The sequence below is a fragment of the Giraffa tippelskirchi genome, chromosome 6 (genome assembly GCF_054371585.1).
Source record: "Giraffa tippelskirchi isolate mGirTip1 chromosome 6, T2T-mGirTip1v1.2.pri, whole genome shotgun sequence".
In the NCBI taxonomy this organism is placed as follows: Eukaryota; Metazoa; Chordata; class Mammalia; order Artiodactyla; family Giraffidae; genus Giraffa; species Giraffa tippelskirchi.
In genome coordinates, this window is record NC_137280.1 from 92,914,851 (window position 1) to 93,192,405 (window position 277,555).

Sequence of the window (277,555 nt, forward strand, 5' to 3'; positions counted from 1 at the left end):
ATGGTAGTTCATTTCACTTGCCCTCAAATCTATTGCATTCCACATTATTGATTATCATACAGTATCCACTTTTCATCACCTATCACAATCTGTTTGAAAAATAGAATAGTTTCAGACTTCCTTGGTCATCCAGTGGTTAAGAATCCACCTTCCCATGCAGGGGAAATGGGTTTGAACCCTGGTCTGGGAAGATCTCACATGTCATGGAGCAACTAAACCCATGCACCACAACTATTGAGCCCCCATGCTGCAAGTACTGAAGCCCTAGAGCGCATGCTCTGCAACAAGAGAAGCCATGGCAGTGAGAAGCCTGTGTCCCACAATGAAGACTCAGCATAGTCAAAAATAAATAAATATTTTTTAAAAATTCTACTGTCATTTAAAACAATGAAACATTTTTGGTACGTTTCAGTAGAGAATTGCATGTGGAAATACAGTGAAGAAAGTTTTTTTCCTGTTAACTTACATGGAACCCAAACATCAAAGTGATTAACATAACCAAGCTGGTGCAAATGATTTTCAACACTTGAATACTTTGAGTATATTGGCTATCTCTCACGTGGTATAACTTTGATTATTCTCAATGGATGTATTGACTTGATTGATATCAATTTCAACTGATCTACCTGACTATGGAACAACGTTCAGCAAGAAATCTCCAGCACAAAACTTCGCAGACCACTGTTGACACGTTCACAGCACCTTCTCCATACACTGCACAAATCTCTTTGCATTTAAGTTATGTTTTCTTCTTGTTGTTCAGTCACTAAGTCTGTCCAACTCTTTGCAACTCCATGGACTGAAGCATACCAGACTTCCCTGTCCTTCACTGTCTCCGGCAGTTTGCTCAAACTCATGCGCTTGAGACAGAGATGCTATCCAACTATCTAATCCTCTGTTGCCCCCTTCCCCTCCTGCCCTTAATCTTTCCCAGCATCAGGGTCTTTTCCAATGAGTTGGCTAGAAGAGTTGCCTTTTTACCTTTCTTGAAATAATAAAGCATAGTGAGCTAAAAATGTTGCTTTCTTTCCTTCCACCTTCCATACAAAATGGCCACACAAAAATTCACCCATTTTGATAAGCTGATATGACAGCTATCACAATACAATCTAACAAAATTGTTTCAAATGAAGTTAAAGACAACTAAGAACCACTAGAGCCATCTTATGGAAGAAAATGAATGAATCTTTTGGCCAAACCAATACAATCTTAGAACAATCAATGAATCTTTTTATGACTCAGTTCCCCATCTATAAAATGGGAGAGTAATATTAATAGTTTCTACTTCTTCAGACTGTTATGAGCTTATGAGTTAATATATATAAAAGTTCTTTAAAACTCATGGCTATTCTTATTTTTATTCAATTATTTCAACTTTAATTTAAAAAAATCCCCTATTCTTACTTTCTTTTAGTTTATTTTGGCTTTTTAAAAACTAATTTGTCTATCTATGACCCAGCAACTAATGTCCTGGATGTTTATCCTAGAAAAAAGAAAAAGTATGTTCACACAAAATTTGTGTACAAATGTTTATAGCAACATTGTTTATAATAGCCATTAAGTGGAAACAACCCATTAAAAAAACTAACTTGTCAAGTGAGATTCTTAATTCCTTCATTTTCAGTCCTTTGTTAATGGATTGAACCACCCTTTCAATCCACCCTTCCCCCCAACTCCTCTCTCTTACTTTCCACACATCCCCCTCGCCTTAGTTAAAAAAAAAAAGTCTTCACATTTTTAACAGAGAACTCCTTTTGCTTCTCACTGAATCTCATTGCGGCTTTTCCCCTCCTCATTGTGTCTTTTGATCTGGTTCCCTGACTCCTGCAGATTTTGAGTATCAGTATGTATTGACTATTCTGGTTTGCTTTTCTATACATTGTATCCTTTTTCCATCTTTTTCTATGAGATGGTTTAGGTTTTTTTTTTCTTTATTAACTTAAAGAAGTTCTGTTTCTGGCAAATAGCATCTCCCAGGTAATGGAGGGTTCTTTCCATTTTCCTTGGGATGCTTTCCATTGCTCATTAATGAATAAGAAGAACCTGATGGGCACTCACTCTGAAACAAACGAGTAATAAACTAGATGCATAGGCGGCCATGGTCTAGATCCCAGTGACCTAGGTTGACAAAAAGCAGAAACCACTTGATATATACAGCTCTGGGACATTTCTGTAACTTACCCACACACAACCACACCAAGTATGTATTACATATGCAAGGGTGTGTAACACCCATTCAGAGAGGCTGGCCATGGTGCTGAGTTGGGGAGGATGGTTAGACATTAAAAGTCAACAGTCAGACTTCCCTGGTGGCTCCGTGGATAAGAATCCGCCTGCCAATGAAAGGGACATGGGTTTGATCCCTGGTCCAGGAAGATTTCCACATGCCAAAGAGCAACAAAGCTCGTGCATCACAACTACAGAGCCTGCGCGCCTGGAGCCTGTGTTCCACAAGAAGAGAAGCCACAGCAATGAGAAGCTCTTGAACCACGAGAGTAGCTCCTGCTCACCACAGAAAGCCCATGCAAAGAGGAAAAGAAAGCCCATGCAAAGCAATGAAGACCCAATGCAACCAAAAATTAACAAAATAAAGTTTTAAAAAGTCAACAGTCCTGGGGAATTCACTGGTGGCCCAGGGGTTAGGACTCTACATTTCCACTGCAGTGGGCACAGGTTCAGGAACTAAGATCCCACAAGCTGCATGGAGTGGCCAAAAAACAACGATAATGACAACAGCAAAAGTCAGCAGGGCTCAGAGGCCATGCAGGGCTGACGAAGGTTCCTGTCCACAAGATGGGAGGTTCCCGCTCCTCTTCCTAGAAGTCCCCTGGTTCTGAGATGCACAGGGCTTATCCTGTCTTTGTCATCAGAAATGGAACCTGAATCAACAGGGGCTGACAGCTGCCTTACCAGCGGGAGGTTACAGAGGGGCAGGACATTCTGGGAGGGTGCACCCTCCTTCTAGGGCTCTCAAGGACAGCAGAACTCAGGAGGGTTGAGAGCTCAGTAGGAGGAAACGGAAGGAAGAAAACCCACAAGCATTGCACAATCTCATTAGACTATGTTCTTGGGAAGGGATCTAGAAGGAATGGATTTGTCAGCCATTATGGAGGGCATTGTTATTTATTTTTGGCTGTCTTTGATCTTTGTAAAGAATCAGCCTGCAATGCAAGAGACATAGGTTTAATCCCTGGGTTGGGAAGATCCCCTGAAGAAGGGAATGCCAGCCCACTCCAGTATTCTTGGCCTGGAAAATCCCATGGACAGAGGAGCCTGGCGGGTTACAGTCCATGGGGTTGCAAAGAGTCGACACGACTGAGCGACTGACACACACATATAGGGGGCATTAGAGGAAGTTTTCTGGAAGAGGTAGCATTGGAACAGGGCCACCAAGAGCTTGTGCACTGCTGACAGAGAAAGGAACAGTCCACCAGACGGAGGGTACAGCCAAGGCTAAGGCAAGGAAACAGAAAAGTGGATCTCTGTTGTACATGCCTGTAGCTGAGGCTACTTTGGGGGAGTGGGGAGAGGGGAGGGGAGATGTGCACCATTACCAGGCAACCAGAAGGCTGCCCACTCCCTGTCCCATGCTCAGAATTTTCCCACAGGGGAAGTTCAAAGGGAAGAGAGGTCCCAGGCACAAGATCAGCCACAGCTCTCTAACCTCTAGCCCTGTCCCCCACCCAGGGAAGGGAATGGAGACTCATCTTGGAAGTGAGAGAAAGAGAGCAAGGAGATGGGAAACATGTGACCAGGGACTTGAAAACAATGTGATGACTCTAGGGAGCACAGGGGACTAGGAGAACCCCTAGAAACATCTGACTCAGCCTGGAGGATCCGGTGGAGCTTCCGGGAGGAGGTGTTGCCTGAAGAAAAAGCCAGAATTATTCCAGAGGATGAAAGAGCGTGATATTAATATTTGCTAAGATTGGGAGGAGAGAGGGCATAGGACTCTTCAGAGAAGCTGAGACTAATTCAGAGTGGTAACCTGAGGCTGGGGTGCCAGCTGGGGCCAGATTGTACAAGGACTTGGATCATGGAGACAGGGGTTTTGGATTAGTGTGGGAGGAAGGTGAAAGTCAGACTTCCCCAGGTGGCTCAGCGGTAAAGAATCTGCCTGCAATGCAGGAGACGCAGTAGGCTCCGGTTTGATCCCTGGGTTGGGAAGATCCCCTGGAGGAGGGCATGGCAACCCACTCCAGCATTCTTGCCTGGAGAATCCCTTGTGGGTCTAAGTCTCAAGCTGAGTTACATAGTCAACTTAGTCTTACCATGGGATGAAGCTGAGACCAGGGAAGTGAGAAATGGAGTATTTCTTGCCATATCAACAAACAAGGGTGTCACAGTAATCAGCAGTTGGAGCCTTCCAGGGCAACCAGGAGGAGAACAATACCTGTGATCTGACAGCCGTTAGACTGTAGCCACTCTCCATGGTGAACCCCAAGGGAGCTCAAGATGTGAAAACACAGGATACTGGCTCCAGATAGCTGAGATGCATATGGAAGGAATGATTTTCAGTGAGCCTAGACTCTTGCATCTTACCATGCATAGGAAAACACTAAATTCCTTAACCTGAGATATCTGGTTTTCTTTAATTAACAATAATCTTCTGATGTTTAGACTATTGACCCTTTGTTGCAACACTTCTATATAACCTGGCTCCTCTCCTCACCTCCTTGGAGCAGCTCTCTCAAGGCCACTTGAGATGCTGCCTCCTGGCCTTGAAGTCCTAAAAATTCCCACTGAATAAAACATAACTCTTAACTTTTAGATTTTGACTAATTTTTTAAGTCAACAGAAGGTAGAGATGGATGAGAATGGGGTCAGGAACAGCATCTCTGATCTGCCGAGGATCACTGTAAAAAAGAACTTTCAGTGAGCCACATCAATTAATCATTCACTCGTTCATTTACTCTGTTTCTGCTGTTATTATGTTATTGTTGTTCAGTCGCTCAGCTGTGTCCAACTCTTTGAGACCCCATGAAATGCAGCATGCCAGGCTTCCCTGTCCTTCACCATCTCTGAGAGCTTGCTCAAACTCATGTCCATTGAGTCAGTGATTCCATCCAACCATCTTGTCCTCTGTCATCCCCTTCTCCTCCTGTCTTCAATTTTTCCCAGCATCAGGGTCTTTTCTAATGAAAAGAAAGGCTTCTGCACCCATGGGCTCCACAGGGTCCTGCTCAGTTTCAGTCCTGAACATGGAGATAATTTAAAAATCCCTGCTTTATCTTGAAAAAGAAAAACAGAAGTGGGGGAATCAGGTTACCTGACCTTCAGGCTATGTTACAAAGCTACAGTAATCAAAACAGTATGGTACTGGCACAAAAATAGAAATATAGATCAATGGAACATAATATAAAGTCCAGAGATAAACCCATGCACCTATGGCCACCTAATCTATGATGAAGGAGATAAGAATATACAATGGAGAAAAGACAGTCTCTTCAATAAATGATGCTGAGAAAACTGGACAGCTACATGTTAAAAAATGAAACTTAGAACACTCCCTAACACCATAGACAAAAGTAAACTCAAAATGAATTGAAGACCTAAATGCAAGATGGGACATTATTAAACTCTTAGAGAAAAACATAGGCAGAACACTCTGACATAAATTGCAGCAAGGTGTTATTGATATACTTTCTGGAGTGATGAAAATAAAAGCAAAAATAAACAAATGAGACCTAATTAAGCTTAAAAGCTTTGCACAGAACAGGAAACAGGAAACAAAATAAAAAGTAAGCCCTGGGAATGGGAGAAAATATTTGCAAAAGAAGCAACAGACATGGGATTAATCTCCAAAATGTAAAAATAGCTCAGGCAGCTCAATATTAAAAAAAAAAAACTCAATCAAAAAATAGCAAGGAACTTCCCTATGGCATAGTGCATAAGGAATTAACATACCAATACAGAGAACACAAGTTCAATCCCTGGTCCAGGAAGATCCCACATGCCGCGGGACAGCTAAGCCTGTGCACAGCAACTACTGAGCCCACACTCTGGAGTCCACGCTCCACAACAAAGAGAAGCCACCACAATGAGAAGCTCGGGCACTGCAATTAGAGAGTAGTCCTCACTCACTGCAGCTAGAGAAAGCCCAAGTGCAGCAAAGAAGACCCAGCACAGCCAAAATTTAAAAATGTGAATAAAAATAAACGAATTAAAATTTTTAATTAAAAAATAGCTAGTTAAGAAAGACCTACTGTACAGCACAACTGGACATGGAACAACAGACTAGTTCCAAATAGGAAAAGGAGTACGTCAAGGCTGTATATTGTCATCCTACCCTTATGGCAGAAAGTGAAGAAGAACTAAAGAGCCTCTTGATGAAAGTGAAAGAGGAGAGTAAAAAAGTTGGCTTAAAGCTCAACATTCAGAAAACTAAGATCATGGCATCCGGTCCCATCACTTGATAGCAAATAGATGGGGAAACAGTGGAAACAGGGGCTGACTTTATTTTTCTGGGCTCCAAAATCACTGCAGATGGTGATTGCAGCCATGAAATTAAAAGACGCTTACTCCTTGGAAGGAAAGTTATGACCAACCTAGACAGCATATTAAAAAGCAGAGACATTACTTTGCCAACAAAGGTCCATCTAGTTAAGGCTATGGTTTTTCCAGTGGTCATGTATGGATGTGAGAGTTGGACTATAAAGAAAGCTGAGTGCTGAAGAATTGATGCTTTTGAACTGTGGTGTTGGAGAAAACTATTGAGAGTCCCTTGGACTGCAAGGAGATCCAACCAGTCCATCCTAAAGGAGATGACTCCTGGATGTTCATTGAAAAGACTGATGTTGAAGCTGAAACTCCAATACTTTGGCCACCTGATGCGAAGAGCTGACTCATTGGAAAAGACCCTGATGCTGGGAAAGATTGAGGGCAGGAGGAGAAGGGGACGACAGAGGATGAGATGGTTGTATGGCATCACTGACTCAATGGACATGGGTTTGGGTGGACTCCAGGAGTTGATGATGGACAGGGAGGCCTCGTGTGCTGCGGTTCATGGGGTCACAAAGAGTCGGACACGACTGACTGACTGAACTGAACTGAACTGTACACCACAGGGAACTCTATTCAGTAGTATGTAATGACCTATATGGGAAAAGAATCTCAAAAATAGTGGACATATGTATATGTATAACTGATTCACTTTGCTGTACACTTGAAACTAACACAACATTGTAAATCAACAATATTCCAATAAATTTTTAAAAAATTCAGGTCTCCCCACCTATTTCTGCCACAAACAGAACAAACAAAAACAAAACCCATTAAATTAAGTTAATTTTGCTGCATTGGCATAAGTGGGCACCATTGAGCTGCCTGTCTGAACAAAAGGACAAAAGTAAATTCAGAGTAATTGGAAGCACCTCGAGAGAAAGGAAGGAAAAGAAAAAGATTTCTGACAGAGTTAAGGCTTATATTGATATCCAGAAAGTTCTCAAATGGTATCTAATCAGATCAAGTAACAACCTGATTTGTTCTTGTAGACATTATGTATGTGTGAGTGTGTGTGTGTTTAATTCAAATTTTTAAAATTTGGTTTTATGATATCTATTGGGCTTCCCTGGTGACTCAGATGGTAAAGAATCCACCTGCAATGCAGGAGACCTGGATTTGATCCCTGGGTTGGGAAGATTCCCTGGAGAAGGGCATGGCAACCCACTCCAGTATTCTGCCTAGAGAATCTGCATGGATAGAGGAGCCTGGCGGGCTACAGTCCATGGGGTCACAGAGAATCAGACATGACTAAGCAACTAAGCACAGCACAGCACAGAATGAAATTACAGACAAAATCAACAAAGGAAAAAGTTCCTCTGAAATGGAATCAGGAAGTAGAAGGAAACTGTAAGTCAACACTCCAAAGAGAATTAAATATAATCCAACACATATTTCAGGATATGAAAAATCACTATACATCAAAAATTAAAAACTAGGGATTTCCCTGGTGGTCCAGTGTTTAAGACTTCACCTTCTGATGCATCACCTTCTGATGCAGGTCCAGTGTTAAAGACTTCACCTTCTGATGCATCACCTTCTGATACAGGTCCAGTGTTAAAGACTTCACCTGACCAGGGATGAAACCCTGTCAGGTAACTGAGATCCCACATGCTGTAGAATGCAGTCAGATTTTTTTTTTTTTAATTCGAAAGCTAAAGAGCCAAGTACTGATGTGATGAGGAGAGATCTGAATCAACTAGGGAAAGAAATGACAGAAAAAGACAAAATTATTTCAGAAATGCAGAATAAATAAGGTACCCAAGAGAAAATAAACTCAAATGAAAGTATAATAAAAAAGACATTGGAGAAAGACAGAAAAACAACAAAGAAAGTGACAATGACATAAAGAGGAAGAAATGGAAAACTTCGGGGGGTGGGGGGAGAAATGAATGGCGATGGAATTTTGGACATTGAAGGAGAAATACACCCTTTTCGGGGACCCTTGAAGAAACAAAACAAAACAGAGCAAATATTTAAAGTCATAGGGAATCTCTTGGCAGTCCAGTGATTGGGACTCCATGCTTCCCCTAGAGGGGACATAGATTCAATCCCTGGTGGAGGATCTAGGATCATGCATGCCACACAGGCAAAAACAAAAATTAATCAATTTTAAAAGGGTAAAATGCGGGACTTCCCTGGTATTCCAGTGGTCAAGAATTCGCGTTGTGATGCTGGGGATGTGGGTTTGATCCTTGGTCAGGGAATTAAGATTCCACTGCTTTGGAGCAACTAAACCTGGGCGCTACAACTACCGAGCCCAGGAGCCATAGCTGGAGAGTCAACGCACTGCAATGAAAGATCCTGCAAAATACAACAAAGACCCAACACAGCCAAATAAATAAAGTAAAATCATAATAAAAAATTTTCCCGAAATAGAAAATCACATGAAATTACACATTGAGAGGGCTGACTAGGTACCTGGGAAACTAGCCCAGAAGGTCAACTCTGAGACATATTCCTATGTCTATTTGACATAGGAAAAGCTACTTGATTTTGAAGATTAAGATAAAATTCTTAATTCTTCCAAATCAAGAAATTTACGAAGTCATAAGAATTATACTGGTATTAGACTTTTGAAAGCTAATATTCAAAGCAATGCAACAATAGAGGAACATTAAAAATTACTCACTGCGTGAAAGTATGAACCAAGGATTTGATATCCAGCCCAGCTGTCTTTCAAACATGTGCAGGAAATTAAGGAATTTAATTTATGTGTATATATATATATACACATGTGCTTAGTTACTCAGTGGTGTCCAACTCTTTGGGACCCCATGGACTGTAGCCCACCAGACTCCTCTCTCCATGTGATTCTCCAGGCAAAAATAGTGGCGTGAGTAGCCATACCCTTCTCTAGGGGGTCTTCCCAATCTCGGGTGGAACCCGAGGCTCCTGCAGCTCCTGATTGCAAGTGGATTCATTACCATCTGAGCCACCTGGGAAGCCCCAATCCCAGGTGGCTCAGTGCTAAAGAATCTGCGGGCCAATGCAAGAGATGCAAGAAATGCAGTTTCAATTCCTATATCAGGAAGATCCCCTGGAGGAGGAAATGGCAACCCACTCCAGTATTCCTCCCTAGAAAAATCCCATGGATGGAGGAGCCTGGCGGGCCAAAGTCCATAGGGTTACAAAGAACCAGACACAACGGAGCATGTACAAAAGGCACAAATAGGAGGGTGGGAGGGCGGGAAACACCAGGCAAACTCAATCTGAGGAACAGTGTACAGAAAAATTGACCAGCACTCATCAAAAATGTCAAGAGCATGAAGGTCAGGACAAGATTAGACCATCACAGATTGGAGGAGACTAAGAAATGACAATTAAATGCTATTTGACATCCTGAACCAGGAAAAGAACTAAATTCTGTAGTTTGGTTAATAATAGTGTATCAACGTGAGGTTCCTGGGTTTGATCATTATACTGTGGTTGGTAAGATGTTAACATCGGAGGAATGTGGATGAAGAGTATTTGGGAATTCGTGTCTATTTCCCCAACTTTTCTTCTAAGTCTTAAAATCATTTCACAGTACAAAGTAAAATAAATAAATGCACTCCAGTGCTTCTTTCACTCATAAATTTTATCTCAGCATAAAGTTACTATTGAGTTTGTGCCTTTAGTGGTTAGCCCACCAGCTGACCCCACACTCAGGTGTGGTTTATTTGGGACATAAACCTGAGAGGCATGAGTAAGGCAGTGGGGATATGAGAAATGGAAAATTGGGAATTAAAATAACAGATAGAAATAAGGTCTTTATCTGAAATAAGGACTTATCTGAAAATAGTGAGTTTAGACTGCTTATCCAGTGTGTGTGTGTGCTAAGTCGATTCAGTCATGCTCAGCTCTTTGTGATCTTATGGAATAGCCTGCCAGGCTCCTCTGTCCATGGGCTTGGAACGGACTGCCAATGCCCTCTTCCAGGGGATCTCCCCAACCCAAGGATCGAGACTATGTCTTTTGCATCTCCTATATTGCAGGTGGATTCTTTACCGCTGAGTCACCTGGGAATCCTATGCTTATCCAGTGGGACCAATGTAATCACAGGGTCCTGTAAATGTGGAGCAGAAGAAGCAATGTTTGAGCTACACAAGGTGAGAAAGACTTAGTCATGGTTGGCTTTGCAGATGGAGGGAAGGAGCCCCCAGCTGACAATTGCAGGCAGCCTCTAGAAACTGGAAAAGGCAAGAAAGCAGATTCTCCCCAGGAATATTCAGAAACGAAGTCAGCCCTACTTGATTTCAAGCCCATGAGACCCATTTTGGACTTCTGACTTCCAGAACTGTAAGATAACACATTTGTGTTGTCTTTGGGATAATTTGTTACAGCACCAATGTGAAGCCAATGTGTCACTCAGTCGTGTCCGACTCTTTGGGACTCTATGGACTGTAACCCGCCAGGCTCCTCTGTCCATGGGGATTCTCCAGGCAAGAATACTGGAGCGGGTTGCCATGCCCTCCTCCAGGCAGTCTTTCCAACCCAGGGACTGGACCCAGGTCTCCCGCATTGCAGGCTAATTCTTTACCATCTGAGCCACTGGGGAAGCCAAAACACACACCTAGAAATAGTGGGTTTTTTTCAGATTAATATGAAGAAAATCATAAAACTTTACTGAAGGACATTTTTTAAGTACCTGAACAGGGGAGGGCGGGTGGGGAAGGGATAGACTGGGAGTTTGGGATTAGCAGATGCAAACTGTTATATATAGAATAGATAAACAACAAGATCCTACTGTATAGTGCAGGGTACTATATTCAATATCCTGTAATAGAACCATAATAGAAAAGAATATGAAAAATAAATATGCATGAAATCACTTTGCTGTACACCAGAAACTAAGACAACATTGTAAATCAACTATACGTTAATAACATAAATTTTTAAAAGCTAAGGTACCTGAATAATAATTGGTTCATGAATAAATGAACGCATAGCTAGACAGACACATATAAACATATACATATTGTATATATGTATATTCCCAACCAAAATTACAAACTGATTTCAAAACCCTGTCTGAGGACTTCCCTAGTGGTCCAGTAGTTGGGAGTCTGCCTGCCAAAGCAGGAGACAGGGCTTCGATTCCTGCTCTGGGAAGATCCCACAGGCTGAAGGGCAACTAAGCCCATGTGCCACAACTTCTGAAGCCTGTGGGCCCTACAGCCCAAGCTCTGCAACAAAAGAAGCCACTGCAACGAGAAGCCTGCGTATTGCAATGAAGAGTAGCACCCCCCCATCCTGTCCCCCGCTTACCACAGCTAGAGAAAGCCTGCATGCAGAACGAAGATCCAGCACAGCCAAACATAAATAATTTAACTAAATTAAATAAAAACTGTATCTGGGGGACTTCCCTGGCAGTCCAGTGGTTAAGACTCCATGCTTCCAATGCAGGGGGAGGGAAATACAGGTTCTATCCCTGGCCAGGAGACTAAGATCTCACACGCTATGTGGTCCAGTCAAAAAAACAAAACAAAACGGTATCTGGGAAATCAAATACACAAAAAAAGAGAAAAGCATATTGAAAAAAGACAACGTCCTCGGGTGCATCAAACAGATTATCAAACTACAGTAACTCAAACAGTGGCAAAGGAACAAAAATAAGTTCAATGGGACACATAATGCAAGGTATGACTTTATTAAGGGGATATCATGGTGGGACAGAGGGGGAGCTGAGCCTACCGACAGACGAAGAAAAATGGTCTATAGCTTGTGGAGAGATTGGTCTTAGAGGATCTCAAAGTCTTCTGAATAGTTACGGGATGGGCATTCACCAAAGCGGAAAACAGGAAGGGGTGGAGCCCAAGAGGAATCTTCAGAGTGCATGTTCCAGTTGGCTGATCTCTGCTAACGGGGCGGGATCGGGGGCGGGATCGGGGGCGGGGCGGGGCGAGCTGGGATGGTGGAGGCAGCATCCCTCACAGGTCTGGGCAGGGAGCCGAGGGCTTCTCACAGATCCAGGGGTTTTCTGTAACACATCTGCCATCATTCCAGCCATCGTTGTGCAGTTCCACACAGTCCTCATCTCCGTGGTTGTTGGGCTCCCCTTTTTTCCAGAAGCTGTGAACCGCATCAGCGCTATGAGACCCCTACTCCACCCAGTGCCCACTCCCAATTTTTGAGGGGCTGGTCCCTGGACTTTGACAGCAAATTGTCAAATACCAGCCAGAGGCCGGTGAGGAATTCGGAGGCAGGGTTTTTGAAATGTGGGTTCGAACACCACACCCACCAGAATCAGTTCTGGAAAAGTTAAATGTGGGCTTTCCTGGTGGCTCAGATAGTAAAGACTGCCTGCAATGTGGGAGACCCAGGTTTGACCCCTGGGGTTGGAACGATTCCCTGGAGAAGAAAAAGGGTACCCATTCCAGTATTCTTGCCTGGAGAATTCCATGGACAGAGGATCCTGGTGGGCTACAGTCCATGGGGTCGCAAAGAGTCTGATACGACTGAGTGATGACACTAACACAAAATTAAATGCAGATTCCTGGGCCTGTACCTAGACTTATAGAATCAGACTCCCACCCAACTCCTACCCCCTACCCCCAGATGAAGGCAGGACTCTGAATCTTCACCAAGCTTCTCAGGTGATGCTTTCCAGTCCAGAGTTTGAGCACCCTTGGTTTGAGTTCCTGCCCACCTCTCCTGGGCCATTGTCACTGGGAGGTTACCTGAGTTGGACAGGACTGTCATCCACCCACTGCCAGGAACCCTCACTGTGGTGGTCACTGAGGCCGATCCAGGTGGGTTTATTATTTCTGGCATACCAAAAGTTCAGGAATTTCTGGGGGTGGGTGGGGAGAGGGGTATCAGGAGGAAGACCCCTGAATGCCACACATCCCATGTCTGCCCACATCTCCATGGTCCCCTGCCTCCCACAGAAGTTCTTCTCACAGTCTAGCCTAGAGGCCCTACTTAAGTTGTATGTGTTCACATGTGCATGGAAGTTGTGGATGTGTGTTAATGTAATACACATGTGGATATGTCTTAACTTGTGTCTCAGATAACATGCATTGTATATGGCCTCAAGGGCACTCTGAATTCCCTTTCTGTCCATACATGGGCTCGTCTCATCCATGTTCTTCTCTCACATGACCTTCCTGAGTCCATTATGATTCCTCCTCTAAGAGGCCTTCCCTGATTGTATCTCACCTCTCTATCCCACCCCCTGCCCCACCTCCAGCCGCCCATCTCTCAGAGGGCAGAAGAGGGAGGCAGAAGGTTCTTTGTTGACCTGGCGGTATGGCCCAGCCTCTCAGAAGACCTTGCCCAGCCCACCTCCTCCTCAGTACTCTCGATGATAACTAGGTGGGCCCCAATAAGCAGACAGGCGGAGACGGCAGATCTCCAGTCACTCTGGGTCCAGGAGAAGAAGTAGCAGCTGCCGCCGAAGAACTCCCAGTTCTGAGGACAAGGATGGCACAGGCCAGCTGGGGAGGAGGGGTGGAGTTGGGACAGAGAGGTTGCTTGGCTCCTAGGCTCCAGATCTTCGGAACCCAGGGGCTAGGCCCTTCTGTTCAGCTGTCAGCTCAGTTCCTCAAGAACGCATGAGGAACACCCCAGCTCTACTCTGCCCTCCTCAGCCTGGCAGCTGCAGCAGGTGTGGCCCAGCCCCCACCCACCATCCTGTGACTTCCTCTTGACCTTGGTGTGGGTCCCTTACCCAGGGTGGCATTCATCCGGGTCAGGCGCTGTAGGATCTCCTCCAGGTTTGTTTGCATCTGCTTCTGTGCAACTTCAGCTGGAGGGAGAGGACGTCAATTATTAAGCACCTACTGTGTGTGTGTGGTGCAGAGGGCCCCATGAGAACATCATGCGTGGATGTCAGGTGACCTGGAGAGCCCATCACACAGACGAGAAAACTGAGGCTTAGAGAGTGACTTGTCCAACATCGCCAGCTCACCAGGACCTCTTTCAGGGGTCCGGTCCCCTCCCCCACTCCTGCCCTCTCTCCTCCACCCCTGGCAGTGGTGGCTTGTCCACAGCCATACAGCCCCAGAGCCCCCTCCCTACTCAGACTCCGGAACCTGGTGTCCAGCCATTTATCCAGGCTGTTGTTCTCACGGTCTCCCGAATCTCTTTGCAGACACCGGATCCTGGAAACTACAACAGAGCAGAGAATTCCCCCCTTTAAGCACTGACCCTGAGCCAAATCTGCTTTCAAGGTCTCCCCACGGGGAGGATGAGCTGCCTTTCACATGAGGAGACAGACTTAGAGAGGGAGAGTTACTGGCCCGTGGTCACACAGGAGGTGACACAGAGCCTGAACGACGCAGCCCTAGTAAGTCTGGGGACTGTGGAAAAGGGCAAAGACCATCCCAGAGAGAAAACCCGAAGGGACCGAGGACCCCAAGCCCCTAGATGCTCACTCACCTTGAACCAGAGTGGTCAGCTGGAGCATGAAGAAACCCAGTGAGACGAAGAGGAGCAACAGGAGAAGCAGAGGGGCCCAGGTCAGACACTCTGCAGGACCAGCAGATGGGTGAGGCTTGGGGCTGGGGGGAGACTCTGCCCCCACTCCACCCCCTAACCGCTCCCTTTCCCCCCAGCTGTCTGCTCCTGAACCAAGCACTCCAGTACCTGGCAAGCTCCTCAAACTGTGTAGTAGTCGAGGGTGTCTCTCAGCCAGTCTCTGGCCCCCAAATGTCTCCTCCTCTGGATAGAACAGAGCGCATGCGCTTGAACTTGGAAGTCTGCTGAGCCCTGCTCTCAGAGTTGCAAGCTGGATGCCAGGCCCCAGCACCATCAGGACCCTGGGGCCCTGTCATCCCCAACATCACCCCAGACTGGGGGTCCAGCCTCACCAGAGTCATCTGGCTCCTTGGGTTCATACATCTCTGCCATCCTTCTCCCCTTTCTGTTCCTCTTTCCAACTCTTCTCTGGACTATGGTTTTTATAACCTCACATATTTCCCTCCGTAGCCCCTCCTCAGACCTGTTCTTTCTCAACTCACAAAGAATGAGGAACACGACAGGGATAACACTTCCTCTCAGAAAAATCTGGGGAGACATGAAGCGGCTGACACAACTAAAGAAGAGGTCACTTAGGGTGGGGTGGAGGCTGAGCAGTCAACTTTGCAGCCAGAAGGCACTATTCCAACCCCTATCCAACTCTGGTACCTTCAGCCTTACGTTTCCAGAGCCTCCGTTTCCTCACCTGCGAAGTGGGACAATTAGCCTGCCTAAAGGAAATTGACCCTGAATATTCCTTGGAAGGACTGATGCTGAAGCTGAAGCTCCAATACTCTGGACACCTGATGTGAAGAACTGACTCACTGGGAAAGACCCTGATGCTGGGAAAGACTGAGGGCAGGAGAAGGGGGTGACAGAGGAGGAGATGGTTGGAGGGCATCATTGACTCAGTGGTCATGAGTTTGAGCACTCTGGGAGATAGTGAAGGACAGGGAAGCCTGGAGTGCTACAGTTGATGGGGTCACAAAGAGTTGGACAGGACTTTGAGACTGGATGATAGCAATCCTGCTTCACACTATAATTATGAGGTTGAATACAGTGCACTAGTAATGGATATAAACTGCCTATTCTAACGATGAATACTCAGTAATAACAGCACATAAGCAGGTGCCAACCATTCTCCTTGGTGTGCGCTCTCCCTCACTGCTACAAGTAATAAATCTAGATTTATTAACCACAGTGTGTTCCTGGTGGTCTAACAGTTCTCACAATAGCCCTGTGAGAAAGGTAGTTACTATTCTTCTTTACAGATGAGGAAACTGAGAAACAGAGAGGGCAAGGAACTGCCTGAGGTCACACAGCTCAAAAGCAGTGGGGCTGGGAGTTGACCCCTCAATCCCTGCTTAACCACTACACAAAGAGGTTACTTCCCCCCCACCTTTGTAACTACTAAATATAATATAGACAGTCACTTTGAAACTTTGTGTATTGAACTTCCAATTTATTTCTATATGGACCCTATCTGATTCAACTGAATATATATAACTATCTTTTTTCCCTTAATCTAAAGTGAGTCTTTTGTAGACAGCGTATAATGGGATCATGTTTTATTCTTTCTGTTAATCTCTACCTTTTAGTTGGAGAATTTAACCCTTTTGTATTTAACATAATTACTGATAAGGTAGACTTTCTATCTGCCATTTTGCTATTTGTTTTTCATATGTCTTATTTCCTTTTTATTCCTCAGTTCCTTTGTTACTACCTTTTTTGTGTTAAATAATTTCTTCTTTTTTTTAAAAAAAAAAGAAGAATTGATTTACAGTGTTAACATTTATGTAAACTGAGAAACCAAAGAATTTATGTGGTTTGCTTCATTGCAATATTTGCTTTATTGGGCTAGAACCAGAATTCACAATACCTCCAAGGTATGCCTTGTAATATAATATGGGAACTATGGATATCATATTCTACCTCCTCCTGAAGGTTTGTTGTCATTGTTATTTTCCATAGTAGTTGTTTCTTGTTTATTTAATAATTTTTCTGAACTAATTCTGCAAAGTTCTCTATTCTCTGTCATATACGATCACTTAAATCTCTACTTAGCTTGGTGTTTAGCTAGTGATTGAACAGACTTCCTTGAAAATCTGAAACTAAAAGTCTCCCAGTCTTCACCCAGGGTCTCTGTGTGTTTTGACACACAGTCAACACTCAGTCAGGAGGCTTGCAGCCCAGCCGTAGCCGCCACTTCCCGCTTTCTTGGAGCCTCAAAGTCAGCCAGAATTAAGAGCTTAGGAACTTGTCAGATCTTTCCTGGGTATGCACAGAGCCCTTCACGTGCATGTGGCCTTCCAGATTCCCAGGAATATGCTGGAACTTTTCAAAGCCTCTTATGTTCATGCTCAGTCTCTCAGTTGTGTCCAACTCTTTGCAACCCCGTGGACTGTAGCCCACCAGGATCCTCTGTCCATGGGATTTCCCAGGCAAAGATACTAGAGTGAGTTGCCTTTCCTCCTCAGGGAGTTGTCCTGATCCTGGGATTGAACCCTTGTCTCCTCCATCTCCTGCATTGGCAGGTGAATTCTTTACCATTGAGCCACTTGGGAAGCCCTTTCAAAGCCCCTTGGGACATCTCATTCCTTAACTTTTCCTTTTAAGACTTTTTGGTTAGGTTATTATTTGCCCCAGCTGTTATCCACCACCTCAGGGAGCTGTGATGTTAAAATGTTTGACAGACACCCCCTGGGGAGAGGTTTTTAGCACTGGGCAAGTTCGAGTGAGGTCAGTGAAAGACAATCTTTTCAAGGGTGGTCTTCCAGGGAACCACTAGATAGATCACGTAATACTATTCCTTGGGAACGAGGCTTTATAAGAGCTCTGACTCCAGTTTTCTTCCTGTACCAGAAATGTGACCTGTTATTTTTTAAGGCTATCTTGTTTTTAAATTTTATTTTATCTAAGTATAGTCAATTTACAATGTTGTGTTAATTTCTGCTGTATAGCGAAGTGGTTCAGTTATTCACATATACACATTCTTTTTCACATTCTCTTCCATTATGGTTTATCACAGGATATTGAATAAGGCTCCCTGGGCTCTACAGTAGGAACTTATTATTCACTCATCCTATATATAATAGTTTGCGTCTGCTAATCCCAAACTCCCAATCCTCCCCACCCCCTTGGCAACCACAAATCTATTCTCTACATCTGTGAGTCTGTAAAGCTATTTCTGGGTTGGAGAGTGGGGAATGGGACTAGGGTGAGTTAAAATTCCACCAAGCTCACTGTTCTTTATTGAGATTCAGCCATATTTCTTGTCTAAATACTCCCTGAATTACTGTAAGCTTTTGGTTGATTGCCAGCATACTCAAAGTGTTGATTCTGACAAATTCTGCAGTTTTTCCTTTGCTTCCATGGAAGGGCAAAATTTTTACTCTGCCATTTTTGCTGACATTTCCTTTTTTTTTTTTTTTTCTGTTTTTTGATGCTTAAAGTGTCTTTGATTTGGCTAGTGGGAGCCTTTCACTCTGACTCTGTGTCCATTTGACATGTGCTTATCAGTTTTTTGCTGATCAGACTTTCCTTGCCCAAACCCTGGAATCACCCATTTTCCAAAAGAGACCTGGTTGCTTTTAAGTGGAGAATGGCATTCAGAAACCAAGACCTGAGTGCTAAATGCATCGTTACTAGGGTGTCATTGATCCCAGGACCTCTGAGTAGACAGACAAGAAAACAGATACATACACATTTATTTATCTATCAGTTAGTTCAGTTGCTCAGTTGTGCCCAACTCTTTTTTGACCCATGGACTGCAGCACGCCAGGCCTCCCAGAGCCTGCTCAAACTCATGTCCATTGAGTCAGTGATGCCATCCAACCATCTCACCCTCTGTCGTCCCCTTCTCCTCCTGCCCCCAATCTTTCCCAGCATCAGGGTCTTTTCCAATGAGTCAGTTCTTCGCATCAGGTGGCCAAAGTATTGGAGTTTCAGCTTCAACATCAGTCCTTCCAATGAACACTCAGGACTGATCTCCTTTAGGATGGACTGGTTGGATCTTCTTGCAGTCCAAGGGACTCTCAAGAGTCCTCTCCAACACCACAGTTCAAAATCATCAATTCTTCTGTGCTCAGCTTTCTTCATAGTCCAACTCTCACATCTATACAGGACTACTGGAAAAACCGTAGCCTTGACTAGACGGATCTTTGTTAGCATATTTCTCTATATATATATCACAAAGAGTTGGACACGACTGAGTGACTAAGCACACACACATATTTATTGAAAACCATGGGTTCACACCAACACTAAATACAGTAGAGTTCATTTCTAATTTACCCTCCATTCTTTTTTTTTGGTCACAGAGTTTTCGGCATCTCAGTTTCCCAAGCAGAGACTGAACCAGGGCCATGACAGTGAAAGCCTGGAATCCTAGCTACTAAGCCACAAGGGAATTCCCACTCCATTCATCTTTGTAACACTCTTCTCTGATGGTGGGAAACCTGGTGCCCATTATCCTGAATGTATTTATTTACTTATTTCATCAATCCCACCATATATATAGCCAACCCCATTTTCCCATCACCAACCCTTATACTGTGTAGATACACTGGGCACTGACACCCTCCAGCCAGGCAGACAGGCCCTCATGTTGTTGTCCTTCTTACCTCACTGGGCTCTGACATCTCATACCACTCATCTCTCCACTAGGATGCTCTCCTCCCCAAGTCTGGACTTCAACACTCTAGTGGCCGCCATTTTGAATGCTTCCTTTTGTCATCTAAGAACTGGCTGATTTACCTTGTCCCCAAAACACCTCTCCATCCATGTAAGCCTGTCCATACCCAGAGCTTGTGTCTGCCTGTCCCCTGGTATAGAAGCTGCAACTGGTCTTGGCTCACCTACCAGGGGTTCTTTTCGGTTAATTTAAAAAAAAAAAAAGGTCACACCACATAGCATGTGGGATCCCAGTTCCCGGGCCAGGGGTCGAACCTGTACTCCCTGCAATGGAAGCACAGAGTCTTAACCACTGGACCACCAGAGAAGTCCCTGAAGGGCTCATTTTTATTTCTGAAGCCCAGCTTCTCGAGGCTTTCTTGCATTTACCACTCTGACTAGTTCTATTGAAAAGTATGGGGTCTTCTAGTTATCACCGTGAAAAGGAGGGTCTTTGGGAAATTTCTGCATTCTCACCAGTGGAAATCCTGTCATCACTCTTTCAACACTTATTTTGTGCTAAATGCTTTTCAGACACGATCTCAGCAAATCTCCACAACACAGCTACTACTGTCCCCATTTTACCTAAGAGCAAACAGATTCAAGGGCTTCCCAGGTGGTGCAGTGGTAAAGAATCCGCCTGTCAATGCAGGAGGTGAAAGAGATGTGGATTCGATCCCTGGGTTGGGAAGATCCCCTGGAGGAGGAAATGGCAACCCACTCCAGTATTCTTGCCTGGAGAATCCCATGGACAGAGGAGCCTGGAGGGCTACAGTCATAGGGTTGTAAAGAGTTGGACATGACTGAGCAACTGAGTACACACACACAAACAGAGGTTCAAAGGTCACATCAAATGTCCATGATCCATCAGCTTATAAATGCTGGGGTTTGATCCATGAAAACACATCATTTTCTTTTCTTATATAGGTTTTTTTTTTTTTAGTTTTTGGTCATGCCCTGCTGCATATGGGATCTTAGTTTCCCCACCAGGGATGGAACCCACACCTCCTGCATTGGAAGCACAGAGTCTTAACCACTGGACCACCAGTGTAATCCCAAGCACATCATTTTCATTGATAGCTGTGTCCCTCAATTCAAACCAGCTCAAGAAATACCCATTGGAGTGCAGGTTGAGAATTGATAGTTTTGCATCTCTTAACTGAGAAGTCTAAGAGAAAGAGAGCACCAAAGAGTTGATGTTTTTGAAATGTGATGTTGGAGAAGACTCTTGAAAGTCCCTTGGACAGCAAGGAGATCAAACCAGTCAATCCTAAAGGAAGTCAGTCCTGAATATTCACTGGAAGGACTGAAGCTGAAGTTAAAGCTCCAATATTTTGGCCACCGGATTCGAAGAGCTGACTCACTGGAAAAGACCCTGATACTGGGAAAGATTGAGGGCAGGAGGAGGAGTGGGTGACAGAGGACGAGATGGTTGGATGGCATCACCGACTCAATGGACATGAGTTTGAGTCAACTCTGGGAGATAGTGAAGGACAGGGAAGCCTGGTGTGTTGTAGTCCATGAGGTCACAAAGAGTCGTACACAACTGAGTGACTGAACAACAACAACAAGAAAAACAGAGAAGAGGACAAGATTCAGGTTCAAAACTCTGAACCTAGCTGTCTCACCCAGAAGGTAAACTTCTAGACCAAAAACTGGCAAATGTTTTCTGAAAAGGACCAGATATCAAATATTCTGGGTGTCACTTCTGCCACAGTTACTCCACTGTACCCCTGTAAAAACTGGGACAATATGTATCAGTGGCTGGGTGGGGCTGAGTTTCACTAAACTATTTATAAAAACAGCTGGAGCCAGCTGTTCAGAGGAAGGAGACCAATTCTGTTTTATTCACTGCTACATCCCAGTGTTAAGAACACTGACTAGCAAGTAGTGGGCAATTCAAAGATGATAATAAATGAATTATTACTTGTATATTGTTTTTTCCCTTTATCTCTTTCTCTTTTTAAGTTTATTTTGGGGGAGGGGCACACAATGTAGCTTGAAGGATCTTAGCTCCCCAAACAGGAACTGAATGCACGCCCTTAGCAGCAAAAGCACAGAGTGTTAACCACTGGTTGTTGTTCAGTTGCTAAGTTGTGTCTGACTCTTTGCCACCCATGGGCTGCACCATGCCAGGCTTCCCTGTCCTTCACTATCTCCTGGAGTTTGCTCAAACTCATGTCCATTGAGCCAGTGATGCCATCCTCTGTCGCCCACCCCTCCTCCTGCCCTCAATCTTTCCCAGCATCAGGGTCTTTTCCAATGAGTCAGCTCCTCGCATCAGGTGGCCAAAGTACTGGAGCTTCAGCTTCAGCATCGGTCCTTCCAATGAATATTACCTAACCACTGGACCACCCGGGAAATCCCATCACTTGTATATTCTTGATGGAAAAGTAGTGATACAACCAGAGTGAGCAGTGCTGGTGGGATGGTTGGACAGAGCACAGGAGATTCAGCTATGCAGCATGTTCAAGGTGGTTTGGAGGAATTTTTGCTCTGTAAAGAGCAGGAATGGGACTCCCATGGGGGTCCAGTAGCTGAGACTGTGCATTCGAGGGCAGGGGACACAAGTCCGATCCCTAGCTGGGGAATTAAGATCCCACATGCTATGGCCAAAAAAAGTTTTTTTAAAGGAGAGAAAGAAGTGAATTTTATTGGGCAACTGTTTGGTGCCAAGAGACCTAACTTTTCTCATGACAGACCTGTGAGGTAGGTCTGTATCACAGAGGAATGCTTGTGTCCAACATCCCCACCTCGGTATTCCTACTTTGAAACCTAATCTCCAATGAGATGATATTCAGAAGTGGGGTATTTGGGAAGTAATTAGATCAAGGATGGGATTAACACTCTTATAAAAGAGATCCCAGGGACTTCCCTGGTGGTCCAGTGGTTAAGATTCCAAACTCCCAATGCAGAGGACTACCTGGTTCAATCCCTGGTCAGGGAACTAGATCCCACATGTTGCAACCAAGGGTTCACATGTTGCAACTAAGACCCAGCACAGCCAAATAAATAAATAAATATATATGTTTTTTTAAAGAGAGACACCAGAGAGCTCTCTCCCTGCTTCTGCCACCTGAGGACATAGCCAGAAGAAGATGGTCTTCCATGAATCTGGAGGCATATCCTCAGGTTGTGCTAGTGGTAAAGAATTTGCCTGCAATGCAGGAGGTGAAAGAGACATGGGTTCGATCCCTGGGTTGGGAAGATCCCCTGGAGGAGGAAATGGCAACCCACTCCAGTATTCTTGCCTGGAGAATCCCATGGACAGAGGAGCCTGATGGGCTACAGTCCATGGGGTCACAAAGAGTCGGACACGACTGAGCACACACACACAAAAACACAAAATTCTCAGTAGACCAAAAGCCAAATCTCATCACATATTGATCTAATTTATTTTATTTTTTGGTTGCACTGGGTTTTTGTGGCAGCATGTGGGCTCTTTGTTGTATTGGGCAGGCTTTCTCTAACTTAGTTTCTAAGCTCAGGCTTAGTTGCTCCATGGCATGTGGGATCTTAGTTCCCTGATCAGGGAGCGAACCCCCTGTCCCATACATTGAAAGGTGAATTCTTAACCACTGAACTCCCAGGGCAGTCCCCTCACACATTGATCTTAGATTTCCAGCCTTCAGAACTGTGAGAAATAAATGTTGGTTGCTTAAGCCCTCAGAAGTCTATGGTATTCTGTTAGAGCAGTCTGAATGGACTAAGATGATCTGTGTCCCCATTTCTCATATGGGGAAAACTGAGGCTCAGGAGTTGAGGAGACACACCACTGATGGCCTCAGAGCTAGAGACACAGTTGGGAAGGGGGTGGCTTTCCCATCTCCAAAGACACATCAGCAGAGTTGGAACACCAGCCTCTCAGGAAGGTGAGACAAGACACTCTATTGGATGGGCTATTCCTACTACGTTTATTATAAACCTCTGCCTTGTAGGGCTTCCTTGGTGGCTCAGCTGGTAAAGAATCTGCCTGTAATGCGGGAGACCCAGGTTTAATCCATGGGTTGGGAAGATCCCCTGGAGAAGGAAATGGCAACCCACTCCAGTATTCTTGCCTGGAAAATCCCATAGACAGAGGAGCTGCAGTCCATGGGGTCAAAATGAGTCGGACACAACTGAGCAACTAACACATGCTGCCTGGTGTTCAATATTTCGTCATTGGATTCTGAACTGGCCACCCCGTTTTTCTCTCCTGGAGCTGCAGAGGCCTGCTGAAAAACTTTCCGTTCCTCTAGGAAGCCACATTCTCTTTCACTTCCTGACCTCTGCACGTGCTGTTTGCCCGAACAGAAAACACCCATTCTCCAACCACCCTGTCCCATCTTCTCTTGAATAACCATTCCTTCAGGATGTAACCTTTCCCCTAGAACATGACCTAAAGAAAGCTCCAGAGTATTTTCCAGCATCCTCGAGCCATTCTCCAAGTCTCACCTGACTCCAACGGGAGGTCCTGCTGACTGAAGGCAGTTCTGACGCCATCCACCTGGAGACCACATCAGACCTGTATAAAAAAAAAAAAAAGCAACTGCTTATATGTTAAAGATCTCGTTGGCTTTATCCAATGATGCATGAATCAGGGAGCATCCAATTTGGCAGACAGAAAGGAGCTCTGAAGTGCTGTATAAGGCTAGAGGTTTTCTAGGCAGACAGGAGCAGGGTCAAGGAAGTTGTACCTGCAAAAAAGTGGGTGGGTCATTGCAAGGTTACTTTCCAATAAAGGGAAGGTGGGGGGGGGTCTATCAGATGATTCCTGATTGGCTGGTTTAAGATTTCATTTCTGAAACAGCTGAAACTGTCATGCAGACTGAGTTAGGCTTTATTGAGGCTTTCACTGGCTAAGGCAAAAATCTCCCTTGGTATTAATAAATGTCACATTGCACTTGAAAATAGGTGGGTTATTTTTAAATATCTTTTGACATTGATTTCTGACATAATTCAGTTCAGTCAGTTGAGTTGCTCAGTCGTGTCTGACTCTTTGTGACCCCATGAATCGCAGCACGCCAGGCCTCCCTGTCCATCACCAACTCCCGGAGTTTACCCAAACCCATGTCCATCGAGTTGGTGCTGCCATCCAACCATCTCATCCTCTGTTGTCCCCTTCTCCTGCCCCCAATCCTACCCAGCATTAGGGTCTTTTCGAATGAGTCAACTCTTTGCATGAGGTGGCCAAAGTATTGGAGTTTCAGCTTCAACATCAGTCCTTCCAAAGAACACCCAGGACTGATCTCCTTTAGGATGGATTGATTGGATCTCCTTGCGGTCCAAGGGACTCTCAAGAGTCTTCTCCAATACCACAGTTCAAAAGCATCAATTCTGCGGCGCTCAGCTTTTCTTCACCGTCCAACTCTCACATCCATACATGACCACTGGAAAAACCAGAGCCTTGACTAGATGGAACTTTGTTGGCAAAGTAATGTCTCTGCTTTTAAATATGCTATCTAGGTTGGTCATAACCTTCCTTCCAAGGAGTAAGTGTCTTTTAATTTCATGGCTGCAATCACCATCAGCAGTGATTTTGGAGCCCCCAAAAATAAAGTCTGACACTGTTTCCACTGCTTCCTCATCTATTTGACATGAAGTGATGGGACCAGATGCCATGATCTTAGTTTTCTGAATGTTGAGCTTTAAGCCAACTTTTTCACTCTCCTCTTTCACTTTCATCAAGAGGCTCTTTAGTTCTTCTTCGCTTTCTGCCATAAGGGTGGTGTCATCTGCATATCTGAGATTATTGATATTTCTCCCAGCAATCTTGATTCCAGCTTGTGTTTCTTCCAGCCCAGCGTTTCTCATGATGTACTCTGCATATAAGTTAAATAAGCAGGATGACAATATACAGCCTTGACGTACTCCTTTTCCTATTTGGAACCAGTCTGTTGTTCCATGTCCAGTTCTAACTGTTGCTTCCTGACCTGCATACAGGTTTCTCAAGAGACAGGTCAGATGGTCTGGTATTCCCATCTCTTTCAGAATTTTCCACAGTTTATTGTGATCCACACAGTCAAAGGCTTTGGCATAGTCAATAAAGCAGAAATAGATGTTTTTCTGGAACTCTCTTGCTTTTTCGATGATCCATCTGATGTTGGCAATTTGATCTCTGGTTCCTCTGCCTTTTCTAAAACCAGCTTGAACATCTGGAAGTTCACGGTTCACGTATTGCTGAAGCCTGGCTTGGAGAATTGTGAGCATTACTTTACTAGCATGTGAGATGAGCGCAATTGTGTCATAGTTTGGGCATTCTTTGGCATTGCCTTTCTTTGGGATTGGAATGAAAACTGATCTTTTCCACTCCTGTGGCCACTGCTGAGTTTTCCAGATTTGCTGGCATATTGAGTGCAGCACTTTCACAGCATTATCTTTCAGGATTTGAAATAGCTCAACTGGAATTCCATCACCTCCACTAGCTTTGTTCGTAGTGATGCTTTCTAAGGCCCACTTGACTTCACATTCCAGGATGTCTGGCTCTAGGTGAGTGATCACACCATCGTGATTATCTGGGTTGTGAAGATCTTTTTTGTACAGTTCTTCTGTGTATTCTTGCCACCTCTTCTTAATATCTTCTGCTTCTGTTAGGTCCATACCATTTCTGTCCTTTATCGATCCCGTCTTTGCATGAAATATTCCCTTGGTATCTCTAATTTTCTTGAAGAGATCTCTAGTCTTTCCCATTCTGTTGTTTTCCTCTATTTCTTTGCATTGATCGCTGAGGAAGGCTTTCTTATCTCTCCTTGCTATTCTTTGGAACTCTGCATTCAGATGGGAATATCTTTCCTTTTCTCCTTTGCTTTTGGCTTCTCTTCTTTTCACAGCTATTTGTAAGGTCTCCTCAGACAGCCATTTTGCTTTTTTGCATTTCTTTTCCATGGGGATGGTCTTGATCCCTGTCTCCTGTATAATGTCACGAACCTCTGTCCATAGTTCATCAGGCACTCTGTCTATCAGATCTAGCCCCTTAAATCTATTTGTCACTTCCACTGTATAATCGTAAGGGATTTGATTTAGGTCATACCTGAATGGTCTAGTTCCACAGTGATAAAAGAACAGACTCTGTATTGTTTCAATACCTTTAGACCACGAAATTTTTGCACCTCGTTTTATGTCCCCAGATATGTTCCAGTGTCTCCTAGTTTATAGTCTATAGGAACTTGAATAGAATTTGTATCCTACTGTTGTGTGAAAACTGTATAAATTTTAATTATGTTGAATTGGTTCATAGTGCTTTTCAGGTCTAGTATATCCTTCTACTTTTCTGTATAATCATTCTATTAATTTTTGAGAGTTTGATATTGAAACTCCAGCTAAAAATCTTAACTTATCTACTTTAAAAATTTGTAATATATAGTGGAACAATTGGAGAAGGAAGTGGCAACCCACTGCAATATTCTCACCTGGAAAATCCCATGGACAACAGAGGAGCCTGGCATGTTACAGTCCATGGAGTTGCAAGAATCGGACACAATTGAGTGACTAAACCACCACCAACAGCTATACGTAACTTTGTTCTGTATTTTCCAAGTCTCCTGTAAATGTGTTACCATGCCTTCGTAATTTAAAAAAAAATTTTTAAAAAAGAAAGAGAAAGAAAAGACTGAGTTAGGTGTTGTGAGACTTACCATAAGTAACTCCACTTTTGGTCTGTTGTCTTATTATTTTTTTAAATATTTATTTCTGAGTGTGCATGCTAAGTTGCTAAGTCATATCCAACTCTTTGTGATCCCATAGACTGTAACCCACCAGGCTCCTCTGTCCATGGGATTCTCCAGGCAAGAATACTGGAGTGGGTTGCCATGCTCTCCTCCAGGGGATCTTCCTGACCCAAGGATCAAGCCCACGTTTCTTATGTCTCCTACACTGGCAGGCAGGTCCACTAGCACCACCTGGGAAGCTCCATTTATTCCTGTACATACTTTTATTTTTGGCTGTGTTGGGTCTTAGTTGTGGCAGCGGGCTCAGTAGTTGAGACCCTTGGGCTTAGTTGCACCCCAGGCATGTGGGATATTAGTTCCCTGACCAGAGATTGAGCTCGTGACCCCTGCATTGGCAGGTAGATTCTTAACCCCTGGACCACCAGGGAAGTCCAGATATATTTCTTATTGTATCACAAAAGCTGTCCTAGGTTCCCTCCAGGCTGGGTCAGACGCCTCTTCTGGGCATTCCCAACCCCTTTTTCAGGTATCACACAAAAGTTCTCTGCTTACAGATCTGTGTCCCCCTCCAGATTGTGAGTTCCACAGGAGACCGTGTCCTTGAAATCAAGGCAGGTGTTCGACAAATGTCTAGTAAACAGATGAGATGTGTGAAGAAATGTTGTCTCATTCTATTACCTATTTCATCTTCTTTACTGCCCAGACATGCGCAACTGCCCAGTCCTCCGTTCCCACCCAGAATCTCACCTCTCTCTTCCACTGACAAATCACATCTTTTAATACCACCTCCTCCAGGAAGCCTTCCTTTCCCACACACTTGGAGCCCCATCCAAAACTAGGTGAGGAGCAGACTCTGCCATCCCTTAGAAGGTCTCATCTGACAGCACGAAGATTTCCCCAGAGACTTGCCCCCGGTTAGACCCCACCTTCCTCCACAACTCTCAGACGAGTGCCACTCTCTGCTTTAGAGGTGTCATTGAAATAGGGCTCAATGGGCTGGGCTGGCCTCACAGAAACTTGTCAGCACCAGAATTCCAGAACCTCAGCTAACATCGCAGACCAGGAGAAGACTATCCTGGGCTGTGGGCAGGAAATAGGGAACCAACAGCCCATTGGGTTTCTCGCCAGGCTGGACAGCGCCACCCAGTGGTCAAGAAGGCTTCGAGATAGGTTAACAGAACAGACACCTTCCTGCCTCCTTGACTTTGGGTTGGCTGGTCCTTTTGCCTGGCATGCCGCCCTTCCTCCGTCTCTCAATGTCTTACCTGCTCTTTAAAGTGACATCACAGTCCTCCAGTTTGCTCGTTTCCTCACCTTGAGCCTTAGCCCCTCTGGAGCCCCAGGAAGGAAGGCATGCCCCACCACACATTCTGCCCTGCAGTAAAGTGTCCCGAGCCAACTGTTCCTCCAGCCTCGACGGCTCCACTCCTGGTGATGTGGGTAACCTGTGCCCCACGACTTGGAACAGGAAGACTTCCGCGAACAGGACCACGCCTCTTCCATCTTTGAGGGGAAAACCTCTGGGTCATCACACTTCTTAGAAGAGGGCTGTTCTCATTCATGCCTTCAACCCCTCTCCAAGTCACCAATGACAGTATCTACCTTTCCTTTGAGAAAAGCAGCAGACCCATTTTTGTCTTGGTCCCACCCGTGATAAAGGTGGCCACTTCCTCCTTCCTGCCTGAACTCCACTTTCCTGGGACTCCCCTGATGGCCTCACCTGCTGTGTCTCCTTCTTTCTCCTGGGCTGCTCCTGCTCCATCTCCCTTCCTCTTCTTTTGCCTGACCTTGCAACTTGCCTGTCATTGATGAATCTTTGCTATCCAAATCCTCTTCTTCTGTTGGGAGGACGAGAAAGGAAGAACGCCAGGGATGGACTGATTGTCCAGTTTCTCCAGGATCGCGGCCAGCCTGAGGTTGCAGAGGGCAGCAAAGTCAGAGGGAAACACCAGGGCCAGAGCTGAATAAGAAATTACCCAAGATCCAATAGGTCAAAAGTGAAAGCCCAGGGACTTCCCTGGTGATCCAGTTGTTAAGACTTCATGCTTCCAGCCCAGGGACCTCCCTCCTGGCGCTAGTGATAAAGAATCTGTCTGCCAAGGCAGGAGATGCAAGAGACACGAGTACAATCCCTAGGTCAGGAAGGTCCCCTGAAGTAATAGGAAATGGCTCTCTGCTCCAGTATTCTTGCCTGGAGAATCCCATGGACAGAGGAGCCTGGTGGGCTACAGTCCATGGCATCACAAAGACTGAGAACACGCACACCTGCGCAAACACACACACTCACTTTTCCAGTGCAGGGGGTCATGGGTTTGATCCTTGGTCAGGAAACTAAGATCCCACATTCTGTGTGGTGTCGCAAAAAAAGGAAAGAAAGCCCAAACTGGTTTTAAACACCAAATGGACACAAGCTAAGGTACAGGGAGACCAGGGTGAGGCTATAAAACCACCTTATCCTGATGCTGTTTTAGGTACTTGGTCTTTAATCATCTTCCTTTCTAGCGTCTCCTATGATGTTTAGTCTGCTCAGTTTTCAAACCTATCCTTCTTGGATCCCTTCGGATATCTTGTGTTATTCTATGATCTATTTCCAAATTGTTCTTTGATTTGTTTGCTTCAAATCTGGCTCCTCTATATAAAAGTTATCTATTATTGTATAACTAATTGCTACAAACTGAGTGGATTAACACACATTTATTATTCCAGATTTTTGTGGGTCAGGAATCTAGCCGTAACTTAGTGGATCCTTTGCCTAGGATCTTTCTTGATGACCTAGGGGGTGGGATGGGGAATTGGAGGGAGATTCAAGAAGGGGGGGATGTATGTATACATAGGACTGATTTACAACATTGTGCAGCAGAAACTAACACAACCATTGTGAAAGTGAAAGTCGCTCAGTCGTGTCTGACTCTGCAACCCCATGAATTATACAGTCCGTGGAATTCTCCAGGCCAGAATACTGGAGTGGGTAGCCTTTCCCTTCTCCGGGGGATCTTCCCAACCCAGGGATTGAACCCAGGTCTCCTGCATTGCAGGCAGATTCTTTAGCAGCTGAGCCATAAAGCTAAACCCAAGAATACCGGAGTGGGTAGCCTATCCTTTCTCCAGTGGATCTTCCCGACGCAGGAATCAAACTGGGGTCTCCTACATTGCAGGCAGTTCTTTACCAACTGAGCTATCAGGGAAGACCAAAAACATGTGAAAGTGAAAGTCACTCAGTTGTGTCCAACTCTTATAGTCCATGGAATTCTCCAGGTCAAAATACCGGAGTGGGTAGCCTTTCCCTTCTCCAGTGGATCTTCCTGACCCAGGGATCAAACCAGGGTTTCCTGCATTGCAGGCAGGTTCTTTACCAGTTGAGCCACAAGGGAAGCCCAAGAATACTGGAGTGGGTAGCCTATCCCTTCTCCAGGGGATCTTCCAGACCCAGGAATTGAACCGGGGTCTCCTGCATTGCAGGTGGATTCTTTACCAACTGAGCTATCAGGGAAGCCCACAACCATTGTAGAGCGGGTTTTATTTCAGTAACAAAATAACTACCTTAAATGTCAAGCTGGAGGACTCATACATTCTGATTTTAAACAATGCAAATCTATGGTAACAAAACAGTTCAAAACAGTGTGGTTCTGACCCAAGAAAAGATGTATTACCAACGGAAAAGAATTGAATGTCCAGAAATAAACCCATACATCGATGGCCAGTTGATTTTTCACAATGGTGCCAAGTCCATTCAAAGGGGGGAAAATAATATCTTCAACAAATGGTACTGAGACAACCGGATTTCCACAAGCAAATGAATGAAATTGGACACTTGGATCACATTGCACATAAACATTAACTCAAAGTGGAATAACAGCCTAAATATAAGAGCTAAAACTATTAAACTCTTAAAAGAAAGCATAAGGGTAAACCTGTATGACATTGAATTTGGCAATAGACTTTTAGACATGACATGCAAAGCACAGGTGACCAAAAAAATAGATAAACTGGACTTCATCAAAATTTAAAACTTTCATGCATTAAAGGACATCTTCAAGAAGGTGAAAACAGCCTACCGAATGAAAGAAAATACTTGAAAGAATGAAAGAAAGTATTTTGTTACTGAAATCATATATCTGATAAGGGCTTGATATCCAGAACATGTAAAGAAACTCTGCACCTCAATAACAACAAAAACATACCATTCAGTTTAAAAATGGGCAAGACTTGAATAGACATTTGCCCCAAGATGATGTACAAATGGCCAATAAGCACATAAAAAGATACTCAATATTACTAGTCATTAGGTAAGTGCAAGTCAAAACCACAATGAGATAATAATTCACACCTACTAGAATAGCTATAATTTTTTAAAAAAAATAACAAATATTGGTAAGAAGGTAGAGAAATCAAAACCCTCAGGCTTCGCTGCTGGGAATTTAAAATGGTGCAGCCACTGTAGAAAACACTTTGGTGGCTCCTCAAAAAGCTAAACATAGAATTATCATATGATCCAGCAATTCCACTCCTGTTGTTCAGTCACTCAGTCGTGTCTGACTGTTTGCAGCCCCATGGACTGCAGCACACCAGGCTTCCAGGTCCTTCACCATTTCCCAGAGTTTGCTCAAACTCACGTCCATTGAGTTGGTGATGCCATCCAACCATCTTGTCCTCTGTTGTCCCCTTCTCCTCCTGCCCTCAATTTTTCCCAGCATCAGGGTCTTTTCTAATGAGTCAGCTCTTTGCATCAGGTGGCTAAAGTATTGGAGCTTTAGCTTCAGTGTCTGTCCTTCAAATGAACATTCAGGATTGATTTTCTTTAGGATTGACTGGTTTGATTGCCTCGCAGTCCAAGGGACTCTCAAGAGTCTATTCCTGGGTATATATCAAAATAATTGAAAGCAGGGACTGAAACAGACACTTGTACACCCGTGTTCATAGCAGCATTATTCACAGTAGCCAAAAGGTGGAAACTACCCAAATGTCCATTCACAGATGAGTAGATAAGCAAAATACAGTTTATGCAAACATCAGAATATGATCTAACTTTTAATAGAAAGGAAAGAAGTTCTAACACAACATTAATGAACCTGAAAATATTTGCTAACTGAAATAAACCAAACACAAAAGGACAAATATTGTATGATTCCACTTAGATGAAGTGCCTAGAATAGATAAATTCATAGTGACAGAAAGTGAAATAGAGGTTACCAGGGTCCAGGCAGGGTAGGGGGTGGGTAATGGGGAGTTTTTAAATAGGTATGGAGTTTCTACTTGGGAATGATGAAAAAGTTTTGGAAGTAGGTAGTAATGATTGCACAGCATTGTGAATGCACCTAACGCCACTGGATTGTACATTTAAAATGGCAAATGTTAGGTTACATATATCTTACCACAATCAAATATTCTCAAAAAAAAAAAAAAAAAAGAAGCAGCAGCTGCCATGTCTCTTAAGTTCTAGGCTCAGAACTATCAGCTCTGATGTATTCTGTTGCTCAGAACAAGTGACAAAACCAGCTCATATTCAAGTAATGGGAAAACAGACTCCACTTCTTCATAGGAGGAGCTACATGTATTATCCCCTTTCTGCTCTTTATAAGACAAAGTATCAAGTCTGAGCCCACATTGATCAATATTCACAACAAACAAATTTTGAGTTAAAATCTTAATCTCAAAAAAATTTGCGCTGAAACTTCTTATCCACTAAATACTGAGAGAAAAGTAATTTAATAAGTTGAAAAATGCAAAATTTGACTCTGAAGAAATGCCAACCACCTCCCCTCTACTGAAAAAATCACAGAGGGAGAATTAACAGTTGGCAAAAAAAAAAAAAATTGGACAAAAAGAACCCAATTAATGAATCAAATGTTTACGGCAAAAATCACATGGAAAAAATGTTAACTGATAAAAATGATTTCAATCAAATAAAAATGAACACTGAAAAAAAATTGGGGACAGTTTAAGTGCACTGAATAAAAGCAGTTATCCAGGAATCTAGTTGGCTAGATGCAGCTTAGGATTCAAAATCTTTTCCAACAGAAATGTGTTGGATTTTTTTTTCTCACTGAGCTTTTAAAAATGGAATCAAAGTGTCCCCAGAATAAAACCATCCTTTGTGTGAGCATGGCAGGGTGAGGAAGAGAGGGTCAAAAGCCCTGGACATCTTTCTGGCATTTAATTTTATTCCCCAGACACCAGACGCCAATTATCTCCTAGGCAAATTCCCAGAAACGATCCAGTCCTTACATCTTTCTGGGCTTCCCTGGACCCCACCCAGGTTTGTGTCTCTGCAGACCCCTGTCTCCCACCTCCCATAACAGTCCAGGTACTTTGTTCCTTGAAAGCTGTGGGTCACACTAAACTGTTCTTTTCTGGAGATGAACCCCAAGATTTGTCCTCACCCCTCCACACTGGGAGACTACGGGCAGCCAACTCAGAGATTATCCCTTGGTGGTTACTTGGCCCTCACCACATCCTGCGTATTACTCTTGCCCTTCTGACTCGAGACCATGTGTCCCATCTCTAGGGCTCACCTAGTGCTTCTCAGGTGGCACAGTGGTAAAGAATCCACCTGCCAATGCAGGAGATGCAGTTTCCATCCCTGACTTGGGAAGATCCCCTGGAGGAGGAAATGGCAACCCACTCCAGCATTCTTGCCTGAAGAATCCCATGGACCGAGGAGCCTGGTGGGCTACAGTCCATGGGATTGCAAAGAGTTGGACACAACTGAGCAACTGAGCACAGACGTACATCCCGTATCTAACTATGTCCACAGGGATCCTCCCCCAACCTCTTCAGTCCACTAGAAATCAATGGACAATGTCCATGAGGTTCACTTCAGCTTCATAGTCTCGAAATAAAAGGCCACTTTGTGACTATGTCAGGACTATGAAATGTCCAGCACATAAATTTTAAAGGAAGGGCGCAAATAGAGACTTCCCTGGTGGTCCAGTGTTTAAGGCTCCAACCCTTCCACTTCAAGGAGCATGGCTTCAATCCCTGGCCCAGGCAATAAGATCCTCCTCCCAGAAAGGAGGGGGAAGGCAAAGATATGCTTTTTTGGCCATGTGGCATGCAAGATCTTAGTTCCCCAATCTGGAATCAAATCCTGGGCCCTCGGCAGTGAAAGCACGGAATCCTAACCACTGGACTGCCAGGGAAACAAAGATGTGTTCTTTAAAAAAAAAAAAAAAAGGAGTATGGGGGAATATGGACATGTGGAGGAGAAGGAATTCATTATAATTATTTTTACCATTGAGTTTTTAGAAATATGCTTCAAAGCTTTTCTGAACAGTTCCAGAATTTTAATAGATGCAATGTACAATAGATAGTAAGAGAGGGGGGGAGAGAGAAGACACACAATGAGGGAGTATAGACGGTGGCAGAGAGGGTGTAGACAGATTCAGAGTGGAGACAGAGATAAAGAGAGAGAAGGCAGGCAAAATGTAGATTAGACAGAGTGTAGACAGAGGCGGAGACAAATGACAAGAGCAGGAAGTGTGGCCCGATGTCGTTCACTGCTCCCCAAACCAGAAGGAACCCCCTACCTACTATTTAGAAGATTGAGATCTCAGTAGGTCCTGACATGGCCCATCTTGGGTCCCAGGCTTCCTGTTCCCATTTCTATCCCTTTCCATTTTCAGCTCCCATTCTGAGCTAACGATGTCACCCATCTTCTGTGACAGTGTCCTTCTTCCCTGCCCCAGCCCCTCCAGGACCCTTCCCTGCATTTGGGGTGTAAGCGTGTCCTTTTTGCTAAGTCTTGCCCCCTATCAGTAACTCCCCAGCCTGAATGATCCTTCCACCCTTCCCTTCCCTGTTAATCATCTTGGGCCCGCCATTCATTCATTTATCAAACATTTTATAAGCAGTTCCTATGTGCCGGGCCCCTACTCAGCAATGCTGGGGACCCCGGAAGTAAACCTGACCTAGGCCCTGCCTCACTCCCACCCCGCCCGCCTGTGTCTAAGAGGTGTGGGGGGTGTGGGAATCATGTAAGCAGTGATAACAGCATGCTCAGAGTTTGACGGAGAAACATTAGACACTTAAGATATTTAACCTGGTCTACAGGACATGGAAGCAACCTAGATGTCCATCAGCAGACGAATGGATAAGGAAGCTGTGGTACATATACACAATGGAATATTACTCAGCCATTAAAAAAAATACATTTGAATCGGTTCTATTGAGATGGATGAAACTGGAGCCCATTATACAGAGTGAAGTAAGCCAGAAAGAAAAACACCAATACAGTATACTAATGCATATATATGGAATCTGAAAGATGGTAATGATAACCCTATATGTGAGACAGAATAAGAGACACAGATGCATAGAACAGTCTTAAGGATCCAGAGGGAGAAGGTGAGGGTGGGATGTTCTGGGACAATAGCATTGAAACACGTATATTATCATATGTGAAACAGAACACCATTCCATGTTCGATGCGTGAGACAGATACTCAGGGCTGAGGCAATGGGAGGACCCAGAGGGATGGGATGGGGAGGGAGGTGGGAGGGGGGTTCAGAATGGGAAACACATGTAAACCCATGGCTGATTCATGTCAATGTATGGCAAAAACCACTACAATATTGTAAAGTAATTAGCCCCCAACTAAAATAAATAAATTTATTAAAAAAAAAAAGATATTTAACCTGGCCTAGACTAGAGCAGGGGCTGAGTCCCCGGTGTGACACCCCAACCCCCCAAAGCCCCGCCCCCAACACGAAGCCGGGCAGTGTGAAGACGCTGTCCCTCAGCCGCAGGGACTTCTGGCAACGCCCCTTCCCAGACCCAACCCTTTAGCCTCTACTTGCTCAGCCCCAGTTCCAGGGCTGATCTAGGCCACGCCCCTCTCAGCCCCTCCCCTATTTCATTCACTCCAGGCCTTAAGTCCCACCGCCCGGGAGGGCAACTGCACAACAATATCGCAATCTCATTGGCCAGAAAGCGTTACTTCACCGCCCTCCTTCAGTGTCATTGGCTCGCTGGATGTCAATTTTCTTTATAGCGGCCCAACAGTTGCCATGGCCGAGGTTTGAGGGACAGATAATAATGGACGTCCCAGGACGTCTCGTTATTGGGCAAAAAGCCAGTCTCTGGGCGGGGCTTAGCGCCAAAAGCTCGCCTGCCTCTGTCTGCGGTTCCTCAGGGACGCAGTCTTTCCTCAGAGACACACCCCTCTCTCCTCGCTATTGGTCCTGCCAAGTGTTGATCAACAGGGCGCCACATTTCGATAGGCAAAACTACCCGTCATTCACTGCTTTCCTAACTTCAATTCGCTTCTCTCCTTAAAGGAGGCAACCTTCTGGCCGTAGCCAGGGCCCGCCTTACGGGCATGGCCACGGATTGGCCAAATACGCCATCACTCCTTGGCGGTGGGCGGAGCCAGAGCGGCTGGGGGCGGTGAATTGGCTGACTGGGCCTCGGGGGCGGGGCAGCGGCTCCTGTCAGCGGGTGAAATGGCAGCGGCGGAGCCGGCGGCGACCGTGGTCCCGGGGGGCGGCTGAGGGGGCCGGGTCAGGCCGGGGCTGCGGGGCGAGCGACGCGGCGGGGATCCGGCGGTGCGGCCCGGGACGGGGAGACTCGGCATGGCGATGGCGGCGCGCTCTTCACAGGTAGGCAGGCGGCGCGGGCCGGGCCTCCCGGGAGCCTTCTCAGGCCCGCGGCACCGCGTTGCGGCCCACGGGGGCCGGGCAAGACCGGGACTCCGGGCCCCTTGCCCCGGAACCCGCCCCGGGAGCCCTCGGCACTCCCAGCACGGACACTGGCCGTCAACCTCTGGCCCTGGCCCCTGCACATCCTCGTTCCTGGCGCTTCCCGACCCCTCTGGGCCCCTTTCAGGACCCTTCCAGGTGCCCTCCTCCCCCACACCGCCCCCTTCCCGGGAGCCCCCCTCAGGCCCGTGACCCCCGCTCACCATCTTTACTGACCCTCAGGACCCCTTTCCAGGCCCTTCAGGGCTCCCCCAGTCATCACCCCACAGACCCGCCCCCTACAAGCGGCCCCCCCAGCCCTGCCGCAAGCACAGGACCCCCGCCCTCCCTCTCTCCGGGTCCCCCAAGACTCCTTTCATCTGTAGACCCTGGTCATGCCGTCCCTCTCCTCACTTCATATCCCATCCCTGGGCCCAGACCTGCCCCCACCCCCCAAAGATACCAGCCTTAGAGCCATACCCCTCCAGTCTGACCCCTCCTCAGCCTCTGTAAATCTGGATTCCTGCCCACAAGCCTCATCTCAGTCTGCTGGCCTGTCTCCCACCCCCAGCAGCCCCATGCCCAAGGGCACCCTCGAAAACCACTCCTGGGATCCTCCCCGCACACACCCCTGATCCTGATTCCTCTTGATCCCTGCTTCCTGAAAATCCACCCTCACCTCGTGCTCAGGACAGCCCAACAGATGGTCTGAACCCCCTCCCCAACCAGGGACACCCACACCTCTGAGGGCCCCACTCACTTGCACAGACACACGCACACATACACACACACACCTGAGAGCCAACAGAGCAAAACCTATGAATCCTCAACAGCTCATACTGATATGAGTGTGAGGGGCCCAGGGTGGGTGTGATAGACAGCCTGGACCCCTCATACACAGACATTCAGGAGCCCTTCACACAAACACACACACACACAGACAGAGTCTGACTCTTGGATCCTCAACACACACAGAAACACTTAAGACCTCCAACACAGACCCAGGCAGTTGGGAACCCCCCCCCACTTGCCACACACACACACACACGCGCGCGCGCGCGCCTCCCATACACACACACATGCACGCACACACACACAGCTCCTCAGCACTTTAGTACTCCTCCTTGAAAGTCACCTGCCCAAGTCCTCCTGGAAGCTGCCACCGGCTCCCAGCTCAGGCAGAGACTCCGATGTCAGCTCCCTGCCCTGCCCCAGGTGGCCAGCCTTCCCGTCCACACCAGCCTGAACCGGTGCCCCCATTGGGGCCTTGCAGGTGGTGTAGTGACCCAGAATCTCCCAGCATCCCTGTGGACACCTGCCCCAGACCTCTTCCCATTCATCCATCTCTCCCCATTTTTCCCCCTTCAAAGGGAAGGATGCTCCCTCTTCTCTCCCCTACACTAGTCTCCCCCAAAGACCCAGTGCCTGCCCCCTGATTGATGCCACCCCTGTCAGAGGGTGGAAGTACCAGCTGCCCCTGGCCCCAGTCCTGAAGTCTGACCAGACTGGTAGGACCAGCATCCTGACCCCATCACTCCTGCTGGCCTCAGATGGCAGCAGCTACCCAGGTGCCACCCCTGACTGGCCCGGGAGCTCCTTCCCCCATGGCCAGTGTGTCATGAGAAAATGAAACAGCTTCCACCCACCCTGGCATTTGGGACCCGGTGGGGCTGGGTTTGGGCCTGCCAGAAGCAGGCAGCTCTTTGTTAAGGGATATTTTCAGAAGGGAAAAATGTGCTGAAGAGGCTCGGGTGGAACACGAGTGAGGAGTCGGCTTGGTTTTTGTTGTTTTTTTTTTCCCACCTTGGCCGGACTGGAATGGAGCTGGGGGACCCGTGTCCCCATGTCTTTCTAGGTGCTCTGGCTCTTTCTGCCCAGCTGGCCTGGCCGACTGACCCACAGCCCACCCCCTCATGTCCAACCTGTGGATTCCCCTGGGCTTCGGTGGTCGCCCACGGGTGGTCCGGCCCTGACACAGGAAGGGGGCAAGTCACAGAGGGGGGCAGATCAGAGAACTGGGGAGACAGCATGTCCGGGACCACAAGGTTGAGGAGGAGCCCCAGGTTCCCCCCAAGGGGAATCTGGATCAGTCCAGCGCTGCCTGCCATCTCCTTCGTCTGACCTGAGCCTGCCTGGAAAACCCCAGAGAAATAAGCCCAGCTTCTCTGTGGACATTCATCAGTGGTTTCTGGGTGGCTCTGGGGAAAAACGCGTCTTGGCTTGAGGCCTTGACTTACCCATCTGGAAAATGGGGAGAGAAATCCCACAACCAAGACCTGGGACTTCAGGGGAGCCAGCGAGATTAGGATGTGGCCTTGAGTGTCCCCCTGGGCACCATGTGGAAGAGGGGTCCATGGGGTCTGTGGGGCAGTTGCCCCACCTGTGGGCTCTAGCAGAGTCACTGGCCTTCTTGGTCCCCTGGTTGTAATTCGCTGATGTCTCGGTGAATAGCAGCTGTCCTTCCATGGCTGGGCTATGCTCAGGGCTGAGAGACAGTCTGTTATAGGATTTTTGGTCACATAGGGACCTCTAGAGGGACAGAGGGCAGTCAGGGGTCCCCTGGCTGGCGATGCCCACGCCCCATGGAGCCCTCTGACCTGGGGCAGAGCATGGTTTGTTGTGTCCACGTGCTGAAGGGAGAAGAGAAGGGGAGACTCCTGAAGGTCGCGAGACACATAGGAAGCAAACTCCACAGCCTCCCTGGGGAGGCGGAGACTTTGTGCTGATGCACTGGGGTCAGGAGGCTCCCAGGACAGACTGTGAGCTCCTCAGGAGAAAATGAGAAGGCTCCCAGGGAGGGCTGGTGAGTGATATCAGTGCCCTTTTACCCTGGCCTGGGGGTCCAGGGGGGGTCTTTGTGTCTGTGCTGTTGATGTACAGTACAGGGGGCACAGAGGATCCTGATTTCAGTTTCCCCTTGCAGAATACAGGTGCTGGTTGTTCCAGGTGAGGCCCCCCCAACAATGAACTGGGAATTGAGTCAGGGGTTAGGGTATGAAGGAATGTCAGGTGTGGCCCGTGCCCTGCGTCTAAAGCCCCTTTCCATGTCAGGAGGCCAGAGCTGAAACCAGTAGCGCATGCCAATCAGGCTGTGCCATGTGCCATGCCTGGTGCCAGCCCCATTTACATATCATCTCACTTAATCCCCCCAAACCACCTGGAAGAAGCAGCATTCCAGCCCCTACCCTGACTACCACATCCTGTGTGGAAGCATGAGACAGATTAATGGATGGCATGTGCTGGAAGCAGAGGGAAGGGCCCAGCGCATCCCAGAGGCATCAGGGAAAGGGGAGCAGGGATGACGTATGAGTTGGGAGAGGAGCTCTCTGGCTCTCCAGGCAGGCATGGCTGGGAAGGGCATTCAGGCAGCCCGAACGCTTGGACCAAGGCCCAGGCAGGGGGAGCAAGTGTGGTGAGTACAGGGAGGTGCGCCTCCTGAGTGGGTTTCATCCTATGCACCTTCATGTCCTGCATGCAGTCCACGAGGCACACACTGGGGGACCTTCCCTGGTCAAAGGGATCAGTATTTGGAACTGAACTTGGAAACGCAGTCAACCCCACCCTGCCCAGGGATGTCTGCAGCACGCATGCTTTAGAAGCTGAACAGAGGGCAAGGGGGAGGTGAGTTAGGAGAGCTGACTGCCACCGGACCTCCAGGGATGCCCCCATGAGATTGTTTCATTGACAGCTGTTTTCCAGCGCACAAGTCCCACAAGGGCAAGGCGCATGTCTGTTCGTGGCTGAGTCCAAGACGAGAACAGGGCATGTAGAAGATGTTCAGTAAACACTTAGTTGGTTTCAGGAGCGTCCTCCCTACTCACCCACTTCTGCAAGAGGGCCTAGATTTCTTCTGCAGAAAGAGGTTGTGTCCATCTAGTTGGAGAGCCCCCAAAGACAGGGCAGATGCACCCACCCCAGCCCCCAGCCTAGCCAGCCTTCACAGCAGGAAAGCTACCATCTTGATTTGAAGAGCCAAGAGCCTGTACAAGATGCCACTTCTCTTACTCACCTGTCCCTGGAGGGCTTCTGGGGGCTTTAAATTGTTTTCTTTGTCATCCTTAGGGACACTGAAATATAGAGAAATGAAGGATTTGCCAGGAAGGAACTTGTGACAGTGGCAGGAAGTATTAGCTGCTGACATGAAGGATAGTAAAGTTTTTGGGGTTTTTTAGGTCAGAAGAGATTCCACAGGTCATAATGGTCATCTGCTCCTCAGATTTTAGCCTGAGGTTATTTACTGCTGCTGCTATTACTACTAACAAAGATGATTATAGTTTTAATGCATTTACCTTTTAAACAGAGCCACCACTGAAGGGATGGGCCTGCTGAGGAGGGGAAGTTTGTTTCTTCAGTCCACAAATGTCAGATGCCTGATGGTACACTGGATGCTGGGGATCCAGTAGTGGGCTGGTCAGCCCCTGCCCTCATGGAACTTTCCATCCAGGAGAATATTACAGGCCAGTTCCCCTCCTAGGCACTTGACAGGTTTTAGCTTGTACATTCCGCCCAACAAAACCTGTGAAGTCAGTACTATCATCAGCCGTGTTTTCAGATGAGGAAATTGGCATAAAGTGCATCATACCTGGATAAGAAAGAAAGAAACTGGGAGAAGAAGGATTTGAACCCAGGCATCTGGCCCCAAAGTCCTCCTCGGAGACCAGGAGACCTGGGATCAGTATTCTACACACATGACCAGGGTGGGAAGTACATGGACATGGAAACATTCTGTGTGGCACAGAGGAGAGGCTAGAACTGGGGATGAGAAGAGAGCCAGCAGTGCCACTTGGATTCCAGCAGCTATCCTTGTTACCCAAGGGGCAGCTCGCCCATCAGATGCCCACCCCATTGCCAAAACATCGGAGTCAGGGTGGACTGTGTGGCCCAACTGACAGTCCGTCAGGCTGGGTAGATGGGGTCAGGTATCTCTGAAGACTTCAGATTCAGAAATGATTCTATGTCCCTATAATCATTAGAGGTAGAGCAGGGAACCTCCAGGCCAGGGACCAGTACTTCCTGTCAGATCAGTGGCAGCATTAGATTGGAAATAAAGTACATGATAAGTGTACTATACTTGAATCATCCTGAAACCATCCCCCCGAACCCCTGGTTCATGGAAACACTGTCTTCCATGAAATCAGTCTTTGGTACCAAAAAGATTGGGGACTGCAGAAGTAAGAAGCTGGGGTGGGGGGCGGGGGGCAGAGGCAGGGCAGGTAGGGAAACAAAATTAAAGGAACCATGGGGTCTTTCTTCCTGCCTCAGAAAGATGGAGCAAACATACTTACTCTCCCCGCTGAGAAAGAGTAACTCATTTACAGAGTGCCCACTGCACTCCATGTTTTACGTGAGTTATTTCTAAAGTATGCAGAGAGAGTGGCAGCTCAGTGGATCAGCTTGGGGTTAAGACTCTAGAGTCAGAAATCCAAGTGCAAGGAATTCTCTGGTGGTGTGGTGGTTAAGACTCCATGCTTTCAGTGCTGAGGGCTCGGGTTCAATCCCTGGTCAGGGAACTAAGATCCCTCAAGCCATGTGGTGGCATGAAAGAACAAAATGAAATGATTTTTTTAAAAAAATTCTTAAGTCACTCAATATTTTAAAAAAGAAATTCCAGGTGTAAATCCTTCCCCTACCGCCTCATCGGGAGACCCTATGAGTGACACTCTACCCACAAGGGCACCTCTCACTTGTTATCACTGACTTGTACTTTTCTGTCTACCCTGGTACAGAATCTTCTCTCTCTCTTTTTAAAAAAATTTTAAATAGACTTTAGGGACTTCCCCGGTGGTCCAATGGTTAAGACTCCATAATTCCACTGTAGGAGGCACTAGTTGTATCCGTAGTCTGGAAACTAAGATCCCACATGCCTCATGGTGCAGTCAAAAAATAATAAAATTTTAAAATAAAGTAGACTTAGTTTTCAAAACAGTTTTAGGTTTACAGAGAAATTAAGATAGCACAAAGTGTTCACATAGACCCTACACCCACACCCAGCTTCCCCATTAGTAACGTTATCTAGTATGTTTGTTATAATGAATGGAGCAATATTCAGTTCAGTTCAGTCGCTCAGTCGTGTCCGACTCTTCGCGACCCCATGGACCACAGCATGCCAGGCCTCCCTGTCCGTCACCAAGTCCAGGAATCTACTCAAACTCATCTCCATCGAGTCTGTGATGCCATCCAACCATCTCATCCTCTGTCGTCCCTTTCTCCTCCTGCCCTCAATCTTTCCCAGCATCAGAGTCTTTTCAAATGAGTCAGCTCTTTGCATCAGATGGCCAAAGTATTGAAGTTTCAGCTTCAACATCAGTCCTTCGAATGAACACTCAGGACTGATCTCCTTTAGAATGGACTGGTTGGATCTCCTTGCAGTCCAAGGGACTCTCAAGAGTCTTCTCCAACACCACAGTTCAAAAGCATCAATTCTTCAGTGCTCAGCTTTCTTTATAGTCCAGCTCTCACATCCATACATGACTGCTGGAAAAACCATAGCCTTGACTAGACAGACCTTTGTTGGCAAAGTAATGCCTCTGCTTTTTAATATGCTATCTAGATTGGTCATAACTTTCCTTCCAAGGAGTAAGCATCTTTTAATTTCATGGCTGCAATCACCATCTGCAGTGATTTTGGAGCCCCAAAAAATAAAGTCTGACACTGTTTCCACTGTTTCCCCATCTATTTGCCATGAAGTGATGGGACCAGATGCCATGATCTTAGTTTTCTGAATGTTGAGCTTTAAGCCAACTTTTTCACTCTCCTCTTTCATTTTCATCAAGAGGCTCTTTAGTTCTTCACTTTCTGCCATATGGGTGGTGTCATCTGCATATCTGAGGTTATTGCTATTTCTCCTGGCAATCTTAATTCCAGCTTGTGCTTCATCCAGCCAAGCATTTCTCATGATGTACTCTGCATATAAGTTAAATAAGCAGGATGACAATATACAGCCTTGACGTACTCCTTTTCTTATCTGGAACCAGTCTGTTGTTCCATGTCCAGTTCTAACTGTTGCTTCTTGACCTGCATACAGATTTCTCAAGAGGCAGGTCAGGTGGTCTGGTATTCCCATCTCTTTCATAATTTTCCACAGTTTATTGTGATCCACACAGTCAAAGGCTTTGGCATAGTCAATAAAGCAGAAATAGATGTTTTTCTGGAACTCTCTTGCTTTTTTGATGATCCAGCAGATATTGGCAATTTGATCTCTGGTTCCTCTGCCTTTTCTAAATCCAGCTTGCACATCTGCAAGTTCACAGTTCACGTATTGCTGAAGCCTGGCTTGGAGAATTTTGAGCATTACTTTACTAGCATGTGAGATGAGTGCAATTGTGCGGTAGTTTGGGCATTCTTTGGCATTGCCTTTCTTTGGGATTGGAATGAAAACTGTCATTTTCCACTCCTGTGGCCACTGCTGAGTTTTCCAAATTTGCTGACATATTGAGTGTAACACTTTCACAGCATCATCTTTTAGGATTTGAAATAGCTCAACTGGAATTCCATCAGCTCCACTAGCTTTGTTCGTAGTGATGCTTCCTAAGGCCCGCTTGACTTCACATTCCAGGATGTCTGGCTCAAGGTGAGTGATCACACCATTGTGATTATCTGGGTTGTGAAGAGCTTTTTTGTACAGTTCTTCTGTGTATTCTTGCCACCTCTTCTTAATATCTTCTACTTCTGTTAGGTCCATACCATTTCTGTCCTTTATCGAGCCCATCTTTGCATGAAATATTCCCTTGGTATCTCTAATTTTCTCAAAGAGATCTCTAGTCTTTCCCATTCTATTGTTTTCCTCTATTTCTTTGCACTGATCACTGAGGAAGGCTTTCTTATCTCTCCTTGCTATTCTTTGGGACTCTGTATTCAAATGGGTATATCTTTCCTTTTCTCCTTTGCTTTTGGCTTCTCTTCTTTTCACAGCTATTTGTAAGGCCTCCTCAGACAGCCATTTTGCTTTTTTGCATTTCTTTTTCTTGGGGATAGTCTTGATCCCTGTCCCCTGTACAATGTCACGAACCTCCGTCCATAGTTCGTCAGGCACTCTGTCTATCAGATCTAATCCCTTGAATCTATTTCTTACTTCCACTGTATAATCATAAGGGATTTAATTTAGGTCATACCTGAATGGTCTAGTGGTTTTCCCTACTTTCTTCAATTTAAGTCTGAATTTGGCAATAAGGAGTTTATGATCTGAGCCACAGTCCGCTCCCAATCTTGTTTTTGCTGACTGTATAGAGCTTCTCCATATTTGGCTGCAAAGAATATAATCAATCCGATTTCGGTGTTGGCCATCTGGTGATGTCCATGTGTAGAGTCTTCTCTTGTGTTTTTGGACCAATATTGATACATTATAATTAACTAGATGGTAACGTGGTAAAGAATTCACCTGCACGAGATTCAAGAAACCCAGGTTCTATCCCTGGGCCCAAAAGTTTCCCTGGAGTAGGAAACTGGCAACCCACTCTAGTATTCTTGCCTGAAAAATAGGCAGAGGAGCCTGGCGGGCTAGTCCATGGGGTTGCAAAGAGTCAGACATGACTGAGCTCCTGGGCACACACATGATTAACTAAAGTCCATATTTTATTCAGATTTCCTTAGCTTTTCCCTTTTTCTGTCTTAGGACCACATCCTGTATCCCACAGGACATTTTGTCATCACATCTCCTGAAACTTCTCTTATCTGGAACAGCTTTCTTAGGCTTTCCTTGTCTTTGATGACTTTGACACTTGAGGAGGGCTAGTCAGGAATGCTCTAAAGCATCTCTTAATCTGGATTGGTCACATGATTTTCTCATAGTCTTGGGGAGGAAGACACAGAGATGAAGGGCCCTTCTCATGTCAGCATATTGAGTGCACATGCTCTCCATGTGACTTATCACTAGTCCTGTTGACCTTGATCACCTGGCTGAGTGGCACAGGGACTTTTCATTCATCCAGCAAAGACATTGATTGAGTACCTGCTAACGGCCAGATGCTGTGTTAGAGGCTTGGATTAGAAAATTAAGAAGACAAGCCTTTGCCCCCAGTACATTCATTACCCAGTAGGGCAGGCAGGTATATATACAAAGAATTGCTGTAGAATGTGTCTTGGGGGACTTCCCTGGTAGTCCAGTGGTCGAGAATCTGCCTCCCAGTGCAGGGGATGTGGGTTCGATCCCTGGTGGGGGAAATAAGATCCCACATGCCACGGAGCAGGTAAGCCCATGCGCTGCAACTACTGAGCCTGCGAGCCTCAACTAGAGAAACTCATGTGCCACAACAAAGACCCAGTGCTGCCCAAAAAAACAAAGAAGCGTGTCTTGGGCTGGGGTGTAGGGTTAGATATTTTCAGAGAGAGGGGAGAAAAGTGAGCCTGCATACTGGAGGCAGTGGGGTGGGGGGATTTACCAGGAAAGAGTTCACCAGAAAAAGTCTGTTCCTTTTTTATGGCTGAATACTATTCCATCATGTGGATAGACCACATTTCATTTATCCATTCAGCCACCAATGGACATTTGAGTTGTTTCCACTTTCTGGCTATTGTGAATCGAGCTGCTGTGAACAATTGTATAGAGGTTTTCATGTGGATGTACATTTTCCATTCTCTTGGGTAGAATTCCTAGAAGTGAAATTGCTGGGTCATATTGGTAACACTTTTTTTTTTTAAGAGAGAGCCTATTTATTTATTTGACTGTACTGGGTGGGCCTTAGTTGCAGCACACAGGATCTTTTCAGTTGGATCATAAAGGATCTTTAGTTGCAGCATGTGGGATCTAGTTCCCCAAATAGGGACCAAACCCCAGTCCCCTGCACTGGGAGCATGGTGTCTTAGCCACGGGACCACGAGGCAAGTCCCATATTGGTAACTGTTTACCTTTCTGAAGAACTGCCAGACTGTTTTCCACTCTTGTTGTTCAGTCGCTAAATCGTGTCCTAATCTTTGCTACCACAAGGACTGCAGCACACTAGGCTCCCCTGTCTTTCACTGTCTCCCAGAGTTTGCTCAAACTCATGTCCATTGAGTCAGTGATGCAATCCAACCATCTCATCCCCTGTCACCCTCTCCTCCTCCTGCCTTCAATCTTCCCCAGCATCAGGGTCTTTTCCAGTGAGTCGACGTTGCATTAGGTGGCCAAAGTTTTGGAGCTTCAGCTTCAGCATCAGTCCTTCCAATAAATATTCAGGGTTGATTTCCTTTAGGATTGACTGATTTGATCTCCTTACAGTCCAAGGGACTCTCAAGAGTCTTCCTCAGCACCACAGTTTGAAAGCATCAATTCTTCAGTGCTCAGCCTTCATTATGGTCCAGCTCTCACATCCATATATGACCACTGGAAAAACCATAGCTTTGACTATGCGCACCTTTGTGGGCAATATGATAACTTTGCTTTTTAATATGCTGTCTAGGTTTGTCATAGCTTTCCTTCCAAGGAGAAAGAGTCTTTCAATTTCCACTGTACCTCATCTTTTATTCCATGGGTTTCTCTCAGTCAGTAATAGAAAGTTCAGATGGTCATTTCTGAGTCTCTTCTCCTCCCCGCTCCACATGCTGTGGGCGGGCAGGGGCTGTGTCTCTCTTTGCCCAGCAGTCTTCAGTCCTCACCTCGGTGAGGTGAGGAAAAAGAGAGAAGGGAAAAGCTGGAGACGCAGGTGTCACAATCACAGACAAGCCTTTCTGTTCGTTTAAGTCCTGAAAGCAGCACCACCAAGGGCCTGCAGGGATAAGGGCCAAGGCGGGGCCTGTGGAAGATGGGGCCTCTCGCTGGGCTGAGGCAGAGGGGGAGCCCCAGGAGGCCAAGGAGTCCAGTGTCTCAAAACTATATGGGAATGGACTTTGAAAAGGAGGAAGTGTGAGGGATTTCCCTGGTGGCCCAGTGGTTAAGACTCCAAGCTCCCAGTGCAATGGGCACGGGTTCCATCCCTGGTCAGGGAACTAAGATCCCACTAGACACATGGCGTGGGAAAAAAATAATATTAACAGAAAAAAAAAATGTAGCAGGAGAAAGAAGCATGGTTGTTAGTGTCCAAACGCTCCTGTGAAGGAGAAGAAGAGAGAGGTGGAGGGACCCTGGCATCTGGACCTTTCTGTACCAGCCCCACCCCGCCCCCAACCCCAGCTCACCAGCAGTCTCTTCCCACTCCTCTGGCTTGGCTCAGCCTCCTAAGCTGTGCGGCCAGTGTTTGGGGGCATGGAGGGTAGTGGTGCCAGCAGAGGCTGTGTTAGGTGGCCCACTGCCCACTCTTTAGGCCAGGACCCCGCTTTGGGTGGCCACAGTGGAGCAGAAACAAAGGGCATTGAAGTTGAAGCTGCTGAGAGGCTGGGAGCCCAGACCTGGAGGATCAGTGCGTGGGTCTCAGAGGCTAGTGGCTCCTCAGCACTCGAGGGGACCTGCCTTGTCTCTGTGTCGCTGTGCCCAGCCAGCAAAGGGTGGGATGGTTGCATGCCCTGAGGAAGTGGGGGCCCATTCACCTGGTTCCACTCCACATCCCTGTCCCTAGGACAGTGCAGGCCCTCAGACAACACTCATTAATTGCCAGGGGAGGAGAGGCTGATCCAATAAGAGTCCAGGTGCTTGGAGTAGAAGGTGGTGGGAGACAGGCCTGCCCATAGAGCTCGGAGGGCAAAGCCGGCGTCCATTCCTGTCTACTGGATTCAGGCATGGGGAGCCTTGGTTAGTGCAGGAAGCGTGCATGTGAGCATGTATGTGTGCGCATGTGGGCAAAGGGGTGTGTGGGTGTGAGATAGCGTGTGAATGTGTATCTGAGTGTATAGGTGTGTGATTGTGTGTGTGTATATAAGAGCATGTGTGCATGAGCACACAAGACTGTGTGTTAGTGTATCCGTGTATTGATATGTGAGATGGCTTGTGAGTGGGAATGCATCTGAGTGTGTGGGGTGTGAGGTGTGGGTAAATGTGAGTGCGTGAGTGTGAAGTAATGTGCATGCATCAGCTTCCAGGCTGCGCAGTGTTTAGAGAGTCGGGGGTGAGTCAAGAGAAAGTGCCTGAGGGATTGGAAGATCCCGCCTCTCAGACTGTACATTTCAGCCCTGGGTATGGGGTCAGGTTTATTTCTTATGTGAAATACACATTAATATGTGATAAGTATCTGACCAAACTCTGCGAGCAGATGGCCCTAGTTGTTTCTTTTCATCAGAAACCCAGAGCTGAATCACTGGGCTCTTTGCAGGCCAGGGTGTGGGTTAGTGGGGTGGGGGGAGGCAATGCACTTCTGAGATTAGAGTCCCCTGGGCGCAGCAGGGAAACAGTGGGCCCCAGCCCCAGCCACCTGTGACCTTTGTCCTTGAGCCCCACATGACTCCTCAAATCCAGCTGTGCTTCCAGGGCTCTGATCCTTCTCTCCGCCTCTCCTTTCCCACCTCAGTCCTGATGTCAGGAAACCCACACAGCCTTTCCTGCCCCTGCCTGCCCACAGAGAGCCTTCCAAGTCAGCACTTCTTGTCCGCAGCCCATCTCTGTCCCACAGCCGCAGACTTTGACTCTGTGGGAAGCCCCAAGCAGCCCCCACAGTCCCTCTGTCAGGAATGATCAACTCCTGGCTTGGAGACGTGCGTGACTTGGTCTTCAAGGCAGGTGGTCCCTGGGCCAGGCAATGGGAGGAAAAGTTCTTCCAGTTCTGAGGGGAGCCATCACCTCAAGTTTGTACCACTCACTAAAGCTAGAGTCCTCGGTACCCACCAAACTCGGGGGCCAGAGGGAGAACCAGTTCCCTGGGGAGCCCCAGAGTCCTGGGGTGAGAGAGTTCTGGGCAAAGAAAAATAGTGTCCCCCCTCCCACCCCATGACAGCCCTGGGAAAGGAGACTAGAATCAAGTGCATGGCCAGGTTCAAGTCCCACCGACCTGTGGGCCTGCAGGTGTTGGTGGGGGGCTGAGCTTGGGCCATGGGAAGTGCCCAGTGACCTGAGGGTGCCAGGCAGGTATGTCCTGTCACTGTTCTGCTGCCACCTAGGGGACCAGATGCCCCTTCTCCAGAAACTGGCTGAGACCCCCTCTGTGGTTGAGCTGTCCGAACCTCCACTGGAGTCCAAGGGAGCCTCACTTGAGACACTGGTCCATTTGAGTCCAGAGCCTCTGTTTTTGGCATAGTACTGAGCCACCTCTCCTGGGGCTGGCAGAGGGGAGATGCCAGTGTCCCTGAAGCTCCCAGGAGGGTGGGATCAGACCCTCCCCAGGAGGAACAGCAGAGATGGGCCAGCACCAACCCGGCACATGGCAGGCCAAGATCAGGACGCTGACCAGAGCCTGTGCCTCTTGCTCTGCGGCCGCCAGAGCACAGATTCCCAGCACTTGGACGTGTCCCTGGCTTCCCAGCTCAAGAGGAGTCGGCTCTTCCGGCCATTTGCAGCACCAGACAATTAACAGGAGAGAATAATTGCTTCTGGCTATGCCAGCAGCCCACTCTGGTTGATGAGACAGGGCAGGTCAGATGCTGAGGCAGGGCTCTCAGGTCAGACCACAGCTGGGGACAGGGACCAAGGCTGTCTAGAACAGCCACCAGAGCAGGGACGTCTGCAGGTCCTGGCAGGGGCCCTGAGTAACAAGCAGCCTTGGCCCCTGGCCCTGCTGAAGACTCAGGGGTGTCCGCTGAGAGTTAGTGTCCATGCTCAGGGAGAGCAGAACAGCACAGGCCCTGGCCGTGGCCCTCCTGACTCCTTGCTGGCGTCTGGACCATAGAAGTGGGGAGCCTAGTAGCCAGCACTCGGAGCAGAAGGAGCCAGAAACTGGACTGGGGCGCCTGGGGACAAGGGGTGACCAAGTGGACAGACCCGAGGTGGGAAGCCTGGGGTGAGGAGATGTCTCAGGTGAGCAGCAGGCTCACTGGTCCAGAACCAGCAGGACAGGGCGGGCACCCCTCCCAGTGCTGACCACGCGTGTCTCTTGTCCCCAGACAGTGCTGTGACCTGGCCCTGCTCACAGCTGAGGAGCCTGACTGCCATGGCGAGCCCCACTCTGAGCCCCGACTCCTCATCCCAGGAGGCCCTGTCAGCCCCCACCTGCTCCCCCACCTCTGACTCCGAGAACCTCAGCCCTGATGAGCTGGAGCTGCTGGCCAAGCTTGAAGAGCAGAACCGGTGAGCTGGGCCCTGGGGGACAAGGTAGGGCCCCAGGGTACAGCCTGGGCCCCAAATGGAAGCTCCTGGGTGCCCCCTGCACTCAGAGCCCTGGGCCAAGTAACACTTCCGCAGAGGCTAGGCAAGAGCATTTGCCATCACCTCCCAACAGACGTTCTCCCATTCAGATGAGGAGATCATGGGATCAGGGCCCAGTGAGCTCCACCTGCACTTTCAAGCCTTTGTTGAAGGGAAGAGTAAAACTTCTGACTCGCCCCCTGTTTTAAAGTGTGGGGTTTATTATTATGCCGGTAAGTCAAGGCCAGCAGATCAGGAGATGACCCCAGGAAGTCTGGGGACTTCCCTGGTCAGCATTTAGAACACTGAGCTTCCACTGCAGGGGGCATGGGTTCAATCCTTAGTTGGGGAACTAAGATCCTGCATGCCATGTGGTGAGGCCAAAAAAAAAAAAAGGACAGTTTGTTACAGATTCCAAGAAGAGAGACACAGCACACCATGCACCCTGCAGGGCCACCTGGGGAAGCACCAGGATCAGTCAGGAGGCAGAGGGAGTGAGAAAAATGTGGGTGAGAGCCTTTATTGTGGTTTCTGCCAGGAGGAGTGGTGAGGCAGTGTAATCAGGGTGAGGACTGGCTAGTCTGAGTAACTTCAGCAAGCTGGGGCATAGGGGCTGGGCCTATTAGTCTAGTATCCAGCCCTGGGTAATTAGGGCAGAGGACAGTGGCCCTGAGTGCTAGCACCTAACAGAGGCGATTGGTTTGTGGACTCTGGATTGGTTGGTTTGCGTATGATAGGTGCACAGACAAGCAAGTCTGTAACCATTTCTGGGGATCTGCTAGGCCTGGGAGGGGCTGTCCCTCCAGGGTCAGGGAGGCCCCAGACATCAGAGCATCAGAAACAGCTGGTTAATGTAGCCTCTTGTGAGCCGGGGGCCCCCAGCCATCCACTCACCCTCTCTGTACCTCATCTGTAAACACATCTTAACAAAGCCTGCCCTTTGGGACTAAATGAGCTGATCCCCAAGCTTCTCAGCCCAGGGCACAAAGTGGGACACATACATGGCAGCCTCTCCAGGGACCCAGGATCAAAACCAGGGCTCAGAGAGGTTAGGGCGCCAGCCAAGGTCACACAGCAAGTGTCATGCAGGAAGAACAACTAAGACCCAATCTGGGACCCCAGGGAGGAGGGGCCGGGCTCTCTGGGGTCCAGGGGCTGGGGCTGGAAGCACCTGCAGCCACCCCCCACCCCCTGCCTGCTCGCCTAGGCTACTGGAGGCCGACTCCAAGTCCATGCGCTCCATGAATGGCTCCCGGAGGAACAGTGGCTCCTCGCTAGTGTCCAGCTCCTCAGCCTCCTCCAACCTGAGCCACCTGGAGGAGGACACGTGGATTCTGTGGGGCCGGATCGCCAACGAGTGGGAGGAGTGGCGACGCCGGAAAGAGAAGCTGCTGAAGGTGAGGGGACTGTGGGGCCGGGGCGGGCAAGGTCCAGGGTTGGAGATGTGCTGGGTGGAGGGAGGGGAGGGGGGAGAGTGGGCAGGGCTGGCGTCCCAGACACCCCTGCCTGCTTCCTGCCCATGTGCTCCATGACAGGCTGGGGCACTGTGGCACTCTGTGCCATGAGGTGGCTTAGCCAAGCTCTCTGGGCCTCCGGGGAGGCGTGGACAGGCCCCATCTCCGAGGCTGGGCTGGGCGGCCCTGGGGAGGCCACTCTGGGACCAGGTCCAGCCCAGTCTTCCGCTCCCCCTCTGACCGGTCTCCAGGAGCTGATCCGCAAGGGCATCCCACACCACTTCCGGGCCATCGTCTGGCAGCTCCTGTGCAGTGCCACAGACATGCCGGTCAAGAACCAGTACTCAGAGCTGCTCAAGATGTCGTCCCCCTGTGAGAAGCTCATCCGCAGGGACATCGCCCGCACCTACCCAGAGCACGAGTTCTTCAAGGGCCAGGACAGCCTAGGCCAGGAGGTCCTCTTCAATGTCATGAAGGTGAGCCCCGGCCCTGGAGAGATGCACCGTGGTTGCCGGCCCGGTGGGACCCCGCCCTGACTCCCGTGTGTTCTGGTGTAGGCCTACTCGCTGGTGGACCGGGAGGTGGGCTACTGCCAGGGCAGCGCCTTCATCGTGGGCCTGCTGCTCATGCAGGTAGGTGGCCTGGGCCAGCCCAGCCCTCTCTGTCAGTCCCCTGGAGGTGGACAGAAGCAAGTGTTCCCTCCATCAGTGTAGGCCTGGGGTCAGAGCCTCCCCGTGCCCGCCTGTGACCTCCGACAGTCTCCCAACCAAGCACAGAGGGCTGGCCGCTGGTCCTGGCCACTATCCCATCCTGCTCGGTCACCTGCCAGGGTCAGATGGAGAACACAGGCGGGGGACTTGGTTCGGCCAGTGTGGTGTTTGTGGGGCTGGGGGTTTCCTCTGGAGGCTCCGGCAGGCTCAGGAGGGGAGAATGGCGGGGACTGGATGAGAGGCTGCCTCCACCATGGGCTCTGGGGTTCAAGTCCCAGCTCCACTGTTTCTTGCCAGGCAGCCTTGGGCTCGTGACTTCAGCCTATAGACGCTTCCCATCAGTGAAACAGGGGGACTATATTGACCGAAGGTTTGCCGTGGGGGTCCGGGCAGCCCGGCAGCGTCTGTGTTCAGTCAAAGTAAATGGAGCAGAAACAAGCGAAGTCAGGAGAAGAGCAGTGGGCCCCCCCTTCCATGCCACCCTCACTCACAGACACCCCCGCCCCCAGATGCCTGAGGAGGAGGCCTTCTGTGTGTTCGTGAGGCTGATGCAGGAGTACCGCCTACGGGAGCTCTTCAAGCCCAGCATGGCTGAGCTGGGACTCTGCATCTACCAGTTTGAATACATGCTACAGGTGAGCAGGCCCAGGTGGTCATGCCTGCCCACTCTGCCCCCCCCATACCCTGCCAGCCCACACTCACGGGTGCTGATCTTGGCCCTCTGAGGGAGTCTCTTCGACTGAAAATTCCAGGCCTGAGAACCCACCCAGATGTTCCAGGGCAGAAAGTGGTCCTACTTCCAAAGGGGCCATGGAGCACTGCATGAAGGATGCTTCAGGGGCCAGAGAGGGGCCAGTGCTTACAGTGGGGGCTCTGGGAACTCAGGGTTCCCAGAGTCATTCAGGCAAGGATGGAGGGGTTGGCTTGCCTCAGACACACCCCCACGCTGTCCCTTTCTATCTGCTTCCCAGTGTGGTGGAAGGGGGAAAGTGTTGCCTGCCTGCCTTTGCTGATTACTAGAGAGCCACAGCCGCCTCTGTTTATAAATAGCAGCCCCCGCAGGGCCCGCTCCTGGCTGGCAGACAGCACCGGTGTATACACACACACACACACACACACATAGCACCGGTGTATACACACACACACACAGCACCGGTGTATACACACACACACACACACACACACAGCACCGGTGTATACACATACACACACACACACACAGCACCGGTGTATACACACACACACACACACACACACACACACACACAGCACCGGTGTATACACACACACACACACACACACACACACACACACAGCACCGGTGTATACACACACACACACACACACACACAGAGCACCGGTGTATACACACACACACACACAGTACTGGTGTATACACACACACACACGCACACATGCACACACACACACACACACACAGCACTGGTGTATACACACACACACACGCACGCGCACACACACACACACACACACACCGACCTGCTCTGGAAGCCAGTTGCAGGTGGGGCTGTGTGGCTCTGCGCCAGTGGGCAGGATGTGTCTGATTGCAAAAGCCCCCCTCCTCAGGCCTGGAGGACCAGGAGGTGCTATCAGTCAAGGGGACCGGAAATGCCAGCCAGCAGGTGGTCCAGGGCCACAGAGAAGGAGCGAACCCGCTCCAGGCTGAAGAGCCAAGAGCTCCCGTGGCAAAGTAGCTGGCCACCACCAGAGAGTCCCTGAGTCCGGAGGAGGCCCAGGGCAGGCCAGGGGACAGCCAAGGGTCCGTTCTCCCGGTGATGGACCACCAGGGGCCCCTAACACCTTCTTCAGCCTCGGTTTCCCCAGTTTCTGTCACTTTCCAGCCGTCTAAAGTTCAGGCCAGTCAGACATCCCTTAAGCGTGTCTGGGCACAAAATGCAAAGCATTGTTGGGGGTGGTGGTGAGGATCCCCGGGCAGCTGGGCCTCCTGCGATCCCTTCCCGGGTCCCCCCTCATGCTGCTCAGAGCTCTGGGATGCTTCTGCCCCACCCAGGGACAGTGTGGCAGGAGGGCTGCCCAGGGCAAGTCAGGGAAGGCTCCTTGAAGATGCAGGCACTTCTGGGTAGAGGGAATCTGAGGGTGTAGACTGCTGTGCCCAGCACCCTCCTCATGGTGCCTGGCCTCCTCTCCCACCCCAGGAGCAGCTCCCGGACCTGAACACCCACTTCCGCTCCCAGAGCTTCCACACTTCCATGTATGCCTCGTCCTGGTTCCTCACGCTCTTCCTCACCACCTTCCCACTGCCCGTCGCCACCCGTGTCTTTGACATCTTCATGTACGAGGTGAAGACCCCTTCCTCTCCTGGGCGCTCTGGATGGAGTGACTCAGGTCCCCACTGGAAATGATCCCAGGGCTCAGGGAGGGCTCAGAGGCCCGTGGGAGAGCAGAACCGGAGATGCACTGCCCCCGCTGCCTTTGCAGGGCCTGGAGATCATCTTCCGGGTGGGCCTCGCCCTGCTGCAGGTGAACCAGACGGAGCTGATGCAGCTGGACATGGAGGGGATGTCCCAGGTGGGCAGGGATCCAGGGTGGTGGGCTTGCCCCCAGCAGGGGCACCTGGGCAAGTGAAGCCTTCCTGAAAGATGAGGAGACCCTGGACTTCCTGAGTGCCCTGATCCTTTCCCATCTTCTCTGCCCCCCAAGATCTCCCTGAAGGGCCAGGGGGGGCCCTGATGAGCCCCCAGCTCTGTCAGACTTGGGCCAGGGCCAGCAGCCTGGCATCAGGGAGAGAGGAATGCCAAACCCGGAAGTCTACCCCCCTTCACCTGCCCCCAGCTCCAGGTCCCCTAGAGCCTAATGTGACAAATAGCAATACTAGCCACACCTGGAGGCCTTGGGTGTGGTTTCAGCCCCAGAAACCAGGCCAGGCGAGGGCCCAGCAGGCAGTGAGGGTCTGGGGCTGACCCTCCCTCTGCCTGCCCCGGCCAACTGCCCTGCCTGCGGAGAAGAGGCCGGCCTGCTTCTCACCACCGTGTCCCCATCATGCAGGCCCCTGCCCCCTCCCAGCGTTCTCCAGCTGGTGGTTTGGGGAAGAATGCACAAAGGCCACAGTGTGTCCGCGAACACGGGCACCCATTGTCCGCAGCTGCCAGAGGGGGCCAGCTGGGCTACGGAGCAGAGCCAGCCCAGTCCCGAGCCACAGAAAGCTATGTCCACCGGCAGCGTGTGCTTAAACTCTGCGTGGAGGCCCCAGGGGCCCTGGGCGAGCAGGCAGGCCCCCAAGGGCTCCTTCTTTTGGCTTCCTCCCTGCCACCCTGATCCTTCAACCTCTTCCATCTCTTTTCACTGCCCTGGGTCAGCAGCATGGCTCCCCCTCCCCCCCATGAAGGCCCCTCTTCTCAGACCCCACCCCGGCCTTCCCCCTCAGGAGCTCCTGAAGCCTGCTTCTCCTGCAGACAGAAGTCCTGGCCACAGGCAGCTCCTTCTCATGATTCCTGCTTCTCATACTCGCTCGCTCGATCCACATACACTGATGGAGCGCCCACAGCAGGCTAAGCCATGCAAGGCCCCAGGCGAACGGGCTCTGGCCAACACTTCTGGCGTGCCCAGGCCCCTCCTCCAGGGAAGCAGGGCCTCCCAGGGGCTTGGGTGGTCCCAGGTGGTCAGGGCCCACATGTCAGTGACCACCCATGTCCCCACAGTACTTCCAGAGGGTGATCCCCCATCAGTTCGACAGCTGTCCAGATAAGCTGATCCTCAAGGCTTACCAGGTCAAATACAACCCCAAGAAGATGAAGAGGTCAGTAGCGGGCATCCGGGGTGCGGGCAGGAAGGGGGTCCCTGAGGGTGGGACAGTGAGCACATCAGCCCTCCCCTCTCTCTGCAGGCTGGAGAAGGAGTATGCAGCCATGAAGAGCAAGGAGATGGAGGAGCAGATTGAGATCAAGGTGAGTTCAGGTGGAGACGGGCCGGGCTGGGGCAGGATGCCCTGGGAGCCCCCTCAATGAGAGTGGCCCCACCCAGCGTAGGCCACACACCAGGGTGTCCCATGGCCCCGAGGGGTGATCCCTTGGCCCAGCTGCCTTTTCACTCACCACCAGGCCGCGTGAGAGCAAGGGCCACCCCCACCCCCTGAACTGGGGACACGGTTTAACAGGTGGACAGTTCCCTGTGCGCGGAGATTCAACTCCCAGCCCTCTCCCTTCCCTGAGGTCAGGCAGAAAGTTCCAACCATCTCATCACAGGATCTGGTCACCTGGCTACCAGCCCCATGCTTAGGTGACCTGGGGGATTTCCAAAAGTCACCTCATTAACATAACAAGTGACACCTTGATTCCTTTCTAAGAAAATTCCCAGGGTTTTAGGAGTGCTGTGCCAGGACCAGAGATGAAGACCAAATATATATTCCTGGTAGATCACAATATCAGAGGAGCTTTCCTGGGCATGCAGAGCCTCTACACAGACTCCTTTCCATCTCCTTCCCTCTGCTCTCAACCCTCCAGACATGATCTTGGTTATCTCTCCACAGGCATCTAGCAGGCACCTACTTTGTGCCAGAGTCACGGCAGAGACTGAGGGCCCCCAGTCCAGTGGGGGTGGGGGACAGACACAGACGCAAACCCCAACACAGCCTGGCTCTGTCTTCTTCAGGGACAGAGTCCTACAGTGCCTGGGCCTGGAGTCCCACAGACCAGAATTCAAATCTCAGCTCTACTACAAACCAACTGGGTGACCTGCCAGGAATGTGAATTCACCTCTCTGAGCCTCAGTGTCCCCTTCTGCAAAATGGGGATGACATTTGCTCTCCTGTTCAAATTATTATCATGAACCTCCACCATCATCCCAACTTCCTCTCAAAAGACAGAAACAGAACCTAGATTAGAATCCAGGTCACCCGCTGCCCATACCTGAGCAGGGAAAGAGGACCTTATTGTCCTCGCCCTGTTGCTAGGTTTTCTGAGAAACAGTTTTATGTCATGAACTTACAAGCATCTCCCTTTCTCAGGAATGGTAGCATTACTGATGCACCAGTCCAAACATGTACATGTGTCTTGCTCATGCAGACAAGGGCCTGCTCTCCTGGTGGCCAGGAGGGCTCAGCAGTTGGGAGGGATGCAGCAGACCCTCAGACCACATGCCAAGCCTGGAAATTTCCCACAAGACAAGCCTGAGCACCCCCAAGGGCAGGGCAGGACAGGACAGATGCCTTCTCCCTTGTCCCTGCCCTGTACCCTTTCACCTTTTGCCTGTTTTAAAGCAAACTTGGGATTTGTTTTCATCAAGTACAGTGAGGTGACAAACACAGACAACCGCCTTTAGAAGGAGAGTTTGTTGCTCACAGTTCCCAGAGGGGCACACCTCTGCTGTGTGTCCTCACATGGGGAAGCATCAGGGCAGGGCAGGAGAAAAGCCTGGGCCAGAGCCCTTGCTGGGATTTCCATGGGAAGGGGTGGGTGAGGGTTCAAGAGGGTGCATAGGCAGGTTCAAGAGAGTCAAGATTGGCTGGTTTGAATAATTTCCAGGGCTCTGGGCTACAGGAGTGGTCACCACCTGTCCTGGGACAATTGAGGGCATGGGAAATAGTGATTTGGTATTTGAGAGGTAAGGGAGGTAGGCAGGGGTGTGACCGGTTAGTGTGTAGAAGGCAGGCCAGCAGGCATGCTGTCTACTCTCCCTAGGAATTAACTAGTCCTAGGAGCAGCAGTATCTCCGGGATTAGCAAGGCGGCAGGATATCAAAGTATCAAAAATACGGAACAAAAAATTTTTCAGCACTGTGATTAGTACATAGGCCTCCACAGTCCTTGTTCACACCCTACCTGGTTTTTCCCTGGGAGGAAGAGGAGCGAGGCAAGGTGTTGGTCAGCACACCCAGCTCCTCCAAGGATGGCTGAGCTTGGTCATCCATGCGTTGAGGCCAGAAAGTGGACAGAACCATCCAGGGGTCAGGGGTCAGGACTCTGGTTCTGGATCCCAATGACGGACAGAGACCTGGGCCTGCAACAGCTCTGACTCTGGCAAGCCAGGAGCCTCTGGCAAGATCCTGCCTGCCTCCAACTCAGTTTCTCTTGACATGAGTCAGCGCCCATCAATCAAGTCTGTGATCTTCTCTGACCATAGCTGCTTCCTGGGTGTGTTTTGCATGTTTCCATCACCTTCTTCTCCCCGGAAGAATGTCCTGCATGATACACAGGGAAGCAGGACTCTCGCTGACCCGCTGATGGAAACGATTTCTGTACCCACTGCTTAAAGGGCCCAGGGGTAGAAACTAGGGACGAGGCGGATGTCAACCTCCCCCGCTTCCCAGAAGGCTGTGGGGAAACCTAAAACCACAAGTACCCCACCAAAACCACCAGCACGGCATGGAAGGCGGAAGGAAGGAAGACCACTTCAAAAATTAGTGGGGGGGGGGTGGGGGGGATGGTGACAACTGTCGGGCGCAGCTGGTTCTCAAAGGGACGCAGAAATGTAGTCTTCAACAGCACACACATTCCGCAAGACCCCTTTCCTTTCCTGGACCTAGACTCCGAGTCTGTCCTCTAAGCCTTGGGGCTCAAATCTAAGCCGTGAGGGGCGGGGACTGTCCGCCAGCAGCTTCCCCCAAAACACAGAAGGCTCTGCCCCTGGCAGGCCCAAGTCGACTCCACAGGAGGACACGGGTGTTGACTGCCTGCCCCCGCCATATCCCCTCACACAGTGCATACCCACACAAGTCGTCACATTGGTTTTCCTGAACCAAGATTTGTTTTTGTTTTTGTCTTTTTTTAATACCTAATGGGCCATTCCAAATGGGAACTGGCCTTGACTGTTTTCTGGAATCACCAACTTAGACCATTAGACGCTGGTGCCCTCCTGCCCGAAGATGGCCTGGCCCCAAGGGGACAGACTTCCGGGTGCACAGGAGCAGGACACGGTGCTCTGACACACCCTCCCCTCTTTCCCCCGCTACAGAGGCTTCGGACGGAGAACCGGCTCCTGAAGCAGCGGATCGAGACCCTAGAGAAGGTGAGGGGTGCAGCCACCAGCCTGTGGCACCTAACCCTCACAGTCCTGAGCAGGACCCAGCAGCCAGAGGGCCGGCCAGCCAGCCTCCTGCCACAGGCGCGACCCCACCCTAAACCCCGTGGCATAAATCCCACGGGCCCCACCATGTGGATCCCTGAGACTTGGGCTGCCGTGTAAACTGAGGACCGAGGGGAAGCTTTGCCTGAAGGGGGACTGAGTTATAACCCCATTAACTGCAAACACGGAAATCCATTTGGGTCTGGCGCCCTCCCGGGCTGCCTGGGTGTGGGCTGCTCTGACAAAAGAAAGGAGGAGAGGGTGGCCGTGCACCATAGAGGGGGTGCCATAGCCTTGACCCTTGCCCCCAACCCATTTTTAAATATGGGAATAGAAACGGGGGCTTTCAACTTCCAGCTCCCCGCTCAGTCTTGCTTGACCCACTACTGACCACAGGTGGAATTTGTCCTTGCCCCAAAGCCTTGAGTCTTGTTCTGCCTCCAAATTAAAACTGCACTCACGGGGCCCAGGGATTCCCCCATAACCCTCCTCATGCGAGGCCTCAGCCCCGCAGCTCCCATGGGTGACCCTGAACCCCCCCTCCCACTCACACACAGACTCCTCCCCAGGACAGAGCTCCCTCTGGCTTTGGTCTTCCTGCTGGTTCTCTGGTTCTCCAGTCTCACTCCTCTCTCCCGCTTCTAGAGATAGCCCACTGCGTTAGTGACATGTGGTTCTTGTCTGTCTCCCCTCTCCTGTCCCCGCGCCTTCCGCTCTGCCTCCTCCCCCTGTCGCTCGGAACCTCTCCGCCGGGTAGGAGAGCGCTGCTCTGGCTGATAGGTTAATACAGGTACTGTAGCTTTTCCTCTCCCTCTCCCACTTCTTCCCGGTGCCCACACATGACCAGCAGACGCCTCTGCCCTGGCCGCTGCCATCCCTCGGGGGAGGAGGGGGGAGGGGGCAGACCTGGCGCTGTGCATGGGGGCGGCTGGGGACCGCTTCTCCAGGAGACAGAGGCTTCCCTCTGGGGGAGGGGGCATGCGTGTGAAGGCCCGGTGCCTGTGGGCGCGTGTGAGTATACACGCAATGCACAGGTTTCCTCCCTCCAGGGGACACTGGTAGGGATAAGAATGGGGACCCTGAGGCTACATCAGCAACAGGCCCTGGTTGGTGTGTGCACGGCTGAGCCACCCCAACACACACACACACACACACATACATACACACACACACTCCCCGACCCCTTACGGCCCCTCACGCTCTTCGCTGCTCCAACCTGCAAGGCCTGTCCTCTTCTCTCACTCGCCTGCTTCTGCTGCTGCCTCATCTTGAATGGCTTTCTCTGGAAGCTTCTGCCCCACTACCTGGTGGCCCTGAGCCTGGAATGGGTGGCCTAAATTGGGGGTTGAGGGGATGAGGCTGGGAAGTCTTAGGCAGGTGGAAGTCCGGGGGCCCAGGACTGAAGAAGGTTGGGGGAGAGGTGTACCCCCAACCTGGCCCCCAGGAGCCCATCCTGAGCCTCTGGGCCCTCAGCTGTCCCCAGATCCCTGTCATCCCCGGCAGAGCCTGGCCTCTGCTGTGCTATCCACCCTGTGGACAAGCACTTATTTCTCCTCACCCGGGACAGAGGCTGCAAGCCAGAGCCTGGGTCCCGGGTGGGTCTGTTCCTCCAGGTTCCTGTTCCTGCCTGCCCCCCGACATCCCCAGGCCCCATGGGGCACCCCATCCCAGGCTCTGAGTGTGGGAGGTCCTCCTCCTCCCACCCCGCCTCCTCCCTCTCTGGGCCTCCCCGCAGGCGGGCCCCAGGCAGAGCGGGGGATGTGAGCAGAGAGTCACGGCACCCCCGTCCTCGCTGTCCTCAGGGGCAGGTGACACGCGCACAGGAGGCGGAGGAGAACTACGTCATCAAGCGGGAACTGGCTGTGGTGCGGCAGCAGTGCAGCTCGGCGGCCGAAGACCTGCAGAAGGCACAGAGCACCATCCGGCAGCTGCAGGAGCAGCAGGTACCAGGCTGGTGGGCAGGGCCCAGGGCCAGGCCACGCCCTGTGCCTGGCTGCCTGCAGAGCTCTGGGGCACCTGGCCCCAGTCAGCCCTGCCTCAGCCCCTGGCCTCCTGTTCCTTCCTGGGGGACAGGGGACCCAGAATCTCCCCCAGCCCCACACCCGGGGGGATCCTGTGGTTTCTATTTCCCACCCCCTAGTGGGGCATCCGGCCTACCACATTACCACACTGAGGGCAAGACAGTCAGCCTCCCCTCCTCCCCCAACACAAGGGCACCTGAGAACCAGCTGTCCCTGCAGGGACCCTGACCTCCACTGATAGAGCTGTAATTCCTTGGGGGAGCCTTGATGTCTCTCCAGGGTCTGAAGGGCTGTTGGGCTGTTATCAAACCAAACCCAGGTCCACTCATCTGACATGCAGCAAAACCAGCTACCAACACGGGTTGTGGTGAAGGAAACTACAGCATCTTTTGCAAACAAGAAGAAAGGGCAGCTCATGCTCAAAAGAACCCAGAAAATCCCCAATGGCTTTTAGGCAGGAGATTTTTTAGTATTTTCATTTATTTATCTGGCTGAATCAGGTCTTGGTTGTGGCACTCGGGACCTTCCGTCTTCACTGCAGCACGTGGAATCTCTAGTTGCAGCATGCGAACTCCTAGTTGTGGAATGTGGGATCTGGTTCCCCAACCAGGGATCAAACCCGGGCCCCCTGCATTGGGAGTGTGGAGTCTTAGCCACTGGACCCCCAGGGAAGCCCCTAGGCAGGGTTTTTTTTTAGGACAGTGCCAGGGGAGAGGGTCCTAGGATGCAGGGTCAACTCGTGGACCTTCTTCTGATTGATTGGTGGTGAGGAAGCAGGGTGATGTTTAGGGAACCTCAGTCATCATCAGCCCTCTGGCTACAACCAGTCTGGGATCTGGTGCTGGTGGTCAGTGTGTAATCACCATGCTCCACCTGGCTGGGGCTCTTAGTTTCTGCAGAAGAACTCAAAGACCCATGTCAAGTAGTTATCTCTACTCCTTCAGGAGGACCTAGGCGTCCTGGGACTCTATGGTCCTCATCATTTACTGCCTGAGGCTGCTCTCTGGAACTCAGCAGAGGCCTTGGAGACTACAACCTTTTTCTACAAACAAGAAACAGGGACATGGACGGGCTTTTGTACTCAGGAGGGCCCGTGGGGTCCTGCTCAGTTTCAGCCCCCCATTTTCTTTGAAACTCAAGAGAAGGGAGGCACAGGAAAGGCAATAAAGTTTTGGGGAGTAGAGAGGTTAATCATACATTTGGCTGGGGGCTGTTTCAGGGCTTCCTCAGGGGGTGGGTAGGCAGCCATGCATGATAGGAGCTGGGACGAGGGAGGGTAACCCCCTCCAGTGCTCAACACCTTGCCCTCAGAAGAGGGTCTGGTCTGTGCCCGCCAGCCTGAGCTGATGGGTTGGGGATGAGGTGGGGGCAGCCCAAGTCTGTTGTGGAGTCATGAACTCAGGTGGGTGGTGGAGGGCCCATAGGCTGAAGCATGACAGAGTCCACTTCTCCCAGAGAGGGCTTCCAGAACTCTCCTCCAGCCACACCCAGCAGCTGCCTTCCTGATGTGGTAACCCATTGGCAGCTGTGGCCTCCAAACTCAGCAAGTATGCCTGAGCACAGGCCCCGAGGGGCAGGGAAGGGTGATTTCGGCTCCCCACGCCCCAGGGCTGAACCAGCAGGGCCTGGCAGTGAGGTGAGGCTCCCTGATGTGGAGAAACCACAGGGTGCCTGAGAAACGATGAAGAGAAGGAATGGTCATTGGCTGAAGAGAACCCCTCCCCTACGTGTTGATCCTCTGCTCCTGGGGACGGAGGGGCAGAACTTCACTATTGCTTACCTGCATCCACCTTCCACCCAAGTTCAAGTGCTGTAGCCCTACCTGGCTCTGAACCAGCCAGGCCAGTGGGGAAGCTGAGGCTGGGCTAACCCTACCCATGGCACAATGCCCTCTGTCAGGCCAATTGGAGAGACATTCACCTGCCCCCTCTGGGCTCCCGCCCTTAGGCCTTCTGCAGAGCTGGGTGAGCCAGGGAGGTCACTGCAAGGAAGAGGGAGGCAGGGAGGGAGTGTGGGAGATGCCGGTGGGGCCCCTGGAAGAGATGCAGCCGGACAGAGCTGCCACGGGGCCCAGAGCCCATCTGGGCTGAGAGAGAGCCACCCACACCCCTGGACTTTAGAGACCCCCAGTGGTCAAGGGTAGCGAGCAGACCTGGGCAGTTAGGCAGGAGGGCCCCATAAAGAAGATCTGGTCAGTGGGAAGTGGGCGGTGGGGCAGCTGAGGAGCAGGGTGGCTGGAGCAACTTGCCAGAGAACTGCCCTGCCAGGCCACCCAGGCACCAAGATGCAGGCTGTGCTCTGACCCTAGGGGCTTCCTCCCTCACTGTTGAGGTCTTCTGTATGGGGCCCACCCATCACCCCTGGGGCCCCCAGGTACCTCTGAGAAGCCCCTGGACACCGACCAAGAAAGTGGTCTCAGCCAACTCTTTCCCCATCTGCCCCTCAAAATCCCCACAGTGTGGTCAGGCCACAGACCACACAGCAGGAAGCAGCGCCCAGAGAACTCACTCTGCATACTCACCCCAATGATCCTGTGAACCAGGCATTGGTGTCCTTCAGGGGGCCTCCTGAGGCCATGTGTGGTGTCCCCAGGACCCCAAGACAAAGCATCAGGGCCCCCGTGGTGGTCTGCCCCTCCAGGGGATCTGGGCTTTCTCCTTGCCCCCTCTCTACCCCCAACCTAAGGCCCCCTTCCTGGCCCTGGGGGTGGAGGAGGTGGGACCAGGCCTGGGCCCTCACCTGGCTGACAGTAAAGCTGCCCACCTCCGGCCGCAGACTGTCACCCAGCACAGCCCTCTGCCTGCCCCCAGGATAACCCACGCCTCACCGAGGACTTTGTGGCCCACCTGGAGACGGAGCTGGAGCAGTCACGGCTTCGGGAGACTGAGACCCTGGGGGCCCTTCGGGAGATGCAGGACAAGGTTCTGGACATGGAGAAGGTGCGACTGGGCAGCTGCCAGGGGCACTCTGGAGATGGGGCAGTGAGGGCGCCCCTGGGAGGTGACAACCAGGCCCTCGCCAAGGAGAAGGGGCAGCCCCAGGGACCTGAGGGCCAGGCCCTGGAGTCAGAGCCCCTCCCCTGCCTCCTCCCCCATAGTCTCCACAGCAAGGTATGTACCACTCAAGCCCTGGAGGCACACACACACACACACACACACACCAGCACGACTCCAGGAGACACACACACACACACCAGCACGACTCCAGGAGACACACACACACACACACACACACACACACACACACACACACACACACACACCAGCATGACTCCAGGAGACACACACACACACACACACACACACACACACACACACACACACCAGCACGACTCCAGGAGAGGCACGCCTGCCCTCATATGCCAGGCACCAGGCCAGCAGCACAGTGGCTGTCACGGGCCCCCTGGACAGCCCATCCTGCCTGTGTATGTCCTCCTCAGGCCCTGAGCTCCAGGGGGGAGGGCAGGCGCAGGCCCATCAAGGCTGCTCCCCTCCACAGCCCCACCACCCAGGGGGCCACCTTCTCCCACCTGCAGCCCTGCAGGGAGTGCCTGGCCTCTTGGTCCCTTCCCAGTTCCTTCCACCCTGGTTATTGTCTCAATTCCCCCGAGCGGCCAGAAGGGAAATGCCCTGGCCACCAGAGGGCAGCACTCACCCACTAGTGGAAGCCACGCCCCACCAGCCTCAAGCTGCAGTTTGGGGTGTCCTAGATGGGGTGTCTCCGCCAAAGCCTTGCATGGGGCCATCGCCCTCACAGTCCCTAACAGACCCACCACCCAGACTGGGCCTTCCCCTCTCCTCTCTACATCAGAGGGAAATGTGGGCCCAGAAGTTCCACCACCCTCCCCTCAACTCCCAGACAAGGGGCAGAGAGAACCTCCTGCAGCAAGTTGGCTTTTGGTCCAAGAGGCTGGAGCACAAATCTCTCATCACTGAGCCCTTGGGAGGCCAGGATAGGGCCTAGGCCGGCCCTCTGTCCCCAGAGAGACAGTGCCGAAACCTGCCATCTGCTCAGCTTCTGCTGGGCCAGGTCTGGGCTGGGAGGGCAAGGATCTCAGATTCCCAGGTGAGGAGCACCTGGCCTCGCTGCCCTCCTGGTAGTATTAACAATCACGTGTGGTGTGGGGGTTGCCCTGGACCAGCCGCCCGAGACAGCAGGTGCTATTACTAGAGGCGGCTTTACAGACCAGGATTTCCAGCTGGGGCTGCGAGGGTAGGGTCTCCTCCCCTGGGGCCTCGGCCTCCTTCCCCTGGGCATCCGGGCGTCCAGGGTGCACCCTCTCCCAGCCTGGCCGCCAACGGTGAAGCCCAGAGGAGAAGGGGCCCGGGAGTGAGGCCTGCTGGCAGGGCCACGTGGCCGCAGCTCTTCTGGGCTCTGAGCCCTCCTCTCCCCGCAGAGGAACAGCTCGCTGCCCGACGAGAACAACGTGGCTCGGCTTCAGGAGGAGCTGAAGGCGCTCAAGGTTCGGGAGGGGGAGGCGGTGGCCTCGGCGAGGGAGCTGAAGCTGCAGCTGCAGGAGCTCTCGGACACCTGGCAGGTGAGGGCGGGCCTCGCTCCAGACTCTCAAAGCGAACTTGGGGCCCCCGGCGCAGGCCGACCGCAGACCTCTCCCCGCAGGCCCACCTGTCCCGCGGTGGCCGCTGGAAGGAGTCCCCGCGGAAGCTGGTCCTGGGTGAGCTGCAGGACGAGCTGATGAGCGTGCGGCTGCGCGAGGCCCAGGCGCTGGCCGAGGGCCGAGAGCTGCGGCAGCGCGTGGTGGAGCTCGAGACGCAGGTGGGCCGAGGCCGGCCCAGGGAGGGAACCCGGCGCCCGGGGGTCAGGCCCTCGGCAAGGCCGTGACCCCCGCCCATCCGCCCCCAGGACCACATCCACCGCAACCTGCTAAACCGTGTGGAGGCCGAGCGCGCGGCGCTGCAGGAGAAGCTGCAGTACCTGGCGGCGCAGAACAAGGGGCTGCAGACGCAGCTCAGCGAGAGCCGCCGCAAGCAGGCGGAGGCCGAGTGCAAGGTGCCCGCACCCCCACTCCCCCCATCCCCTAATCCCTGCCGCGCCCCTTGACCCCTTTTCCCCCACCCCCGCCCCCAGAGCAAGGAGGAGGTGATGGCCGTGCGCCTGCGGGAGGCGGACAGCATGGCGGCGGTGGCCGAGATGCGGCAGCGCATCGCGGAGCTGGAGATCCAGGTGAGCGGTGAGGCGAGGGGGGGCGCGCCGCGGACTGGCTCGGGGACCGGACCCGGTGCTGACTGGCACGGCCCGCCCTCAGAGAGAGGAGGGCCGCATCCAGGGCCAGCTGAACCACTCGGACTCGTCGCAGTACATCCGCGAGCTCAAGGACCAGATCGAGGAGCTGAAGGCCGAGGTGAGCGCAGGAGGGGCGTGAGAGCCCCGGTGGCCGCGGCCAATGATGGGCCGGGCGTCGGCGCTTCGGGGAGCGGGAGATGAGGGGGGCCGGGCGGCCGGACTCTGTCCATGGGAACATCGATGCACGCCTCCAGCGCGCGGGTCCCACCCCACCCCACCCCAACCCCCCTCCCCAGGTGCGGCTGCTGAAGGGCCCGCCGCCCTTTGAGGACCCGCTGGCCTTCGACGGGCTGGGCCTGGCGCGGCACCTGGACGAGGACTCGCTGCCGTCGTCCGACGAGGAGCTGCTCGGTGTGGGCGTGGGCGTGGGCGCCGCGCTGCAGGACGCGCTCTACCCGCTGTCCCCGCGCGACGCGCGCTTCTTCCGCCGGCTGGAGCGGCCAGCCAAGGACAGTGAAGGCAGCTCCGACAGCGACGCTGACGAGCTGGCCGCGCCCTACAGCCAGGGCCTGGACAACTGAGGCCGTGCCCCGCGAGCTCAGAGCCGGGGGGCCGCCGGCGACCCGCTCTTGTGTTGGCGCCAGCTCTTCATAGACTCCGCGCCCTCGGCGGTTTCACCCACCCAGAGGGCCAGGCCCAGCGCGCAGCCGAGCACAGAGGGCAGGGCCGGAGGCTGGGGATCCTCACAGTGCCCTGGCAGGCCCACCCTTCCCAGCAGTGTTTACCCATCTTGGTCTGTTCCTCTCTCGGCCCATTTACCTGGAAGGTCTGCCCCTCGTAACAGCCAGGGCCAGAAGGACTCAAGGGTCCCAGGACTGCACCAACGGAAGCTCCCCCTCCTAGCCCGCGGCCTCCTGGGACAAGAGCGGCCCTGCCGGTAAGGGCCCAGGCTCTGGGGCAGGCCTGAGGAGGAAGGTGCCCCTGTAGGCCAGACTTTACCACCCATGAAGGCCCTGGGGACCCTTGGCCTCTGGAGACAGATGGCCAGGTGGGGCTTCCCTGCCTGGTGCAGGCATTGTGGCCCCTGCAACAGAAACCAAAGTCCCCCCTACTGAGTGCAGGGCTGCTAGGGTGTGAGTGGCCAGCTGGAACCATCCAGGGCCTGTGCAGTATCTGTCCCTGCTTCCTGGGGGCCAGAACAGCTGTAAGGAAGTGGAGAGACCTCCCCCTCCCTAGCACCCTACCTCTTCCTCCGTGGCAGTCCCATCACCCCAGCTTGGCCAGTGACGGGAGAGGGGGGCTCCCCATGCAGGCTAGCCTCCTCTCCAGGGGGTCCCCAGCCTCTAATCCCCTTCCTTCTCTGTATCCCTAGCCCCACCCTCCAGCCCCAGGGGAGGAGGCCTCCTGGCTGAGTGCCCACCCCCACCCCCGACCTGCTCACAGTGGTCCCGTGGTCTCTGCTGAGTCAGAGCCAAGAACGGTGCCAAAGTCCAACAATGCCCCCAGGCCCGACCCCTCGGGACCTCATGACCCCCGGGCTGACCTTCTCGGTGCTCCTGGAGCCTAGAACAGCATCACAAACTGTCCCCCTGGCACTTCCTGGGGTGGGGACCCATGCTCAGTCCCCCCTTCCTGGTCGCCCACTCAGTGTTACAAAGCCTGGGGACCAGGGTGGGCATCCCAGAGGCTCACCCACATGCCCCCCGCACTGCCCACCACCATTTTGCACACTGCCTGTTCACACTCCACATGTCGCCCAGGTGGGAAAGATGGAAAATAAAGTGTATTTACACAGTCATGACAAGGGGTGCTGAGCGGGGCAGGCCTGGGATTCCCTGGCCCCTTGTGAAGCAGCAGGGAAGGGAGGAGGCTGTCTATGCCCTTGTGAGCCTCCTACTGTCTAAGAGAACCAGGGGCACAGGTCACAGCAGGCCAGCAGGGGCCCAAAGAGGCTGCCCAGGATAGGGTGCAGCGTGGAAGAGCAAAGTTCACACTGTGCGTGTGAACATTAAGTGTGGAGGTAGGAAGAGATAGGTTGGTATTGGAGGAACAGGTCACCAAGGACCTGGGACGTCCGGCTTACAGATGCACCCTTAGAGCAGGCATTTTCAGGAGGATGGCTCTGGACATGGGGAGAGTGGGCCATGATTTCCCACCAGGGCAATTCAACCAGGGCCTCCCCTGAGAGTCAAGGAGAATAAAGGGGCTTGGACTTGGGGCCTCAGGAGGATTCAGGATCTAGTTTCCTCCATTCGGCATGTACTTCCCAAGGCTTTCGGGGTTTTCTGCTCTGAGCCTGGTTCTGAGGGATCCCAAGTGGAGGAGACAGACATTGGAGTGGGGGTGAGGGGTAAGCCTGCGCTAAGAGTGGCGAGTGCCTAGATGAATGTGTAGGGAGATCAGGGAAGGTTTCTTGGAGGAGGTGGGGGGTGGGTGCATCTCCAAGGGCAGAAGCATAAGGGTGAGATGTGGTGGGGTCAGCAGGAGGCACGTGAGATCTGTGAAGAAGGAACAGGAGAAAGTGGGCATGGCCAGATTGGGAAGGGGGTTTTCAAGTCAGGAGAAGAAAGACTTTGCACTTTGAACTGAGGGTACTGGGGAGCCATGGAGGGCTTAGGTGAGAGGGGCACCATCAGAGGGACTACAGTCTTAGGGGTCAGCACGGAGACAAAACAGCCAGGCAGTGGGAACTGCCCGGGGGAAAGAAGACCCACAGAGGCAGGTCCTTTGAAGGGTTGCCCACAGAACTGAGGTGTAGTCCCAGCTAGCGCAGGGAGTCAGATCCAGAGATAGCAAGGAAGACTTCCTGGGGGAGACATTTAACTGGGTCCAGCCAGATACCAGCCTGGTCCTGTCATCTACGCCCAGTGTGGACCCACAAAGTGTGCCCCGCTCTGCTGCATGCTACCTGCGGAGCAGCGAGCAGGACACTTGTCATGCACCAGGACAGCTGAGCCCCTCTCACATCACAGCTCCTGTGGATCCATCACCATCCCCACCACACAGTTTGAACACTGAGACCTTGACCGTTGCTGCCTGCCTCTTCTGCTCCCACCGACTAACTCCAGCTGGTTAGCTCCCAGGATGGGGCAGGAAGTTGGGAGAACTGAGGCTCTGCCCTGCTCCCTCTCGAGGGCTGGCCTTGGGGCCTCAGCTATCCAGCATGTCATGAGTCAGCCCCTACCCTCGGGCTTGTCTCAGCATCTGGAAACAAGGACACCCAGGTTCTCACCAGGGCCCAGCTTAGAAAAGGAACCTCTGTAGTTTGTCACCTTAACTGATTGGCTCTCAGGGATGGAGGTGACAGTATCCCATCAAGACTGGGCCAATTTCTTTTCAGATCTTAGGTTGGGAGGCAGTTGCTTCTGGGGTGGGGACCAGCAGGAACCCGGCTTCAGGGACTGGGTCTATGGGCAGAGAGAGAGCCCCACATGGGGTCTCTGTCCTTCTACCTGTCCTGAGGATTGTGGTTCCTCTCGGGCGGCCATCATTTTGGGTGTAATGCAGGATACCCTTGGGGAAGAAAGGCCTAGGGGGTCCATTTCCTGCACGGGTACTTGGGAAGAAGGAGGGCCTAGGCTGTGGCTTAAAGGAGCTAGAGTCAGAATGACTGGACTGTGGGAGGAAGTGCAAAGAATTCTGAATCGAGGAGACAAAGGCAGTGGTTGGCTCTGGTGAGGACACTCGACCCTGGTGCACAGGCAAGGATGCCTAGCTAGAGGGCTTAGGGGGGACACCCTAAGTTGGGATGAAAGGCAGGCACAGAGGGGCATGGCGAGGGCACCTGGAGAGGAGTGGGCAATGGAAGGATGCCCAGATCTCCCATCAGCCTTAGAGAGGCTGCTCCTTCCCTGCAGGCCCCTCAGCGCTGTCTGCCCAGGAGGCAGTGACTCCCCCTCCCAAGCCCAGGGCTCAGCTGCAGGCCTGCCTTTTGCACTGCAGCCTCCTTGCTGAGCAGAGGGCAGTGTGCCCTCCTGGGAGGCCCTGGAGGGACCCGAGATGGCCATCTATCTCAGGCCTCCCTTGTCTCCCTCTGACACCCCAGGGTGTGGAAAGTAAAGGGGTGCACACTGTGAGGAAGAACCTCAGGAAGTGGATTTCGCCCTCTCCTGAGATCAAGCAATCCCTCCCCAAGTGTCTTCCCCGACCCCCCAAGGAGTGCCTGCTCCCGTGGCAGAGTGTGGGAAGAGCTTGGTCAGCTGGCCACACCGGGCACACCTCATTCATTCACTTGGTTGCACAGCCCCACCTGGGCCCCTCCGGCACTTGATATTTCCATGAGAAGTCGGACATAAGTATGCCTACATTCACGCACGCGGGTGGGGCGCGGCACTAGACCACGGGGACTCTCAGCATTTCCTGATCCCACTGCAGCCCCTCCTTGCACGCTCCTACCCTCAGTGGAGGAACTTTGGGGAAAGCCTTCAACCAGAGCTACAATCTGCTGTGCCCAGCCGCCAGCACTGCCGGCCTGGCACCTCGCCCTGCCCTGCGGTCGGATGCGCCCCAGGAGACCCCCAGCCCGCGACCGCGAAGGGGAAAGTAAACAGGCCTCAGTCTCCGCTTTATTGCAAACTCGGGCTGCGCGACGTAGACAATACACTGGACACCGGGAAGAGCCTAGGCTGAGGGTGGGACGGGGCTCGAGGGGTGCGGGAGCGCGTTCTAGGCCAAAGACGAGGGGCTCAAGGGCCTTGGCCAAAGGTGTGGTTGGGTGGCAAGCCAAAATTCTAGGGCTCTAAAGGGACTGAGACCAATCCACGGGAAGCCGGACTCCTGGAGGAAGGGAGAAGGAGATCTAAGACCTTTGAGGTGTAACCTGAGGGGCGAATCCTAAGGCAGGGGTGGGGTGGGCGGGCGGGGACAGGGTCGGACTCAGTGGAAGGTCTCCACCTCTACTACGGTCCAGTCACCCTGAGGGGAAGCCACATCATCCGGGGAGAAGCTAGTGACTGAGGTGATGCTGGCGCGGGACTCGTCCAGCGGAGACAACAGTTCGGCCCAGCGGCCCAGTTCGGCGTCGCTCAGCGCAGTGCGGGCGCCCCCCGAGCTGCCGCCACCCCCGGCGCCCCCTGGACCACCGCTGCCTCCCGCGGCCTCCTCGGTCGCAGCTAGCAGCAGCGTCCGGCTCAGCAGGTGCTGCACGACGCTCGCCTGCAGCGCCCCCAGCGGCAGCTCTCCCAAGCGCGCCGGCTTCGCGCCAAGAGAGGCCGCACCAGCCGCAGCTCCGGCCGCCGCCTTCCCATCGCCCATGCCGGGCCCGGGCCCGGGCCCGGGATCCAGCGCGTCTGTGGCGGGGCTCGCCGACTCGGGACCTTCAGCCTCGTAGATGGTGCACAAGCCATCAGCAGAACCCGACCCGGATGCAGGAGACCAAGGCAGGGGCGCTCCTGCGGGGAGAGGGACCGGGAGGCCCGGAGAGAGCGGGAAGCCCCACCCCCGCCACGAGACTCCGCCCCTCCCTTCAGCTCCGCCCTCAGACCCAACTGTCCTGCCCGCGAGCCTCGCCTCCGACCCCGCCCTCTCACATGCCAGATCTCGCCCCTTCTACTGCTCTGCAGAGTCCGGAGGACTGCTTACCTGGGGTGCTGCGGATGGCCAGAGGCGGAGCGGAACCTCTGCTCCAAGCTGCCGGGTGGCAGGCGGCGAGCTCGGCATCGGCAGGCGGAGAGGCTACGGCGCCGCCCTCGGGCCCACTGTCGTAGCCGCGCAGCTCCTCGGGCGTGCTGGTGGCGCTGCTGCTGTGGCCCGCCAGGTCCGGGCCACTCAGCGTACTGGACGGGCTGCGCGACGGCGGCGGCGGTGGGCCTGGGGCCAGCGCTAGGGTCAGCCGTGGGCCCGAGATGGGGGCATCGGGACCCGGGGTTGGAGGGCGGCGTGGGGCCTGCAGAGGAGGTGAGGCAGGGGGGGAGGGAGGGGTCTGCAAAGTTGGCAAGGCCAGGGAAGGTGGAGCACGCGGTGGGGGCGTGATTAGAGGAGAGGGAGGGTCTTGCAGAGGGGGTGAAGCAGAGGGAGAGGGACCCGCCTGCAGAGGGAGCGAGGCCAGAGAAGGTGGAGCCTGCAGAGGCAGGCTCTGAGGAGGAGGAGAGGCCTGAAAAGGGGGCGTGCTCAAAGAAGGCGGATCGCGCGGAGGGGGTGTGGCCAAGGGAGAGGGAGAGTCTTGCAGAGGGGGTGAAGCAGGGGAAGAAGGAAGGGCCTGAAGAGGGGGCAAGGCCAGAGAAGGTGGAGCCTGCAGAGGAGGCAGGCTCTCCGGAGGGGGCGTAGCCTGTAAAGGGGGCGTAGCCTGTAAAGGGGGCGTAGCCTGTAAAGGGGGCGTGCTCAGAGAAGGTAGAGCCCGCGGAGGGGGTGGGGCCAGGGGAGAGGGAGAGTCTTGCAGAGGGGGTGAAGCAGAGGGAGAAGGGGGGGCCTGAAGAGGAGGCGAGGCCAGAGAAGGTGGAGCCAGCAGAGGAGGCAGGCTCTGGGGAGGGGGCGTGGTCTGTAGAGGGGGCGTGGTCAGAGAAGGTGGAGCGTGCGGATGAGGCACGGCCAGCGGAGGAGGGGTCGCCCGCAGAGGTGGTGAGGCTAGAGATGGGGCCTGTATAGGAGCGGCCTGTAGAGGAAAAGTAGCCAGAGGAGGTGGAGTCTGTAGCAGAGGCCTGACCAGGAGAGAGGGAGACTCTGAACGGGGAGGACCCTGCAGAGAGAGTGGGGTCTGAGAGGGTGAGGCCTGTGGAGGGGGTGTGGGAGGCGTGTCCAGTGTATAAGGCGTGGCCTGAAGAGGTGGAGACAGAGGACCGGCCTGTGGAGGGGGCGTGGCCAGAGCGGAAGGAGCCTGAGGAGGGGGTGTGGCTAGGGGAGAGGGCAGGTTCCTCACAGATGCTGCTTGAGACAGAGGGGCTTGTAGAGGGGCAGCGGCTGGTGGTAGAGGACCTGCCGGAGGCGGTGTGGCTAAGGGAGAGGGGAGAGCTGGAAAAGGAGATAAAGTCAAAGACACCTCGATGGGGGGTACACTATGCAGAGCTGGTGAAACTGATGGAGGGGCTGATGCCAGAAGAGGGGCCACGGCCAAGGGAGAGGCGGACCCCTCCGGAAAGGATGTACCCAGGTGTGTGGGTGGAGCCTGCAAAGGAGGTGTGGGCGGTGGAGAGGGGAGGGTCAGCAGAGAGGGTGGAGCCGAAGGAGAGGGAGGGGCTAGTGAATGGGGCGTGATCAAAGACCGGCTGAGGGCCTGGGAAGGGGGCGTGGTCGGTGGAGAAGGAGGGAGCGCGTCCCGAGAGGGAGTGGCTGCGACACGCGGAGGCGGTGCGGTAGGACAAGGTAGAGAGGATGTGGCCAGAGGAGGAGAAAGACCCTTCACTGGGGCTGCACCCTTCCTGGGGGATGTGGCCTGCGGGGCGCGAAGAGTCTGCAGTCCTTTCGACTTGGGCTGAACAGCAAGAGCCCGGGGTGTTCCAGCCGGGGAGGCTCCAGAACGGACTGGGGAGGATAGAGGGGTGACGCTAGAGCCTGGGGGGCGCGAGGTTGGCCTCTGGAGGCTCCCGCAGGCGCTGGGTCGCCTCCTGGCGACAGGGCTCGGCTCCGCCGCGCTGCGCTCTGGGGCGCTGCTCATTGATTTCCTGGAAGCCTCATTCGTCGGTGGCCGGAGCCGGGCACTTGGAGCTGCCCGGGGGACACCCACCTCAGCGCCCGCAGCCCGGGGCCGACGGGAATTGACCGGGGAGGGGATGGCTGGGGTGGACCCAGAAGAGTCTGGGGACAAAACAGAAGGCCGAAGGTCACCAATACTTCACAGCGCAGGAACCCCGCCGGTTCCTACAACAGGTCACATACCTCTCCGTGCCCCAGTACTCAGGGTGCTCCTTCTGGGTGAATCTGTGGCTTTTCCTCTGGTCGCAGTTTCCTCAGCTGGGGGACAGAGCCCCTTCTTCCCAAGAGGGCCTGGTCTGGGGGCAGGAGGGGCTGTGATCAGGGCAGAGCTCCAGCTCCTGTTTCCTCTCCCAAGTCTACATTTCCCCATCTGTAAAATGGGGCATATGCTCTCTGCCAGCCAATAACAGCTTTCACCAATTAGCGCCCAGTGATCAGCAAGTGCTCCCACACACTTTAATTAAAGGCTTCCAGATGGAGACACTAACCCTTGCCTAAGGGACTGGGGGGGTGGGTGGGGGCGGGTGTGTTACCTGGTGGGCGCGCTGGCATGCCCGGGGCTAGAGATACAGCCTGAGCCTGGGGTCCTGGCAGGCGCCCGCTCCCCTCTCCCAGCCGCTTGGGGCCTGGAGGCTGTGGGGAGAAGGCCGAGTCAACGCAGGTGCCCCAGAAATCAAGGGGAGGCTGGTGCCTCAGAGGAGGGGAGGCAAAATGGGGTCAGAATCAGGGAAAGAGGCTGAAGTACCTGGGCTCCGGGGTCCCGTCCCAGCGCTCCGCGTTGGTCCCACCTGGGGCGTAACCTCCGGGAGAGCAGCTCCCCGGATGCCCCCGGTTCGCTCTGCCAGGGGCCCTCGCCCTGCAGCTGCTGCTGCTCCCAGAACTCGGAGAGCCGCGCTGGTTACTGGAGGAGGGGGTCGTGGAGACCCTGAGGGCTTGGGGATCGGAAGGCCGGGAGGGCGAGAAGCGGGCGGGCGACCGGCGGCCGCTGCCCTGGACTTGTCCCTCTTGTCCATCCAGCACCTGACGAAGAAACAGATTAATCAGCATCCCAGGTCCTGGACCGCTATGCTGCCTGCAAGGCTCTGGGTCCTGGCACCTCTCTACCCCTTCTCCTGCGTCACCACCCATGGGCGCCCAAAACCTCTGCTCGGATCCACTTCCTTCCACCCACCCACCACACACCAGCGCAGCTGCTCACGGTGGTCTCCAAGTCTCGTCCTTATCGCCTTTCCTCCAGGCCACGTCTGCCTCTGCTCCCTGTCAGGACCAGAGATCAACCCACCTACCCCTCGCCCTCTCAGGGCCTTGACCACCAGCATCGGCCCAGGGGGCTGACACAGGTTCCAGATGAAGGGATGAGCACACGTCCATGTCCCCTCGCCAGCTCCCCAGAGCAGTCCCGGGCCTCTGGGAGAGATGCCGGCACCTGCCGGGAGGAGGAGCGGTCCCGGCTGCCCGCGCACGGGCTTGGGAGACAAAGAGCCGCGTTCCGAGCCCGTCCCCCTGCGCCAGCTGGGCCCTGATCCGCGCCGCCCTTCCACCTGCTCGCGCCACTGCTCACCTCGGGCTTCGGTCTCCCTCCGCTCCACGCTGGGTCGTCTGGGGTGGGGCCGGGTGGGAGCGCCGCGGCGGTGGCTGCGGCAAGCAGAGGGCAGGCGAGGGGAGGGGGCGGCGGGCGGCGGCGCCGTGAGGCGGACCCGGCCCTTGGCGGCGGGCGGGGGAGAAGGGGGCGCGTGCGCTGGATGCAGACCGGGAAGGCGCAGGCGGGAGCGCGCGGAATTGAGTGGGGAGGGGGAAGCGCGTGGGAGGCAGAGGCGGCTTCTCTGCGGCTGCGCCTGAAGACCTCGGACACCCAACCGGAGGGGCTTTGGGGAGGGGGTAACCCCTTGGGGTCTCCGATCCAGTCTCACCCCCTTCTTCACCACCCGCTGCCACACACACCTGCCCAGGCCCCCACCCGACCACCTGGAGACCCGAGGCCCACCTGACTGCGGATAGGCTGAGCCCTGGCAACCAGGGGGCGGGACCATCGCGCCTCGTGCCCAGTTCGCCAATCCCGCCTCTGGATATCCCTGGCCCTGTCTTCGCCTTCGCGACCGCAGAGGCTGTCCCTGGACCCAGGTTTCCTGGGGCTTCCACCTCTCTTTTACCCAAAGCTTTTTCACAGAACCCAGGAAACCTCCTATCTCGTTGAGCTGGGGGGACTGGTGGGAGAATGAAGCCCTGGGAAAGTAGGGGTAGACCTCGATTTGGGGGAAGAGAGGAAAGAAGAATGAGGGGGAGAGAGAGACCGAGGCTGGTGAGAGGTGACCCAACCTTCTACAGGGCAGCGCACCCCCCACTCTCCACACCCTCCCAGGTCACATAAAGTCAAGTCAGCAAAGGCTTCTGGATAGAGCCAGGCTTTGGGGAGATGAGATTATTGGGGTGGGGGGGCTGGAGGTGTCAAAACCGGTGCATGAAGGAGCTGAAGAAATCCCGTTCAAGGTTTCCCAGCCCAGCCTGAGGGAGTAGGGGTATCATTTTGGTGACTTGCCAACTGGTGCAGGGGCCATCTGGAGTACCTTGATAGAGGATTGTGGCATGGAGGGGATAGGAGCATGAAGAGGGAGATGGCCATCTTCAGCCTCCCTGAGCTGGGGGATAGTGCCAGGTGCCCTCCTGCACCTCCACTTATACTCAAAACCACATTGGGGACTTCCCTGGTGGTCCAATGTCTACCCTCCCAACACAGGGAACTAGACCCCACATGTTGCAACTAAGAGTTCACCTGCTGCAACTAAAGATCCCACATGTCGCAACACAGACTGAAGATCCTGTGTGCTGCAACTGAGACCCAGTGCAGCCAAACCAATTAATTAAAAATTAAAAGACCACATCGACCCCACAGAAACACTGGGCTCTCTGCTCCCAAGCCCAATCTCTCCAGACTCTCACTACCCACTATCCCATTTCAAAGAACCAGCTCCCTCTGCCCAACCTCATCCCCATCACATTTGTTCATACAGAGAACTTGAGAATGCCCTGCGTGGTCCCATTCATACAACCTCTGGAAAATGCAAGCTAATCTATAGACAGTGACAGAAAGCAACTCAGTGGTTGTTGGGGTCCAGGGAAGGGAAACTTTTGAACCACTCATTGTAGCCACTCTGACTGATTCCTGACCCTGAGAAACTGCATGTGTGCTCAAGTTCCTCAATTGAGTCTGACTCTTTGTGACCCTATGGACTATAGCCCACCAGGCTTCTCTGTCCATAGGATTTCCCAGGCAAGAATACTGGAGTGGGTGACCATTTCTTCTTCTGGGGATCTTCCCAACCCAGGGATCAAACCCTTTTTCTCCTGTGTCTCCTGCATTGCAGGTAGATTCTTTATTGCTGAGCCAACAGGGAAGCCCTGAGAAACTGTCAGACAGTAAATTCTTGTTGTTTTAAGGAGCTAGGTTTGGGGGCAGCTTGTTACACAGCAATAGATAGCTACCTCAGGCTCACAAAACCTTAAAAGCTGGTTATAAACAATCAAGTACTGGTGAGAATATGGAGAAATAAGAACACTTGTGTACCATTAGTGGGAATGTAAAATGATACAGCCACTGTGATCCACTTATGTGAGGTCCCCAGAGGATTCAGATTCATAGAGATGGACGGTATAATGCTGAGTGCCAGGGGCTGGGGGAAAGGAATAGTGAATTCATATTCCATGAGGACAGAGTTTCAGTTTTTGCAAAATGAAAAAAGTTCTGAAGATGGATGGTGGGGATGGTTGCCCAACACTGTGAAATTACTTAATGCCACTGAAGTGAGAGTATTGGTTGCTCAGTCGTTTCTGACTCTTTGGGGACCCCAAGGACTGTAGCCCTCCAGGCTCCTCTTGTCCATGGGATTCTCCAGACAAAAAGATTGGACTGGGTTGCCATTTCCTTCTCCAGAGGATCTTCCTGACCCAGGGATCAAACCTGCATTGCAGGGATCAATCTGCATTGCAGGCAGATTCTTTACCTTCTGAGCCACCAGGGAAGCCCTTAATGCTGTGAGCTGTTCCCTTAAAAATGGTTAGGATGGCAGATTCTTTGTTATGTGTGTGTACGTTACCACAATTGTTTAAAAATCTGGATAGGTATGCACATGGGGAAACTCATGAACTACCAATGGGAATGTAAAGTAGGCAGTCTTTCTGGAGGACCACTTGCATGTATGTCATATGGCTAAGACATCCCACTCAAGCATTTGTACCTGTGACAGATCCCATACAGCCCCTCCCATATCCTCTGAGCACCCGGAGTACCCACGTGCAAGGAAAGTCAGGAGTGCCAAGGCATGAATGCCCCCCTCCACCCCCGTCTCCAGAGAAGCCCTCAGCCACGACAGACAGAAGCTGGTGCAACAATGCTTCCACTCCTCCACCACTTGGGTGGGACACCTTGGAGGTGCGTCTGCCATCATCTCCCAGAGCTGCCCTCATTAACACTTACCGGCTTCCTTCTCTTCCCCACTGGCTCACCATTAATGCTTCCGGAGTTCACCTTCCAGAGAAACTATTGCCATCTAATTCCTTGCCTCAGGGTCTGCATCAAGAAGAGCCTGAACTAAGCATCCATCCATCATTTACTGAATGCCCACTGTGTGCCAGGCACCATCTGAAGTGTCAGAAAAGATATGTGTCTAGCGCTCATGGGGCTTCAGTGCCAGTTGACCGCAGAGACTATTGCACAGGAGTGCAAAGCAGTGTGTAACAAGACAAGCATCCCAGCATATAGCTGAGAACAAACCCCCAGGGCATGGATCTCAAGGAGCTACTCCAGAGGCTAGAGGAAAAGGAGAACCTATTCATCTCAAAAGGCCCCTTTGCTACCACTTCACCTCACCCTGTTTTGCTGTATACACAGCATGAGTGCTTGCTCAATCACTCAGTCATGTCCGACTCTTTGAGACACCATGGGCTGTAGTCCGCCAGACTCCTCTGTTCATGAGATTCTCCAGGCAAGAATACTGGAGAGGGTTGCCATTTCCTTCTACAGGGGTCCTTCCCCACCCAGGGATCGAACCTGCGTCTCCTGCACTGGCAGGTAGATTCTTTACCACTGTACCACCTGAGAAGCCCCTATATGCACAGCATTTGTCACAAATTGACAGTATCTTGTTCCTTAATTATATGCATCCTTACCCTCTCCCTCTCCCCACCCCCATCCACACACACAGAAGCTCTGAGAGAGAAGATAACCTCGCTTATCTTGTCCACACAAAGAAGGTTTGCCTTTGGGAGGCCTGTGGCCCAGCCCACAGGGACTTCTGCAACAGGGTCACGCCCATTGCCAGATTTCACAGAGGAATCTAAGCTTAGGGGGTCCCAACCCTCAAGATTTCAGAGTATCTCTAATCTGGTGAACTTGTGGGCTTCTTTTCCCCATGAGAGATGGGATCTCACCCTCCCACCTTCTCAGGTCTCCTCTCCCTTGAGTCTAGCAGACAGAGCAGATCAAGATAAAAGTCTTGTCTGAGATCTAGCGCAGGCCTCCCGAAGTGGGGAGGAAATCGTGGGGGCTGGGGCAGCAGGGTCTCCCTTTGAGAAGCAGACCTCCCAGATCGAACTCCAGCCTTGGCTCCCAGAGCCCTCTGACCCTGGGCTCCGTCTCCTCCCCAATGGAGAGCGTCCCCTGGTTGGGTGGTCAGAGCAGAAAGGAGAAAGCGCCCCGCCCTCCCTTGGGCCCTGATCACTGATTCCCTGTTTGAGTTTCAAAGCCAAGTAGCTGCACCTGGGGGTGAAGGAAGGAGAAGGGCTTCCACCTGTTCCTGACTGGTCTATACAGCTTAGCTCCCAGAAAGGTACTCTCAGGTTGGCTTTGGGCGTCCCGCGCTTTCAGCCCCTCTCAGTGTCCCCCATGCCAGGTCCGCCCCACTGCAGCGGAGCCCAGAATTCTACCGTTTCTGCTCCGCCGACGAGCCCCGCCCCTCCCCGGTCTCTTCAGGGTTAGGATCGCCTACCTCTGGCTATCCCGCGGTACCGGGAGTCCGGGAGCGTCCGAAGGGAGGCGGGGCCGAGACGGCTGGTGGGCGGGGCGGGGCGGGGCGGGGCGGGGCAGCCCGCGGCTCCGGTCCCGCCCGCCCTGACTCACCCAGTTCGGCCCGCGAACTCCGCGGGAGTCCCGGCCGCTCAGCTCTCAGGGACACAGGAGTTGGAAACAGCGTCTGGCCCGTGAGGTGAGTAGGTGGCTCTCCGCGCTTGGGGACCGAATGGCGGGGTGAGGACCTGGCCCACAGGAGGACCGCTCGAGGTGCGGCTGGCCCTGAGACCTGAGCCCTAAGCCGTCTGGGGCACAGAAGGAGCTGGGGCGGGGGGGTAAAGGGGAGGTTGGGGGGGCGGTGCAGAGAGAGGCCCGGCCCTGGCCAGCCCAAGTGCGCCTATCCAGGAAGCCCGGCAGGCCTGGCCAAGGACAGAGTGAAGATCGAACAGCTAGGGTCCACCCTGGGCGTCTTGATACCTTGTTCCCCTCTCCTCTTGCCAGTGACAGCTCATCCCAGCGAGCCCCTCACCTCCCCGAGCCCTAACACGTGGGAGCCTCCCCAGGCTGTCCCTTCCGGGTCCCTTGCACCTAAAGACTCCCCAGAACCCCCAGTCCTGGAAAGGCAGCTTGGAAAAGTACTAGGTTGGGACTCCCCAGGCCTAAGGCCCAGAACTGGCTCTGCTGCTACTGCCCCCCCACCCCCACCCCCGACCATAATTTCTCCCTCGTGTAGAAGTCAAAGGTTAAACCGAGTGCTCTCCAAGGCCCGTTTCGGGGCTGACAGCTGTCACTGTTTGCCGCTTAGCTTGGGCGGTGGGTGGAAATGGGGGGTCGGGTGGATCAGGGACACCCACCACCGCTGCCAGTGTTTAGAGGCAAGGTAGGGGCTTGGGGGAGGCCTGAGAGAGAAGCAAGAGTGAGGCATGGGTAGGCGGAGCTAAGGCTAGGTAGGGGGCAATTTCCCGTTCAGAGGCTGACAAGGACAACTTAGCCTGTGTAGCCTTAGCCTGGTAGGCAGAACAGCCATCCTCCCTCTATCTCTTCTCAACCGGAAGGAGCCCCCTTCTGAGGCTCCCTGGCAAAGATTCTTCATCTCAGTGAGACGTTCTTGCTCAACCTGGAACAGAGTGCCTGTGATCAGACGGACAGGACTCAGGGGGTCTCCCTCAAACGCTGCTTGTGCAAGCTGGGACACCTTGAATGAGTTATTTCACTTCCCCAAGTCTGGGAAATAAGGGTCTCCACATCCATGCTCCCAGAGTTGGGATCAAACAAGACACTGAAAGCATCTGGTGGCCTTAAGTTCTCTGTCCCCACACCCCCATGATGCTTTCTCCCCTAGCCCTCCCACCAGCCTGGTTCAGACAAAGGGGGGCCAGTCTTGCGTCTGGGGAAACTTAATGGCAGGTTCCAAACAATCAAGATTGAGTCATGGAGACAGATAATGATAACCCCATGTCTGCCTTTGAGGCTGTCGCGTATACACCTTGCTCCGTGGGAGCCTCTGACCCATCCGTTGGGGACCCTGGGAGTCTCTGCCTTCTTGCTTTTTATTGTGGGTCTAGGATGGCCAATGGCAGAGCTTCCACAATTGTGAGATGTGTCCTGAAGGGTGGCAGGGACTCAGGGGCAGGAAGTTGATCCTCCCTGCTTGTGTGACATTTCTGCTAAGAGTCACCATTCTTAATTGAAGCAGTGTCCCTTGCAGGGGCAAATGGCCAGGGAAGGGAGAATAGTGGGTGGCCAGAACTGGAAGACAGTGTATGGCTATGTCTCTGGCCCCAAGTCTCCCTTCAGCTTGTACACAAGTGCACATAGAATGCCCCCAGGGTTGTCCTATGCGGTGGCTGCAATTTGGCCCCTGGGGGCTGTGGAGTTGCCCTGGGTGTGCTTCTATCAGATTCCCTGGTGTCTGAAGCTTGTGATGCACTGGGGGGCGCTGGTGGGCACCTTTACTGGGCTTGTTGTTGAGGACAGGCTGTGAAACTGAGCGCAAGGGCTGGGTCATTGGGTGAGGGATCCTGTGTTTTATGTAGCCCCTTGCGTGTGCCTGGTGCTAGGTGAGTCAGGGCCTGAATCAGGGGCCCCTGGAGACCGGGTGTAGGCAAGCGTGTCCCTTCCCTTTCGTGCCATCCCTGGTGGGATTAAGGGGTGTGGCGGACTGCCCTGACTTCAGCCTGCTGGGTGGGGCCTGCATTCTATAGCCCTGCCCACCTCTACCTTGTCCTCATTCAGTAGTAATGGAAGGCCTTCCAGGGTTATGGGGACCAAAGAGGGAGGCATGGAGGTGTCAGAGCGATTGGCCGAGGTGTGGGACAGAGGCCAGGCACTGCCCCCCAGGAGATGGGTGGGAGGCTGGAGGATGATCCGATGACCCAGATGCCTCCCTTCCTTGCCCAGCCAGTGACAAGCTTTCAGGATGAGGACCACAGGGCTCAGGAAACCTACATGAGAAACAGGCATCCATGCTCAGTCATGTCCGATTCTTTGAGACCCCATGGACTATAGCCCCCCAGGCTTCGCTGTCCATGGGATTCTCCAGGCAAGAAGACTGAAGTGGGTAGCCATTTCTTCCTCCAGGGGATCTTCCTCACCCACTGTGCCATCTGGGAAGTGTGAGAAAGATGAGAAACAGGGGCTTTATATTGGGGAGCATGGGTGCTGGGGAGAGGGGATGGACCAGCCTAGGAGCCCCCTTGGAGACAGTGGGGGCCTTGCTGCCTCCCTTTCTTTCCCCTTCCAGACCTGGGAAGAGAGGCTCCAGGGCTGCCTGTCTGGGAGGGTGCTGTACCAGCTTGTGGTCCACGCCCCCGTGTGACTTGCGCCTGGCTGTCTGTATCTGGAATAATGATACCTTGGTCTAAAATGAAACCCAGGGACAGACAGAGTAGGCTGGCCGCCCAGCCCCGTCCTAGACGTTGTAGTCGTAGGTGTCACCCTGGCTCTCTCCCTGTGAGTTTTCCATTTCCTGATTCTTTGCCCCTCAGCCCTTGCCTTTCGTGTATCGGTTTTCCGCAGCAGATCCTAAACACTGGCCCCACCAGAAACCCAGGTGTCCTCGTCACTGCCACCCCCTTCCACCCCCAGGGCCGACATGCCTTCAGCTCCGCCACTCCCTGCCCCTGGGGCCCTTAACCAGAGCCAGGCTCCAGCCGGCTTTTCCGGTTGGAGGTTGGAGGTGGTGCCCGGAGCGCCCCTGAAGGGGGTGGGGGTCCACGCCCCGGAAGTCCCGAGTTTCGGGACTGTGGTCCAGTGGCGGAGGGATCCGGGGCTGGCCGCCTGGGTACCGGGTGTCTGGAGTCAAGGAAGCAGAGCGAAGTGTTTGAGACTGGCATCAAGGGTGGGAGGAGATGCCTGGGCTCGGGAAGAAGGCCACACCGACGAGCGGTGGAGCAGCGGCCTCGTGGAATGCCCCTCCTGAGCTCTGAGAGGGCAAGACCAGTCCCATCGGGGCAGGGGTCCCTAGGAACAGAGGTGGTGAGGACTTACCGAGCAGTAAGTACTTATCACCTTAAGCCAAGCATTCAGTCTTAGTCGCTTGGCTCTAGGAAGGAGGTGAGGTCTGGGGGGCGGGGGGAGGGGAAGGGAGCGCACAGCTGTGGGTTCTGCCGGAGTTCGGCGGGGCGGAGGGCGGATACTGGGAGCCCAGGGGTGCTTCTGGCTCTTCTAGGGGCCCGGCTCACAAGGCGCCCTTTCCTGAGGGTCTCTCTCTGCACCCTCCTCTTCCTGCACTCCTCCTAGGAGGGATGATTCCGGTGGCGGAATTCAAGCAGTTCACGGAGCAGCAGCCCGCCTTCAAGGTGCTCAAACCTTGGTGGGACGTGCTGGCCGAGTACCTCACCGTGGCCATGCTCATGATCGGGGTCTTCGGCTGCACTCTCCAGGTAAGGGGCGGGGCGGGGTGTGGCCTGGATGGGGAGGTGTCTCCAAGGGGCGGGGTCTGGGAGATTCCGGAAGTCTTCCCTTCTATCGTAGTTCTCGAGACTGGATATCCGAAATCAAAGTGTTGACAGGGCTGGTTCCTTGTGAAAGCCATGCCTCTCGTCTAGACTCTGGTGGCCTCAGGCATTCCTTGGTTGATAGAGGACATTCTCCCCGTATCTTCACAGCATCTTCCCTCGGTGTGAGTGTGTGTGTCCAAATTTCTCCCTCGTCTTAACTTGATTACATCTGCTCTGCAAACACTATTTCCAGACAAGGCAACAATCACAGGTCAGGTATTTGGGACTTAGGACTTCAACGTCTTTTTTGTTTGTTTAACATTTATTTGCCTGCACCAGTTCTTAGTTGCCTCATGCGGCATTTTTACTTGCAGCCTGCGAGATCTTCATTTTTTTAAGTTGGAGCATGAACCCTTAGGTGTGGCATGTGGGATCTAGTTCCCTGACCAGGGATCAAACCCAGGCCTCCCACATTGGGAGTGCCCAGTCTTAGCCACTGGTCCAACAGGGAAGTCCCTAGGACTTTAACATCTTTTTGAGGAGCACGAATCAACCCAGCTCTTTTATTTCCGGACAAAGTCCCATGCTCAAAGGTTTAGTGACTCTTCCAAAGTTACAGCCAGCTGAGGACAGCTGGGGATCAACGCAGACCTCTCCTGCTTCCAGCCTGTTTCCTTTCCCTATAACTTCCCAGGCCGCCTCAGATCCTTTGCCCTCTTTCATACCCTCTCCCCCATCCCCAGGTGACGCAGGACAAGATCATCTGTCTGCCCAGTCATGAACCCCGGGAGAATTTATCTGAAGCCCCGTGCCAGCAGCTGCTGCCGCGGGGGGTCTCAGAGCCCATGGGGGTCCTCCGGGAGTTGAGCGGCCTCAAGAACAACCTGGACCTGCAGCAGTACAGCTTCATCAACCAGCTCTGCTATGAGACAGCCCTCCACTGGTATGCCAAGTACTTCCCCTACCTGGTTGTCATCCACACGCTCATCTTCATGGTCTGCACCAGCTTCTGGTTCAAGTTCCCTGGCACCAGCTCCAAGATCGAGCACTTCATCTCCATCCTGGGCAAGTGTTTTGACTCACCATGGACTACTCGGGCGCTGTCCGAGGTCTCCGGGGAGAACCACAAGGGTCCTGCCACCACCACAGCTGGGCGCGCGACAGTGACTGTGACCACAACGGCAGGGCTGGGGAAGGCAGGGGAGGGCGAGAAGGAGAAGGTGTTGGCAGAGCCCGAGAAGGTGGTGACAGAGCCCCCAGCTGTCACCCTGCTGGACAAGAAGGAGGGGGAGCAGGCCAAAGCCCTGTTTGAAAAGGTCAAGAAATTCCGCGTGCACGTGGAGGAGGGCGACATCCTGTACACCATGTACATCCGGCAGATGGTGCTCAAGGTCTGCAAGTTCTTGGCCATCCTGGTCTACAACCTGGTCTACGTGAGGAAGATCAGCTTCCTGGTGGCCTGCAGGGTGGAGACCTCGGAGGTGACGGGCTACGCCAGCTTCTGCTGCAACCACACCAAGGCCCACCTCTTCTCCAAGCTGGCTTTCTGCTACATCTCCTTCGTGTGTGTCTACGGGATCACCTGTCTCTACACCCTCTACTGGCTCTTCCACCGGCCTCTCAAGGAGTACTCCTTCCGGTCAGTGCGGGAGGAAACTGGCATGGGTGACATCCCCGATGTCAAGAACGACTTCGCCTTTATGCTGCACCTCATCGACCAGTATGACTCGCTCTACTCCAAGCGCTTTGCTGTCTTCCTCTCTGAGGTCAGCGAGAGCCGCCTGAAGCAGCTCAACCTCAACCACGAGTGGACACCCGAGAAGCTGCGGCAGAAGCTGCAGCGCAACACCCGGGGCCGGCTGGAACTGGCCCTCTGCATGCTCCCGGGGCTGCCGGACACGGTCTTCGAGCTCAGCGAGATGGAGGCGCTGCGGCTGGAGGCCATCGGCGACATCACCTTCCCCCCGGGCCTCTCACAGCTGGTGAACCTGCAAGAGCTGAGCCTGCTCCACTCGCCAGCCAGGCTTCCATTCTCCTTGCAGATCTTCCTGCGGGACCGCCTGAAGGTCATCCGAATCAAGTGCGAGGAGCTGCGGGAGGTGCCCCTGTGGGTGTTCGGGCTGCGCGGTCTGGAGGAGCTGCATCTAGAGGGGCTCTTCCCCCCAGAGCTGGCCCGGGCAGCCACCCTTGAAAGCCTCCGCGAGCTGAAGCAGCTGAAGGTGCTGTCTCTGCGAAGCAACGCCGGCAAGGTTCCCGCCAGCGTGACCGATGTGGCCGGCCACCTGCAGCGGCTCAGCCTGCACAACGATGGGGCACGTCTGCTGGCGCTGAACAGCCTCAAGAAGCTGGCGGTGCTGCGGGAGCTGGAGCTGGTGGCCTGCGGGCTGGAGCGCATCCCCCACGCTGTCTTCAGCCTAGGCGCGCTGCAGGAGCTCGACCTCAGGGACAACCACCTGCGTTCCATTGAGGAGATCCTCAGCTTTCAGCACTGCCGCAAGCTGCTCACCCTCCGGCTGTGGCACAACCAGATTGCCTACGTCCCCGAGCACGTGCGGAAGCTCCGGGGCCTCGAGCAGCTCTATCTGAGCCACAACAAGCTGGAGACGCTGCCCACCCAGCTCGGCATGTGCTACAGCCTCCGCCTGCTGGACATCTCGCACAATGGGCTGCACTCCCTGCCAGCTGAGCTGGGTCTCCTGCAGAATCTTCAGCACTTGGCTCTGTCCTACAATGCCCTGGAGTTTCTACCCGATGAGCTCTTCTTCTGCCGCAAGCTGCGGACACTGCTCCTAGGTTACAACCACCTGAGGCAACTCGCGCCCCAGGTGGGGGCCCTCAGGGCCCTCAGCCGCCTGGAGCTCAAGGGCAACCGGCTGGAAGCACTGCCAGAAGAGCTTGGCAACTGTGGGGGGCTCAAGAAGTCGGGGCTACTGGTGGAGGACACCCTTTACGATGGGCTGCCGGCTGAGGTGCGGGACCGGATGGAGGCAGAGTAAAGTCGAGGAGGGGGGACAGGTTGAGGTCAATGCCTCCTAGATGCTACTGCCCGGGAATCTCTACCATTATCTTCAAAGGAGGTGGCCAAGTGGGCCCCAGCCAGGAGACAAGAAACAGACATGTCAGGTTGATGGAGCCCAGGCAAGATCCTGGGACTGGTTTGTCTGGGAGGCTGTGGATTTGGGGTGGAACATCCTGGAGAGATTAACTCAGTCAGAAGACTCTCAGACCAAAACCACACCCGTGTCTTTAGCTTGGCTGACCTGCCCCTAGCCCTGTGCCAGAGATGCTGCCCTCCCCCAGACAGCAGCTACAGTACCGCACATGGGGGGTGGGGTGGGGGGAGGCTCATCTCAATGGGATTTCAACCCTCTCCCCCTGACCAAAACAGCTTACATCTGGGGTTTTCTCCCAACGAGGGGACACAGACACAAGGGACCAATCTCCCCCCCCAATTTTGATATTAATCCCCTATTTATAAGTTGCTTGCTATGGACACCTGAACTCAGAAAGCAATGGTTCTCATATTTGGCTGAAATCAACATCTTCAAAACAAAACATCCCAGGCCCCACCCTTGAAAGGCTGACTCAGGACGTTGGCTGGAGGCCAGGAACTTGGTGGTAAACAGAAGCATCCCAGGTAATTCTGATTCGGACCATCCCAGGCCTGAATGTTAGGAAATGCTGACCTACAGAGTAGATATCTGGGTGTCAAGAGCAGGGATTCTGAACTTGGTTTTAGATCCCTAGATGCTTTGAGAAATCTGATGAAAGCTGGGCACCTCCTTCCTCAGGAAAATGCTCACGTTCACATAAGTTAAAAGCTCTGCAGGCAACTTCAAGCAATCAACATTCCCCCAGACCCCCCAGGGGGCTATTCATGGATGTGCTAAGGATTGGAACACCTGCAGGGGAGGTACATTTTTCTGTAGGCTGGGAGTTTGTCTTTCAATGTTCCGTATGTGAGGGAGTGTATATCAGTGGGTGTGTAATAAATAATACTAACTATAAGAACTATAAATTTTTTTTTTGTGGCTGAGCTGGGCCTTCCTTGCTGCACTCAGGCTTTCTCTAGCTGTGGTGCATGGGTTTCTCATTGTGGTCACTTCTCTTTTGCAGAGCACAGGCTCAGTAGTTGCGGCACAAGGGCTTAGTGGCTCCGTGGCATGTGGAATCTCCCCAGACCAGGAATCGAACCCTTGTCCCCTACATTGGCAGGTGGATTCTTAACCACTGGGCCACCAGGGAAGTCTGAGAATAAGCCTGATCCCTTGTGTCCACTCCTGCCGTTGTCTAAGGCTTCTATTCCACCAGACCAATTACAGGCAAGTGGCAATAGTCAGGTTCCAGAATCAAGGCTATAAGCCTCTTCCTTGGGAGCAGAGGCAGAGAGAGACCTCAGTTAACCAGGAGACATCAGGTGGTCGTCTACCTAGCCTTTCTCCCATAGAACTGTCTGTCCTCTACATTCCGTTATTGTCATGGCTCCACGGTTTTGGATCTGCTTCACCCATAAGCTGTCACCAGGGGAGTCATCAGAAACCTTCAACACCTATCAGTTTTCTCGTGCTAGAGTGGGCAGAGCCTTGGCACAGCCTGCCCAATCCTGACCTCCTGGGATCCCCACCTCCATGGTGTCTCCAACATGTGAGCCTCCTCCAGGCACCAGAAAGCAGAAGCAAGCTGCTCACCTGGGCGCCCCAGGGTTCCAGATGGGGATTTTCCCAGCACTCTTCAGTCCAGCTGAAGAAAATGTGTAGGTGGTGAAGGCGCCAGGTGGAGGAACCAAACCCCAGGTCCTAACTTCTGCATTGTCCAGGAGCTAAACAGATGAGGGATGACTTCAAATTTCCCACGGCCAATCTGACTTGGAACTGTCTAGCCTTGACCTTGGCCCCACGTCGCCGAGGGCAGGGATCACGCCGCTGGATTCCCACCGTCCGGACAGTGGCCCAAACCCTACCCCGCCCATCCTTCAAGTCCTCGTGGCCAACCCTGACCTCGCTGAAATGGAAAGGGCTTCCCACAGGTGCCTAATTATGGTGAGTAGGCAGCAATTAAGCACAACAGGGACCATAACGAAGCACTGTCCGAGATGAGAAAGGCAGTTTTGGAAGGCGTGGGTGCCAGCTAGGGCCGGCCAGGAAGAGAAAGAACGAGGCTGAGGACACAGCCTGGCGACCACCGGGGACACCGGCAGGGAATTTAAACAAAAAAAAAAAGGCCAGGGACGCGCATGCGCATCAGACTGCATGCGCGGGCTCTTGTCGCCCCTTCTGTACGCCTGCGCGCTGCTTTCTCCGCCCACTGCTCTCAACTGAATGGTGAGTGGGTTTCCAAACAGCGCCTCCTGCCGGAGAGCTCGGGGATTTGCACATGCGCATCACATATCCCACTGGGAGGATGTGTACGCTGCCACCCGCGAGCTCTAGGAGGCGCCATCCCTCCGGCTGGGACGAAGCACGCACGCGTGGAGGTTCGCTCGCGGGAAGGGCGGGCGCCCCGGGCATGCGTTGTGCAGAGCGAGACGGCGGCTCGGCGGGGTCATCCAAGCGCAGGCGCAGTGCGGTGTTTGTCTGCCGGACTGACGGGCGGCCGGGCGGTGCGCGGCGGCGGCGGCGGCGGGGAAGATGGCGGCGTCCTCCCTGGAGCAGAAGCTGTCCCGCCTGGAAGCAAAGCTAAAGCAGGAGAACCGCGAGGCCCGGCGAAGGATCGACCTCAACCTGGATATCAGCCCCCAGCGGCCCAGGCCCAGTAAGCACGGCGGCGTGGGGGAGGGGGCGGGCGGGGCGGGGCGCGCGCCGCGGGAGGCCCCGCCCCCGCCCCCAGGCCCCGCCCCCGCTTCCGGGGCGCTCTTGCTCCTCCTCCTCTCCGCTCGGCTCCCCGCTGTCGGCCGGCGGGGAGAGTGTCACGGTGACCCGGGGGGCGTGGGGCCCGTGAGCTCCCCGTCAGTCCTCACCCTGCCTCGGGGCTCCCCCTAATGGGGCCTGGGAACCTACTTACCGGCTCCAGGGCGAGGCCCTCCATCTGATGACCCGCCCCCAATCACCGGGAACCTCGGAGCCTCTGTCACCTACTCTGAGCCTTGGTGCTTCTACTCCATGCAACCGTGACCACATCCAGCTCCTCCGTATACCTATACACATCCCTTTTCACCAGCTGATTCCACTGTCGCCATCTCAGAGACTGTGTCAAGAGGTCCCCTCCCCCGCCACCTGGGTCCTTGTCAGCCGGGTTCAGCAGATGACACAAGTGCACCTGACCTGGGGACGCCTGACATCGCTGGACCATATATAACTGCCCCTGTGATTGTGTCTAGTGCTCCCTTCTCCCCGCTCTGGGATCTTGTCACTGGTTCAGCTGACTCCCTCCCACCTACCTTTTTACCCACCTAAGCCAGGTCCCTCCTTGTACTTCTCGACTAGTTTCACTGCCACCACTTTTCTGGATTCTCTAGAAATAAATATGCAGCTTCCAAGCGTGGCAACTTGTGTCACCTTGAATCAAGTGACTCCCCCTTCCACACACAGCCCAGGAACACCTGAGGCCAGTGTGAGGCTACCTGGGCATCCCAGGATGTACATGTACCTACCGCTCCTTTGTGATCCCATGATCTCAGTGCCTGTCTCTCCGGAATCCTGTCCTCTGGCGTCAAGAGCTGCCTCTCAACACCCGCACCTGGTCCGGGATCACCATGCAACATCTAGTCTGCTTATAACGTTCTACGGAACCCTTCCCCACATCCTCGAAGCTCACAGGGAGTCCCATTTTTCCTCTTCTTACCGACCTGATGAAGAGCATCTCCCCACATGCTTTCTCTTCTTTATATAACTTTTTGGTCACTTCTTGTGGTATTCAGGATCTTAGTTCCACGACCAGGGTTCCCCCTGCCTGCATTGGAAGTGCAGAATATTAACCACTGGACCACCAGGGAAGTCCCCTCCCACACGTGCTTTCTGTGTCTCTCTTGACCCAGCAAATTCCCCTTCTCGTTAGTCCCTCTGATATGACTCTTGTGGCTTATGTAGCTCCCTGTCGGGTCATCTTGAGAGGTGGGGAAGATATCTCCTCATCTGGGTACTCCCACCACTCCGTCGTCACCCCCCATTCTCCTGTACAGTCCACTCCCCACCCTCCCTTTTTTGCCCTTGGTCCGTGTGGGTTCCTAACTGGAGTGGGGAGGGGTCTCTAGGGGCCCGGGAAGAACCCTGAGGCAGCGGTGCTGTGTTAGACTCTGCCTGGGGTAGGAAGCCCGGCTAGGACTGGAGGGTCCCCACTGGGCTCTTCAGCGCTGCTCCCCCTCCAGCCTCAGCGTGGATGAAACAGGCCCGGGCAGGGCCTGGGGTGCCTGGCAGGGTGGCTGTCCTAGATGGGCAGGGAGGCACAGGGGAGCCCCCTCCTGGCACCTGTGTCTGTCAGCTCCATCCCATCCTCTCAGCCCTCCCATTTCTGTTCTCTGCAGTTTGGTGCCGCGTGCCTCCCCCCTCCTCCTTGTTATGATTTGATTTTCTTTTCTTTTGGACAAATCAGTTGTTTCTGTTGTGATTTATCGTGGTGTTGTTTTTCTTTTTTTTTTTCTTCCTTTTCCCCATCCAGTTATTGTGATCACTCTAAGCCCTGCTCCTGCCCCGTCCCAACGAGCAGGTACCAGCCTTTTTATCATCGCTGCTTGGATCTCTGCACCATTGACCTAACCGCTGCCCCGGCCGCAGAATGCCATCCCCCCCCCATTGCTCCTGTGTGTGTGTGCATCCGCCCATCCCACCCTCACTCTCTCTCCATCCACACAGTCAACGTCTGGCCCACCCGGCCACCTCCTCTGTGTCCTGTCACCTCCCGCTCCTCCGTTCCTCTCGGGTTCAGGTTTGGACTCCCCGCAGGAGGAAACAGACTCCCTAACCTGCCAGGAGTCTGTCGCCTGCTGAGGGGGTCCCGAGTGTCCGTGCGTGTGCCTGCAGGCATATGTGTGAGTGGAGGGAGGGGGGGTTGGGCTCCCTACCTGCTGATCGACTTCATCAGCTCAGCGGACCTGTGTCGCCCCCCACTCTGTGGTGAGCAGTGCTAGGCCTGGACTGAGCCCGTTTGTTCCAGGGGCTGGTGCTCCCCTGGGGGTGGGAGGCCCTGGGGGTTGGGGGGTCCTCCGGGCACAGAGAAGTGGAGGAGGCCCCGTGCCTTGGAGGAAACGCCCAGTGGAGCAGGGTCGTAGGTTCTGCAGGGTTGAGGGTGAGGGGGGTGGCGGTTGGGAAGCCTGGGAAGAAGGTGGCATTTGAGCAAAGTCTCCTGGGAGATGGGGGAGCACAGGAGTGGAAGTAGAGGAAACAGCCCCCCAGGGCCCAAGAGGGAGCCAGACGTACCTGTGGGAAAGGTGGGGGGTGGGGGGCGGGATGGCCTCATTGATCCTTGTGTGTGGAATGGGACTAGGTTGGGAAGTGTGTGTGTGTACGTGTGTGTGTGTTTGTGGATAATAATGTGAGGGAGAGTCAGCTCTGTTTGGGGTCCTGTGGGGTGTGTGTGTGTGTGTAAGAATGTGAGGGAGAGTTGGTTCTGTTGGGGGTCCCGTGGCGTGTAGTCTGCACGTGCTTGTGGGTTTGTGCCATGCCCTGTGTGTGTGCGTGTGTGTGCTCACTGACAGCCTGGCAGGCTGCATGCACCACCCCACCCCACCACCCTGTGCCCTCCCTTGTCCTTGCTCATTCATCCTCCTCTTTTCTCTCTCCCCTTCAGTCTCTTGCTCTCATTCGGCCTTCCTGACCTGCCGTGGGCCTGGCACCACCTGTGTGATCTCTGTTCTCAGGGCCTTTGTATACCTCCCCCTGGCCTACTCCCCTCAGCCATCCTGTACCAGCTCCTCTTAAACACCTACTGTGCTTCAGTTTGTGGGAGCGGCTGGAAGCCTCTCTCCCCCCACAAGCTGCCTTGGCCCCAGGCTCTGGGGGAGCCCAGTGGATTGTGTGAGGGGTGGGGTGGGGGGCCAACAGGGCACAGAGAGGCCTAGGGAGGGGAGGGGTGTGGTCCTCACCCAGGGAGCCGATGACAGTGTGGGGCAGCCTGCCAGGGATCCAGGGTCCCAGAGCTTGAGGGTCTTTGGGAGCCCTGGAGAGTGTCCAAACAGAGAGGGAGGGTTTAGGACCAGACTTCTGGCCGTGGTAGAGCAGGGAGGGTGCCGGAGGAGAGGCCTTTGGGCCAGTGGAGGGGACTGGGCTCAGCCATGTCCTCGGGCTCCCAGAGCTCTTCCATCACTCTCGCCAGGCCCTCCTGGGACTGGCAGGCCGGGCTCATAGGTCTGCTCCTCGCTCTGGCTGCAACCAAGGTCGTAGGCCAGCAGGGCACAGAAAGTGTGCCTGGGTGCCAAGAGCCACAGTATATCTGTCTCTACCCATTGGTCACTGGGCCCATGTCACCAGGTACCTGGAGAACTTCCAGGGGAGAAGCTCCCCTCCCAGCCCACTCTCCAAGGGGAGGTGAGCCTGGCGGGTGCTTGTAGCCTTCGGCCTCCCCAGCCAGGGGCTCCCTTCTGGAGGCCGAGTGCCAGGGTCTTTGAGGTTCATGGGTTCCCTGGAGGGTCATCCATCGTTTCCAGGGCCACTTTGGCCTCTGCTCCCACTCTGTGGCCTGCCTGGCCGGGAGGCTCCTTATCCATCAGGGGCCTGCTCTCCTGTCCCCAGCTCCTCTCGGGCCTGTCTCTGCAGTGCCTCTTCTGGGCAGCTGGGCCCCAAGTCTCAGCTCCCATCTGTCTGTCTCCCACCCTCCTGTCCCCTAACGCCGCCTGCCCATCCTGGGGTGCCCGCTGCCTGCCCGCTGCCTGCCCGCCTGCCTGTAGCATGCCCAAGCTGTCCGCATGCAGGCTTCTGGAAAGAACCAACCTCCCCACCTGGCCTGGCCCCGGTCCCTAGGGCCCTGCCGGCCCCTGGAGGGGCTGGGTCACCTGGCTCCCTTTACCTGAAGGACACAGGTCCAGCCTGGGCTCCTGCCCTGGCCGTACTGGCCCCAGCTCTGCAGGCCAGGCCGGAGGCTCACAGAGTCTGCTGGCCAGAGGGCAGCCCTCCCTGACCCTGAAACAGAACAGGCGAGGCAGCCGGAAGCCTGGGTCCCTCACCCACTCTCTCCCCAGTTCGGCATTGCCACATTGTGGGGGTGGTGGCCCTGGGCCTCTTCCTGAGCAGAGTGGGGAGGAAGGGGCCCCAGGGTAGGGGCGGCCTACCTGCCCGAGGTCCACTAGCAGCCTCAGGGCCTCCTTTCTCTATCAGGGAATACTTGGGGGTGAACCCTCAGCGTCTGGGGACCACCCATCCCCCACCAGCCCACTGCAAGCCTTTCCCAGTCAGGGGGGCTGGGAGAAAACACCCCGAGAGTGGTCTAGGAGCGGGGCGCTCCCTGTCCACCAGGGCTGGGGGCTGTACCGGCCCACCTGAGGGATACTGGGGAGGGAAGGATGGGGGCGCCAGGCCCTGCAGTTGGGGCCAGCTGGGAGCTAACCCCCTCCGTACCCCTGGTTCTCACCACCCCCTAGCCCTGCAGCTCCCACTGGCCAACGATGGGGGCAGCCGCTCACCGTCCTCCGAGAGCTCCCCGCAGCACCCCACGCCCCCCGCCCGGCCCCGCCACATGCTGGGGCTGCCTTCAACCTTGTTCACACCCCGCAGCATGGAGAGGTGAGCTGCCTGGGGTAGGTCAGGGGGTGCAGGGCCAGCCTCAGGGTGGCGCTGGTGAGCTCTGTGGAACCCCCTGCGTGTTGGGGGCTGGGGTCACCTCAGGTCGGTGAGGACTGCCCTCCACCGGCACCCACTCCCTCTCCCTTCAGCATCGAGATTGACCAGAAGCTGCAGGAGATCATGAAGCAGACGGGCTACCTGACCATTGGGGGCCAGGTAACCTAACACACTTCTGTCGTGGCCCCAGGGAGGGTGGGTGGGACACAGCTGGTAGATGTGGGCCAGGGGTTAGGGCAGAGGCCCGCTGGATCCCTAGCCCTGGCTCTCCTCGCCAGCGCTACCAGGCGGAGATCAATGACCTGGAGAATCTGGGGGAGATGGGCAGCGGCACCTGCGGCCAGGTGTGGAAGATGCGCTTCCGGAAGACGGGGCATGTCATAGCTGTCAAGGTGAGCCCGCCTGCCCAGCCCATGGAAGCGCACCCCCCACATGTCCCATGGGGGCCCCGCGCCCCAGGCTCAGTGCTAAGCCCTCGGCTGTCCCATGCAGCAAATGCGGCGCTCGGGGAATAAGGAGGAGAACAAGAGGATCCTCATGGATTTGGACGTGGTGCTCAAGAGCCACGACTGCCCCTACATTGTGCAGTGCTTCGGGACTTTCATCACCAACGTAAAACAAGGGCTCCCCCCAACCCCCCCACTCCTCCCCCGAGCCCTGAGCCTGTCTAGGGTGGGCAGAGGGGTACAGCCACTGCTGTCCCTGCAGACGGACGTCTTCATCGCCATGGAGCTCATGGGCACGTGCGCGGAGAAGCTCAAGAAGCGGATGCAGGGCCCCATTCCCGAGCGGATCCTGGGCAAGATGACGGTGGCGGTGAGTGGCCTGGAGGGCGCAGGTGGGCAGGCAGGTGCCCCCCCAGCCTCGGCCCCCGTGTCACCAACCAGTGCTCACCCCTGTCTATGCTGCAGATTGTGAAGGCGCTCTACTACCTGAAGGAGAAGCACGGCGTGATCCACCGTGACGTCAAGCCCTCCAACATCCTGCTGGATGAGCGGGGCCAAATCAAGCTCTGTGACTTCGGCATCAGCGGCCGCTTGGTCGACTCCAAAGCCAAAACACGGAGTGCAGGCTGTGCCGCCTACATGGCAGTAAGTGGGGGGCCTGGGGGCGCCAGTGGGAGGGGTGCCGCATACATGGAATTAAGTGGTGGGCCCGGGGGTGCCAGCAGGAGGGGTGGCGCACCCATCCTGGCCCCAGGGGTCCATCACCCTCTCCCACCTCCCACCGGCAGCCCGAGCGCATCGACCCCCCCGATCCCACCAAGCCTGACTACGACATCCGGGCCGATGTGTGGAGCCTGGGCATCTCCTTGGTGAGTTGAGGCCCCGGCTTTTGGAGGCTGGGTTTTCTCAGGGTGCGGAGGCAGGCAGTGGAAGCAGAAAGGGCAGGGCCCCCTCCTCCTTGGCCAGCCCAGCCCTGCCCATTTCTCTCCTAGGTGGAGCTGGCGACAGGACAGTTCCCCTACAAGAACTGCAAGACGGACTTCGAGGTTCTCACCAAAGTCCTCCAAGAGGAGCCCCCACTCCTGCCCGGACACATGGGCTTCTCAGGGGACTTCCAGTCCTTCGTCAAAGACTGGTGAGCACCCCCAGCCCTGCCCTCCAGTCTGGAAGGCAGGGCGAGGTCAGACATGACCCTGAGCTTAGGCCACTGGGGTGGGGCAAAGGGCCTCCTGGGACAGGGGTGGGTGGCTGCAGACTGGAGCCAGAGCCCAAGCCCTAGGGGCTAGGAGTTGGGTCCGGACTCAGCCACAGGGGATCCCTAGCCCTGGGGTATTTGGCAGGGTGGTCCTTGGGCTTCACCAGGGGACTGTGAATGAGCACAGGTGTCCCAGGGCTGAGAGCTCAGAGGGTCCCACACCAATGTGCAGGGTGTCCACACAGCTTTCCTGGGGGTTGGGGGGTGGGGGGTGGGGGGTGGGGTGGGAAGCCCACCCATCTACCCACTCCCCTCCACCTACCTACCTCTCATGGGCGTCTCACAGTGTGCGTCAGGCTCCTGTCACAGATAAGGGGCCTGAGTGCCAACCCCGGTCCCTCTGTCAGCACAAGGCTGGGGGGCGAGGACGTGGGCTCCGGCCTGCAGATCAAGCAGCCCTGACTCAGTGGGGCAGGCAGCCAGGCCCCTCCTCCTGGCTCTCATTTCTCTCCTTTCTCTCTCCAGCCTTACTAAAGATCACAGGAAGAGACCAAAGTATAATAAGCTACTTGTGAGTACCCAGGACCCCTCCCAGCCCCCATCCGAAAACCCCTGCCCCACTGGAGGCCAGGCGGCCAGGGAAGAGACGCCCTGGTCCTGAGCCCCACCCCCTTGGGCCCCCAGGAACACAGCTTCATCAAGCGCTACGAGACGCTGGAAGTGGACGTGGCGTCCTGGTTCAAGGATGTCATGGCGAAGACCGAGTCACCGAGGACAAGCGGGGTCCTGAGCCAGCACCACCTACCCTTCTTCAGGTAGCCGCACGGTGGCGGCCGGCCCGCTGGGGGACGCGGCCTCAGGCCCCCCTTCCCTGCACAGTCCCCCAGCTGCCCACCAGGGGAGCCCTGGGAGCCGGACGGCCGACGAGGGCTGAGGACAGATAGTAGGGGGCGCCAACCCACCCCCGACTCCCTGCCCACCAGCCGTGGACAGATGGGCCTGCCAGGCCCCAGCCCTTTCCCGTCCTGGGATCAGCCGGCCGTACACGTCCCCCCCCGACAGACACTGTGAACGGAAGACAGCAGGCCACGAGCAGTCTCGCTATTTATTCAGTTGTAACCTCTGGGCTGGGGCGGCCCCCAGGGGTCGGGAGAGAGCCGCCATTCCCTGCACCCCCCCACACCGCGCTGTCCCCACCGCCCCCTCCATGCACACACGCGCCCTGGCTCCATCTCCCTCTCTGTCACTTCCCTCTCTACCTCTCTGGCTTTCCCCGTCTCCCTCCCTGCCTCTGCCTCTCTCCTGGCCCAGGCCCTGCCACCCCCGGCAGGACCCCTGGGTCCACTTAGGTCTCTGGCCAGTGATGAGCCAGTTGGCGGGCGCCCTTCCCCCAGCAGGCGGGCTGGACATTGTGACTGCAGCCGGACCCGGGCTGGTGTCTCTCTCTCTCTCTCTCTCTCTCTTTGATCTCAGGGGGTCCTTTTTGGAGTTTATTGTATTTTATTGTACTTGGTGGGGTGTTTGGGGGTGGGGGGGAAGAAGAGCTTGTTCTCATGGGCTTTGTTGGTACCTTCAGAAACTTTTACCAAAGTCGTGTTTAGCTGCTTGTGGCGGCAGCCCCCCGAACCGCCTGTGGGTACTGGGGGGCTGGGCTGGGGGCTGAGCCGTGGGGGCTCGGGCCACTACCCGGGAGAGACTAGTCCCAAAGGTGGGCTCTGAGGGTGGGGGATTGCTCCTCCCTCAGGGCTGGAGACTGGCCAAGCTTGCAGGGGTGAGTGGAGGACCTCAGGGGGTATGGAGGAAGCCCAAGGGGCCGTGGCCACACAGGGTGGCCTTCAGGGACAGTAGGCGCGGGGCGTGGTGGAGGGCAGCCGGCGCTGGTGTGGCAGGGAGGTGGCGGAGGGAATGGGTGACAGGAGGGGGCCCATGGGGCCCCGGGAGGCAGGGATGAGGGTGCACAGATTGGACGCGGGGGTTTGAGGATGTGTTGACAGGGACAGAGGTGGGAGCAGGCCGAGGGCTGGGCGTGTGTAGGCAGTCACGCCCTTGTAGTGGCCCACGAGTGCCCCTCGACTCACCCAGAGCTGGCCGGTCCCCAGCCCACCCTGAGGCCCCAGCGTCCACGGGGCCCTGGGCAACAAGCAGCCAGAGCAGGAGGGACTGTGTTTCCTTGCTGTTGGCGATGCATGCGAATCAAGTGGACAGTAGAACAAAATAATGTAACAGGAAAAAAAAAAAAGGAAAAAGAAAACCCCAGAAAAACCAGAAAAATCAACCAACACCAAAGGTGAGGAACCTCGCTGGATGTAGCTGAAGCAATCTAGACTAGGCATCACTCTACCTTCCATTTATCTCACTGAATCTAGTTACTACTAGGATAGTCACAAAACGCCGCATGTTTAAAAAGTACTCGAAGTCATCTTTGTCCCCCGCCCCAGGGGGTGGCCACCTTTTCTTGCTCCAGTCCCCTTTGTGAGGGGAGGGGGGCAGGGTGTGGGGCCAGTAGGCATGGCCTCTGCCCTCCCTTGCCAGGGGCCTTTCTGGGTAGCCAGGAAGGTTGCGTGGCCAGCCCCAAGGCCCACACAGGCCTGAGGCCAGCTGCCTGGGTTTAATTTTTATTTAACTTTATTTTCTGTTTTGTGTGTGAGTGTCCACCCATGTCCCCCCCTTCAGTGTTAAATGGGAGCCTCTCCTTCCCTCCTCCCTCTCCCATGTCTCCCTCCCCCCGCCCCCCAGTCAGCCACCAGCCACCCTGTCTCAACCAGGCAGAGGGCAGAGTGGGCAGCCAGGGGCCTGGGGCGGCCTGGCCTAGCCCATCAGCCCACCACCCCTTCTCAGGCCGCCAGTATTGCCCCATCCCTTTTTAAAACAAAACGCCCTCGTTTGTAAATCCTTAAGACGCTTGAGAATAAAATCCCTCCCTTTTCTTCCATTGAGTCTGTGGTGTGTGTCCTGAGCCTGGCAGCAAGGTGGGAAAAGGGGAAGGGGTCCTGAGGCCTGACCTTGGAAGTAGGCGGCTGAGGGCCATCCTAGTGGATGAGGCCTATGCAGTGAGGGGAGGCAGGGCTGGGGGCCGGAGGGGTAGTTTGTAGTGACTTGCCACATATTTAATGGCCAGTGTGTGGGACCTCCCCCTAACCTGATAGCCACAGGTCCGGTGGGAGAGCCCTTAATCCCTGGCAGGCCTTGGGCGCCAGCTCCAATGTCAACCCAACAGTCTGCGGCCCCTGCTCCTTGCCTCCTGAAGTGGCCACCCAGCCAAGGACAGGGCCGCCTGCCCACCTCCTGAGTGTGGGTGCTGCCTGGCTGGCGCCTCTGCCACCAGCCCTGTACGCTCTCGCCTCAGCCAGGCCAGCATGCTGGGCACCACGCTCCTACTGCTGGCCCTGCTCCCAGGGACCACTGCCTTGCCCAGGGAGCCAGCTGGTATGTACAGGCAAGGGGACATGGCCCAGCACAACCCGGTTTCTGTGCTGCCCTATCTCAATGCAACCTCTCATCTACCCTGCCTGGGGGAGTGGGTGGAAGGTGGGGTCTCCCTCAACCCCCATCTTCCAGGTTGTCTCAGATCCCCAACTTCTTCAAAGTCCCCAGCAGCCCTGGTAAGGCCAAGGGCTGTGGGAGGGGAGTGGTCTGCACAAATTATCTTAGGAATACTGCACGGGTGATCCTGGACGTTTAGATAACATCCTTTGAGAAGAGCATAGTCAAGTGCCTCCTGAAGGCAGATGGGGGGAAGCAGGGTGATCACACATCCCAGTGGGGGCTCCCTGGTGCCTATTCCCTTTGCTGCTGCTGCCCTCAGTCCAGAAGTGAGGAACCAGACATGGGGAAAAGCCCCAGACCCTGGTGGCCAGGCTGGGCTTCCATGGTGCCGAAAGGGCTGGAGGAAGACCATCTTGCTGTTCTCCCCAACTCTTAGGAAAGGGTGCGGTCAGCACCGTCCCCCCTAGACGGCCCTGCTGTGACCCCAAAGCAGTCCCTGCCCCTGGGTGGGTGGGGGGAGGGGAGGACCTTTGAGCTCACCCAGACTGACCACCGTCAGGCGCCCCTCAGCCCCTCCCCCGCCAGGGATCCTTTGCCCACTGCAGGTGGAGAAGATGGGGTCTGGGAAAAGGGGCGCCTCCCCAGGAAGGTGTAGCTTTGCGTCCAGGCTCAGGGGCTGGGCTGGGATGTCCTGGGGGTCTCCGGCGGGTACACCACAGCAGCTTTATGGCTGAGGGCATGAGGCACAGAGACGAGCGCGGGTGAATCCTCCACCACACTGCATCCATCTTCCAAAGAAGGCAGGGAGGCGCGGAGGTTGGCCGGGGGAACCAAGAGACAGCGCGTCCTCCCTCTCCTGTGCCACTCCTTCTCCCCGCCAGAGCCCGCGTCCCCTGTGGCGCCCGGGCCCTGGCTACGCCGACCCCTTTTCCGTCTGGAGCTGTCGGACGCGGAGGACGCCTTCCTGCGCCGTGCGGGGCCGCTCGAGGTCCCTGCGGACAGCCGCGTGTTCGTGCAGGTAGACTCGGGACGCACGGAGGCCGGGTGAGGGCCGGTGGGGGCTGCCGATCCTGACGGCGACCCCGCCCCCCAGGCGGCCCTGGCCGGTCCCTCCCCGCGCTGGGGCCTGGCCCTGCACCGCTGCTCCGTAACACCGTCCTCCCGCCCAGCCCTGGGCCCCGCCCTGGCGCTGCTGCGCGGGGGCTGCTCCGCCGACTCCTCGGTCACCTTCCCGCCACCGCGGCCGCTCCTCGGTGCCGCCCATCCCGCGCGTTTCAGCTTCCGCCTGCGCCCGGTCTTCAACGCCTCAGTGCAGTTCCTGCACTGCCAACTGAGTCGCTGCCGCCGCCTCCGCAGAGCCCGCTGGACGCCTGCGCCTTTGATGCTGCCTCCACTGTTGCCGGTGCGCGGGCGCAGGACAGGGAACCTGGGTGTCCGGGCCCATGACGGATTGGGCGCAAGCGCCTCTGACATCCGAGGGAGAAACTCCTTAGGGTTTGGGCATCTGGGCGCTTTTGGACCTGGGGAAGGGACCTGGGACCTCTCGAAACTGGGAGTAGGTACTGGGTCTTACGCTGGAGTTGGGGGCAGAGACGTCCGAAGGGGCCAGATTTCCAGGGTTCTAGTGATGCGATCCCTGGTTGCAACATAGATCTTAGATCTGCCTGCGGCCCAGTCCGTGGAGTCCGGCCCCTGACATTCCCGTCTCTTGTACCCCCTCTCCTTGCAGTGTCTGCCTCAGGATGAGGCGTGCGCGGGCGCCGGCAGTGGCAGCGATGAGAGCCTGGGTGCTGACAGCCCCCACCTGCACACACTGACGCAGCCCATCGTGGTGACTGTGCCGCGGCTGCCCCCCAGTGAGCGCGCAGCAGTCCTCCGCAGGGGGGTTTCTGGGGTCCAGAAGAGGGGTGGGGAGGACATCTGAGGCCTGATCCCAGTTTTAGCGTTGTACTTTTCACAGGGATACCCAAGGGCTTCCCCGGCAAAGCTGTGCGCCCCAAGTCTCCCGTGCCGGCCCCGGAGGCCCTGGAGCCCGCACCGGTGGTAGCGCTAGTGTTGGCCGCTTTCGTGCTGGGCGCCGCTCTGGCCGCCGGGCTCAGCCTCGTGTGCTCGCACTCAGGTACCAATCTCCGTCCTCCGGGATCTCCTCCTGCCTCCCAGTCTATTCCAGCCCGTCGGCCTGCTCCGCCCTGAACATCCCTAGACCAGCCTCCGCTACACCCGCAGCAGCCTCCAGGGGTCGCCCTAGCTCCGGCCCTGCGCACCGCAACCCCTACTCCTCAGCTTCCCTCTCTTCTCCAGCACCCCTACTCTCCGGTCAGCCGCCGAGAGCCTCGCCCAGCGGCCCCCCGCCCAGGAGGCCCCAGTGAGGCAGGTAAGTGTCGGGGCGCAGGAAGGCGGGGGAGTGTAACGTGGGGCCGGTTAGGACAGATGGAGGAGGGAGGTGATGATGATAATCTTCATAGCCCGTTCTTTCTGCCAGGCGGAGTTCCAAATGATTAACGCATATTAATCCTTGTAACAACTTTCTACTATAATCCCCATAATAGAAGGAAAATGAGGCACTCTCTGAAATGGACTTGCCAAATGTCACAAAAATTTAGTGGAACTGGGATTCGAACTCAGGTAGTGGGTGACCCATAGCCGACTGCGGGTTGTGTCGTGAGAAAGGATCTCAACACCTCACACAGGCACTAGGCAAAGAGAATTCGGGTTTCAGACTTAGCATCCACTCTCACCCGGCCACGCAGACTGATGGGGCGGCAGGCGATGGGTTGAGAAGGGGGTGACCAGCCTTAGCGTCCTCTCCCCGTTCAGCCTGAGTCGCCTGTTTCCAGAAATGGCGCGCCCCCAGCAGGGTCCGGAGACAAACCAGCCACGGCCTCGTATCAGGCCCGCCAGGACCTGGGACTCGATGGGGCTACGATCGCTGCGCCCCGCCCTCCTTGCTTCTCCTCCCACCCTCCCACCTGGTCCCCAAATAAATCTCTGGCCTGAACTGCGGCTTTCTGAAGTCCGCGCGTGCGCGCGCCGCGGGGCTGGGGATTCCCGGCAGGAAGAGGTCCAGACTGGAGGGGTGGGGCTTTGAGGCGGGGCTCACACGCCCTTATACACGTGTGCAGATACCGCCCACGGACATTTTGTCCCTAACAAAAGGGAACACCCAATCCTACCAGCTTCAATAGCCTCGTCTCCTCCTCCAAACCTGCACCAGCTCACCGGCCTTCTCAAAGCCTCTCCGCTCTCCACTGCCACCGCCCTGACCCTCTCCTTGCTAAGACCTCGAGCCCAAGTCTCTTCTCCAAGCTCCTCTCCGTCTAGCCTTAAAGTCCTTAAATCCCTCCTGCCTGACCTCACCCTCCTCAGAGCATAGACAATGGCGGAATTTTAGCTCCATTTTACGGCTGAGGAAACAGGCTCGGCAAGGCCACATCACTTGGCCAAATCACCAATCTGGGCTATCCGACCCCACAGCTGAGGTTCTTGGCTACAAAGCACATAACAGGAGTTTCACAAGACTTATCCCTGGAGTGGAGGGAAGGGATGAGATCTAAGTCTCGGCTCCAGTTGACGAATGAGACAGAATGCGGGCGGTGGGGTCTCGTTCGCCTTAGCCTCAGTTAGATACCAGTCCCCATCGCTTCCGGAGTAGGCAGTTCCCTACCGCCTGCAAACGCAAAACCACTCCCTCATCCAATTCTGCTTCCGCGAGGGGTCTTTTGGACCCAGAGGCCGCCGTAACCCCGCCCACCAAGGAAACACTCCGGAACGACGCAGACTCCCTCACCCGCCTCACCGGCATGAAGCCACCGCAGCGGCGGCGAGCGATCCCGAGGCGCTATCTGGTTGAGGTGACTGGCCCCGCGGCCTGGAGAGCCAGCGAGAAGCGGCAGCTGTTACGACTACTGCAGGCGCGACAGGGCCAACCAGAGCTGGACGCCGCCGAGCTGGCCCGAGAGTTGCCAGGCCGGAGCAAGACGGAGGTGAGAAGAGTCCCGAGGTGGGAGCAAGGCTGGAGGCGGGGTTAGGATGTGTCCGGGGCTGGCAGAGGGGCGGACCCTGAGGGTGGGCTGAACGAACATGAGGCTTGGGGGCGGGGCCTTGGAGTGGGCCGGCCGAAGGTGAGGCGGGGACGAGGGCGAGGTTGAGGAACCGGAAGAACGCCGGAGGAGGCGGGACTACTGCAAGGCTGGGCCTTGTGTGGCCGCGAGAAGCTGGGGGCGGGGTGAGGGCGGGACAGAGTGAGTCGAGGGGCGGGGCGAGGAGGAGGCCGTGTGGCAGAAGTCTGAGGGGCGGAGCCAGCTCTGAGTTTGAACAGAGGCCCCAGAATGGGTCTTCTCTGCTGGCTCAGATGGTTAAGAAATCTGCCTGCAATGCAGGCGGCACCGATTCGATCCCTGGGTCGGGAAGATCCCCTGGAGAAGGGAATGGCTACCCACTCTAGTATTCTTGCCCGGAGAACTCCATGGACAGAGGAGCCTGAAGGGCTCTTCAGTTCAGTTCAGTCGCTCAGTCGTGTCCGACTCTCTGCGACCCCGTGAATTGCAGCACGCCAGGCCTCCCTTGTCCATCACCAACTCCCGGAGTTTACCCAAACCCATGTCCATCGAGTCAGTGATGCCATCCAACCATCTCATCCTCTGTCGTCCCCTTCTTCTCCTGCCCCCAGTCCTACCCAGCATTAGGGTCTTTTGCAATGAGTCACCTCTTCGCATGAGGTGGCCAAAGTATTGGAGTTTCAGCTTCAACATCAGTCCTTCCAGTGAACACCCAGGATTGATCTCCTTTAGGATGGATTGATTGGATCTCCTTTCAGTCCAAGGGACTCTCAAGAGTCTTCTCCAACACCACAGTTCAAAAGCATCAATTCTGCGGCGCTCAGCTTTCTTCACCATCCAACTCTCACATCCATACATAACTACTGGAAAAACCATAGCCTTGACTAGACGGACTTTTGTTGGCAAAGTAATGTCTCTGCTTTTAAATATGCTATCTAGGTTGGCCATAACCTTCCTTCCAAGGAGTAAGCGTCTTTTAATTTCATGGCTGCAATCACCATCAGCAGTGATTTTGGAGCCCCCAAAAATAAAATCAGCCACTGTTTCCACTGTTTCCCCATCTATTTCCCATGAAGTGATGGGACCAGATGCCATGATCTTAGTTTTCTGAACGTTGAGCTTTAAGCCAACTTTTTTACTCTCCTCTTTCACTTTCATCAAGAGGCTCTTTAGTTCTTCTTCACTTTCTGCCATAAGGGTGGTGTCATCTGCATATCTGAGGTTATTGATATTTCTCCCAGCAATCTTGATCCCATTGTGTTTCTTTCAGCCCAGTGTTTCTCATGATGTACTCTGCATATAAGTTAAATAAGCAGGGTGACAATATACAGCCTTGAGGTACTCCTTTTCCTATTTGGAACCAGTCTGTTGTTCCATGTCCAGTTCTAACTGTTGCTTCCTGACCTGCATACAGGTTTCTCAAGAGACAGATCTCTTAGGGGTCGCTAAGAGTTGGCAACAACTGAGCGAGGAACACTTTCCTTCACTTCCCAGAATGGGTGTAGGTCGCAGCGGGACTGGACGGGAATGTGGTTGAAGTGGGAGTCAGGAAGTGAGAGGGAAATAGAAGCGAGTAGGTGACTAGGATAGTACTTAACCACGGGTGTGGGCTGTGGCTGCAGGGAGGAGCCAGAACCTGCCAGGGCCTTATATCTTTGTCAGGTAGCTGGTCATGCCTAGGGTCTTGGCCCGAGAACCCCGGGCAGAGTCCCTGTGACCCTCAACCCCTGGCCAGTGGGAGGATAGGGAGCAGTGGCTAGCCCTGGAACAGGCAGGACTGCCTAGCCCTGGGCTTCTAGAAGGTCCATTTGGCCTCTTCTTACTTCCCAGATCCAGGACTTTCTCCGGCAGCTCAAGGGCCGAGTGGCCCGGGAGGCCATTCAGAGGATACATCCAGGTGGCCCAAAGGGTCCAAGGCGCTGGGAAACACAGACCCCGGCCCCCATCGAGGTGAGATGGGGCAAGGTTCCCCAGGGCTGGCCCCTGGGGAATGAGGTGGGAGTTCCAGGGGATAATCTGGACAGGGGAGCTCCAGGGAGGGGTAGGGTATGAGACACTCCTGAGGATTGATCCCTAAGTACCATCTGCTTGTTCCACCCAGGTGTGGATGGATCTGGCTGAGAAGATAACAGGCCCACTGGAGGAGGCGCTTACTGTGGCTTTCTCACAGGTACAGCCATCCCCCCCAGGCAGGATGGGGGTGTCCCGGAGGACAGGGTCATATATATGAGTCTAAGCTGGACCTGGATCCCTTCCCTTTGCCAGCTCTGTGATTCTGGCCCATCACTGGTCACCCTAGCCTCCGTGTCCACCCTCTCAGCCTTCCTCAGGGTGGGAGGGAGGATTTGAAGGTTGTCTCCTGCAGGGCAGGGGAGTAACCCACGGGGACACTTCTGCCTTTCCTTCTCTGATCTTTCTCTGCTTGCCAGGTGCTCACTATCGCTGCCACGGAGCCCATCAGCCTCCTGCACTCAGTGCCCTCCAAGCCCACGCAGGCTTGTGGAAAGCTACTGCTCCTCAGTGCCTCTGGAGGACAGGAGGACCTGGGTCCTGAGGCTTCCAGTCGCGCCCCTGAGGCTTCCAGCCGCGCCCCCGAGGTCCCTGGAGGGCAAGAAGTTCCTGGCTCTGCCCCCAAGACACAAGGCCCTGCTCCTGAGGCATCCTCCGAGTCCCTGATTGGCCAGTCTGCTGAGGGAGACTTTTCTGTGGACTTCGAGAAGATCTACACGTACCTGTCATCCGTCTCCCGCGGTGGCCAGAGCCCTGAGCTTTCCGCAGCTGGTGAGGAGGGAGGGGCCAGCACTCTGGTGGTGGGTTCTTTGGTGGCCAGCCCCGCCTTCCCGACTCATCCCCTTTCCATCCCTCACCAGAGTCCGCTGTGGTCCTTGACCTGCTCATGGCGCTTCCTGAGGAGTTGTCCCGTCTGCCCTGCGCCACCCTGGTTGAACACATGTCGAGTATGTACCGACATCTGATGGCTCCCCAGCGCGACCTTGCCAATGGAGGCCTGGCATCCAGAACTGAGGATAGCGCTGGAGCAGGTTCCAGGGGTCAGGAGGAGACTGCCCAGGCCACCCCTCAGGCCCCCGAGAATGCTGGCTCCAGCCAGCCCATATCCTCTTGGCAAGCGGCTGGGGTGTGCCCCCTGAACCCGTTCCTGGTACCCTTGGAGCTTCTGGGCCAGGTGGCAAGGTGAGGGGCCTGGCAGGCAGGGGACACTCCAGACCTCAGTGAGCCCCCAGACCCTCAATCCTGCTTGGTCTGGCCCTGGGTTGTCATGAGGATCTTGCCACGGTGGAAGGTCCCTGAGGCAATGTGCAGTGGCCTTAACATGCTTGATACAGTGGGGGTCTCAGAGACGGAAGCCCAATTATACAAGGAGGGGTTCAGCCATAGAACTGGCTGGGCTAACACCACTGGCAAATATTTCCCCCACTGGTTCCTCATCCCTTCCGAAGCCTGGTATCCTGTGTCCTGTAATGGTGAATAAAGTTCTTGTCAACCCCCTTGACTGACTCTTTCTCCTGTGAGTTAGAGGTGGGAGAGGGCTCAAAATGCTGGAGGGGAAATCTGAGTTAGAGAACCATAGCTTAGAGTTCCTGGAGTCTGAGGGGGGTATGCCAGGCAGGAGGGTGCGGTGGGCAGTGAAGCGACCCTTGGTGATTGTTTGGAGGGTCTTGGCCTGAGCCTGACTGAGGCGGGGGAGTCAGGTCCCGGCCAGGGGAGAGTGAGGGGTGGGCTGCCCGTGTGTCAGGAAGTTGGAGGGAGGGGAGTGAGTCCCTGAGGTGGCCTTGGGGAGGGAGGGAGAGCTGGAGGGGGAGCAGAGCAGAGAAGGGAGCAGAGCTGGGTGGGGGGGGGCTGGGCTCCTGGCTGCTGTCAAAGGCCTCATGTTCCCAGGGGTGCTCCTGGGTCTCTCTCCCTGCCCGGCCCCCTCCATCAGCCTCCCTGAGGGTGCGGAGGCAGGGACAGGCTGGTTTGGGCTTGGCGGGGGCACCAGGTGTCCTCCCACAGCACCGCCTTCCCCCAGATCTCACCAGTCCTCTGAGAGCTGGCGAATTTTCTGTTCACGGAGCCTGTGCATTCACACAACCTTCCTTTTATAGCAACACTCAGTTTCTCCCCACACACACTGCACACGGCTCCCCCAGGGCGCACAACACTTCTCCCAGGCGGGTCATGGAATGGAGCCAGCCCACTCTGACCACGGCCCCACTACACCAGACCTGAGGTTCCTGAAGTTGATGGTGGGACGGAGGGATCAGGTCAGAGAGGTCTGGGGCTGCAGGTATGGTCACAGTGGCAGGAGGCCACGTCAGATCTCGGAGACAACCTCCAGGGCTGGCTGAGGGTGCCCCATCCCAGCTCCCTACCAGGCTAAGTCCATCAATGGCCCCCAGAGTCGCCCCAAGTTAAGGGAAGGAAGGGTGGTCTTGGCTCTTTCTGGAATGGGGGGAATTAGAGATGGTTAGCCTCAGTTTCCCAGAGCATGCATCTGGGTGTTTCTCAGCCCTGGGCAGTTCTTAAGAGTGTGCAAAAGTCAGCCCTGGGTTCAGATTCTAGCTCTGGCAAGTCACTGAACCTGTTTGGACCCGAGTCCCCAGGCCTATAGAATGACAATGCTAACAGGATCCTGAAAATACAAGAGGCCAAGTGCAGAGTCGCTACCTCAGCACACTGCTTGGCATGCAGTAAGCGCTCAATGATAGCTTTTATTAACAGCATGGGCTCAGAGGCAGGGAGGGTCTGGGGAGGAGGTTGTGGCAGAGGGATCAGGGGGAGGTAGTAGGGGAGCCAAAGAAGGGTGGAGGTGGTAACAGAGGGAGGGGCGCGCTGACCTGAACTGGGGCCTGGGTTGAGGGCAGGAGGGAACCTGTCTGCCCTCTCCTTCCGTGGAAGGAGCCACCCATCCTGGACACAGCAGCCATTGTCGCTCTTCAGGCTCTGTCTCCGGGGCAGGCCGCGCAGGGCATATTGGTATGCAGTGTCCCACCCCGTGAGCCCAGGAGAGCCTGCCCCGCGAGGCAGGAGCCCCAGGAGGGGCTCAGCATTTACGGGCGGGGTTGCGCGGGGTGGGGAGTGAGGATGGTCACAGAACAAGGAGGAAGGGAAAGGATGCGGGGGTCTCCGAATCCAGGAGTGGACAGGACACTCATGCTGCTGGGCGGCAGGACAACAGCAGAGAAACACCTACACGCTGGGGGCAGAGGGGCGGGACAGGGCAGGATAAAGGCACGAAGTGGGTCTCCGGCCTGGCCAGGAGGGAAGATGGGAGGGGTCTGAGGGGGGAGGGCTTGGACTTCTCCTCATGCCCTCCCCACTCGGGCTGCGGGCTCGCGGGGCAGGATCCCGAGCGTGATCCAGGCCTGGCGGCGCCCCTCGTCAGATCAGCCCAGGGAGAGAGACCCCGCCGAGGGCCGGCCAGGGGCGCCGCACCGCTCAGACCAGCGCGTAGTCGAACTGCCCGCGCTCGAGCGCCTCCTTGTGGTCGGTCCAGGACGAGGCGGGCATGCGGCTGTAGGGGTCGAGCAGGATACGCACGCAGCGCACCATCAGCAGCACCAGCACCACGAGCAGGCACAGCACGAAGGCGAACACGGTGCGCTGCTCCGCGTCCAGGCCCGCACCCACCGGGGGCCCCGTAGACGGCGGCAGCGGCTCGGGGGACAGCGTCCACGTCGCGCTCATGGCTCACATCGCCGCGCGCCCTGGGGAGGAGGGGCCCGCCCGGGATGCGGGGATGAAGCTGCGACCTCCCTCGCCTCCGCGTCGTCCCCTCCCGCCGCCGCCCCCCCCACTCCCTGCCGAGCCCCAGCCCCCGCCTGCGCCTCAGTCCCGGGGCTACGCCCAGGCCCGGCCAGCGGGCACCCAACTCCGGGCGTGCTCGCAGGTGGGGACGCTATGAACAAGGAGAGGAAACCCCGACCTGGCCGGTCCGTGCACAACAGGTGCGAACGCACGGCCCGGGGAGGTGGCGGGGGCTAGACCCGGCTCCCCCGCCCCACTCCCTTTGTTCTTGCGTCCCGGGAACCCCCCTCCCCCACCACCCCCGTCCCGCCGCGACCCTCACCCTGGCCTGGACCGGGACCGGGACCCAGTGCCCGGCAGCCGCGCTGTCTTCCGGGATCCGCACACTGTCCGCTCTTGGCCTCTCCGCGGCGGCCGCGGCGGCGACCCCGGCTCTGCCCACCCCACCCGCCCCTGGAGACGCGGAGACCGAGGCAGGCGAGCAGCTCGCGAGCCGGGCCGCCGCGGCTGTTCCCATGGCGACGGGGGGCGGGGCCGCCGCGGGGGGCGGAGGCTGCGCAGGGAGCGGCGCTCGCGCCCGCGACCCCGCCCCGCCCACCGGGAAAACCGGGCCCCGCCCCGAGCCGCTGCGGAGACCACCGGCCCCAAAGAACCGTGAGCACCAAGGACTTCACCCTCCCACCCCCACCAGCACTGCTAAACCTCCCAGCCCGACCTCAACTCCCACACCCCCATTCTTCTCTGCAACTGACCTCTCAGTTTCCCTGTTTGGAGGATCCCAGTGCCCCCAAAACTCATTTGGGCGCTAAAGGTCCTCTGGCCCCAGGGACCCCAACCTTCAAGTGACCTCAGCCAGGTCACCGGAAACCTCCATAGCTTTTCTTGTCATTGTCCCCCCTCACCCCCACACATACCCAGGGTAGGCAGGGTCTTGCCCGGGTAAAGCCTCCCCCTCTTCTGTTACAGCTTCTTTAGTGACCATGACCACCTCCCCATCACCACTGGGCTGGCCCACCCCCCACCTCCTCCTCAGTCCCAGATCCCCCACCCCAGTGACAGACACCCTGGACAACCCAAGTTCTCCTGCACTTTGGTGATTTATTATTTCCAAATCTCTGCTTATATACAGGATAACAAGGGCACTGTTTTAAAAAAAAAAAAAAGAGCTAAAATGGTCTGGCTGATGTGGCCAGTGGGCCCAGGCCCCACTGCTCAGTCCTGGGAGGGAGTGCCTGGTCTGAGGCCCGCAGGCCAGCAGCCGGCCAGGGGGCTGGGGGCCGATGCAGCCCCCTCCCCTCCCCGCCCCATCCAGCTGGTGTTGCAGCTGGCCTGGCAGAGCAGGGGCAGAGCTGACAGTCCTGTCCCCAGAGGTCTGGCTGCTGCAAATGGACGCCAGTTCCCTGCGTGTCCGCAGTGAGGGTCAGCCCTGGAGGGCCCGGGTATGGCTGCCATGCTCAGAGGACCTGCTCTGTGCTGGAGGCCGAGATGTCCAGGAGCCGCCAGGCTGCATAGGGGTTCAGCTCGTCCTGGTCTCGGCAGAGCGCCCACACATACAGCATTCGCAGTACCTTGTCCTGCAGAACCCGGGAAGGGTGACGGCTGGAGGCAGGGAGCACCCGGTACCCACACCAGAAGGAGGGCAGGGTGACGCTGCAGCCAGATCAGGGCTGGGAGGGAGCCGGGAGCGGGTCTGGGGTGTTGGCCTGGGTCTGGGATCCAGAGCAGAGGCTGGGACAGAGGCTGGGACTCAGGACTTGGTCAAACCAGACAGATCAGCGGCCCTCTGACCTCCACCAGGCCCAGCTCAAGGTGCTGTCCTGGTGCCCTGCCCCTCCTTTCCTGCCCACTCACCGGGTCGCCCTCGACCACTTCGCCTTTGGGGTTCTTGATCACCATCACCATCTGGGCCTGGAAGGTGATGATCAGCACTGGCCCCTGCTCCATCATCTTGCCCATGGCCAGCTGCAGGGGGCGGAGACAGGGTAGATAGGCCTCAGAGAGTGGTCCCTGGTGCCTTCCTTGCAGCCCCCATCCAGGGGCAGACACGAGCTTCAGCACCCCAGGCCTACCGCCTCCCACAGGTCTGTTTCCAGTGGGCACTTCCCAACTGTGAGCGGAATCTGAATCGCTGAGGACCCAGACAGGCTCCCTGGACTGAGGCTTTGTGGACACACAGAGGCCTCTCAGAGCCAACCGTCTTCCATACGGCTGTGGGCTCCCCACACAGTCATGGCAGAGAGACCAGTGGGGGCCTGAGTGGTCCCAACAGAGTCCCCACCTTTCTCAGTGAATGTGCAGGGAGAGCCCTGGCCTCAGGAGCCCCTGGGTCTGGGCAGCAGCACCCCTGGGCCACTAGTTGCTGGAGAATTCCCAACCCCAGGACTATGGAAACCCTTCAGTGAAAGTGACCCTACTCCTCCAGGGACAACGAGCTCACCCCTCGCAGCTGAGCACAATTCAGAGAAGCACCCTGCCCCTCCCCCTGACCCTGGAGGAGGCACTCACATCGATGTTGTCAATGTCCAGGATGCGGGAGTGGAACTGGAGCCCTAGAGCCTTGGCCTGCTGGATCGGGTGGGCCAGTTGGCTGTAGGTCTGCAACAAGAAGCCGAACATGCCCATGGGACCGGCCACCCTTGAGCAAGCCACACCAAGGCACCTGGGAGCCGGGAGCACCACACACCCCAGGCCGGTGGTGGGCTCACAGGCGGGGTTTCAGGCTTACAGCTCGTGTACCTCCCAGAAAGGGCTCCCGCGCCAGGAGTGACAGATGCCAGGAACAGGCAGGCTGGTGCCACCCTCTTGCTGGCACGAGTCACACACACTTCCCTCTCATTCCCAAGACAGCACCGTATCACCACTATTGAAAGCGGTATTAATCAGTGAGGTCGGGAACGCTCCTGGAACGCAAACAGGAACATGCTCCCAGAGAGGTAAGTTGAGGCCTCTCTGGCTGATGGAGAACATTCTCTTGTGGATCCTGGCTTGGAACCAAACGCTTTTTTCTAGGATTCATCCTGCTCCACGGCTGCCCTGGGATGAGCTGCCTGGGTCGGCCTGCTTCTCCCTGACCAGCGCCTGTGGGTGGCTCTCGGCCGCAGGCGGCCTGTTCCTCCTATGGGGGCAGACACCATAGCCCTCTGGTGCCTGCTCCCAAGCCCAGGATATGGCAATCTCACATCTCAATGGAAGACATTCCAATAGCACCCACTTTTTATGCAACTAATGGACCCACCAAATGAAAAGAAAAAAAGGTGCCAATCTGAGTTCTGGTGTGCTTTCTTAAAGATGACATTCTCAGAACGCCCTGGTATGAGTGGCTTCAACTTCAGCTGTGGCTCTAGGGGCACCGGCAGCAGCTCGAGGGCAGAGATAACCAGTCACATCCTAACAGTCCCAAAGTAAAAAAAAAAAAAAAAAACACCCACTCATAAACGCCTGCTGGATTAGTCACCATGCAGGGGAGTATTTAAAAAGAAAACCTGACATCTTCTCCTCTGCTTTTTCCAACTCGCTTGTGAGCTGGGTACAGAAGAGAATCAGCCAAAAGAGATTCTGGATTATTTAGTATCAAGAAGCTAGGGGTGAAAAAAAACAAACTCCCAGAAGACATAGGTCAGGAATCCAGAAGGATGGGGCAAGGTGGCCCTGTGGGGACAAGCAGGCTGCCAGGAAGGGATGAAGCAGATGGGGTGCTTCCGAGGCCGCCTGACCCGCCACCACGTAGCCCAGCCCTGCCCGTGGCCTGGGACCTGGAGCTCCAACTCCAGGAACAGCTAGGCCTCCTTAAGACACGCAGCTCTTACCCAGGCAGAAATATATCAATGTCTGCTTGGATCTATGTTTGAGGATCTAGCGATGAGAAAAACAGCTAATGAATGCATCCAGTGCCGCCTGTGTGGGAGCTCCGCTTTGGTGTCACCAAAGCACTCTCTTGATCCCCAAGGGATGAGCCCAGTGATGTAACCCTGGCCTCGGGAAGGGGGGCCGTGGGGCCTCACACCCCACTTGCTGGCTGGCACCTGTGACCCCCGCGCACAGAGTGAACATCTGATGCACCCCAGGGTTCTCCAGTGTCCCTTTCCAACCACTTCCTTGACCCCTGGATCCCCAGCCTGCAGCCACCCCCACCCCCGACACCCCCATCCCCATTGAGCTCTTCCTGGACGGAGCCACCAAAGCAGATCTCCTCCAAACTGTTATTTCTTCTTAGGCCTAAACAGGAAAAAAAAAAAGCCAGCGAGCACTCACAGCTTCATAGCACCAGTCTTTGAGAATGTCGAGTTCCCCAGAAATCATGGCCTAAAAAGGGAAAGACAAAAAATCAAGTATGAAAATGAAAGTGGGCTTTGGAGGCAGGGAGATATTGCTGGAGAATGTTCTCCAGGGAGACCCTTTCCTCGGCAGCCTCCCAGCCCCACCCTGGGGTCCAAGTCTGGGGAAGGGAGACCGGGCCAGGCTGGGGCGGTGAGAGGGGAGCTCCCACAGCTAACAGTGGGGCAGCCCAGGGTGGGTCCTCAGGGTCTGCGGGAAGGAAGGGGAAAGTGGCAGTGGTCAGAGGTCTGGTCCCAGCTGGGAAACTGAGCCAAGGTGGCCAGGCAGGGGCAGCCTGCCTGCCCCGGGGACGAAGCTCTGGATGGCCTGGCCCAGGAGGGATGGGGCAGAGCAGGGGCAAAGGGGGAGCGTGGGGGAGGGCTCCCAGGGTGCAAGAAAAGAAGCTGCCACAGGAACTGGATGTGGTGAGGGTCCTGGGGGGTGGGAGGCGCTGGGGGAAACCACAGAGCATGGTGGGGGTGGGGGCTGAGATGACCTCACCCCAGAGGATCCCGCCTGGGCTCGGGCTCCTGCTTTTGGGAGTTGCTACCTTTTTACCTCCTCCCAGCCCTGCCCCGAGTGTCCTGAGGAAGCTGGGAACGCAGAGGAGGGAGAAGGGAGAGGGCCCCAGGGGGAGGGGTCAGATGTTCACAGGGGACCAGGGAGTGGGGTGGCGCTCCCTGCAGTCCCACTAGGCCACGCCATAGGCCTCTGTATGGGCTGGGCTGCAGGACTCTCAGGCTCCACCGAGGGCTGGTGGCCATGGAGGGGCAGGGACGTGGTAGGGAAAAGGCAGAACAGCCTGTGGGGTGCACACCCACCTCCAGGACGTTGGGGATGATGTCGTTCTCACACTGCTGCAAGAAGCGGTCCTTGTCAAAGGCAGGGTCCACACGCAGGATCTCTGTGAGCACCTCTGACATCTCTGTCTTCGAGAACAGGCCCCCTGGGATAGCCGAGCCGGCAGGGCAGTGAGGGCCTGGGACTCCGCCCCCTTGCCGGCTCAGGGTGAGGGGATGGTCTTGGGGCGGCCCACTCACCCAGCAAGTCCGTGACCTTGTCTGTCAGCACACGGGACGCCCGGATGAAGGCATTGTCGCTCTCGTCATACTTCATCTTCATCTCGAAGAACCCTGTGGCAGGTGGCGGGTAGGGTCAGGGCTCAGGGGTCCCTTCCAGAAAGACATCCCCACTCCATCACAGCACCCCCCCAAGCACACTGGGTAACTGAGGGGGCCTCTCTGAGGCTGCTTCTTCCTCAAGAGACCAGGGCCTGTGGGCCAACCTCAGGGTGGGGGTGTGGAGACCCTGCCACCATGAGCTTGGGGGGCTGTGTGAACCGTGGGGGGCGACCTCCACTGGCAGCTGCTTTCACTGCAAAGGAAACACAGGCTTCTGGGAACCCCTATGGGATGAGGGACACGGCTCCCTGTCAGCGCAAGGGAAGCCAGGTGCCCCAGACTGGGCAGAGCACGCTGGGCCTTGAGCTGGTTCCTGGCTTGAAAAGGGGGGTGTATAGGGGCCAAATCCATAGCTGCACCATCGGGGTGGGGGTGGGGGAGGGGCGGGGAATACTCACACCTGCCTGCCCCACAACCACACTGGCCCTAGTCAAGATGGTGACCCAGCCCCGACGGCAGAGGCCCTGCTGCCCGAGATGTACTGGGTGCTTCCCCTCAGGCCTCCTGAGCCCCGCACTCCACTGCTCACACACTGGGTGACTGCCACAGTGACTGGCCCTCTCAGACCCCAGTCTCCCCCTCTGTCTGGTGCCCGCCCCCCGGGGAGCGCTCAGTGAGTGTCTCTTCACTGCCCTGCCATTGGGCCATTCTGAGATGGGGACACTCACGATTGAACACCACATTGTTGTCCCTGAAGTCCTTCCATTGCTGGTACCACTTGGAATCCTTGTGCAGCACGACCCCCAGCGCCTCTCTGGGGAAGACCAGGGAAGCCAGTGAGCGCAGCCCGAGGGCTGCTCCCACAGGGAGAGGGACCAGTCAGACAGTGTGATGACCCCGGCCTCACCTCCCGGCCTCCTGCCTTCTCATTTCCCCTGCCCATCCCTCCCCACCTCCATTCTCTCAGGGAGCCAGGGAACCTTGGGCAGAAAGAAACCCCACAAACGGACTAGCATCAGAACCCTGTGTGGTCCTCAGAGACAGACAACATTGCAGGTGGCTGAAAAGGGAGGTGGAGACAGGGCAGGAAGGCCCCTGACTGGTCTGGTACCTACTCATTGGCCTCAAACACTTTCTCTTCCTTCAATTTCTCTCCAGCGAACTCCTTCCTTTTCCGGAGCCGCTCAGGCCGCCGATAGGGCCCAGTCTGTCCCAGGACGCTCTCGTCAAGCTCCTTCTTGACAGACTCCACGCCCTGCAGAGCACAGCCGGGTGTGTGGGAGTTGGGCGACCCCCAGACACCCCCGACCAGAAGCTGTACACCCACCCTGGCTCCAGGTCTCAAGGTCACCTGCCTTGCAGGTGCAGGCCAAGGATTTGTCGGAGCCTCGGGGAGGTAGACGCTCGCTGCCGAGAGGAGACCCTGGCTATCTGACTTCTGCCCCTGACTCCCCCACTACCCCCACCAACCCCTGCTCTAACAGCAGCCCCTAGATGACCCTCACATTCTGAGGTCGATTCCCTGGAAACCTCCCTTCAGGTGGGGAGAAACCAGCAACTGGAGGGGCATTCTGAGCAGCCCCTGCCCCATGACCCCGATCCAGGCTGACCCAATCTGTGGATCCCGACTTCCCAAACCTCTGGAACCCATTTCCCTCCTGGCCCCATCACCCCAGACACTCTCCGGCCACCTGTGAGCCGCTGCCTGAGTCCTCGCTGGTGGCTGTGCTTTCAGGATAAAACCTGAACTCTTCCGTACGGCCCCCAGGCCCCTGCAGTGGCTCTGGTCACACCCAGTTGCCCCCGGTGCCTCCAGCTGGCAATGCCTGCTCCCCTGGCCTGGAGCCATCCCCGGGCGCTCCTGTCATGTTACTCAGAACTGCCTGCCCCTTCCCTGTCCCCACGCCTCTCCTGTGATCCTTTGAGAGCAGCAACTTGGACCTTCTCTCCTGTGGCCCTGTGGCCAGCAGAGGGCCCAGTGTGTGGTAAGGTCTTCACGGAATGAATTCAGGACCTCAAGTGACCGGGAGCGACAGTCTCGGGGTTCTGGGCCAGACCTAAGAGTGTCAGCCACTGACTGCGGGCTGGAGGCTCTTGGTCTGTTAACCCGTAGCTCCCTAGGGGCCGTGATTTGCCCAAGACCATCCAGCTGGGAGGGGCTGAGCCCAGAGATGGGAACTCCCGGGGGCTGGGAGCAGGCCAGAGCCTGGAGTGCCTGTGGGCATGAGCCCAGCCCAGCTCACCTGGGAAAGGGCTTTGAAGGCAGCAGTCCGGCCAAGCTTCTCCCCGCCTTTGGACACTGACTCGGCAGACTGCTTGGCGGTCTTGGCTGCTTCTTCCACACCTTCCTTGATTTTCCGGCCAAGGTCACTTTTACTGACTTCGTCAAGACTCTACTGAGACGGAGAAGGAGGAAGTGTCAGCACGGCACAGGCTGGGGGCTGGCAAGAGCTCCCCCAGAGCTAAGGGCCAACCAGGCCAAAGGAGGGCGGGAGCAGACAACCTGAGCTTGTCTGGCTGGTGGAGCTGCAACTGGGGTATGTGTGTGCTTGAGAAGGGTACCTATGACTCCTGGGGCACTGGGCCTGGGCCTGGGGGCACGGAGCAGACAGGAACCCCAGCCCTCCCAGGATACACAGGAGCGGCAGCCATGGGTAGCGGGGAGGCAGGAAGAAGGTGAGGAGGTGTGCATGGAGCTGGGCTGGCCTCAAAGCCCTGCCCCTTTCTCCTGGAGATGCAGGAGACTGGGGTTCAATCCCTGGGTTGGGAAGATCCCTTGGAAAAGGGCATGGCCACCCACTCCAGTATTCTTGCCTGGAGAATCCCATGGACAGAGGAGCCTGGTGGGCTACAGTCCATGGGTCACAAGACTGAAGCGACTTAGCAGGCAGGTCCCTCTCTTCAGCCCAGGAGAACAAAAAAATCAAACAGAAGCAACAAAGAAGAAAGCCCTCCAAGAAAGTCACTCCCACCTCCACTCTCACCTTGGGGCAAAGGGCTCCCCTCCTGTGCTAAGGAGGGAAGAAAAACATCCTCACTACACCCCCCTATTTGATTGTAGCACAGAGGCTTCTAATTTATGCAGGCCAGTGGGCAGGTCTGACCTCGCCCTCCTTCCTGAGGGCATCCTGGACTTTATCTCCGGAAAGCCTCTGGGGCAGACAGGCTGCTCACCACCCCAGCCTACACAGTGCTGGCTGCCAGCTTCTCCTGCGGCTCCCAGCACCGGCCCCCTACTCCTCTGCCAAAGGTGAGAACAAACGGGCCCTGCAGCCTTGGCTAAGAGGCCCTGTGAGCCCTGAGGCCATTACCTCCTTGACGGTGCCCGTGATCTCCCCCAGCTTCTTCCTGATCACCTCGCTTGTCCGCAGGGTTTCTGATTCAATGGTTCTCTAGAGGGAAGGACATTGTGTCTTTGTGTTGTGATGCACAGTCCAAAGCAGCATTTGCTCAGCAGTCCCTTCCTCCCCAGACACCTCTGCTTCTCTTACCCCTCCCCCTCAGCCTGCCCAATGGGTCCCTCCCTTCCCCCCAGGGTCCCTGGCTACCCCCCAGCCTGGCATGAAGCCTGGAGAGGGACCCTCCTGAGCACAAAGCCCCAGACCCCGGATCTCTCTCTGGGCAGCAGCAGGTGAACTCGCCTATCGGCTCATCAGTGATATGTTGAGGGGGGTGGTGGCGGTGGGGGGGGTTGCTATTCCCACTCTGCCCCCACCCAGGCATCCTGCCCCAACCTCAGCCTCCTCTGCCCCCAGGCAGCCCCTCAGCCCACTCCTCTTCCTTAACGACAAGGAAGGGCGTTCCTCCATAGGGTGGAATCCCCCACAGAGAGTTTAGCAGAGACTCAGAGGGAATAGGCCTCACTGCGCCCGTGGCCAGGGATGGGGGGTCAACACAGCAGAACACCGAGGGACCTGGGGCATCTGGGGCAAGCGTCCACACCCCAGGCTCAGCAGCCCACAGGGGAGATGGCGAGGCTCTGCATCCGTGCAGAGCCCTTGCGGGCAGCAACATAAAGGGGCACAGGCCTGTTCACAGGCAGCTGAAAGTTGTACGGGTGTTTCCATAGGCTCTAATGGAAAAACCCAAGTTTTTGGCCAAGCGACCATGTAACAATTACACTAGCCCTGGAACCCACTTTCTACCCATTTCACTCAGAGGCCCTCCAGAGTACGCATCTCAAACCTAGTGCCTGAGAGACCTATGGAGATGCAGATTCTTCTTTTTTTTTTCCTTTTTTTAAATTATTTATTTTTAATTGGAGATAACTGCTTTACAATGTTGTGTTGGTTTCTCCTGTAGAGCAGTGCGAGTCAGCCATAAGTATACAAATGTCCCCCTCTCTTGAGCCTCCCCCACGATGCAGATTCTGACGCAGGAGGTCCAGAAAGCCCCCCGTGTGCTGGTCTGTGTGTAGAGGATGCCGCAGGCTCCCCGCAGACCAGGAAGACTGAATGGCTCCCCCCGCCCCCTTACTCCCCATCATCAGGGACCCTGACAGCCGGGGCACTGTGCTACGGGAATTTCTGGCTCCAGGGAGCAAGTGAGAGGTGAGAGGTGGTGAGGTGAGAGAGGTTAATCAGTGATTAACGTACTGGGTTGGCCAATAAGTCTTTTCAGAGACAAGTCACGAAGAGGACTCACATATTTCCTCCTGGCTTCCTGGAGCGCATCTGACTCTTCCAGCTTCTTGGCCTCGTCTCGGAACTTTTTTATACTTTCTTTCATTTCTTTGTTTTTGGCTAATTCCTGTTTGATGTTATCGAGCAAGCCGGAGAGAAAGCCTTTTCTGCTTCCAGAGGAATAGGATTTGGACTAGAAAGGATGTAGAAAGAGACAAAGGTTTTTTTTTTTTTAATTTTCTATTTTCTGTTGATACAGGTTTAACAATGAAGAGCTCTCTCTTTGCAGAAGAGTAGAAGAGGCATATTAAAAAACTATTAGGTGATAAACTGTGGGGCACCCAGGCGACAAGATATTATTCAGCAGTAAAAAGAAATGAGGCCAGGGACTTTCCTGGTGGCATAGCAGATAAGAATCCACCTGCCAATGCAGGGGACACGGTCCAGGAAGATCCCACATGAGGCCCTGCTCCATGCAATGCCCTGCCCAAGACATGGGCTTTGGGGTCAGACACAGCTGGGTTTAGATCCCGGCTTCTTCTCCTTAGCAGGCTTAGGAAAGAGAAAGCTTCAAAAATGATTGTGAGCGAGTGACTCAGGTCATGGAGACGTGGCCTTGTGCGCTTGGCTGCTCCCACTTCTGAGGGTGCGTGGGGTCCACCACCAGGCCTGGGGACTCACCCTACCAGTTTCAGGGGCAACAGCCTCCCTGGCTGCTATCGAGCCCCAGCAAAAGAAGCGGAAGTCTGGGTGCTGCCCCAGAGGTGGGGTGGCCAGGCCTGGTGCTGGCAGGCAGCTGTCTGGTCCAGATGGGTCCTGGCCAGCCCTTCTCCAGGGTAAATCCAGGTTCCAAGAGTGTCAGGGACTGCATCAGCTCACAGCAGCCCCAACCACTCACCCCAGGGCTGTGGACTGGGTGGTAGTGGTGGGGGGCAGGGCAGATCAGAGATATGGACAACTAATGGGAAAGACATGTCCCACACCTACAACAGCCCCAGGATACGGCTGGGGAGACAGGCTGGCATAGGTAACTAACAGGGCTGTGCTGAGACTCAAAAGGGAAGAGAGGGTGTGGGCTGCTCAAGCATGTGGAAGTGGAGTCAGTGTGAGGTTTGGGGCTTTCCTCCCCAAGGTGGTGAAACACCAGCAGAAGCATGGTTGAGGGGGAGTGAAAGGGAGGGCAAAAGCTCTAGAAAATGCTGTTTCTGACAAGCAACATCAAGAGTAAGAGAGATATTGGGGCTTCCCTGGTGGTCCAGTGGTTTAGAATCCACCTGCCAATGCAGGGGACATGGATTTGATCCCTGATCCGGGAAGATCCCACTTGCTGTGGGGAAACGAAGCCCTGGCGCCACAATTACTGAAGCCTCTGAGCCCTAGAGCCTATGCTCTGCAACGAGAAAAGCCTACACAATGAGAAGCCCGTGTGGCAACTGGAGAGTAGCCCCCACTCGCTGCAACTTGAGAAAGCCCCGAGTATAGCAACCAAGACCCAGGATAGCTATAGATAAATAAAATTACACAAATTTTATATATATGAATTTTATAAAAATATAAAAACTAACATTATATAAATATAAGATTATATAAAAACAAAATTTTGAAGGACCCAGACGTGCAACCCAGTGAGGGGTGCATTTCAGCTCCACTACAGGGATCCCACTCCACTCTGAGAGGCAGGAGCCCCACCCCCAAGTGTGCCAAGCACTTCCAGATACCAAGAGCACCAGGCCCACTGGGCTCTGTGACTCCAGAAGGCCTGCCCATCAGATGCCCCAGCAGTGTGGGCAGCATCCTGCAGGCCTCTTCTGTCACCTATGCCTGACTCTCACACCTCCCCTTCCAGCCAGCTCACTTACACCTTGAGTCACTCACCAGGGTCAGCTCTCCACTAGGCCAGGGCAGCTGGTAGGTACCATGGGGCAGTGGCACTAGATTGTGACTGGACAGGAGATGGACTCCACTGCCAACACATCTCTAATCGAGGAAGAAGAGATAAAGATCCATTTAGACCAGAGGGTGATGAGGAAGGAAGGAAATAGGCCACCTAAAAGAGTAGGGATTGCCTGAGACTCATCTGATGATTTTTATCCCCTGCCACCTGCATGCTTGAGGCTCAACCATCTTCTCAAATTCTGAGAAGCCAGTGGAATCTGGTAGAAAGAGAAAATCTTGGAACTGTACCTGCAGGGCCCACATGTACCCTCCTGACTCTGAACCTAGGGGAAACCAGACAGGTCCTAGGAAATGCCAACCTATGGTGGAAGAAGGCTAAAGGCTAAATGTGCCAGTTTAATTTAAGGCCTTAGTCTGAAAATGGGCATGCTGAGCCTTGATGCTGGTGGCAACCAGTCTTCTCTCACCAGCCTTCTCTACTTCTGCCGGCCTTGCAGGACCAGAGGCCTGGGCTTTCAGAGGTGAACACTGATAACCTACTGTCCCAGGCACGACCCTACAATAAACCTACCATGTCCTGATCCAGGGTTGGGATGTGAGCAGAGCAACTTAGGGAAGTCACCTGGGCAGAGAGATGCCGCTAACCTCATGTGAAAGGCATTTCTTCTCTGACCAAATGATGAACTTAAGCTCCAGGAGGGAAGCTCCATGTAGGTCCTGTTCAACGCTGCATCCTAGCACCCAGCATGGTTAGTTACATGGATGTCAATGACCTGACAAAATTACATTTCCATTTCTACAATCCCTGGGCCTCTCCTCATCCTGTTCCATGCTTCCTGTCTCTAGGAACTCTAAGCAACATACAGACTGACACAGATGTTATGATCTCCTATAGCTACTCAAGAGTAACTCTTGAGTTACTGAAACTTTTGTTTTAATTGCTTTGTTGTTTTCTTCTTCTAAATGCCTACAGCCATTGATCCTCAAGCCACCGATGTCAGCAGCAGTGTGAAGTTGAAGTGGATCGCTGTCTAATTGGAGAGGAAAACCCCACAGGAGGACGCCTGAAGGTGGCTCCTCTTTCATCTTGTGCCTAAATCCAAACATCTGTACATGCAGCCTTCAAACCCTGACTCAAAAGACAATCAGTCCAGAAGAAAAGCTCTGCCCTGAGTCAGAAACACCTTGTTTCTCCAGACACTCAGATTCCTGTGAGATACTTTTCTTCCTGACCTGAGCTTTGGGCCAGGTCAGCCACCCTACTAGCTCTGAGACTGTGGGCAGCTTGCTTAGCCAAGTCTGAGCTCCCAGTTTCCTAACCTGTGAGATAGCATCAAGTAGTAGCAACGTGAGTACTATTTTCCCAATGCACTTTATACGTCTTGACCCCCAAGGCATCTGTGAGCCCAGATTCTCATCCAGGGCGACAACTACCTCCCGTACTTTCAGAGGATTAGGAGGAGAGACGGAAAGTGCTCCCGGTCGCGGACCCAGCATACAAAGCCGAGCCGTGACTGTCACGGTTTTCTGCCTTTTCCTCGCCACTGTTTCTCCACGGAGCGCCACAGTCACCATTCACTCCTCGGTCCACGTGGGGTCAGCCAGCAATGAGGGGCGATCCTCTCCCTGCCCGGTTCCATGCATTACTGCCCCCGGCCGGACAGTCTAGGCTCCCCCGCCCTCAGGCCTAGCTCCAGGCCCCACACTACCGGGTCCCCGCCCCGGCCTCGGCTGACCCAGGGACCAAACTCTGAGTCTCTCGCGGAGCCCAGGGAAGAGGCAAAGAGGTCAAAGACCTCCGGACAGCGAGATCCTGAAGGTCGCGGGTCCGGAGCTCCCTAGTCCCCAACTCCTGGCCCCGCATATATGCTCACCCGCGGGCAGCGGCACCAGCCTGCCCGCAGCGCCGCCGCCGCCGCCATGCTGGAGGATCCCGTGTGACCTTCTCGGGGCGCGACTCGATACCGTCATCCGCCGCGTCTGCCTGGTAGGGTCTGGGCCTGGGAAAATCAAGACCTGGGGGCGGGGTTTGTGAAAGGAAGGGCGTATCATTGGACAGGGCTCCCAAGGAAGGCGGGGCCGTGGAGGGAGGTCCACAATAGGGGCGTGGCCTTACAGGGGGCGGGAGAGTCCTAGAGGGCTAGGCCTCTGATAGGGCAGAGTTTCAGAAGAGCGGGGCCTGTGACTGGATGTGACCTGGGGGGCGTGTACTTCTGTGTGGCAGAGACATATGGCTGGATAAGAAAGCGAAGAGGCGGAGCCTGAGGATGTGGATTCTGTCGCGAGCAGAGATTTTCCTACAGACAACCCAGGGTTCGTGTGGCCGAAAAAACCGGTGCAGAGCGACACACCTTAAGAACCGATTCAATTGGGTTCTGACTGAGTGACCGATGGGCCTGCCCTTTGCCACTGACTCTGACTCACTGACAGTGACTGACATTGACTAACAGACGAGCAAGTGAGTTGCTTCAAGAGCAAGAGCGAATGAGCCCACATTTGTACAGCACTTTCGGAAGGCACCTGTTGGTTTTGGTTCAGAAAAGGAACGGGAAGCTGAAACCTGGGTGGGTGTGAGCCACTCTTCCCTCCATCCATTTGATGTGAATTGATACACCTGGCCCAGAAGAAGGTCATGCCTCTGTCACGTCAGCGTCCAGATGCTATTTTCCATTTAGAGAATCCACCACCAAGTGGCGGTACCTGGACATGGTCATGCAGCTAGGAAGAGGTGGTGTGTTGGTAGTGTTTTTCAGTCTCTCAGTCGTGTCCGACTCTTCCTGACCCCATGGACTGCAGCACGCCAGGCTTCCCTGTCCTTCACTATCTCCCAGAGTTTGCTCCAACTCCTGTCCATTGTGTTGATGATGCCATCCAATCATCTATTCCTCTGTCAGCCCTCTTCTCCTCCTGTACTCAATCTTTCCCACCATGAGGGTCTTTTCCAGTGAGTCAGCTCATAGCGTCAAGTGGCCAAAATGTTGGAGCTTCAGTTCAGCATCAGTCCTTCCAATGAATATTCAAGGTTGATTTCCTTTAGGACTGACTAGTTTGATCTCCTTGCTATCCAAGGGACTCTCAAGAGTTCTCCCGCAACACAATTCAAAAGCATCAATTCTTTGGCGCACAACTTTCTTTATGCTCCAATTCTCACATCTGTACATGACTATTGGAAAAACCATAGCTTTGACTACGGACCTTTGTGGGAAAAATGTCTCTGCTTTTTTAATACGCTGTCTAGGCTTCCCTGGTAGCTCAGTTGGTAAAGAATCCACCTGCAATGCAGGAGACCTGGGTTCGATCCCTGGCTTGGGAAGATCCCCTGGAAGAGGGCATGGAAACCCAGTCCAGTACTCTTGCTGTGGACAGAGGAGCCTGGCGGGCTATAGTCCATGGGGTCTCAAACAGTTGGACACAACTGAGTGACTAGGCACAGCACAGGTCTGTCATAGCTTTTTTCCCAAGGAGCAAGAATCTTTTAATTTCATGGCTGCAGTCACCATCTGCAGTGATTTTGGAGACCTAGAAAAGATCTGTCACTGTTTCCACTTTTTCCCCATCTATTTGCCATGAATTGATGGGACTGGATGCCATGATCTTAGTTTTTTGAATGTTGAATTTTAATTAGGTATCATCTAGATATCTAAGGTTGTTGATATTTCTTCTGGCAGTCTTGATTCCAGTTTGTGATTCATTCAGCCCAGCATTTCACATGGTGTACTCACTGGTACCATGGGGAGAGTTAATGTATGTTGCCTTTGCCCTATTGAAACCTTTGCCATTACTAAAACGGTGATAAGGTCTATGGGACTTGGAAGGGAGGCAGCTTACACTCCCTGGCTTCAGGGTTGGACAGATCTGCGTTCTCTGTCCTTCAGGAGCGCCACCTGGAGGTGAGAAGAAGTGTTGAAGGCTTCCACTCGGGCTTTGTTGGAAATGCCTTTCTTTGAAGAGGAGCAAAGTAGTTAAGAGGTCGGGATATACAGGTTTGCTGCTGAGAAGGTCTAAGGGTTTCTTAGTTGTAGTTGAAATCATGGAGTTAGACAAGGGCACCCAGAGAGAATATGTCAGGTGGGCACATCAAAACCCCATAGTCAGATGGAGGAAGAAGAGCCTTTTAAAAGAGACTGGGCAGGACTGGTCAACAGGTCAGAAGAGGACCTGGAGGGGCTTAGAGAAGACAGGTGGAGGAAGCGGTGCTGAATGCAGCAGAGAACTAGGCCAGGTAGACCAGGCCAGAATGGTATCCATCAGCTGTTGCACTTTGTAATATGGAGGTCCCTGAGGAGAGAAGCTAGAAGGTTTTGGTTGAATGGTGGCTGTGGAAGCCAGATTTCAATTGGCTGAGTCTTTCCTTTTTTACAGAGGTGTGCTGGAACCAGATTGGACTGCCTGGCAAGAGCCAATTGTCAAATTTTCAGGAATTTTGGAGCTAGTTGTTAAACACAGTCATTATTTTAAAATTGATTGTATACACTTACGATCAACTGGATTATATTAAAACAATGGTAATAAATTCTCAAAACTCAACACTTCTCATTATGTCCCTGTCTATGCTACTGAAGTTATTTACATATATCTCTTCCGTAGGCTGGAAATACCATATTAGATGTGCTATACCTCTTACTAATTCTGTCTTTTTTTCCAAAGTAATGGTTTATTTGCAGGGTGCCACATAGGGGAATGGGAGACAAGTCCCAGGTCCATATCATCCTGGTCACTGAGTTAGGGATTCTTTTTCATATTTATTTTTATTTATTTAATTTGGCTGAGCCAGGTCTTCATTGTAACATGTGGGATCTAGTTCCCTGACCAGGGATCGAACCTGGGCTTCCAGCATTGGGAGCACCGAGTCTTTGCTACTGGATCACCAGGGAAGTCCTCACCAATTCTGTCTCTAATGCACCACATTAGTAGCCTGAAATTGGCCATGGTGGGAGTATTTACGCCATAGGAATTGACAAATGCTACAGATCGAGAACTTTCTGGTGTGTTTGGAGGGTCAGTTATTAAATGTTTAACAAGCACACAGAGAAGGAGAACAGAGATGCCTCTGAGGAATCTTTGCAGTGCTTAGAAAGTGAAATGATGATAGCTGGAGGTTCATATGGGGTAGAGTGAGGGTGCTTCATGTTTTCCCTACCTTTTCATTTTGAAAATGTTCAAAGCTACAAAAAAGTTGCAAGATTAGTATAATGAACACTCATAAACACTTTACCTACATTTGTTTTGCCACATGTGCTTTAGCATTTGCTATGTACATGTGAGGGTTTCCCAGGTGGCGCTAGTGGTAAAGAACCTGCCTGACAATGCAGGAGACATAAAAGATGCTGGTTCAATCCATGGGCTGGGAAGATCCCCTGGAGGAGGGCATGGCAACCCACTCCAGTATTCTTGCCTAGAAAATCCCATGAACAGAGGAGCCTGGTGGGCTACAATCCATGGGGTCACAGACCTGGACATGACTGAGCATCTGAGAACTGATTGTTGATTTACAATATTGTGTTAGTTTCAGGTGCACAGCTAAGTGATTCGGTTATATACATATATATAATTATTTTTTTAACAATTCTTTTCCATTATAGTTTGTTACAAGACATTGAATATAGTTCCCTGTGCTATACAGTAGGTCCTTGTTGTTTACTTATTTTATATATGTGCTCAGATGCTCAGTTGTGTCTGACTCTTTGTGACCCTATGGACTATAGCCCATCAGGCTCCTCTGTCCGTGGAATTTTCCAGGCAAGAATACTGGAGTAACATTATATGTATGGGGAAAAAAGGACTACTGGAGTAGGGTGCCATTTCCTCCTCCAGGGGATCTTCCCAACCCAGGGATTGAACCCACATCTCGTACAACTCTTGCATTGGCAGCTAGATTCTTTACCACTAGCTCCACCTGGGAAGCCATTTTATATATAGTGGTGTGTATCTGTTAAGTCAATACTCCCAGTTTATCCCCCCACCCATTCCCTTTGGTAAGTGAAGTTTGTTTTCTATGTCTATGAGTCCGTTTCAGTTTTGTAAATAAGTTCATTTGAACTGTTTTTTAGATTCCACATATGTAATATCATAGGTATTTGTCTTTCTCTTTCTGACTTACTTCACTTAAGCTCTTCTCCAGGTCCATCCATGTTGCTGCAAGTGGTATTATCCCATTCTTTTTATGACTGAGTAATATTCCGTTACTTATTATACATAGCATAGCTTCTTTGTCCATTCATCTGTTGATAGGCACTTAGCTTGCTTCCATGTCTTGGCTATTGTAAATAGTACTGCTCTAAACATTGGGATGCATGTGTCTTTTCAAATTAGAGCTTTTGTCTTTTCTGGATATATGCCCAGGAGGGGGATTGCTGGATATATGGCAACTCTATTTTTAGTTTTCTTAAGGCATCTCTATAGTTTTCCATAGTAGCTGCACCGATTTACAATCCTACCAATGTGTAAGTTTGTAAGTTTTTTCCACATCCTCTCCAGCATTTATTATTTGTAGACTTTCTAATGATGGCCATTCTGACCAGTATGAGGTGGTACCTCATTGTGGTTTTATTTTGCATTTCTCTAACAGCGATATTGAGCATCTTTTCATGGGCCTATTGGCCATCTGTTTGTTTTCTTTGGAGAAAAGTCTGTTTAGGTCTTCTGTAGCCCAGGCACAAGGTTAACAAAGGTAGAAAAGGTAAAAGGGAAAGGATCTTTGTGATTTCAGCTCCCTGAGTAGACCTCGGTTACAGGGTCGCCAGCCTTGTCTTATAACTTGGTATGTCATTGGTGATTGTGCCTGATCTACATGTTCCTACAAAGCAAATCAGCAAATCGTGGTCTTTTGTCTAAGCCAACCAGTGGGTGGTGTTTTGTTATAGCTGCCCCAGCTGACTAAGACAGTCAGTTTTCCCAGATGGCAGACTAACCCCAGGCTGTCTTGAAACCTTCCCAATGCTGTCAGATGAGTGTGTGTTACAGTCGACCTGGCACGGTCCACCAGTGAAGCCAGGAGTGGAACAGGGACCAAGACACTGGGGAGTCACCCTTTGTGGGGAGCATCCAGAAAACCCATGCTGGGTAGTGTGTGCACTGAGACCCCAGGAAGGGCGAGGTTTGGAGCTAAGATGATCACAGAAAGACTCTGTGTTATTGCTCTGTAACAAATTACCCAAAATGTTACGGCTTAACAAAGAGAAGAAGGGTGGTTGCCAGGAACTGGGCTTAGATAAGCACCATACATGAATTCTAGAACTCTGGTATACAGCCAGCTCAATGCCTGCAGTTAGTCCTCTTATACTGTGCACTTACACATTTCTTAATGCTGGTCCACTGGTTAGGAAGCCACCTTGCAATGCAGGGGACACAGTTTCCATCCCTGGCCTGGGATCTAAGATTCCACGCCCAGCTTCTGCTGCCCACGGACCTCCGCCATCTGTCTGCCTTCTGTCTGGCCTTCTTCCCACTTCTGCTCCCCCTTTACCCAGCTACCTCTCTTCTGCATCTTTTGTTCTCCTTCCCCAGGAATAATAATAGCTGCTGGCACTGACGGCACGCCTCCCCTGTTCCAGACAGCGCGCTAGGCTCCAGGAAGCAGCTTCTTATTTAGTGCCAGCCCACAAGCCCCCAAGGCGGATGCTATCATTAGTCTTCTTCTACAGACAGGCACCCACAGCTCGCAGGCAGGGAGGAAGCTGCCCACATCAACCATGTCAACAAAGAGAATCTAGCTGGAGAGTTAGGGCCGAGCCTCTGGCCCAGGTCACAGTATAGACCTCCACCCAACAGCCATGGCCGGGCTGGGTGATGTGAAAACCAAGGGCTGTTGGTAAGGTAGGATTTGAATCCTCCTTAAAATCTGTGAAGCTGGCACTTCCTTTTCTAGTAAGGAAGCAAAGGCCTCCAGAAGTTGATCCACTCAAGGGCCGGGATGGGGAAGTCGAAGGCATTTGAAAGAAACCAAGGGCAGTTAGTGACTTCCCTGGGGGTCCAGCGGCTAAGACTCCATACTCCCAATGCAGGGGGTCCTGGGTCGATCCCTGGTCAGGGAATTAGATGTCACATGCCACAACTCAGAGTTCGGATGCTGCAACTAGCGATCCTGAGTGCCGCAACAAAGACTGGGTGCAACCAAAAAAAGATAAATAAAGGGGCAGCTAGTTGGGAAAGCTTGCTGTGGGGCCAGTGCCAGCAGGGGTTGGAGACAGATCATGGAAGTGTCGGGGGAACAGGAGAGCCTGGCTGGAGAGGATAGGTGGCGACCAGATCACGAGGGTTGCCTAAGTAGGAGCACTGGGGAGCTTTAAAGAGGGCATGGCAGGGTGCCGCGTAAGCCATCCAATCACTTCTGTTTTGTGGAAAGATCCCGAGGCTGCTGTGGTTGCTAGGAGACCACAGCATCCCAAATGAGAGGACCAGCAGATGGACCTGTGGAAAAGCCAGAGGTCAGGACGCTCAGGATTCTGGGTTATGGAAACCTGTCTTTTATGGTGCAGGTGGCGGGAGGGGCACACCAGGCTGTCAGCTTCCAGGCACGGTGCAGGGAGGTGCCTTTGGCTGTGCTGTGCAGGGCCCTCAGCAGGTAGTTGATAGGGAGGGGCTTCTAGCATCTCCAGTGGTCCTTAGGGTCCTTCATCCTCTCTCTTTGGAACCTCATCTCTCTTCTCATGATTAATTGCGCCAATCAGATTCCATGTAGACTGTGGGTAGAACAGTCAGATAGTAGATGCAGAGCTTATAAGGCAATCAGGTCTTTCAAAGAACGAGAACTGGGACTTCTCAAATGGTCCCTGGGACTTCGAAGATGATCCAGCGGTTAAGACTCCATACTCCCACTGCAGGGGGCGTGGGTTCCATCCCTGGTCAGGGAACTAAGATCCTGCATGCCTGTGGACAAAACACAACCACCCCCACCCAAAACCAAATACATTTCCAGGGTAAACAAAAGGAAAAAAAGAAAAAGAACCAGGCCTGACCTCTTAGCAGGGGTGACCTTCCTCCTAGGTGACTAGGGCCTACCATACTTGGGGGCTCTTTGCAAATGTTTTGCTTTCTTTTAAAATAAGAAGAAAAATATATAATCTAGCCAGAATTTCAGTCATCTTTATGCCAACAGTGTTGTAAAACATAATTTTTTTTTCCTTTTTCCATGGGGGATGGAACCTATGAAGGCAAAATTTTGTGGGACCGATAAAAGTCACAATGGGGCGATTTTGGCATATTTCTTGGACCTTATCATGCTAGGGTCTGTCTCTTCAGTCTTAAGGACCATTATCAATCCCTCTTTTGTTACCATGATCCAGGAAGGGGAGGTGGAGAGGGGAAAAGGGAAGAGACCAAAACAACAACAACAAAAAAAAACAGTGGAACCAAAGAGGTATTTGCAGACCCATGTTCATAGCAGCATTAGTCATCTTCACCCAAAGGTGGAAGCAAGTGTCCATCAACAGGTGAACGGATAAACACAATGTGGCCCATCCATATAATGGAATATTATTCAGCTTTCAAAAGGAATGAAGTTCTGATACATGCTACAGCATGGATGAATCTGAAAACACTTGTTAAATAAGCTTACAGTTTCTGAAATGCAGGACACTCTACAAGCAGTAAAACACTCCCCTTTCAGCATTTTGGTGGGTTTAAAACACAGACCTGGTGGCTTCGCTGCCCACCTATTTAAAATACAACATCGACACTTAGTTGAAAGTGCATATGCACACAGGCAGCTCAAGAGAGGAAAGCCGGGTGGCAAGGAAAGCAGAGAGAGGGGGAGTTTTCATTCAGTCATCTTTGGACATTGCATGCTTTGAATAGTGAACATTACCTGTTAAGAATAAACAGAAGCTTCCCAAGAAGACATACAGATGGTCAACGGTCACAGGAAAAGATACTCACATACTCAGTCATGTATGACTCTATGACACCATGGACTGTAGCCTGCGAGGCTCTTCTGTTCATGGGATTTTTCAGGCGAGAATACTGGAGTGGGTTGCCACTTCCTTCTCCATGGTTATCTTCCTGACCCAGAGATTGAACCTGCGTCTCCTGTCTCTCCTATATTGCAGGTGTATTCTTTATCCACTGAGCCTATTTTATTCTATTTTATTTTGCCTTATTTTAGTTTTATTTTGTCTTACTCTATTTTATTTGCCATGCTGCATGGCTTGTGGGATCTTAGTTTCCCCACCAGGGATGGAACCCATGCCCTTGGCAATGAAAACAGAGTCCTAACCACTGGACAGCTAGGCATTCTCAGAAAATTCTCCATTTTAAATTGAACAATTCAGTGGATTTTCCTATATTCACAAGATTTCGGCAACCTCCATCTAGTTCCAAAACATTTTCTTCACCCCAAAAGGAAACCCTGTGCCCAGTGAGCAGTAGGTCTCATTCCCACCCCACCCCCCACCAGGCCCCTGGCAATAACTGACCTACTTTCTGTGGATCTGCCTATTCTGGACATTTCTTATCAATGGGCTCACTCCACTATGTGGCCTTTTGTGTCTGACTTCTTTCTCTAAGCATCATGTTCTCTGGGTTCATCCACGTTGTCTCAGGTGTGTCAGAGCTTCATTCCCTTTTACGGCTGAGTGCTGGGAAAGACTAAGGCAAAAAGAGAAGGGGGGTGGCAGAGATGAGATGGTCTGATTGCATCACCCACTCAATGGACATGAACATGAGCAAACTCCAGGAGATAGTGGAGGACAGAGGAGCCTGATGTGCTGCAGTCCATGGGGTCGCAAAGAGTCGGACATGACTGATCAACTGAAGAACAACAATATTCCATCATATGGATGGACTACATTGTGTTTTCTGCTTGTGTGTGGACGGTCCTGCAGTGTTTGACCTGGTGAATATGTGTGGATTGAATATAAGAATGGTTGGAAGGATATTGAGATAAGCAAGTTGTGGGCACAGAGGCATCAGTGGCCCAGGTCCTACTACCCACTGCCTCAGGGCCAGGAGTCCAGTGGGAACCCCTAACTCACCTGTGGGAGCGTGGGAAAGGGGGGAGTTGGGGTAAGTGATAGTGGGAGGGGAGCAAACTTTGTCCTGGCTCAGAGGTGGGGCTGATCTGCTCCCTTTTCCATGTGACCACAGCAGGGAAGCCCCTCCTTGGGCTCCTTGGGTTGGGACCCCAGAAAGGGCAAGTCATCTGCCTGCAATAACCAGACCTTGTCAGGAGGGAAACCAGAATTCTGCCCTTAGGAGCTGGTCACCACCCAGCTTGCTTTTCATTGTATGTCTGCCAGCAAGGGCACCCTGTGAGTTTTCATACAGACCTGGACTGTATTCATCCAGGTGATAACACCAGCTGTTAGCAGGTTTTTCCCCACCTGGGCATGGAGAGCGAGGGAGTCCTGGTTGCACTGGGAGGTCTGCTGGTTGAAGGTGGTGCAAGATGTAGGTAGCCAACTGGGGCAACATCTGATCCATGGGGTAGCACATGCTGTTTCATGCTTTGCGGTTGCCAACTTGAAATTCTTTTTTTTTTTTTAATAACTTTATTTATTTTTGGCTGTGCTAGGACTTCGTTGCTATGTGCAGGCTTTCTCTAGTTGCGGGGAGTGGGGGCTACTCTCTAGTTGCGGTGTGAGGGCTTCTCGTTGCTGTGGCTTCTCTTGCTATGGAGCATGGGCTCTAGGGCGTGTCGGTTTCAGTAGTTGCTGCACTCGGGCTCAGTAGTTGTGGTGTGTGGGCTTAGTTGTCCAGCAGCATGTGGGCTCTTGGTTTCTGGACCAGGGATCGAACCCGTGTCCCCTGCATTCGCAGACAGATCTTAACATCTAGACCACCAGGGAAGTACACTCACTAGACCACCAGGGAAGTACACTCCCCCCCCTTTTTTAAAAAGATTTTTGTGTGTGCATGTGGACCATTTTTAAAGTCTTTATTGAATTTTCTATATTGTTTCTGTTTTTTTTTTTTTCATTTCTGTTTTATTTCTCAGTTTTTTTTGGCCATGAGGCATGTGGAATCTTAGCTCCACGATTAAGGATCAAACCTGTACCTCATGCATTGGAAGGCAAAGTCTTAACCACTGAACCTCCAGGGAAGTTCTGTCATCTTGAAATTCCTAATACATTTTTTAAAAAGTTTATTTTTAAGTGTGGCAAAATACACATAACATAAAACTCATCATTTGAAAGAGTGCACAGCTCAGCAGCATTAAGTACATTCACACTGTCCTGCAACCACCCCTACCATCCATCGCCTGGACTTTTTCATCTTCAGTTGAAACTGTCGCACTAAACCTAAACACTGACTCCCCATCCCCTCCCCCAGTCCCTGGCCCCCACCATCCTACTTTGTCTCCATGGACTTGACTTCTCCAGAGCTCTCACGTAAATGGAATCTTACCATGTTCGTCCTTTTGTGACTGGTTTATTTCACTTGCCATGGTTCATCTGTGTTGTAACATGTGTCAGAATTTCCTTCCTTTTAAAGGATAAATAATGTTCCGTTTTACGGATACACTACATTTTGTGTATCTGAAATTCTGAATAATTTTTAAAGAAGGGGCTCTGCATTTTCATGCTGCACTAGGCCTCCAAATTACATAGCTCATCCTGCTGGCCCCTGTCACACTGAATCCAGCAGGAGGAATCCTTCCAGCTTACTCAGTCCCCTCTTCCATGGAGTCCCAGAAGGAAACTCAGCAGGGGCAGTCGACTAAGCACCCTCAATCCCCTACCCTGCACTGCTTTGGGGAAGAACTCAGAAAAGACCCAATGACACATTTAAAAATATATATATTTGTTTATTTTTTTGGCTGTGTTGGGTCTTAGTTGTGGCACTCCGGATCTTTAGTTGCAGCATCTGAACTCTTAGTTGAGGCACGTGGGATTTAGTTCCCTGACCAGGGATTGAACACGAGCCTCCTGCATTGGCAGCATGGAGTCTTAGCCACTGGACCACCAAGACAGATTTTGAAAGGCCTTTCATGGGTTGACTTGTCCCCCCAAAAGGTATGTTGAAATCCTAACCCTCAGGACCTCAGAATGTGACCTTCTTTGGAGGTAGGGTCTTTCGAGAGGCGATTAAGTTAATATGTGGTACGACTTGATCCAGTAGGACTCATGTCCTTATAAAAAGCGGAGGTTTGGACACAGAGTCAGATGTGCACAGAGGGGAAACGATGTGAAGAGATACAGCGAGATAGGCATACGAGTGGAGGGTTGCACCCCTTCCTCTGAGAGGCACACAAGCAGCAGGTAGGGAGAACTCAGGTCCCTGTGAATTGGCCTGCCTATGGATGCTTGGGGATGGCTGGGCTCGGCCTCCCCTTTCCCCATCGGCTTCCTCCATTGTCACCCTGGACGTGCTGCCCACACCTTCCTGTCTGATGCCTGGCTTCTTTCCTCCCCTTCCCCCACCCCACCCCGTCCACCGCTGCTCCCCCGCAGGCACAGCTTACAGGATCTTAGTTCCCCCACCAGGAATCAAACCCAAGGGCCCAAGCAGTGAAAGTGCTGAGTCCTAAACACTGGACCACCTGGCAATTCCCTGATGCCTTGATGCCTGGCTTATTTATTTGGCTATGTAGCTCAGTCGGTAAAGAATCTGCCTGCAATGCAGGAGACCCAGGTTCGATTTCTGTGCAGAAAAGATCCCCTGGAGAAGGAAATAGCAACCCACTCCAATATTCTTGCCTAGAGAATCCCATGGACAGAGGAGCCTGGTGGGCTACATAGTCCATGGGGTCGCAAGAGTCGGACACGACTTAACGACTAAACCACACATGCCAGGTCTTAGTTGCAGCATGTGGAATCTAGTTCCCTGACCAGGGATCGAACCCAAGCCCCCTGCACTGGGAGCACAGAGTCTTAATCACTGGACTGCCAGGGAATTCCCTGATGTCTGGCTTTTTAAGGCTCTAATCTGCACTGGTCATGGGGCAGGGTACTCAAAGTGGCAAAGGGAGAAATCCAGGAAGTGGGTGCTTTACATACATCACATCTTAAGTTGTAAATGTTTACAGGTTGCATCTTCATGTGGCCAAAAGGGTTTAAAAATAACTTAATACATGTTAATGTTCTTCTTTGGTCATGAAAGCAGATGAGAGGAATGTTTTAAGATTTTAAGAAATTAGAAAAAAAAAAAGCAAAAAATCCAAGCCTTTTGAACAAGTGTATTTAAGGTTCATACTTCGGTTTTTCTGTGGGTCTGGGGCCCTGATGCCTCCATGGTTAGTTGTCCTCCTTCTGTCTCTGCAAAGCACTTTGAAACCTCTGTCTTGGACACATCGCTTTCTTACTAAAAAATACTTATTTAGCTGCACTGGATCTGACTTTATCGACATGGAGGAAAGAGAAAGCTCACATGTATTTATTTGTAAGAACTGGTTTTAGTTTTAGAGTCCCTGGAGTCTCTCCTGAGGGGCCCTGGTGGGGACCCTGGTGGTCCTGGAGCTCCACCACTGCAGACTGCTTCTGGGGACTTGCTTTGCCGTCTCTTGGCGCTCCCAGGGGTTGGCTACTTGGTGTGGGTCGGGCAGTGGGTGGTTCACACAGTTGACCCACCAGAGTTCGCCATGAGGCTTCACTCGCCAGAGACATGAGGGGTTCATGTGTGTGCCACCAAACCAGCTCCCTTGCCCTGTGCCCACCCCCACCTCCTGTCCAGGGTCCCTCCAATGGGAAAGGACACTCCACTGGCCTGCCTTGAGCCCTGGCCCCTCTTCCTGACACCCACCCCGAGGCACTTTGAGCTGCAGTTTCTTGTAGGACTCAACCAACTCCTTCAACTTTTACAAAATTGATTTATTTTGGCTGTGCAGCATGTGGGATCTTAGTTCCCCGACCAGGGGTGGAATCCATGCCCCCTGCCTCGTAAGCGCGGAATCTTAACCACTGGACCACGAAGGAAGTCCCCAAATCTTTCAACTTTGAGAAAACCAATGGGACAGAAGCTGGTCCTTGGAACAAAGGTAAAGGTGAATTTTGAGGTTCCAGAGTCTACAGGAAGGCCAAAATTAACCAGAAAACTCCTAAACAGAAAGGGTGTCAGGCCATGGACTCCACACTCAAGAGAGACCCACTGTGCTCGGTTTAATGTTCTGAGGTCAGTGACTTGAAGTTCTTGGTACTTTTCTGAACCAGAGGCTCTGCAAATTCTTTCCCCAGTTTGGTGGAAGTTAGGAGCCCTCGGGGTCTCAGAGGGACCCTGTTCCTGGAGGTCCAGGTGTGGAGGGGCTGGCTGCATACTCACGATGCGAGAATTCCCTCCCTCAACTGTCTGGGGTGACTTGAAAGATCCCCAGGAGAGCTGGGGGTTGGGTCCCAGCCCCGGCATGTGCCCGTGGGTACCCGAGTCCTTTCCCATCCCCGTGTGGTTACACAGGCAGAATGTCCCTCCTGCAGGAGGCCTTGTGTCCCATCCATATCCCCAGCTTCCCCAGCTGAACCCCCAGACAGACAATTCAGATGCACAAAGGTAACGGGTGGTCTAAACCCAGGATGCTCTGTTATCAAACTGGTGGGGGAAAAAGGTCACCAGCACTGAATGGTGTCTGTTTTCCCAATCGGCTGAACTTCAGGGAATCAACTTTAAAGGAGTATGGGGACAATACCAACAACTTCCTCATGGTTCCATGAAGGACTCTAAGGTGAACAGCACGCTAACAGCTAATAGGTAGCATGTCTGCCACCACCTCCTACCTCCCTGAGGTCCCCCTCCCTCGCCCTAGCACTCAGTACCACCTACACAAGGGATGGTGGGGGTCTTCGGTCTGTTGTTTTGGAGCCCCGGGTGGGGAAAGCAAGGCGTTCACTGGGGAGATGTGCTCCGGAGCCGGCTTGAATTCTGCTGCGGGACTTCTGTGTGGCTTCCCAGAGCTCACGGCTTGCAGCTCCACACCACCCCTACCTGTCCTGCTCTGAGTGGGCTCCAGGCTGGGGGCAGAGGGCAAGGTGCCAGAGTTGCTGCCCCACTGCCTCCTACTCTGGAGTGAAAAACACCCTTATGGTACAACTTGGTCCTTCCTATCACTAGACTCCAGGACACTAGTCTCCAGTGATAGATTCCTATCACTAGGTTCTCCAGGACAACACTGTTGTCTATAGTTTTCTCTCTTCTCTTCTGAAAATCCTTTCCAAATGAGCTAGGAAAGCATGGAGGTGAAACAAACAAGAGACACAGAGACGAAGGGACGCAGGCATTAGGCCCTCAGAGCCTTAACCTTGAACGGAACCGTGAAGACAGCCCCCACCCACTGGCCCCGGGCAGGAGCCCCCCATTTCAAACTCGGTCCCAGCCTCTCAGCTCTGAATTCTGGGATCAGGGGAGGTGCTGGAGGCCATCCCGGGCACTAGACGTGGAGCTGGGGACAGAGGGGCTTTGTTACAGCACACCCCCACTTACGGTGCCTCTCTGGCTTCTAAGTGGGTGTCAGAGCTGCTGAAGCAGTCTGCCTTTCCCCACAACTCCTTTGGCTACACCTCTAGGCATGTGGGATCTTAGTTAGTTCCCCCACCAGGGATCAAACCTGTGGCCCCTGCAGTGGACTTGCAGCGTCCTAACCACTGACCAGCAGAGTGCCAGGAAAGTCCTCGAATCTGCTTTATAAGACCCTTTGGGGAAGGGGATGAACACCGAGGTCTGCAATTGGCCAGGAAAGGCTGACACCCAGACCCCTCCCCTTCAGGGCACAGTGATGCCCCAGGAGCTGCCTGGAGGCCCCAGGACATCCCAGGGATACCCCTGGAGCCACCTCCAGCAGAAGCCTGGCCACCTTCCCCAGTGGTGCCGACCTGCCCCTACCAGGGAGGGACACAGGTTGGGTATTCTGAGGGAGCTCAAAGCAGAACCGTAAGATACACACACACACTCACAAAAGGAAACTCAGTGACTTCAGAAGAGGCCCCGTAATTGCCTGTTGGAGAAGTATGTGAGGCTTTCAGCTGAGCCCACTGGGTGTGGGGGAGCCAGGGGTGGGGTGAGGTGGGGGCTGCTCTCTCTGCCCACCCCAGCCTCGGCCCTGGATTCAGAGTGGCCGTGGTGACTGTGGTACCTACTTGATTTGTTTTCCTTTCCACAAGGATCCTATGGGAGGGGTGTTATGGACCCCATTTCACAGCTGGGGCTGCTGAGGCTGGGGAAGGAGAGTCAAGGACTTGCCTACTGAGGACAGCGTGGAGTCAGGATGCGAACCTGAGCCCCTGACCCTGAGCCCCTGACACATCGTCCTGCCTCTGGGGAAGTCGGAACTCATGTGCCCTCCCCCGAGGGGATCAGTGTCAGGAGACATTCAGAATGGCCAGAGGCTCAGATGGACAGGCAACACTCAGGGACAAGACGGGGGGCCCACGAACCTTTGAGCCTGAAGAAGGGAGAGGTCTCTAGGTCTCCAAGGGGAGGGAGTTGGGGCCCATGAACCTTTGAGCCTGAAGAAGGGAGAGGTCTCTAGGTCTCCAAGGGGAGGGAGTTGACTCGTGTATGTGTGGGGACAGCATCTAGGCAGAGGGTGGTATGTGGCAGGGGAGCTGGGCACAGGATACATCCTAGAGTTGTCCCTGGGGCTGGCTGTCCTGAGGGCTCCCTGCCTCCCTGAGCACAGAGGCTGGCGAGGGGCAGCCTCCTCTGACCTAGGAAGCAGGGAGTCACTGGCAGCCATCGCTGGCACTTCACTCGGCGATGGCTGCTTTATAAGGTACACACCGTCATCCCCACACCACCACGTCTCCACGATCCCACTTCATTTATTACCAAAATATCACAGAATTCCAGTCATAGTTAACATACAGAGATTAACACAAACCTGATACCTGCGGGAAGGACTATGTATTCGGACAATCGCGTTGCTTTGGAATCGTAAGGCCCCACACCGTGAGCACTCCGTACTCCAAAAATACACTCTGAGAGCTTTGGAAACTGAATTAAAATGTCTACACAGCTATGAACAATTGTTTAATAAAACTTTTTCATGTTTTCATTACATGTAAATATATCAATTTGGCATCTCTATAAAAACTCTGAAAATGGTGCAAAAGTTTCATTCTCTTTGAGAAAGCCATTGACAAAAAATATTCACACTTCACTAAAATTTTGAAAAATGGTCTTCTTTCAAAGCTTCTTTATTAATCTGAAGTCTTCTGGATTATCAAAATCTAGGTTTGCTTTTTCCTCCTAAAACACTAAAGAACATTTATTCACAAGGATAAAAAGGCAAACTGGGGGGATGGAAAACTGAGGAGGAGTTTTTTCCCTGAAAATCAAAAAAAAGAAAGAAAGAAAAAAAGAAAAAAAAAAAAAAGCTAGTTACATAAGCAATCTCCAAAGAACACAATGGGATTCATTTTATTGTTGGCTTTTGGACAGCAGTGTCACACTTTATTGAAAACAAACCCATGTAAAAACAAAGTTAAAATGAAAAATGGTACCTGAAAAATAAATTACTTTATATAAAACAAACCAATAACTTAAAACATACTAATATACAAAAGGTCTACCCATCTACTGTACAATGTGGGAACCACTTGGGAAAGTGCCCCCCACCGGCCCAGAGCAAGTCACTATAAACGGAACGTTACACAGTAAAGATGTGGCCCCAACCAACGGACAAGCCTTCTCTCCTGGCAGAAGTGAAACACAGTCCTCCCAAGTCGCTGCGGACCACCGGTCAGCCTAACTTCGGTCCTCACGGGGACTTACGAGGAGTTAAGTTATTTAACGACCAAGCAGAAAACTGAACTCTTGTCACCAAAAGGTTGTGGAAAAATACAATCGTTAAGAAGTCAGAGGCGAAACCAAAAGGCGTGGAAATGTGAACCCTGCTGGGGGTCCTACGGCCATTACAAGAAAGCATCAGTTCCCGCTGCCACTCAGCAGAGGGCTCTCGGGACTCAGGGTGAGGGCCAGGCCTGGGAATCTGATGAGCAGCAGGTGTTTCCTGAGGAGCTGCCTCAGGTCCCAGGAGGTACCGTGGGTCCTGGGAAGACAGGAGGGATTTCAGATGGAGGAGGGCTGGGGTGGGGGTTGCGGGGTGGGAAGAGGGGCCCTTAGTGGCTTGGTCTCATTCTCTGTGATCCAGCCCAGGACGGCTGTGGAAAGCACAGGGAAGCTGGGTCAGGCAGGGATGGATGCGAAATGGGACAGCCAGGGGGACCTGAACTCTGATTTTCAAGGCCAACGGCAGACTGGGGTCAGTCCACGGCCCAACTCTAGAGGCCAACCGGGGTAAGTTATTGCCAATGGCTGTCTTGGGCTTCTCATGTCTGTCTGCTCCAGCAGGGCTTCCCCGCCGCAGCTGCCAGCTTACAAGGACCGGCTCCCTACAGCAGCGAGGTTCAGAGCCTGGAAGGTGGGTTTCCAGCACTAACGCCAAGCGCAGACTCTCGGAGGTTAAGGCAGCTGCCCTTGGCGAGGGAAAGACTCACCCTGGGGGAACAAGGAAGGTGCCGCTGGCTGAGAAAGCCCAGCCTTTGGCTATTCTGGCAAGAGGGGGGCGGTGGGGGAGGGTGTTGTAGTCACGGGATGTGTGACCAGAGAGGCACAGCCAGCGCAGAAAACCACAGCTTGGCGTATTACATTGAAAAGCTAAAGAAAGGCAGAGCTGAGGGGTAAAGAGTGGATTACTTGACTGGAACCAGGTGCACAGAGGTGCAGCTGCTGAGTGAACAACTAGGAGGGCCAGTTACACAGGCCAAGAGAGAATTCAGTCAGAGTCTCTTTGGTATTTATGTGCCAAACCAAAGTTTTCATAAATTAACATCATCTATCCTCAACTCTTTTTCATCAAAATTCTCAAAGAAAAGGAGAACATTCATTTCACAAAATACAAATATGACTGATCATGGTTAAAAAAAAATTTTTTTCTTAAAACATGGTTTCTTTCAGATTGTAACTTGAAAAAAAAAATGGGGTCTTCCTTTTGCAAACAAGCTTAGAGATGTAATGAACTTTTCGGACACGGGGCCAGCATCTGGGACTTCCGTGGCAGTGGCGATTACTTTTCGGAAGTAGAGTATGTCAAAGGCAGTATCCTCCTGCACACTCGCAAATTAAAACTCCCAAAGAAACACATGAGGGTTTTTAGCCAGAAGGCTGTTCAGGGCGGGGACCATGTAAAACGAGAAAGTTACTGAGACACTTTGGGCAACTCGCAGAGGTCCGTATGTGCTTCACATTTCCATCTCATATGTGCTACCATCAGGAAAACCAATGTGATCCCAATAAAACAGAGGGGATGAGGGGATGGGCTATGGTGCTGGCTGTGAGCCTGTCACTCCGCAGTGTAGGCCTCTGACAGAATTCTCGTAGGAAACTGCATGCCAGCGCGGGTTGGCAGGAATGTGTGTCAGCGAGGAGACCTAAGGGTCACTCTGAGGACGGGGAACCTCACCTTCTCTGAGAAGATGTTAGCCCGAGGCTGGCACGACCTGCATGGTATAATTTTCTAGGAGAGCATCCTGGGCCTGGGGTGTGGAGTACTCTGGGGTACACACAGCGGGGACCCTCTTCGTGTCAAATCTGGGCAAATGGGCCTTGGATACAGGAGGAGGCACGTAAGCTGGCTTGGACTTAGAATCTGGAAGATTCTACGGGAGGGAGGAGGCCCTCCGTGGCACTTGGCCAACTTGTGAGACAAGGCCTCAAGGGATGAACTTGGCCTTTTGTGGGGTAAGAAGAGGGTCGCGTGGTAAACTGGGGAGGCTCAGGTAAGCGGCTGGCAGCCCCTCAGTAAAGCATGAGGGAAGGGATGGGGGGACAGGCAGCCTCAAATGGTTGAGGGCAGGGGGGGTTTCAGAACACTGACCCACTCTGCGGAAGGCTGTGCCTACAGCCCAATGACTTCCACTTAAATAAATAAATAAATAAATAATGCCGCAATTCCATGATATCGATAACTAAAAAACAGCCTATCGTTCACATGCTTTATTAGTCTCTCATGTCAAGGTTAAAAACTGCTGGTACTAAGTTACGGTGGTTTTGATTCTCTCACACACTGGTTATTTATAAAAAAAAAATCACATCATGCTCCTGAGGAGTTGCCCAGAGACTGGGGCCCTGCCTGTTTACCTCTCAGGCCCCCTCTCGGACTCTCCCTGCCCACTCCCCGTCTGGAAAAAAACACCACCCGTGAGGGCGCAATCCTAACATCACAGATCCGTAAATGCTTTGTCTTGAGGCAAGTATATTTGTTGCTTAAGATTTTACGAATCCTCCCTGAATGCTGGGCTGTCTGTACCTTACCTAGCCAAAAAGAAAGAAAAGGTAAAATAAAAAACAAAACAAAATTCGAGCAAAACAAAATCAAATTTAATGGTCTTAAATGCAAAAGTAAAAACAAACAAAAAACACAAAAAAGCAAAAGAAAATTAACAGAACAACCCAAAACGTCAAGGCAGTTATGAAGAGAACTTTGAGGGTTAATCTTTAAAACTACAAATCAAAGGGTGTTTTTTTTTGTTGTTGTTTGTTTTTTTGTTAATAGGTAACTGTCAGGAAGTAAGTACTTTTCTGTTGAGTGTTCACAGGAGAGCAAAGTTTCAAAACAAAACCTGACTAAAATAGAAAAAAGCCTAGCGCTCACGAGAAGGGATGCGAGAAATACAATGCTCAAATGTTTCTGTGTCGTTAAAAAATAGAGCTATCTGACGCATTGGAGCTGTGGTCAATGCGCTCGGAAACTGGAGCGAAGACAGGGGTCGACAGTATCCGCTGTTGTGGGGGCACTGTGCATGCAACGTGTGGACAGGAATTCGGGGTGTCGGAGGAGCAAGGCATCTTGAGGCGTGCCTGCAGCTGAGATCTGACTCTGGAATATACTGGAGTTCCCCTGAAACTCTTTGGTCCGTTCCCATTGGCGCCTGGGCGTAGGAGACCCCTCGTGTCCTCCGCAGGGCCTGGCCTGGCCCGGCGTGCGGTCCCCCTCCTGCCGGTGGCCCACGGCAGACTGGCCTGCTGCCACAGCCAGGGCCCCTCGGCTGAGTGAGCAGCAGGTGGCAATGGGACCTGCTTGGGAAAGCAATTTCCTGTCAACCGAAGCAGAAATCGCTTAAAATGTGGAAGCGGTTGAGAAAAACACGCACTCAGCATCTGTCTAACATCTTTAGGAACTAAAACTAAAACATCATTTCTGTTTGCTTGTTGGTTTCTATCCAGTTTGTGGAGACATTGAATGAAACGCGTGTTAGACAGTCTCGGAAGTTAAAGCATGCTTCAGTTTCACCACCATCCCGAGGGACTGGTTAGTCAATGCAGTCTATTTAGATTTCTGTTTAATATATATTTTAAAGGAAATAACTTAAGAAACTTAAAATTGGTCTAACATTGTGGGATTTCAAACATTTGAACATGTCGGCTGCATCCCAAGAGTATAAAAACCTTTTCACTTCTCATTTAGACTAAGACAAACACTTGTGAAAATTGGCGCAAAATGAGTTGTACACTAACAAAAAAGTTTCAACTTCTTCACTCTTAATTATCTATTCCGTACAAAAAAAAAAAAGCGTAAGCGAGTTATTTGTGGGACTTGTTGGTTTTGAAGGAAACCTGTAAGATTTTGTCCCCCAGGCGGTAGCCATTCAGACTTGCTATGGCCATGGCGGCTTCTTCATAGTTTGTCATGGTCACAAAACCAAAGCCTTTGCACTTGTTGGTGTTGAAGTCGCGAATCACTTTCACATTGGTAACGGCGCCAAACGGGCCGAACATCTGCCAGAGGATCCCCTCATCGGCATCCTGGCCCAGGTTGTAGATGAAGATGCACCAGCCCGAAGAAGCGTTGCCCGGGACATTGACACCAGAAAGCCCACTCATGTGATCTACACCCATGGGGGAGAACCTAGCAAACAGAGAGCACAGCGTTCAGGTCAGGGTCAGGGTGGGCCCGCGCGTGGACACGTGGCCCATGGGGGTGCTTGGGCTGGCACCCCTCTCACCTCGGGCACCATCAAAGTTTTTCACTGAGCGGAAGTCAATATAGTGTCAGAGGGAGGGCATGGGTTCCCTGCTCCATAGGGAATGGGCTCTGAGGAGAGAGACTGGCTGCCCAGAGGGGGTCAGAGCCTCAACCTGCTTCGCCCACAGAGGGGGCCTGTAGTGGCCTCTGACCAGCTGCTCCCTCCACCCCTCCCACTGTGGGGCAGGGGGGAGAGGGGGGTCCTGTTTAGTCACACCTGTACCTCCCACATTTTAAATGATGGGAGCTTCTCCACATTCTCCTAGGTGCTGTTACACTCCCAGCTCCCCCTGGGGAAACCTTCCTTATCCTATACATCTGTGTATGTATGTGTGTTTACCAGGGTGGGGGAGGGCTGAATCTTCTTTTCTTTCTCTGAATTTTGTACCCCCCACCTCGTCAGGATCCTCCCTCTCCGAGGGTTCACAGCCGAGCAGTGTCTGCATACAGCACACACCCATGAAGGGCAACCGCAGCAGGGCACAGCTCTGGACAACCTTCCATTGCTGGCTCATAACACCCCAGAAGGGCCAAGGCTGTGGACTGCCAAGTCCACCAAGCTTTACCAAAACTGTGGGACCACCTGGTTTCTAAAAAAAATTTTTGGCTGCACCCCACAGCATGTGAGACTTTAGTCCCCTGACCAGGGATTGAACCTATGGCCCCTGCCTTGGAAGGTAGTCTTAGCCACTGGACTTCCAGGGAAGTCCCTGGGGCCCCCTTTCTAAAGAAACACTTTTAGTCACATAAAAATAAGCCTACAAATCATGGCCATGGCAGTAACGATGAAGGAAGATGACAAAATTGCTACTGAAGTCATGTGGCCCTCGAGATGTTTCACAAACACAAAAGTTAACTGTCAGAGGACCAGTTTAAGAACGCTTGAGCATGACACAGCATCTCTGAAGCCCCACAATGCAACTGGAGAAGTGCTACCTGCTCTGAAACACAATCAGGTTTGAGTTGTGGGTCTGACCCAGGGGTGAGCAGGGTGCCTTCGAGTGCCACTGAACAGATTCATTCCCTCAACAGACTCTGGAGAAGAGCGGCCAGCCCCCTGGGGTGCAGCCCACTGACAGAACAGTGATCACTGATGAAGAATCAAGGCATACTGTGGGCCATGATTTTGAATTTGCGGTAATGACGTTAAACAGCCGCACTGGATGTCTGAGTTGGTTAAATGATTTGTTAGTGGGGAGGCCACAGGATCACTGAAACGGGGGTGGGTAAGGGCCCCCCCGAGTGCCTGTGTGAGTTGCTTTTCAGTGAGAACTGGAAAGAGGTCTGACTTTTAAATGAACCTCGTTTCCTCTAACTTTTGTAGGATATGGACCCAAGTTATGATAGTGGTTCACTAAATCTTGACGTATCCATTAAACTGAAAATGATCCGAGGCTGTACAAGACAGACTGCACTGTCTTGTTGACAGTGTAGTTCATTCTCATTCACTCCCCTGAGTCTCCTGCTAGTGATAGCTGACTTCATCTCAACTCTCATGAACTGCCCCCATTCTTACCTCTGATGGTACAGAGGTAAACTGACCCATCCTAGATCTGGGGGCCCTTCTGCAAACTCTCTCCTCTGCTGAGTCTTCCTCCCTCTTATTCTTACCTGTCCTCTTTGCCCTTTCCTTCCGTCCGTCTCTAGAGGTCATGGTCACTCTCCTGCCTGGCCTCTCCTGCACTCGCATCTCCCTCTCTCTTCTCCCCCAAGCTCTCTGGTTTCCCAGAGTTAACAGGTAACTCCCTGAACTTGGTCATCTACACCTTCCACCAGATCAGCAGTGAGGCTGATTGCACTATCTGACTTTCAAATTGGATCAAGCTCACTTCTGTCCAAACACACTTCCCCAGCTTTGCTTTTAAACCTGAAAAGCCAACGAAGGCAGGCCAGCTTGTGGGCCTCTCTGTTGTTCATGAGGTAGTAATACAGCTGATTTCAGAGTCCAAGTCACCAGGTCTACTCATCTCTGCTCCACTACATCCTGGCGACTAGAACTGTTTTATATGGAAGGGCTAAGGAAGGCGGGTAAACAGTTCGCCTCTAGGATGGGGCTTTTAAACAGCAGAATTAGTAATATTTAGACACCAAATGACTCCACAAGGATGTGGACAAGAAAGGTTTGCCCTCAGGCTGCTCATCAAAAGTCTAAAACCTGTTTAAAACTCTGGAAGGAGAGCAGCCCTCGAGTGAGCTCAGGCTACATCTTCCTCTCCAGATACAGGATGCTCTTCCATATTGCAGTCTACTCGCCTGTCCTGAGGAACCGCAGGCTGCAGTGCCAGGCGCTGGGAGCCAGCTGGAGCTGTGCCATCTTTTTTACTCCCGTTAAAGACATACTCAGATGGAAACACACGGCTCCACACAGATAACCCTCTGAGGCGGGCAGGGGACACAGAGACAGGACACGATCAGCCCACTGTGCAGCGGTTCCCGCAGCCCAGGAGTGTCTGCCCAGCAGGCTGCAAGCAGCTGGATGCGGCACGTGTGGCGGTGGTGGGAAGAGCGCACCCTCCTGACCCACCTGAATCTCTGCGCCTGGTGGTGGACGGGGCCTCCGAACCGTCTAGCTGGCGAGTGGTACAGTTGGGAGAGCAGCGCCACGTTTTTGTTCTGGTTGGGATTGGCTGCGAACTTCACTGTAATGGGCTCGGAGGAACCTGGGGGTTTATGACCATTGAAACTGGTAATTGCCTCTTCTGCCTCCGACCGTTTGTCAAACCGGATAAACGCAACCCCTCTGGACAAACCTTTTTAACAAACCAACAAAAATGGAGTTAGGGGGAAAAAAATGCAAGGAGTTTTAAAACTGAAAAGCAAAAGTCAAGTCAGTCAGCCTACTGTGGTTTAAACTGGATGCTTGGCTAATGAGAGAAACAAAAATTAAACCTAAATATGGAAACATGAACAAATTAAAACAAACAATGACTAATAAAAGATTAAGGTTTCAAACTTTTTTCTGAGTTGAAGCAACAATGCATAGTCTCTGCGCAATAAGACACTTTGGCACAATATCCCAGAGAGATGCCCCAGACCTCTTTTTTAAAAGGAAGCCAGGTTTTATCCTCCATCACTGTGGAGGCCAGGTGCCCACCGCGGTGCCGGTGCGCGGCATGCTGAGGGGTGGGCGGGCAATAAGGAATTCTCCCTGCCCCCAGGGTGCTCCCTCCCATGGCCTGCCCGGCCATTTGGCCTCATACCCATGCCAGGCCTTCACAGGTCACCTCCCCAGCTGGCCTGATCCAATCCGTTTGCTCAGTGCCTGACTCAGCCTCCCGAGTCCCCGAAGGGCGTGGAGTCTGAATAACCCAGTTGCACACTGGTGGCTCTTTCCTGCCACCAACACCTCACTCACCTCTTGGATATTCTAAGTTTTCTGGGAAGAGTCTGGCCTCACTTGATTCTGAGGGCCCTCAATGGTGCTGACACCCACCCTCCTTGGTGGAGGAGGGCAGACTCCCTGCCTCGGGTACATTCATCATCGCCTTCAGCTGCCTTGGCTCCCTGGACAGAGTCTCCTGAAGGCAAGCCCCTGATTCTGCTGCTGCCCCAGCCCTTGAAAGAACAAGAACATGGCTGCCTGAATCCCAGGCCCAACTGCTGAAGGTGGGGCCAGGTCAGCCTGGCATGAGGGTGAGACCTGAAACAAACCAGGTGGGAGTGAGCTCAGTCACCTTCTACCCTCCTTCTGCCCACATTCTGGGCCTGGGAGGAATGACAGGGGACTGGTCCCTTGAAGAAGTGGAGGAATGAGGTGGGGCTGGGGTGAAGGAATATGGAGCCAAGAAGAGAACCAGCTCTTTCTCCTGGGGTCAAGGGTGGAGGTCGCAGTGTGGAGGTGACAGCTGAGGGCGTCTGGGGGTGCCCCCTGGAGAGGAGGTTGTGGCCGACAGCCCTACCTTGGACGTTCTCGCTCTCCACTGCCAGTCACAGGCTGTCCCGAGGCCTTTACCAGGAGGTGAATGACAGTTATCAGAGCAGAAGAGCCCAGGGCCCTGGGTCACTGGCTAAGTGAGGGTAAGGAACACCCCCAAGTCGGCTCCCATGTCCCACAGGGTCCCATCGATAGTCCCCAGGATGGGCCCAGGGTGGGGGCTGAGGAGGGGCGTGGGGGACTGAGGCATACCAGGCGGGGGCGGCAATGACAAGTTCTACTGCCAGAAGTGGTGCCCCCTTGGGGCCTATTAATAGAATCCCATGCTCTGTCCTGACTGGGAAGGGACACCATGCGCCCCATGTAAACAAGCAGAGGGTAGCCAGGGGCCTTCAGGCAGGGGTCTTTCTACTGGAAGCCACAACTGTAACATACCGTGAATGCCAAGTCCTAAAGCACACACCCCAGCTTTCGAAATGGGAAATGCTCCCTCCTGGGGGCGCCCCCAGCACAGTGCCCTGGGAGGCCACACAGTGGCCCTGGCAGTCTCAAGGCTGCCCCCACAATGGCTCCATGACTATGTTAAGTATGAACTGTAAATGGACACAGCCAGAGACGCTCACTGAGTCACTGAGACCAGATCCAGAGATTCACATGTGCCAGGCGCAGTCCAGAGCCTGAGCCCATTTTAAAATTTCAGTTCAGAAGGAACACCTGAAAACACGTACTTGGCATACACTCTTTATTTACTCTTAAACGACACGAACGATGGCTTAGACAGATGGGAACCCAAACGAGATCTAACTGCAGGCAAATCTCACTGGAAGCCGTGGCTGGCTGGCTCCCACAGAAAGCTGCCTGCAGGGGACAGTCTCATGCTATTTATGAAGACCTTGCGATCAAGCAGAGAGTGTGTGTGTAAAAGTGTGGCTTCCCTGTCTGGTTTTGTAAAATGACTATCAAATGAAAACTGCCCAAGTGAAATCAAGAAAACCCAAGTAAAAGAAAGTTACTTAAAGTGAGGGAATATAAACTCAATGCTTGGGTGAATGTATACATTTTAAAGAGTTTTTTTTCCTCTAGTGTTTTTAGGATTAAGAGTAGAGACCAATAAATGGCACCATCTCTAGATGAGCCAACTATAAACGTCATAATTACAATGTATAAAGAAGCAAAAAAATTTAAAAAAAAAACAAACAAACTTCTGTCACCTCAGGAAATTATGGTTTTTCTTTTTTCCTTTTTAAATTTTTAAAAAATTAATCAGACCATCTGCTTTTTCTTTTTAATTACTCAGGCCATTTTTTCTTTTTTAATTACGGGTTAAGGTTTTTTTGAGCTCTTCTCTGTTTCTTTAAAACATACATCACACAAAAGCAAACCTGACATGCAGACTTGCTCTCTGTGCCATTCTCGGCCTGGCTGCTGGGCTCCCCGGGGTCTCAGCAGAGGAGCGCTGAGCAGCAGCATCCTCCAGAGTGGGCTGCAGGGGGAGGGAGCCCACAGTCCCATGGGCTTGGTTTTCTACTCTCCGGCGTCACACCCCGGCCTAGGGGAGGGCTGTGGAGAGGAGCCCCTGGGGGCCCCTCACGGCTCCTGCACCCTCTTCTTGCAAAGCTCCTAAAGACAGGCAGGGGTGTGGGGTGGGGGCCCACACTGAAGCAGCAGAAGCTGGTGGGGAGGCCTGAGGGTCTCCCAAACTCTAGGAGACAGCAGCCCTGCCAAGGAAAAGAGGGCAAAATCCCCAGCAAACGGGTAAGTGAACTGCCTGCAGGAGTGACCGCCCTCCGGATGGTGGGGCCAAAAGCTCCGTGGCCCAGGGGTGGGGGAGGTGCTCTCAAGGTGGGTGGACTCCAGAGTGGGAGCCGGGCCCTGCTCAGCAGTGCTGGGCTGGACCGAGATGAGCAGAAGCCAGCAATCCACACAGGACTGGGGAAAGCAGGGGCACAGAGGCAGGATGCGGGCCATCATCACTGCCCGCTCCAGGTCACCTGACAGCCCACTTAGACGCTCCTGTGCAGGAGGGTAAATAGAGGCACTGACCAGCCAGTGGGGTCACTTGATCGACTGGTATTTGAAGGTAAGGGTGGGGCCTTCAGGGACCACAAGAACTAGTCTGGCGCAAACCAGGGGTTTATACCAAGCACATGACATCATCACCTCATGCTCATCCCCGGCCCAGAGCCAGGGGCAGAAAGGAGGCCAGGTGGGTGGAGTCCACGTCCTTGTAGCAGAGCGGGTGTCGGTGCCAGGCTGGGGGGTACCCAGAGCTGCCAGCAACCTGCACCTGGGGACCGCACTCCAGGAGCCCCTGCTCCTCCTTGGGGCCCTGGAGGACTCAAGCTGTCTGCTCCTCTCCAAGCTGGGCCCCAGCCCACACCCAGATGAGACAGGACAAGGGAGAGTGGGGGACAAGGCTGCAGGCCCCAGAGCACACAGCTCAGGGAGGATACAGGAAAACATGCATCCCCACTCTTGTCTGCCACGAGCCGGGACACCCTACCCGTCTGCTCCGTGTCTGTTCTGCAGCCTCCCAAAGGAGGTCACCTCAGAGCCACGGCTGCTGCAGCCCAACTACCAGTGTGTGCTTGACTACCTCAGCCAAGGAGGTGGGGAATACGCTCAGTACTGGAAGAACATGAAAACCAACCACAGACAAGGCTACCAGTTTCACTGAGCTCTGGGAGCAGCGATTTTACTTTCCAGTTGGTCAGCAAATTCCCACTCCTGCAGAGAACAGAGCCGAGGGGCCCTAACATCGGACGTCCCAAGCTCACTGCTTCCCTGACAGAGCCGAGTATGTGGCCGGCCCGATCCCAGGCCCAAGGCTGGTGGGGCACGTGGCCACCTTGAGGGGCGGCTTCTGGGCATGTGGCGCTCAGTTCGGTGGGGCCTGAGTGCCACGTGCAAAGCTGCTTGTGTCCCGAGCCGAGCTGACCCAAGAAGGGTAGTGAAGTGGCCAGGAGAGCCTGAGAGAGGACGTCATGCTGCCTCCGAGCTCCGAATGTGCTACCGGCGTGGGGGTTATCAAGTCATGGAGACTCAAGAATGACTCCTCAGAAAGAGTCCCCTTGGAGCTTTGGGACTATGACAGGTGGGGACTCTGGACCTGGAGCAGAGACTGTCCCACACCGCACCCTGCTGCCTGCAGTAAGAAGGGCAACGTTGGAGTCCAGGCTGGGACGGGGGGTGCCTGTGGACAGTGCCAGGATCTCTTGGCGTTTTCACTGTTAAAAGACTGGCTGCACCTCACCTTTCATGTCAGGCGGCTTTTATGTCACATAACGCCATCCCCCACCACCACCTTCGCGGCCTCATTAAACAAAAGCCAATATCTTCTCACTGTGATTCTGTCCTCATGGCTGGAGTAACTAAGGACAGCCATCTGCCTTCCCAAGGAGACTCGAGCCCTGCCCAGAGGAAAGCGCACTGCGTCCCAGGCCAGGCACCGTACCTGTGGTCTGATCCACAAGGACTCGTGAGTTGATAATCCGCCCAAACCGAGAGAACATGTCCTCTACGTCCTTCTGGGTCATGTTCCTCGGGAGCCCGCTGATGTACAAGTTGGCGTCTTTGATGACTTCGGAGCTTGGGCGCGCATATGACACCTTGAAAACAAAACCGCTTGCTAGCGTTAGGGCAGGTGCGTGGCCAAGGCATCCAGGGAGGGTGTTACACCTTCAGGTGAGGGAGAGTCAACCCTGTGGGAGGAGGTCACCTGTGGCAGCCCGTGCTGGCAGCCCCCCTCGGGCTGGGCAGGGATCCTCATGGGCCGTGATGATGCGGATGTCATTCCTATTTCATAGTCGAGAGGCTGGGGGTCCATGGCTGGCGTGGGGCAGGAACAAACCCTGGCTGCCCATCCTCCTACCTTGGCCTCAGGCCTCTCTGGACGAGGAGCACGGCTGGAAGGGGACATTGTGCTACCTGGGAGCAGCCCAGAGGATGGCGGGTGAGAGAGCTGGGTGCTCTGGGAGTGTGACACCCACCAGGCAACAGGCCAGCTCGACATGGAGTCCAGATGGGGCCCCGTGGCTGGGGGCACACATGTGAGTGCTCAATATTAAATGACCCCACGCTTTTTGGGGCTTCTGTTTTGCAAAACTGAAGGAAGACTAACAGGAACTTTGCAGTAGTTTAGATGAAATGGTGTATATGTGCGAGGCTGGGGGCAAGGAAATGTCTTTAGTGTTTCTAATTTGGGGTGAGAGCAGGGTAGATCTTGTGGGCCACGGAGGGATGGGGCCAAGCCCAGATGTCTGCGGGGAAGGAGCCCCTGGGACAAAGCCCTTCCACCTCCAGCCGAGGGGACAGGACTCTGTCACACCCCACACCTGGGGGAGTCAGAACCAAGTCAGGAGACTGGGGGACAAAGGAGGAAGCAGCAGCAGAGAACCATGTGCTCTGGAAGGGGGAGCAGTTAGACCTGGGCAGAACGTCCTCCCTGGGGGTCAAAAAACGGAGACTATACATAACACAGTAGCGGACACAGCCTCTCAGGTGTCACTGGGCAGCACAAGGACACAAACGATAGATGTGTGCCCACCACGTCACTCAGGCCTGCCAGGAAGGGCAGGGGTGCAGGTCTACACGCTGAGACCACACCCTCACACACATCCCTTTGTTCACGCGCTCACTGACTCTCACACGTTTGAGGTGCATCTGGAATATTCCAGAAAAGGAGATGACAAACACTGCCTTTGCCTGGAACGCAGGACACAGCCCAGAGGGAGAGACAGGGTAAAAGGAGAAACTGGGGTGTGGTCAGAGCCCAGCTCCACCTGAAGAGGAGAGTGGGACAGCAGTGACAACACTCCCCGGACGCGTCCCTGCACTGGAGCCAGGCCTGAGGCACTTTGGGGACACTCTGGGGCAAGACCTGGGGCAGAAGCAGCACTGCCCTCAGAGAAAGAGGCCCCCAGGTGGGCGTGGCCATGCTTCTGAACTTCCAAGAAGGATGTTGGCCCCACTCTTATGTCTGTACCTTAACTTTCTGGGTCTACATCAACCAGCCCCACAAAACACCCCGCTCAAACTCCTCACAGAGGGAGTCACTCCAACTGTTTAGAGTCTGGTGTTACCAAATGCCCCAGTGAGAGGTGTCAGATTGCAGCCAGGATGGCTGAAGGCGGGAGCTGGGACTCAGGCTGTTCTGCGCTTTCCCGGGATTGGGCCGGGCCAGCAGGGAGATGTCCCCTAGGATGCCCTGCCTGGCCCCTCGCAGATCTGTCTGGAACAGGTTGCATTTGGGCCTGCCCTCGGCTTTTGGTGAAGGACACTGTGGGAAAGAACATTCCCAGACCAGTGCCAGGGGAGTGCTGTGGCGGCCGGCGCTGACTGTGGTTACAATTACCTCCTAATAAAGCCCAGGAAGGAAATGCTTTCAGAGCCAAGTGCACTTTGGTTCCTTCCAGCCTTGGTGTCTCCGGGGACCTTGATGACTACTGCAGCTTCCTGTACTCTCCAGCCACTGTCAAGCTCAGAGTCAAATCAGAATCCAAGAAGACAGCAGGAGAGAGCTCGCCCACCCATAGCAGGCACACCTGACCGGATCCACGATACTGCCCAGAACCCTCTCTTCTAAGCTCCCGAACCACCTGCTCCCTTGCCTCTGGCAGGTCCACTGCCCTGTTCTTGGGAAACCCTCCTGTGAGAGGTTTTTGTAGAACCCAAGACTTCTGAATTACATCCTCCCACAAATTCCCATCGGGAGTCCTGACCCCAGGACCTCAGAGTGCGACCTCATTAGAAATAGGATCATGATAGATGCAATTCATGGTGATGAGTTCAGAGCAGAGTAAGATGGCCCCAGATCAATGATGGGGGTCCTTAGAAAAAGGAGACATCTGGACACAGGTATGCACACAGGGGGAGACCCGCGTGAAGACGAAGGCAGAGACTGGGGTGATGCTTCTATAAGCAGAGAACCACCCAAGATCCAGTGACCGCCAGCCACTGGGAGGGGTGTGGAGCAGACCCACTCACACAGCTCACGGCCCTCAGAGGGCACTCAGACTTCTGGCCCCTCGTGCTACCTGAGGATCTGGAAGATGCAGAAGTTCAACAGGGCAACCTTGTTCCAGGGGCTTCGGGTTGAGGAAGATGCTCTGGAGACTCTGGTGGGTATCTGTCTCAGGCATGAGGGCTGCCTTGCCAGGTCTGTGGGTGAAGACCGGTGGGCACAGCACAGGAGGGGCTACTGCAGGAAGCCCGGCCAGGGTCCCTCGTGGAGTGGGGAGAAGGGGCATGTTCTACAGTAGGGCTGGGCACGGAGTGAAGGTCAGGAAAACCCAAAGCTGGTCCAGGGTTGGACAGAGCCTGAAGCCAGACACCTGGGGGTGGGGAGGGGTGAGACTGAGAAAAGGAGGGCGTGGTCAGCGATGGCAGGTTGAGAGGAGCACGAAGGTGGGGGGGGGGGTGTTTCTGTCCTTTGAGGCCTGGAGGACTCGCCAACTCGTCCCAGGAACCCACCTCAGCTCCTGATTAGGGAATGACGCTACTGACAGACTGCCCGGGCTACCCCATCATGCTGCATGGCTCTCTCCCTTCCCTCAAGTCATCAAGAAGCCCCCCACAGGACACAGCGCCCCTAGGACACACCTCGTGACACCTACCTTGGCCACACCTGATATCATATTTATCATCTGTGTGCACTGTGCACACAGATACCCAGCCAGCCCTACAAGGGCACGGAAATGGTTTTGTTCACTGAGTGGCACACAGTGGGCAACTCCTACCTGTTTGCCCAATGATTGCTGAGTGAAGTGGTAAGAAGAGGACCGTAACTGCTGGAGCGGGGCAGGAAGGGGAGCCTGGGCAGGGGCGGAGGGACAGCGCTGCCGCCACCGCAACAGTAAGCAGGTACAAGTGGGAACGCAGTGCTGGCCCAACGCCCGCTCGGCAGGAGGAGAGCAGTGCTGGGCCAGCAGAGGAGACCGGCGGGGAGATCTTCACACCAGGGGCTGCTGAGAGCCAACACGCCAGTGACACCGGGGCCGGGGAGGGGCGGTCCCCGTGCAAGTCCTTTCCGGGGATCCTCCCTTTGCAGGTGGGGCCGAGGAGCCAGAGGCACAAGGGCTGGGACCGTCACCACCCAACACAGGTCTCACACAAGCTGACAGGAGATGCCCCAGAAGTGCCCAGGCTCTGAGGGGCAACTGTGCTAACGGTGCCAAGACAGTGACGGGGAGATAAAAGGTTGGGTCTTTCACTAAGGCCAGGGTTCAGCACGGACCTCTGTGCAGCCGGGAACCAATGAGATGGTGATCGCAGCTCTTTACCTTAATGGTTTTTGACTGGAGCCGCAGGCCATTCAGTGTGTTTATCGCTCTCTCTGCATCCTTGGCAGTCACGTAGTTCACAAAGCCGTAGCCCAAGCTGTGTCCTGTGTGGAGAACATGTGCATATCAGTGAGCCGCTGGGAGCCAGACAGCCAGCGAGGGGTAGGGGAGAAAGGAGGAGAGATGGGGAGGATGGAGAGGGCTGCATCTGGCTGGGCTCAAAAGGACAAGACCAGAGAGAAGATGACCGAGAAAACACAAGAGCTAAGAACCATGGCTTCTGGGAAGGAGTGGTTAGAGGTCAATGATTATAGTCTATACTGATGGTTTATTCGTGACATCACCTTGCCAAATTTGCACACTTTCCGCAAAGAACAAACTAAAATGTGACTTTTGTAATCGAGCATCCTGGGGAGCCCATCACCAAAGCAGGGCCGAGGATCTGTTTTTCCAATGGTGCAGGCCGCTCTGTGCAGCCCCCAGTGGGGGGACCTGGGGTGGGGGATGTGGAGGAGGACAGTCACGGCAGCAGACAGGACAGGCGGGTGGGGGTGTCAGTGTCCAGGCTGCTTTCCGCCCCTGCTGTGCTGGAGTGGGAAGGTCTGCTGGGCTCTGGCGCCCCCCAGTGTCGGTTCCCTTCACTTTCCTGAACTGAAAGCCTAGCTGGGGGAGGAGGAAGTTACAGGGACGACCAGCACCGAGGGCAGCCTGGCCACCAGAGCCCCCCTTGGCAGCACCTCCTACGGTGACAGCATCATCAGCCAATGCCCATGGGCATCATAAGGCCAGAGCAAACCTCAGTTCTTCCCAAAGAAATCCAAGGTTACAGGCAGGGTGTCCCACTCCCTCTCAGGTAACCACTGAGAAGAGGTGGGGTGAACCACCAGCTGGGTGCGGAGGAGGGACCTGGCACGGCAGGCGAGGGGCTGTGGGCCTCTAGGAGACCCAGAGAGAAGCAATGGGTGAGGGTGAGAGTGGAAGGAACCTGACGCCTTCCCTACAGAGGAGGAGCAGGAGGAGGCCCAGAGAAGAGAATGGCCACCAAACCTGCATCTTACCCCTCCCTGCGCCATGTCAGTGGGCACACCCCGTGCACTAGCCACTGCTCTCAGCAGAGACAGTGGAGAGCAGGAGAGACCCCAAGTCCTGGAGACACACACATGCCCACTGGATGATTAAAACACAAGGCATGAGCCACCAGCAGGCAGAGATCCGCACAGCAGATGAGCTGGCTCCGCCCACTTTACCAGCTGAACCCAGGCTCATCTTGCCATTAATGAGACCTGGGAAGAGCCTAACCTACTGCTGTCACTTTGAAACAAATGAACAAACAAAAATACTTTATTTTTTAGATTTAAAGAAAAATTACAAAGATGATGCAGAGTTCCCACATACCCCACACCTACTCTCCCTATTAGTAACATCTCATCCTAGGATGGTATGTTTGTTACATTAGTGAATTGGTACCGATGTCCACATCTGAGCCAGACCGCCTGAATTTTCCCCTAATGTCCTTGTCTGTCCCAGGACACCATCCAGAGTCCCCCGTGATGCTGAGCTCCTTAGGCTCTTCTTGGCAGGGACAGTTTCTCACACCTTCCTTGTTTTTGATGACAGCTGTGAGGACTGGTCCAGAAATTTTGTAGACTCTCCATCAGCCTGGGTTTGTCGGAAGTTTTTCTGTGGTCAGACTGGGGTTATAACGGGCTTTTAGGAGGAAGGCCACAGAGTGAAGAGCCCTTCTCATGCCATCGTTCTGGGGTGCATGCTGTCCACAGGGCTCATCCTGGTTGATGCTGCCCTTGACCCCGGTCTCACCAGTCTCTCCGCGTGCAGTCTGCACATTGTGAGTGCCCTATGGAGTCACACTCTCCCCACTTCAGGGCAGAGACGCTACATAAACTACTGGTGATTCTGCAAGGGCCACTTTCTCCTGCTCTGTCCGGGCCATCTTCTTCGCTTTTCTCTGTCGTCTCATGTTCCTGCCCCTCCCACAAGGCTAATCCCAAGGCTGGGCCACCTGTGCCTTGGCTCCTGGCACTTCTGGTGCCAGGCCGTGTTCCCGTGCCTTCTGCTGAAGCTGGTTCCTCCTGGCGTCTGGACAGGGCCCCGCTACCCTCAGTGGCCAATTCCTCCCTGCCCTCCCACCTTGGCTGGCCACACCAACACCAACTGGCCCTCAGGGTGTGCCCACAGCGAGTTTTAGGACGCAGCTCCGGAAGCCCTCAGTGGCACTGGGTACTACCGACCCACCTGAGGTGCCACCTCCTCCAGAACGTGACTGCAATGCCAACTGACCCTCCCCAGGCTTCTCATCCTCTGCTCACTCCATCCAGATGGTCCATAAGGCTCTATCTTTGGCCCTCATCTCTGTCATCCATGCTTCCTGGGTGACCTCCTTGACCACTGTGTGGCCGCAGCCAACAATGTCACCTAGGATGTCACACACTTTGACAATGGCCACTGGCTCCTTCTCCACCCTGCTCCCCCTCCACTCTTCCTCAACAAGCCCATGTGTACTAACTGAACACCCACTATGTGTCAGGCCACGTGCCAGGCTGGCCAGGGTTTAATGATCATCACCAAGGACAGCTCCTGCCACAATGAAATTCACATCCCACTGAGTGAGTCAGACAACAAACGAGCAAGAAGCTAACAAAGCTACACTCAGGTGCTACCAGGGGAAGCTCCATGGTGGAGTGAGAGGATGGACAGGATGGGCCCAGGGGAGACAGGTGGTCAAGAGTGTCCCTTGAGGAGGGAATATGAGAAGCAAGGCCCTGGGGTGGCTGGAGGTGAGCATTTTGGCAGAAGAGCAAGCACCAAGCTTCTGTGGCACAGACGACTCTGGAGTGCTCCAGGAAATAAAAGGTGGCCAGCGGCTGAACACAATGAGCTAGGGGCCTGGCCTGGAGGTGGCTGCTGGGTGGACCACAGCAGCAGCAGGGCTGAGGCCAGTGTAGAGACCACAGGAACCCATGAGCCAGACCAGGTGTGAGATGAGGACCCCAGCAGGGCAGGGGCGGGCCGGAGGGAGAGCCACCAAGCGGACTTGCTGATGGGCTGATGGGGAGGGAGCTCTGGTGGCCAAGGTCCCTAAAGCACCAGCACTCCCAGGCTGGGACCGGCTCTGTCCCTTAGTCTGCTCTCCTCTCTGTGGTGGGCACCTGTGTGCACCGAGAGGGAGGTGGGTGAGGAATGAAGGGTAGCCCGTGGTTCTGCCCACTGGGTGAGGCCGGAGACTAAAGTGTCAACAGTGGTGAACGCCCACCTCCACCCACCCTTTCCTTCACCATAACCCAACTGCTCTCAACTCCGGCTGCTTGTTAGAATCAGCAGGATGGCTGCTACAAACCATCACCGCCCAGGCCACATCCTGGACCAAGGACATGACAGGGAGGTGGGGAGGCAGGAGCGGGGACAGCTTTGGTGGTTTGTAAAGGCCCTCAAGAAACTCTACTGCTGAGCCCAGGTTGAGAACTGCCGCTGGCAGTGCGTGAAGGGAGCGGGCCAGTTATGCAGAAGAGCCAGACTGGAGGGGCTGTGCTCAGAGCAGGCGACTGGGGGGGAAGCCTTCACTTCCCAAGTTACCGCTTCTCTAACAGGGTCCGCCAGCCACTCGGGGGAATCGATGCAGCTCCCTAGGGTGCTCCTCAGTCCAGAATCCAGAATGTGGGGCAGGGTGGGGATCCCCACTTCCAAGCTCCTTACAGATGACCTTCCAGTGACCTAGAGGCCACGAGGCCACTGGAGTCAGTGCCTTGGAGGCAGGTCAGCGGCTGCCCCCCGCCCCCTTGAGGGGCGATGGAAGACCAACCCTGAACAAGGGGGCTGAGGTCTGGCGGGTGAGCGGGGGTACTCTGGGGCGAGTGTGGTCAGGGCATGAATCCCGCACAGGCTGCTGGGCTTAAGGCGGCTGAAGCCTGCCAGAGTCAGGGTGGCGGCCACCAGAGCCCAGGGTGGAGTCTGGTGGAAAGGAGAAAGGCAGGAGAGGAGAGAAAGAAGGATGGGACGGAGGATGAATAAACCCTGGGCCTGGTGGAGGGGTGTGTGAGGCCAGTGCCCCTCATCTGAGGTTCTGACTCTGCCCGGTACCAGCATTGCCCCCTCCAGAAAGGCTCAAACACCCCAGCTGGCTGACTCGGTGGATCTGGGTGGGGCCTCGGACGTGTTGCTCCTGGTCCCCAGGCACCGCTAATGCTCAGGGGCTGGCCGACAGCCACTGCCCTGGAGAAAGCAAGACCGCCTCCATGCAGAGCGCTCACATGTTGGGCTGGGTGACCCCTGGGCCAGAACCCTCACGTTTCCAAATGTCTTCCTCTCGTTTTAGACAAGGGATAAGACTACGAGACGATTCCATGGCATCTCGCCTTGCTTCCGCAGACCAGAGCAGCCAGAAGTCATGTTTGATCCTCATGCTGACCTGGGGTGCGCAGTTGAGGAAGGTGAGCGCCCCGTGGACAGGGCACTCACTCCTTTGCAACATGAGGCTGGGGTGCAGTCGAGTCCTTTCTCTAAAGGCCCACGGGGGCTCAAGGGATGATGTCACTGAGGGAGAGACTGTTTCTTGTGGGGGGGAAATGAGTGAATTAATTAGGCGATAAATAAGAACAGCAAACATCCCCAAAGGAAAGAAGATGGGCAAAGGACAAAAAGAGTTCTTATATAAAAGAAGAGTATAAACAGCCAGAACAGATGAACTTCACAAGAAATGCAGACTGTCACCATACTCAGATGTCATTTTTCACTTAAGAGAAGAGGTGAGAAATCCTGCTCGGCCTCAAGAATGCCAGGGCCAAGCAGAGGGCATGTGAACCAGAAAGCCCCTGGAGGGCCAGCTGACAATACAGGTCAACAGCTTCTAGATAGTACCCGCTCTCCCCTCTGTGGGTTCACTTCTAGGAAGACTGCCTACAGAAATAACTGGTGAGCCAAGATTTGTGCCAGGGTATTAACCTCAGTGGGGCTTGTAGCTATGGAAAAGCAGTTACAACCTGTCATAAACTCAGAATAGCCTGTAACCACTGTGACCACGAGACAGCTTAAGTCCAGTGACAGGGAGAGATGTTCACAGATACAGGAGGAAGAGACAGCTTGGGAGGTGCAAGCCCATTTTTGTAAAAGCACATGACTGCTCACAACCACAAATATGTAAAGAAAAAAAACTATGGACCGACACGAGCCAAAAAGCTAACAATGGTGGGATTATGGGTAATTTAAACTTTTCTTCACGTTAAACTTTTTTTTGACACAGTCCAGGAGGGTGCAGACTGGTCATGGTGCCCCGTGGGCCACGTGACATCTGCAGAGAGGCTTAGACACCAGGACAGAGAGCAGGGCAGGCTGCACAGTAAGGCCAGGTAGTGACCATGGATGGAACAGGCAGCAACAAAACCAGTGGAGCCCAGCTGGTCAGAAACACTCTGTATCTTGAGGCCAGCACACTGAACATCCCCACATCCAGCCACCATCTTGTCCCACCACCTCCCACCACCAGTGCCTGGCCCCCAGTTGGCACTCATAAGAGGCTTGCTGAATGAATGACTGTCCATGTCGACCCGCATTCTCCCCCAGCCCCAGGCCCACTCAAATCATTCATTCACTCCACAAAAACTGATTATGTCACATCTGGGGATACCAGAGAGTCCCTGCCTCTGAGAACCATAAGGACCTACTGGACGAGCAAGTTCCAACTTCAGTGCCTTGTGGAAACCCATGCTGGCTGACTGCCATGGGGACCCAGAGGAGCCTCTATTGTCAACTAGATCAGGCCAGGAAAGATATCCCAGAGCAAACGGGGCCCAGGTGAGTGACAGGACACATTAGGGGTGCTAGAGATTCCACTGTCACAGTTAGGAGGATGGTCTGGAGGGAGCACGGAAGGCCAGTTGAGAGCCTAAAGCGGTAGGGCAGGCAGAAGACCATGTGGCATGCTCTAATGTGGTGGCAGGAGGGATGGCGGAAAAGGGATGGAAACACTCAGGGACACAGGTCAAAGGTCACGCTTAGATTTCTGACTGGAGCCACTGAGTGGACAGTGGTGCATCTGCTAAGATGGAAACCTGGGGAACAAGCAGTTCGCTTGTGGGAGACTCAAGGTCAGTCTGAGAAACAATGAGAGGCTGAAGGCCCTGGAGCTTGGGAGAATTTCTGGTTGAAAGAGAGGTGGCACAACTGAATGTCAGGCTAAGCTTAGGGGTTCATTCACTCACCCTAGTGTTGGCCTAGGAATAAGAGGAGGCTAAGGATTAAGCCAAGGACTGCTTAGGTCAATGGCTGGGAAAAGCTGCACGAGAGATAGAAAGGGGGGCCTCAGAAGTAGAAGAAAGCCAGGCTCACGAATCTGAGGGAAGAGGAAGCTTCCTTTCATAAGGAAGAAACAGAGGAGATGGCTCCTTGAACAGGAGAGGGAGAACGTCAGCCAGAGGAGCTGTTATGCAAGAGGAATCGGGGCCTGAGGGGAGAATATGTGCTGAAATGGCTAATGTGGGGCATGTGGATGTCCATATTGCAAGCTCAGCTGAGGTTTGATTGGACAAGGTGCCTGTCTGCCACGATGCAAGAGTCTCGCTGGGGTGGGTACCTGAGCCAGGCTGGGAGAAAGTAGACTGAGAAAGGTAACCATGTCCAAGGCTTCACCAGAGGAAGGACTGCCAATGCAGGAGACTCAGGTTCAGTCCCTGGGTCAGGAAGATCCCCTGAAGAAGGAAATGGCAACCCACTCCAGTATTCTTGCCTGGAGAATCCCACAGACAGAGGAGCCTGGTGGGCTACAGTCCATGGGGTTGCAAAGAGTCGACATGACTGAGAGACTAAACAACAACAGCAGCAGGGACTTCCCTGGTCCAGGGGCTAAGACTCTGTGTTCCTAATGCAATAGGACCAGGTTCCATCCCTGGTCAGGGAACTAGACCCCACATGCTGCAACTAAGACCTGGAGCAGCCAAATAAATAAATAAACATATATATATATATATATATATATATATATATACACATATACATATTTTAAATAAAGAACTACAAGATACAAGATGAAGAGCTGAAATGTCAACCCAGGCTCATCTACTCCACAACTCCCGATCCATTATACTCAAACTTGCCCAGAGAGCAGAAAATCTTTATTTCTGAACCGAAATAATTTCCAAATTATGCCTGTGCTGATTTCACTGGTTCTCAAAACCAGTTCTCTCCGGACTCATCTCGCCAAATCTAGGTGTTCTTATTAACACAGCTCTAATGCCTTTGAAAAACGCAACAAGCCACGAGACAGGAGCCAGGAATATTGCCGGGACTGAAAATTTCCTTCTGCCAGAACACAACAGGAGAAAGGCAAGACTCAGTAGCAGTGCAGAAGAATTTCAAAACCTCTCTGAACAAGGATTCTTATTCAGGATGGTCTTTGGAACTGGAGAGAGAAAGGAATTTCTAGAACATTCCAAAACGGTTCAATTTTGTGTATTATCTAAAGCCCCTCTTTTGAAGACATGTAATAAATTGCAGACTCTCAGAATTGGGAGGGTTGTTAAAGGATTTTGAATTCAAAGTCCCCTCTCTGGGACTTCCCTGCTGATCCAGTGGCTGAGACTCTGAGCTCCCAGTGCAGGGGCCTGGATTCAATCCCTGGTCAGGGAACTGAGATCTCACATGCTCCAATGAAGACCCAGTGCAGCCAAATAAACAATCAAATCAAAACAAAACAAAACCTTGTTTCAAAAACAAAAAACCAAAATCCTCCTCTGATGAACTAACTCCCAGTACCGTGGTCAGCCAGCTTCTATGGGACTCACCTTGGGGACAGGCATCTCAGAGTTACTGGCAAATGCTGAGAGTTGATGAAACAGGACAATGGGTACATGGGGTTCAATAGTATTACTCTAATGTAAACTTAAATCTTGGGTTGGCCAAAAAGTTTGGGATTTTCCATAAGATGCTACAGAGAAACCCGAACGAACTCTCTGGCCAACCCAATATAATATTTCCATAATAAATATGACTTTTGACTTTGAAATTATTTTTTAGTGTAGGAAATCAAGATCTTACAAGCCAGGGTGGGAACCAGAGCACTGCTGAGAGGACTGGCCATTCCTCAGAAGAGCTGGGGAGAGACGAGGAGGAGGAGGGAGGAGGAGGCGACAGGGGGAGGTAAAGGAGGGCTCCCTAAAACATACCTCCCTGGGGAGGAAAGAAAGGAAGTGCTTCACAGCCTCAGGTCTCTTCACATTTCTCTCCAGAACCCTTGCAACCTCACTCTCAGAACAGAGGCCTCCATATGGAGGGCCTTAACAGGCCTTCTGCAAATCCTTAGGAGGTAGGTAGCATCACGGGGAAGGCAGGCGCTACCACTCCCACTTCGTGGATGGGGACACTGAGGCGCTGTGGGAGGGTGGAGCTTTGCGCCTGCCTGCCTGCCAAACCCACGGCCCACCCATGATCCTCTGCTCCCCTGCTCCAGCCCCTATGAGAGTTCAAGCTCAGTTCAAGAGCTTGAATGTTCAAGTGAATGTTTAATGTTCAAATGAACATCAAGCTCAGATGGTCAAGTTGACAGCATGAGAAGAGAGAGTCAGGGTGGCCCAAACCTAACGAAGGGCTGCCCATAGGGGACTGACTCAGTGCTCTGCTGCAGGTCTGACCTTGTATGCACAGCCTGAGAAGATGGGCTGTGCCTGCCCCAGGCAGGACACTGGCTAAGGTCCCTCTACAGCTGGGACCGTGCTCCTTCCAGCTCTCAGAGCATCCCTGTTTCTCCCTCCTGTCTTCTCATCTTCTCTCCCCTCCCACTGTCTTGTTTTGTACATATTCTCCATTTCAGGATGGATTTTTCCTCCTTTGGGAACCTACAGCCAATCTTACAGCATGGCGGGAGCAAAACAGAGTTGAGATAAAAATGAAACTTCCTGGCTAAGAAAGAGGGCTTGGTGGGATGGCCCCACATACCGTCTCCCCGCCCGACACACACAAAAATGGCTGTTTCTTTACCTGCAACTTTATCCCGAATAAGTTTTGCAGATTCCACTTCACCAATACTGCTGAACAGACTTCGTAGCTCATCCTGGGTCATGTTCTGAGGGAGGTAGTTGACGATCAGATTTGTTCTCCCGATGTCGTCCCTGCAGTCTTCGGCCATGTGGTCTTCATAACCATTAGACATTGTATATTTAAAAAAAAAATCTGCAGGGGCAGAAAAAATGAAATAAATTCCAAATGTTCCCATTACAGGGTATCAAGGCAACGCTCACGACTGTGTTTACACTTAAGATATTTTTTTTTCAATGCTACAAGTTCAACTTATGTCCACGCAAAAACCCGTATGTGGATGTTTATAGCAGCTTTATTTGTAACTGCCCCCAGACTGGAGGCAGCCAAGATGCCCTTCAGTGGGTGAATGGAGGAACACACGCCAGTCATCTGGTAACACACACACAACGGAAGGTTATTTAGTGCCAAGAAGACAGAAGCCAGGAAGCCACAAAGACACGGAGGAGCCTTACATGCATACTGTTGAATGAAAGTACTTGAAAGGCTACATACTAGTCGGTCTCCAGTATATGACATTGTGGAAAAGGCAAAACTAGAGAGACCACAAGATCAGGAGTTTCAGGGAAAGGGGAACGAACAGGTAGGGCACAGGGGTTTTTTAGGGTAGCAATGCTATTCTGTATGAGGGTATAATGGGTGGATACATGTCACCATGCATTTGACCAAGCCCACAGAATGTTTAACGTGAACAGTGAAGTCTAGGACTTCTCTGGTGGCACTGTGGATAAGAATCTGCCTGCCAATGCAGGGGACATGGGTTTGATCCCTGGTCTAGGAAGAGCCCACACGCTGTGGAGCAACTAAGCCTGGGCACCACAACTAATGAGCCCGCGCTCTAGAGCCCATGAGCTGCAACTACTGAAGCCCGTGGGCCTAGAGCCCATTCTCTGCAACAAGAGAAGCCACTGTAATGAGAAGCCTGTGCACTGCAATGAAGAGTAGCCCCTGTTCACTGCAACTAGAGAAAGTCCACATGCTGCAATGAAGACCCAGCACAACCAAAAATAAACAAATAAATAAATTTTTTTTTTTTTTTTAAAGACTGAACTCTAAGGCAAACCCTGGGCTTTAGTTAGGTAACAACATGGGTTCATCTATTACAACAAAATACCACACTAAGGCAAGATTTAGTACTAGGGGAGGGAAACTGCCTGCGGAAGGGTATAGGGAAATTCACTCTGGACTCTCTTCACAATCCTTCTATGAACCTAAAACTGCTCTAAAAATAAAGTCTACTGAAACAAAACCAGAACTAGTCCAAGTTTAACCATTTCCACTTAATAAGAGGGCTTTAAAGAAGCAAACCCACAAACAATTCCAGTACCAAGATTGGAGCCCCTGGGAGAAGTGTTTGGGGTGTCTTGAGAACACTCCAAAGATCTTGGATTGCTTTGTCCGGTCTCCATGTGCACTACTGATGCAGCTGTACGTGGAGGAGCCTGCAATGAGCGCCGGGGCAGCCCACCCAGACACCCTGTCTGTCCTCTGGCCAGCAGGCAGAGGGCCTCCGTACTGCTTTCCTCCCAAGACAGAGTGACTGACCTAGGAAAGAGGTTACGATTCCTCTACCAGTTAGGGGACCTTTGTCTCCAAAGCTGGCGGGCTCTGGAACACCATAAGCTGCCTACAGAAATCCTGACTTTCAGCGACACCAGCAGGGCACAGTGATGGCTTCGGAGGAAAGTCGGCTCAAGACCGCTCTTCTGGAAGCACCACTCACTCGAGGTTTTGCTCACAGGCACTGCTGTGAAGTCCCGTGTCCTTGGCTCTAAAGAAGCAGGCATCTCTATGGAGCTGAAAGTCATCACTGAGAAAAAGGCCCTGCTGCCCACTAGTCGGGAGGTCTCCAGGGCAGTCCACCCCTTTCTCCAGATTCTTACTGCCCAGTTCTGACTTCATGCTTCAAAACCCAGCGCCCAGTGTCTGGAGCATTTCGCCTCCTCTAAAAATAGTCTTGCCAGCGGTTATATAAAACCAGCGCGCATCTCCTGCACAGATTTCCCACCTGCCCCATAACAACACGGAGAGAGGAATCAGGTATGGTTCTGAGTTTCCTGGGGGAGACATTCAGGTGTTCTCTACCTTCCAGCTCTCACTTGCTTCAGACGGTACACAACATGCAAGATCAGTCCAGTCTCCTAGTATTTATTTTTTGAAAATGGTCTATGCTTCCCGCTCTTAATAAAGCAGTTTAGCATCAAGAGTCATAAAAAGAAAGACTGGAAAGAGAGACTTCGACTTCACAAGGTTAGAAACTCCTGGACGGCAAAGACCTCACAGGCAAGCAGCAGGCTGACAGGGAGAAAGGGCCAGCTCCTATTGTCTCACTTAGAGCTGGGTTCTCGCCTTGGGTGATTGTGCCCCCTTCTCCATGGGACACTGGGCAGTATCCGGGGGCACTGCCAGCTATCAGGACGGGAGAGCCTTGTGCCACTGGCACCTAGTGGGTAGAGGCCAGGGAGGCTGCTAAACACTCCGTAAGGCACAGGACAAGACAGCCCCCCCAACCAGGAATTATCTAACCTAAAGTGTCAGCACCGCTAACACTGAGAAAAATTGATTCGCGGCATCTACAAATTAATACGAAAAAAGCCAACATACCACTAACAGAGAAGTGGGCCAAGGATATGAGCTGAAACTAATAGATGCTGGCAGTTAAACAGCTAATAAGGCATGAAAAGAAGCTCAAGTTCACAAACAATGAGGAAAATGCAAAATAAAAGGAGATGCTACTTTGTGTCAGTCAGAGGGACTACAATCCAGGATGGATAAAACCCAGTGTAAGTAAGGATAAGTGGAGAAAAAACCACACCCCTCCCCTACCTTTTTTTAAACACCCTTATACACCACTGATATGTGTGTGCAAAGTGCAACCTTTTGGAAAGACAATATGGTGGGCCTATCAAAATGTTTAATGTGAGCGCTACCCTCTGACTTAGAGCTGCAGGAAACTGCTCTACAGCAATAATCACACAAGTGCAGGGAAATATGTGCAAGGACTATGCTGACCCCAAGGCTGGTAAAACACTGGATATAATCTAAATATGTATTAGAGACTTCCCTGGAGATCCAGTGGTTAAGACTCTGCAGGAGACCCAAGTTTGATCCCTGGTTAGGGAACGAAGATCCCACGTGCCTCGTGGCCAAACAAAACAAAACATAAATATGTATTAATGGGATATGGTTAAATAAATACCATTTTCAGTAAAAAGCATGGCATTAACAGGTTTGATCAGGAAAAACTCCACAAATCTGTTAAACTGTTGCCTTGAGAGTTTAAGATCATTAGCTCAGAAACAAACAAAAACACTGGCTGAAGGCTGAACCAAAGTACAAGGATTAATTAAAGAATTAAAATACATGCTGAAATTTGCTCAAAATGTGATTCAAATCTTTTTCTTCCTCCTTTCCCCTTTTTTCCTTTATCTCCTTCTCTCTTCACTCTTGTTTTACTCTTCTGCCTTTTCTCTCACAGCGATTTCACAGACAATAAACTGGGCAGTTATTACCAGAGTGGGCTGTCCTCAATCAATGCCTGGCAAAAAGTTTGCTTTCTAAATCAGTGGTTGGCAAACCACGGCCCACGGGCCAAATTTGTTCAGACCACAGCCTGTTTTTATAAATAAAGTTTTATTGGCACACAGCTACTCTCATTTGTTTATGTTCTGTCTATGGCTGTTTTTGCACTCCAGTGACAGAGTTGAGTAGCTGTGACAGAGACCATATGGTCCATAAAGCTGAAAATATTTACCATCTGGCTCTTTACAGAAAAAGTGTGCCGACCTCTGTTCTAAAATGTAAAAATAGAAAAGTTTCTTGGAGAAAATCTTTGTGACACTGGGTGAAGCAAAGATTTCTTAGATACCATGCAGGAAGCCAAATCCATTTAAAAGAAAATTGGTAACTGGATATCATCAAAATTGAAAACTTTTGCTCTTGCAAAAGACACTGCTAGGAAAATTATAATCCAGAAGATTATATTTGCAAATCATGTGTCTGAGGAAGGTTTTGTATCCAGAACTTTTTTTTTTAAAGAAAAACCTTTGAAACTTAACAGTAAGAAAACAAACAACTCAATTTTTAAAATGGCAAACAGTGTGAACAGATACCAAGCCAAAGAAGATATATGGATGGCAAATAAACACATGAAAAGATGCTCAACATTATCGGTTATCAGGAAAACACAAATTAAAACCACATCAAGGGAATTCCCTGGCAGTCCAGTGGTTAGGACTGCACACTTTCATTGCCAAGGGCCTAGGTTCAATCTTGGTCAGGGAACTAAGATCCTGCACGACCAAAAGGCAGACAAACCACATCAAAACACTGTTACCCATCTAGGCATATAGGAGGTCTAAAAAAAAATAAAAGCAAGAAAGCAAACAATGATAACAACAGACCATACTGAGCTCTGGTGAGGCGGTGGAGAAACTAGAACTCTCATGTATTGCCGGTGGCAATATAAAAATGTTAAAGCCGCTGTGGACAACAGCTTGGCAGCTTCTTACAATTAAACATAAACTTACCATATGACCCAGCAACCCTATTCCTAGTACTCACACATGGGAAATAAAAACTTTTGTTTATATGAAAACCTATGCAGTAATGTTAATAGCAGCTTTATTCATTTTTTTTAAACATTCAGTTTTTATTTTTTATGTGTTTATTTTTTTCATAATCTTTTCCATTTTGGTTTATTGTGGAATATGGAATATAGTTCCCTATGCTATATAGTAGGGCCTTGTTGTTTATCCATCCTATGCATATATAACAGTTGCATCTACTATCCCTCCCCTCCCTCTTGGCAACCACAGGTATGTTCTCTGCGTCTGAGTCAGTTTCTGTTTTGTACACAGGTTAACTTGTGCCATACTTTAGATTCCACATATAAGTGACATCTCATATGGTATTTGTCTTTTTCTTTTTGACTTACTTCACTTAATGTGATAATCTCTAGGTCCATCCATGTCGCCACAGATAGCATTATTTCATTCTTTTTTTATGGCTGAGTAGTATGCCACTGTATATGCGTACCACATCTTCTCTATCCATTCCTCTGTTGGAGGGTATTCAGGCTGCCTCCATGTCTTGCTGTTGTGGACAGTGCTGCTATGAACACAGGGGAGCAGGTATCTTTTTAAGTTCGAGTTTTGTTGGGATATGTGCCCAGGAGGGGAATTGCTGGATCATATGGTAGCTCTATTTTTAGTTTTTCTGAGGAACTTCCATATTGTTCTCCATAGTGACTGCACCCATTTACATTCCCACCAGCAGTGTAAGAAGGTTCCTTTTTCTCCACACTCTCTCTCCAGCATTTATTATTCGTAGACTTTTTGATGATGGCCATTCTGACTGGTGTGAGGTGATACCTCGCTGTGGTTTTGTTTTGCATTTCTCTAACAGCAATGTTGAGCATCTTTTCATGTACTTATTGGCCAGCTGCCTTCTTTGGAGAAAAGTCTATTTAGGTCTTCTGTCCATTTTTTGATTGGGTTGTTTTTGTTGAGTTGTATGAGCTGTTTGTATATTTTGGAAAGTAAGCCCTTGTCAGTTGCACCATTTGCAAATATTTTCTCCCAGGCTGTAGGTTGTCTTTTCATTTTGTTTATGGTTTCCTTTGCTATGCAAAAGTTTGTAAGTTTGATTAGACTTCACTTGCTTATTTTTGCTTTTATTTCTATTGCCTGGGAGACTGACCTAAGAAAAAAACGGTATAATTTATGTCAAAGAATGCTATATATTTTCTTCTACGAGTTTTTATGGTGTCATGTCTTATATTAAGCCTTTGACCCTGTATGAGTTTATTTCTGTGTAGGGTGTGTAATAACGTCATTGATTTACATGCAGAGCAGCCTTCTTCATAATTGCCAAAAACTGGAACAATCCAAATGTCCCCTGAACCTCCAGTGGATAAACTATAGTACGATAGAATAGTATTCAGCAATTAAAAAGGTACTACTATTCACACAATTCATAAGAGTCTCACATACATTTTGCTAAGTGACTGAAAGCAGACTCAAAGGCTACTGCATGGTTCCATTCTGGAAAAGGCAAAAGCTTTTCCAGAGGTTACAGATAAATCAGTGGTTGCCAGGCGCAAGGAGTGGGGGAAGGGTTGACCTCACAAGGAGAACATGAGGAAATATTTATGTTTCCCAGGTGATAAAATTTTTCAATATCATGATCATGGTGGTGGTCACATTCATTTGTCAAAACTCAACTATACACCAAAAACCGAATTAAAAAATAAATTTTAGGGACTTTCCTGGTGGTCCAGTGCTTAAGATTCTGCCCGTCCACTGTTGGGGGCAGGGTTTTAAGCCCTGGTCAGGGAACTCCCCATATGCCATGCCAGGGTGCGGCCAAAAAAATTTTTTTTTTAAAGATTGAAAGCATGAAGCTTCTGCATGACAGCCCCATCCTTTGCATGCTGGCTCCTCCTGCCATGCCCGGTTGAGGCTGAGCAGCCCCCTGTGGGCCCCATTCTTGGTCAAGTGGCACCCCTGAAGAACCCGAACCCCAAGAGCAGTTTTTTGGTGCTTCAGTGCCACCCTGCAGTTCAAGTACCCTCCCCTGACCTGTCCAAATCTGCATATCTGTCCCCGGAAGCACCAACCACAACCTGGTCTTGGTGTTTGCCTGACAATCGACGACTCCAGCCATCTCTCACTTGCCAGACCCTGCCTCCTGTTACTCAGTGTCCCTCCAAGTGGCAGTCCTGTGGACATCTCCAAGTCACCCCCTCAGCCCCACCAAGCCAGCTCCCCCTCTTCCCGCCCCCGCCGGTTCTCCCTGACAGTGGAGTCACCACCTGCTGAGGCTCAGAGGTTACATGACTTTGCCCAGGGGCAGTCGTCACCCTGTTAATCAGTGGCAGGGCCAACCCTCAAGTTGTCGCTGCAGAGCAGTCTTCCAAGGATAAAATGCCAGGCCTGCTGCAATGGCCCCTGCTCGTCCCCCCTTCTCCCTGCACTTGACCGTCCCCAGCACGCCGCAGACCTTCATCTTTCTGTGCTTTTGTTTCAGCTGCTCCCTTGGCAGGGACAGCCCTCCCTCTCCATCACCTCTTCATTTATCTTTAAAGAATCTCCCAGGATGCTCAGTTGCTCTAGTTCTCAGTGCCTGCACACCACTAGTGTGAACCTTCATTGTTGCACAAATCACTCTGACTCATAATTATTTGCTTTTCACCCACATCAGTGAAAGCTTTGAGGGTCAAGGCTACATCACTGTTGCCAAGGGTCCCCGGGGGTATCTGGCAAACATATCAGGCACACACAGAAGAGGGGTACAGGCACACTGGGAATCATATGTATTTACTGCATTATTTTATGTTAAAGAAGGGTGGCTGGAAATTGTACCAACAACCGATTTAACACATTTAGTATCCTACTTTTTTAGGGTCATCCCAGCCCAGCCCAACCCATGGAACCAAAGTCAACTGCAGGGAGCAAAACGAGAAGCTTAGTTTAGCAAAGTGATCCCTGCTGATTTGGAAATGTTTCTGGTAACGGATCTGTGATGGAGAAGTCCCATTGGGACCATCTCTGAGGGTTTTCAGTCCCACTGAGCTATTTTCAAAAGTTCTGGTCGTGTGACTTCAGAGATGTTGCTCACATCAGTAGTATACCTACTATGTATATAAGGGAGAGATACTCTATACATGTGCGTGTATGTGTGTGTGTGTATATAAATATAAATGATATAAAAGCATACGTAGGTGGTACATATGCAAAGCAGCAAGATCGGTTTCTATCAGACACCTATGAGAATCTGTCTTGGTTAATAGTCATAGAACAGGCTTTCTACTTGGGCCAGAACAAAACTAGAACAAGTCAAATATATCCTAGGGCTCAACCCTGACACCTCACACATCACACAACAGGGCCTGGACTCAATTATTTCTGCTGTCCTTTCCAGATGCAAAGTCCTGAGTTCTTCAAGGTGAAAGTCTGAGGAGTGTAAGGTCACCCAGGAAACGCTGTGGTGCCAGAAAAAAAAAAACTGACGGCACTACCTGACCCAATTATAACCACTGTGCAAGGTGAGGGCTCACCCAGATCAACTTGGTTTCCTTCCTTGTCCCTTCCCACAGCCCACGGTGAGCAAAGCTGTCCAACGGGGGCAGCTAAGTCACAGCAAGTCCATGCCTGCCAGTCTGAGAAGCCCAGGGGAGAGGCAGAGTGGGTGCAGCTGGGTGTCCAGCCCAGCCAGAGCACTCCATAGACCCCAAGGGGACTGGATCACACTCACAGCCCTGCTAGGAGTTCCAGTTGGTCAAGGCTCTTCCAGGGCTCTCACATGGAACTGCAGAGTAACCTGGTCCAGGAGGAAAAACCCACGGGCTTTAACAGACCTGAGCTCCAACACTAACCGTACTGCTCATCAGCTGAACTACGTCAGGGACGTCACTTTCCTTCCTGGAGCTTCCATTTCCCTGTCTGCAAACTGAGGAGTCACTCCCTGCTTCAGCTCTCACCACAGTTCCTGACACGTGGCGAGCGCCCACTAAGAAACACAGTGACCCTTTCCACTTGAGGCCCTGGAAATGGTCCACACCTTTGAGGCCATTTCTAATGGGCTTGGGTTCCACGGAAGCCACGGTGTGTTCCAGCAGCCAGGGATCACAAGCACCCATAGGACACAGAAGAGATTGGTGGTAGTCCCTGGTCAGTCACGCATCAATTACACACATATCCTGAGACGAACTGGCGGGTCTCCTCGTCTGTTTACCAGCGACGTGAACCTCATTCAAGTCTCATCCCCTCCCTCTGGCTACCAACAAAGTCAAGGGCACGTGTCTCCTCCCTGCCCTCCCATCTCCAGGTGCGAGCCTCCTCATCTCTCCTTCTGTTCTCACCCCCCTCTTCAAACCTTCTCCTCCCCCTGAATCACTTCATTTGGCGGCACCCATATACACTTGTCCCCCAGGCCACCTCTCCCATCCCCCAAACCTAAGTGAGCACCAGTTTCTGCTGGTTTTGCATCTGAGATGCCTCACTCTCCCCCCATCTCTCTGTCATTGTCCCTGTTCAGGTCCCTGTTACCTTCTGGGCAGACTGACTCCTATCCAGTCTCCCTGCCACATGATTATTTCACACCAAGCATCATTTGGTCTTCTCCCCCCAGTTCACTCCCGTTCCTCTGTCTTCCGATTTCTGTTTGAGGTGACATCGGTCTTGCCATTGGGTTGCTCTGCGCTGTTTCCTCACCTGTAAATCTTTCCTCTGGCACGAATGTCTCCCTGACAGGTGGCTGGATCCAGTCACCTCTGAGCTCCCTTCTAACCCTTCCTTCCCCCAGCACACATGAAGTACAATCACATGCCAGCCCGAGCAAGGCAGTGGGTGTAGAAGGCAAAACAGCAGTCCCAGTCCTGACCCTCATCTCCATCCTACCAAAGCCTCTTGACTGGTCTGTCTGTCCTTACTCTCAGGGCTTCCCTGGTGGCCCAGTGCCTGACTCTGTGCTTCCAATGCAGAAGGCGCAGGTTCAATCCCTGTCAGGGAACTAAATCCCAAATGTCACAACAAAGAGTTCACAGGCCACAGCTAAAGATCCTACATGACGCAAGTAAGACCTGGCACAGCCAAATAAACAAATAAATATCTGGGGGGAAAAAAAGGAATAAAAGAAAAGCACTTTTCCAAACTCACTTTTTGACTGTGTTGAGAAACCCTGTACCACCTGATCCTGGCATACTTCTCTAGATTCATCTCCAAGTCCACCTTCTTGACCCTCTGCCTGCCCAAACCGGTCCCCTCAGGGTTCTGGACTTCTCTGCATTCACCTTTTCTCTTACTCAGGTTGCTGGCAGCACCTGGAAATAGCTGCCCACGCCTCTCTGATGACAATGACCAGTTTGGATACCGCCTCTTTCATCAAGAACAAACCCCAAGTAATGAACAATCATTTCTTTCAAAGCTCTCCAGGCTGTCGCTATCCATGGCTTCCTCCTTTCATTACTTTAATCTCACACATCTATGTCTTTTCTCCCCAGTTCAGGTTGTAAATGCCTCAAGGAGGCAATTTCTTCCACTCCTCCCTGTTTCCCACAACAATGAGCCAACAGTAAGGTTTCAAGTGTTCAGTCTATAAAACTGTGCTCACTGACTTGGCCAGTGCCCACGAGGCTCTGGGTCAAGTGAGGATGGACAATGAGCGTATGAGCAAGTCCTATTGACACATCCAGACAGGACGCTACCTTCTGCCACCTCCCCACTTCCGGTCTGTATATCCACATAAGGTACACATATCCTACTCAAGTGATGTGCTGTTTTGTCTATGTCTACATGCTAAACTTCACCTTCTCTTGTCTTCTCTTTTTCTCTGAGTGACCGTTATCCACCTCCTGGGCACTCAGGCAGGGTGCAGAATCATTGCCCAATGTTTTCTCGCATCCTACAGCTAAACACCCACTGAGCCCTGTGTCCTGTACCACCTAACTGGGTCTCAAACCCATCCCCTATTTCCAGACCACCACAGCCCTGGGTCATATCTGTGACGTTTCTGATTCACAGGGAAGTCATCACCTCCGAAGTGGTTTGCTGGCTTTCAGCAATATTCTCCAGCTCTTTGTTCTGTGTGCAGACCTGACCCCTTCGCTTTGTGGAATGAAACTGTCAGACAGTTCCCCTTGGCCTGGCCTGCAGGACAACACCCTTCCCCTCTGCACACCAGCTATCAGAGTCCTCCTACCACCACTTACTTCACCTTTCTTGCCTCTGAACTACCAGACCCCGTGTGGGTCTCTGAACAAACCAAGACATCCCCACCTCCATGCCTTGGCTGGTGTGGTTCTTGCATCCTACCAAGCCCTTCCCCACAGTCTAGGCCTGGATAACCCCTCCCCTCCTGTTTCACCTTCTCCAGGAAGATGATTACCTTTGCCCACCAGAGCTAGGTTAACAGTTTCCTTTTCTGTGTTTCCACATCAGCAGGCACATAACCGTAATTACTACGTTCAATGGAGTGGGCTGAAACAATCTGTGCATTCGCTGCAATCACCAGTGCCTCCCCAAAGCCTAGAACAGGGCCTGGGACTCAGAAACCGAGCACAGATAGTCAGCTAAAGGAGGGAAGCAAAACTAACTTCCCTCCCACAGGCTGGCTTCCTCTGCTCTTCCCGACTCAGTCTCAGGTCGGCCTTGCCGCTTGGCTACTGCCACCTAGGGGCGAAAGGAGGCAACTACACTTCTTTCACCATTCAGCACTGAATCTGATTCCATTGAATGAGATGGGGACAGGAGTGAGGGAACAGTTGACTGGTGAGGGTGCAAGAGCGGCAGTCTGGGGAGGCTTCATATGGTGAGTAAGCTTCGACCTGGGCCACACAGCATGAAGAGATCTCCAGGTGGAGGAGAATGGCATTCCAGAAAGTGGGGGCAACAGGCAGTGAGGGTCAGAGTTTGGGGCTTATGTGTAGGCGAAATCAGAAAGGAAGGGGGGCGGTTAGAATGTGCAAAGGATCCCCGACTTTAGCTTTTAAGCCACCTAAAAAGGTTTAAAAATTAATTTATTTTCCACCCAAAGATTCTTAAGTGGGAATAACATAATCAGATCTTTCTGGAGTGTGGAAAGTGATAGAGATGGGAAAAAGGAGTGCGACAAAAGCAGGGCCTTAGGAAGATGGTACTTTCATAAACCTCTCATTTTCCACTTGCTGCCCCATGACTTCACACTCAACACAGCCAATCCAAAACTCCACCTCTTCAACATAAACATGATTTAGTTCCACCTTTTGAGATGTTCATTTATCTTGCTTTCTTCATGGGCCTTTAAGTCAAACAATTTTATAATAGATCCTAGCACAAAGCTCCGCACACAGAAGATGCTCAGTGATACATGAATGAAACATCTCTCCAAGGTCCCCTAGATGCTGGGATTATAAGAGTGGTAAAAACTTGGCCGTTAAAAGTAAGAAATCTGAGTCAGAGGGCCTGAGTTCAAATCCTGCCATTAGCCACTTTCCTGTGTGAGACCGGTCTCACTAAGCAACCTACTGAAGCCTGGGTTTCTTTGTTCCTAAAACGGAAATTACAACAGACAGCACCCGCCTCAAGGGCTGGAGATCAATGTCCATCCATGGATAGCACACAGTAAATCCTCACTAAATACGGTCGACTATTTATAACGTTATATATTCAGTGTCTCCTCAGGTACAGGTCATGCAGAATGCTAGGGCTTCCCATATCCTTAAATCTGCACAGCAATAGTCTCATCCATCCCATTCTATACATAAGCAAACTAAGGCTCCCACAGTAGAGTTTGTCCAACGTCTTGGTAACTCTGGATTTCAAGGCATCAGAGATGGGGCTAGGGGTACTTCTAGTGGAAAATCATTCATTTAGTCCAGGGGTGGTTCTCACACGTGTGACTATGTGTGTGACACTTCCGGGAATCTCTGAAAATATTTTTGATCTTCACAACTGGGGGAAGAAGATGCTACTGGCATCTAAGTGGGTAGATGCCAGGGACAGCCCCTCCCCCACCCAAACCCAGAATGATCAGACCCAAAATGTCAGTGGTGCCAAGGTTGAGAAACGCTTTTCGAGAGAATCCGCCTCCCCAACGTCCCACTTTTGGAGCGTTAGCTATTCAGATCGTCCATGAATACTCTGTGAGGGGGGGCTCTGTTCCTGCAGGGGCGGCACCTGCAGAAGTTCTTCTCCACCTGCCCTGCACACAGTGGGTATAAGAACCCATTTTTAATATGCCTAGCAGGAGAGGACGCCGGAAAAGGAAGAGCATCCATCTCCCATTGTTCAACTGCGTGCAGTTTGTGTTTTCAACACACACACATTTTACAAATCCAGACGTCCCACACCCCAGAAACTGTTTTGTTAGAGACGGTATTCAAAAAATATTTTTCTTTCTTCCCTTAGGGCTCTCATACATACCGAAGGGTTTGTACACTTCTAAGAGGACCTCAGATCCACCGCGGTCCTCTGACAACCGCTACAAAAGATTGTGTAGGATTTCCCAGGGGAGCGATCCCAGGGGCCGTGACCTCCGAGAGCTGAGGGCGCTCACTCCACTCCTTCGCCTCTGGCTCCGCTCTCCCGCCCCCGGATACCCGGCTTGCAAGGCTACCCGGGCCCGGCCGCGGAGCCCGGCCGCCAGGCGCGTGCCCACGCCGCGACCCCCTACCTCGGCCCTCGCGGCGGCCGAGGAATCCGGCCCGGGGCCTGTCGCCGGCGCCCACACCGGCCGGCCCCCGCCCGCTCGCCGAGGCCCGCGCGCGTCCCCTCCCGGCCCGGCGCGGCCTGGGCCTCGGCCGGTGCAGGCCCGCGAGCGCCCGCGGCCAGGCCAGGCGAGCTCAGGCCTGCCGCGGCCTACCCCGTCGGGCGCCGTCGAAGGCCCCCGCCTCACCTGGGCGCGGGCGGGTGGGCCCGGGGCTGCTCCGGGGCAGGCGGGCGGCGGCGGCGCGGCGCTAACGGCTCCGCTCGGCCTCGGTAGCGGTGGCGGTAGCGGCGGCGACGGCGACGGCGGCGGCGGCTCCTCCTCAGCGCGCACGACCCGCTCCGGCCCGCGGCCCGGACACGCCCCCCTGGCGCGCGAGCCCATTGGCCGGTGTTCTCCACGGCGCGCTTCTCATTGGCCCGCGTTGCTGTCGCGGCGCCCCGGGGCGCGCGGAGGGGGCGGGACTTCCGGCTGGCGCCGCCTGCGAAGAACTCGGCGGCAGGCAGGGACGCGGGTGGCCAGCGATGGCCGCGGAGGGGTCCAGCTGTGGCCTGGCCCACGGAGGCCGACGGGAGGCGGCGGCCGAAGAGCCCCTCCCCTTGTCCTGGGCATGGTGTGTGTCTCGCGCCTGTTTATCTCGCCGCCGCCTCGGCCGGCGTCACCAATCTGCAAGGTAGGAACGGTCAGCGCGCCTGGGCTGCGGTGACAGAACCGGGGTTCGGATCCCGGCCCCGACGTTTCCGCACTACGTGCCGTTGGGTTGGAGTTACGTCACCTTGCCCGGACTCAGTTTCCTTATCTGGTGTAGTGAGGAGGCGGACCTGGGGACGTGGTCAGTGTTCCATCTGTGTTGATCATTAGAGCTAACGGGTGCCCAGAGGCTCAGCCTAACGTCCATTCATTAAAATTTAATTGACCGCCTACTATGTGCCGATCACTGTATTGGCAGCGAACAGGCGAAAATACCTGCCTCTATTTGGCTGACATTCTAGACTGACGCTGTCCATGAGAAATGTAGTTAGTCGCTCAGTCCTGTCTGACTCTGCGACCTCATGGACTGTAGCCCTCCAGTCTCCTCTGCCCATGGGGATTCTCCAAGCAAGAATACTGGAGTGGGTTACCATTTATTTCTTCAGGGGATCGAACCCGGGTCTCCTGCACTCCACGCAGATTCTGTACCGTCTGAGCCACCAGGGAAGCCCATGAGAAATGTAAGGCAATCACAAATGTTAGCCACATGCATAATTTAAAATTTCTAGTAGCCATGTTAAAAAAAAAGAAAGAAAGAAACAGGTGATGTTAATTTTAATAACGTGTCTTATTTAACCCAATTTACGTCCAAAATGCTGTTTCAGCCTGTAGCCAATGTAAAAATGTATGAGATATTGTTACGTTCTTTTTTTTTTTCTTTTCTTTTCTCTACATGCCTTTGAAATCTTGTATGTCTTTTACACTCACAGCACACCTGAAGTTGGACTGGCTGTGTTTCAAGGGCTCAAGAGCCGTGGTTACCAACGGCTACAGCATCGAACCATGCAGTGCTAGATGCGGAGTCAGAAAAGAAATTAAGTGGATTCCATGGCAAGTGGTAAGACCGAAAAGTAAATTGAGCATGGGGTATGTGGGATGGGGGTGGGGGTTGCAGTTTGAAAGAGGGCTGTTGGGAGGGTTGAGAAGGTAAGATTTGCAGAAGGACCCCCCCCAAAAAAAAGAAGGACCCGAAGGAGTCAAAAACACTGAACAAACAATCATGCCATTTATTATTTTGTGCAGTGTTGTCCAATAGAACACTGTGCTCATGGGCATTTTTTTTAAATCAACACTGCCAAATTTAATAGCCATGAGCTCTGTGTGGCTTTTGGGCATTTGACATGTAGCTGGTAGCACTAAAGAACTGAGCGTTTAATGAACTTAATTTTTGTTGCTGTTGTTCAGTTCCTAAGTAGTGTCCGACTCTTGGTGACTCCCATGACTGCAGCACACCAGTCTCCCCTGTCCATCACTATCTCCTGGAGTTTGCTCAAACTCATGTCCATTGAGTCAGTGATGCTATCTAACCATCTCATTCTCTGCCACCCCCTTCTCCTTTTGCCTTTAATCTTTCCTAGTATCAGAGTCTTTTCCAGTGAAATCAGCTCTTCACATCAGGTGGCCAAAGTATTGGAGCTTCATGGATCATAGCTTTGTTCTGGTCAAGGGGCTTGCGTTAACTCAATAAAGCTTTGAGCTGTGCTGTACGGGGCCACCCAAGACGGATGGGGGTCATAGTGGAAAGTTCTGACAAAACGTGGTTCATTGGAGGAGGGAATGGCAAACCACTCCAGTATTCTTGCCACAAGAACTCCATTAATTTAATTTTTACTTAATTTAAATTTTGTCATGTAGAGCTCATGGCTTCCATGGTGGATGGCATAGATTGCGTAGAATGGTGACAAGTGCGGTGCTCTGAATTGATCTATACCTCATACAAAATGCTTTACGTTGGTTCTATGGAGTGCTCACAATAGCAGCATAAGAAGAGAGCTACAGTCATTGTCACCATGATGAATAATGAAGTATTGTGTTCATTCATCTATGCTTTATCATTGCTATCATTTGTATAGTTTACTTTTTAGAAGAATTTTAGATTTACAGAAATATTGCACAGAAAACAGAGTTACCATTTTACCCACACCCAGTTTCCTGTATTGGTAACATCCTTCATTAGTAGGATACATTTGTTACACTTAATGAACCATGACTGATACATTCTTGTCAACCCTAGTTTTGATTTCCTTTGTTTTTACCTAATGTCCTTTTTGTCTTCCAGAATCTCATCTAGGATACCACATTACACTTAGTTGTCTTCTCTCTCTAAAAAGAGATAGATAATTGACATATAACATTGCATTAGTTTTAGGGTATACAACATAATGATTTGATGCATGTGTATATTACATAAGGATCACCACATGTTAAAGATTAACATCCATCACCACACTTAGATTTCTTTTTTTCTCTTGTGATGAGAACTTTTAAGATCCAGTCTCTTAGTTGTCCTGTCTCTTTAGTCTCCTTTTAGCTTTGGCAGGTTCTCTGACTTTCCTTGATTTTGATAATCTTAATTGTCCTGAGGGACCTGGTCAAATATTTGGTAGGATGCTCCTCTATTGGCATTTGTCTAGTATATTTCTTGTAATCCTGGGATAATGGGTTTGAGGGAGGAAGACCAAAGAGGTAAAGGGCCATTTTCATCATACCATGTCAAGGATACATACAATTGGGGACTTCCCTGGTGGTCCAGTGGTTAAGACACTGTGCCCCCAATTCAGGGGGCATGGGTTTGATCTCTGGTCAGGGAACTAAGATCCCACAGGCGGAGCAGTGAGGCCAAAATAAAAGAAAGTAAGAGAATTCTTTTTTTAAAAAAGGATATGTATTATCAACTTTATTTATGCATATTGATACTGGCCTTCATCACCTGGCTGACTTAGTATTTGTCAGGTTTCTCCACTGTAAAGTCACTTTGCCCCTTTTCCTTTGGAAGGAAGTCACTATATGCAGCCCACATAGAGAGTGGACATGTGTGTTCCCCTCCTTAAGGGTGGATATCTACATAAATTACATGGAATCCTTCTGCATGAAAGGCTTACCTCTTCTCCCCCTGTTTATTAGTTTATCCAGTCATTTAATTAGATCAGTATAGCTTCCTGAGTATTTATTTATACTCTGGATTATAACCCAATACTACTTTATTTTGTTGCTCAAATTGCTCCAGCATTGGCCACTGGGAGCCCTTTCAGTTGGCTCCTTTGTTTTGTTTTTAATTTGTTTATTTTTGGCTATGTTGGGTCTTCATTGCAGGCTTTTCTCTAGTTGCAGTGCACAGACTTCTCATTGCAGTGACTTCTCTTGTCCTGGAGCACAGGCTCTAGCGTGTGCAGGTTTCAGTACTTAGGGCTTGATAGTTGTGGCTCTAGAGGCTTAGCTGCTCCTTGGCATATGGGATCTTCCCAAACCAGGGATCCAACCCATGTCTGCTGCATTGGCAGCCAGATTCTTTACCACTGGACCACCAGGGAAGCCCTCCTTTGGTTTTTGACACACTCCTATCAATGTGTTTTGTTCGGTGTTGTTTTTTTTTTTTTTGGCTTGTTCGTTTTTTTTCTGGGGGACTTCCTTACTTTCTAGCACTGCAAGACACTGCAGGTTCTTCTCATGTGTTATTTCCTGATCCCAGTCTTAGAAGCAGCCGTTTCTCCGAGTCTGGTTCCTCTGATTGGAGAATGGTATTAGAAACCAAGATCTGAACACTAGGAGTGCTTGTTGCTACTGCGGTGCTGTTTCTTTTAGGTCATCAATGCTTTGCAGTCACCTGTAATTCAGCCGGTCTAGGCACTCAGCCCTGGGGATGCATGCAACAACGACCCAATGTACATCCACCCTCACGTGGCTCAGAGTCAACCTGCGAGGACAGGCTTAGGAGGGGAGCTCTGACACTCAATCGCCGTGCAACCTCGGGCAAGTTGTTTAATTTCTCTGAACTTCAGCCTCCCCTTCCGTGAAGTGGGGGTGCTTACAATCCTTTATGAGGGCACCATGAGAGTGAAATGAAATCATCCACTTTCAGAATCTCTGAAGTAGAACCTGGTATCAAGCGCTTATTAATTGTAAGAAGAAATGACACAAATAATTTCAACCTGCAGAGGTCCAGAGTGCCAGCAAAGCGTGTAACAGGCAGACCTGATTTTATCCAGGGGCAGCCAGGGGAGGCTTGCACAGTCAGTAGGTTGAGTCACCAGGCAAAGGGGAGCAGGACGGTTCAGGCAGCAGGAACAGCCAGCACAAAGGCCCTGAGGCCCACAGGAGCGTGGCACACTTAGGAAAGGCCAGTGGTTCATGGGATTGAAAGGGGCATGATACACAGGGCTTGACTGGCCATGGCAAGTTGAGACCCTGTCCTAAGAGCAAAGGAGGTGACTTGTCCAGGTGCACATGTCTAGTAAGGACAGGGATTTGAGTCCAGCCTGCCTGATCTCAGAGATCATTATTCCCCTGATCTGATCCTGAGATAGGAATTCTTTGTTTTGTTTTTTAGTAAGAAGCATAGTTTTGGTTCTTATTGGTCAGGGTTAGAGTACACTCCAGCCACTAAAATTCCTGATTGTTCTTATTATGCCTCGAAGCACATGCTCTCAGGGTCCATGTGATCAGGATGACTCTGTTTGGGTTCCTGCTCGCAAGGACCTTGCTGCTGCAAGAAAGAAGAGGACATGTAGACACCAAGCCTAGCCAGTGTGACAAGGGCCAGGCCCAGAGCACCACCTTTCATGAGGGCAGCACTAGGCCGGAGGGCAGCAGGAGCCAGGGGCTGCCAGCCAGAGGAGGGGGAGATGGGGCTTCCACACATGGACCAGCCAGAGCACAGGTGCAGCTTTGCCCGTGAGCAGAGTTCAGGGAGCAGTATGTGTCTCAAGGAAAGAAGATGATGAGACGGGACTGGCGGGGTATCTGTCTCTGGCTGTCAAGGGCCCTGGAGAGTCAGGCAGAGAAGTTGGGATTTCATCCTGCAGACGAGGAGCCAGCTGACTGCAGCCTGATTCCACCCACACCTTTTTTTTTTATACAGCCTGTGAGCTACAAATGATGTTTACATTTTTATTTTATTTATCTTATTTAATTTTTTGGCTGTACCACAGGGCATGTGGGATCTTAGTTCCCCAACCAGGGAACCCATGTCCCCTGCATTGGAAGCATGGGAAGTCTTACATTTCTAAATAAATGGTTGGGAAAAAAACAAAAGAATAGCATTTTGTGACATAGGAAAGTGCAGCTTCAGCGTCCATCACGTCTGCTGGCCCCATGCCCACGCCTGTCATCTGTGTGTGGCCCATGGCCACTTTTTCAGGTTGCAGGAGCAGACACAGACTTGCTCAGACTGGGGTGGGAGGGGGCTGCACTTATGCCATCACTGGTCTGAAATTCTTAATCTTGTGAATGAAGGAGCCCCATATCTTGCATTGGGCTCTGAAAATTGTGCAGTCAGTCTTGGCAACAGAGACTAGATGGCCCACAAAGCCTACAAGATTTACTGCAGGGCCCTTTTCAGAAAAAGTAGGCTGGTCTTGCTGTGGTGGGCAGAATAACAGCGGTCTCTGAGACCCTGTGAAGATGTCCCCTTACCTAGCAGAAGGGACTCTGCAGATGGGATTGAGTTGAGGATCTGGAGATAGGCAGGCAGTCGTAGATTATCTGTGTGAGACCAACATCATCACGGAGGTTCTTATCAGAGGGAGGCAGGAGGGGCAGAGAAGGAGATGTGACAGTACAAACAGATGGCAGTGATGCCATTGATGTCTTTGAGGTTGGAGGAGGTGGCCATGAGCCACGGAATGTGGACGGCCTCTAGTGGCCAGGAAACAGATTCTCTCCTCCAACTTCCAGGACTGCAGCCCTGCCAGCATCTTGATCTTAGCCCGATAAGAATGACTTCGGACTTGTGACTGCCAGGACTGTCGAATAATAAATGTACCTCGCTTTAAGCCACCAAGGTTGTGGTAACTTAATACAGCAGTCACAGGGCTCCGATACTCCTGCTGTAGGCAATGGGCAGCTGAAAGAATCTTTCAGCCAGAGAGAATTTTTTATTATATTTTTTAATATATGTAGTTTTTGATGTGGACCAGTTTTTTTAAAGTCTTTATTAAATTTGTTACAGTATTGCTTCTATTTCATGATTTGGTTTTCTGGCCACAAAGCACGTGGGATCTTAGCTCTCAGAGCAGGGATCAAACCTGTGCCTCCTGCAGAGGAAGTGTGGGGTTTTAACCCCTGGACCACCAGAGAAGTCCCCAGCCAAAGAGTATTTTAAATGAGACACTTAATGTGATTCTTTGCTGATTTGTTAGAAGGAAGGGCCCCAGAGGCAAGTGCACACTTCAAAAGAGGGGGTGGGGGCTGTGAAGACGAGGAGAGCTGACGGAGCAGGTGTAGGGCAGGAGATGGAGAGGAGGATTGCAAGTGTCTTAGAAGTGGGATCACCAGGACTTGGAGACAGTCAGGTGTGGGCAAGGCGGTAGCCTAGTTATTAGGCACAGCAATGGGGAGGCCATGACACCTGGATCACTTTCAGGGCTCACAGTGTGGGTGGGGGCTATTTTGGGGACATAGAAGTGAGTTTAGGGACTTCCCTGGTGGTCCAGTGGTTGAGTCTCAGTGCTTCCAGTGCAGTGGGCACAGGTTTGATCCCTGGTCATGGAACTAAGATCCCACTTGCCTCATAGCTCAGACAAAAAAGAAAAGAAATAGGTTTTATTGTCGGGGGAGCCATTCACCGATCAGCCCCCAAACAGAGCTGAGGCATCGAAGCGGATCACCCATCCTGAGAATAGAAGCTGGGCAGCCCGGCCACACCCAAAGAACCTTCCAGCACTGGAGCTCTTTGGGGGCCAAACTTCAGTCTGATTCCATTACTAGTGCTGAGTCTGTGAGTGATGGAAAAAACCAGGAAGCTGTATTGACTTCTCTGTGAACGGTTGAGTTTGTTTTCAGTGGGCAACCCCTTTGGAGTCCATGGCCCTGATTACCCCAGAGTTGGAGGAATGGGTAGCCAGGGGTTCCTTCCGGGCGTGGGTCCTCTGTGCTTCCCGCTTGTACATATTTCTGACCCAGAGAACCTGACCTAGAGCGGGCACAGAGCTTACATCCAGGAACTGCCATGTGATAACCTCCCGAGCCTCTGTTTGTTTATTTGTAAAAGATGAGGGGCACTGCCACCTCGAGGACACACATTGAGCAGGGTAGCTGAGGCCCAGGACAACCACCCTGGCACAGGCCCACAAAGGAGATTCTATGCTCAATGCCTGGGAGAACAGGAAGGGAGAGGTCCCCTGGTCATCTGAAAGGCAAGCTCCCCACACACCACGGTGCAAGATCACATGGGTCAGTGACCTGAGTGAGCTTGGCGAGTGCTGGTTCCCAGAATTACCTTTCTACCTTTCTAGATCTGACCCATGCCCCTTCTACTGGGCATTCTTCCAGCAAGAGCAGCAGTGGCATTTTATCTCCCATCGTATCAAAGGTTAGAACAGGCCCTGCAACTCCCGATTCCGAGGGTCACTATTGACAGTGATCACTTTCACTTCTCCTGTCACTTCACCCACCTCATTCCTGCCAGTGACCGGGAAGTAGCTACTGTGTCACTTTTTTTCATTTTTAAGATTTCAATTTTCCTTTAAATCCAGCTGTTATTTTTCATGCCATACGGGTTCTCCTTGACCTGTCTCTACATGTTTTACTTGTATCTGTTGGGCTTTTTGCAGTACTTCTTTAAAAAAAAAAAATTAAACAGAAATTCAGTAGTTTCCAGTATCCACAAAGTTGCACAAACCTCACCACCACCTTATTCCAGCACATTTTCATCACTCCAGAAAGGAACCCCAGGACTTCCCTGGTGGTCCAGTGGCTAAGACTCCAAGCTCCTAATGCAGCGGGCCCAGGGTTTGATCCCTTGTCAGGGAACTAGATTTCCACACGCTGCAACTAAAGATCCTACATGCCACAACTAAGATCTGGTACAGCCAAATAAATTTTTTTAAAGGAACCCCATGCCCTTTGGGCTTCCCTGGTGGCTCAGACAGTAAAGTATGACTGTAGTGCAGGAGATCTGAGTTTGATATCTGGGTCAGGAAGATCCCTTGGAGTAGGAAATGGAAGCCCACTCCAGTATTCTTGCCTGGAGAATCCCGTGGACAGAGTCTGGCGGGCTACAATCCATGGGGTTGTAAAGAGTTGGACACAGGGAGGTGGGAGGGGGGTTCAGGATGGGGAACACATGTAAACCCATGGCTAATTCATGTCAATGTATGGCAAAAACCACTACAATATTGTAAAGTAATTAGCCCCCAACTAAAATAAATAAATTTATTAAAAAAAAAAAAAGAATTGAACACAACTGAGCAACTAACATCATTCATTCATGTCCTTTTGCAGTCCCTCCCCCAGCCCCTGGCAACCACTAGTCCACTTTCTGACTCCATGAATTTGCCTGTTATGATCACTTTATATGAATAGACTCATTGTGGCCTTTTGTGTCTGAACATCATGTCTTCAAAGCTTGTTTCTGTTGTAGCATGATTTAATACCTCATTCATTTTCGGGGCTGAATAATATTCCATGGTGTGTGGCTGGACCACATGTTGATCCATTCATCCATCGATGGACATTTTGGGGGCTGTTTCTACCTTGTGGCTTTAGTAAATCATGCTGCTGTGAACATTTATAGACAAGTGTCTGATGGGATGTATGTTACCATTTCTCTTGGATAGATATCTAGGACTAGAGTGGCTGGCTGACAAAGTAACTTTATTAGAAACCGTCAGAGCATTTTCCTCAATCTTTTCTTTGTAAATGAGATGGAGACTTCATGCCTGGCAGTCATTGGCAGGTGCTCAGTTGGCTGTGACCATTCTCCAGCCCTGCTCCTCGTCCAGCATCCCATGAGAAGCAGGCAGGGCCCCTTGGGTTTGCCAAGGTGCCTCCCACCTGCCCCAGTATGCAGGGGCAAGGGTCCCAAGGGTGGGCCCATTACGGGCCTCTGCCCCACCCTGTAACTCCCACATTCCACGTAGCAGGAAACCCTCAAACCACCCAGCTCCCCAGATGAAAAGTTCAAAAGCACTGCCAGCGGCATCTCTGGGGGCCCTCCACATGGGCTAACCTCTGATCGTGCATGGTTAAGAGTGAGTTGTACCAGGGGAACAAGCCAGGTGTGTTATCAGCTATTAAAAGCTCACACAAATCGATAAGAACTCAAGGAGCAAAGATCAGAAACAGTTCACCAGGGAAGAAAGAGCCAGCAAACCTCAGAACGGCCCTTGGGTGAGGGCTGGTTAAGGCGAAGACCATTCCAGTGCTGCCAGGACCTGGACACTGGCTCCTCGGGGAGGTAGCTGGGGTTACCAGAAAATTACAAAACCTTTGGAAGATACTTCCCCAGCATCTTACAAGGTTCATGGTCTGACCCTGTGGTTAAACCACCGACAAGTGTCCTGAGCCCCCAGTGGAAGGGCTGTTCTTATAGCCTTTAAAGAGTAAAAGGTTGGCAGTGACCTGAAGGCCCTGTGTTGGCGGCTGGCTTGGGAACTGCTCTAGAAATGGGCAGGAGGCCTGCGACCACGTGGAGTAAGAGCGCCTCCTGAGCATGGGCCAAGCCCTGTGTGGAGGCAGTTTAATCCTCATCGTAAGCCTCTGAGTTGGGTCCTGTTAGATGGACTGAGCAGAATGCGGATGAGAGCCGGGTGGGAGCCGGGGAGAAGGGAGGGGCTAGGGAGATGATTTGCATGGACCACTCTGGGGAAGGAGTACCCAGCTGGGGTGGGGAGTTGTGGGTTCACTGTGGCATCTTTGGGGTGTTATTTCTACCCTTCCATCCAGCCAGGGTCCAGCGTCTTAAGATGCTTGAGCATAGAGGGGAGTGGGCATCCTCAGTGGTATGGTTAAAGTGAGGGCTTCAGGGACTTCCCTGGTGGTCCAGTGGTTAAGATTTTGCACTTGCTATGCAGGGGACACAGGTTTGATCTTTGGTCCAGGAATTTGGATCCCACATGCCAAAAATTTTTTTAATGAAAAAATAAAATTTTTAAAAAATATTGGCACTTCTCTGGTGTCCAGTGGCTAAGACTCTGTGCTTACAATGCAGGGCCCAGATTCAATCCTTAGTTAGAGAACTAGATTCCCACATACCACGACTGAGTTCTCATGCTACAACTAAAGATCCCACATGCCGCAACAAGGATTGGAGATCCCGCGTGCTGCAACTAAGACCTGGTGTGGCCAAATAAATAAAAATAAATAAATACCGAAGTGATGGCTTCAGGTTCACACGGGAGAGGGAGGAAACAGGGCCCATGTTCACCTTGTTCCCACCCCATCCCCAGGCACCCGGTGATGGGCTGTTGCCTCAAGGGCGCCCTGCGAGTGTGAGTTCACTAGGGCTGCCAAAACAAAGCACAGGCCAGGACCTAAGCAACAGAAACTCACTTCCTCAGTCCTGGAGGCAGGAAGTCCAGGGTCAAGGTTGGCTTCATTCTGAGGCCTCTCTCCTTGGCTTGCAGATGGCCATCTTCTCCCCGCATCCTCAATGTGGCCTTCCCTCTGTGTCCCTAATTTCCCCACCATAAAAGGACACCAGTCAAACTGGGTTAGGGCCCACCCTCATGACCTCATTTTTAACTCCAATACCTCTTTAAAGGTCCTAAAGCCAAAGATTTAGGTAAAGGCTTCAACATACGGACTTTGGGGAGGACAGAGTTCAGCCTGGGGAACGTGACTGTGCCCACGCTGGGTGTGGGCGGGAAGCTCGGGTGGCCCTCATCACACACCGACACTGCAGTCTTCCACAGGTCATGGGAATTCTGGGGTCTGGGCCTCCCATTTTCTGATGGATAGAGCAGACCTGGAGCTCCAGTGGGAAGATGGGGAGCTGGGCCTCAGGAGCTCAGCCGCAGAGGCTGGCCAGTGGGGCGGGGATGGGGGAGCTGGTCCATCTCCCCCAGACCAGCCCCTGCTTCCCCCCAGGAGTAGGGATTTTCCTGGGCTCACCCCCAGGGAAGTCCCCCTGAACACATGCTTGCCTCCCCCTCCTCCGCTTCTCCGAGCCGTTGTGCTGATGCTCTGGGGCTTTCTCTACCCAGGCCCCTGCAGCCCTCTCCCCCCGCCCAACCCCTGGTCCTTTCCCCCAGAAGCGCGGTCACTAGGCCTGTTCCCAGCATAGGGTCTGGTTAAGTGAAAGTGAGAGTCACTCAGCCATGTCCAACTCTTTGCGACCCCATGGACTACACAGTCCATGGAGTTCTCCAGGCCAGAATACTAGAGTGGGTAGACTTTCCCTTCTCCAGGGGATCTTCCCAACCTAGGGATCAAACCCAGGTCTCCTGCATTGCAAGTGGATTCTTTACCAGCTGAGCCACAAGCAGTCAGCAAACGCGAGCCCTGCCACCCCTCCCTTCCATCTCCAGCACCCAGTAGGTGTCAAAGTTCTGCTGACCTAGTGAACCAGCAGCCAACCTCTCTCTCTCGAGGGCCCACGGCAGTAAGACACCAGCCCAGGCTTACCATGACTTGGCAGAGCCCACCCTCTCCCCATCCCCCATCTCCCCACCATCAGGCCACCCAAGCTGGGGTCCTCTCCTCAGTGTGTGAGACAGGCACCCACTTCTGCCCTGACCCAAGGAGGACCTATCAGACTCCAGGGGCCCGTAGTTGAGGGATGTCACCAACCTGAGCACAGCGGGGGGTGGGGGTGGCAATAAGAAGCTGGAGGGGCACCCCAGCCCCAACTCGCCCCTCCTGTCAGAAGCCCCATCACCTCCTGTCTGCTGTCCCGTGGTGAACTGGCTCATTCCCCATCCAGTGACCGATCCAGCATCCTCAGAACACTGCCCACCTCCCTGCCCTTCCTGGTGTGGCAGGGATCAGAGGCCTGAGCAGATCAGGGCTAAGGTGGAGGGTGGAGAGTGAGGACTGGGGAGGAAGCACTGCTTCCCAGCTCTGTGTCCCTCTCACTCCCAGGGCCTCACATTCCAGAGGTAGGAGTGTTCAACCCTCACACAGGCTTCCCATCCAGGGCGGGCCAAGGGTCAGGAGGAACCAGAAACTACTTTTCCCTAGAAAGGTGGGGCAGGGATAGACAGGCCAAAGATTACTGAATAGAAACCTTCCATGAGGGGAGAAGGGGAGATGCTCCTCTGGGTCTGAACAGGGCCAGAAAGTGGCCACAGTAGGGCTCCTCCCTGACATTGGGGCCAGAGGATTCTTCCTGGTGGAGACAGGACCACTCCTTGTAGGATCTGTAGCAGCATCTGTGCCCCCCCACAACTGTGACAACCTCTTCTTTCTCCAGACTTGGGCAGTTGTCCTCTCCACTGGCTTTCTATGCTCATGTTAAGGGCCCTCAGGTCACATCTGGGTCAGGTATTCAGGGAGCCTGCTGTTTTATGTGTCTGGTTCCCTCTGCCTGGAATTCTCTGTTCCCCCACCCACCCTCCCTTACTGCTGCCTTCCAGAACTGAGCCTCATCTTGGGTGACCTCAGCCTGCAGTGGCTTGAAGCAGGATTTCAGTTGCCAGCCAGAGAATGAAGTCCGGCTGCAGCAATGAGAGCACTGAATCCTAGCCACAAGACCACCAGGGACCAGTGGCCGGTGACAGGACCCTGGCCCGTTAGCTGTGCAGAAATGAATTTCCACATAGAGACAGAAAGTAGTGAAACAAGTGAAGTGCTTATTAGGAGGAAAAAGGGATATGTGTGGATAGACACACGGATGGGCTTGGAGAGAGAGTCACACTCTCGTGGTAATTTGAATCACTTTTATGAGGCATGTCTTCTGGGTTTCCTCTGGCCAGTCATTTGTCTGGTTCAGAGCCCGTATTGGGTGATCTCAGTGTCCTCCCATGTGCGTGCACATCTCTTAGCCAAGATGGATTCCAGCAAAGAGGCCTATGGGTAGGCTGACATCACTTACTACGAAGTGGTGCCCTCTCTCTTTTGACATCTAAGGAGCCATTCTGCGCATGCATAGTTGGGAAGGTCTCCTTGACTTTGAAAATGAGGAATGTGTGATCTTTTCTCTGGGCAGGCCCCAGCTTCTCTCTTGCTTCTGCTATTCTGGAGTTTCAGTCCACAGGGGACAAACTCTGGCTGCTCAGAGTTTGTCTCCTGCCTCAAGTCTGCACTTCACTTCCCCTGAGGAGTGTTTCCTGCCCTCCCTTAGGAGTTTGCCCCCCATGAATGCTATGGGAGGCAACAGAATTCCCTTCCCCCAGGATGTCATGTCCTGATGCCCAGAACCTGGGGATACATGATACTGCACAGCAAGGGGACTCTGCAGGTTGATCAAGTTGAGGCTCTGGACATGGGAGGTGATCCTGGACTATCAGGATGGGCCAGTGTTAATCACAGGGGTTCTTATGAAAGGGAGGCAGGAGGGTCCAGATCAGAGAAGATGTGATGACAGAAACAGAGGTCAGGGACAGGTTAGAAGAAGCCACACTGCTGAGTTTGAAATGGAGGAAGGGGCCACAAGCCAAGGGATGCAGGTGGATGTGAGAAGCTTGGAAAAGGCCTGGAAACTGATTCTCCATGAGAGCCTTCCAGAAGGAACTGCCCTGTCAACACCTTGATTCCAGGACTTCCACCCTCCTGTGACTTAGGAGAATACTGGGAGTCAAGGCTAGGGTGGACCAGACCTTCTCAGGCATAGAACACTGGGATGGAGAAACAGACAAAATGACCAGTTTTTCTCCCCAAATTAAGAAAGTTATGCACATAAAGCCCCCAAAGCCACAGTCTTTGCTTCTCGCAGCTGACTTTGAAAGGCTTCCCATGTTCTCCAACATGTCCTTGGCCAGTTCTTTTCCCTTCTCGCTAGGAGAAGACTTTTCTGATTTTTACAGCCAACCTCAAAGGGAAACAGTATGGACCTACCAGAAGCAGAAGATATTAAAAAGAGGTGGCAAGAATACACAGAAGAACTATACAAAAAAGATCTTAATGGCCCAGATAACCATGATGGTGTGATCACACCTAGAGCCAGACATTCTGGAATGTGAAGTCAAGTGGGCCTTAAGAATCATCACTACAAACAAAGCTAGTAGAGGTGATGGAATTCCAGCTGAGCTATTTCAAATCCTAAAAGATGATGCTGTTAAAGTGCTGCCCTAAATATGCCAGCAAATTTGGAAAACTCAGCAGTGGCCACAGGACTGGAAATGGTCAGTTTTCATTCCAGTCCAAAGAAAGGCAATGCAAAAGAATGTTCAAACTACCTCACAATTGCACTCATCTCACACGCTAGCAAGTTCAGTTCAGTTAGGTCGCTCAGTCGTGTCTGACTCTTTGCGACCCCATGGACTGCAGTATGCCAGGCTTCCCTGTCCATCACCAACTCCAGGAGCTTACTCAAACTCATATCCATTGAGTCTGTGATGCCATCCAACCATCTCATCCTGGGTTGTTCCCTTTTCCTCCTGCCTCAATCTTACCCAGCATCAGGGTCTTTTCCAGTGAGTTAGTTCTTCGTATCAGGTCGCCAAAGGATTGGAGTTTCAGCTTCAGCATCAGTCCTTCCAATGACTATTCAGGACTGATTTCCTTTAGGATTGACTGGTTGGATCTCCTTGCTGTCCAAGGGACTTTCAAGAGTCTTCTCCAATACCACAGTTCAAAAGCATCAATTCTTAGGCACTTAGCTTTCTTTATGGTCCAACTCTCACATCCATACATGACTACTGGAGAAACCTAAGCTTTGACTAGATGAACCTTTGTTGGCAAAGTAATGTCTCTGCTTTTTAATGTGCTGTCTAGGTTGGTCATAACTTTTCTTCCAAGGAGCAAGCATCTTTTAATTTCATGGCTGCAGTCACCATCTGCAGTGATGTTGGAGCCCAGTAAAACAGTCTGTCACTGTTTCCACTGTTTCCACATCTATTTGCCATGAAATGATGGGACCAGATGCCATGATCTTAGTTTTCTGAATGTTGAGTTTTAAGCCAACTTTTTCACTCTTCTCTATCACTTTCATCAAGAGGCTCTTTAGTTCTTCTTCACTTTCTGCCATAAGGGTGGTGTCATCTGCATATCTGAGGTTATTGATATTTCTCCTGGCAATCTTGATTACAGCTTGTGCCTCATCCAGTCCAGCATTTCTCATGATGTACTCTGCATATAAGTTAAATAAGTAGTGTGATGATATACAGCCTTGATGTACTCCTTTCCCGATTTGGAACCAATCTGTTGTTCCATGTCCAGTTCTAACTGTTGCTTCTTGACCTGCATACAGATTTCTCAGGAGGCAGGTCAGGTGGTCTGGTCACCTCTTTAAGAATTTTCCACAGTTTGTGGTGATCCACACAGTCAAAAGCTTTGGCATAGTCAATAAAGCAGAAGTAGATGTTTTTCTGGAACTCTTGCTTTTTCAATGATCCATCGAATGTTGCTAGCAAAGTAATGCTCAAAATTCTCCAAGCCAGGCTTCAACAGTACATGAACCGAGGACTTCCAGATGTTCAAGCTGGATTTAGAAAAGGCAGAGGAAGTTGCCGACATCCGATGGATCATAGAAAAAGCAAGAGTTCCAGAAAAACATCTACTTCTGCTTTATTGACTATACCAAAGCCTTTGAGTGTGTGGATCACAACAAACTGTGAAAAATTCTTAAAGAGATGGGAATACCAGACCACCTTACCTGCCTCTTGAGAAATTTGTATGCAGGTCAAGAAGCAACAGTTGGAACTGGACATGGAACAACAGACTGGTTCCAAATCAGGAAAGGAGTACTTCAAGGCTGTATATTGTCACACTGCTTATTTAACTTATATGCAGAGTACATCATGCAAAATGCCAGGCTGGATGAAGCACAAGCTGGAGTCAAGGTTGCCGGGAAAAATATCAATAACCTCAGATATGCAGATGACACCACCCTTATGGCAGAAAGTGAAGAAGAACTAAAGAGCCTCTTGATGAAAGTGAAAGAGGAGAGTGAAAAAGCTGGCTTAAAACTCGACATTCAATAAATGAAGATCATGGCATCTGATCTCATTACTTCATGGCAAATAGATGGGGAAAAAATGGAAACAGTGACAGACTATTTTCCTGGGCTCCAAAATCACTGCAGATGGTGACTGCAGCCATGAAATTAAAAGACGCTTGCTCCTTGGAAGAAAAGCTATGACCAACCTAGGTAGCATATTAAAAAGCAGAGACATTACTTTGCTGACAAATGTCTGTCTAGTCAAAGCTATGGTTTTTTTCAGTAGTCATGTATGGACGTGAGAGTTGGACTATAAAGAAAACTGAACGCTGAAGAATTGATGCTTTTGAACTGTGGTGTTGGAGAAGACTCTTGAGAGTCCCATGGACAGCAGGGAGATCCAATCAGTCAATCCTAGAGGAAATCAGTCCTGAATGTTCATTGGAAGGGCTGATGCTGAAGCTGAAACTCTAATCCTTTGGCCACCTGATTCAAAGAACTGACTCATTGGAAAAGACCCTGATAATGGGAAAGATTAAAGGCAGGAGGAGAAGGGGACAACAGAGGATGAGAAGATTGGATGGCATTACTGACTCAATGGACATGATTTTGAGTAAGCTCCTGGAGTTGGTGATGGACAGGGAAGCCTGGCATGCTGTAGTCTATGGGGTCACAAAGAGTCTGACATGACTGAGTAACTGAACTTAGTTACTTTAAAGGGAAAACGAGTCTTGAGTTGCAGAAGTTCACCACCAAACAGACATATGATCTTTGAGGCACCTCAAAGCCTTCTATCAGCAGCTAGAATCCCAACACAGGGTTTGTGTGGCCTCAGCCCTCTCCAAAAGGGACCAGGGCCGAAAACTTGGGAAAACGCTCTTGACACAGCGATGACAATGGACACAAAATGGGTTGTGTCTCTGAAGCCAAAGGAGGCGACAGTCTTAGGGGAGGGGTGGCAAGGGGCCAAGGGTGAGGGGCTACTGTTAGGCTTCAGTGGGAGCCAGGGCAGCAGTCCAAGAGTGGCAGGTGATGGGGGGACAGTGAGGCAGGAGAGACACCAGAGAGACTTGAAGGCCATCCTTGGCATTCATCCACTGCCAAAAAGGAGTGGCTATGAAACAGACAAGAGGAGATGACAGGTGATGAGAGGAGAGAGGTGATGAGCATACTCATCATGGGTTTTATTTTCTGTGTTTTATAATGTTTTGACATCTGCCAGCCTTGCTGATCTGGGACAGACTGCCCTTAACAGCAGTCCCTAGAGACAGCGGGTAACTGGGAGTGAGCCTTTCAGATGCAGGGCAACCAATCCAGAGCTCAGACTCCAGCCAACTCTGTTGTCAGGCTCTCATACTCCTGGGAAGCAAAATCCCCCTGCCCTAGTTCCCCCAGGGAGAGGTACTATACCAGAAAACCGGGGAGAGCCACTCTGCCCCTGGGGCCAGCCAAGAGTGTTCAAACTGGCCAGTCCCAAATCTCTTACCCTGCCTGGCCTGGCCTTCCCCAGGGAAGCCAGAAGAAAGGCTCGTGCCCTGCTTTCTCCTTGCTCCTTCTGTCTCCCTGCTGACCCTGGTGATTCCCCAAGTTGCCCTGCATGGTGTGTTATGCTCCTTCCTCTTGGGATCTATGAGCAGAAAACTGTCTATCATAATTTTTAAAAATATTAATTAATCAGATTTTGGTTGTGCTGGGTCTTCGATGCTATGCATGGGCTTTCTTTAGTTGCAGCAGGCAGGGGCTACTCATCATGGCAGTGCACAGGCTTCTCATTGCTGTGGCTTCTCTTGTTGCACAGAGCATGGGCTCTAGGCACACGGGTTTCAGTAATTACCACTCACGGGCTCTAGAGCACAGGCTCAATAGTTGTAGGACATGGGCTTAGTTGCTCCTCAACACGTCGCATCGTCCCAGACTAGGGACGGAACCCATGTCCCTTACATTGGGGGGCAGATTCTTAACTACTGGACCACCAGGGAAGTCCCCCTTATTGTGATTTCCGTGGGAAGGGTTGAGTGAGGCTGGATAAGCAGGCTTGTAGGACTTGCTAGTTTGAATCATTTCAGCAGGCTCTGGGACATAGAGCCTGTCCCTAGTTGTCTACTGCCTGGCCCTGGGGTGACCTGGGCTGGAAAATAGTGACCCTGAGTGTGGGAGCCTTATAGAGGAGGGGGTTAGGGTATGGGCTCTGGACTGGCTGGTTTGCATATGAAAGATGCCCTTGAAAGGAAGCTATTTACTATCTATGGGAACGTGCTAGCCCTAGGAGGGGTAGTACCTTCAGGATCAGCAAGTCCCCAGCTGTCAAAACATCAGAATAAAAAGGACATGCTGTGAGCCTAGAGGGTTTTTAAAGCAGTGAAATATTCTGTGTAACACCATAATGGTGGATACACATCATTATACATTTTGTCCAAACATCTAGAATGTACAAGGGCTTCCCAGGTGGCACTCGTGGTAAAGAATCTGCCTGCCAATGCAGGAGATGCAGGTTTGATCCTTGGGTCTGGAAGATCCCCTGGAGGAGGGCATGGCAACCCATTCTAGTATTCTTGCCTGGAAAATCCCATGGACAGAAGAGCCTGGTGGGCTACAGTCCATGAGGCCGCAAAGAGTCAGACACGACTGGAGTGACTGAGCATGTGGAATGTACAACAGCAGGCGTGAACCCGAATGCAAACTCTGGACTTTGTATGATAGTATTGGTCAGTGTAGGTTCACTGACAGTAACAAACATACCTCTGAGATGCAGGCTGTTGATAATGTGGGGTAGGGGATATATAGGAAATCTCTGTACCTTCTCTTCAATTTTGCTGGGAAAATTAAACTGCCCTTAAAAAAAAAAAAAGTCAATAGAAAATGAAAGAAAGGAAACAATGTAAAATTTTGAATTGACTGTTATCTGTGGCTGGAAATGCACTGTCCAATAAGAGAGACATCAGCCACATGTGGCTATTCAGCACTTGATGTGTGCTGAAACTTTTCGATAAGCCATGTTTTGAACACTTACTATGCAAAAAAGGGAAAATATCTCATAAATCATTTTTTTGATTGCATGTTGAAATGATATTATCTTGGCTTGTTGTTATTGTTTAGTCGCTAAGTCATGTCTCTTTTGCAACCCCATGAACTGTAGCTCGCCAGGCTCCTTCTGTCCATGGGATTTCCCCAGGCAGGAATACTGGAGTGGGTTGCCATTTCCTCCTCCAGGGGATCTTTCCAACCCAGAGATCAAACCTGTGTCTCCCGCATTGGCAGGCGGATTCTTTACCACTGAGCCACGAGGGAAGCCCATTATCTTGGATAGACAGGGTTAAACAAAATACATTATTAAAAAAAAAAAGACATGCGTAATACAGTTCCCAAAAAGTATATGTGGAGTGAAGGAGTCAGACCTCAACTTGGAATATGGCTGCCACTTACTTGGTCAGGTAACTTAACCTCTCTGGACCTCAGATGATTGTTTTTTCCCCAGTCCAGTGGGGATAAATATTATCCCATAGCATTTGCTGTCATCTCAAGCCACTCTCTTTAGAGGAGCCCAGCCCATCTCCAGCATCTTCCTGCCACCTCCAGATTTGAAGCAGTGGTGCTTGTCTCCAAGGATCTTGCTTCATAACTTGCTACTTTTCTGCTCTGCACTGCTTACCCAGGGCACCCAGCCTAGTGCCTGGCATACAGTAGGTGCTCGCCACCCATTTGTTGAATGAATAACAAATGGCCCCAAACAGGTGTTTGATGAGGATTAGTAACATCGCCGTCCCCTTTCCTGGCTGGGAGACATCTGCTTGCTCACTCCAGTCACTCCTGGGAACGTGGCTGGTATGTAACAGGTGCCCAGAGACATGAGTGGAAAGGCTGAGTGGAGCTCAGCATCCTCAAAGTGAAAATTGCTCATTTGTGTCCAACTCTGCGACCCCATGAAATTCTCCAGGCCAGAATACTGAAGTGGGTAGCCTTTCCCTTCTCCAGGCGATCTTCCCAACCCAGGGATTGAACCCAGGTCCCCCGCATTGTTACCAGCTGAGCCACAAGGGAAGCCCCAGCATCTTCAAAGAGGGACTCATACCCCTATGGGATCCTCTCCTCAGGACCCACTGCCCTCCCTCCACACATCACCCCTGCCCCAACCAGCCCAGCCCCCACATGTTCAGTAGGTGCAGGAGAAACACAAGGACTGAGGCCACGACCAGCGGTGGTAGCCCGAGTTCCCTGCCCAGGTCCCCTGGAACACAGAGGCAGCTGGTCAGTCCGGGGAGGGAAGCCCTTCAAATCTGACTTTGCAGGAGGCAGGCCAACCACATGGGGAGCACAGTAAAATGGGTCACACAGGGAACTAAGTCCCTGAAAGGCCAGAGGCTTGCAAGCCATCCTTAAAAAAAAAAAAACATAGCACTTTTCCTTCCTTCCTCCAGTTGCCTGGCAACCACTGTGCATCTGGACCAGAGAGAGGCAGCTGGGTACAACAGGAGCCCAGGCCTGGCAGACAGGATACCCGGGGTCTGGTGTGTGGAGTCAGTCCCAGCGGCTTCTCTCAGAAGCCACCTGAACCAGGACCTGGAGGTACCAGAGGTTCAGGAGGGCAGTAGGCAGCATGGGAGTTGGAGGTGGAGGTGTGATGCAAAAGCACCTGCAGGAGGCCCTCCACCCAGGATCCTTCCTAATGAGCCCCAGACCTCTGCTCAGTGGCCTTCCTCCATTAGATGTCTCCCTTTCCTTCACAGTATTTAAGAAATAAAAGTCGGATTTTCCTGGCCAAAGAATAAAAAATAAAAAGGGCCTCTCAGACCCTCAATCTCCTTCTCTGTAAAAGTGGTCAACTGTTATGAGCACCTGGGAGGTCCTCCAGCAGAGAAATGAGAGTGAGCCGGGTACACAGACCCCCCAGAGGAGCTCACTCCAGTGGCTGCCCCATTCTGCAGTACGGCCATCCAAGAGGTGCGCTGAGCTGTGCCCCTGCCCCCTACCCCTCACGCCGCACTGCATCCTGCCCTGCGGGCCCTGGGGTGTGGTCAGCCCCTGAATTTGGCTCAGCTGCAGGCTGGCAGTATCCCACAACGGCCTCATGCTTAGAGCTGGGGACTGGGGAGCAGGAGGCGGCTTCGTCCTCTGCGCTGTGTTCACACATGCGGAGAAGAGGGTCCTCTCGCTGGAGACAGTTTACCCTGACCACCTCCAGGAGCTGCGGGAACACAGGCCTCCCCTTTCTCAGCTGAGCCCTGACCGTGGAGGTCTGGCCACACAATCAGCAACTGCGGTCCTCGGAACTCCAGGTCTCCACCCAGGACCCTTAGTCCTGAAGCATCTTGTCCGCCGCTCAGACACTTGCAAAAACCCCTGCCTGCCCTGCGTGCTGGTTCCTCAGACCCCTTGCTCCCTGTTAAGGCTGCTGGTGGGACCAACTGTGAGCGGCGGGGAAGTGGGCTTGCTCACGGGGGACCTCCGCCCCTACTGGGTAACGCCACGGCTTGGCCGCTGCCCGCCGACCGGGCAGGCAGGGACGGTGGGCCTTAGTGGGAAGGCTGGCCCCGGCCTGCCACGCCGCGTCTCCAAGCCCGCAGCCACGCGGAACCGCGTCCTGGACCAGCCTCACCTACTCCGGGAGCGGCCACGGCCACCGGCGCAGGACCGCTGGGCTCCGGGCCGGTGAGTCTGTAAGCACCGCCCTGGTCTCAGCCCCAATCAGAAAGCCCCGCCTCGGCGCTCAGTGGCTTTCATCCAGGCCCGGCCCCTGCGCCAAGCCCCACCCATTTAGCCACCGACAGGGCCCGGGGAGTGAGTGAGGGGCCCCGCCAGGGTCTCCTGGTGGAGCTGGAGAGATGAGAAAGGGGTAGAGAGTGCCATAAATGCTCCGAATGGTCTATAGCTAAGGAAGTCGACAATAAAAAGTTACAGACGATCAGCTGTGAGGTTTCTGCAGCGTCCCCTTCCCCGCTACTGCCGCTCCTCCACCCCCACGGCCCCCACCCTCACCCCACTGTTCCGGGTGGACCACGCTGACCCTGGAGAAAAAGAAACTCCTTCTAGGTGGGTGCCTGCTGGCGTGGTTACCTGGAGCTCCCACTTTTCTTCCAAAACCAGAACATTATTGTTGTGGTCCTTATTCTCAAGATAATATTCGGGAAAATTCAAGTTGCATATATTGCACTGTTATATATATATATGTATGTATATGTACATATATATATACATACATATATATATATATATAGAGAGAGAGAGAGAGAGACATGGAAGTCATTGTGGCTAATACATGAGTTAACTTGAATTTTATTCTTGTTTTTAGGCCATGGCACTCAGCTTGAGGGGATCCGAGATTCCTCACCAAGGATCGAACCCCAGGTCCCCTGCATTGAGAGCGTGGAGTCTTAACCACTGGACCACCAGGGAAGTCCCCTGTTAACTTAAATCTGATGCTAACTAAAAAAGCCTGTTTGTGGCCTATCAACCTACATTGTACATCTGCTTTAATTATTAAAGAAAAGGACACATTGACCAGAAGTCAAGGATGTCTGTGTTCAAAATGAAGATTCAAGTCCTTCCTGGGATGCCAGTGCTGGTCCTCCTTTGATAAGAAGACTCACTTCACAGGTGCCAAGGTCATACTGACTCGCCTCAAACATGCTGGTCTGTTCTGTGATCTTAAAGAAATGTCTCCCTGACTTGTTTGACATTCTTTGTTCTGACAAGATACAAAACTGCGCTGAAAACCCTGCTTCTTTGGAGCAGTTTCACAGAGTAATCTAGGAAGCAGGCTTCTGGGCTAGCCCTCAGTCTGGCTCAAATAAAACTCTTTTAATATCATTTTTGATTTTTTTTTGTATGAGACATTACCCATTGATAGTGTACCATTCCATGCTGTTTACTATATTCACAGAGTCCCTCGACCACCACCACCATCTAGTTTAAGAGCAAAAAGAAATCTATACCGTTCCTTTCACCCTCATCCCCATTCGCCCCTCCTCCCAGCCTATGGCAACAGCTGATTTTACTTTCTGTTTCTGTGGGTTTGCCTGTTCTCAAAAAACAAGGCTTTGCTGTGACACAGTAAGTCACCCCACTGTATGGAAGAAGAGAAAATTGGGATGAGGTCAAGGCCCCACAGGCACAGGTGGCTGCGGAGTGGGGAGAAGAGATGAAGGCTCTCCCCTGCTCTAGGCAGCCTGAGTCCTGCCTGTGGGAAGCCAGGGTCCACCTTGAGGTGCAGCAAGAAAGGAGCCAGGAGAAGGAGAAAAGGCCCTTCAGGGAGAAGGCCGAGGTGCTGACTGAGGGGCCTGGAGGGAGAGAAGGTGAACCTTCAAGAGGGCTGGCTAAAGTCAAGGCTGGGTCTGTCCACCTGCACCCGTCCACCTCTCACCCCCATCCAAGCAGTTAGTTGAAGGTATCATTGTTTCCTGCCCAGTTCTTTGGTTTGGATCCTTTTGTCCCTGGCCCCCAACTTCCACCAAGTGCATCCTGACATTGGAGAGAAGAGCTAGAAAAAATGGGGAGAAGAGAGGAGGGCAGGGCTAGAGGGAGAAGCCAGGAAGTGGAGTGGGAGAGGAGGCAGGGAGGAGGAGGGAGGGCGGAGCGGCAGGGTGGGGTCCCATCTATAAAGGGTGAAGCCTGCTGGCCTGGCAGGCAGGAGAGCTCAGGTCCACTCCAGCAGGCACCAGCTCCAGGGACCCCATAGGCTCTGGTGAGTCCTCCCCGAGAGCAGCAGCAGGTCCCTGCAGCACTTGTCCCCATCCCATGCCACCTGCCTCCCTTGCAGGGGGCCCTGGCTTGAGATGGGGATGCTCCCAGAGCCTGCCGCTGTTCATGTTGGGTCCTCATCATCCACCCACCTGCTCTCCCCAGTTAATCCTCAAGGTAGGTGCCAGAGGGGGAGGACCAGCCTGCACTATGAATCCGTGGCTCCTGGTCTGCCTGGTGGCCTGCTTCGCGGTTGCCTGGGCTCCCACTGTCCACGCTCAAGGTACTGCCTCAGTTCATCCCTCCCCTCCCCTCTGGAGTCTCTTCTCCCCATCTTTCTTGTGCCTCCGGCTACCAATGTGCTTCTCCCCTCCTCCAAAAACCTCCCCTGATCCCATCAGCACTGAATCCATTCTCTGATGGGCAGTTCCCCGACCAGGCATCCAAAAACTCCCAGCATTTGTGCAGCTCCTTGAGGGTGATGGTCCTCAGCCTCTCCTTCCAGAGTCCCTGGGTGCCTCCCCCACAGTCCATGACCCAAGGCATCTCTCCAAACTCCAGGCAGCCCAGGAACTATGGGGAGAAGATGGCGGCATGGCTGCTTACCGCCCAGGACACATTGCAGTGACCTGAGCCTGCAAAGCCCCTAGGGGTAGGGGGCGTTGAGATCAGAGCCTGGGAGCCCAGTGAAAATGGGTCTCCATCTTGGCTTCCCCCACCCAGGCTACCTGTGTGGTCTGGCCTTTATGACCCTCAGTTTATTCATCTGCAAAGTGGGGTTCCAAATTCCCACTGCAGAGATGGGATGTGAGAATCCAGTTGGATACTCCTGGCCCAGTGCCTGGCAGCTACTATGATAACCATTACTGCTATTAATGGGGAATTCCTCTCCTCCTCTCCGGAGATTAGTTAGGCACTTGAGGATATTGGGGACCAAAGGTCATTCCGCATGCCCCCCCCCCAGTGTCCCTCAGCTCTGCCACTGTTTTCTCCATCCCTGTGGGCCTGAAGAGGCAGCTGAGCCCCAGCAGGTGGCCAAGCAGAACCCCTGGCCAGGTGGAAGCACCATGGCCCCACCCACCTGCCCCACCTGCCCCTCATTAGGTCTGAGAGGCCCTAGCCCTGCCCCAGCAGACCTTAGCCTTTGCCCAGGATGGGGCTGGGCCTCGTTCTCATTGTCCTCTAATAAGAGGCCCATTTCAGGAGTCAGGCCCAACCTGGGCCCTTTGATCCTGGGGGCAGGGTTGCCCCCAGCCCTGGGAAGCTTACTGCCTGGCACTGCAACACGGTCCATCTGACTCCACTGTTCCTTGCTTTCTGGGTGAAGGTGGGGATGGAGGGAGCCTTCAAGTCCTCCCCAATCCCCTCCCAGAAGTTAGATGTGGCCCCTGGAGGCAGGGATTGTCAGAGGGATGGATCCTAGAGGACCTTGAAGGCCCAGCACTGTTTCCATATTAATTCATTCTCTGCTCATCCCACCCTCTCATCCTCCCTGATACTTCTGGCACCAGCACCTCCACCTCCAACCATGCCCCTCCCCTTCTCAGGGCATTGCACCCACTCCTTGTCCTCTGCACTGGAGCAGGAGTGGAAATGGCCTTGGTCGATCTATTTTGTGGTCTTGGACCCTTCCCAGCTGGGGCCTGCGGGGCTGTCTCCAACTCCTGCCAGCTGTCCCTTTGTCAAGGGCCAAAGATGAGCCCAGCGGCTACCTCACTGTCTGCACCGTCCCTGGGCCTCCACAGTGCCTAGAAGGGTTGCAGTGTGCACACGCAGATAATCACGTCTGTGGGCATCCTTGCGGAATGCACGTGTGGCCACAGATGTCCGTGGGGGCACCCCTGCAGGGCGCCTGTGAAGCCGCAGGGTGCATACGTAGCCGCACATGCGCATAGGTGCCATGTCTGTGGACGGCCCTGCAGAGTGCATGCACGGCCGTACATGCACGTGCTCAGACCTGAGCCTGTGGGCGGCTGTGTGGTCACAGGTGCCTTTGAGGACTGCTGCTTGGCCTACCACCGCCGAGCCAGGTTGTCCGTGCTGCGGCAGGCCCAGAGTTACCATCGCCAGGACGTGAGTGGGAGCTGCAACCTGCCTGCTGTGATGTGAGTGGGACCGCGGGGGAGTCAGTGGGGGCTGTCACACAACTTTCCTCTCCACTTACATCCTCACCTGGGCATCCCCATCCCTGCAGATTCTTCTTACCCCAGAAAAACAAGATGGTGTGCGGGAGGCCAGGGGCCAGGTGGGTTCGGGCTGGGATGAAGATTTTGGATGCCCGGAAAAAGAGCCAGTTAAAGCACCACCACAGCACCCAGAGAAACTTCCAAGGTGGGTGAGACCCCAGGCCAGCATCTAAGAAGTCCATCCTCCCAGCTGCAGCCCCTGAACTTCTCAACCCTCGAAGGAGGGGACGACAGCCAAGTCCCTGACAGCTGCCTCCACCCCAAGGAGAGCCAGGGGTGGGTGAGTGGGAGGCTGAAGGAATGTGCAGCGTTTTAAGTCAAGACACTTTAAATAGCTAGAGATGGAAAATTCAAGAAAACAGGAAACTCTGGCTCAAATAACCAGCCAACATGAGGCTTCAGGTTGGGGTGGATCTAGGTGCTCAAAAAGTATAGGTGGCACTCTTTTTCTATTTCTCTTGCCTTCTGACAGTCCCTCACTATGGGGTGAGGAAATTGAGCTCTGGAACCTCAACACTTCTATTGTCGAGGTTTAGTGGCCCCACCAGAATCGGCAAGAGGAAAACTTCCCTCCTGTCAACTGCTAATCCAGGTTCAGACTCGGTCACGTGACCACCCCTCCCCTCGCGCCTCCCTCCCACCCTAACATCGCCTCATCACTGCTGCAAGGGAATGAGGGCTCTCTGATCGGCCTCACAGATTCACATGGACGGGTCCTAGGGGGCTGATCATTACCCTGTCCCTGTCCAGCGGGGCTTCGGCAGGGTAATGGAAATGTCAGGCATGTGAACCAAAAGCTACAGGGCCCCCCTCACTCCACTCCAGTCCTCCTCACCTGCCAACCCCTCTGATCCCTCCAGCAGGTCCGTGAGCCCACACTACTCCAGGATCTGCCCACACAAGATGGGCTGGACCTCTCTCTGTCACAGTCGTCACTCTGCGACCTTGAATGCCCCAGCCCCTCTGTCCTTCAGGGCAAATCTCAACCCCCATACCTGAGGCTGCGCCAGGTCCCTCCCTGTCACCCCTGCCACCTCCTGCTCCTCCAGCAACTGGAACCAGGGAGCCCTGTTACTTCAAGCCCTGTGCCTGCTCCAGGCACCAGAGTCACGCCTGCCTGGGTACCTGTTCTTGGGAAGAACCATCGTGATTGTTGCCTGCCTGCAGGGACACACCTACCTGCATCCCTCTGGGACCTTGTAGAGCTTCAGTTCTCTCCAAGGATGTGCTTCTAAAACTTTTAAATAAACCATTGGTGGGACGCCATGCTTGCCTCCATCACCTTTCATTATGGGGTGTGAACCTCCAGCCTGTGTTGAAACCCACACGATGCCCTCTGACCACAGGATCTGTGCTCTTAGGCTGGGAGGGCCAAGCACTGGTATGAGTGGCTGCAGGCTCTGTGTGAGTCCAGCCTTGTGCTTCTCAGTGGCAGCCTTGAGCAGATCACTCGTCTTCCTTTCTCATCACGGGTGTCACCATGCTTGCTCTGCCCAGACCCCTGGGCTGTAGTGAGACTGGGTGATGGACAGAGAAGTTCTCTGCAAGCTCTGATGGGACCCAGAGGCTCCTGATAAGTCAGGTGGGCCAGGACTGGAATAAGCAGAGAGCCCTGTAGCCAGGCACTAGTGAGCACTCTGCAGGAGAAGGCAGAGCCACACACTGGGGTCTGGGTCTCTCACTCAGACTCGAGCCACCCAACTGTGCGGCCTCCGTTTCCACCATGACAGAGAATGTTCCAGATGAGACCTAAATGTACCATCCCTAGAGGACAATAAGTCGGGGACCAGGGTGCAGAGTCGGCGGAATGTCCTGGTCCCACTACATTGTGTGGGTGCCCGGAGCAGGTTCCACAAACCCCCGAAGCCTCAGTTTCCCTGTTGCAAAACGGAGGTGGTAACACTGCCTGCCTCATACAAGTTCATGGGGACTAAATATGCTATTGTTTGTTACACATCAAAGCACCTGCACAAGCTTAACACATTGAGTCCATTGAGCTTGGCCATCAAATTCAGTAGATCCAGCCCAACCTGGCATGGTTCCCTGACTTTGAACTCAGTTCTTCTACCTGTACCTTGGTGTTGCCTTGGTCAGTTTGCTTAATCTCTCTCAGCCTCAGTTTTCCTATCTGTAAAATGGGGATGAGAGTAATAGTATTTATTGCACGGGGTTATCAATGTAACAGGGAAGAACCTTTTGTATCCTATTACAAGTTAATCACTAAAGGGATGTTGCCTATAAGCCTAAATTATACATAATGGCCCATCTCTGGGAACCCTGCTTCCCAGGTAATGAGCACAAAGCTAAAATACCTTTGATTAGCTTACAGGAGGCATCCAGGCCAGGCCCACCTGTGAATGAGTGCAGGAAGGAAGAAATTAACATGTTCCCTCCCCTCTGGAGGCCGACCAGAACCAGGAAATTGGTTTGATTTCACACCCTCCCCTTTTAGTATAAAAGAAGCCTGGATTCAACTCAGGCAAGACATTTCTTTGGGGACCAAGTCCACCATCTTCTCAGTTTTCTGGCTCTCTGAATAAAGTCGATATTCTTTGCCCCAACAACTCATCTCCCAATTTATCAGCCTGTTGTGCAGCGAGCAGTGCGCGAGCTTGGACTCAGTAAGAAGGACCGAATGGGTCAGTAATTGTAAAATACTTAGAATGGTGCCTGGTATAATATGTCGTCTGGGCTCATGAGTCATTATCAGTGACGGTAAACCCATGAGGGAATGAGTGGTTAGCACTGCAGCCTGACTTTGTGCCAAAACTCCCACGTCTGAAGTTGGCAGAACCTACCTGCACCCTGGGATGATGCCCCAAGATGCAGCGTTGGTCTTAACCCATCTCACCTACACCCTTCCTCCTCGGAACCCGGGGCAGAAGCTCATGCTTCCCAAAGCTGCTGCCCTCCTGGTCCCCTCCTCATAAGCCCTGCCTGGGCCTGCCAAGAACAGCCTCTACTGCCAGAACTTGCCAAGGGATGTACTTAACCCAAAATAACTTTATTGTTGTCTCTGCTTCTGATATGAAAGCATCCTCAGAACCTTAGCCCAGCTCCCCGTGGGGATGATGAACATGGTTGCACGTCAGTGACTGAGCTGGGGCCTCACAGGCTCTTCTGCTGGGAGAGACAAGCCCTAGGCCCACTCCAGCCACCCATTCCCATGTCCTCCCGACCCCCTGGGGGCAAGCCCCCCTATGAAGTGCAGAAGTTTCAGCCTGAGATTGACCAGATACAGTGAAACCCAGGGCCCTGCTGGACCCTGGCTGTAGAAGTGGAGGGGGCACACAGCTGCGGCTGCCAGCTGTCTCCAGGAAACAGTGTTGGGGTCCCTCGGGTAGAGGCTGGGCTCGCTTGAGGTTAGAGGATAGCACCTCACTCTTCCTGAGTTTTGGGGTTCCACCTTGTCGGCCACTGCTGCGGGGGATCGAACCCTCCCATCTTCCGAATCTCCCACCTCTGGAGAGCAGGACCACATGGGGACCCTGGGGCCCAGCGAGTCCAGGGCTTGTCACTAGGGTCTCCCAGGGGGGTGGGTCATAGCAAACAGAGTGACATCAGTTTCCCCAAAACCCTGTGGAAGGAGGCCAGGGTGGGGCGGTGCCCAGGTGGTGAGTCTGAAAATAGGGCTGCAGGGGGTGCCTGGGGCCAGGTGGGAGGTGTGGGAACCCCTAGATTACAGCAACTGCAACTGTACCTTCAGCCGCAAGGCTCGGCCCCCCGGCCGTCCCTCTGGCTGGGTGCCCCAGGGCTTGGCCACACTCACAACCTCCAGCTGGTAGGTGCCAGGCCCTGGCTTCCGGCGCCCCAGCTGCAGGGAGCTGAGACCATGAAGGTGATGCATGCGGAAGAAGCCTCGTTCGTTGCCGCGGGCAATGACATAGCGGACACGGCCCCCCAGGCTCTCCAGTGCTGGCCTCAGCTCTAGGATGTGCTGGGCCTGGCCCAGACAGGAGAGGTTCAATCCCAAGGTCAGTGGAGCCTCTGCGTCAAGGCTGGCCAGGCTTGCCTGGGGAGAAAAACCGGGTGGATGATGGCAGGGGCTCGGAGAAATCAGAATGCAGGGGTGTTGGGAGAGGCAGGGGGCCAAGAGGAGATTTTCAGCCAATCTCTAAAGTGGAGTCAAAAACGGACCACTCAATGCCCTTGACTCCTGTCTAGCCCTGCACCCACAAGGCCAATGGTCAGCTTGGGCAGTAGACAGAGGGTGAAGGCGGAGGCTTGTTCCCAGGTGGAAGGCAAAGAGGGGGAGGCAGGCTGACTTTAGACTCCTTGTTTCGACCAAGGGACCTTACTTGGATCCCTGCCAGTCTGGATGGAAGATATAGAGGCTTCCCCGTCAGATACCCAGACCAAAGAATTGATGCTTTCCAACTGTGGTGCTAGAAAAGACTCTTAAGAGTCCCTTGGACTATAAAGAGATCAAACCAGTCAATCCTAAGGGAAATCAACCCATGAATACTCATTGAAAGAACTGATGCTGAAGCTGAAGCTCCAATACTTTGGCCACCTGATGTGAAGAGCCAACTCATTGTAAAAGGCTCTGATACTGGGAAAGATTGAGGGCAGAAGAAGAGTACTACAGAGGATGATAGTTGGATGGCATCACTGACTCAATGGACATGAGTTTGAGCAAACTCTGGGAGATAGTGAAGGACAGGGAAGCCTGGCATGCTGCAGTTCATGGGGTTGCAGAGAGTCAGGTACGATTTGACAACTGAACAACAACCCAGACTGGGAGGCAGTCTGATGGCATCAAGCCCCAAAATGCTAAGGTCACTCAAAGGTGGTCTGGGGTGGCTAGAGTTATGACCATGGGCATTGCAGCAAGAGCCAGCCCCAGACACGGTGACAGAAGCACAGAGGAGCCAGACAGAGGAGCTGCCCAGTATCACTAAAGTTCCAGAGGCCCGCTGCACTTCCTGCATCTGGGCTCTCTGAGAGCCCTGCTGTGTGCAGATGACAAACCCCTCTTTATCTGAGCTCCTCTGAATGCTTCCTGGCCCTGGCAGCCAGACAGGACCCCTGAATAAGCTAGCAAACCTCAATGGCAGGCTGACCCTGGCTGGGTGATGTGTCCAATCCCACAGGAGGTTATCTGTTTTCTTCTCCTTTGCTCTGGGCAGAGCTGTTTGTTCTGCCTAATTTACATGCTGATGGGGGTGTTTTGCTGTTGCCTGAAAGTGAAAGCTGTTCCTGTCCGTGCCCCCCCTTCCTCCGCCTTTCAGTTCCAGAGATTTAGCCCTTCACCAGGAGTGCTGCTAGATATGCACTCTTAGTGACACCTGCTGGCAGTCCATGGGTATTGCAGGCAAAACCACAAGACCCAGCCTGCTTCTGCCTAGATCTGCTTGGGTCCATGCTAGGAGCCCTGACAACCACTCCAGTCACTCTTACTGAGTTCCAAGGGCTGGTGAAACAGTGGCAAACCTGAGACACTGGGCCTTATCCCTGTGAATCTTACAAAAATAATGGCAACAAAGGCAAATTACCCATATGGTTTTTCCAAGAAAGGGAAAAACAACAACTAGAAGGAAAAGAAAAGCAAAGGAAGTGCTTAGAGCAGCACATGTATCCAGCAGGTGCTCAACAAATGCTTAGCTTTCAGATGTCTTAGAGGGGATGGTGGCAAGACTGGCCAGAAGTGGCCTCAGGGACTGTTCAGCTGAAGGACAAGCAAGCTGAATCTGTGACAAAAACATCCTCCCCACACAAGCCGGTGGGGTCAGGGCCATGGCTGGAATGGCCCCAGGGGACAGAGGGGCTAAACTGCAGAACTTCTCTGCTGTTCTTGAGAGTGTAGTGGGGAGAGGGGAGAGACCCTTGCAATTTCCATAGACAAGGAGGGTTCAGGAGGCCTGGGCATAGTTCCAGGAGCATCATGGGTACTGTAAAGAGGTGCAGAGGCAGAGGGTCTGAAGGAGGGGGAGGGAAGAAGGGGTTAAGCTGGCTGTTTTGAGGGTTATTGGTGCTTAAACCCAGAGGGACTCCTAGAGAGGGCTGTCCCAGCCAGGAAGTGACAGGTGACAAGTCCCAGGGCATAGGCAGGTTTGGGGGCTCAAGGCATTTCTCCTGTATCCAAGTGCCCTGGAAAGGATCCCCAGGAGGCATCACACCCAGGGTCTGTGTGGGAGGGGTGTGACTTGTCACCAGGAGCAAGTTGGGGTGTTTGGGGGGCCTGTGTCCCCCAGAGAGCTCCCAAGGGAAATCCTTGGGCTGAGGAAGTACAGGAAGATGCAGGCAGGCACCATGACACGGGGGACAGCTGTGACCTGGAGTCTGTGCTCCTCATCTCTGCCCATCCCCTGGCTGCCCCCCATGCCCAGTGAACCCCCCATGGCACCTGGTGGTCCCCATGGGCACTGCGCCGTGGCCGGTCACGAGAGGGCTCGCCATTGATCTTGCATTCATAGCAGGCTTCAGGTGAGAGTGGCTCCTCCTCATCTGGGGCATCCTGGGATCCGGGGCTGAAGCCCAGGCCAGAGACACAGTGCCTGGGCCAGGACAAGGGGCAGGTGAGTCAGGGACCTCCAGCCACCCCACCCCCTACACTCCATTTGGAGCCACACTGTCCATGGGGACAAGGATGAGGGTGCCACTGCGGCTTTGCACGTACCTACATGTGTGTGTGCATCCCTTGACTTACATGGGTATGTCTGTGAACCTGCATGCATGCAGAGGTGTGGACGTACACCCGAGTGTACCCATGTGCATGTGTGTGAGCCTGCATGCACCCTTGTCAACATGGGCTTGCACACATGTGCATACTGGGATACAGGAATGCACAAGGGTACCCAGGCATGTTGGCATAGGTGTGAGCCCTGTGCACACTCAAATATATTAGCACTGAGCACATGAAGGTGTACAGGACAATGACACACTACAGTGGGGTGTGAGCTTGTGTGTGCACATCCACAGGTGTTATTGGGCCTCTGCACCATTTCTCAGGGTACATGTATATACATGCCTGCATGCATGGGCCCACAAATGTGTGTGCACTCCCAGGGTATGGGGGGCTCTGGGTTCACTCCATTCAAGCCCCTCACCCTTGCCCAGCCCGGAAGTAGCCTCGAGGGCAGCCGCACAGGAAGCCACCGGGAGTGTTGGCACAGCTGTAACTGCAGGGGCCACTCCGAGCCGCACACTCGTCCACGTCCTGGCAGCCCCTGAGGGCCTGGTCAAAGTCGAAGCCTGAGGGGCAGACGCAGTGGAAGCCACCCAGTGTGTTGTGGCAGGAGGCGCTGCCGCAGGCCGAGGGTGACAGGATACACTCATTCTCATCTGTGGATGGGGAGCGGGAGAGAGGGCAGGAGGTGGGGGGGCAGGGGGGCCACCTTCGTATCTCCTGAGCCCTCTACCTGCATTGCTCCTGTCCCCATGAAGCAACTCCAGCTCCTTCTTTAAGCACAAGACCAATGTCAAAACCTCCATCGGGGGCTTCCCTGGTGGGTCAGCGGTAAAGAATTTGCCTGCCAATGCAGGGGATACAGGTTCGATCTCTGATCCAGGAAGATCCCATATATGGCTGAGCAACTAAGCCTGTGTGCCACAACTACTGAGCCTATGTGCTCTAGAGCCCCAGAACTGCAACTACTGAGCCCATGTGCTGCAACTACTGAAGCCTGCAGGCCTTAGAGCCTGTGCTCTGCAACAAGAGAAGCCACTGCAATGAGAACCGACTCATTGCAACAAGAAAAGCCAGCACAGCAAAGAAGACCCCAACACAGCCATAAACAAATAAATAAAGCTATTAAAAAACAAAACAAAAAACAAACCTCCATCAAGCTCCCTGTGAGTCCTTGGACTAGGTCTGTCGGCCCCTACATTTCATCTCCCCACTCTGGATCCTGTGATTCTCCTTTGAAGCATTTCTCAAAACTTCCCAGGAATCCTAGGGACTTCCTGGTGGACTGGTGGTTAAGACTCTATGCTTCCACTACAGGGGCATGGGTTTGATCCCTGGTTGGGGAACTAAGATCCCACATGCTGTGCAGTGTAGCCAAAACAAAAAACAAAAAACCCGAAAACAAAAAACTTCCCAGGAATTCCTAAATGGTGGAATGTTCTTAGAACAAGATTTCCCCCCTTGGCACTTGTCATTTGAGGCCATTTCATTCTGTGTTGAGGGGCTGTCCACCCAGCACCCAGCGCCCAGTTGTGACCATCAAAAGTGTCTCCAAGACACTTCAAAATGTCACCTGGTTGAGAACCACTGGCATAACTGATCCCTGTCTCCCCCTCGAGACTGGACAATGAGTGGGCAGCAGTGGAGTCTGATCTCAGCTCACTTCTGCATCCACAGGGCCTGAATAAGGCAGGTCCTGGGCAAACCATTGCCAAAGGAATGAATGAGTAAGTATACAGAGCAGGAGACAGGCTGAGAAACAGGGACTGGCCAACGAGGCGATGACCTGTGGGCTCCCAGGGGACAACAAACACATGAGACAGGGCAAAAGATGGAGAACTTGGCTGAGGACCCACCAGGAGGGGCAGAAGGAGGAGCCAGAGAGAAGGCAGTGCTGGAGGCAGTGGCAGGACAGAGAAAGCCGAGTCACAGTGGATGGAGAGTCCAGGAGGGGCAGACAGTGATACCCAGAGCAGAGGAGGTGGAAGGCAAAGGCCAAGGAAAGGTGATGGAGAGGTCGCAGGAGAGTGGTCCCCACGTGGGTAGAATGTGAAGGCTAGACTGCAGGGGAGAAAGAGGAGAGCTGAGGATGAGGCTGTCATTAGGAGCAGCAAAGAACTGTGTGCAGCGAGGAAGTCTGGCGGGAAGGCAGAAGACTAGTCCCTCAAACTCAGGGCGTCTGCAACAGGTACAACAAAAGATGTAGCATACACACACCCATTTCCATTGCCACACCCATGGTAGACATCACTAATCAATCCCAGCACACTTTCTCAGTGATCATAGGCACATCTCAGACTCTCCACTGAGCTCTCCAGACTACCACTCCCTGAGAAATGACTACCACTCTGCCACACTGGCTCTGCAGACCCCTGACTCCCTAGCCTCCCCAGCAGCAGGGAACTCAACTAACTTCTAGCCCAGTCCATCAGACCTTTAGGTAGTCTTGCTTATCACAGCATCCTGCCCTGGGAGTGGTTCCCAGTCATCAAGTTTGGACAGATTCTGGTTGGGGGTCAGCTTCCTCCTAGGGCCTCCCACTCACCTACACACTGGCTCCACTGGGAGTGGGGAGTGAAGCCCTGGGGGCAGCTGCAGCGATAGCTCCCCAGCTCGTTCTGACAGCCATGCTTGCAGCGATGAGGCCCACTGCATTCATCCACGTCTGTGAGATGGAGAAAGAGGACAAGAGGCTGGCCAGGCAGCCCCCAGGGCCACCCCCGAGGCCTAGACCTCACTTCCAAGCCCAGCTCTACCTTTGCAGCCATGACCGGAGCTGTCCAGGGTGAAGCCTTGATAGCACTCACAGGTGAAGCTGCCTGGGGCATTGTGGCAGCGCCCACGGGTACCACATGGGGCAGGCTGGGCCAAGCACTCATCATTGTCTGCAGAGGACGGAGAACAGGCAGGGCCACCTGGTGGTAGGAGCACCATGATGCCAGGCCTACCATCTGATCAACTGTTCCAGACACACCTTAACCTCTCCGAGGCCTCAGTTTCCCCCACTGTGAAAGGAGATCCGGAACAGTGCCCACTTCACAGAAACGTCACAAACATTTGAGATCACACACAAATAGGACTTCATTTGACTCTCTACCACCTCAACGCTGTGTGACTTAGGGCAACTGACTTACCCTCTCTGTGCCTCAGTTTCACCAGCTGTAGTGTAGAGATGATAATATCTACCTCATTGTGTTTATGAGAATTAAATTAACCTAATCAATTAAAGCACTGGGACAGTGCTCAGCATAAAATTAATAAAGACACTTTTCCTTCTCTGGAAAAATGACCTGGGGTAACCACTGCACCCTGTCCTCATGGAAACCTGACAGTTGTGGGATATCAGCCAGACTCATGGACTGAATGTGTGTGGGTTCCCAACTGCCTCCGCTACCACCACCAAATCCCCATGTTGAAACCCTAACCCCCCAGAGTGATGGTATTAGAGGGCGAGACCTTTGGGTGGTGATTAGGGTTAGATAAGGTCATGAGGGTAGGGCCCTCATGACGGGATTGGTGACCTTGTAAGAGACATCAGAGAGCGTACTCCTGTTCTTTCTCTGCCATGTGAGGAAGGCAGCTGTCTGCAAGCCAGGAAGAGAGCCTCACCACAACCTGACCTTAATCTCAGATTTCCAGCCTCCAGAGCCAGCAATAAATGTCTGTTTTTTAAGCCACCCAGTCTATGATACTTTGTCATGGCAGCCTGAGCCAAGACAACCTGGTTACCAGGCAACATTGCCATGGTGGTCATGATCCACAGTGGTAAATTGCACTGGGACTAGGATCATGCAGAATGAACCAAGCATTTCTTAGGGGAATCCTAATTTGGGCTTCTTTGAGTTTGGAGATTCTTTTATTATTTAAAAAATTTTTTTAATTAAAAAAATTTTTTGGGGCCACACCACATGGCATGTGGAATCTTAAGTTCCTCGATCAGGGATTGAACCCACACCTTATGTGGTGGAAGCACAGAGTCTGAAGCACTGGACTGCCAGGAAAGTCCTCACTTTTTAATTTTTTAAAAATTTATCTTATTCAAATGAAGTTAATTTACAATGTTGTGTTAGCTTCTTGTACACAGCAAAGTGATTCAGTTATATATATATTTTTTTCATATTCTTTTCCATTATGGCTTATTATAGGATATTGAACACCCTATGCTATACAGTAGGACCTTGATGTTTATCTGTTCTCTGTACTAAATTTGCATTTGCTAATCCCAAACTCCCCATCAATTTCTCCCCCACCCCACCCTCCTTGGGAACCACAAATCTGTTCTCTATGTCTGAAAGCCTGTTTCCATTTTGTAGATAGGTTCGCTTGTGCCATATTTTAGATTCTGAATGTTAAGTGATGTGATATGGTATATGCCTTTCTCTGTCTGACTTCACTTAGCATGACAATCTCTAGGTCCATTCATGTTGCTGCAAATGGCATTATATATATATATGTAGCACATCTTCTTCATTGAGCATGAAGATTCTCGACACCAGGCACATCCTTGTGGGAACCTAGAAGCTCTTTTGGGTATAGGAGGAACTGGGTCCTCTAAGCCTTTGTGCGTATATGCGTACAGCTGCACACACACAAATGCCACATTAAGTGTGCTCACCTCAGGAAGGAGAGAAAGTGACTGAACAACAACAACAACAGAAAAAGGGGAATGCCTGTCATTTCACAGCTGGAAATGCTCACTCCTCTACCAGATATGCACATGGCTCATCTCTTTCAAACCTTTGCTCAAATTTCCTCTTTCAATGAGGCTTGTCATTAATTCTGTTTTAAAATTGCATCTCCTAGTGATTCCTCTTCTGGGTGTGTTTATCCAAAGAAAATGAAAACACTAACTCGAAAAGATATCCACAGCCCCATGATCATTGCAGCATTATTCAGAATAGCCAAGACCTGAAACAATCTATGTTTCCAAAGACAGATGAAAAAAGAAAAATGTGTTACATACATACAATGGAATATTATTCAGCTATAAAAAAGGAGATCCTGCTGTTCATGACAACATGGTTGGTTGGACCTTGTGAGTATTTTGCTAAGATGAAATCAGTTGGACAGAGAAAGACAAATGCTGTATGATCTCACTTATATGTGGAATTGAAAAACAAAATAAGAAAGCCAAGCTCACAGATACAGAGAACAAATTCGTGGTTGCTAGAGAAGAGTTTAGGGTGGATGAGTGAAAGGCGCTAAGGGGGTCATAGGTACAAATTTCCAGTTAAAAATAAATAAATCATGGGATGTAATGTACAGCATGGTGACTGTGGTTAGTAATACTGCAATGAATGAAATAATGCTGTTTGCAGCAACACGGATGGACCTTGAGATTGTCATACTAAGTGAAGTAAGTCAGACTGAGAAACACAAATATCATATGATATAACTTATATATGGAATCTAAAAATATGATGTATATGAACTTATTTATAAAACAGAAACAGACTCACAGACACAGTAAAAAAATTTATGGTTACCAAAGGGGAAAAGACAAGGGGGAGGGATGAATTAGTAGGAATTTGGGATTAATATACACACACTGCTGCTGCTGCTGCTAAGTAGCTTCAGTCGTATCCGACTCTGTGCAACCTCATAGACGGCAGCCCACCAGGCTCCTCTGTCCCTGGGATTCTCCAGGCAAGAATACTGGAGTGGGTTGCCATTGCCTTCTCCGTATACACACACTAGTATATATAAAATAGATAACCAACAAGGACCTACTAACTATTCACAAGGAACTCTACTAAATATTCTGTAATAACCTATATGGGAAAAGAATATGAAAAAGAATAGATATGTGTATACGTACACATGTGGTGTACATGTGGTGGCTCAGTGGTAAGGAATCCACCTGCCAATGTAGGAGATGCAGGTTCAACCCCTGGGTTAGGACAGAAATGGCAGAAGGAAACGGCAACCCACTCTAGTACTCTTGCCTGGGAAATTCCATGGACAGAGGAGCTTGGTGGGCTATAATCCATGGGATCACAAAAGAGTCGGACACAACTTAGCGACTTAATCACCCTATGTATAACTGAATCATGTCCTGTGCCCTCGGGGTTTAGAACAGGATGAAGCAAACTGTTTCTGTAAAGGACCAGGTAGGAAATATCATTTACCCTGTTGCAACTACTAGGCTCTGCTATTGTAGCAAAAGCAGCCACAGACAATATGTAAATGATGGGCATGGCTGTGTGCCAATAAAACTTTATTGACAAAAGCAAGCAGGGGGCTGGACTTGACCTGGGAGCTAGAGTCTGCTGGTTTCTGGTCTAGAGCACTATCTAGTACACAGGTGTTTAGTATCTGTTAGCTGAGTTCATGGGAGCCCAAACAAAGCCACCTGTGACTGGGCTTGGCCCTTGGGGGAGATCTGGTTCTCCCAGGTCACAAGACACTAAAAAGTGATGGGTGTGGATTGTATAAGCCCCTTGGCTTTTAGGAGCACCCTGGAGAAGCCCTAAGGGATAGACTCAGCAGGTCAGAGGTGAGGGTAGTTGTCTTGGGCCAAGGTCAGAGAGACTCCTGAGGGTGGCCTCCTAGGTTCCTAGGGTGAGGAAGAAGACTGAGGTCCGAGATACCACCAGGATGTAAACAGCGACAGAACAAGGACTTTGATCACTCCTCATCTGGCCCACACTGTGCCTTTGCTTCTTATCTGGTGAAGGCTGGGGTCATGCTGCCAGGGAGGGCTGAGGAGACTCACCAAAGCAGGCCTGGTGGCGCTGGGTGAAGCCGGGGGGACAGCGGCAGGTGAAGGCACCGATGGTGTTGACGCAGAAGAACTGGCAGTTGTGCTGCCTGGAGGAGCACTCATCCAGGTCTGCAACACAGAGGGTCCCGGTGGGCTCAGGGCAGGGCCTGCCGGGGCTGAGGGCTTCCCGGGGAGACGCCCTGGAGATGGAAGCTGACCCCATGCAGCAGGAGGGGGACCCCCTGGGGAGGACAGGGACAGAGCCCATGGGGCGTGGGTGTGGGAAGAGGGATGTCACCTCGGCAGATCCTGCCATTCTCCTCCAGCAGGTAGCCACGGGGGCAGGCGCACAGGAAGCTGCCCTCAGTGTTTTTGCAGAGGAAGGGACATGGCGTGGGGGCCTGGCTGCACTCATCCACATCTAGAGGGGACAGCACTCAAAAGGGTCAGACAGACATTCCTGGGGGCTCAAGGGTGGGAGTCTCCACCCAGGCCCAGCTGAGGCCTCTTTCCCAGACCCTAGACAACTAGAATCTGTGGGCTTACCCAAGGAACTGGCATTTTTTTTCTGCAAAAAGCCAGAGAGTAAATATATTTGGCTTTGTGGTCTTAATTCCAACTACTCAACTCTGCCTTTGTAGCAGGAAAAACAGCCACAGAGGGTGAGGAGACAACAAGTGCAGCTGTGTGACAATAAAACTTTATTAACAAAACAAGCAGAGAGCCAGGATTCAGCCTTTGGGCAGGAGTTTGCTGACCCTGATTTAGATGAACCTTTGCTACACAATGTAATTGAAAATCTTAGGATGCACCAAATAACAGGAGGAAAGCAGCCCAAATAGGGTGGGGTGGAGGAAAGAAACATAGCTGCTTTGCTTTCTGGACTTGGTTTTCTCATGGAAGTGTGTGCCAGGTGCTATAAGGAGAGGCTCAGGGGAGGGGGAGGGGGGCTCACCCAGGCAGGCTGTGGCAGTGGTGTCAGGCGCGTACCCAGCCTGGCAGTGGCAACGGAAGGAGCCAAGGCTATTGATGCATTCACCATGAGGGCACAGGTGAGGGAGCACACGGCACTCATCCACATCTGAGGACAAGCAGGGCTTGGCTGGGGCTACCCACCTCGGTCACCAGGACACGCCACCTCCCTCAGGTCCACCAGCACTCTCCTGGGAGATAAGACCAGCCCTTGCTTCCCCTCCCTGCACCCCAGAGCTGGGCACCCAGCCCCTGTGATCCCCACACTCAGGCTTATGAAGCTCCTCCTACTGGATGCTGAGAACCCTCAGGCTGGGGGACACACAGCCTCACCAGCGACACCTCATCAGGACACCCCAGACACATACATGGAAGCAGAGACGGACATGCCAGTCACCTGCTCAGACGCTTCTACCGAATCACAAGGACACACACTCACGGGTTCCTCCGGGTCAGACGCGCACACTCGTTCATACATGTGCCCATCCTCACAGACGCTTATCCGAATCCTGAGCCAGCTCACTCCTTCTCATCCACTTTCTGGTGTGAACTCCCCACCCAGTTCCCACCCTCACCAGCACACGCACACACACATGCTAACAAGCTTGCACACACAACACACACCAGCTCACACGCTCTCACACACTAAGGAGCCCTCACACACCTAGAACAAAGGACACACACATACACACACACTTTGGTTCACACACCTGCTCACCCATCCACCGAAGTTCACACACACACACCCACAAAGCGACGAATGGGCTGTGGTTCACACTGGCCCACCCACCCGCTGGCACAGAGACGCATATACACTGGTTCACACACACTAATACTGGCCGCAGCACAGACACACGACAGTGAACACTACCCACCTCGGCCGTCTGCAGTGTAGCCTGAGCCGTGGGGGCACAACTTCCGGTGGGCGGACGTGCCAGGTATCGGACAGTGCTCGCAGCCGGGGCCCCAGCCGCGGCCGCCCCCGCAGCAGCATTCGGCCCTGGTGACAGCCTCGCCCCTGCTGGACTGAGCCTGGCACGTGGCCTGCAGCACCTCAGAGAAGCAGGGCCCCTGCCGGATGTCTGGGGAGAACAGGTGGAGATGACGGGCGGGAGGAACAAGCCATCCATCCAAGTTCCCCTTCCCCAAGGGCATCGGCGGTGCTGAGAATCTACACGTGGGTTCCAGCATCTCCGACAACACCGCGCATATCCACCAGGTGGCGGCTTCTAAACTGCGGTCGCCCAGCACTGTGTTGTTTTTTTCCCTCCTTTGGGTGCATTACGCAGCATGGAAGATCTTAGTTCCTCGACCAGGGATCAAACCCTAGCTCTTTGCAGTGGAAGCGTGGAGTCTTAATCAGGGGACCACCAGGAAGTCTGCCTGCCCCCTTCTCACCCTGGCCTAGCGCTGTGAAACGCCCTCTGGCGGCTGGGGCTGGACTGTGGCAGAACCTATATACTCCAAATCCGAGGGGTACCCCCTGGGCTGCAGATGTTGGCGGCTTCCTGAGGTCAAAGGGGAGCATCCCTCTGGCTGCAGAGAGAACGGATGGTCAAGGGGTAGCGTGGAAGCAAAAGGTCGTGGCCTCCAGGACAGACAGTGGGGCCAGAGCAGAGAGGTGATGTCCACGAAGGTGGGGAGGGGGTCATCCGATTACTTGGGGCTGCTGACTTGAGGGTCTGGGTGGGAAGCAGGGCATCGCTGAGATGGGGTTCAGGGAGTAGATACTGAACTTGTTCTGGGGTGAGCCGCCTCTGGGGGTCGTGGAGGCTGGGGTGGTGCAGGAGGCAGCTGGATACACACGCTTGGCCTGAAACTGAGGGGTGGAGACTGTGCTCCAGGAGCAGAGAGTGTGGAGAGAGAAGGCAACAAGGACACTGGGGACCAGGACAGACAAGTTGCCCGGACACCTGGTACCACTGGGTCGCCCTCCAGGTTTAGCCCCATGAAGTGGTGAACTTGGGGAGGGCCTCTTCCTCGGTGTGATGATAGGGCAGCGGGGACATGCTCTCATCTTTCATGGGGGGGTGACTGAAGGGACGAAAGGAAGCTGGGGGCATGCGATGAACACATGTGTCTGGACTGGCTGGGTAACCCTCTTGGTGCCCCCGACCCTGTCCCCGCCTCGGGGAGCTCCCAGGTGGTGGTGCCACACTGGGACTTTGTCACACTCACCCTGGCACTTGGTGAGGCCGGGGCTGGGCTGGTAGCCCTCGTCACAGTCACAGTGGAAGCTGCCCACGGTGTTGACGCAGTGGCCATTGGCACAGGGGCTGGGCTGGGCACGGCATTCATCATCATCTGAGGCGGGAGGGATAAGGCAGGCCGGCAGGGAGGCAAGGAGGCCAGAGTCCCCCGAGCTGGCCTCCACCTCCAGGGTCCATGTCTGCCTGCTCGTGTGCCCTCTGGCTTTGAACTCTCCTGTCTATGGTGGGATGGGGTGGGGAAGCCCTTCTGTACCTGTGCAGCCCTCCCCGGAGCCCGGCTGGGGCCTCATGCCTGGAGGGCAGATGCAGGTGAAGGTGCCAATGAGGTTCTTGCACAGCATGCCCCGGGCATGGCAGTCTTGCTCACCGTCTGCACACTCATCCACATCTGTGGGTGACCATGGATCGATGGCGCTCATGGCCCAGCTCCAGGCTGTGAAAATCTGGACTCTCCCACCCTCCAGTGGCCTCCCAGAGAGGTCCCTGAAGCACTGCCCAGTGCCCGTTCCTCCCCAACCTGTCCCAGACTTCCTGGGAAGCCAAGTGGGAGGGGATGGTCAGGACTGCCCCAAACACCTGCATCCCCTGCCCACATCAGGGTCTCTGAATCTGTATGACCTTCACCATGGTCCCTGGAACACTGACCCTGAAACAGCCCTTGAGGGACCAAGTCCCAGGCCAAGGTTTCTACCCTCTACACTATGGACATTTGGGACTCGAAAATTCTTTGTGGTGGAGGTCGTTCTGTCCAGTGTAGGATACTGAACAGCAACCTTGGCCACTCGATGCCTGTAGCAACCCCCACCTCTACTCAACTGTGACAATAAAAAGTGTCTCCAGACATTTCCACATGTCCCCAGCGGGGAAGGGAACAGTCACTGTCCCCACTGTGCTAGCCCACTCAGGGCATGTCCGGTCACCACCAGAGAGGCCTACGGAGCCACAGTCCTGTTCTGTTAGACTGAGGACCTAGGGAGATGCTCCCCTTTCATAAAAACAAAAGCAGAACCACCCCTCACAAGAGAGCACTCATTGCACCCTCACTTGTCTCAGCTCTCCCTTCACTTTTTCACTTAGTACTCATTCCCACTCTTGGAGGCACAGCTCTTATTTCTTCATTTTCTCTTGGGACCGAGGTACGGAGAGCCCCAGCGCCCTGTCCATCGGCTGCCTGCCTGTGCGGGTCCTACCTCGGCACATAGCCCCATCCTCTCGTAATGCGTAGCCGACTGGGCAGGTGCACATGTAGGAGCCCTCGGTGTTGTGGCAGCGGAAGGCGCAGAGCAGGGGGTTCAGGGAGCACTCATCAATGTCTGGAAAGGCCAGTGGGGGTGCTGGGTGGGCCGGGTCTGCCTGCAGGACCTCCTCTCCCTTTCTCAGGTCAGCCCCCCTCAGCCTCCGTTTCACAGCCCCGGGTCTGGGCAGGCCAAGCCTTACCCTCGCAGGTCATCATGGGACCAGGTTCGAAGCCGTCTGCACAGGCACATTCGAAGCCTCCTATGACATTGCTGCAGGTGCCTTCCCCACAGGGGTGCCCGATGGAGCACTCATCTGTGTCTGCGGTGGTGGGGTAAGGGGGTGGTCAGGGCCTTCAGGGAGCCCCCACCCTTGACATGATCCTGTCTGCCTCCTGTTGAGTGTCTACAGAGTGGACAGGGCTAGATCTGCTGTACCTTTAGGGCTGGACACAGGGCAGAGGCATGCGGTATGTGTTCAGTGAGTAAGTGAATACGTGAATGAGGGACTTCCTGGTGGCCCGGTGGCTAAGACTCTGCGCTCCCAGTGCAGGGGCCCTGGGTTCCATGCCTGGTCAGGGAACTAGATCCCACATGCTGCAACTGAGTTCACATGCTAAAGCTAAAGATCCCGCATGCTGCAACAAAGAGTTCACACACCGTAACTAAGATCCCGTGTGCCGCAACTAAGACCTGATGCAGCCAATTAAATAAATATTAAAAACAAATAAATAATAAAAGCTTTAAAAATATGTGAATGAGTAAATGAGGAAGTAAATGAATGAGCAAGTAAGCTAATGAATGAATGAGCAAGAGAGTAATTAAATGAATGAGCGAGTAAATGAATGAATGAATAAGTGTGAGAAGGTGTGAATAAATGAATAAGTGAATAGGTGAAAGAGTGAATAAATGAATAACTCTGCAAATGCATGAATGAATGAGTAAATGGATAAGTGAATGAGCGAGTAAATATTGGTGAGATGGGCAGGTGGGCGGGCAGAGTGATAGTGGCTGAGAGGCAGGATGTTCCCTTCGGTGGCATGTGCCCTCCCCAGCTCCTTCCTTTCCTGGGAAGCAAGCTGGGGTGGTCTAGTCCCTCACCCACGCAGCTGACACCCGTGAAGTCCAGGCTGTAACCAAAGGGACACTCGCAGCGGAATGAGCCATCGGTGTTGACGCAAAGGCCATTAGTGCAGACGCCAGGGGTCTCCCCACACTCGTTTACATCTGCAAGCAGCAGAGGTTGCAGGCCTCTGTCATGCCCTGGCCACAATCAGGGTCTCTTCCTTCCCTTCAAGGAGGTGGGGGGTGTCCAGGGCCACCCATGGGTCAAGGAGGGAACCTGAGACTGGGGAACCAGGGTAGAGCTCAGACAGAGCTGGGCAGGAATGCAGGACACTGTGGTGGCCTCGGGGGCTCTCAGCACGTGGGTGAGAAGCTCACCTTCCCTGGAGTCATCTGGGCCTGGGACTGCCCCATGGCCAAAGGGACACAGCTCCTGAAAGGCGACTGGACACCAAGAGGGGAAGGGAGGTGAGGGTCTGTGGCCAGGTGCAGTCCCCAGCATCCCCTTGTGTGTGGGGAAGGCTGGAGGAAGAATGGAAGGAGAGCAGACAGGGGAGGGGCAGGGGGCATGGAGGGGGCAGGCAGGAAGGACCAGGGGAGACTGGGCAGGGGGGGCCCTCACCACTGCCTTCTTGGGGACACAGCTCGCAGGGGTCATTCCAGCCCTCTCCGGGCCTCTGGCTACAACAGCACCGGGCCTTAGTGGTGTTGAAAGCTTTGGGTACTGAGCACTTTCCGGCCTCGAAATGGGTGAAGCAGAAACTCTGCCGTGTGTCTGTGGGGGTGATTCCCCAGAGAAACTGCTAGAAGGGCCAGCCACCCCCAGTTCTTGTGAATGGGGTGGTCCTGACCCTACCAGCAGCCAATCAGAAGAGTTCAGGATCACTCTGTGGTGACTGGTTCAGGGACGAACATGTGACCCACCCTGGGCCAATGAGGGTCAGTCCTGGGGCTTTTGCAGAGAATCTGAGAATCCTTTCCAGCAATACCCCACATTCACAGAATCTGAGAATCCTTTCCAGCAACACCCCACATTCACAGCTGTGGGAGTCATCCCAAGTTGGCAGAATGGTCAAACCCAGCCACCTAATTCTTGGATCAGAATCCCCTTCTCGGAGAGGCAAAGCAACTCATTCCAAAGAGCCAGAGGACCCCAGACTTCAGACCCCAAATTCTCATTACTGATGCCCATTCCTCAGCCTGAGCCTTCACTGACGTGATACAGCTTTACAGACAGACTGAGGGGTTTGGCTCACCACTGGCTCCCAGAATGACAAATACTGGTTGAGTTGGGCTAACCTGGGAGAGAAGAGACCAGCTCAACCCAGATGAGGCTAGCCCACACTGGACAAGGCTCCTGGAGACCCACACAAGAAACTGCAAGCCCCCTTTCTGGGTGATGTAGCTCTTCCCCCGCCCCACCTCCCACCTCTTCCCTTATCCTGAGTGCTCCCTGGCTCCAGACTCACCAAAGCAACGGTGCCCGTTGTCAGACAGGACGAAGTCAGGCGGGCAGAGGCAATCGAAGCTTCCAGCGCTGTTGGTACAGGTGCCAAAAAGGCACAGGTTGGGCTCTTCGGAGCACTCGTCGATGTCTGGAGGGGCAGGGACATGAAGTGAGGGGGGATGCAGCAGGCCCTCCACTGGTGGGGCAGCGTCAGCTGCTGGGAGGGGCAGATGGAGTGGGGGCCCAGCCCAGGAGGATCGAGGGACTGATGCAGTGTGGGGTCCCCAGGGCTCAGGATGAGCCAGAGCACCAGGTAGGCAGTGTGTGTGTGTGTGTCTTTCCTAGAAGGTGTCTCCAGGGTAGAGGTCATGGTCAGGAAAAGTTTATCATTAGAGACTAAATTTGTACAGAGCTAACCAAGACTGGTCCCCTGGAGAAGGGAATGGTAACCTACTCCAGTATTCTTGCCTGGGAAATCCCATGGACAGGGGAGCTACTGTCCATGGGTTTGCAAAGAGTCAGAAATGCCTGAGTGACTAAACCACCACCAACCAAGACTGGGTAACATTAGACTATGGTGGATGGAGTTAGCTCACATTATACTAGACTAGTACATCTGCTCAGGCCAGACTGGCCCAGGTTAGCCCAGGTCACACAAGCCTAATCCAAGTGAATGAATGGTGGTCAGGCCAGACTGCTCCAGACTAGCATGGAATATACAAGTCACTCAGGTGTGGAATAATACCAGAGCTCAGGTCAGACAAGTCCTTGACCACCACTCATGGAGTGAGGAATTCCACGTTTGGGCCAGTGAGACCCACACTCATGCCCATTTCATGGGATTCATGAGGAAGCCTGGGGGCCCCAGAGAGAGCCCTGAGCCGAGAGAGCATCTTAATAACAATAAAAGTGTATGGAGCTGCATTGAGCGCTGTGCTAAGGGCATCTTGTGTGTGTCTGTGATTCGGTTTTATTTTTTAGTTTTTGGCTGCACCACAGGCATATGGGATCCTAGCTGCCTGACCAGGGTTTGAACCCACATCCCCTGAGTTGGAAGCGAGGAGTCTATACCACTGGACTACCAAGGAAGTCCCCTAAATGCATCTTTTCACTCACCACCAGTCCAGCTGGCATTCCCACTTTATAGATGGAGGAACAGAGGCCCAGAGGTACCCCAGAGCTTGGAGGTGAGGCCAGATACTCACCGACACAATGGTCGCTCTGCACTTGGAAGCCAGGGGGACAAATGCAGCGGAAGGAGCCCTCGAGGTTCTGGCAAGTGCCTGGCAGGCAGGTTCCCGGAAGACTGAGACACTCGTTGGTGTCTGTGGAGAGCAGGAGGAGGGGTCTCAGCACTAGCTAGGGGGCAGGGACTCGCCTGGGGCTGAGACCAGCACCTATGGTCACAGCATAATGGCCGAGGGCCCCCAGACAAGCCCTCCTGGATCCAGAGGAAGGGCTGAGCCTTGGGAAAACAAAGACATCTGGAGAAGAGTATTCTGGGTCCTGGTCGGGGTTATAAGTGGAGTCAGGTGTTGTCTAGGGGAAGGGGGAGTGAAGTTCTTAATCTTAAGCCACTTGCAGACCCCTTTCATGCTTTCCATGTCATCCATGTGGCTCCTCTATTAGTCCATACTTCATAAAACTTAGATTTTCAAGACAGCCATTCTCTAAACCACAAACCTGGTGAAAACGTGGGTGTGATGTGCTGGTTCTGTCTCTTTTTACACCTTAAAATAAATGTATGGTTATGAAATGGAGTCATGCCCCCTCAAAAGTACCAACTGCAGGTCAGCTTGGAGCAGGGGCTGGCTGAGATGGCTTCCAGCACCATGGTGAAGGAATGGCAACCCACTACAGTATTCTTGCCTGGAGAATTCCATGGACAGAGGAGCCTAGTGGGCTACCGTCTATGGGGCCGCAGAGTCAGACATGATTGAGTGGCTAACACACATACACGATGGTGAGACTCACCTATGCAGTTCTTCCCATCATTTGTGAGCTCAAAGCCATCCTTGCAGAGGCAGTGGAAGGAGCCAGCAGTGTTGAGGCACTGGCCAAATCGGCACACCTGCCCCACCATGGTGGTGCACTCATCCATGTCTGCAGAGGGAAGGTGGGCCAGCAAGGTTACCCACAGAGCCTAAGGCTCTGAGTCTCCCTTACACTTCTATTCAAAAAATTGACTTGATGGCTGTGACTTCAATTTATTGAGCACTTACATGCCGGTTGTATATTAACTCTCTAACTGTCCTATGAAGCAGACACCAGTATTTTCTAATATGAGCATTGTAATGCTATGAATTTGCCTATAGGTCCTACCTTAGCTGCATCCCACAAATTTTATATTATATTTTATTTTCATTTAATTCAAAATGTTTTCTAATTTTCCTTATGATTTCTTCTTTTATCTATGGGTTCTTTAGGAGTACATTGCTTAATTTCCAAATATTTAGGGATTTTCTGGAGATCTTTTTGTGACTGATTACTTCAATAGTTTAATTCCCTTACATTCTGAGAACCTACCTTGTGTAACCTCAGTTAAAAAAAAAACTGATTTATGGCCCAGAATATGGTCTTTCCTGGTGAATGTTCATGTACACCTAAGAATAATGTATATTCTGGAATGTTCCATAAATATCATTTGGATCTAGGTGGTTCATAGTACTGTTGAGATGTTTTATATTCTTACTGATCTTCTACTTTTCCCTCGATTACTGAGGGGAGGAGAGTTGAGGTCTCTAACTGTAACTGTGAGTTTGTCTATTTCGTTTTTAGTTCTGCCAATTTTTACTTCCTACCTTTTGAAGCTCATTATTAGCTGCATAAGCATTTACGATTGTTATGTCTTCTCAGAGAACTGACTCCTTACAATACATACACTGACTCTATTTCTGGTAATATTCTTTGTCCAGAAGTCAATTTGATCTGATATTAAGATAGGTAGGTACTACTATTCTATTAATCTCCTTTTTACAGAGGGGGAAAGTAAAGCACAGAGAGGTTAAGTGATTTGCCTAGGGTCACATAGCTGGCAGATGGCAAAGCTGGGATTTGAACCCATACCACTTGAACTTGTAATCTACATTTTGAACGACTATACTGAATTACCAGCATCTTGCCTTCACTGTTCACCTTCCTTTCTGTATATTGGCCATCTCCTTCTTATCAACCTGGGTGTAAGGTCTAGGAAGGGACCCCTGGCACCTGACAACTGCAGGGGTTTGGAGAACTTTGTGATTAACTAGTTTTCAATCTCCTGAGGTTGTTTTACTGAAGGCATCCCTAGGTTTAGAGCCTTTATTTCAGAGAGATGGTGCCTCTCAAGCCAAGGACCAGCTTTTCAGTGGGGGCGCACTGAGGCTGGGCAGCTCACCCACGCAATCTCCATTGTGTGTTGCCACAAAGCCGGGGAAGCAGAGGCAGTTGTAGGAGCCGACAATGTTCTTGCAGGTCCCATTTCCACACGGCTGCTGGTCACACTCGTCGACATCTGCCAGAACAAAGCCCCCGACCCCTGGCCAGCTCACCCAGAGCAACAGGCAGCATGGGGACTAAGAGCCTGACTGGACCCAGCCCCCTTCTCCGGTACCTAGCCCTGCCCACACGGATGGGAAATATATCCCTGGTACTATTTACTACCCCCATTTTACAGATGAGAAAACTGAGGTGCAGGGAAGTGAGTAAGTTATTCACCCCAGGTGTCAGGGGCCAGGACTCAAACTTGTGAGTCAGTGAACCAGGATGGGCAGAAGCACCAGCCCCACCCCAGGGCAGGTGTAGACCCATGGTCTCCTCATGGCCTGGCCATTGAGGTGGGAGCAGGCAGGCGCTCTCACCCATGCACAGGGTCTGGTCTGCTGAGGCCTGGAAGCCACGGTGACACAGACACATGTAGCTGTCCACTGTGTCCATGCAGTCGCCGTGGCTACAGACATTCGGGATCTCTCGACACTCGTTCCGTCCTGAGGGAGGGCAGGTAGCACAGTGTCCCCAGGGCTCCCACCCGCAGCATGTCCTGAGCCATCACATGCTGCAGTTGGGGAGCCCAACCCTGCCGGGATGTTCCTCATGTAAGCTGTTGCCCCAGGGGAGACACTTCACCTCCCATTTCATCCTCACCACTTCCCCATTAACAGATGCCCTCGGCACCCCCCACCCCAAAGTATAGCCAAGGTGGCAACTCCAGCGATTAGGACTGTGCGCTTCCACTGCAGGGGGCACAGGTTTGATCGCTGGTCCAAGAACTAAGGTCCCTCATGTAAAGTGACATGGCCAAAAAAAGAAAAAACTACAGCCAAGGAGCAAAGTCCAGACAGGACCATGCCCTACCCACATTCCAGCAGGAGGCAGAGTCTGGCTTTGTCCTACTCCCTCACCTCCTGACTATGTCCCCACTTACCCACGCAAGCCCCGCCTGGTGACAGCTTGTACCCTCGGGTGCACTTGCAGCGGTAGCTGCCAGCGATGTTGATGCAGTCAGCGTTCTTCTGGCAGGGGTTCTCCCCGCTGGTGCATTCATCCACGTCTGGGGAGTACAGCCAGCCAGGTGGGGGGAGTGAAAGAAAATCTTTCCTGCAGAATCAAACCCTAAATCCAGCCCCCTCCCCCATTTCAGAGCAGGTGGTTTTTCCAGAAGCAGCCAGAACCACATGGAGGGGGGTGACATGGGATGGAGCCCCTCGGAAAGGCCTTAGCCCCATAGGCAGAGGGGGAAACTGAGATTCATGGGATTTAAATGACTTGCCCGGAGAGCACAGGGTGGGAGAAGGACCAGGATCCCACCCGGGGGTGGGGGGAGGGGGGCGGCGGCACCTTCGCAGACTAGCAGCAGGCTGTTGTAGCTGAAGCCCGCAGGGCACTCGCAGCGGAAGCTCCCGATCTGGTTAATGCAGATGCCGCTGGCACAGATGGCAGGGATCTCCCCACACTCGTCGATGTCTGGAGAGGTCACCAGCCGTCAGGGGCAGCCCAGCCCCTGGCGTTGTCTGGGGACCCTGACCTAAGAGATCGTGCCACTGGGGAGAACTTGTGTGTCCACAAGCCAGCCTTCAATTGAAAAATTCTGCCGTGGCTAACCTAGAACTGCTGACAGTGGAAAGAACTCAGGATGTGAGAGGGAAGGCAGAAGGGGAGAGGGCATCTTAACAAAAATGCACATTGGCTGTGACCCAGCACATTTGTGTGTGTGTGTGTGTGCGCGCGCAAGCCTGCTATTCTGGGGTCTCTGGAATGAAGCAGCCCCATGTGTCAGCAGGAAGTTGCATGAGAGGACCTGTGATGACATTGAGCAAGAAACCAGAAACATCATAGGAGGAATGGATGACAAAATGTGGTCTCTCCAGACTTCCCTGGTGGTCCAGTCATTAAGACTCTGTGCTCCCACTGCAGGGGGCACAGGTTGGATCCCTGGTCAGGGAAGAGCCTGCATGGTCAAAAAAAAAAATGTGGCTATCTATTTTACCATCACAATATTGTAAAGTAATTATCCTCTAATTAAAAAAAAAGGATAAAAAATGTGGTCTTTTCATACAAGAGAATACAATTCAGCCTGAAAAAGGGGTGAAGCACTGACACTCACTACAATGTGGTTGAACCTTGAAAACATGAAGCTTAATGAGAGAAGCCAGTCCCCAAAGAACAAACACCGTATGATACCATTTATATGAAATGTCCAGAACAGACACATCCAAAGAGACAGAAAGCAGACTAGTGGCTGCCGGGGGGCTGGGGGAAAAGAGAATGAGGAATGATTGTTTATAGGGATGGAGTTTCTTTTTGTGTGATGGAATGCTCTAAACTTGAAGTGATGGAGTACAACTCTGTGAATATATGAAAACCCACTGAATTGTGCACTTTTTCTTTTTTCCTTTGACCATACCTCATGCATGGCATGTGGAACTTCCTAGACTAGGGATCAAACCCATGCCCCCTGCAGTGGAAGGACAGAGTCTTAACTCCTGGACCACCAAGAAAGCCCCTGAACTGTGCACTTTTGATGGGTGAAGTGTATGGTGTGTGAATTATATCTCAGGAGAGCTGTTGTTTTATTTATATGAGATCCTGGACTCTGCCTAAGTGTCCATCCACAGGGAACTGACTTATGACCTGGGATGTGTCCACACTTGGAATACTACAAAGTAGGATGTAGAAGGAAGCAGTGCTGTGCCTGGCTGGTTCTTCATGACTCTTTTCTGGGGGAAAAAAGCAAGTTTTTTTTTTTATTATCCTACAGACAATACGTAGAAAAGCATAGGATTTATGTCCAACTCCCAGAAAACAACGCCATACATTTTCAATGGGGGGAACCTCAGTATGTGTTAAAATGCATGAAAAAGGCACTAGAAAGAAGTACTCCAGGCATAAAGCACGAGTTATATCTCAATAAAGCTGTTGTTTGTAAAGAAGAACCTGGAATCAGCCTAAGTGTCCACCCATGGGGGACTGATTTATGACCTTGGACCCTTGGAGAGGGGGAAGGAGACTGAGATTTTAGGGGGTGACTGGAGGGGAATCAGAAGTCATCTGCTCTGTTCCAATTGTTGAAAGTAAGGAGAGGGACTTCCCTGTTGGTCCAGGGGCTAAGACGCCAAGCTCCCAATGCAGGGGCCAGGGTTCCATCCCTGGTCAGGGAATGGATCTCGCACACTGCAATGAAGATCAAAGATCCTGCGTGCCACAACTAAGACCCAGTGCAGCCAAATTAATTACTTAACTAATTTTTTTAAAAAAGAAATAAGGAGAATACATCCATGGGATGAAGACAACTGAAAATAGGTTTATCAATTAAATACTGCACAGCTGAAATTTGGCATTCAGATACAAGATCTCATTTAACTTACATTGTATAAGACCTCATTTAACTTTGATCCATGCTGCAACATGGGTAAATCTTAGGAACATTATGCTGAGTGAAATAAGCCAGGCATATAATAAAAGGACTCTTGAGAGTCCTGTGGATTGCAAGGAGATCAAACCAGTCAATCCTGAAAGAAGTTCAGTTCAGTCCAGTTGCTGAGTCATGTCCGACTCTTTGTGACCCCATGGACTGTAGCATTCCAGGCTTCCCTGTCCATCACCAACTCCCAGAGTTTACTCTAACTCATGTCCATTGAGTCAGTGATGCCATCCAACCATCTCATCCTCTGTCGTCCCCTTCTCCTCCCACCTTCAATCTTTCCCAGCATCAGGGTCTTTTCCAATGAGTCAGTTCTTCAAATCAGGTGGCCAAAGTATTGGAGTTTCAGCTTCAGCATCAGTCCTTCCAATGAATATTCAGGACTGAGTTTCATGGCAAATAGATGGGGAAACAATGGAAACAGTGACAGACTTTATTTTCTTGGGCTCCAAAATCACTGCAGATGGTGACTGCAGCCATGAAATTAAGACGCTTGCTCCTTGGAAGAAAAGGTATGAGACAGCATATTAAAAAGGAGAGACATTACTTTGCCAACAAAGGTCCATCTAGTCAAAGCTATGGTTTTTCCAGTAGTCATGTACAGATGTGAGAGCTGGACTATAAAGAAAACTGAGCGCCGAAGAATTGATGCTTTCGAACTGTGGTGTTGGAGAAGACTCTTGAGAGTCTCTTGGACTGCAAGGAGATCCAACCAGTCAATCCTAAAGGAAATCCTGAAGGGAATCAACCCTGAATATTCAGTGGAAGGACTGATGCTGAAGCTGAAGCTGCAATACTTTGGCCACCTGATGCAAAGGGCCGACTCATTGGAAAATACTCTGATGCTGGGAAAGACTGAAGGCAGGAGGAGATGGGGGCAATAGAGGATGAGGTGGTTGGATGGTATCACCAACTCAATGGACATGAGTTTGAGCAATCTTCAGGAGATAGCGGAAGACAGGGAAGTCTGGCATGCTGCAGTCCATGGGGTGGCAAAGAATTGGACACAACTTAGCGACTGAACAACAACAGAAAACAAAAAGGACAAATACTGTATGATTCTGCTTCTGTGAGGTAAAATTTATGGAGACAGAAGGTAGAATGGGGGTTCCCAGGAGCTGGGAGAAGGACTGGGGAGTCAGTGTTTCATGGGAACAGAGTTTCAGTAGGGGAAGATGACAAAGTTCTGGAGATGGATGGTGGGGATGGTTGCACAATGGTGTGAATGTACTTAATGTTATTAATTGGACATCTAAAAATGGTTAAAATGGCCAATTTTCTGTTACGGGTATTTTAACAGAATTTTTAAAAAATGAAGAACAATTTACTAAAAATACTCTCTGCTTTAAAAAAAATGGAGCAGGATTGAGGGGCAGGATTCCTGGCCCAGGGAGACAGAAGAGGGTGTGGGGTAGAGGAGGATGGAAGGGAAAGATTTGTGGGGGAGGGGGAAAGAGGGGGCAGGGCTCAGGGCACAGAGTGACCAGGGGCTCCAGGCAGTGGCGGCGGGGAGAAGAGGTCATGGAGGTCACTCACCAAGGGGCTTCCCTGTGTGGATGTCGATGACGAACCCGGGAACCTGGTTTCCACACAGGATCTGGTAATCCACTGTGCAAAGGAAAACAGGGGAGTGGGGGCTGGGGATGCAGCCCTGCTAGGAGGACCCGTCCTCTTGTCTCTGATCACTTGGTCCATCCCTGCAGCCCGGTGTTCACCTGGCCTCTGATAACTCCCTCCACCCTGACCAGCACTGGGAGGGTTACAGGCCCCTGCGCCGTGTGATCTTCCAACACATAGGCACATCTCTTCTCTCTGTGAGTGCCACCAGCCACGCCCCACCATCCTCACCATAAAATGTAGACTCTACAATCTGGACCTCCAGACCTTCCTCTCTCCCCCAGCCCCACCTTTCTGCCAACAGGAACTTCTGCCCTCCTGTTACCCTGATTTCATTACACATCTGGATATTCCTGCTCTGTTACGCTACCACAACTTTACACATACTGTTCCCTTTGCTGTTCCCTAGCACAGTCTGCTTCAACCTTGAGGACTCAGGGCAGCTCATCACTCTGGCCATGGACAGAGGATGATACTATTCTTTGGCTCCCTTGAGCAATTCGTTGTTGTTGTTATTCAGTCGCTAAGTCATGTCCAACTCTTTGCAGCCCCCTAAACTGCAGCCCACCAGGCTCCTCTGTCCATGGGTTTTCCCAGGCAAGAATACTGGAGTGGGTTGCCATTTCCTCCTCCACAGGATCTTCCCAATCCAGGGATTGAACCCGTGTCTCCTGCATTGGCAGGCAGATTCTTTACCACTGAGCCAGCTGGGAAGTCCCCTGGGCAGTTCACACTCTAATTATATCCCACTGCTGACACCAAGATTCTGCTTACCTGACCTCGGTCCCCAGGTGGGTAGGTGTCCCTGGACCCACCTGACAGACATCATCAGGCATTAGGTTGGTGCTCCCTTTCCCCGGGTCCCTTCCCTGCCCCTTACTCACTCTTCTGCCGGCATCATGATGAGAACATGATGGCCATTGAGCCTAGTATGAACTTCTGCCTCATCGATATTCGACCTGCAGCTCAGATTCAGGTGCACACAAATCAGGCAGGTACCTGAGTCCCAGCACATAATCTGTGAGTGACATTTCATCTGTCTTGGCGATCTCATGACCAGACTTGGCTGTCTGCAGTTTCCTCCCAGACTGTACAGCTTGGGTCTACCATATTCGTATTTTCTAGAACCCAGAACAGGGTCTGGCACCTAGAGATACCCAATAATGACCCCTCCCCACTCCAATGTGCTGGGTTGAACAATGACCCTCCCACCCCCAAAGTTCCTGTCCACCCAGACTTTCTGGGACCTTTTTTGGAAATAGGATCTTTGCAGATTTAATCAAGTTGAGGTGATCCTAGACCAGGGTAGCCCTAATGCAATGACTGGGCTTCCCTGGTAGCTCAGATGGTAAAGAATCTGCCTGCAATGCAGGAGATGTGGGTTCAATCCCTGTGTCAAGAAGACCCCTTGGAGAAAGGAGTGGCTACCCATTCCAGTATTCTTGCCTGGAGAATCCCATGGACAGAGGAGCCTGGTGGGCTACAGTCCATGGGGTCTCAAAGAGTTAGACATGACTGAGTGACTAGGCACACACACACACAATGCAATGACTTATAAGTGTCCTTATAAGAAAAGGAGAGATGGGTGGAGACATGAGGAGAGGTCATGTGAGCTGAAGGCAGAGACAGGGATGATGCAGGTACAAGCCAAGCAACACCAAAGAAACCACCAGAGGATGGACAAGACAAGAAAGAATTCTGCTCTCAAGCCTCTGGAGGAAGAATAACCCTGCTCACACCTTCACTTCTGACTTCTAGCCTCCATGACTGTGAGAAAATACATTTCTGTTTGTTTGGTTGGTTGGTTTTGGCCACAATGGGCAGGATGTAGGATCTTAGTTCCTTGATCAGGGATCGAACCCACTACCCCTGCATTAGGAGCATGGAGTTTTAACCACTAGACTGCCAGGGAAGTCCCCCATATTTTTCTTTTTTTAAAGCCACCAAGTCTGTGGTATTTGTTGCCACAGCCGTAGGGAACTCTTGGAGAAGGAAATGGCAACCCACTCCAGTACTCTTGCCTGGAAAACTCCAAGGATGGAGGAGCCTGGTAGGCTACAGTCCATGGGATCGCAAAGAGTCGGACACGACTGAGCAACTTCACATAGGGAACTCATTGTCTCAGTTCAGGCTGCTATAAGGAAATACCATGGACAGGGTGGCTTCAGTGACAAACGTTTACTTCTCATAATTCTGCAGCCTGCAAAACTGAAGGTCAAGGCACCAGCAGATCTGGTGTCTGGTGAGAAATCTTCCTGTCGGTCTTCCTGCTGTGTCTTCACATGGTGAACATAGAGCAACTCTTGTTTCTCTTCTTATAAGGGCACTAATCCCATTTAGAGGGCTCCATCTACATGACCTAATTAACTCCCAAAGGCACCACCTCCAAACACTATTATTACACTGGGGGTTAGGGCTTCAACATATGAAATTTGGGATGAGGCACACAAGCATTCATTCCATAGCACTAATACGCTTGTCAAACCAGTCAATCCTAAAGGAAATCAACACTAAATATTCATTGGAATGACTGATGCTGAAGCTCCAATACTTTGGCCACCTGATGCAAAGAGCCAACTCATTGGAAAAGACCCTGATGCTGGGAAAGATTGAGGGCAGGAGGAGAAGGGGGCGACAGAGGATGAGATGGTTGGATGGCATCATTGATTCAATGGACGAGTTTGGGCAAATTCTGGGAGTTAGTGGAGGACAGGAGAGGCTGGTGTGCTGCAGTTTATGGGGTCGCAAAGAGTCAGACGTGATTGAGAGACTGAACATACACTTGTAATCTTCGGCTGCCCCCTCTGGTCACCACTCCATTCCTGCAGCTCTTTCTGATGCCCAGCTGGCTGATAGATTTTTCTAATAGAGCTCATCCCCACTGCTCAGTCCTTCTTTTAGGGTTTTTCTCCTGTTGTCCCCTGGCTGGAACACCCTTCTTCACCCCAATCGACATTTCTGTAATCCTTTCCAGAGCTTCTATGAGCTCGCTACCTTCCCAGCTCATGGGGCCCTGGTATCTCTGACCACTTCTGTTTTTCGCTCTTGGCCCCACACACTCACTGACACCCCCAACCCCCAGATAATCTGTGAGTCTTCAAGGTCCTTTAACCCAGATGAAAGCCTCGCTGATCCACCCTAAATTCCACAAGTCTGCGAAATAAGGATGTATTGATTTTCCCCATACACTAATCGGGATATAATTTTAACTCTTTGGCTCTAATCAAAACAACAGATTCATCCAGGAGTCTTAAGTGCAGGAGGCTGCCTTAAACACCACACTGAAAAGGGCCAGACTGGAAAGAAGGCAGGGGAGGGGCACTCACGACTGGCGGGGGTCGGGCAGGCTTCACAGGGTCTATTCCAGGCCTGGCCAATGTTGTAGGAACAGCAGCACATCTTCCGGGTCATGTTAAAGGCCAGCTCATTCCGACACGTGCTGTTGTAATGCCGGAAGCAGACGCTCTTCCTCATGTCTGCAGTTGGGTTGAGGAGAAGGATGTATGTAAGAGACACCAGAGGAAGACAGCCAGAGAGGAAGAAGCTCATTCACAAATCCATTTGAAAACTACTGGGTTGACTTCTCTGAGGCAACACACAGGAGAGTGCCATTCACATGTTAACCTTTCTTGGGCAGTGCACAACCTGGACAACCATTCATGGCAGCCCTGGGCCCCTAAGCCCTGCAGCCTTGTTCACTGCTGCATAGCAGCATTTCAAATACACTCACCCTTCATCTCTCCCCTAACAAACATGCCTCTCCACACTCTTTCAAGGATTGGAGACTTCCAGAAGCCCCTCCCATAGGCTAGTGCTTTTTTCACAACTACTGGTCTCTCTCATTATCACACTTCATACCCATGCAGTTATTGCCACCGTTGACTTGCAGGTATTCCATAGGGCAGACACAAGTGTAGTTCCCCAGAGTGTTGTAGCAGGTACCAGGGCCACAGATGCCTGAGTGTGCAGAGCATTCGTCGATGTCTGCAAGGGAGGGAGGAATTGTCTGTATCCAGGAATCATCTGGAAACTCCCTACCCCAGGTCTGCCAGAACCACTTTACTATGTGCTTGAGTCTAGTTTCAAAATTAGCTTCAAATGCACAGATATCTTAGTGATGTGGAAAGACACGACATGGTGTTAGGTGGGGAAAACAGTTTACTATGATCCCTGCTCTATTAAGAAAAAATATGACCTGAGCACTTACAAATGAATGATATTATCACCAAGAGTGGGGCAATCCCATGCTTCCCAGTGTGATGCAATAGGATGCAAGAGTCCTTCGAATAACATATTCTTGAAAGAAAAAAGTTGATTCTTAATTAGATCAACCCCCTAGTCCAGAGGCAGCAAACTTTTTCTGCAAAGCAAGTTGCTGCTTAGTCATTTAGTTGTGTCTGATCCTTTTGTGACCCCATGGAATGTAGCCCAGGCTCCTCTGTCCATGGGATTCTCCAGGCAAGAATACTGGAGTGGGTCGCTTTTCCTTCTCCAGGGGATCTTCTCAGCCCAGGGATCAAACCCACCTCTCTTCCGACTCCTGCACTGCAGGCAGATTCTTTACCCCTAAGCCACCAGGGCCTTTTTTTTTTGTATTGTCAGGCAACAGTGGTCTCTGATGAGCTTTTCACACTGCCATGGGAGTGTGTAGGCAGCTATAGACAATGAGTCATAGACAATGAGTAAACAAATTTGCATGCTATGCTTTAATAAAACTTGATTTATGGCCACTGAAATGTGAGTTTCATGTCATTTTCATGTGGCTCAAAATATTCTTCTTCTTCTGATTTTTTCCCAATAATTTTTAAAAATGTAAAAAGTGTTCTTAATGGGCTACACAAAAACAAGCGGTGGTTTATTTCACTAGGAGTGACATTTCCAAAAATGGCAGAGTAGGGAATGTTGGAGTTCTATTTCGCCACAAAAAACAACTACGGAGCTGGGCAAAAACTGACAAAAGTAACTTTTGAAGAACTCTGGGACCCAGTCAAAAACTTACAAAACCAGTGAACCTGACATATAGGATATACTAAAGAAGCCACAGGACGAAAACTATTAGAACTATAAATGAGGTCAGCACAATTGCAGAATACAAGATCAACAAAACACTGACAAAGAAATTTCAGTTGTATTTCTGCACACTATCAGAAAGTAATTAAAAGTGAAATTAAGGAATAATTCCACTTAGCATCCAAAAGATAAAATACTTAAGAACAAGTGTGGCCCAAGAGGTGAAAGACTTGTACACGGAAAACTATAAAACGCTCCTAAGAAAAAATTAATAAGACCTAAATAAATGGAAAGATACCCCGTGGACATGAATTAAAAGAGTCACTATTGCTAAAATGGCAATACTCCCCAAAGTGATTTACAGATTCAATGTAATTCTCATCAAAATCCCAGTGACTTCTCTTTTTTGGGCAGAAATGGAAAAGCTGATCCTAAAACTCATATAGAATTGTAGGAGACCCCAAATAGCCAAAACAATCTTGAGAAAAGAAAAAAAAAGTTGGAGGAGTGAGACTTCCCCATATCTAAACTTACTTACAACGCTACAGTAATCAAAAGAATGTGGTACTGTTATAAGGATAGACCTATAAATCAGTAGAATAGAATTTAGAGTACAGAAATAAACTCAGACATCTATAGTCAATTGATTTTCAACAACACTATTCAATGGAGAAAAAAGAGGCTTTACAACAAATGGGGCTGGGATGATTAGATATCCATACGCAAAAGAATGAAGTTGGATTCTACCTCACACCATACACAAAAATTAACTCAAAATACATAGAAGACCTAAACAGAGGAGCTAACACATAAAACCCTTGAAAGAAAACAGAGGTAAATCTTAAAGACCTTGTATTTAGCAATAGATTCTTAGATATGACACCAAAAGCACAAACCAAAAAGGAAATAAAAAATCCCAGATAAGCTGGATTTCATCAAAATTTAAACCTATCGTGCATCAGTGACACTATCAAGAAAGTAAAAGACGACCCACAGAATGGGAGAAACTCTTTGCAAATCACATAGGTGATGGGAGTCTTGTCCAGCATATATAAAGAACTCTTACAACTCAACAACAAAAAGACAAACAACCCAGTTCTTAAATGGGCAAAAGACCCGAAAGGACATTTTTTCCAAAGAAGATATACAAATGGCCAATAAGCACATGAAAAGGTACTCAACCTCATTAGTCATTAGGGAAACACAAATCAAAACCATGAGATACCACCTCACACCCACTAGGATAATATTACTTTAAACAATGGAAAATGGCAAGTGTTGATAACAAACGTGGAGAAACTGGAACCCTTGTATGTTGCTGGTGAAAATGCAAAATGGTGCAGCTGCTGTGGAAAACAGTTTGGCAGTTCTTCATAAAAGTCAAACATAGAATCACCATGTGACTTAGTGATTCTAGGAGTTAGATAAAATTTTTGACAAGGACTGGTTATAGAATTTGCCCAGTGCAAATGAAAACCCTTGTTTAAAGTATATGAAGAATTTCAAGATGGCAACAGCAGAGCATTAAACTAAGTGGAGAGGGCTGGGGAGTGGGGGCTTCGGAGTAGAGGGCCCTTGAGCCTGAAAGCTGGAAAGTACTGCAAGACTGCAGCCCTCAAGGGCACAAACTGACCCTGCAAGGCTCCATAGCCAAGGTCAACATTCAGGTTGAAATCTTCCTGCCCTGTGACAGTCAAAAAATGCAGCACACTGCCATATTTGATGACAGATGTTTTCCCTTTTTCTTTTGATAGTCTATGGGATAGGGGAAGCAGGGAGGGATGAAATATTTTTCAAGCATTTTGGGTTCTGACGCTGGTTTGCCAGCTCCCACCTACACATACAAAGGGGCTTTAGAGCTTAGATCTCACCCAGCCTTCACCATTTCCTTGAGTCTCTAAAGCGTGAGAAAACTCTTAAGTGTCCCTTGGGCAGCAAGGAGACCAAACCAGTCAATCCTAAAGGAAATCAACCCTGAATATTCATTAGAAGGACTGATGCTGAAGCTGAAGCTCCAGTACTTTGGCCATATGATGCAAAGAGCCAACTCATTGGAAAAGACCCTGATGCTGGGAAAGACTGAAGGCAGGAGGACAAGGGGGTGACGGAGGATAAGAGGGTTGGATGGCATCACTGACTCAATGGACATGAGTTTGAGCAAACTCTGGGAGATGGTGAAGGAGCAGGGAAAGCCTAGAGTGCTGCAAATAGTGTGACATGACTGAGTGACTGAACAACAACTAGAGCGTGCTGCTCAGAGTGGACAATCTGCGGTCCCTGTGTGCTGACGCTGGTGTCTGGTTGCATGCAGGTGCTCAGCTAACATTGTTGAAAAGAAAAAAAGGAATGGGTTGGTGAACAGATGGATTGATGAAAGAAGGAAGGAATTTGATACATTGTATCAAAACAGCTCAGGCTCAAGGATCAGAATGGCTGGGCTGGGACCCAGTCTTTATCACTTACTAGCTGGTTTTGTGGCTCAGACAGTCAAGAATCCACCTACAATGCAGGAGACTGGGTTTGATCCCTGGGTTGGGAAGATCCCCTGGAGAAGGGAATAGTAACCCACTCCAGTATTCTTGCCTGGAGAATCCCATGGACAGAGGAGCCTGGTGGGCTACAGTTGCCGAGTCGGACGCGACTGAATGACTAACACTTTCACTTTCACCACTCAAGTGACTTAATTAACTCCCTTAGTTTCTGAATCTGAAAAATGGGGTCATAATAGGAACATCTCCCCCATGAGGCTGTTTTGGTAAATGAATGAATGGCACATGCTCAGCACCACAGTGACACACAATCACAGACACCAGTTAACTGTTGGTTGTTACTAAGATGCAAGAGAGGACGGTAAGAGACAAGTGAAGGGGATGCTTAAAGGAAAGGTGTGACTGCTCTTTTGGTGTCTTTTTCCTTTCCTTCTTAGCTCTGGGCCTTGGTCAGCTTTTGCCCTGAGGAAGGGCATGGCTGCTGTGATGACGCCAGATCATTTCCGAGTGGGAAGGAGGCTGGAGGTCAGGCAACGGGGAGATGGGTAAGAAGCAGTGGAGCAGAGGGTGGACTGGTGCATTCCAAGGAAGCCTTCGCAGCCCTTCCAGCGGGCCCTGGGCAGCAAGGCAAGTGAGCAGACTCTGGAGTGGGGCATGTGAACCCCCAGGCCCTGAAGAGGAGGTGAGGCTGGGAAGAAATGCAGGCAGGGAGGAGAGGGCTCAAGCTCACCCTCACAGATGCGGGTGTCCTCATTGAGGTGGTAGCCGGGTGGGCACTCGCACTGGAAGCTACCGAAGGTGTTGACACAGTTGCCCCCCTGGCACAGCCCTGGCAGCTCCTGGCATTCGTCAATGTCTGTCAGGAAGTGAGGAAGCTGTGCTCGGAAGCTACACCCAAGCAGAGTACCTGGGGGACACCCATGCCTTCCCCTGGGCCCTCCTGCTTCTTTAAGGACACCCAAGAGCTGTTGGATATTTAGAGGCTGTACCCAGACTCTCCTGGGTCAATGTCACCCTGAATTCATCCTCTTTCCCTTCACTGGATAGTCCATCCTCTCATCCATCCATCTATCCATCACAAAGCTCCTTCTTGATGGAATTCTCCAATCTCATCATCCACTTTGGATAGAAGAGTAGATGGATGGATGGGTGGGTAAGTGGGTGGATGGAGATGAAAAGTAGTGGATGAGTGAATAAACAACAATGTGAATGGACAAGAAAATGAGCGTGAATGAATAGTTGCGTGAGTAGGTGGATGAATAAATGAAAGGAGGAATGAGTAGATGGATGGATGGATGTGTGGATGGATGGATATCGGAGGATAGATGTATAAATGGGTAGATAAGAGGATATGAAAAGCAGAGAATGGGTCAAATAAGCAAATGGGTCAATGGATGAAAAGAAGAATGACTGGATGGATGGGCGGGAGGGTAGGTGAGTAGATGATGAATGGATGGATTGTAGATGAGTGGACGGATAAACGTACTTATATGTATGTATATGTGGATGAATGGGTGGAAGGAAGGAAAGAAGAAAGGGTGGATGGATGGATGGGGGATGGACATATGGATGGGTAAATGGGGGATGGATGGATGGGTAGATGGGGATTGGATAGAAGGATGAATCAACAAACCAACAGGTGGAAGAGCTGAGAGGACCTGCCCCCCACCCCAAAGTTGCCCAACTCTGCTCCTTGGTGATGGGAGATGAGAGGAAGATCAATCAGTGGGTATACGGATGGATGGTCTACCAGGAACTCACCTTCCAGGATGACAGTGACGGAATTAGGCCGGAAGCCCTCACCCCCTGGGCACAAGGTTCTGTACTCAGCTGCAAGGGAAAGAAGCTCTTGTGAGGGGCTGTGGGGTGAGGCATTTGGGCAAAGCTCAGGGGAGGCACAGGAGGGGAGGTCCCCTAAAAAGGGCTCAAGAATGGGCCTGGCATCCTGTTACCACAGAAACTACATCCCTTTACCTCCTCAGCCTCTAGGGCCTAGAAACATTGGTACAATCATGGAGGATCTGGTGTCTGTGTGTAAACACTTGTTCACATTCAACACGTGAGCAGATGGATTTCGTGGTGGTAGTTGGGGGTAGGGAGGAAGGATTCTTGTGATCCAAAACCATACTATAATGTGACCACAAGTTTCCCCCATGAAAGGAAGATCCTGCATGTACATTCACACACACACATATGCCCTGGAATAGGTAGACACATGCCTCCCTGCTCCACACCTGAGGACTTTGCACATGCTGTTCCCACTGTACCACACACCCTTCCCTCTACGCTGCCTGGAAAACTCCTACTCATTCTTCAAAACCTCATTCAAGTCCCTCTCCTGGGAAGCCTTCCCTTACCCGCTTCCTCTCCATGGCTTCCTCTTTGGCCATCACTATGTCTCAAACAGACTCTTAGAATCTACTCTCAACAGTCCAGGGACTGTTGGTTTATGGGTGAGGGGCAGCATTCAGTGGCTGTATTTCATCCTTCTCTAGGTTCCCATGCCCTGGGAATTCTCAGTGTTTGTTGACTGACTGAGCAGGCAAGTAAATGTAAACATACAAAGGATGGCAGAGGAGACTTTGGAGAGAGGTCGAGAAGATGAATTGCTGAGAATATGCTGTGTGACCCAGGGTGAGTCCTTCTCCCTCTCTGGTTCCCAGTGTCCCTCCCTTAGCAGAGATGACCCCCTAAGCCCTAAGGGAACCTGGACCAGGGCTAGGTCTCTGTCTTCTCCTGCCGCCACTCCACTCAGGGACTCACTGGTGTTGGCCAGCGGGCACAGCTCACAGGGGTTGCCCCAAGCCCGACCCAGGGAGCAACAGCAGGACGCCCGGGTGACGCCAACCCCGATCTCTGCACTGCAGGAAATGCCACCGTCCCCTCGATCCTGTGTGTCCAGGAAACAGTTCCCGACCCGGGTATCTAAACAGGCAGAAAGGGGTGGTTAGCCAGTGGTGGGGGAGAAATAGGGTGTGTGTGTCTTTGCACCTCTTTGTATGTGTAACTGTGTATTACTCTATGTATGTCTGTGTGTGCATGTGTCTGTGTGCACGTGTGACTCTGCATCTGTCAGTCTAGAGCCCAAAGGCTATATCTCAAAAGACAGGGACGATTGCTCTGGCCAAGGGCTTGTTTGACAGGAGCAGGTGGATGTGGGTGACACAGCATGGCCCCATCCAGCGCATGGACCCCAGAATCCCACCTGCAGCAGAGTGCGTACTTACCCACACAGCCCACGCCACTGGGATTCAGCTCAAAATCCTGGGGGCAGTTGCAGAGGTAGCTGCCGGGGGTGTTGACACACAGGCCGTTGATGCAGTTCACAGGATCTGCACACTCATTCACATCTGTGGGGTGGGGGCACCATCAGCAGGGATCCTCCCCTCTCAACTCACTTCCCTCCTGCCTTTTCCCTGGGGAGTCGAATACCTGGCTGCTGGGGGCTGGTCTTAGGGGCAAGGCCCCTGGGAAGAAAGCCTGATGGGACAGTAGCCTGTCCCAGGCAACTCTGTGCCTTCCCCTGTTCTTTTCTACTTGGCCTGGAGGTTTGCCTTTGCCAGCAGAGTCCATGAGCTAACATACAAAAACCGATATTGACGACATGTTTCAAGCCAGGGGCTGGCAGACTACAACTTGTGGGTCAAATCCGGCCCCCTATCTGTTTGTGTGAATAAAATTTTACTGGTACACAAGCACAGCCATTCATTCACTTATCACCTATGTCTGTTTCTAAGCTACAGGGCAAAGACTGTATGGCCGAAAACTGAAAATATTTACTGGCTGGCCCTTCATTGAAAAAGTCTGCCGACCCCCATTTGGGATAGACAGGTGGGAGACCATTTTGATGGCTGTGGTGGAGGGAGCTTGACTTCATTGATTTACAGCGTCTTTTTTTTTTCTTTTGGCCGCATGGCATGCAGGATGCGAGATCTTAGTTCCCCAACCAGGGATCGAACTTGTGCCCCCTGTAATGGAAGTGTGGAGTCTTAACCACTGGACTGCCAGGGAAGTCTCCCTGATTCACTGCATTTATTTGGGGGATGATAAATGATGATAATGATGAAGGTTAATGGGGAGGGGCACTATTGGAGATGGGGTCAGACAAGGACTCCCTCCACTCTGTAGAGGACATGTGAGAAGAGATCTGTGGGAATCGATGGAACAAGCCTGCCACCCCGAACCCTGCAGACCCCACACCTGTGCAGTTGCCACCACCGCGGTCCAGCTCGTAGCCCTTGTCGCAGATACAACGGAACATCCCTGGCAGGTTCTCACAGCTCCCGAACATACAGATATTCCTGAGCACGCACTCATTCACATCTGAGGAGGAGCGGAGCCCAGGTGAGCACAGCCCAGCCAGCATCTCACTCCTGCTGCCCCCAGCACCAGTGACTCCAGGGACTCCCTGCTCTGCCCGCACCCCGGCTGCCCCAGACCTCACCCTGGCAGGCATGCTGGTCCTCGGTGGGGCTGAAGCCCATCTCGCACTCGCAGCGGTACCCGCCGGGGACATTGAGACACTGCCCGTTCTCGCAAAGGGCCACGTTCTCTGCACACTCGTCCCTGTCTAACGGGACTCAGAGGCGAGGGGCTGGTGGTCAGCTGGTGAGGACCCACATGGTGGGGGCAGGTGGCCCTGATCACTTGAACCCTTCACTGTCACCTGGAGTTCCAGGGAGTTGGCAAGTAGCCCAGGGGGGACTCAGACCCTGACTCAGTGGGCAGGTGACTGAGTCAGGGCCAGGGAGAGGACGGGGGACGTGGTCGCTCACAATCTGGGGTGGAGGGCCAACAGAAAGCAAGTATTCCTGTCCCCACACCCAGAAGACTCCATGTATTCAGAGTCCAGGGGAGAAGACTGCCCCTAAGGGACTCAGGGCCTGGCCTCTGGCCCCAAGGGCTGAAGGCACATCCTTCCTGGCACCCACAGAGCAGTGAGTGTATCAGTGTGAGTCGTGGGCACCTCGGAATCCAGCCCCCTTGGCCATCCTTTCTGGACCCCTCCAGCCCTCCCATCCCATGCCCCGACCTCACCATCACAGGAGAAGCCATCCCCAGAGAAGCCCGGGTGGCAGGTACAGCGGTAGGAGCCGGGGGTGTTGAGGCAGTCAGCTCTCGGGCTGCACCCACGCTCCTTGGAGGCGCATTCATCCAGGTCTGCAGGAGACGGAACCCAGGGTCCCCGAGGTGTGTGCATTAGGGGGCTGTGGGAAGGCAGACCCTCCAAATCCCAACCCTGACCCTCCCCCATGGACATGCCTAAGCCCAGCCACCTCTGCCCGGCTGTAGCCTGCCCACTCACCCCACCCACTTCTGCTTCTCTGCCCAGATCTCTGGCCCCCAGACACTTACCACGGCATTCGAAGCCGTCCCCAACCCAGCCTGGCTGGCAGCTGCAGCTGAAACTCCCAGGGGTGTTGAGGCAGGAGGCGTGACTGTCACAGCTGTGTCCCCCAAGCTCACATTCATCTACATCTGAGAGAAGAGGGGCCCAGGCATAGGAGGGCAGGACCAGGAGATGGGGTGGAGGACAGGGCACCCCCACAAGAGGCCTGGGCCAAGTAGAAACAGGGCTTCAGGTACACAGTGGGGAGACTAAGGGCAGGAGCAGGAGAAAAGACCTTCCCTAGGGTCAGACTGGGCCCAGAAATGCCCCGTCACCACTGTAGGAGCTTCCACCCTCACCCAGAGCCCAAAAGGAAAACCCCCAAACCCAACAGGGCATGACTCCCAGCATGCCCCAGAAATGGTCTGAAATGGCAGCGTGAGAGACTCAGCATAGACAATAAAAGGAACTGTCCTTGGTTAGGATTCCTGGCTTTCACTGAAGGGCTTGGGTTCAATCCCTGGTTGGGGAACTAACATGATACAGCCAAAAAAAAAAAAAAGTCACTGTCTTAATGAATACACTCTCCCTCTAAAGCAGGATTTCCTTCTAAACCAGCGTGTCTAACCCTCAGCCATTTTTTCCATCTCTGCAATGTTCATAAACCACCTAAGTGAGCTACCATTCCCTGAAAGTTTTTCCTTTGTAAGAAAAAATGTTTTATTTGGCTGCACCAGGTCTTAGTTGCGGCATGCGAACTCTTAGTTGCAGCATGTGGGATCTAGTTCCCTGACCAGGGATCGAATCTGGGTCCCCTGCACTGGGAGCAAGGACATAGTCTTAGCCACTAGACCACCAGGGAAGTCCTCGCTAAAAGTTTCTTTACGCTGTCTCCCACTTTTACTTACATGAATGCACTTCAGAAGAAAAATGTATAACAACCATCTCTAAGAAATCATGGTTTGGATGCTCTGTTTTCTAATGTCTGCTTCTAGTATGCATTGAAATAACTACATAATGATGGCAAATAGAATTATGTTCTCCCCCCCAAAAGAGCATGTTTCAATCCTGACTCTCAGAACCTCTGAATGTGGCCTTTTTTGGAAACCAGGTCTTTGTAAATGTAACCAAATTAAAATGAGGTCTTCCTGGATTACAGGGGGTCCTAAGTGCAATGACCGGTGTTCTCGTAAGGAGAGGGAAATTTGGACGCAGAGAGGACAACACCCCAGGATGTCAGACATGGAGACTGGAGTGATGCGTTCAAGGATCGTGGCCACCACCAGAGGTGAGGAGAGAGGAATGGGCCAGTTCTCCCTCTGGACCCCCGAGAAGGAACCAACCCTTCTGACACATGATCTTAGACTCTGCCCTCCAGAACTGTTCTACAGAGAGGAGACATCCGTGGTTCTGAGGCACCAGGTCTGTGGTCATGAACGACTGACATGTTTAAATGTTCATCACTGTGACAGTTAAAAGCTTCAGGCTTGCACGCCTTGGGAACTGCTGTGAATGCTAAGGGATCCAGAGTTCCCCCTGCAGAGCTGTCAAGAGAGCCCCATGGGCACATGATCGGATCCTATTTTTGCTTCAACATGAGGGCCCACCAGTGGAAATGTGTAAGAATGAGGTCTGGCCTTGCTCTGCCCCAAGGGATGGGGTGGACCCCACGGATCCTGAGCTGGTCCCTCAGGGCGCCCCACTGTGTCTGCTCCACTGACCACCAGCTCACCGGAACAGCCCATGGCCCCCTTCCTGACGATGTAACCCAGCTGGCAGTGGCAGACAAAGGAGCCCCTGGTGTTCTCGCAGACCCCATGGAGGCAGATGTGGGGGTTCAGGTCACACTCGTCCACGTCTATGGGTGACAGGAGAAGAAGCAGGTGAGGGTGGGGTACAGCAGCATGGCTGCATGCCCTGCCACATGGGTCCCCTGTGTCCAGTTTCTTTTTGCCCATCTTCTAGGGTAGGGAGCTCCCCTAATTCCAATACTGGGCAGAGATCACCCTATTCCACCCCTGGGCAGCTGCGAGAATTCAGTCAACTTTCTATAGTTCATATTCCATGGAACACATCGGACATACATTCCCCAAAAGATTTTACACCAATAATTAAGAGGATGCTAAGCTAAAGCTAAGGCCTGAAGGCCTTTTCAGAGCCTTTATTGCCAATGCGGATCTGCAAGAAGGGATGGAGGAGGCAGCATTTCCTACTTATCTTGGTCCCAAGCCCTGTTTGTTCAGTGTTTCCTAAGATTCCTGAGCTGGACACATCTCCCTGGGAGGGTTCCATTTTTACATCCTCATACTCTGGCCCCAGCTCTGCCCTGATGGGGTCACCAGTTCACATCTGCTCCCCAGGACCTGTGCCAACCAGCCCCCACCAGAAGACGACAGTGACCCTGGCAGAGACAACAGAGACAAGGTCCTGAAGCAGGGCTCAGAGAACACAGCGACTTTCTATCTCACACACTTTCCTCTGCATAAACCCCATGCTCTACGGTGATCTTATAAGGTGACTCCCAAAGCCAGGCATGCACCCGGCTGTATGTGCTGGGTACACAGTGGGTATTTAATAAAAGTATTCAAGAGAATAAGGTTTGGGGGGCCTCTGCTGCTGTGAACAAGATCCCGCAGGTCTTGGTGCGGGGCCTCAGGGTGCAGGCGGCCAGGAGCAGACCACCAAGAACAAACCTGCATCTCCCCTGCCCACGTGTTCCGGGAACAGGACTAGTGTCTGTGTTGCCCGCCTGTCTCCTTGTGGAAGGCCTGGTGGGTGAAGTGAAGCTGCCTCCTCCACCTGTATGTAGTCCCAGCTCCTTACCTACACACATCCTCATGTCCAGCGTGGCCACAAAGCCGTCATAGCAGAGGCAGCGGTGACCCCCTGGCATGTTGGTGCACTGGCCCCCATCGCAGATGTCCGGATTCTGCTCACATTCGTCCACATCTGGGGGACCAGGGGAGGGGTCGGGCTGCAGGTGGGAAGGGACAGAGGGGGAACCCCAGGGACACTTCTGCGGGGTCAGTGGCCCGGCTAGGGTGTGGCTGGCTTCATTTGGGCTGGGCCAGGTGAGTTCCCACATCCCAGGCTGGAAGGAAGGGGCCGCACCCACCCACCTTCACATGTCCTCCCATCGGGCATCAGAGAGTAGCCAGGTCCACAGCCGCACTGGTAGCTGCCCTTGGTGTTAACACAGTGGACGTGGCAACCACCGTTTCTGGTGAGGCATTCGTCCACATCTGCAGGAGGCAGGGAGAGGTAGGGGGCACTGCCAGAGGTAGGGCAAGGGGAGGTGGGGGGCGTGACCGAGGCGTGACAAGGCAGGAGGCGGGGCAAGGTGAGGGCGTGGCAGGAGGCAGGGTGAGGTAGGGCGAGGTGGGGGCGTGGCAGGAGGCAGGGTGAGGTAGGGCGAGGTGGGGGCGTGGCAGGAGTGTCGCAAGGTGGGAGGCAGGGGAGAGTGAGGGTGTGGTAAGAGGTAGGACGTGATGGGAGGCAGGGCAAGATGGAAGTGGGAGGCTGGGCGAAGTGAGGGCCTGGCGGAGGCACTTCAAGCAGCGGCGGGGGTCAAGGGCAGAGGCAGGGGCTCGGACTGAGGCCAGGAGAGACTGCTGTGGCGGTGGGGGCCGACGCTGGGGGCGGGCGCGGTCTCACCCACGCAGCCTTGGCGGTCAGGTGTGCTCTGGAAGCCGGTATGGCAGGAGCACTGGAAGGCACCGATGACATTGACACACCGGCCGTGCGGACACAGGCCGTCCCTCAGGGAGCACTCGTCCACATCTGCGGGCGAAACAGATGGCTGGGAAGGGCAGCAGGTGGTGGAGTGGTCCCAGGAAAGGCTGGGCCTGTGCACTGGGACAGGCCTTCTGCACTGGGACACATGCATGCATGGTGATGCACTCACACTCTTGCATCTATGGCCCCCCATGGGTGTGAGTCTACACCTCGCCCTCGTACAAACACGTGCGTGAAGTCGTTTCAGTCGTATTCTACTCTTTTCGACCCCATGGACTGCAGCCCTCCAGGCTCCTCTGTCCATTGGATTCTCAAGGCAAAAATTCTGGAGTGGGTTGCCATGCCCTCCTCCAGGGGATCTTCCTGACCCAGAGACTGAACCTGTGTCTCTTATGTCTCCTGCATTGCAGGTGGATTCTCTACTGCTGAGCCACTGGGGAAGCCCAGTACAAATGCGCACCTCACCCTGATCCACACATCCACCCAGGTGCACACTCACAAGACACCCAAAACACACCCTCGACACACACTCACCCTCAGCAGACAGACCCACAACCTGATCCACACAGCCACACGCACACAGCTCACACAGCAGCACACCCTCACACTTATTTGCATGCAAACACAATCACCCTCAGTAGACACACATCTGCAGAGCCAGATGCACACTCAGACCCACAAACACCTCATGCCCACTCATAAACACATTTGCACACCTTGCATTCTGCCCTTGTGTCACATTTTCTTATCCACTCAAGTAGACTCACAAACAACCCTTCTGTGCGTGTGTGCTAAGTCACTTCAGTCGTGTCCGACTCTTTTCGACCCCATGGACTGTAGCCCACCAGGCTCCTCTGTCCATGGGATTCTCCAGGCAAGAATGCTGGAGTGGGTTGCAATGCCCTCCTCCAGGGGATCTTTATGACCCAGGGATCAAACCTGCATCTCCCGTGTCTCCTATACTGCAGGCAGATTCTTAACTGCTGAGCCACTGGGGAAGCCCCAACCCCTGTGTACACACATACAAACACACGCTCAACAGACACACCTACATGCACACAGCCCCCTCCACAAACACACCCACCTGTGTGCAAACACATGCCCACACTTAGACACACACTCTCTCACAAGCTTATGTAGACACACAAATAACCACTCCCATCGCCTTACATAAGAACAATCATCCTTGTGTAGACACTTACACACTCACAGACTCACACAAACAGCGATACATACTCACTCTTGGACAGACGCATTCCCAGAAACACACCTGCATGCTCACACAGACACACAAATACACACTCCTTCCACCTTACAACCACACAAGTGACACTTCACATGGGTGCACAATGACCCACACTCACACACTCGATTTTCCGTTTTCACACAGAAACACACACAAATGTGCTCTCCCAATACCTGATGCATGCGACCACTCATGCACACAAATACACAAGTATGTACTCAGGGAGATGCACAAACACACATACTCGTATCTTCTCCCTCTTGCAAGCCACACTCACCTTCGCAGGCAGTGCCCTCGGCTGCCAGTGCATGTCCATGGGGACACTGGCACTCATAACTCCCCTCTGTGTTGGTACAGGTGCCTCCCCGGCACAGAAGTGGGTCCCGAGCACACTCATCCACATCTGGGCATGTGGAGAGAGAGAGGAGGTGTGAGATGCTGATCAGGGTTGGTGTGATGGGGCTCATGGAAGCTCCCCCCTGTTGCCCTCATCCCCCATCCCTGTCGCCCTGGCTGAGGCCGAGAGCGTCTGGAGCCCTGGGGTGTAGGTGAGCCAGGAAAGTCGGAATGGGAGGGAAGCTGGAATTCTCAGAGTTTTCAGGGACACAGGCTGACATTCCTGGAGCTGAAGGAGGCCCTTTAGCTCCTCAGGGGGCCCTGAGGAGCCCCCTCCCCACCCCAGAAGTGATAGGGGGAAGGCAAGGCCCAGCCCCACGGGGCTTTAGTACACAGAACCAGGGGCCTCACCACTCATCTCAGCACCCTCCTCCCACTCCAGCCTCAGGGGCTTCCTCCCATTTCTCATGTCAACCTCAGGGCCTTTGCACACACTGTTTCCCCCTTCATCTTCCCCCCTCCCCACAACAGCTTCTTCCACCCCTCAGGCCCACCCGAGAGCCTTTGCACACACTGTTCCACCTTTCCACCTTCCCTCCTCCCCACAGCAGCTCCTTCCATCCCTCACATCTACCCCAGGGCCTTTGCACACACTGTTCTCTCTCCACACAACTCTTCAGCCCTTCTTCACCACAATTACTCCCACTCTCTTGGCCCCACAGAATGGGATACATCCCTGGGGTTTTCAGCTCACACTGCACCGTATAGCCCTTTCAAGTGCTTCTAACAGTGGCTCTTTATTTTCTGTTTGTCTAGGGATTTGTTTTATCCTCCCTATTAGGTCCTGAGTTCCAAGGAAATGGCCCCCTGTATCCGAGCTCTCCATAGTTCCCCCAAGGAGATGCATGTGAAACGTTCACTGAATGAATGAGAAAAATGAAAAGGGAAGAGCCTCCTCTCTCCAGGGCCCTCTCCTCTTCTCAGGCTACCCCCACCCTGGGAGAACCTGCCCAAATCTTGGTCCCCATGCTTCTCATCTGAACGCCAGACCCAGTGTCCGGCAGTCTTCGGGGACGACACCCACACCTGCTGTGTCCCAGCTGGATCGTGGCTTATCTCCACTCCTGCCCCCTCCACCCATATCCGGCACAGCAATGTCCCCCCACCCCATTCCTCAGCTCGGCCCCAAGATCCCCGGGCACCACCCTGCCCTGGGGTGGCTGCCTACCCATGCAGTTCTTCATCAGCAGGAAGCCACTCTCGTAGCCACGGAAACACTCACACTTGAAGCTGCCTGGGGTGTTGACACAGGTGCCCTGGCCACAGAGGTCAGGGGAGATGCGGCACTCATCGATGTCTGTGGAGACAGTGGACATGGGCCAGGCCTCCATGTCTGCAGACACCCAGGGCCGCAGGGGAGCCCCAAGTCGCTGAACAGAGCCAGGGAAGTGGAGGTGCTGAGACTGCACCCCCAGATGAGAGCAGGGAATTTCTTTCCAGCCCACAGGCCCCTGGAGGTCACTTTTCTTTTAAATTAATCAATTTATTTACTTGCTGCATTGGGTCTTAGTTGAGGCATGCAGGATCTTTCAGCTGAGGTATGTGGGATCTAGCTCCCTGACCAGGGATCGAACCCAGGCCCCCTGCATTGGAAGCATCGAGTCTTAGCCAAAGGACTACCAGGGAAGTTGCTGGAGGTCACTTTGCCATGCTAAGTTGCTTCATTCTTGTCTGACTCTTTGCAATCCTATGGACCGTAGCCCACCAGACTCCTCTGTCCATGGGATTCTCCAGGTGAGAATAATGGAGTAGGTTGCTTTGCCCTTCTCCAGGGGATCTTCCTGACTCAGAGATCGAACCCGTGTTTCTTCTGTCTCCTGCATTAGCAGGAGGGTTCTTTACCACTAGTGCCACCTTTTGCCAGCCCCTCCTCTTATAGCCAGGATCCTGGAGGCCCAGAAAGGATATTGAGCTGCTCTGGGTCACACAGCAGGCAGGCGGGCAGAACAAGGTCAGTTCTTGCCTTTTAGGTGCCTCTAGTTTGTGGCCCCCCATGTCTGCAGGCACCTGCCAAGGGGACATTGGCAGGTACGTACCTGTGCAGTTCCTTTCCTGGGCATCCAGGGTGAAGCCCCCTGCACAGGAGCAACGGAAGCTGCCCACGGTGTTGCGGCAGGTGCCATGGGCGCATAGTCCAGGGAAGGCTTTGCACTCATTCACATCTGCAGCACAAGAGTACAAAACATCACACTACTCCATGTCCCTGAGTCAGTCCCCTGCCTCCTGAGCACTCACCCCTCTGATCGCAGATATCTGGTCTCTCGCAAACGTGCTTCCCACCTCCAGGCCTCTGCCCACGCTCTGCCCTCTTCCCATCCTCCATCCAGGCTCCCCAAGCCCAAACGCACCTTTATAGAAGGGACGGCCTGACAGGAAGTCCCGGCTGGCAAAGCCCAGCCCCCGGGGACACAGGCTGGTGAAAGCCGGGGACTCGGGCTCAGGGCACGCCTCACATGCGGTGCCCCATGCGGCCCCCACGGTGCAGCAGCAGACATCCATCCGGTACTTGCCCAGCAGGGCAGCCCCGCACTCATCCTCCTTCCAACGCAGGAAACAAAGCTCCAGGCGCATGTCTGCAAGGAGGGGTGGTCACCGGTCCCACCCCTGCCACATTCTGGCTGCCAGGACAAGCAGTGTCCTCCGAAACTTCCTCCCCAGTGGGGAGACTGAATTCCTCAGCTGACACTCCATGTCCTCCAAGTGACTATTTTTTTTTTTTTTTTTTTGCCACACTGGAGGGCTTGTGGAATCTTAGTTCCCCGATCAGGGATCAAACCCAGGGCACTGGCAGTAAAAACAGCTGAGTCTTAACCACTGGACCACAGGGAATTCCCAACAGTTACACTGGAATAAGGGTATAACCCAACAGTTACATTTTTTTTAAATAAAAAATTTTTTAAGATTTTTTTTTGATGTGGACCATTTTTAAAGTCTTTATTGAATTTGTTACAATATTGCTTCTGTTCCATGTTTTGGCTTTTTGGCAGAGAGGCATGTGGGGGTCTTAGCTCCCGGACCAGGGAAGGAACCTGTTCCCCGTGGACTGGAAGGCAAAGTCTTAACCACTAGACCACCGGGGCAGTCCCCCAAAGTTACATTTTAATAATAACTTGCACTGCTAGGAGCTTGCTATGTGCTGGGCACTGTTCCAAGCTCATCAACCCATTTAATCTTCAAAATAACACCAAGAGGAAAATGGTTATCATCATGCTCATTCTACAGGCAAGAAAACTGAGGCAGAGACGGGTTAGGTAGCTGGCCTGAGGCCACACACAGGCAGAGAGAGATTCAAACCAGGCCACCTGGCTCCAGAGTGTGTGTGTTTAATTTGTAAAACCTCCTTAGAATAATCTGGCAATGGATAAGGCTTCCTCAATACCAGACACAATGGTCTAAGACTGGGGCTGGTTAACTATGGCCCAGGGTGCCAGCTGCCCATTTTTGTAACTAAAGTTTTATTGACATACAGTCACATTCATTTATTTCTGTCCTACACAGTAGAGCTGAGTAGCTGCAACAGATTGTGAGGCCCCTAAAGCTGAAAATATTTACTCTCTGGCCCTCTGCAGAAACAGCTGGCTGATCCCTCGACTAGGACAATTTTTCACTCCTTGCAAAAGGAACATACATTTAAGAGGATCCATTTGAGAATGAGACCCTATTACAGAATCTTTAGAAAAAATAAAGATAAACAGAAGTGCCATGACACACAGGGATCCATCTTAAGTTCCTGGGTACCCAATGCGTTGGTCCAGGGCTCCTTAGACAGCATCTCACCTGGCTGTGAATTCAGCAATGTTTTTATTTTTTCTTTACTCGGCTACTTTCTTTCCTTGCTCACATTTTGGGATCAGCAAGAAGGCCTGATGCACACCTGAAGCTCAGTTTAGAAGGAAATCGAAGTTGAAGAGAGTCATCAGGGCCCATCTGCCTTCTGTTGACCAGGCTCCATGGTGCCACCGAGGCGGCCGCTAATGGGTTAATGTTACTATGGGAGGAAAAACTGATAGAATGCAGAGCCCTATGGGCTGGCTGGTGGATGCTTTTGGCCAAGAAATGTCCTATTCAAGATGTTGATGGTGTAAAGCAAGAAGCCCTCCTTGAGGGGGAAAATATCTCAGAGGCTTTGAGCCTGAGGGCAAGCCATTCAGGGTGAGGGTTTGAGCCCTGGACGCTGAGGAAGGGTTGTGGGCATGAATTACCACTCATGATAGAGGTAGGTGCCTCGTGCTCAAATCTACCTCCTGTAAACCTTGTTTGATAGCAAGGAAGAATATACCAAGGTGGCAGGTAACATTCCACAAGATTGTGCCATTTGCAATGAGCTTCATTAGAAGTGCAGTTGATTAGTGGATCCAACCCCTCCAAAAAAAACAAATGTCTTTGGAGACACATTAGCGGAGTCCAGGAGGATCCCCAAGACCCCACCTGTCCCTAGGAAGGGCTTCCAGTTGTTGGGAGTGGAGGCAGTGAAGGAAGTGCAGGCGGCCCTGCACCGGACCCTGCAGGCCCACACTCACCTATGCACAGCCGACCAGAGGTGTCCAATATCAGGCCCTCTGGACACTCGCAGAGGAAGGAGCCAGCAGTGTTGATGCAGCGCCCATTGGGACAGACGCCGGGGAAGACCTCACACTCGTTCACATCTAGGCAGCAGCAAGCAAGGAGAGACAAGAGCTGGAGGCTCCCAGGGAGCTGGCTCCCTAGGGGCTCAAGACACCACGTGGTTCTCGGGGAGGTGGGAAGAGGCAATGCCAGCCTCCTGGGCTGGGGGATTGTGGGGAAGACCCAGATACCAAGGAGGGAGATCACCAATGACTTCAGAGAGGGCCTTAGGCAGCCACCATGACACCTGCCTGCTCCTGGTGGTGGTGGGGGGAGTGGCGGAGAAGTGCACAGGGAGGGGAGTTACCTTCGCAGCTGAGCCCCTTCACTCGGGCGAAGCCTCGGGCACAGGCGGGGTCTGTGACTGGGGAGAGGAGACATTCTCTCCACCCAGATCCAGCGGACCTGTCTCCACCCACGGTTCTCTCAATGGCCAGGGAGCCGCCAGAGCCCGCCCCCCGGGGCATTACCCATGTCACAGCGTTCGCAGGGGCTCCCCCAGGCAGTGCCGAGCGTGGCGCAGCACTCGGAGCGCAGGGTGGCTCCGTGCAGGTTCGCCTCGCAGCGGCCATCCTGAATCTTCAGCCAGCAGGTCCCTTTGGTGCTGTCTGCGGGGAGGGGCCGGCTGTCTCATCTGGCAGGCCCACACCTGCACACTAACCCGCAGGGACCCAGACTTCCCCCGGGCGGGCGTCGGGGTCCTAGCTGCTCCGTGGGCCTCTCACCTAGGCACATGGTGCCGGAGGGTCCCAGGCGGCTGCCGGGGGCGCACTCGCAGGCGTAGGAGCCGGCCAGATTGCGGCACACGCCATTCACACACGGGTTGGACAGACACTCGTCGATGTCTGCAAAGACAACCCGCCCCCGACCCCTATCAGGTCCCTGAGCTGCAGGAGCTGGAGCCGCACGCTACCTGAGGCCCCTCCCCTCCGCCGCTGCCGAAGTCCAAACGGCAGGGGGCGCACGAGGTCACAAGGCGAGGGAACGGACTGGGCAGGCGCAGAGGCGCGCGTGTTTGCATTAAATTGTGCAGTGCACCTGCTTGTGCACGCCGACACGCAGGATCCTGGGAGCCCGCACGGGTGAAAGTGCACAGGGACAGGGACGGTGGGGAACGGTGGCCCTGCAAGGGTCAGTCATGGCACGAGAGGCAGAGAGTGAGAGGCAGGAGGAAAACCCAGAGTGGGAAGAGACCTGGTTATGGTGGGGGAGGGGGCAAGTTAGGCTTGCGCATAACTGTGTGTGTGTGTTTGTGTGTGTGCGCGCGCTCGTGCAGGTATCTGTGAGTGCCCAGGGGTCTGTAATGGACAAGGTCATTGCAACAAAGTGTGTGTGAGGGCGGGTGGACACATATTCCTGTGTGTGAGTATATATAAGTGTGTGAGTGCACAACTGTGTGGGTATGTGGTGTCTACACATATAAGTGTGTGTGGCTGTGAGCCTAAGTGTGCGAAAGGGTAAAAATGTGGACACACACGTGTCTTTTAGAGTGTGCACATGAGAGTGTATGATGTGTGGGACTGTGACTCTATGAGCATGAATATGGGTGTGTAAGTCTGTTTTGTGTGAGTACTGGTGTGTGTAATCAAGTGATCATCAAGTGTGTGAATGTCAGAGTGTCTGCATAAGGGTGTGCCTTTGAGGGTGTAACTCTGGTTGTGAGCATGCGTGTAAAGAGTGAGAATTGTTCAGTCAGTCATGTCCGACTCCTTGTGGCCCCATGGACTGCAGCACACCAGGCTCCCCTGTCCTTCACCATCTCCTGGAGTTTGCTCAGACTCATGTCCATTGAGTCAGTGATGCCATCCAATCATCTCATCCTGTGCTGCCCCCTCCTCTTCAGGCCCTCAATTTTTCCCAGCATCAGGGTATTTTCCAATGAGTCAGCTCTTCCCATCAGTGAGAGTAAGTGTGAATGTGGGTACTGTGTGAGTGTGTACCTAAGAGTGTAACTGTGAGACTGAGTATGAATACATGTATGCCTTTGAGCATGCCTGTGTGGGTGAATGCAGGTATACATGCATCTGGCAGCATGTGTGTACCCATAGCATGCAGTGTGCATAAGTACTTGTGTGTGTGTGCATGTCTGTGTGCCCTCCAGGACCCTGTACCTTCACAGGTCTCCGTGTCTGGCCGGAAGCTGAAGCCCTGGGGGCAGGAGCAGCTATAGCTGCCCGGGCTGTTCCGGCACCGCCCGTTGTCACACAGGAGGCTGTTGAGGGCGCACTCATCCACATCTGAGGGCGGGGATGGGGCCGGAGAGCTGGGTGAGGGGTGTGCAGTGGGGCCGGCACCCCCTCCGCCCGTCCACTCTCCCGGCATACTCACCAGCGCACTCCCTGCCATCCGCAATTGCCTCGTAGCCCAGGTTGCAGACGCAGCGGTAGCTGCCCCGCAGGTTCTCACACATGCCGTTGGCACAGACGTCGGGGTTGAGGGCACATTCGTTGTTGTCTGCAGCAGGAAGACAGCATCAGCAGCTGCCCTGGCTCCCCTTGGAGCCTCCAGAAGCCAGGTCCTCCGGGGCCAGAGCTCCAACCTAGATCCTGCCTCCTTTCCTTGGAAACCAGGGTTTCTCAGCACCATAGATATTTGGAGCTGGATCATTCTTTGCTTTGTGGAGGGGAGGGGGGGAACCTGTGCAATGTTGAGCAACATCCCCAGGGTCTACACATGAGATGCCAAGAGCATCCCCAATATTTGTCCAGACATTGCCAAATGGCACCTGGGGGGGTGGCAAAACTGTCCGCAGTGTGGAACTCATGGAACAGACATTATTACATCAGCAACACAATTTCTTTTAAAGCGCGATTATAATAACTAATGTTATAAGATGCTTACCCTTTTGTGCAGAGTATATTAAACTCATTTGGTCCTCACAACATCCCTGAAATGGGACTTACTAGTATATCCACTTTACAGAAAAGGAGGTGCAGAGATGGGAAATAACTTGATCAGTATTCAATCAGTAAACAGTAGGGCCTGGAAAGTTCCCTGGTGGTCTAGCGGTTAGGAATCAGCACTTTCACTGCCATGGCCTGGGTTCAATTCCTGGTCGGGGGACTGAGATCCCCCAAGCCTCATGGCACAGCCAAAAGGGGGAAAAAATAGGCAGCCCCATTTGTCAAAAATGAAAAAAAAAAAAAAAGAATGCTGGCTGGGATTTAAACACAGGCATTTGGCTCCAGAATCTGTCCCTTTAACTGAGGAAGGGGCGCTGGACATCTGTCCTGCCCCCATGGCCCAGTGGTGGATGGGAAACCTGGCTGTATCCTAAATCCTTTTATTTCTTGCTCAGGCAGGAAGGCTGTAACAGGAAGGGATGGTGTCATAGGCTGGAGTTCTCATCCCCAGAATCACCTTAGCACGTGACTTTATGTGGAGATGGACATACAGTCCATTCTAGTATGATTGTATCCTTATAAAAGTGGAGGTCTGGGCACAGACACACAGGGTGAACCCTGTGTCGAGAGGAAGGCAGAGGAGTTTGGGATTAACATATATACATGCCTACGTGTGTGCTCAGTCGCTTCAGTAGTGTCTGACTCTGTGACCCCATGGACTGTAGCCCTCCAGGCTCCTCTGTCCTTGGGATTCTCCAGGCAAGAATACTGGAATGGATTGCCACGCCCTGCTCCAAGGGATCTTCCCAACACAGGGATCAAACCCACATTTCCTATGACTCCTGAACTGATTCTTTACCACTGAGCCACCTGGGAAGAAGTCCCTAACATATATACACTACCCTATATAAAACAGAAAACAGACAAGGACCTACTGTATAGCACGAGAATTAAATTCAATATTTTATAATAACCTATAAGGGCAAAAAATCTGAAAACTGTATATATACATATATACTGAAAATATATATACTGGAAAGTATATATATCATTTATATATAGTGTCTGAATCACTTTGCTGTATACCAGAAACATTGTAAATTTAAAAAAAAAAAGGATGAAGGCAGAGATCAGGGAGATGCTTCGACCAGGCAAGGATTAACAGCTAAGTGCTAGAAGCTGAGAGAGGTGTGAGACAGACACTTCCTCACAACCTCCGAAGAGGCCACCCCTGCTCACACCTTGATCTGGGACATTTAGCCTCCAGAGCTATGGGAAAATGACCCCCCAGCCTGTGATACTTTGTGGAACCCAGTGACCTGACCGGGTTCCCAACCACGTCTCTGCCCCTCAGTCCCAGCCCCGCCCCACTCACCTCTGCCATCCGCGGTGATGCCAAGACCGCTGCTGCATAGGGCCTGGAACTCAGCTGCGGCGGCAGGAACAGGGAGAGAGGGGCGGTCATTGGCTATTGCTGAAGCCAAGCCACACCCAAGATGTGGCCCCTTGGGGCTGGGCAAGGGTCTAGGACTAAGATGCCTGCTCCAGTGGGAAGAATAGTTTTCTTTTTGTCTCTTCTTGGGGGAGAGACATCCACTCGACCCCATGGGAGCCAAGCTCCCCCCACCACTGTCCCCTCCTGCCCACCCCTACCCTGCGGTAATAAACCACAAGCAAGGACTAAATAAAAGTGGGGCCATGGAAAGTGCGTGGGGGCGGGGCAGCTGAGGCTCTCACCAGAGTTCTTGGGAGGACATGGCTGGCAGGGCTCCCCAAACCCATGGGCCGGGCTTGCACAGCAGCACTCGGATTTGGTGACAGCACCGGGGAAGGGGCGGGCACAGGAGCCCTGGTCGAGGGTCCCGTAGCACGTGCTGCGCACGTGGGTGTCCACGCACACTCGACCGTCAGCACCCACCGCAAGCCCCCCGAGGCAGCGGCAGTGGAAGGAGCCCTCGGTGTTGGTGCAGTGACCATTCATGCAGATGCCTGGCGTCTGGCACTCATCGATGTCTGCAGGGGTCGTGGGGGGGGCACTGCGACGGGTCCCAGCCACCCCATCCCCACGCCCCACCCGCCCTTGCCACCTCCCCTCTCCTCTTCTTCCCTATCCCCATGGGTTCCCCTGTGGTCCAGCCTGCAGTTTCTCACCCACACAGTGGCGGCCACCAGGTGCCAGCAGGAAGCCGGGTTTGCAGAGACACGTGAAGCTACCATCCTCGTTCAGGCACACTCCGTTGGCACACATGGTGGTGGTTGCACACTCATTGTGGTCTGGAGACACCAGGAGAGGCTGGGTCCCAGCAGGGTCCTGGCACCCACACTTTCATTGGGCCAGTCCTGCCAGGTAGACCAGCCCGGCCCTCATGTTTCCAGGGACTGCTCCCAGGGCTGTGGGAGCCTGATAGGATGAGACGTGGCTGTCAGAGACTAGTTTGGCATGGGTACTAGGTTGCAGGACTGTGAACTCCCCTGGGGCCAACTGGGACCACTAGCTCATATCTGCATCTTCCATCCTGGCACATATAGGTGCTCCATGAATAGTTGTTCAAAGTCCTTTAAATAAGTCAGGTGGTGGCTGCACAACATCTCACTGCTGCTGCTGCTGCTAAGTCGCTTCAGTCGTGTCCGACTCTGTGCGACCCCATAGACGGCAGCCCACCAGGCTCCCCCGTCCCTGGGATTCTCCAGGCAAGAACACTGGAGTGGGTTGCCATTTCCTTCTCCAATGCATGAAAGTGAAAAGTGAAAGTGAAGTTGCTCAGTCGTCTCTGACTCCTAGCGACCCCATGGACTGCAGCCCACCAGGCTCCTCCATCCATGGGATTCTCCAGGCAAGAGTACTGGAGTGGGATGCCATTGCCTTCTCCTACAACATCTCACTAAATGCCTCCAAATCGTTCATTTAAAAATGGTTAAGATGATAAACATGTTATATAGGGACTTCCCTGGTGGCTCAGTGGTAAAGAATCTGCCTGCCAATGCAGGGAACTCAGGTTCTATCCCTGGTCCAGGAAGATCCCATGTGCCAAGGGGCAACCAAGCACATGTGCCATAACTATTGAAGCCTGGGTGCCTAAAGCCTATGCTCTGCAATGAGAAGCTCAGGCACCACAACTAGAGAAAGCCTGTGAGCAACAATGAGAAACTGGAGCATCAAAAAAAATTTAAAAGTTATGTATATTTCGCCAAGATAAAAAATGCAAAAAAGAAAATTGAAAAAATGAGGTAGCGATTGCATGAAATTACGAATGTACAAAAATGCCACCGAATTGTTCCCTTAAAAAGGGTTAGATACAAACTACTATACATAAAATAGATAAGCAAGGTCCTACTGTATAGCACAGGGAACATATTCAATATTTTATAATAAACTATAATGGAAAAAACGGGTTAAAATGGTCAATTTTATGCCTTGTAATTGTGCCATAATTCTTAAAAATGCAAAAAAGAATTGCATAAATGAGATGGTGGTTTCATGACACTAGAAATATCCTAAATGCCACCAAATTGCTCACTTAAAAATGCCATTTCACACATCATGATATTTATTATTAATACATAACTGTATGATCTTTATTACATAAAAATGGATGCTTAGTTGTGTAAATACACAAATGAGACCTAGAAGGACACATCAAATAGTAAACTGCTTGTGTTAATGGATGACATTAGTTTTTTCCTTGTGCTTTTTGGTTTCCTATTATGCAAGTGTTAACTTTTAAGAAATAAATGTTATTTTTAAAAACCTTTAAAAATGCTATGTTTATCTTCCTGCAAAAAAAAAAGAAAGGTGGTTGCACAACATTGGGAATTATTGAGATTTTCACTTTTAAATGATTAATTTATCTTGTATGAATCAAACCTGCATTTAAAAAGGAAAGGGCAAAAACCATCAGCTAATGAGAAAATAATCTATGGACTTCCCTGGTGGTCCAGCGGTTAAGAATCCACCTTCCAATGCCAGGGACTCTGGTGAGACCCCTGATCAGGGAACTTGGATCCCACTTGCAGTGGGGCAACCAAGCTGGAGTGCCACAACTACTGAGCCTGTGTGCTCTGGAGCCCACATGCCACAACTAGAGAGAAGCCCACGCACCAGAGCCAAGAGCCTGCCTGCGGCATTGAAAGATCCCGCATGCTACAAGGAAAATCCCGTGCAACCCAACTGAGGCCCGATGCAGCCAAATAAATAAATATTTTTTTCCAAAAACCTTTCTTAAAAAAATAGTTTAATTTAAAAGAAGGCAATCGGTGCAGTGCAGAAATGATTTGTTTACCAAAGTACAGTGTTAAATAAAAACGGATTGAAGCAAGAAGAAGGAAGAAAGGGAGAGAGGGAGGAATGGAGATAGGGAGGGAAAAAACATAATGAATACATAAAAGGTCCACACCTAAATGTGTACATGAACTTCCACAGAGGCATTATCCATAACAGCAAAAGTGGAAACAACCCAAACAGCCACCAGCTGATGACAGTAGAAACAAAATGTTGTCTGCTCATATAATGGAATGGCATTTGACAATAAAAAGGAATGACATTCTGACATATGCTACCACATGGACGGATCTTGAAAATGTGATGCATCAGTGAAAGAAACCAGTCACAAAAGGCCACAGAGTGTGTGATCCCATTTATGCAAAATGCTCAGAACAGGCAAATCCATGGGGACAGAAAGTAGATTAGTCTACTGCTGAGGGGTGGGGGGAGGGGAGGGAGGATAGATGATTCTGGAATGACTGCTAATGCAGAGGAGGTGATAAAGAGGTTCTAAACTTAGACTGTGGTGATGCTTGTACTAAAAGCCATTGAAGTGTACACTTTAAAAGGCTACTTTTATGGTATGAGAATTATATATCTATAAAGATGCTAAAAGGGTTTTTAAAAATGAATGAATTGCACAAACAATTATGTTCAGTATTTTATAACCTATAAAGAAAAAGAAGCTGAAACTTTGCTGTACATCTGAAACTAACACAACACTGTAAATCACCTATACTTTAATTTTAAAAATTAATATGTACCAAGAGAAAAAAAATTAAAAAGACCAAACTAATGATTTCATCAGCTCTTACTGGTTACAGACTATGCAGAGATCTGAAGTCAACATTAAAGACCTGATGGTAAAATGTGAAACAATGAATTAATCATTAGAATTAATCAAAATTAATTTCAGTACAGGGCTTCCCTGGTCGCTCAATGGTAAAGTATCTGCCTGCCAATGCAGGAGACACAGGTTCAATTCCTGGTCCAGGAAGATCCCTCATGCTCTGGAGCAATTAAGCCCATGCACCACTACTACTGAGCCTGTGCTCTAGAGCCTGGGAGCCACAACTACTGAGCCAACATGCTGCAACTACAGAAGCCTGTGCACCCTAGAGTCTGTGCTCCACAGAGAGAGCACAGGAGAAGCCACTGAAATGAGAAGTCCATGCACAGCAACTAGAGCAGCCCCCGCTCGCCACAACTAGAGAAAGCCTGTGCCCAGCGATGAAGACCCAGAACAGCCAAAAATAAATAAATAAATAAAAATTAATTTCAGTAGGTGATATCTAGCTAATAAAACAGTGTAAATAAAAATAATGATTTATGCATGGAAATAAATTACTATACTTCAATTAATGCTAAGAAAATGGTTAATTTGATAATCAACTTTCTAAATCTACCTAATAATAAAAAGTAAACACTCTGCAAGGAAATAAAACAACAAAATTCTGTAAAGCAATTATCCTTCAATAAAACAAATAAAAAAAAAAGAATGAATGGAGAAAGGAAAAAAATCCTTCCCAGTGAGGAAAGATTAAGGCAGGTCTCAGGGTGACAGAAGAGGACAAAGGGGTTCCCTAGTGGCCCCCACAAGCTGTGGGGAGTTTAGTTGGCACCCCCTATACCCACAGGGAATCTGAGGCCAAGGCGCTCTCCATGGTCCTGACCCACCTCTCTTGGAGGCAGATGAGGGGCTGTGTGTCAGGAGCAGAAGCAGACGGCACAGTCTTACCCCAGAGGCCTCTTCCTGGGAGTCACTCTGTGACTCCTAGGAAGGGGAGAATGAAGGCATGGGTAGAGAGTGGACAGACCACAAGGAGGCTCTCAGATGGGCTGGCTGGGCTCAGGAAGGGAAGCAGAGGATCCATCCAAAGAAAGGATGGAGTGATGGAGCAGGAGTGGCAAGATTCGAGAAGCAAGGTAGGGACTCCCTCGGTGGTCTCATGGCTAAGATTCCAAGCTCCCAATGCAGGGGTCCTGGGTTCGATCCCTGGTCAGAGAACTGATCCCACGTGCCTCAACTAAGAGTTTGAATGCCACAGCTAAAGATCCTGCATGCCACAATTAAGACCTGGTGCAGCCAGATAAATTAATAAATATTTTTCTTTTTTAAAAGAGGTAAGGAGGCACTGAAAGGCAGATACTGGGGCCCAGAAGTCCCCTCCCCACTTGCCCACCCTCAACTCACCCACACAGTTCTTGCCATCAGTGCTGAGCTCAAAGCCTGCATTGCAGACACATTGGAAGCTGCCCTCCGTGTTGACACAGCGGCCATGATGGCAAAGGCTACTGCTGGCGATGCATTCGTCTATGTCTGGGGGGTGGGAGGCAAGGTAGGCGGGCGGTCAGCAGGCGTCCTCCCAGGCCCCCCAGACTCCAATTCGGGCCAGAGATGCAGGTTCCACCAGCCAGGCCCCCTGGCACACCCACTTCCAAGGGACGGCCATACCCAGGCACGCCTGCTTGGTGAGCGTCGCCTGAAAACCCTCATGACACCGACAGCGGTAGGAGCCGGGGGTGTTGATGCAGTCTCCGTGGCGGCAGGGGCTGCTGGCACATTCGTCCACGTCTGCGGGCAGAGGACTCTGAGCCTGAGTCTGGTAGGGCACACCCCCACCCCCAGCCCAGCCACCACTTACCAATGCACTCCCCCCGGACGTCCTGTGTGTAGCCCACGTTACACTCGCAGAGGTAGCTGGAAGGGGTGGGCAGGCAGCGGCCGTTGAGACACAGGTTGGTGAAGTGTCGGCAGATGTTGATGGTCTGGTTCAGTGTGGCTGTGCCTGCGGGTAGGGCCGACGGAGGGGGGCAGGTGCCTGACTGAGGGCTGGGCCCCTGGGTCTGGGCCTCCCTTCTGGGTTCAGGCACACACTCAGAGGCTGGGACCCCACCCCCTATGGCCAGGCTCTCCCACTATAGCCCAGCATCCTGCCCTAAATTCAGACCCTCCACTTGCCTGAGACCCCGGACCCCCATTCCAGCCCTAGTGTGTGTGCCCAGTCACTTCAGTCATCTCTGACTCTGTGCAACCCCCTGGACTGTAGCCCACCAGGTTCCTCTGTCCAAGGGATTCTCCAGGTGAGAATACTGGAGTGGGTTGCCATTTCCTTCTCCAATTCCAGTCCTAGACCCTCACCCAAAGCTCAAACTCGGCCTTGGAGGCTGGGATCTCCAATCTGCCCCCACCCCCAGACCACTGGCAGTACTCCCATCCCCACTGCCCAGGCCACAACCCCCACTCCAAAGCCCCGTCCAGACCCTGAGGCCTGGATCCCCTTTTCCACCGGAGGGGTCTTGGACCCCCTCCTCCCAAGTCCTCACCAATGCTGGCATCTCCAAGGCCCAGGCTGGGAACCCCACGACCATTGGAGCCGTGGGGGCTGTGCCGTGCCAGCCCTGGGCCAGGACCCACACCACCACTGGATCCAAAGCCGGGGAGGCTGGGGAAGGGGCCCGGATAGGAGGGCAGGAGCGGGAGCCCCGGGGCACACAGTCGCTGGAACTCATCTGCAAGGGAGTGAAGTTGGAAGTTAAGCCTTCGGTTGTACCCTGGGTCCCCAACCCGCAGGCCGAGCTCTGGGGTAGAGGAAGGCAGGAAGCACCCCCAGCCACTCACCAGAGCCCCGAGGAGGACACAGCTCAGGGGCCGGGCCAGCTGTCCAGCACCTGCCCTTGTCACAGCAGCACTGCCTGTGGGTGTAGTGGCCTGCAAGGTCTCCAGCACAGCGGCCTGCAATCAGCACCGAGAAGCAAGTGCCAGCACGGTGGTCTGCAGCAGGGGGCGGGGTGGGAGGGGTAGGGAGGATCGTTCATGTGTGCTCAGTCACTGTTCAGTCATGTCTGACTCTTTTGAGACCCCATGGACTGTAGCCCACCAGGCTCCTCTATCCTTGGGATTCTCCAGGCTACAATACTGGAGTGCTAGCCATTCCCTCCTCCAGGGGATCTTCCCAGCCAGGGATCGAACTTGCATCTCCTGCATTAGCAGGCAGGCAGATTCTTTACTGCTGAGTCACCTGGGAAACCCTGAGGACCAGTTACCAGACTTCACATCCCAGCTCCACCAGCACCATCTGCAGGACAGACCTCCTTGCCTCTCTGTGCCTCAGTTTCACCATCCGTGGACCAGAGATGCTCAGAGCACTCACATCAGAAGAGTGTTGCAGAGTGCACTCTATTTGGCACATGGCTGATCCTCGCTGAGAGGATTAAACCAAGTTTAAACCAAGAGGTAATAAACGAAGATTTCCAAATTACCCCAGAGAAGGAAATTTGGGCTCATGCCAAGCAAGTGTCCCATACCGAACACTGGCATTGTTAGTAAGCTCCCTGGGATATTCAACCACACTGAGGAAGACCCCAGGATCAGAGAGTTGCCTGGGAAGTCAAGCTGGATGCTCAAACAGAGATGCTGGGATCTGTAGCTGAGTGGCCTCACTTGCCAGCTCTGGGTATTCTGCAGAAACCCAAGAGGCTTTTAATTTGAACAGGGACCAGGGGAGCAAAAGCTATGATGAACCTAGACAGCGTTGGATCATAGAAAAAGCAAGAGAGTTCCAGAAAAACATCTACTTCTGCTTTATTGACTACGCCAAAGCCTTTGACTGTGTGGATCACAACAAACTGTGGAAAATTCTTCAAGAGACGGCAATACCAGACCACCGGAGCTGCCTCCAGAGAAACCTGTATGCAAGTCAAGAAGCAACTGTTAGAACCAGACATGGGACAACAGACTGGTTCAAAATTGGGAAAGGAGTATGTCAAGGCTGTATATTGTCACTACTTATTTAAATTATATGCAGAGTACATAGTGCTAAATGCAGGGCTGGATGAAGCACAAGCTGGAATCAAGACTGCCAGGAGAAATATCAATAAACTCAGATATGCAGATGACACCACCCTTAGGGCAGAAAGTGAAGAGGAACTAAAGAACCTCTTGATGAAAATGAAAGAGGAGAGTGAAAAAGTTGGCTTAAAACTCAACGTTCAGAAAACTAAGATCATGGCATCTGGTCCCATCACTTCATGGCAAATAGATGGGGAAACAATGAAAACAGTGAGAGACTTTATTTTCTTGGGCTCCAAAATCACTGCAGATGGTGACTGCAGCCATGAAATTAAAAGATGCTTGCTCCTTGGAAGAAAAGCTATGACCAACCTAGACAGCATATTAAAAAGCAGAGACATTACTTTGCCAACAAAGGTCCATCTAGTCAAGGCTATGGTTTTTCCAGTAGTCATATATAGATGTGAGAGCTGGACCACAAAGAAGACTAAATGCCGAAGAATTGATGTTTTTGAACTGTGGTGTTGGAGAAGACTCTTGAGAGTCCCTTGGACTGCAAGGAGATCCAACCAGTCAATCGTAAAGGAAATCAGCCTGAATATTCATTGAAAGGACTGATGCTGAACCTAGAGCTCTAACACTTTGGCCACCTGATGAGAAGAACTGACTCAAATGGAAAAGACCTTGATGCTGGGAAAGATTGAGGGCAGGAGCAGAAGGGGGTGACAGAGGAAGAGATGATTGGATGGCATCACCGACTCAGTGGACATGAGTTTGAGCAAACTCTGGGAGACAGTGAGGGACAGGGAAGCCTGGCATGCTGCAGCCCACCAGATCTCAAAGAACCAGACCCAACTTAGCGACTGAACAACAGGGGAGCAGACTGGCAGACTGACAGCTGCAGCCCCTGGGGAGACGGAGGCAGAGGCTCCCCAGCTACAAAAACCACAGACACACTTCCACTGTGACCTCAAGTATGATGGCTTTATTCGGTGATCAGATTTTTCGGGTTCTGACTCTAAAAGAGCGTATTTTTAGGTTTGAAAACCCACAAATGTTAGCCAGTGGCCCACTGTGGAAAAACCCCTCCAACCAGCTGGGAGGGCCCTTGTAGCCACCTCTGAGCTGCCCAAGGCTGAGAAAACAGCTAGCATTTCTACCTCCCCAGACACACCTCCATGCACCTGGCAGCGGGGGCAGGAGGGTTCCCCAGGCGCATGAGTATGAGTCAGGGCTCTGCAATTCCAGCATCATCCCTGGCACTCTAACAGGGCTGTGCCTGCCCAAGCAAGAAGAGATCATCAGACTTGTTCAAGGTCACACAGCTGCTGGAGAGTGAGGCGAGATGGGAAGCCAGGTTCCTGAACCCCAGGGGATCTGACCAAGCAGCTGCCTCTCTAGTAGGGAGGACAAGACAAAATGCAAGAATTTTCACAAAAATGATGCTGCCTTTGCTTATTAAGCACCTACTGTGATCAGGCTCTGCTAAGTGGTCACAAACCCAACTTCTCTGCTCCCCTGTGCTTCTGAATGTGTACTTAGTACCCCATACTTCCACCCCTGGGTGAATCACTCCATAAATATTTAACCCTTTCCATATACTTCTGAGCTGTGCTTCTGGAGAAGACTCTTGAGAGTCCCTTGGGCTGCAAGGAGATCAAAGCAGTCAACCCTAAAGGAAATCAGCCCTGAATATTCATTGAAAGGACTGATGCTGAACCTGAAGCTCCAATACTTTGGCCACCTGAGGCGAAGAGCTGACTCATTGGAAAAGACCCTGATGCTTGGAAAGATTGAGGGTAGGAGGAGAAGGGGGTAATAGGGGATGAGATGATTGGACGGCACCACTAACTCAATGGGCATGAATCTAAGCAAACTCTAGGAGATAGTGAAGGACAGGGAAGCCTGGTGTGCTGCAGCCTGTGGGGCCGCAGAGAGTCAGACATGACTGAGCTAGTGAACAGTAAAATGGGTAAGTACTGCCAGAACATCACACATAAGGCAGCTGAGGCTAAGCAGAGAGGTTAAGCAACTTGCCCTAGGTCACTTGGAATGGAGGACTGAATTGCGAGCCCATTTTCAGAGGACACTTGACCTTGATTCAAATCTAGGCTCTGCTATTCAGTAGCTGGGAAAGGCCCCCACAGTCCAGGGGACGTGCCCAGAGCTAGTCACCATGCCAACCAAGACGGCCCCGAGAGGTGGAGGAATAAATAGGTCTGGCACTGGCCACAGCACACTGGCAGAACACCAAACACAACATTCTCGGTCCTGCCTGGTAGAGATCCAGCCTGAGGGGCCCAGGTGGCGCTGGAGACCTGCCAAGCCCACCTTGCCTCACTAAACCCAGGCTCTGCCCATATCCCATCACAAGTGTTTCTGGCTAGCCCTGTCAGCCACTTCTAAAGTCTAACGAGCAGCTCATCAAGACAGCAGGACAGGGAGAGAGAGCCCAAGGATCCCCCCGCCCCAGCCAGGTGGGGTTTGGGGGATTACAGGAGGGTGGGTATCCAGGGAGAGGCACAGACCAGAGGACTCCACCCTGGTAGGGTGGAGGGTGAGGGGTCTGGGGAGCTGGGTGTGGGTAACTATCTCTTCTACATGTGGATTTGGCTCAAGCAAACCTCCCCTCTCAGAGCCTCAGCGATCTCAAACACAGGGTGTGGGGGAAGACGGGTACTTTTTTTAAAGTCTTCAGGAGCGGAAGGAGGGATACAGAGACTGTGGCTAGTGAGGCCATGGGCAGGAGGACATAAAGATGGAGGATGGAGGACAGACAACCAGAGGGGCATAGAGATGGGGGCTAGAGGGGCAGAGGGGCATAGAGATGGGGGCTAGAGGGGCAGAGAGGCCAGGAAGGCAAGAATGACAACCAGCCAGTCAGCCAGAAGGACACAGAGTCCTAGGGGTAGAGAGGCATGGGGGAGGGGAATTCACTGAAGCTAGGAGACCAAGATAAGAGACCAGAGAGCTAAAGGCCTTAGAGATGGGGGCTAGAGGAGCTTGCAGACTGGGGTCAAGAGAGCATAAATACCAAAGTGCAAGGAGCCAGAATTTCTGAGGGGATGGAAACCAGGGTCCAAAAAACACAGAAGGACATAGAAATTGAAGGGCTAGAGAAGGTTGCAAGGGCCAGAAGCTTGCAGAGATAGATGAGCAAGGGATCTGTCTCCTACCTGGCCTCTGCCCATTCAGCCCCCTACCCTACCCCGAGCCCTGGCTCACCTAGGCAGCGAGTGCCATCCAGGCTGCTGGCATAACCACGGGGACAGGTGCACATGTAGCTCCCAACTGTGTTGGTGCAGTCACCCCCGGAGCAGAGGCCTGGCACACTGAGACATTCATCCACATCTATACAGATCGATGCCGGGTCAGAACCAGGCAGGGTCCCCCACCAGCCCTATCCCACCTCCTCCTCCTCTCTGCAGGGGGAAACTGAGCCGCTCAGAGCAGAGAGGAGGTCCCAACTTGAATCTCTCCCCATCGCCCACCTTCACACTTGGCGCTGTTCTCACTGAGCCGGTGTCCAGTGGGGCAGTGGCACTCAAAGGAACCCACAGTGTTGACACAGCTGCCCCCCTGGCACAGGCCTGGCATAGTCTGGCACTCATCCACATCTGCAAGGTGATGAGAGGCCCGTCAGAGGAGGAAACCAAAGCTGCCAAGGGCTCCCACTCAGCCCTGGTTCCCAGGACTTCTGTCCTCACACATTGGCCCCCTCTACTTACCTTGGCAGGCCCCCGTGTTAATATTGGGGATGAAGCCCCGGCGGCAGGGATGTGGCTGAGCTGGGCAGAGCTCACATGGGAAGCCCCAGGCCCGGCCCACAGTGGCACAGCAGAGTGCCTTGGTGCAGATGAGGCCGGTCAGCTGGTGCTGGCACCCCTCAGGGCCCACTCGACCAAAGCAGGGCCCTGTCCGGTAGTCTGCAGGGCAGATGGATGTGGCAGCTGGCCTCAGGCTGCTCCCCACCCCATCGCCTTCTGCATTTCCATCCCAGCAGGCCCAGCACAGGCCTCTACCTCTCTCACCTGGACTACTGTTGCGGCCACCTTCTCAGGCTCTCTATACTAAAACATCAGGTTTTGTTTTTTTTTTCCTGACCCCAAGCCTCTACTCATACTGTTCCCTTTGCTTAACTGATGAACTCCTATTCACCTTTCAAAACCCTTTCTCTCCAAAGCAGTATCCAACCAACCTCCAACAGAAGCCAGGACCTCCAAGCCTACAGAGCTCAGAGCATGTCTGGAGACCCTCCCCCCAACCAGGCCCACCCTCCCTGCAGGCTTGGGCAGGGACCCATGGACGCCCCACTGGAGAGCTGGTCCCATCCCTGAGCAACCTCCGGCTCTGCCGAATCTCCCAGGCTCCAGGAGGGACCCAGTATCCACCAAAGCTCTGAACCCACAATTTTCATCGCTGAACTCCCGCCCAGCCGAAGGTGGTCTCATCGGTCCCCCCACCACCGGGCATGGGCCCAGATGTGACTTCCTGGCTCCATGCTCCAGATGGCTCCAATCAAGGGGCTGGCACTGGACCAAGGGAAGCCCCTCCCAGAAGGAGACGCCAAAGCCAGCCGCCAGGCCCGTATGGAGAGGAGCTCCAACACAGTCCTGACTTCCCTAAGCAAAACAGGGTTTCCAGACTCTCACCTCAGCCTACCAGGACCCTGGAATCCCCACTCATTCTTAACCTAGCACCCACCCCTGCCTCTCTCTGGGGCCCCCACCTCCCAGCCCCCACACCAGGCCCCTCCTCTCACCCTCCCCACTAACCTTCACTTTCCCTCAGCCACCCCGACTGCTCCCCCTCTGTCAGCCCAAATTCCAACTCTGTTTTCTTGCCAAATCCAGTTTCCCAAAGCCCACCCTGGAAGCCAGGCAACCCATAGCCCCTCCAGCTTCTGATGTATGGCTATACCCTCCCCAAACTGGCTCCAGTCACAGATGGGCCTCAGCAGCAGCCCCCACACTGGGGTCAGTCCCAGAACCCTTCCTGTCTTTGCTTTCCTGGGCTCCTTGGCCAAGCAAGGCACTCTGGTGCTTCATCGGCCTGGGCATCCCCATCGCCACGCACTCCTTTTCACCTTCTCCTTCCCAGTTGCTGGTGGCTGGGCTCCATTTCTTTGGTGGACCCTTAAATGCCCCCCTGCTTTTCTTCCCCAAGAACCTCAACCATCCATGGGGCTTCAGGCCCCGTAGATTTGGCAGCCCCAGACCTGGGTATCCAACTGCCTCCTTGGTGACCCGCAGGTTCCTCAGCCAACACTGAGCCTGAGCGTCTTGCCTTTCCCTGCACCCACCTGCCCCTCAGTTTTCAGAGCAGACCTGAGGTTCATCACTATCTCCATCCCTTGCCGCCTCGCATCCAACTTCTCATTGCAACCACTGTCTTTGCTTCGGTGACAGCCTCCCAACAGGTGACTCCTCCCACCTCAGCCTGTGGGGTCACTTCGACAGTGGGGGAGCAGCATAAGGGGGCTTATCCATTTCATGAACTCCAACTTACCCCTTCCTACAAGATGCCCTTCCTGATTTCCTTCCCAGGAGCAGACAGTTTCTCTGCCCTTCTGAGCAGCAAGGACAGCAGAGAGGAGGTCTACTGGACCCTCCAGGGGTCCAATCATGTCTCAGGAAGTGCCCCTTCCCTGCTGACCCCTTCCCCATACTCAGCTTGGTACCTCTCTCACACTGAGGCCCCATGAAGCCGTACACACAGGCACAGTGGTTTGGCCCAATGCAGCGCCCCCTGTTGTGGCAGCCGTGGTCACAGATAGCTGTGGAGGAAGGGAGGGGGGTGGCCTGAGGTTCCCCAACAGTAGAGGGAGCTGAGGCCCAAGTGAGCCTTTCTTCACACAGGAATCCCCACAACCCAGCCCAGACCGAGGGATAAGATTGTAACAATGAGTGTGTCCCCTCCAATCCTGGTCCCAGAAGAGGGACCGGTGGGCAGTGGGCAGACGATAGCAGAGACCTGACCTCTGGGATCCCAAGCCCAGGTGTGCGTGGGGGGTACTTACGTTGCCCACACACGGTGCCCGTGTAGCCCCTCTGGCACAGACAAGACTCCCCTCGACAGCTGCCCCCATTCATACAGCTCACACTGCACCCTGACCCTGTGGGTAGGGAGCAGGGCACACACAGGAAAGCCCTGAGATACCTACTCAAGGCTCTGGGACCAGAAGTGTCCAGCCTGGCTCTGGTCCTTCAGCTAAACCAGCCTGGAAACTTCCAGAGGCTTCTGGAAGCCGCTCACCTTCTCTTCCCGCCCCTGGGGTGGGGGATCACTTCCTGCTCACCTCGGTTCACCCCACAGCTGGGGGCCAGCTTCCCATCAGTGCAGACACAGAGGTTGGGTCGGGAACAGAAGCCCTGGCCACAGGCATGCCTACAGATGGCTGGAGAGCAGCAGGCAGCGGTCAAGGCCAGGATTCAAATCTTCTGCCATCCCCACCCCCCGCACGCCTGGAGGACCGAAGCTCTGCTGGAGCCACGAGGAGACAGGTGTTCTTTGGGCCCGAAACAGTGAGCAGTAAGGACAGAAGTTGGAGGGTACTGGTGTGCTGGCTGTTGTGCTGGGGTAGGGGGGCAGTGAGAGGGAAGGTCTCCTGCGAACAGAGTCAGATTCCAGACCCACTAGAATGGGGTGCGGGTAGAGAAACAAAAAGAGACACAGAGAAAAAGACAGACAGAGACAGAGACAGCGACTTAGAGAAAGACCAAGACAGAAAGACAGACAGACTGACAAGCAGACAGACACAGGGAAGCTGTAAGGCAATGAAACATGGTTGGGTGTCCTGGGAGCCTGAGGACAGAGGCAAGGGCCAATTTCATGGCTTAACTCCACCCCCCCAGCCCCCTAGAAGGCAGCGGCACTCACGCACGACACACTGGTTCCCACCAGGCAGTGTCCTCCAGCCAGGACAGCAGTAGGCGTGAAAGCGGGAGCCGCACACATTAGGCCTTCAGGAGAGCAGGAGAGGCAGGTGAGGAGCCCCTGCCCAGCTGGACGTCCCCTGGGCCTCATTCTCCCACCCAGCAGGATGGCCCAGCCCAGGCCCAGCCCACATCCCAGGGGCCTCTCAGCATCCCAGGTACCACACACCCTTGCAAGAAGCCAGGGCTGCCACGCCTGCGCACACTTCCGAGACCGGCAGGCTGCACAGCCCCATCCCAACGGCCCTGGACACCTGCCACGCACAACAGGGCTGTCCAGGCCAGCAGGAGCCGAGCCAGAGGGCCCCGGGCCACGGTGAGGGGGCTGGCTCCTCTCCTTGTCAAGCATGGACCCTCCAGAATCATGATACGTCCCTCTGAGGCTGCAGAGAGGAGGTGGAGTCAACCTCAGCAAGAAGCCCTTGGGCACCCAGGAGAACCAGGAGCAGTGGGCAGGCTGCCGGGATGGAGAAACTGGGCGCTTGTGGGGGCCCAGGGAGGCATCCAGCCCCAACCCGCAAGCAGATGAACAGTCAGGGGAGGCTTCCCGGAGGAGGTGTGACTTCTCAATGATGGAGTCAGCTGAGAGGAGGGTGTCAAAGCAGAGACAGCAACCTGGGAGCGAAGGCAAGAAGACCGTGGACCTTTGAGTGGAGAGGAGGGGTGGGTGGCAGCCTCGGTGTTTCAAGAGTGCATACCTGTGTATTGGAGCTCCCACTTGTAGGTCAGGGCAGTGGAGAGCCCTTGTAGGGCTCTAAGTTGGGGGAACAAGGACAGAAATGGATGTAGGCCGGCATGCAGGAGGGCTTGTAAGGGCCCCAGAGGAAGCACGCAGTTGAGGAGGCTGGGCCAGGCATCCAAAGAGGATTGCAGGAGCTCTGGGGCACAGACTGGAACTTCCCGCTGGTGAGAACACCCTTCTGTTCAGCAGGGAAGGGACAGCTATTGTGCCCACTTCACAGAGGAGCCAACTGAGGCCATCACACATTTAGTAAGGGGCTGAGTGGGAGCTGAAGCCCAGGCAGAGGAGAGAGAAGGGAAGAAAATCAAAGGGACCCTATGCTCCAGGAGGTGCCTGGTTCTCTCTGGAACCTGGAAGGATGGGAGGGAGACGATGTGGACACAGTCCTCCCTGGCAGGGAGAGGACTCGACAAAGGCTAGGGGGACGGGAGCTGGGCCCTTGGGGAAGAGAAGGCAGACCAAGTGGCCGTCACGGGGCCCCTTTCAAGTCCAGCTTTCTGCACTAGAGAGGAAAGAATTGGGTCTGGGGGCAGAATGGATGGGGAGCGTGCTGTGTGACCTTGGGCTGGTGGCTGCCCCTCTCTGGGCCATCAGAGTTTGACCAGGTGGTCTTCAGGTCCTCGGAAAAGGAAAAGACCTTTGTCACCTCTGGCGGGGAAGCGAGAAAGTCGGCCCCACTAGTCAAGGGCACTCTCGTCTGGCTTCCAAGCCGTCCAGGCTGTTGTGCGCTCGGAGGACGCCTTCTCTACGCAGTCCCCGGGGCCTGGGAGACCTCCATCTCCGGCGTGGCCTGACCCAGCTCCCTCCTTCACCCCTCAACTTTGCGTCTGAGAACCGCGCCCAGGAGCTTATGGAATGAATGAGCGGGGACAGCAGCGCGCGCTCCACGAGGCGGCAGAGGGGTGGGGGTAAACGGAGGGGCGGAAAGCGAGGAATCCTAGGATCCGCGAACTAGGCGTGGGGGCTAGCGGGTAGGGCACGCGCGCCCGCCGAGCCCGCGGCCCACGTTCTCCACCGGGCAGGGCCCGGGACGCAGGCCCGGGAGCCGCCACCACGCTCGGCACCGCCCTCACCTGCGGGTCTGGGTCTGG

General features: G+C 52.7%; 14 protein-coding genes and 1 long non-coding RNA gene across 28 annotated transcripts; 9 read left to right on the top strand and 6 right to left on the bottom strand.

Annotated features, from left to right (window-relative positions):
- Positions 1-12,117: 12,117 nt before the first annotated feature.
- On the bottom strand, positions 12,118-15,374 carry CD209 (CD209 molecule). Its single transcript, XM_081499215.1, has 8 exons — positions 15,297-15,374; positions 15,073-15,147; positions 14,866-14,955; positions 14,506-14,595; positions 14,156-14,233; positions 13,771-13,922; positions 13,164-13,276; positions 12,118-12,555 (listed from the first exon to the last, which is right to left on the bottom strand). Exons 1-8 carry the CDS (start codon positions 15,334-15,336, stop codon positions 12,414-12,416), a joined length of 780 nt encoding a protein of 259 aa, XP_081355341.1. The 5' UTR covers positions 15,337-15,374; the 3' UTR covers positions 12,118-12,413.
- A 21,298-nt stretch (positions 15,375-36,672) lies between these two features.
- On the top strand, positions 36,673-69,317 carry EVI5L (ecotropic viral integration site 5 like). 4 transcript variants are annotated; one of them, XM_081499211.1, is made up of 20 exons: positions 36,673-36,856; positions 50,813-50,996; positions 52,261-52,450; positions 52,759-52,983; positions 53,065-53,139; positions 53,727-53,852; positions 55,395-55,538; positions 55,678-55,767; positions 56,898-56,995; positions 57,083-57,143; positions 60,147-60,200; positions 61,015-61,047; positions 62,060-62,200; positions 65,089-65,217; positions 66,675-66,815; positions 66,896-67,051; positions 67,139-67,285; positions 67,364-67,459; positions 67,542-67,637; positions 67,816-69,317. In XM_081499211.1, exons 2-20 carry the CDS (start codon positions 50,860-50,862, stop codon positions 68,098-68,100), a joined length of 2,424 nt encoding a protein of 807 aa, XP_081355337.1. In that variant the 5' UTR covers positions 36,673-36,856; positions 50,813-50,859; the 3' UTR covers positions 68,101-69,317. The 4 variants fall into 4 exon arrangements, with proteins under 4 accessions (XP_081355337.1, XP_081355338.1, XP_081355339.1 ...); XM_081499212.1 differs by having other exon boundaries at positions 50,817-50,996; XM_081499213.1 differs by lacking the exon at positions 61,015-61,047.
- Positions 69,318-72,071: 2,754 nt separating this feature from the next.
- Positions 72,072-78,489, bottom strand: PRR36 (proline rich 36). The gene is made up of 7 exons (XM_081498890.1): positions 76,328-78,489; positions 75,891-76,165; positions 75,679-75,778; positions 75,329-75,441; positions 73,100-75,247; positions 72,413-72,909; positions 72,072-72,295 (listed from the first exon to the last, which is right to left on the bottom strand). Exons 1-7 carry the CDS (start codon positions 77,173-77,175, stop codon positions 72,185-72,187), a joined length of 4,092 nt encoding a protein of 1,363 aa, XP_081355016.1. The 5' UTR covers positions 77,176-78,489; the 3' UTR covers positions 72,072-72,184.
- A 2,808-nt stretch (positions 78,490-81,297) lies between these two features.
- LRRC8E (leucine rich repeat containing 8 VRAC subunit E) lies at positions 81,298-89,094 on the top strand. Its single transcript, XM_081499216.1, has 3 exons — positions 81,298-81,342; positions 84,888-85,030; positions 85,831-89,094. Exons 2-3 carry the CDS (start codon positions 84,893-84,895, stop codon positions 88,081-88,083), a joined length of 2,391 nt encoding a protein of 796 aa, XP_081355342.1. The 5' UTR covers positions 81,298-81,342; positions 84,888-84,892; the 3' UTR covers positions 88,084-89,094.
- A 1,149-nt stretch (positions 89,095-90,243) lies between these two features.
- Positions 90,244-99,696, top strand: MAP2K7 (mitogen-activated protein kinase kinase 7). 4 transcript variants are annotated; one of them, XM_081499220.1, is made up of 12 exons: positions 90,645-90,838; positions 91,244-92,728; positions 95,595-95,736; positions 95,886-95,952; positions 96,072-96,185; positions 96,286-96,405; positions 96,502-96,609; positions 96,705-96,884; positions 97,028-97,108; positions 97,232-97,374; positions 97,960-98,005; positions 98,119-99,696. In XM_081499220.1, exons 3-12 carry the CDS (start codon positions 95,690-95,692, stop codon positions 98,251-98,253), a joined length of 1,041 nt encoding a protein of 346 aa, XP_081355346.1. In that variant the 5' UTR covers positions 90,645-90,838; positions 91,244-92,728; positions 95,595-95,689; the 3' UTR covers positions 98,254-99,696. The 4 variants fall into 4 exon arrangements, with proteins under 4 accessions (XP_081355343.1, XP_081355346.1, XP_081355344.1 ...); XM_081499218.1 differs by having other exon boundaries at positions 92,681-92,728; XM_081499217.1 differs by lacking the exon at positions 95,595-95,736 and having other exon boundaries at positions 90,244-90,838; positions 92,681-92,728.
- Positions 99,697-100,790: 1,094 nt separating this feature from the next.
- On the top strand, positions 100,791-103,918 carry TGFBR3L (transforming growth factor beta receptor 3 like). Its single transcript, XM_081499222.1, has 8 exons — positions 100,791-100,860; positions 101,802-101,938; positions 102,014-102,322; positions 102,530-102,538; positions 102,650-102,776; positions 102,881-103,039; positions 103,222-103,294; positions 103,738-103,918. Exons 1-7 carry the CDS (start codon positions 100,791-100,793, stop codon positions 103,287-103,289), a joined length of 879 nt encoding a protein of 292 aa, XP_081355348.1. The 3' UTR covers positions 103,290-103,294; positions 103,738-103,918.
- A 747-nt stretch (positions 103,919-104,665) lies between these two features.
- On the top strand, positions 104,666-108,485 carry SNAPC2 (small nuclear RNA activating complex polypeptide 2). The gene is made up of 5 exons (XM_081499221.1): positions 104,666-104,903; positions 106,809-106,928; positions 107,080-107,148; positions 107,408-107,759; positions 107,849-108,485. The coding sequence occupies exons 1-5, from the start codon at positions 104,721-104,723 to the stop codon at positions 108,172-108,174; spliced, it is 1,050 nt and encodes a 349-aa protein (XP_081355347.1). The 5' UTR covers positions 104,666-104,720; the 3' UTR covers positions 108,175-108,485.
- A 1,144-nt stretch (positions 108,486-109,629) lies between these two features.
- CTXN1 (cortexin 1) lies at positions 109,630-111,238 on the bottom strand. The gene is made up of 2 exons (XM_081499223.1): positions 111,046-111,238; positions 109,630-110,683 (listed from the first exon to the last, which is right to left on the bottom strand). The coding sequence occupies exon 2, from the start codon at positions 110,661-110,663 to the stop codon at positions 110,415-110,417; it is 249 nt and encodes an 82-aa protein (XP_081355349.1). The 5' UTR covers positions 110,664-110,683; positions 111,046-111,238; the 3' UTR covers positions 109,630-110,414.
- A 68-nt stretch (positions 111,239-111,306) lies between these two features.
- On the top strand, positions 111,307-113,989 carry LOC145509832 (uncharacterized). The gene is made up of 3 exons (XR_014056496.1): positions 111,307-111,377; positions 113,571-113,656; positions 113,733-113,989. It is a non-coding gene; the product is annotated as an uncharacterized LOC145509832 (long non-coding RNA).
- TIMM44 (translocase of inner mitochondrial membrane 44) lies at positions 111,802-124,616 on the bottom strand. Its single transcript, XM_081499224.1, has 13 exons — positions 124,551-124,616; positions 122,656-122,757; positions 120,803-120,973; positions 119,470-119,550; positions 118,402-118,551; positions 117,274-117,413; positions 116,887-116,972; positions 116,078-116,170; positions 115,859-115,983; positions 114,975-115,025; positions 113,229-113,318; positions 112,575-112,685; positions 111,802-112,297 (listed from the first exon to the last, which is right to left on the bottom strand). Exons 1-13 carry the CDS (start codon positions 124,596-124,598, stop codon positions 112,178-112,180), a joined length of 1,368 nt encoding a protein of 455 aa, XP_081355350.1. The 5' UTR covers positions 124,599-124,616; the 3' UTR covers positions 111,802-112,177.
- Positions 124,617-143,894: 19,278 nt separating this feature from the next.
- Positions 143,895-179,272, bottom strand: ELAVL1 (ELAV like RNA binding protein 1). 3 transcript variants are annotated; one of them, XM_081499227.1, is made up of 7 exons: positions 179,129-179,272; positions 165,698-165,889; positions 156,716-156,819; positions 152,890-153,043; positions 148,086-148,311; positions 146,498-146,500; positions 143,895-145,444 (listed from the first exon to the last, which is right to left on the bottom strand). In XM_081499227.1, exons 2-7 carry the CDS (start codon positions 165,867-165,869, stop codon positions 145,120-145,122), a joined length of 984 nt encoding a protein of 327 aa, XP_081355353.1. In that variant the 5' UTR covers positions 165,870-165,889; positions 179,129-179,272; the 3' UTR covers positions 143,895-145,119. The 3 variants fall into 3 exon arrangements, with proteins under 3 accessions (XP_081355353.1, XP_081355352.1, XP_081355351.1); XM_081499226.1 differs by lacking the exon at positions 146,498-146,500; XM_081499225.1 differs by lacking the exon at positions 146,498-146,500 and having other exon boundaries at positions 148,047-148,311.
- On the top strand, positions 175,611-181,213 carry LOC145510861 (uncharacterized). The gene is made up of 4 exons (XM_081503036.1): positions 175,611-175,655; positions 178,743-179,612; positions 180,400-180,527; positions 181,048-181,213. The coding sequence occupies exons 1-3, from the start codon at positions 175,611-175,613 to the stop codon at positions 180,406-180,408; spliced, it is 924 nt and encodes a 307-aa protein (XP_081359162.1). The 3' UTR covers positions 180,409-180,527; positions 181,048-181,213.
- A 13,729-nt stretch (positions 181,214-194,942) lies between these two features.
- On the top strand, positions 194,943-202,250 carry LOC145509834 (uncharacterized). Its single transcript, XM_081499229.1, has 3 exons — positions 194,943-197,950; positions 198,657-201,092; positions 201,733-202,250. Exons 2-3 carry the CDS (start codon positions 200,512-200,514, stop codon positions 201,749-201,751), a joined length of 600 nt encoding a protein of 199 aa, XP_081355355.1. The 5' UTR covers positions 194,943-197,950; positions 198,657-200,511; the 3' UTR covers positions 201,752-202,250.
- A 1,080-nt stretch (positions 202,251-203,330) lies between these two features.
- Positions 203,331-205,918, top strand: CCL25 (C-C motif chemokine ligand 25). Its single transcript, XM_081503037.1, has 4 exons — positions 203,331-203,403; positions 205,108-205,225; positions 205,315-205,451; positions 205,779-205,918. Exons 1-4 carry the CDS (start codon positions 203,331-203,333, stop codon positions 205,916-205,918), a joined length of 468 nt encoding a protein of 155 aa, XP_081359163.1.
- Positions 205,919-208,278: 2,360 nt separating this feature from the next.
- On the bottom strand, positions 208,279-271,577 carry FBN3 (fibrillin 3). 6 transcript variants are annotated; one of them, XM_081499230.1, is made up of 57 exons: positions 267,618-271,577; positions 267,323-267,508; positions 266,641-266,784; positions 266,451-266,570; positions 266,190-266,315; positions 261,886-262,008; positions 261,472-261,747; positions 261,110-261,163; positions 259,220-259,345; positions 259,003-259,128; positions 257,617-257,736; positions 257,362-257,499; positions 257,199-257,249; positions 256,807-256,932; positions 254,635-254,859; positions 254,323-254,448; positions 253,455-253,583; positions 252,168-252,293; positions 250,564-250,689; positions 250,029-250,151; positions 249,733-249,858; positions 248,642-248,767; positions 246,936-247,058; positions 246,618-246,740; positions 246,025-246,150; positions 245,781-245,903; positions 244,808-244,930; positions 244,344-244,505; positions 243,342-243,410; positions 242,311-242,436; positions 237,940-238,065; positions 237,408-237,557; positions 234,001-234,072; positions 230,382-230,507; positions 229,969-230,094; positions 229,406-229,531; positions 228,943-229,059; positions 227,541-227,669; positions 226,772-226,891; positions 225,589-225,714; positions 224,742-224,894; positions 224,498-224,563; positions 224,156-224,281; positions 223,257-223,376; positions 223,010-223,132; positions 222,073-222,207; positions 221,788-221,913; positions 221,008-221,145; positions 220,485-220,691; positions 219,593-219,718; positions 218,936-219,058; positions 218,650-218,766; positions 214,691-214,819; positions 214,480-214,599; positions 212,356-212,590; positions 211,653-211,803; positions 208,520-209,318 (listed from the first exon to the last, which is right to left on the bottom strand). In XM_081499230.1, the coding sequence occupies exons 6-57, from the start codon at positions 261,980-261,982 to the stop codon at positions 208,986-208,988; spliced, it is 6,942 nt and encodes a 2,313-aa protein (XP_081355356.1). In that variant the 5' UTR covers positions 261,983-262,008; positions 266,190-266,315; positions 266,451-266,570; positions 266,641-266,784; positions 267,323-267,508; positions 267,618-271,577; the 3' UTR covers positions 208,520-208,985. The 6 variants fall into 6 exon arrangements, with proteins under 6 accessions (XP_081355358.1, XP_081355356.1, XP_081355360.1 ...); XM_081499232.1 differs by lacking the exons at positions 259,003-259,128; positions 259,220-259,345; positions 261,110-261,163; ... (5 more) ...; positions 267,323-267,508; positions 267,618-271,577 and adding an exon at positions 208,279-208,426 and having other exon boundaries at positions 209,007-209,318; positions 257,199-257,255; positions 257,617-257,869; XM_081499234.1 differs by lacking the exons at positions 221,008-221,145; positions 259,003-259,128; positions 259,220-259,345; ... (6 more) ...; positions 267,323-267,508; positions 267,618-271,577 and adding an exon at positions 212,668-212,778 and having other exon boundaries at positions 212,356-212,500; positions 257,199-257,255; positions 257,617-257,869.
- Positions 271,578-277,555: the final 5,978 nt, after the last annotated feature.

What these genes read in the sequence shown, in the direction of transcription:
- CD209 (XM_081499215.1), bottom strand. Translation starts at nt 15,336, where the DNA reads ATGGCAGAGATGTATGAACCCAAGGAGCCAGATGACTCTG. An exon ending in CAAGGAGCCAGATGACTCTG is followed by an intron (nt 15,148 to 15,296) that starts GTGAGGCTGGAC and finishes TGTTCTATCCAG; the next exon opens with AGGAGGAGACATTTGGGGGC. An exon ending in CAGTTTGAGGAGCTTGCCAG is followed by an intron (nt 14,956 to 15,072) that starts GTACTGGAGTGC and finishes CTGGTCCTGCAG; the next exon opens with AGTGTCTGACCTGGGCCCCT.
- EVI5L (XM_081499211.1), top strand. Translation starts at nt 50,860, where the DNA reads ATGGCGAGCCCCACTCTGAGCCCCGACTCCTCATCCCAGGAGGCCCTG. An exon ending in TGGCTGATAGGTTAATACAG is followed by an intron (nt 61,048 to 62,059) that starts GTACTGTAGCTT and finishes CGCTGTCCTCAG; the next exon opens with GGGCAGGTGACACGCGCACA. An exon ending in AGCTCTCGGACACCTGGCAG is followed by an intron (nt 66,816 to 66,895) that starts GTGAGGGCGGGC and finishes CTCTCCCCGCAG; the next exon opens with GCCCACCTGTCCCGCGGTGG.
- PRR36 (XM_081498890.1), bottom strand. Translation starts at nt 77,175, where the DNA reads ATGGTCCCGCCCCCTGGTTGCCAGGGCTCAGCCTATCCGCAGTCAGGT. An exon ending in CACCGTGAGCAGCTGCGCTG is followed by an intron (nt 76,166 to 76,327) that starts GTGTGTGGTGGG and finishes TTTCTTCGTCAG; the next exon opens with GTGCTGGATGGACAAGAGGG. An exon ending in GGCCATCCGCAGCACCCCAG is followed by an intron (nt 72,910 to 73,099) that starts GTAAGCAGTCCT and finishes CTCTCCCCGCAG; the next exon opens with GAGCGCCCCTGCCTTGGTCT.
- LRRC8E (XM_081499216.1), top strand. Translation starts at nt 84,893, where the DNA reads ATGATTCCGGTGGCGGAATTCAAGCAGTTCACGGAGCAGCAGCCCGCC. An exon ending in TCTTCGGCTGCACTCTCCAG is followed by an intron (nt 85,031 to 85,830) that starts GTAAGGGGCGGG and finishes CCCCATCCCCAG; the next exon opens with GTGACGCAGGACAAGATCAT.
- MAP2K7 (XM_081499217.1), top strand. Translation starts at nt 90,321, where the DNA reads ATGCGCATCAGACTGCATGCGCGGGCTCTTGTCGCCCCTTCTGTACGC. An exon ending in ACCTGACCATTGGGGGCCAG is followed by an intron (nt 95,953 to 96,071) that starts GTAACCTAACAC and finishes TCTCCTCGCCAG; the next exon opens with CGCTACCAGGCGGAGATCAA. An exon ending in GCTGTGCCGCCTACATGGCA is followed by an intron (nt 96,885 to 97,027) that starts GTAAGTGGGGGG and finishes TCCCACCGGCAG; the next exon opens with CCCGAGCGCATCGACCCCCC.
- TGFBR3L (XM_081499222.1), top strand. Translation starts at nt 100,791, where the DNA reads ATGCTGGGCACCACGCTCCTACTGCTGGCCCTGCTCCCAGGGACCACT. An exon ending in ACAGCCGCGTGTTCGTGCAG is followed by an intron (nt 101,939 to 102,013) that starts GTAGACTCGGGA and finishes CCCGCCCCCCAG; the next exon opens with GCGGCCCTGGCCGGTCCCTC. An exon ending in TGTGCCGCGGCTGCCCCCCA is followed by an intron (nt 102,777 to 102,880) that starts GTGAGCGCGCAG and finishes TACTTTTCACAG; the next exon opens with GGATACCCAAGGGCTTCCCC.
- SNAPC2 (XM_081499221.1), top strand. Translation starts at nt 104,721, where the DNA reads ATGAAGCCACCGCAGCGGCGGCGAGCGATCCCGAGGCGCTATCTGGTT. An exon ending in TTACTGTGGCTTTCTCACAG is followed by an intron (nt 107,149 to 107,407) that starts GTACAGCCATCC and finishes TCTGCTTGCCAG; the next exon opens with GTGCTCACTATCGCTGCCAC. An exon ending in CCCTGAGCTTTCCGCAGCTG is followed by an intron (nt 107,760 to 107,848) that starts GTGAGGAGGGAG and finishes ATCCCTCACCAG; the next exon opens with AGTCCGCTGTGGTCCTTGAC.
- CTXN1 (XM_081499223.1), bottom strand. Translation starts at nt 110,663, where the DNA reads ATGAGCGCGACGTGGACGCTGTCCCCCGAGCCGCTGCCGCCGTCTACG.
- TIMM44 (XM_081499224.1), bottom strand. Translation starts at nt 124,598, where the DNA reads ATGGCGGCGGCGGCGGCGCTGCGGGCAGGCTGGTGCCGCTGCCCGCGG. An exon ending in TCACGGGCACCGTCAAGGAG is followed by an intron (nt 118,552 to 119,469) that starts GTAATGGCCTCA and finishes CCGTCTCAGTAG; the next exon opens with AGTCTTGACGAAGTCAGTAA. An exon ending in CAAGGTCACGGACTTGCTGG is followed by an intron (nt 115,984 to 116,077) that starts GTGAGTGGGCCG and finishes CGGCTATCCCAG; the next exon opens with GGGGCCTGTTCTCGAAGACA.
- ELAVL1 (XM_081499225.1), bottom strand. Translation starts at nt 165,869, where the DNA reads ATGTCTAATGGTTATGAAGACCACATGGCCGAAGACTGCAGGGACGAC. An exon ending in TATTCGGGATAAAGTTGCAG is followed by an intron (nt 156,820 to 165,697) that starts GTAAAGAAACAG and finishes TTCTCCACACAG; the next exon opens with GACACAGCTTGGGCTACGGC. An exon ending in TCTTCCCACCACCGCCACAC is followed by an intron (nt 145,445 to 148,046) that starts GTGCCGCATCCA and finishes TCTGTTTGCTAG; the next exon opens with GTTCTCCCCCATGGGTGTAG.
- LOC145510861 (XM_081503036.1), top strand. Translation starts at nt 175,611, where the DNA reads ATGACCAGTTTGGATACCGCCTCTTTCATCAAGAACAAACCCCAA. An exon ending in TCATCAAGAACAAACCCCAA is followed by an intron (nt 175,656 to 178,742) that starts GTAATGAACAAT and finishes AGGATTTCCCAG; the next exon opens with GGGAGCGATCCCAGGGGCCG.
- LOC145509834 (XM_081499229.1), top strand. Translation starts at nt 200,512, where the DNA reads ATGCTTAGAGCTGGGGACTGGGGAGCAGGAGGCGGCTTCGTCCTCTGC.
- CCL25 (XM_081503037.1), top strand. Translation starts at nt 203,331, where the DNA reads ATGAATCCGTGGCTCCTGGTCTGCCTGGTGGCCTGCTTCGCGGTTGCC. An exon ending in TCCCACTGTCCACGCTCAAG is followed by an intron (nt 203,404 to 205,107) that starts GTACTGCCTCAG and finishes GTGTGGTCACAG; the next exon opens with GTGCCTTTGAGGACTGCTGC. An exon ending in CACCCAGAGAAACTTCCAAG is followed by an intron (nt 205,452 to 205,778) that starts GTGGGTGAGACC and finishes GCCTTCTGACAG; the next exon opens with TCCCTCACTATGGGGTGAGG.
- FBN3 (XM_081499230.1), bottom strand. Translation starts at nt 261,982, where the DNA reads ATGTGTGCCAACGGAGTGTGCCTGAACGAGGATGGTAGCTTCACGTGT. An exon ending in GTGTCCCCAAGAAGGCAGTG is followed by an intron (nt 224,564 to 224,741) that starts GTGAGGGCCCCC and finishes CTTGGTGTCCAG; the next exon opens with TCGCCTTTCAGGAGCTGTGT. An exon ending in CACGGGTGTCAGCTGCGTGG is followed by an intron (nt 223,377 to 224,155) that starts GTGAGGGACTAG and finishes CCACCACCGCAG; the next exon opens with ACACAGATGAGTGCTCCATC.